At 31.9% G+C, this 208,940-nt stretch overlaps 2 protein-coding genes across 8 annotated transcripts; both read left to right on the top strand.

Annotated features, from left to right (window-relative positions):
• The first annotated feature begins 19,466 nt into the window (after positions 1–19,466).
• On the top strand, positions 19,467–193,308 carry LOC113555542 (protein Shroom). Of its 4 annotated transcripts, XM_026959952.1 has the most exons (18): positions 19,467–19,772; positions 70,451–70,765; positions 131,207–131,402; positions 133,950–134,171; positions 137,820–138,053; positions 138,183–138,421; positions 138,506–138,895; positions 140,531–140,879; positions 141,248–141,330; positions 142,790–143,788; positions 185,895–186,046; positions 186,468–187,397; positions 187,818–187,832; positions 187,903–188,027; positions 189,404–189,405; positions 190,377–190,560; positions 190,725–190,991; positions 191,759–193,308. In XM_026959952.1, the coding sequence occupies exons 1-18, from the start codon at positions 19,720–19,722 to the stop codon at positions 192,011–192,013; spliced, it is 5,010 nt and encodes a 1,669-aa protein (XP_026815753.1). In that variant the 5' UTR covers positions 19,467–19,719; the 3' UTR covers positions 192,014–193,308. The 4 variants fall into 4 exon arrangements, with proteins under 4 accessions (XP_026815753.1, XP_026815750.1, XP_026815751.1 ...); XM_026959949.2 differs by lacking the exons at positions 189,404–189,405; positions 191,759–193,308 and having other exon boundaries at positions 187,903–188,030; positions 190,725–190,887; XM_026959950.2 differs by lacking the exons at positions 187,818–187,832; positions 189,404–189,405; positions 191,759–193,308 and having other exon boundaries at positions 187,903–188,030; positions 190,725–190,887.
• A 3,659-nt stretch (positions 193,309–196,967) lies between these two features.
• LOC113556268 (Hermansky-Pudlak syndrome 1 protein homolog) lies at positions 196,968–203,269 on the top strand. 4 transcript variants are annotated; one of them, XM_026961116.1, is made up of 13 exons: positions 196,973–197,934; positions 198,206–198,353; positions 198,696–198,848; positions 198,961–199,073; positions 199,136–199,381; positions 199,451–199,599; positions 200,423–200,547; positions 200,636–200,877; positions 200,955–201,194; positions 201,357–201,501; positions 201,613–201,726; positions 202,821–202,897; positions 202,963–203,269. In XM_026961116.1, exons 1-13 carry the CDS (start codon positions 197,885–197,887, stop codon positions 203,138–203,140), a joined length of 1,980 nt encoding a protein of 659 aa, XP_026816917.1. In that variant the 5' UTR covers positions 196,973–197,884; the 3' UTR covers positions 203,141–203,269. The 4 variants fall into 4 exon arrangements, 3 of the variants coding, with proteins under 3 accessions (XP_026816917.1, XP_026816918.1, XP_026816919.1); XM_026961117.1 differs by lacking the exon at positions 196,973–197,934 and adding an exon at positions 197,965–198,065; XR_003405472.1 differs by lacking the exon at positions 202,963–203,269 and having other exon boundaries at positions 196,968–197,934; positions 201,357–201,539; positions 202,821–202,842.
• The last annotated feature ends 5,671 nt before the right edge of the window (positions 203,270–208,940 follow it).

The following is a 208,940-nucleotide window of genomic DNA, read 5'->3' as shown; positions in this document are numbered from 1 at the left end:
AAGTATATACCCAATAATAATAGTTTGTATAATTTTATATTATTTAAAATATTGTAAAACTATCTATTAATACATAATTGAAAATTTACTTTATAAAATTATAAACACATGCAGTTATTAAATTTATAAAAGCTGTAGAAAATTTCTCGGGAAATATAATATCTATATTACTATGATTATAATAATGCTCCAAGGCAAAATTATATTAAAATGTCAAAAATATTCTGTTGATATATTTTCCTGCATCCACTATTTTTCTATATATTATAGAATATTATAAATATTGTGATGTGTACTTATTGTATATATAAACACAATTTTGAGTACTCAATATTCAAATTTCATCGTAAATTTTATTGTATTTTATTTATTTTTATGAGACCTCTTTAATTGTATATAATACATATTATATAGTAAATTTTAATGTACTAATTATTTTTTACCGTTTCAAAAATATTAGAGACATTAGTAGATATAATAAAATTAATGTGAAATTTACTCGACATACATGCAGTAATGTAGTATTATATTTATTATATGTAATATAATATATAATAATATAAATTATGAATTATTATTAATATTTTTCAATACCTACAAACATGCCATTTGTAACGATGATAATGTATCATGTATACAATATATATATAGTATATATAGTAGTTTATATACATTGTATACACAATAATATATATTTTATATTTGTTGTATTCGTATGGCGATTGATCATAAGACCAATACATAATTTTTTTTTTCGTCTACCTCATATTATGGTTTTCTCACGGCCTATACGGCGGGCCTAGGTTTATCTTATACATTGAGGTCATAACTTATGATCGTCTATATAATATGACACCTGTATCATAGAAACAACAGAGTTATTATTATTCCAAACATAAGTTTCGTTTTGAGACTTTGAGCAATATATTATGAGTACACGATAATTTTTTTAAACTGCAATTTACTATAAAATACAGAGCATGACATTATGTTTACATATCGTCATGATACGAGAATACATTTTCGATCCTCCAAGTTTTATTTGAAAAACACTAAAGTCAGTACTTATTACATAAGGTGTGTTGGCCATTTATCATGATAATATGTCGATTAAACAACGAATATACCGGAATATCTATAATCTACATATTGCATATTTATGTTACATTTATATTAAAATATTATATAAAAACATAATAGCTGACTAGTATACACCCAGAGGGTCACAAATTTATATTATTTTAAATTATCGTTGATAATTTATGATTCTTGAAAAAATCTTATTCATGCATACAATATACTGAGTATAGTACAATTTACATTCCTTTTTACGCGAGAATCGTTTATGATGCACATTTGATTTGTACTAGGTAAATGTATACAATATTATGATGAATTCTGCATATAATATAATATAATATGTTTCGCTGACAGCCTATTATATCCCAATATTATATAGTGTTGTCTCGTTCCATCTCATAATCGGTACAACAAGTAAATAAATTCGTAATGCATGTTGCAATTTGTCCGTTTCAGTTCGATCGCAGCAACCGCCGACTTGCAAATGCTGTACCTATACTTTAGACCTGGGTGTATAACGTTCACGGGTGCACGTTATGGATTGTGATAATAATTGACGGGCAATCACTCGTGAAACCAAGGCCGCTGTTGAATTTGGACAATAGTCGTGCAAAGATTCAGAATCAATTGACAACGCAAATGATACATTATATTATTACTCATGCGTATTTATGTCGGATCTAAAATCGTCGGAATACGTATATCTACATGTGTCATGGTACATAAGTATGTATATCGTATTATATGATGTGAATAGTATATGTTTGTGATTATTAAGAAAATTATTATTTTCTTGAATTCTAAATTAATCTAACCTATAACCAGAGTGAGTATAATATATATAAATTATATAATTATATAATAATATACAATAAAATATTAGTGGGTTAGGCGCATACATTGAGTAACATGTGTAATTTATTATGATTTTGATATATAATATATATTACTATATTAAGGTAGTAACCTTAATTGTGTTGTCCGTCACATCAAATAATATTTCTCTGATGCCCCGAAATGTATGATATTGCTGCTGTATTATAATAATAATATAACTATAAACTACGGCATTTCGGGGATTGAACTTCAATTAGCGCGTTGTTTTGAGATAATTTCTTCACGCGTGTTTCCGAACGTTCTTTGTTGTGGTTGAGAATTGAGGAAATGAAATCACCTTCAGGTAGCTATAGGAATTTCTGTGGTTTTATTGCACTATAGTACTATACCAAATTCTAATCAATATATTGGTAGGTATAATATGTAACTACAATAACTACATATTATATAATATAGGACAGATATATTATCGGGTGTGAATATTATTGGGCGTTTTTCATTACCTCCAAAATTCATTAAAAACCCATTTAGTTGGTTTAGAAGTCCTTGAACTTTCTGAAACAGCTGAAGTTAAGTATATATTTCACTGAAATCTAATCCAAAAAGACTTTAATGCTGCGTACAAAAGATACCAAGAAAATATGAGATAGTTACGCATAAAACGTATATAATGATGTACTTACCTACATAATATTTTATGATACCATTATAAAATCATTGATATAAATGTTATGTAGTTACTCAAATTGTTTTGAGTTTGACAGTATTCAAACCGTATTACTGGTGAATGGCGTTTATAAAATATTATTTCGTATTGGATTAATATCTTTATGTGGTTTTGCCAAAAGTAAATTGTTTTAAACGAAAGGTATTGTACCGTTTAAAAACTGCAGTAAACAGTTGTACGCATATAGTCATGATATAAATAACGAAAAGGAGATTTCGTAAAGAGATAATAATTATTATTATTTCATAATTAGACACTTAATTAATTATAGTTTCTAATTCATGCACGGCCGTTCTTAATATTATACTAGAATTTTCGTGATTTATAAAAAAAACGGCGAGAGTGATATGCTCATATAATTTAGTATAGATTAATTTTAAAGATTGCAATTTTAGATCAAATAATTGTTTGCCTGTCAAGTGAATTCCTCTGTATATAACTTGTAGATATTTTATAGGAGATTAAGTTACTATTATTCTACGTCGTTTGTTGAGAAATAATTCATATAATATTACGTACGATACACTACAAGTCATTTCAACACGACGCAACGTGAACTTCTATTTATCTCTTAAACTTTGTATTTTCTCTGAACACGATTTATCATATTGTACTATTTTTTTTTTAATGTTCTATGTTGCAGTATTAAAAATCCATGTATTATACATAGTTTGGTTTTCTTTTTTGTGATGAGTGCTATTTAAAATTATTAAATAGGTATTATCATTATATTGTTCCTAAATTTCATATACAATTTTGTTTTTAAATTTTTATTATTTTAGCATAGGTATATACTTTAAATTTATATTAATTAAACTGTTAAAGTAATATTTAAAATCTTAGTGTTTCATATCTAATTAGCTGTGTAAGTCATATTTCCAAAAATAAAAAAAATATGAAAACGAAAAATAATAAATTATTATGTCATTAGTGTCATTTTTTTTATTATTAAAAATATGATAATATATAATCTGTACAAAATAAATACATTATGTACGTATAATAAGTAAGTATGAATAGTATGATATTAGGAAAGGAGTCAGAAGGTATGGATGGAGAAGTTGCCAAGTGACATGCAACATCCCAGAATTAGTTTCATATTATGACTTCAAATTAGATTCCTAATAAGTAAAAAAAAAGTTTAGATCAAAAATGCATTTAGGTATTTTCCCAATATCTTTACTATTTTATGGAAATTGGGAAAACTAAATAAATATATAAGATTTTACAGATTATTCAATCAGCTAATTGTGCGATATCATATTTACAACTGACTAGTAAATTAACTAAAAAATTTGTACTTAATACATTTTGTATTGTTATGTAAATGAGCCTTTTTAAAAATGTATATTATTTCTATATTTTCTTTCTTTATTTAATATTTTAATTAAATTTCCCATTCACATAATATTATTAAATAACATAATAATGGGATAATATAATTCTACATAATTATGTAACAACTACTAACAATAAACTAGTTACCCAATCGCCTATAAATATCAGAACCATTATAAAATTGTAACTAATTACTAAGATTGCAAGCTTCGATGACGGTAGTTGGTAGATACACCAATAAAATGCTTATTAATTATTAAAATATAATAAGCAACAATGAATTAAAAAAAAAAAAATCGTGTGCAATTATTTTTATTCGAGCGTATAATAAATAAATAATAAATTAGTTTGTATTACTAAGCTATACAATTATAGGGTATAATATAAAGTACTAAATACAGCAGATAAAACTGAAATGTTTTTGTTTTACAGTTATTACGTTTAAGTTATTCATTATAACATTTATAATATTAAAATCTCATAAAACAACAGGTAATTTAACATAAAAAATACTGTTACTATAGGTATATTATAAGTTTATAACAATATTGGTTGTGGAATAGAATCGACCTATAAACGATCACAGTTTGATAAATATTATAAGTTGTTAATACTGTTGTTATTATTTTGGAAAAAATTTTCTGCATATTAAAATATTGTGAAACGTTTTATTGCTAAATATGGTTTGACATATTGAAAAGTACCTATATTATTTAAAAAATTTAATACTTGAAAAAATAGTAACATAATGCTGTCATGTTGAAGACTTTGACATCCTTTACTGATGCATGTAAGATATTGTTGTCATATATATCTAACATCCTTAACAACAATCAATATTAACTTAGTTTATAAAAAAATATAAAATATATAATAATACAATATAACATGCTCTGTTGGTATAGTATAATTTATGTATCTATATAATATCATCTTAAAATATGTTTAGTTAATTTATGATGCGTATTGTTTAATATACATTATGTGAATAAAATTTAACTGAAAAAAATGTACTTGGTAATTATTTTTAGTGATAGTATGATGTAAGAGATTAATTTTATATATAGGAAATAAATCCGAAAATAAATCTACTTATAATATCAAATATTGAAATATTTATTGTAAAAAAGAAAAAAAGTATAGGTAACGGATCTTCTGTTCAGTGTCCCTTGTTATTAAGTAAGTTACTGCAATGTTGGGTTTAATTTTAAATCATAAATTATTGCACACGATAAACAATTCTAAGCAAAGATAATGGTCTATCAGCCCATTGTTATTACTAAATATATATATATATAGGTAAATATTTTATATTAATATTAAAGTAATTTATTTTACTAATAATAATAAGTAGTATATTGAAATAATTTTTGCGGAAAACATTGCATTTAAATATGCTATTGTATGTATAAAATATAATGATAGTATACCTAAGCTTAAAAATTTCAAGTACCCACGAATAATAAATTTAAAGTATAGCAAAATAATAACTAAAATCCTTATTTTTTGTTAAAATATCTAATTTCGTCCAAGTTTTTGGAATTTTTATATTAACCCCAAGTATCAACAAGATCTAATATTCTATTAAAAACAATCCTTAAAGTGAAAAATTAAAGCATTTTTACTGTCCTGCTTTAAATCGATGACAGACAAAAGAACACATTATTATAAAATCAATATTATATTCATCGCTCCGTTCAGAATCTAAAAGCACAACTTATTGAAGATAAATATAACTTTTAAAGCTATTATATTTTATTTGTGAAAAATACTATTGTTTTTAAATGTCAAACGCTTCAACGTTCTCTGTATATTATCTGGTGTTAAATAGTTGTTGTTTGAAACTAATTTTTTTATCAGCTGTGCTACTCGTAGAATCAGAATTTATACAATGTATAATATATCTAAGTATACCTAATACCTATACTTGTAAGTTGTAACTCATTAACTTCGGAGATTTTAAATTTCTCTGGAATCGAGTATAATAACAGTTATTAGTGAAATTGTACGGGATTGAACTTGCGAACGATCGGCGACTACGGAATATAATCTAAAGGTTTGTTGTGACTACTTACTAGAATGTCGTTAGTAATTAACCTAATTAAATTATAGAATTGTTTTTATATGAAAAAGTAGCTAAATACCTAGATTACTCATTAAATTAAAAACATTGGTATACAATATATGGCAATGGAGCGTATACTTAAAATCGACAATTATCGCGAATAAAAAGTAGTGAATAAAACAATAATAAATCCTGGGTGAAGGAAACTCATGTTTAACTACATCGCAAATGTGTATTTAATTTATAAAGTATTAACGACTTTATGTACCTATTTCTTAATTTTCTCACTCCGCTTTAATGAATCGCGTAGACTTTATGATGATTTAAGGTGTACCTACAGTTGGTATAATTTCGTATAGTTACGATTAGTATTTGAATTTTATTTGGGTCAAGTACACACAAAGTACACTATTCTATTTGTTTTACGCAATTTTTTGACGTTCAAATCCATCAATTGTACCGTAAAGTCACATGTATTGCCTATACCAGAATAATTTATTTGTTATTGTTGAAAATGTATTATTAATACGAAATTCCATCTCAGCTGCATAAATCACAATAATGAGTTTTATATTTTTGTAATCAACTTAAACATTATTCAATACTCGCAAAAATTATAAGTATTTTTTTTTATTATTATTGCGCATTTGGCACAATCGATGACGATGAAATATGTAATTAGGTAATATTTACAAATTGCATAGTACTTAATAATATGTACAATATACATTATAGGTATATTGTATATATAAACCATAAGTTATGTAAAAGTCTGCAGTTGACGTACTTAGCATTTAGTAACTATGAAATCTTTCATCCTTGGTTATAAATGATAATTATTATAATACTGCCATACTTTATTTTTATCCCTTCCCCATACCCCAATGATCCGACTTATAACCATTTATCCATTTTATATCATCAAAATAGTACAAATTAAAATGATACAGATTTTATTTTTTCTATATTTACATAATATGCAATATACATATAGGTATGTATAATATATATAATTATTTCATTTGAAATATATAAATATTTTCAGTTAGTTGAATGTGTTTATAATTAATGTGTAAAGTATAGGTACATTTTAAAACTCGCTTCAAAAGTAAAATATTGAAAAACACACCTATCGTAACGAAACTATAAAGAACGAACTACAGACAATATTATTCACTTTAGGTTTGATTATAGACCGATTTATATACATTTTAAAATTAAGATAAGAGTACATTTTAATGAAGTTTAACAGCTTTGAAAAATTGTCTCTTTTGCTATATATTATCTTATTAATTATTTATATTATTATTTTGTTATTTATTTATCTTGTGGATCACAAATGAAAGTATTCAAATTGTATATACGCTGTGGTTTTTAAACGTACTCGATTTAATTTAATATTCAATGAAACGCGCACAGATATATTATTGGCTGCTTGTCTATTGTCGAAAAAGGCTTTAAAATTGAAACAGATGGACCAACTTTGACTGGTATCTATAATATGTTATATTATTAAGCTGAAGAAAAATGGAAAACGATAAATATATAGATTAATTTTAACTCAGGTGTAGTCGGTATTATAACTATATTATAGTTTATAGTATACATATAATACGTCATCGTATTACGCATGCATGTTCATAATTGTCTATAACCAGTCTAATATGCAACGTACTTATACCAAGTTACATGACTATTAATTAACGGTAATAATATCATTACTTTATATTAATATATGTTGGACGCCAATTATTATTATTTTTTATTATTCCGAACTGCTGAATAGCTATATAGAGCTGGAGTCTTGGAGATGAAGGTCGATATAAAAACGCAATACTGTGCCGCAACATTATGTGTGTGTTTATGGGTTTTATATACGTTTTACAGTTAGGCGCTCTAGTATAAACTTACATCGTGATAAAAATATAAATAAAAAATATACGATTTAAAAACGCCATTTAACCGCAGCGGTCAGAAATAGATAACGAAAGTTGTTCGCCACATCGCAACGCATGGTAATACAAAACGGTCTGGGGAACAGTGCAGTGTATATTAAAATTTATAATTTATATAGGTAGGTAGATAAAGTTGTTATACATTGTCGTCGTATACATCTGCGCGGTTAGGAATATAAACGCGGATCCGGTAACAAACCATTCCCGGATTTCGAGTAAGTTTCATTTTGGCAATTACAATAATTTTTTAAAGTTAAATTATATGAAAAAAATATGGTAATTCATTAAGGTTATATGATGAGTTTTTTACGATGTGTAATTCGATATTCACGCGCTGGCGCGAGACAAAATCCACATGTTTACATATACCTGACTCATTAACCATAATATAATAATATATTATACCTATTATTATAGTTATTCCTAGTCTTAACATTCCCGCGGTAGACAAGTGGTTTTTTTTTATACACACACACACACATATATATATTATTTATCCACCGATGTTATCACTCGCGGACCGCAGGAAGTTGAATGATATAGTATAATATGCGAAATGCAGAGCTAGCACTTTCCAACATCCCACTGGGTTTCTAGACGATTTAAGTGAACGAGTGGCGGCGATGTTGGGTATACGCATCGCGTTTAACAACTATTGCTTGGTTTTATAGAAATAAACGATTTATCGAATGTGTAAACTGTTAACACGTATTTTAAGACGCTAAACATAAAGGTGAAATTAAACGCGTGCCATTATTCAGGTGTAATGCTAGTCCTTATTATTCTCTATAAACGTATTAAAAATTTAATTTCACCGATTTATTATTATGTAACTGGACACAGAATAATACTAACTAATAATAAATTTTAAATGTATTAAAAAAAAAATAGAAAAAAGTAGCTCTTATCGTGTTAAGTGAAAGCAAAAGTTGAGTTTTTTTATTGTCACTTTTAAAATCATCAAGATTGTCAAATTCTAATTTTACCATCGTATAATCAGTAGTAGACATTATAGAAGGTACATAGTAGGTATCTTAAAAATATTAATATTTTGAAAATAAACAAAAAATTCAAAGTGGGTCAATTTAAAGTTCCCACGTTTAAACAATTGTTATAAGTATATTTAATTGTATTCAACGAAATTAACTGTGAATAATACAGTACTCTTGTTTTTAATGATAAACAATTAAAATATTTTGGGCGTCAGTTTTACATATAAAATGTTTTTTTAAATAAATAGACATGATTTGTGGATAATCACTTATATCACATAATCACATGTATCTAAAATAAACGCAATAACCAGTATAACGTTGAAACATTTTTTAACCAACACAAGTTTTTGAAATGATTATTCATTCTAAAGGAGTTGTTTAATATTTTTCTGTTTTTTTTTTCACGTTTGTACCTATAGGTAGGTAACTTATTGAATTATCTTATACCATTATTTCCCTATATTTATTGGCTAATTATTGTGAATTGTGATAACTTAATTATTAGTTTTGTAAATACATTATACATTTATAAATACATACACACAGCGTCGAGTTACTCTACAGGCAAAGTAATCACATGTTTTTGGAGCGGCAAATTTGCAACACTTAAAAAATAAAACGTATTTATAATATTATTATATTATAATTTAAGACTGCGGCAAATGTCCTGCTTATAGGCAGCAAATTGCTTAATCCGCCACTGCATATACAAAATATTTTAAATTCCATAAAATTGTATAAACATGGGTCTAGCACATTATCTGGCATAAAATTATATTGTAGCAATTCACTATGTTCAATGTTGTACTACGGTCTACGGCTTAGATCTAAGCATGTACTGCTAAAATATATCGGGCCGTTAAACCAGTGAAACCAACGTTACCAGCGTCACGAACATGGGTACCAACGTTACAAGACTGTATAGTAGTTACTCGTTCAAAAGACCTAATCACTAAAGGCCTTGGATTTCTTACAGAGATGAAATGTTCCGACTAATGGGTACTTACTTAGAGCAAGTTACATCAGCTGCTAGTCTTACGATAATACGTATTTATTATACCTAGGTATATAAAAACAATAAACGGACGAATGCGTGTACACGCATTAATACGTTACGTATAGGAAAGGCAAACACAAAATGTACAATTTTCGAGAAAAGTGTACGACAGCATGTCGCGTAACATTTTTGTTGAAACGAAACTAAAATACTTAATAGTGATGCGCCGATTATGACGTTGGCAAATTGATCGATGAAACGACCAATCGGAACGGAGAATTAGAACACCGTCACCGTTTCCATTCGTCCGTACAGTCGCTGACTGCTCTACCCGCCACGTCGCGGTTTCACACATTCGTTTTTGTTAAAGATATCGGAATCCATTACTTGGTTTATTGCGGTTTAAATGTGTTTCAATCGGACAGTGTGTGATTTAGTGCTTTTCGCCAAATGGAATTTTTTCAAACAAATTACAATCATGAAACACGAAAACGACAAGTCAACTGCCGGAAAAAAAGAATTCACTTTCCTGCCGTGACTATAGGTACAACATTTATATACATATATACTATTATTTATTATTGAACAAATAGGTGGGGTGGATTGCAATTTGCCAATACCATAAAGATGAGTCGTAATAATCCATTTTGTAAAAATATACAAATTTTCCGTGATGTAATTACTGTTCATGGATATACATTGCAATAGGTAAGCAATAGGAAACTTATCCCCGCGATGTCGTCGGTCCAATTAAACTATAAAGCTCATAAGTCATAACATTGATTATAATTTATTAGTAATTGAGATAAGTCACGCTGTAATAACGAAATACACCAGATTACATACTAATCACAGCCTACTATTTCACCGCTCATTCAAATTAGGACTTAATAACGGTACATATTGTCCTTTAATAAATTGTAGTAGAACTTACTGCGACTTCCAACATTTTCAACACTTTTCTCCACCAACATAGAAACCAATTAAAGATAGTTTTTTCCAATCTTGGAATAAACTTTTCTTTCGCTAATGTCCTTTCAGCAAGTAATTAAATCATTATCAAACATATTTTCAACTTTATTTTACAGTCAGGTCTCAATAGTTAATAACGTGAGCTATCATATCAACCATGTCTTACTTCGTTAGTTTACAATGCTTATGTTTTATGTTCAATGTTTACTAGTTTAAGTGTTGAATAATTTTTATGTTAAAATCTCATAAATAAAAAAATAATAATAATAATAATAAAAATATATCGGGGACGCAATTTGTATGCAGCCTAAAAATCAAATCTTAGATATCCTGAAAACCTTGTGAATTTTTCATAAAAACAACAAAGTAACGGATAAAAATTAAGGTAGATACTTCTAGTGGTTTGATTTAAACAATTTAATGATATTTGAATTGCTATAGAAGTTTATTGTTAGTTAATTTGCATTGGTCGAAGCATATATTAAATATTTCTAATATCTTTAATGTATTTAATATGCGTATTAAAAATTCATAAATTTATAAAGTGTTAAATGTATATTTTTTCAAGGACTTACTAAAATTAATAAAATCTTCAATTTTAAAGTAAACTTATTTATTCATTTAAACATCTCAAAACTTTTTAAATAAAACCATAAGAATTTGCCTAACTACAACTCAAAAATGGTAGGTTTGCAAAGGTCTTAAAGTTAAACATATTTGAAAGTAACTGTTTTCAGATTGTCGCTTTTTTATTAGATTTTCCGAATATGGTGTACTTAATAAAATATAATTTATTTTATACATGTTACCCATTAAATAAAATAATTGCACATAGGTGTTATCATACTCGATAAAGTCGCTTAAATTACTAATAACGAAATATTGAAGGAATATTATTAATTGTATAACGTTTGAAAGTATTAAAAACAAAAGTTTATTTTGACCACTATTTTTGTAGTATTTTGTATTCTATGATCATGTTATTAGTAAGTATTTTGTACTTATTGTATTATTCTTTTTTTTTTATTAATTCCTGCCGTAAAGGTTGTTTATATATCAACCAAGTGTATGATAAGCTATTTAACGTGTTGTAAGTGATTCAGAAAATACAGGCGCGAACGCAGGAAAAATTTTCGGGGGGAGGGGATCTGCATTCGCACCTGATTATGTTAATATGTAGTACCTATCAATTTGATATTTTTTTAAACTGCGCCTATGTTTCTAAGTAAAATGAAATAGTGAATAAGTGAATAATCTTTTAATACGCTTTTCGTACATTTTTATTGGATACTTTTATGGTAATTCGGATGGTGGACGCCTGAACTTTGAACTCAAAACAAGGCCATCGCCACGTTATGTTTTGCAATCGAGTGATATTGTTGTAGTACAGTATAGTAGTGTGGCGCTGCCATTTACGCCGTATATATGCGTGTGGATGGCGTGATAGCTGGTCGTTTTGATAACGCTCCCGGCTCTCAAACAGTGACGTCTTTTACTGTCTCTCTCCAGCCAGCTTTCCCGTTTTTCTGTAACCAATTATAAATGCGACCAAATGTGTCACATTAACATTAATGTAATGCTAAACTATCGGCTTTGTGTGTACAGATGCGCGTGCTAAAGTGCATTAAATCGCATGCAACAGAAACAAACATAACTGCAGTTATATGGATATTGAATATATTGCTATCCTGCTGAATTGTTTTTTTTAATGTTATTCGTTGCCATTGGAAATAAAATAATTAATGACCGAAGCTTAAACATAATATAATATAAGACACATATTTACCAATCACCAAGCATGCTCACCCTTTTTCATTTAATAACGAATTTATTCAAACTTTAATTTTTGAATTTTTAAAGATACTTGATAGATCATATTTTTAATTTCTTCCGATATTTTGTACTACTGAAGGATTATCTTGTGAGTTGTGGAGTAATCCTATTTTTTTACTCTAAATATTTTAGTGATTAACATTTTTAAAAATATTGATGCACAAAATTCAAAATTACAAAGATTAGTTTTTCAATTATTAAAATGTATATATTAAGGGTAGTAAGTAGTTCTATAAGAAATATTTTTACAAAAATTTAACAAATATTTTTTACGGATTTAGAATTTATTAGTATAGACCATTTTTATAAATTATAAATAAATAAAAGTTTATAATTACCATGGCAAAGTTTTCATAAAAATACCAGCTAAATAACTTATAGTAGAAAAAGGGAGTTCTCATTTGAAAAACAGAAGAGACTCCTTAGAACTAGTTCAAAACATTTTATAAATTTCAATTTCAAATCTTTTAGTGTATTTGGAAATTTAAAAAATTAAATTTTGAATAACTGCATTATTATATAATAAGAAATAGAGTTAATATAATAATATGCATGATAAATAATTGTGTACATGTATATACGGATATACCTATATATTATGTATATAGTACTAGAGCACGCAGCCAATTTTTCATTAAAGTGTCAAGTATGAGTTGGTAGTTTATATGATACGTCGTATTGTGTACATACTACAGCATTTTTTGTTTAATTTTAAATTTCATATAATTTTCTCGGATTTTTAAAATATCAAGACGTTTTTACTCCTAACTTAATGTAAAACGCAATGACATAATGTAATATTGTTTATCTATTATTTTTGTACATTTCATCTATAACTATATAATATATTCGTATTAACTATAAAAGTATAAAACAAAGCATCATTGAGCATTTCGATTAATATTTATATATTATATGGTTTATTCTTTCTACAATTCAATTTGATCAACAATATTTTAAGTAGGTAAATCGATACGATTAATATTGTTTTAAACTTTAAAACTTGTAAATCAATTTTTATTTACCCATAGAATACCAAGTATTAATTACTTGTTAATTTATCCGTGAAAGGTTAGCGATAGCTATAGTCCGATATGACCAGACCTACTTGGCTAATAAGCAGTTACTATAATACAATAACATGTTATAATTTATACTATATCTAGTGGATGATATTTTTCCTTTACGCGGGTATTTTCTCACATTGTTCAGGTCTGCATCATCACGTACGCACAAATTGTTTTATGACGTGTTTGTTCGATATATAAACTATACTAGGTATACAGCAGTACAAAAATATGGAAAAAAAGTTTCAATGGAATTTAGTTGACTTTTTTTAGGGATTCAATTGTTATTATTATTTTACTGGTTTATGGCGACGTCGTATATAATTATATTAGTTCTGCTGTTGTAGGTATTTTGAGGTCGCATGAAGGACGAACGTTTACTGTAGGCGTCTCCTACGCACCGCGCTGTGAGTCCGCTCCGGATGTTAGCAGGTTTACAGCACTCATACTCTCTATACAGTTTCTATTTGTCTTCCTCTCGAAAAATGCAATGACATAACAAATTAACAATATTATGTTCTTTTTGGTTTCCTACATATTCGATCATATCAAACAACTAGACGGCGAAATCTATTGGTATTTAAATTGTTAGGTACTATAATTATTATAACTTATGAGTTATGACTAATGACTTACAGGAACATATTTAATTGTTTAACTGTCTTGTTAACGGGAGTGTATTCTTTAATCTTTATTTTATAGATATAATTAATAAATGTGTTTGCCTAATAAAAATATAAGTCTACAAATCTTACTAATAAAATAAACTTTACTTATGTAATTTATTTTCGTACTACATTTACAATATTATAATGTCATATATCATAAAAAATATCTAAATATTTATTATTCAAAATCGGCAAGACACATATATAGTATAATATTATAGTTTTGTTGATTTATCACGTGGATAATGGACGTAGGTATTATATTTCATTAAGAATAAAATGATAACTCAAAAGTCAATAATACAATAATACATATTATATACAATTAAACTTTATAATGTATTGACTATGGTGCACATTTGTATATACATGTTCTTAAATGTATAAAAAAAATACTTTAAAGAATTATAAAAATTTATGGGTTGTAAATATAGTAATATAGGTTCAGTAGGTATACATTTATAGAATAGTTTTCAGCGGATTTGTGTATACAATTTACAAAAAATACAAATATTTTGTGTACAAAAATCTCAAAGGACGAGTAGACAATTTAAAAATTTAAAATTAGATCCAAAATTACTATTTTATTATATATTATCATATTTTGTATCCAATATTACTTTAATAATATACTATATTTCACCAAACACATATTTAAACCATTTCACTTGTATAGTTCACTGTTCGGATTTGTACGATTTTAATGCTGATAATGTATGTATACCGATGTACCCTGTTGCACGAGATTCCCAGACGGTTTTCTCGTAGACGTCTATAGTTTTCGACTGGCCGGATTAATGCGCAGCGTGTGACGGTAAACAGCGAGAAATATATTACTTACATTATACATGCAATGTAGATACTTATATGAAGTCGCATAACATGCGCATTTCACCGAACGACCGTAAATTATTTATGAACACGTTAAAACGAAAATTACAATAACAACGCGTACACGTCGGTTGTCGGTACACGCGCCGCCTTCGTCGTTGTCGGAGGCGCGGTAGATATCGTATTATTTTAAATCCAAAGATCGGGAAAATGGGTGGGATATAAATAGGAACTCGAGTGAATTATTATTATGTTTTGTATCTATATTTATATATAAGTTTGAGTTTTTCGACGACTAATGAATTATGATGCAAAATGTGAGTGTTGTACAGAGACGAGACTACTATAATAATATTATACATTTACAACCTAATACTTTTATCCAATTCAAATATTACCGGTATGATTTCCTGTAAAACATTAATTATCAATCACCTTCATTCATTTGATTATACGACTGAAACAATAATTAATTGTATTCTGTATTATCCGATTAGGATCGATTAGAAATAGCGGGTGGTAGCTAGTGACTATTCCACACATTCATAATGTACCTACCATATTATAAGTCATAATAATATAATATTTAATTAATAGTAGATTTTAATATGTTTATAAAAAATATGAAATTAACAACTATAACATCTGGTAAAATACTGTACGCGTGTAGAATTATTAAAACAATGAACATAGAACAATAAACCTAGAGTGATTTTAGATAACCACAATACCTAGCTGTGTACCCGAAGGAAGTCTACAGTAAAATTAACAAATGTACAAATGCATTTTAATATTACATTGCATGTTACAATTATCAATTATTATAATCATTTTTTCTTATATCGTATGACTAGGTACATGTGCTTCCATGTAATATAATATATGATATTATTATTGTATAAATACATAACGTCAGTTAAGAATTAAAAATCCAAATCTCAAATGTATAAAATAGTGGAATTATTTTGTTATGTTGTTGACACAAATAAAATTAAATCCATTCAGGTACTGCAGATAGTAGATCGTTAATGAAATCATTCATTTCAAAATTAATCATGAATTACAATTATTCACAATTGTAAATAAAAATCACTTGATATGTCATATGCGGAGGGGAATAGTTTATTGAGCTGTAAAACTAAGGTGACATACCGATAAAGTAATTAAGCCTGATGATATTATATATGTGTATAGCCATGAATATATAATATAATATACATATATTATAATGTATATATTTACGTAAATGTATCGCGTGGGGGGATGAATTGAAAAATGTGTGCTTATTATTGCAAGCTGATGATAATATAGAATTATCATGTTTTAAAAATAATATCAAGTACTAGGTAAAAAAATATTTGTTGGAAAATTCTTAAAAAAAAAATTCTCTGAGAAGAGAAAATAATATACACCTTTCGTTTTAACAGGATTTCATATGAAAAAAATTAGAAACACTGAGTCAAACTGAAACAAATTGCAATATTATATTATACTATTTACTTGGTAACGCGTGTGTCGCATTGCGCATTTAAAACTGAAGAAGGATAAATGTCAACTTTTTTTTTAATTTTTGTTGCAATTTAAAATATTTTGTATTGTATAATATAGTTTAGTACACAAGTAGTTTTATAGCACTGTTTTCCATGCTCGTTGAAAGGATAACACATCTTTTGTTTCGAACATTGAGTTTCTTTAAACCGTAAGAATAATAACTTGAAATTACGCGTGTCAGAATGACTGACTTATTTTTAATTTATTGTGTTGTCCAAATAGTTTATTTCTACTTTATGGACATTTACGTAGGTATAAAATCGCAGATTACACACGCATCAAGTGTTCTATGAACATTTTTATTTTTTTGTTGATATAGCATATATAATATAATATATTATTGTATTTGTATCAGTGTAATAGTATACGAAAAATAACAGTGTGTGCATTTAAGTATTAAGTTTTTCTAATTTCGTTGACATTGTTGTTTTTTAATTAGATACAATAGATTTAAAAACACTAAAGAGCTCTAATAACAGGAACACTAATAGTTAGTACGATTCAAATATAAAATTTTAAACAGATATTTTGTAATAAATATTGTATCAGTCAATTAATCGTTTGTATTTATTAGTCCTTTATTAGGCCAAAATAACCGGTTATATTTATAATATACTGTAATAGTATAATATAATACACAGTAGACACATAAATTCTGATTTGATATCAACTGCAGTATATCCTAAGCAGTACCTAAGCGGGTACCTACTACCTATATAATATGACACAGCACAAAAAGATAATGGACATTAATGATCATCATAATTAATAATATTATAAATATTTACTAATTGGTTGATATTAGAGATATGTTTTATGTTTATTTAATAAAATACAATTTTAACACGTTGCCCTACAGCACAATACATTGTGACACAGATATATATCTCCCAGTAATTATGGGAATTCAAAATATATTATAAATTATTATAGACTAGAGTATATATTATATTAAGACTAAAGGAAAATAAAAAACAAATTAATATTTTATATTTTGACCTAAAAACACAATTATTATAGATTTATGTGGCCACTTGTCTGACGCTAACCAATGTCTCCTAAAAATAATATTATAATAAAATATAAAAATAAATCAGGTAAGTTAAAAAAAAATTACTGATGATAATTTTATTGTTAGTATACAATTTGTGCAATGAATAAACAAAACATGAAATATGGTTGATAATATAAAGCACCCACCATTCAGACGAAAGGTAGTAATAATATAACGCTCATTATAACACGCATTCGTCTATATTGGGTATATAGTTTAGTTAGTATTGTAATAACATATATCTATTTTGTCTTATGTTTGTAATACTTACATTTTACGGCCCACTCTTAAACTCTTTTTAAAGATATATTATTGTTATGGCTCATTGTGATAGATATACATTATGGTTAATGTAAGGTATGATGATACCTTAAAAATGACAAAAGTAAATACAAACGTTTTAAAAAATTAACCACATGCCATCAATTATCAAACTAATTTTACTTCTAACACTTAAAACTTACACTTTGTATATTATATGTTATATAAATCTAAATATATTATATACTCTAATAAAAATGTACATATTTAATAGTAAATATTATAGCAATAATTTCATTTACCGATATATTTTTCCTACATATTATTTTGTATGTTAAAACAAAACTAAAATCTCCCCTTAGTAGTAAAATATATAAGTACATTATTTTTAGTATAGACCTGCACATATTATAAATTATAATGATTTCTACCCACCGTCATTACATCATCACCACCTCTTTATTATAGTTTTATTAAGTCTTATATATACACACTCATGCAAGTAAATATAATATGTATAGATTTTGGCAATGCTAGTGTAAGTATTGTAGGCGTCATTTTAGGTTTACAAAATGGAAGGGGGTTGAAAATTGTTATCGGCTCAAAACTTTTTAAAATATAAACTAACTGTGGAAACGCTATTGGTTTCTGTGCCTATATATATATGTAAATTTTAAAGTTTTAATGACCATGAAAATTCTAAAACCATGTACGTTATTTTTGCTATATAATAAGAATTATAAATAATTATATTGTTGAATTCACCGATGATTGTATTTTCTTTATTAATTTTCAATTGTATGTAGTACGCATAATTAAAATCTAATTTAAACATACATACAACAAAATATATGTATGACTGTACGATGAGTATATACTACATAATATGATATCTAGTTGACGTGTTCAAATGTTGTAGTACGGAGGAGTTCAATAGACTAAACTAAAAAAATACATTTATAGTAAAATGAAATGTCTATACGTAAATTTTGATCATTGCAATGTCTCATCTTGACCGCACTGAAATAAAGACGAAAAACAATAATAATAATAATAATAATAACAATAATTACGTTGACGGTCGGTGGTACGGTTCGTCAGGAGTGGGCGTAAAGAGTGATGCTGCACCGCCGTCGCAGTCTTTTGTTGCCTCGTTGCCCCGGACTACCGCCGCCGCGCCTCCGCGGCTTAACCGGTTCCTGTGAAGGCGCACCGGCAGTTCTTGGCCGGAACACTAAGCGTCCTGTCGTGTGCGGTGTGAGTGCGCACGTGTGCATACCGATTCGTTTAAGTCTTTAAAGCATAACTTCTGCATAATTAATATAATTTTGTCGTTGATTTATTTTTGTGATTTATATGTAAATGTTTAGTATAAGTGTGTTTAAGTGGTGCGTATGATTAAGTTTCCGTGTGTATACAAGTACTATTTTGTCGTCAGAGTCTCATGTCCGGAGTGTTGCTGAAAAAGAAAAAATAGTGGCGACCGCCATGTTCTCCAGCAGGACCCGGTCCAGCGTTCGACTCAAGGATCCTAAACCGAGGTCAGGAAGGGTTATTTTCATCATGTTTTTTCTACTTATAGTATATAATATTTAGTATGTTTAGTTTTTTCCTTCGCTTGTTTTACTTGTACAAGACTGCGCATAACAAATGAGGATTAATAGGATATCGAGAAAAACCACTGTATTCTTTATTATATCGTGAGCATTGCACTGCACCCGGTCTGGGTGGTCCTAATGGGAACGTGTCCACAGGTACCTATAACGCATATAATATACCTATATATATATATATATGTACTCATAAATATATATAAGGGGTAGCGTATCGGCACCCTCCCGGGACCGACGTCTTACTGTTGCGATTGACCTTTCATTACGATTTTTTTCTCTCGACCTGTAACCATTACATTGCACAGATTGTTATCGACCTTTTAATACCCTGTGCCTGATTGTGAGTTGTTTACGTAATACACGATTTATGAACGTCGCCCCATGGTCCATTATAACAAAACATACTGTATAATGTTGTATTACATGTATAATATCGATGTATGTTACATATATATAATACTATATATTATATAGTTATAAAATAGCATGGAAAGAGTTTAAATTGTTTAATGTTAGAATTTTGAGAAATATTTCATTTCTATACAAGCAGTGGGCATTCGTAATTCTTTTATTGGTATCCTGGATTAAAGAATTTAGTATTTATTTATCATTTTAAATCGAATTGTTTGCGTTAATCGTACAATTTCAGTGTGCATAGCGGCGACTCAATGGATATATATTTTTTTCAATCCTCCCTCTGAATTATTTTTGTGTAGAAGAAATTTGATACGATGGTCTCTGATATATAAAGGACTGCTGTTGCGTGTATATACGAGGTATCGGAATATCAATACATGGTATACTTCAATAGCATATAATATATTGACTTCGGGTGCCGACAAACACTCGGTTATTCGGTTATTGAATTGTTATTATGTATAGAAAATACCGAACAGGGTTAGAAATATTAAACTATATTCTTATACGGGATGTTTTTTCTTTCTATTTATCTTTTGTGTTTAAAACGTGCTCCCCGTTTGTACTGAACCCGTTTTCCTCCTACAGAGCGAGTGAGCGCACGCACCATTACAACTTATACGACTCGAAAACCTGAGACCATTTTACTTAGTTTTCCCAAGAGATCGCTATCGCCATTAGGTCCGGATCTATCTTCTATATACTAAATATGCGAAAATTATATCGCGCTACCTTACTTCCCAAGTCGTTCAATTACACACTCGTGTGTGTTATTTTTTTATTATATCTATATATATGCTGATAAATTTTTTACTGTCTGGCATTGTTGTAAACGAGCCGAAGGACAAGAAACGCGCACAGGAGAGGAAAGATATGGCGGCGGAAGAAGAAGACGAAGAAGAAGAAAAAACAATCCACAGTCTTTTCGTGGCCCGGTAATTGGCTTTAGTTTCGCCGACGCGTGGGAACATTCTCATTTGTGTACGCACAATGACGACGAAAATCACTTAACGAACAGAGTTCCATGAAGTTTAAGGTTATAGTTTGTAAATTAGACTACTCGCTAGTTCCGCAGAACCGGTGATTATGATATCTTCGTTGCGGGCGGATTTGGGGCAACCGTGCACTGAGGCTAGGGTTTTCGCTTTCGATGGACATCTAGATCCGGTCTACAGCATTAATATTTCGATTGTTTAAAATAAGCTCCGTCATAATATTTCTCAAATCAATAACTTGAATAACTATATAGTTAGGACCATACATAATATCATCATTCATCACGAGTATTCATCCTATTCTATATGTATAATATAAAAAATATATAGGTATATTATATACTACCTATTTATTTTTATTTTCTTTTATATTTTTTTTCTTTTAAAAACACGAGCTTTCGAGTGCTCGATATTTAATTGATTTGTTTAATTTTAAAATTAAAAATGAATTAATACAATTTATTCGTTACATATTATTTACATGTTTTATCCATAAAAAACTAGTATTTCATCTGTTACAATTGTTTTTTTTTTTATAATTAATCATTAACATTTAAATTTATTATGTATAGTAAGTACAGTTATGTTTAACAAAAAATCTAAAAGCATTTTGATCAGTTATTATAACCTGCCACATAGAATATATAAAGCAGATTTTGGAGTTGGTATTGGTACCCTGTGTGTGTATTTTATATAATAACAAACGTGCAGTTATGGCTTGAACGTGCTTAAAACTGGTCCTTGTCGGCAGCCGGTTTTTAGTCATTATTTTTTTCTTTTCGTTTATTTGATGTATGCAGTATGCACTTAAAAGGCGTCGGTGTTGTAAACGATTGTTGTCGGCAAAATTAAATTTGGATACGACAAATAAAATAATTCCATTTATTTCGAACGAGTTTTTCGATCATGACCTCAGTCTCGGATGTTTACTTATAGGGGAAAAAAACACTACTTTTAACTATATTAACCATATATACATCCCTTGAGAGTAACGGTTAACAAATTACCATAATGACCGAGTTACCCAGTTCTTAACAATTATTGTTCAGTAGTGGCAAATCAAAACAAGTACCTATATTTAAGTAATAATATAAAAATGTCAAATAAATATTTGATGTGTATTGATTTTGTAAAAACTTTAAAATCAAAAGAAAAGAATTTAAGAATTTTTTTCGTGACAGTTATTTTTTTATATATATATATATATATATATATATCGTTTATTTATTAATAGAATGGATTTTTAAAGGCCGATATAAAGTGCCTTTTATTTTTATAGATATCTACCATTTACCAGTATAAATAGTAAATAAATGGTAACTTTGTTACATCATATTATATATTCATATACTCACTAGTCACTGCTCACTGATTTACATTACTTACTGGTTTAGCATATAGTATGATTATAATACATATATTTTAGACGCATACCGATATCAACATAAACCGTGGATCTTTGATCCTGATGTGGCATATGTAACAGAATGGTCACGTGCTAACGGTAAAGATCGTTCGTTTCCCTTATGTGTATTTCTATACAATCTAAGTTGTCGTGTATTTATTTATATTAGGAAGTAAAAAAGAGGTTTCACTTCACGTTTTAAATAAATTAATTTTAAAAAGAAAACAAATTATGTAATTTTATTTTATTTAACGTGTACTTTTATCTTATTAAATCTTAAATTTTATTTCAATAAATCTATATTTATTTAGTTATTTATTTATAACGATAAATAGGATTAATAAATGTTTATAATTATTATTTCTTGTATTTTTTTTAAAATCTGATTAAAATATATTATTAAGTATTCTTAAGATAATATGCCATTAGATACAATTAAATAATTTAAAATACAAGTGATTTATACTACGATAGGCAATTAGATATATAGATTTGACCTCCATATGTTATGTTTAAAGTGTTTCCGATAAATAAAAGAACAAAACCTGATAAATGTTTAAATCATATTATACACCCAATAAAGTACCTACATATATTATAACTGTTTACCTTCCTCTTGATTTATTAATTAAATAATTTTAAATATTTTATTATTCAATGAGTTTACTTATTATTAACATAAATGTTATACATTATAGTTACGTATATAATATTTGAACGCATAATTTTTGTTGCGATACGTACTTGATCATTGATCTGTAAATATTATTTTCTACAATTTAAATCATTTTATGAGTTTTAACTTATAACTTATATTGTTATATTGATGTAGATAACTAAAAACGAACTTGATTGTAGCCTTGTATATGCATATATATCATCAACTTTGATGAGAACTTTTTCGTTTTCTAACACTGTGATTTACGTTTGTATATTGTGTACTGTGTAGGTATCTACTGTGCATAGTATATATATTATATACTTGTATTATATATGTTCATAAATTACGTTTGCCGATTCTTAGCAATTCTTGTATAGTTTGTATGTTGTAAACGTAAAATGCGAACAAAGAACATTTCAATTAGGTACCTTTCGTATAAAACGTGGTCTGCTTAAACGTTACCCAAACAATATATATTATATATATATTTAATATATATAACAATAATACAATAATAATATATGGACGTGTCTATCGCGCATGTCCCGCGGTAACGGTAAAGATCGTGTCTGCCTCGGTTGTCGCGGTCTTTCTAAATAATAATATATACATAATAATATATATCGTTCGGTTTTAAATAAATATACGTTCAATTGTTAATTCGTCGGGGGAACAGTTAACATGTCGAGTAGGGGGAGGGATATTTGATTTTTTTTAAACCGCGGGTAAAACGTCTTGCTCGTGTTTAATATTTTATGTAAATTTTGAATATTACAGATATTGTGTGCGAATAATGTATTATATAAATATATAATGTATATGCACGGATCCGCGTGAGCGCTCGTAATTATTTACACCCGGGCCCTGGTTCCGCTTAGTCAGCATCACACACACTTATACCTTTATAACGTACCAGTCCGTTGACCCGGTCGGCGGTAATAGGTAATATACAGCTGCAGAAGACTACCGTGCGCGAGAAATGTGTGGCCTATCGGGTTCGCATCGACTTTGCGAAACACGAGCGCAAAACGGTCACTATTTGCGTCGAGATTTTTTCTTTTAAAAATGCTACGCCTATAATAAGTGCAGTTGTACATGGTAAACTCTATACGCACTCCGCAATATTGCGTATGTTTATGTTGTTTAATATATAGCCGTATATGGCTTATACATATAGTATATTATCTAGTATTGTCTCATGTCATATATACGTTCGTTATCGCGTTGACTGCAGTTTAAATTATATGATTTATATTTTATATGAGCGTGTCATCACTGCACGTATAATAATAACAATGTAGATGATAAAGTATATGGAGTTCAAACTGTAATCCGATCTGCGGGCTGTAGAAATCGTTACTTATCGGTCTGAAGCAGAGGTCTCTAACCTTTTTTTACGGCTGGCCGAATGTATATTTCAGCATGGTGGGTGAAATTGATTTGAGTAAACATCATGTAATAAGATTATTTATATTATTAACTCGACTGATTTCCTCATATTAACAACTTAGATATATTTATTATATTATAGCTCTAAGATCTCTGAGTTGAAGATCAAAAATCATCAGTCGACTTGATTGAGGTTCAAAAAGCTTGACCATTCCTGGAATGATAAATTGAAGACTCTTGGTCTAAAGTTTGTGCCTACTTAAATTAAGTGACGTTCGTAAAATAAATAATAATATTGTATATAGTTCACGAGGGTTGTTCGAACCATATTTTTTCGAACTGTAATGAGTACTAAGTATTTTCTACATATATATATATATATATATATATATCTCATATTATATATTATAATTTATATTCGAAACGATTATTCTCTTTATTTAAGTATATACAGATCGATTAATAGGTAAATATTAAAATATTTGTTAGCTTTTTTTCCTCTGTTAGTTAATATATACACAAAGTGTTTGGAGACTTATCAATTAGATTAGAACAAGATGATGTATTATAGGCATGGGTAGTTTTACGGTTATATAATATTATTATATATATATTATGTATGTGTGTGTGTACAGACAGATCTGCCAAAAATGTGTCTACAGATCACATATATATTATAATCATAAAAAAAACCTGTGTAATACATTTTAAGAAATAAAGATATTGTCTACATGTAGTGCGGACGACTGTAGCAGCGATATTGCACAACTGCACTACATTAGCTTGATGATATTCATAGTAGGTAAATTATTATATTGTGATGGCTTGGTTTCTAAAAAACGTATAGCACAAGCGCTTCATAGGTATTATCGTCGTACTATTACATACTAAATATGTAACGCTGAGTGCCTAGGTAAAGTCTATATATAGGCATTGAAATGGACGTCTCTGGTAATCGATGCGATTTATACGATTGACAGAACCGGTGGGCCTGCAGGAGAAACGCGTAATTGTATACAATATTATAAAATAATATACATATAAACGCGCGCGAAGTGTATAGTCTGATGTGCCTATTATCGTGTCTTCAGTTTCGAAAAAATGTAAACAATACGGCATAATACGTTATTGTGGGAAATTCTGCCCAGATATATAAGGTTTGAACATATTATAGTAATAATATTATATACGAAGCAGAAAATATTTGCGCGTTAAAGTGATTATATTGAATAGAAAAGTAGGTATATGGTGTACAAAATAAAAGAAATAAAAACTTGAGAAATTTATGTATTTATTACGGTACAGTTGTATCTAGCATAATGTATAATTATATTATAGAAAGACACGAAATAAGAATATATCTTTTTCAAAATGAAGACAAACAAATATAATGACTTGTGGTTGTGGGATTTGTGATAAATAATAGGAAATCTAGAAACACAAGTACCTATACCGATTAAAGTATTATTTAGCTTGAACGTAGAAACTCATTTTTACGAACTTAGACAATATAATGTATTTATTTTTCGTTTTTCTAATAAACGACTTATTGTCGGTAATCTAAAACTGACTCACTACGAAGACTTATGTCTGAATATAGTTAATTTAATCGCTATTATTTATGTATATTAATTCACTAATTCACTCATACTTATTAGCGATTAAATCAGACATTTCTAAAACATGAAAATACACTAAATAATAATATACACATAATAGTCTATATTATGGAGTATATATAGAGTGATTTGTCAAAAATAATAATTTTTATACTAATAGCGTCACTATTTATTAACGCTGTTTAAAGTTTACAATACTTTTTTTAATTTTTTATTATGTTAGTATTTTTATTATGATACGTAAAACTTAAAATATTACACTAAACGTACTTCGATAATTTGTTCAAATTATTTTAAACCATATTATTAATTTGGAATATTAAATCTTTACGATGTTAGGCGTATTGAATAATTTATTGAACGACTAGACTCTAGCAACAACCATTAAAATGTTATATACAAGTGAACGAATTGAGACATAACAAGTGATTTACATTAAAATGTATTATTTACATGTTAATAATATGCGTAGGAATATTAATAATTATCGTTATATTTTACAAATAAGTACCTAGATTACTAGGAGAAAGTATAGGATTCGTATTGTTCTATTAACTGTAGTAATAGCTAAAACTTAAATTCAAAAATAATAATTTTTGTTAATCATTAACGTTGAAATTGATCATAATTCATGACATTTACCAAAATTATCATTAACAGTTTTTGAATGTCTTTAGAAATCAACTCGATGTCGTTGAGGATTTTCTTTTTTTCTTTTAAGTTTTAAATCAATTGCGTATTTTCTACATTAATTTTGGGAGAGTTAAATCATTATAGTAACGATTATTCGAGAAAACATTTTATGGAAAATTAAATATAGTATGATTCTCTTATAATGTGGAATAGGTGAGTAAATACATTTTGATTATTATTATGGATTTATGATACATCTAGCAGTACTTTGTGTTTATAAGGATCTAAAATCTACAAACAATATGATATTCGTGTACAAGTTAAACAAGAACGATTTTCCGCCGTCAACATAAGTCCCATTGGTTATGGGATAGGTAGACTTGAGGCGAACTGTTTCGAATCGCGCGACGAGCATTATGCTGTCAAGCTTATACAAAATCGCCGTTACACCGCACGCGACTGGTCTGCCTATTATTGCGAGTACTTACCTACCTCTATATAGCCTATATCTACCTCGAGATGTGCATCCTTTTTCGCCGTGTCTCACGACCACCTGCACCGGTACCTATAATGCAGTATAAATATATGCACAATGTACACACACATGCATTATATATAGTGCTTTCTCCGTTTGCGCGTATCACGCGTATCTGACCTTTCCCGGCTGGCTGAAAAAAGGTCCATATAGGTAAGGTTTATACGGCAGAGTATATTTTATACGCATTAAACGATATTTTTTCGTCCTCGTCAGATAAAAAATACTAACGGGCAAAAACAATGGCAACACATGTTTTATGGTCGTGCCCTCGGGCTCTGAGCATATACACGCGGGTATATGTATAGGTATATAATTCTTATCAGAACTGGTTCCTTATGGTAATGCAAATGCAAATTTAGCCCAGCCGAACCGCATAGTAATGTAATGTTATTATACTATACGCTCGTTTGGACATAGTTTTGTACCATGCACGTATAATAATATATAATATTACAATTCTATAAATAAGGGAGGCCGATTTTTTGCTTCGTTTAAAAATTTAGTTTTTCTTTCTTTTTATTTTTTTTTCGGGTCACGTTAACCAATATGATCTGTAAAGAAATATGAATATGTTGGCATACTCACGAAACTTATAATTGATTTTTTTTCTTTTTCACTACCACTACTATCGATATTATTATCATTATAATCATAACTTTACGAACACTCAGAGCTGTATGATATACTGGCTGGTTGCTACGGTAGACCAGTGATACCACGCTATTTATGATCGGCTGTGGGTACTGGGCGTGATATACTGCACGCAGTCAAAAAACTACACATCGTTCGCCAAATTGATGTGGTCGTTGTTGCAGGTTGCAGCAGCAATTTACACTTATAGAGTATTTTATTGTTATGTATACAGGTTGATTCACCAATTACTCTGATCCTGTGAACCCATTTTTTCTTTATTATTAAACTTATTGAAATACTGATTATTGAAATTTTTAATTATACCCAAAGATCATATTTTCAAACTTAGATTTTTAATACCACTGAATAAAAATGTTTTGAAAACTATAGTAAATAATATTAATACATCAATATTTTATAATTTGTAAACATTTTTTGATCATATTAAGTAATAGATCTACAGTATTATGTACCTATATCTATTAAATATTTTTGTAAAATATTTTTTTTAATATTATAATATCCTTAATATACGTATTTAAATTATTCAGAAACTATTTATTCGAATTTTTATTTTAATAGATCAATACTTCAAAACAAAAAAAATGTGTTTATTTAAAAATACCAAAAATCAAAACTTCTATAAGCTCCATATTTAAGAAAAAACGAAATGCTTGATGAATCACTCTGTACATAATGTATCCGTTATGGTTGGACTAGAAATATAAGATGCGTTAAAAACGTTGAACAATTTATGCGTCTAAAATATGTAATAAATTAATTTATCATAAACTATTAAATAATTTATAACAATAACCATGATTATAATAGTAAAAATAAGAAGTATTTTATCGTAAATCATACGTTTTTATTTTCTGAGTTAAAATAATATGTAAAATACTAAAATATTTGTAATAATTTCAAAATATGACAAAAATATTTAAAATATTGCAAAAATATGCAAATGAAAATATTAATGCCAGGAATCGTATAATGAGAAATACGCGTAAAATCATAAATATAATATTTTGATCTCTGTATACTACTCGAATATAATTGGTCTACTATCTACACCTCTGGTAATAAAAATGTATGATACTTGTCTTAATCGTTACGACGTCATCAGAACGTTGAGATAGGTGTTTTGTGGTGGCAGTGATATACCCATTTAGGTAAGCGTAGGCTGCAAAAATCAATGAGATTGAGATGTGGGTTTCACCTATGCAAAAATAATATTATTATATTTGTAGAGAGTTGTCGCGTCAATCGTAATGACATGTCAGTTCTAGTTATTTTTTTCGTGGCCTGAAGATAATAGATAGAGTATAAAAATATATTCCTTAAAATATATTTATCAATCGTGGTTTTTTACTTTGAAGTCGAATATTGAGACTTATGAATTATATTTGCATGTAAAAACAATGTATTTCTTATTGGTTTAATTTTACAACAAATTCACAACAATGAATGTGATCAGGGAGTAAAATGTGAAGCCTTGGGTAATCGGATCTAATAATTTTTAGGACTATTGGTTTGATCATTCTGGAGAAGTTTGGTTACGTGAGGACTATATAAATACCTAATGTATATGAATTATGAAGCGTTGTAGATCGGTAATCTTTAAAAAAGGAAAGTATAACTTAAAATATTTTTACTCATATAACACAAATAATGGATATTGTTTTGTTACACTTTCATAGTCTTTAAACCATTAAATAACGATTAATAATTAAGTATATATTTGTAAATATGTAGTATAAATCTGGTGAGTTTTCCATTTCGTTCTCCGCTGCCAAAATACCAACCACCGCGTGTCGGCCGGGTCGCTGTTGTTTTCACAAGAGAAATAAAAAATGAAAACATATTTAAATAAATAAAATCTATACATTAACCTATATATAATAATATACTATGGCCGTCAATTCTATATATGTTATGCGATCAAAGGGCGGTCGGACGATAGCGCAACGGTTGCTGCTGCAGAAATCCCGAGGTCTTCTCCGTCTTTGAAGATCATTTATACAATATAATAATATACGTATAATATTATTTATACGTGACCGGATGATATAAATTATATATTACAACGATGAAACGCGCATAAGTTTTCTTTTTTTCTTTCCCCCTTTTTTGCCAATAAAGTGCAGAGCCGTCTTAGGCACAACACACACACACACACACACACACAAGTTAATCGCGCGCTCGCGTTCCTGGGCCGTTCAACCCGCCTTGTCGCTGGCTGCGGATACGCGTCTGCGACGCGCGACGCCGCCACGACGGGTACGATATAGTAACGATTTTAATGATGGACGGTGACGGTGACCACTATGATACTAGTGGTATATAATATATTATGTTTAATATGATGTAATACCGACTGCAGCAACGACGTCCGGCTGTTTGAGTTTATCCGCACGATCCATATGGATCGCATGCCCCGCGCATAATAATATAATAATAATATAATGTATGGAATATCATTTAATTTAATTCGGTCGTTTCAAGACGTTGTATTTTATAGTCGTGCGTATTTATATAAGTAGGTAGTAACTAGTAACTTTAGTCTTCCAACTCTGGCTAGTTGTTTTTCCCTGTTCATATTTCGCATTACAGATCGTGGTATTATAATATAATATAATATAGAATGTTATACCTTTTATACCATGTGTTTATGAGAATATAAACGAAAATAGGTTATTAACATACGGAATATTATATTATTATATCGAAAAGTTAGACTGTCTTAAAGTTGATGGTGGTTTTTTTTTTGCTTTGAAATAGTAATAGTGGACGGCAACACATATCCTTTATCATACAATAATTCAATAATTTATTTGGTATAAATTATTTAATTGTCGCTTTAGCGTATTTTGATACAATCCTATATAGTAGCGTGTCCAGAATCTGATGTAGTGATGTATATAGGAACTTTTGATTTATTCGTCATGTAATTATCTATAAAAATTGTTATTATAATCGTTGAACCATTAAAATCCATTAGGGGCATATGTTTATTTGTACATATTTTTATAAACGTAGCTAAACGATCCATATTCGACAGCCGGCATTATACAATAAGTCAATATAACAATAATAATATAATTACAGTACCTGTATACATATAACGCAATGTAATATATAATAATAATAATGGTCAATTAGTACTTAAAGAGATATCTAGATTTTTAAAATAGGAAAACAGTCTTGAATGTTTTCACATCGCGTACCTGTACGCTGAAGAAAAGCTGATTAATTAATAATGATTGATATATATATATATATATATTATTCCTGAAAATAATTTAATTTGTTAGAGGAACAAATACTTTCGAGATTGTTGAAACTTTAAAATGTGTAAGTTTAAATTAATTAGCATTAATACGTATACATAATAAAAATAAGTGTGGCTAATTTTTATCTTAGAATTATTTATTATAGTTTATACTAAATTATCTTATTTATATACTATTTCAGTTGTGGTTTGGATAGCGTAACGATAGTGAGAGTAAAAAGATAATGATTGAACACTTTAGAATTTATATTTCTTATTCGATTTTGGCCAGTAATTGTTTTCTTTAATATTGGTTTACATTATAAATTATAAAATAGGTCATAATTCGTGGTTGAAAATAATCAAAATGTATTTTATATACCATATGCATTTCTTACTTTTTTCCAAAATTCCAAAAGTGTTACAAAATTAAAACTGAAAATAAGTGGTTGAAACTTAAAACATCTATACATTTATACAATTTATTAGTATGGAACTATTTGAATGAAAACATTTATATTTATACTTCTTAATGTAAAAATGATAAATTGAATTCAAATACAAATACTTGGACAATTATATAATAATGACTAATGAGTAAGGTGGTAGCCTACCGTGGAAATTAGGCATAATATGGTGTACTTATTAATCGGTCGTATTTTATTTTAATAATTATTGTAAACACTATCGAATATCTGTACAGTCTCATATTGTAGGAAAAATCTATAGTTAGATACTTAAAGTTTAAATAATATAATAGGTCCTGCGTACAATGCATATAGTATATATATACTATAAACTTTATATATCATAATATTATGTTATGTATTAGACATTTTTGTTCGACGTTTGCGCGCGTCGTGTTATTGAACTTGATCGTCGTCACCCACTCTCCGTCAACCCTGTATATGTATAGCGGTCGTGACCCGCAGTTTGTCAGTGATAAATGGCCACTAGACTTTGGCAACGTCGGAAACTGCATCTGATCAGTTTCCCCTTCCGTTAATTCTATTTTCTGATTCAACTCTTTTATACTTCCACTGCCCACCCCCGATCGATTAAAATTATTATTATTTCAGTATGCTCGCGTCTTAAGATCAGTGGACCGGTTTATTCGGAAACCCGTTGCTAAAATATTATATTTAACATCGTTATGGAGGATATCATATTATTATTATTGTATGAGTTACTCGCCGCAAATCGGATAGTGACCGTATTTGTTTGTTTTTATTGTCGAGTATAATGTGTTGTCTACTGCACAAAGCACAACGCACATGCATTAAAATTACCGTAAATATAATACATATTTTATTATATTAGAATATTATAATATACAATGACTGATGAGAACAATTATCGACGACGACAAATGATATGATATTTTAATGGTTACGATATTGGCATGTTGTATGGTTACGGTCGGTCGTGTAGATTTTTTAACCACATATTAAACGCGATATCGTTATTGAACGGAAATACCGGAGTATAATATTAAAATATCGTAATACTATATCCTTCATTTATTATTTTATTACAACATCCAAAGGATGTAACGCTCCATCGACTAATATATATAGTACACGATATAGGGTCGTATAATAATAAATTTACATCCTATACTCCTACAGTATCTTACTAAGTGCTGTGAAATATCATTAGATTGGTATAAAGTGAATGTATACTGTATATGTGGTGAAGTTCTTTCGCGGGTCAAGAAACCGCTACCGTTTTCGAAGCAGTTTATCAGTGTCCAGTAGTTATCGAATGTGTATATGTGAACCTATATTGAACTGTTCAGATACTTAAGATATTATACGCAAAACGCAAATATTCTGCGCGGGTCACAACGCGTAATAACCTATTATATAGAGATCAGTCACTGTGTGCACGGGAAAAGTCTGATGAATCCGTTGTTTCCGTCCAAACTCGGCCGCACGTAACAACTAACGAGTATGATGTGCGTGACTTAACCACTACATTATCGTTATATAACGTTATGCGTATACTTTGCGAAACATTGTTGACACATTTTTAAACATTTTTATTTTTGATAAACATACATTTTGTATAAGAGTTATAAGACACTAAACCGCTGAATAGTTGGCAGAATCGAAAACGATTTGTATGGGTGATAGTGGTTAATGGTTATACCTTTATAGCCTTATAGCCTATAGGTACCATATAATTATAATATAAATTCCAATTTATAAATTCCACATATCCACGGCAGTTATTAGGTTTATATTTTGAAAATTTGGAATATTAAGAATGTATTATTCATTTTTGAATAAATCGTGCTCCGCTCAAAATCTTTTTCACATCATTATTTATAATTATTAAAAATACATCCGTTAGAATAGCCTATGCCTACCCCAGTGATGGTATATTCAATTCCATTATCTATAAATCTTATATTTAGTTAGCTAGTTAACATATTTATTTTGGGGAATATTTCAAGCTTCGTTTACATCTCCCCATCACGTCGAAGTCCCAAATTCACTTTCACCTCTTTTAGTTTACTTCAAATCTACTGTAATTACTTTACGTAATTTATACAGTCGTGTTCCTCGCCTCCCCCCGTCAAAAGTACATTTATAATTTGAATCGAATCATATGATCGGATTCTAATAGGTAAACGTGCGTTGTTGTAATTGTTTAGTTTATCCCCGCACATCATTTAATTTTTCTAATTTTTATTGGAGTTTTCGTTCGTAACATTTGAACAATATTTTGTTGTTACTGCAATTTTGTGTACTTGTCGTTTGTAATCTGGATGTAATATCTATAGGACCGTATACAGACCGGAGGACATTGTATAACAGAAATACGCTCATTAAAATTTGAATAATATGTATTATGGCATGTGTTTAATTAAAATGCCTTTGGTGTATATCGTATGACGTATATTACATCGTGAGTTTTTTCACATGTAAACAACAATTTAAATTTAAATATTCTAAAATAACAATCACATAAAAACACAATATTAGGTACAGGTTACCGGTAAGATTACTCAGTGCGACGATACCTATTACACTTGTATTAATAAAACTAAATTTTACGCTACATAGTACATATCGTCGCATGATTTAAATTATGACATTAAAAGTTATTTAAAGTATATTATATTTACAACAGGTACACAATACTTGCATAATATGTCTACGAACTGGGATTTTGTGTGTGTTGCGAGTAATATTATATTATAATACAATACGGATATACTAATACTTATTATTTTATGCGAGAAATGCAGACGATTCGGTTTAGCTTGTTATTGTATTTACATGTATCCGTCGCCCGAATAAAATATAACAAACCATTTTGAATTTGGTATAGAACAAGATGAATATTTTTAGATTTGTTACGTTTATTCGTTTATTTTTAGTGATTCTATTGACGATCAGATTACTGCCAGCTACTTATATGTTATACAAATAAATAATAATATTAACATTTAATGTTAATAAATTATATATTTACGTTTTTTTCAGAATATAAATCCAGTATAGTATATTCCTAAAAAAATGTTTAATACACGGTATTTTGTTATGTTGTGAAAACATAATTATGCAAGATTCTAGATATACGGGATTTTATAAAAAATTCAGCCAAAATTGATTTAGATTTTTACCATGTTAAATTCGTTTATGTCGTCTATCACAGGGCCGTGCGTAACAAATTTTTGTTGACAGCCTCACTAAGATTTACAATCATCGAGCATCTAGTCACAGTGAACGTGTAATCATTTCTTCTTTAAATTGTAGGCGGACGAAACATACTCCCCCATGTGATTGGAGACATTTTTAATGTTTAAATTTGTATTGTCTTATGACAAACCCTAGTATTCTTCTTAGTTTTTTTAAGACAAACTTAACCAATATTTGATCGTCTTTAGGTTATACCATTGATTAAATATATTTTTATATTTTTAATAATACGTATTACATCATACATTGTTTTTAAAACGTACCAAATTTATTTAATACATCACAGATTACAAGTCAATTTACCAACTGTTCACCATATGTGTTTATAGTGTATAAGCTATTTACTAAGTGTGTGTATAATGTACATGTATAATGTATATACTCGTATTTAACATTTAATTAATTCAATCTTTATAATTATAATTTACAATAATAATTAATAAGTACCTATAAATAACAACTAATATGTTAAAATTATGTATTTTCACATACTCTATAATCTTATTATAATACACTATAATACTATATTATATTAAAAAATAACAAAATGCTGTGGTATAATGTGAATTGGTCGAAAAATAATATTCCATGGCAGAGTGCTGTTTTAGTTATTTAAGATTTTAATTTAACTTACATTTTAAATTCGTTATTACTTAACTCTCACTGTATGTGCTTATAGTTACGTTAGTTACACACATTAACTATATTACTCATCATAGATTATTAAATATTCACTTATAATCACTTTTATTTTTATAATATTTAACAAACGGAAACGATCACTAGCTATTATATTATAAATTATTTAAGTCTATACAAAATTAAATATATTATTTGATTAATCATCATCTATTGTTTAAGTCAATAATTTGTTGCACAATTACTCAAAATTGAAAATATAATAATTAATATATTTTTTTTAATAGCCACAGGGCTTCAATATTTTTACCTATATAATCAAAAATTCTCAGGCGTTTCTAGTTTCTAATGTTGTTCTGCATAATTTTTAAATTAAAATTTTTAAAAAATGTATTGTACCTTAATTTAAAAACGTTGTTTAATGTTTAATAAATATTTTATGGATATAATACGTATATAGGCGTTTATAAATCACATAGGTTGTATAAAAATAAATTTCTATATGTTAATTAAACGGCCTCAATATCAAATCACTACATGAAGACGGGAAGCGATATAGTTACTTTTCTGATCAATCTTTTATGACGGTTTTTGAAAACTAGTTTTATCTTAATGTTTTAATAAAACCTCAAAACTTCATAAAATATTTGTCTAAAAGTTAAATACCAAATATTTATCTACAACTATTTAGTATAGTTTTTAATATAGCATCACATTATAATATACAAAAGGTTATATGCGCAAATATTAAAGTTAAGTTTTGCTTGTAGATTTGTAGCTATAAGATTTTTTTATTAAAGTTTAGCATGTGTAGGCGTAGAGCCTATATATCTATAAAATACATAGGCACAATTTATCATAAGCTTTAAACATGCATCTGTAGTTTGGTATTAACACACCCTGAGTATATATTAATTATAGGAGGTGCAATGATTGATAATAAAGTAAATATAGAAATACTGAAAAATGCTATTACAATGTCAATTTCTTTGCCTTTTTTTTATTTTGCTTTTCTCGAATATCATATTAGCCTAGTTATTATTTCGGACATGCATAGTAAAATTAGTAGTTTTATATTATAGTTAGAAATTCAGAATTCATGGTCCTTGACCAAAACAAATTATAGTTGTTCTTTACAGATAACTTCCCACATCCATCAAATATATTAAATCCATTTTCCCTACGCCGGCACTAACTTGTAATTTTTTTGACCGATTACAGTTATTAAACTTGTTTTATTGAGTTAAGTTCGTTAGAACTTCAAATGTTTTGATTTATTGATTTGTTTTATAGAAACGTGGGGTGTCCAATATCGAATCTATCAACGTGTAATTATAACAATTTCTTAATTTTTATATTATACCCTTATTAAGATTTAAGATATATATATAGGTAATTTATTATTTTAATCAAATACGTAGTCATGATGTATGTATTTTATAATTACAAGAAAAAAATTCTTGTCCATCAGCTCATTACTGTAAAATACTGTAATGAGTATAATGTGAACCTGTACTTGGTATAATATAGTGTATATGGCTATATATAATATAATGTGCTTACATATATTATTATATATACGGATCGAAGTAAGACAATATGTTATGGGCGTTTTGGCGTAGGCATTTCCATCGAATTACTGATTCGTGTTATAACGATAACAAAAAGGGACTGTACTTTCTTAAGATCCTACATATATTTCGGTCGCCAGTAGTTATACCATATAACCCTTTGAAAGATTCGAAAAGTATTTTGATCAATAGATGAATACACCCGAAACGAAATGCGCAATTTCCAACACGCGAGAATAAAGTTGCGCGTGTTACGTATTATTATTTTTTGTAACCGACAATTAATTAGCATCGGACTGAGGTGTTCCCACCTCCTGCCAATTGTAATATACACAATATATAATACTTATACGCCTTTCACATGCTGTATCGTCCAAATACTTTAATAATAATGATAATCGAATACGCGAGTTATCACGCGTCTGTATTATTATTATTTATTTATTTATTTAGATTCTTCACATATTTTTGATAAATGAATACTACACGTATTATACGTATGATTTTTTTTATAATATATAGTGCGAACACGTCTCTATTACCCCCGCCATCGGTTCTCTTAAATTATATTATACGTTCGTGGACAATATATAATGACTCTTCGTTATTATTATTATTTATCTTTATCATTATGTATATATACCTACGCCATATGTGCAAAGTGTACCTACGACGAGTGTGCGTGATGTCGGCAGCGCTTCGTGTCGTCGAAAAGGGTTGCGCGCGTGCTATTTCAATGCAGACGACGACGACGATGATGATAATAATATAATATATATACTTGACAGGGAGACGACGACCGTCATTGGCGTCAGCCGGTGTTGTCCGCTGGCAGACAAAAGATTAGAGATGTTGGGTACCTACTATGTGTGTGTGTGTGTGTGTGTGTGTGTGTGTGTGTGTAGTAAGTATATGAACGTTGTAGAAAAATATATGCGTATACTGAGACGAGGAAAGAGACCGACCAACGGACGGAGAAAGATACAGCGAGAGAGAATGAGAGAGGTATTCCGTTCGAGCACACGCATCGCCATAAATGGAAAGTGAATGTGGGCTCGGATTTATTTATTTTATTTTATCGTATTTTTCTGTATATATATGTATGTGTATACATTTATTTTGTACTCGTACATATTATAAAGAGCTGAGGAGTCACAGTGCATACGAGGACGTTGTAGAACGCGGCGGGAAGACGCACCGTCATCCCGGTGACAAGAACTGAAGAACGGGCGCGCGCCCGCCCGGTACATGGGAATAAAAACTAGAAGACCCGAATGCGGATGATAATAAATTTAATAATATATTATGTAGGTACACCATTCGGGACGACGCGCGAGTTTAATAAATACAATATTATCGCATAGACCGCGTAGCAGTAATAATAATAATATTATAATGTAAAATGTTTGCCGAAGAACGGGCGTGCTGCAGCGGAAAAAGCCGGGCGGACGAGTACAATAACCTCTTTGGCGACGACGACGACGACGACGACGACAACGATGTCGGCCGATGCTGCAGGGCGAATGCCGAACTAGTCCTTCGCTGATCCACCGCCCACCCCTCCCCACACTCCTCCACAAGCCGCAACCCCGTCGACCGGCGATCGGATCGCATATAATATATATGTACACGTTTATGCAACGTACGAAAAAGCAATTAATTACTACGCGGACCGTCCGCCGACGCGTGTGCGTGCGTGCGCCCGTGCACTGGGTGTTGTTCGATAATATTATTACCGTTTTGCTTTCATCGCCCAAAAAAACGTGTATTGTAATATGGCGGAAGACAACTCGAGGTGCTCGAATATTAAACGCGTGTATATATCATATATATATATATATAAATATAATATGGGCGATGGAACGAGCCCGCGAAAGAGACGCGCGGAATAATGTACAGTGCCGACCGCGTGAGTTTCAGTGATGCGCGGCCGCGGACGAAATGATCGAACAGAGATAAACGCGCGAATAACTGTTTACGATATATTTATGATTTATATATTTAATTTATATTTATTATTGCATACATACATAACATACTATTATACGAGTGTTATATTGTATTTATAAATTTATATAATGTGTGTAAACTGTAAAGTAGAGCGAGTGTAAAGTGTAATATATATAAGGTATAGCAGAAAAAACAAAATATGCAACTATAAAAGCACTTCTGATGTACTTAATTAAAAACTCTAAAATATGTACAGAAAATATTTTGTCTAATGGACTATTTAATAAATTTTAAAAATGAATAACATTTAAAGTAAAAACGACGTTCGATAAATTAGACAATTCATATAAGATCAACCTAATATATTATGTACTCGTAGGTTTGAGAGTATACTCAAACTCAATCGACCCACCGAAATCGCGACAATGAGTGCCGCGCGGAGGCTCTCAAAATATAATCAAATGGTGTAAATGGTAATAATTATTACCGTTAATTGATTTTTTTTAATAAATGTGATAAAATAAAATACATGGTGGGTGTAAATAATATAATTAATATATCATATTATATTTATGAAATCACATAAAAATAATCATTCACATGTTAAATACCAATATTATTACAAAACTTATTCAAATACATGTTTTTACTTTTAATTATAATATGTTCTTTATGATTTTATGAACATAATTTTCTTGATAAATTATTATTGTAACCTCGCATGGTGCACACCATTTACTGTTCATTCTTCATTATTTAGTTTTTATTATATAGGCCGAAAAATAATATGTATACCTAATGGAATTTTAATTAATGTTCGCGTATGTTTTATGTCTTATGTCAAAATGAAATATATTGTACACGCTTTATATAAACTTCCTAAAAATTTCGTTTTGGGGGAACTGAAATCAGAAAATCTGATATTATCTTGGATATATAATTTACTAACACTCAAAATGTATACTATCGATATATATAAATGGTTTAAAATAAACGTTGACATTTGGCTACCCACACAACTACTTGTATAGCCCAATACCGGGTAATACACGAAGAAGACCAATGTTAACGATCTGGTATCATAATTTCCAACACAATCCGTGTCGCGGGGAGAATAATTTATTCTACCTTTAATGTAAGTACGCTGTTTTTTTTCCTTATAGTATAAAAGAATATGCCAGTAAACTTGATGAATAATGATTTTTTTTTTATGTGCCTACCTGAATTAAAAAAAAAAAGAATTTATGAGCCTACATTATATACGAAATGCTATTATTCTGTTACCAACCTTAAACTATTCGAATAGGTACTCTTGGAAATATTACTATAGCAAAAATCCTATCTTTACAAAAAGATCGCTTCATCAATCATGATATAACATTATATCTATACCCATCATACTGAGCCTATCTATACTTCGACTATAAATGGTTAGAGCCGTTAGAAATACGCGCGGCATGTATCTCTTATATAATACTCTTGTAAACTGAAATATTAGAAATTCATATTATACAGTCATTAAATAATATATTATTATAATAAAACGGATTTAATAAAAATATCCAATCATACAAATCATTTTAAATGAATAATATTTGGTCATATTAATCATGAAGAAATCAAATATATGTATGTATGATATTATGATGGATATTTGAATTAAATAGTCACGATATTGTGAAGTCGTCGCGCCACGCGTTTATAAGTATAAATGTACCTATAGCACAACATATTATAAACTCATGCATATTTAATTATGAATTAATACAATAACCTCGTAGTGGCACTCATGTACTTCTATACATATAGTAGGTATATTAATATTTATTCGTAAATAAAAAAACGGGAGTGGCTGAATCCAGACGGTCGGAGATAATATGTCACTGGAGCTTTGACAAATGTTGTCGACACACGTCTAGAGTCTTATAATACGTAAAATTTCGATGATAACATCAGAAATAAAAAAACACCCCATCCCAACAAGGCAAACATTACAGACCCATTACACCATCGGAAATCCGAACGTAAAATCGGTATTTTTCGGTCGATTTTTTTTCATAGGTCCCTCGCGATTTTACGGTTCACCACGACGTGTTATATTATATTAGTATAGTAGTAATATACCTAATAACATAATATATTAGAACGAAAAAAAGTAATAGATGCGAGCGTACGATGTATATATGATGCATAATACCTATCATGTCGCGATGACAGTGCTTCGTCATCATAACGGATCCAGGCGATTAATTAAAAACCACCGCCGCTGTGGAGACGAAGGTCGAGACGAAGACAATAAAAATGAAATGAAAAAAAAAATATCGTGTGTGCACGTATAATTCTATAATAGTAATAATAATACGATATTTTGATTTTTTTGTCGAGAGAAGAACATTGCCATTTTATGGCGATTGCAATTGTTTCTCAATTGAAGCACAACCCAGTACGCCATTAGGCCATACACTTTGCGGGGATTAGGCTTTTTAAAAAATTGTTGAACCTGCTATTTTAGATTTATACCACCAAAATAATTAAAATAATTAAATGTAGCAGAATAGGTACTAAAATTTCGATAAGTACCTACCCACTAAATTATTTGTAAGTAAAATAACCAAGTAAATTAAAGTTAATTTAATCTATCTGTAAACATGAAAAACAATACACTTAATTAAATAATATTATGTAATAAAAAAATTTAATTGTATTGCCACTTTTTTGTGCTGAATAGACTTATTATAAAATAGTGGGTAAAAATTAAAAATATATATTGAGTAAAAAGTATTATTTAGGATCCTAATAATTTATTAGGATTTTGGTTTGTTTTAATACGTTTTTAATTAATAATTATATTATTAATTATGCTAGTGAGAATTTTAAAGTTGTGCATTTTCAAATGTTTATAATTTATTTCAAAATTAAATAACATTAAAAATATATTACAGAAGATGATTTTCATTATTATTTTATTATATCTTATTATAATAATATATATAATGTAGATAATACTTTAACCTTTAAATCTGATAGCCTCGACCTAAAGTCTAAGGAGTTGGGACGTTTCTATTGTATTTAACAATAAGTATAGATAGATTAGGTTGAATAATTATGTGTATCGGGAATTCGAGTTTTTCCATCCACCCGTGCTGTATTGTCGTGTGTTTTTTCGGTTTATGGTCTCGGGTGGGCAGATTTATAATATTATGTATACGGATGTTTGTGCATTTATAATATTATCATCGTCGTATAATAATATGTTGCCTGCGAGGCGCCAGACGACGGACGGAATGCGGTCGCGTTGCGCCACACGTGCGACATCGTCGAATACGCGTTTGTACCTTTATACATAATATGACGTGCGTATACTCTAGAGTCTACGATATTGTATAATATATTATAATATTAGGCCGTTATTATTGTAAACCTATCAGAATTCACATTTCCGCCGTCCGAAATAATCTCTTCCGTTGCGCAACCGAAACGCGGGGATTTACATAACAATATATATTAATGTTATGTATAATATAATATATTAAAATGTCGGTGCATAATAATATTATATGCGTACTCGGAAAATTCCGACCGTCGTTCATAATTGGTTTTTTTTTATTTTTTTGTATCTAGTCTTGCACTCATATGTACACAATACGTCCATCGATTACATAGCTTGCCAGAATAGTATTTTAAGTCTTAATATGACCGCGGACGCATGCAGGCATGCAGCGTTATACGTTTGAACCAATATTAAATCAAACCACATACTAATACTTACTTGATGTAATTTAACGTGTGCTGCTGCTGCACAGTATATACATGTAAGTGTATTGTTATTTATTATTTATAAATGGCGTGCAACGACCACATATATATTTTATATACTTAATTATACTTTTATAATACAAAATTAAATGCTAAAATCTCACACGTTTTCACGTTATAGTTTAAAAAATTACATTCTTGGAACCGATTTAGATGTATACAACATTACAGCTGGTGTGCGCCGGGACTTGCGAAAATAATACTCATTCTAATAAAACCCAATAATTTTAAACAGCAGTTTTCGAAAAAGATTTGAACGAACACACTGATACATTTTCTTAATTCGACGTTACCGAAGTTACTTTATACTGAGTTAGAATGATCTCTCTTGTAAACAATCGGGCGTGAACCAACTATTTGCAGTCACTACATCCTCCAATCTTTAATCTGCTGCTGATTGTTGACAGTCATTGAATTTTCAAACGTATTCGTGATGCACAAGCCGATACCGTAATAAGATAATAAATAACTATACAAACAAAAGAAAAATAAATAACAATAATAATATAACTTTCCAGCCAAGTGGGATCCAAAAAAAAAAAAATGTTTTATCTAAAAATTATTATTTGATACTTTGGATATCTTAACGTCTAGTAGTAAGTACGTTTATATCGTGAACTTTACACCTCCTGAAACATCAGTAATCAAATAAACACACACTAAAGATCTTCTCTTGAAAAAAGTGAACAAAGCAAATTCATGCGTAACGCTTTTTTATGAAAGGCGACTAAAAATAAAAAATAAAGTAATTCCGTTTTCTATAAAATGTCAGAGTCAGACTACCTTTTCAAAACTTTAGATACTTGGGTATAATATCTTTTAATATTAACTGGATTCGTATAATGATGTACTCACACACATCATAAATATATTATATTATAGATGGTCGAGTATATTATATGTACATCTTCTACTAATGTTATCGATGACATAATATTTTTATAATCCGTTTTAATATTTGATAACTCATTTTTCTAAAACGACTATATTAGCTATAGATTAAAAATTAAATTTTCCAACAACTCGAAATGTTAAAGTTAAAACACTATGTTGTATATTGTAGGTAGGTACGTCAGAATTATAGAACTGTATCGATTTGTTGTGTAATTTACGGAATAATTATTTTCAGTTTTATTTTATTTGAATTTGACACTCCTTTATTTATTTGAAATCTTTACGATTGTTTGGTTAGGTACTACGTAGGTGGCAAACTAATATTTTCATCTGCTAAAAATATCTACTAGCATTTATATTATAATACTTTATAATAAGATTGTAATGTAATCTATACGTATTTACTTACATATAATATATACTACCTATATTTGTATATATGCAAACAAAATTTTATAATTTCTATAATTTCTTTAAATTTAATACATTGTCTCCGTTACAATTGAAAAGTACTCGAATCTTCTGTATATGGATATTGTTATACGCTTATATATCTCCGAGTCACAAACAATTGAATTCATTTAGGGACGTAAGCCTTATAACAATACGTTTGTAATATACGCTGCAGTAATCGTGTCGATAGGTTTTATGGAGCCATGGAGGAATTTCTATAGTTTCACTAATACCTATAAATGTTACATTTTTAAAATATAATGTGTACCCATTTTACTCGTAAAATGTAATAGAGTACCTATAAGTGTTTAACAAATCAACCGGAAGTTGTATAAAAATATTATACATTAATATATTGTTGAAATCATATCAATATATGACCCATTTAAGTATATATTTAGATGCTTAAGTTATAGCTGTAGTAAATATTTTATGATGCAAAAAGGTTAACATTTTTTCATATTTAAATTAATTTAGTAAGCAATGATATTAATACCAAAAGGTCACTAAAATTGAAAGTACATTTTTATTAAAAAATATATTTCAGTCTTTAAACATAGGTACTTAACCTAAATACCTAAGTACACTATTAATCACCGGAAATAATTTTTTTAAATTAATTTACACTAGGTAACTAAAAAATTCATAAAATGTATTAAAAAAAAAAAAAGATGAATGGAATAATTAAAATAATAAAATATGTATCGTTTATTATTATTTTAAATAAATAAAACACAAAGTCAATGTTAAATAGAAAGTACTTATTTTCGTAATTTTTCTTTAAATACAATTAATTTTAACCATTTAGAATGGTTGGTGCCGGGTGTATAATAATATGAAATTATGAATTAATTATTATTTACTATTTATCATTGATCATTATGACGTATAATTAAGTAAAGAATAAAGGTACTCTTAACGCTTTATATTGTTTACGGTTTCCGGTATCTACGTGGTAACTTAATAACACATAACTGAGAAAAAATATTATTTCTTTCCCCTTCGGTCAAACTATTCGTTAATTGAGTCTGAGCTCGGAATTATTAAGTTTGTTTACATTTTTCAAATAATTATGAGGTCTGCATGTACATTCTCTCTGGATATAGTTCACCTTCGGTTCAATATTTTCTGAACCTATGTATATTTTCGTATATTTATAGTTAAGCTAACAGTATATATTCACATCGATTATACTAATCGCAGCGTTTTATCAGCAAACAGTCATTTTTATTTGTTTTAACAGCGCTATAAACTATAATGTTTTTATTCTGTGCTTGTTAATATTATTTTTGTGACAGTTAAACCGTATGCGAATCACTGAATAACAAATCGATGTAGCACTGCAGGTATACCTATACTTTGGCTGTAGATTTTGTCTACACAATTGTGCACACCTTTTGATTTTGTAAAGGAGTAAGTATACCAACTTATACGATCATAAATTCGGTAAAATATTATATAAGGAGTGTATTTTTAATATAACCGTTCCCGCGAATCGTTAAATGTGAATTTAAATTTTAAAGTAACTATAATACTATATATCATAAATAATATGCGCTATCTATTGCTTAATGCTTTATTAATTTATCGTATAGTTATTAGTTATTACATATAAGGATTAAGGATGTACAAATTTATGTTAAAAAAAAAAATTTTAAAAAAAATAATGAAATTGTAAATTTTAAAGAAAACACAATGTCTGACTATCATATGAAGAAGTCTAAGAAATATTATTCAATTACTGCTATTCCTTTTCATACAATAGATAATTCAAATTATATGTCGTTATTAGATTTATTTTTGGTATTATTAGGTATGTCTCGGAATATTGTTTCGTTTGAATTGAAACAAAAAAAAAAAACCGGTTTTTAATCGAATCGTAACGCGTGGACACTAATTTTTCAACATAAAACATATTATTTAAATAAGTAGCTATTTTATTCATATATTTTTAAACGTATTTTGATAAATTATGTTAGGTATATTAAATACATTTTTAATTCTCCAGAGTAGTATATAGTTTGATTGATACATAATAAGTGAATAAATTCAAATTTAATTTTTGCTTCTATAAATCTAAATGAAAAAATCATTTATTATTTGACACAACGACTATATACCTACAAAAAAGAAATAATCTTGTAACTCTATATCAAGCTGTTGCTGTAGCCTATAATTTTTGACTGCGAGGACCACACACTGGATAATAAAGTCACTGCACAATGTCTGTAATGCTTGACTAATAATGGTTCAATATTCGGAAAATGATATAAATATTATATTTATAACTACTTTTTAATCCAAATGTTAATCGCAAATTTAAAAAAAATATGGTATCTTTGTAAGCGTTTCGAAAATTTTACAAGTCACTATGATTGCAAAATACTTAATATGAATGTTTAGGGTGTATATAATAAATATATAATAATTTAAACTTCGAAATGTAATGTCTTATTAAATAGTAAATACATATAAATGTACCTACATAATGCTGCTACTGCCTTGCAGTTCAATACAGAGCAGAGCATGCACAATGGACGTTTTTATTTAAAATGATAATATAATATAGATCTCAATGATCTCATCATCGAATGTAACCACTGCTGACTATAATACAAAACAATATTACAAACGCGACAAAACCAATAATTTACCATACAATACCATAAAATACCATTCCACAGTTTAAGAATACGTACATAATATTACATAATAGTATAATATTAAGCAGAATGAAAAAAATTCTAAAATCGTCTGGTGTTTTTTTTATAGATCGCGTATGATCCTATTATAACTCATGAATTGTGAGACGTTTATATAATTTATTATAATATATTACCAGTTGATTATGTCGTGGCAGACAACGCAGGAGTGTACGGTCGAAACTCGAAGATGACGAGGGAGATATCAACCCTTTTTTTCTTGGTTCCAGGAATTTTACCCTAATGAGTCGAGGAAAGTATATTATAGAGTTTGTTTAATATATTTTAAATATAAGAATAATAAATATAAAACGTATTTATTAAATTGCCTATATTTATTGTTTAAATGAATTCATAGTAAGTATAGGTACATAATAATACATTGCCAACCAATTTGTTTTTATGTCATACTATTTGAAAAACTTTAACGAACTGCAAGGTACACACTACGCATTATATGAAAATATTATTTTGTCTTATGTGTATATTTTCTACGATGTTGTTTATATTTTTTTCTTGCTCCATTTTAACCTCCGTCTGTCATTTATCTTTGGAGAGTGGACGCGCGTACATAATGTACACATAGCGAGTTACAGTATACACATTTATAATAATAATAATATACGGTCTGGATTTCTTTGGAGCCGTAGCTTTTGTTCGTTCGTACGTGTACATATACTTACTCAAGTTCACACGGCAAACTGCGTTGCCGTCGCGTAGTGGCAGCGGCGGGTGACTATTTAGTATTTACTGCTGCTGCGGGAAGAAAACAAAACGTTAAAATCGTCCCGCCGTGGATCGTTTATCAAGATTTTCCGCCTTTGTCCCGGCGTCACTCGTTTTGTCCGACCGCCGACATTCCTTAGGTATATATTTATTTTATAATAATATTATACCGTTACGCGTACAATTGAAGATGAGACACACGTAATTTATTTAGGTACACCATCATCGACATCCCCGAGGACTGCGCGCATACAGTTATATATGTAGACAGTATCGTCTCCGGTATCCAAAGCGCGTAGAAAGTAGAGACGTATACACCAACGTCATCGTCGTCGTTGCAGGTCACTTACCTCAGTGCTACGACTTTGACATTTTTACTTGATAATTGTAATATGAATTAGATAGGAATATTTAACTTCATTTTATAGATAACCTCTCCAAAACAGTATTATATACTCGTATTTTAGGGTTCCAAGGTAAGCCACGTTGATCAAAATGTACTTATACAAACACCAAACTGTTAACTGGTGGGTAAGAGGATAGGTACAAATTCCAAATACGTAGTATAAAAAATTACAAATTTCTAAACAATGTAAGACCATTTTAAAGTCTTGGTGCGAAGATAAGTGACCTGAATACCTGATGTAATCTTCTGCGGAAGCATATCAAGCCGCCAACGACGACAGAAACAAAGAAATCTCAATCAGGATAATTATGTTTCTGACAAACTTGCGTACTTTCATCAGTGATCTACTATATATATATCAAATACCTACGTTGTATTCATAGAGCATTAAAAACTTATGCAAATATGTTGATTTTACGAATCGTATATACCTGTAAAATAATAATGTAAAATCTGTATAGCGACTGATTGTGTCACAAAAATATGAGATTGTTATCAAGTCGTAATTTCCTATTTGTGGCGATAGCTGTTGAAAATAATAATACCAACAGCTATAAAATATGCATTTTGTGTAAACAAGACTATAAATAATAATGTATTCGTTTGCGGTAAAAAAAAAAACCGAACAGTAGCCGCGATGGTTGTTGTCAAAATGACCGACGGGTTGCGGGATATAATATGCCACATTACCATATACGTTTAAATGAATTATATAATTAATAATTATTTATTATTTCTGAAGAGAGAGTGGTATAGTAGATATACTGTAAGTACAAACAGTGGGCGATAAATCGACTTGGAAGCCGGCCAAAATTGCGGAGCGATAAGTTTAAATAGCTATTAAGGGGACATTTGAAACTCGAATAGTGAACAACCACAGATATCGAGATCAAAGGTGGAAATATTGCCCAAGGCCACAAAATAATAATGCCTAGCCGGCATGAAAGGTAGGTAGATGTGTTGTAAACGCATCGAAGCCCCAATAAAAGAAAACGCTTTTATACACGAAAATAATAACATACCAAGTATAATATAATAAGAAAACATTTTGATATTGTTATTCAGTACTTATATCTTGACAAAGACTATAGATTATACGGCTTTGTTACAACATCACAGTATATATTTATATTTTAAGTTAAATTATATAATAATTTTTGCTTGTTAGTTATTAGGTATAATATTATGATTGATAGTTGATAACTACGTAGGTTGTAAGTAGTATACAAGACGTATACTATTGTATAATTAATAACTATTACTAATATAGTTATTATTGCCTGTACCTACGCGGCCACACAGGTCACGTTACTATATTATATAGTTCTTCCGAAATGCCTGTTTATAGAATGCTCAATGTGGACATCAGTTTTGAATGATATCTTACAACGTTTTATTCACAAATTGACTATTATTTATTTTAAACAGAATAATTGATTTTTTTTTTTTTACGTTAGTTTAATTCAATGTATCTAATGCCCACAGTTTTTTTTAACATGATAGGATAAAAAAATATTTAAATCGGTTTGTAATCATAAGTGAAACTTAGACATTTTCATTAGACTGGGTCACTAATGTGAGAGTCATTTTGCACTTATCATACCCATAAGGGTGAAGGGCGAAAGGGAACACCAATGTTTTTTATTACAATACAAATATGTAACATTAGTAATTATTGATGCTATAAATCTAAAATTGTATCACTTTTAATTTAAACTTAAATCTTACATGTGAAATACAGATACTAAATATATTTTAAACATTTAAACTATTCTATTTATTACGTACAATTAATTTCTCAATTTTTTTTTTCTAATTTATTTTATTATATTAAAGATAATGCATAAGATAAATACATTAATACGGAGTCAATTAGTCTGGGCCATAGCCCAGTTGGCCCCTGGCCGTTCCGCACATGTTTGTAATAGTAATAAGTAAATACGAGTACAAAAAGTCAGAATTTTTAAGTAGAATCGTAAATACATAGAAGATAATATTATGTATATTATATATATATATATATTTGTTTATAATTATATAATTTTATAATTTATACGTGTAAATTATTTATTTATTATACATTGTATTTTTAGTTTTTACCATTTTTATTGTATATATTAATGATTCAGATGGATGCATTGTTGTGTATGTATTGGAATATCAACTCATGTTATTTCGAAATCTACATATTTAATTTAGATGCTCTTCGAGGGATATTTTAAAAACCAAATTTTTTCTCAACTGAATACTAAACTTGAAAGATATACAAACAAGCTTAATATTCATTATGGAATATTTATAAAATAAATATTTCATTTCAAGTGCTCTTAAACATTTAAAATTTAAATGTTCCTATTGAAATACAATAGAACTGGGCCAAGATATTAGGTTTCGACGCGTTTATTTGTTGTTTTCATATTTTACAGAACACACGTACCTTACAGGGCTTATTCTTCAAAGAAGTTATCTCAACATATTTTTCATTATAGGTATAACACAGTTTCTCGTAGCCAGACTTTCGTATAACTTCAATAATAGTGGTGCACTATTATTATAATACACATATACATTATACATGTTGTCATTGGTAATTCGTTGGCCATTTTTACGGTCGATTTAGGGTCAAAAAAATACATCAGACGGCGTTGGTTTCATTTTCGTTTTGCTCAATCCAGGTCACACGACAAAATATCACGATCCTCTTCGAATCGTTACAATATAACCCTTATTGTGTTGTTATTATTAACATTCACGTTCTTCGCTCGTATAGATTTGCGGTGTCCTTGTAATGCTTCTGTAAAAAACAAAAAAAACAAAACGATTTTTCAAAAAAACCCTTTCCTTATTAATATAGCTGCCATAAAAAAATGTTTTGTCGCACATCTACACAGACGACACAGTTAATTGCCTATAATGGGTGCATTAAACTTTATTATAGTCAGTCTTTTAAAATATTTAACGCGGTAAGCTATATAAGTGATTAGTGGGCGCACTAACGATTCAAAAAAGAGAGACTACGGTTTATTTAATACGATAACTTCTAAATGTTTCTCATAAAACACTGCCGCTCCACGGCGCGTATTGTCATAAATCTCTAAGTAATATTGATCGTTCGAAATCCATCACAGACACTTACAGAATATAATATTTTAAAATATAAATATATAACTATATAACACACAGCTACGTTTTATTATTGGCAATAACTTCAATAGTTTTTTTTATTCATTTTCATTTTTGCCTTCTCATCATGCAGAGTGCGCAGATGGATTAGGAAACCATCGTTGTCAGTTAAGAATTTGTTTTTTATTTCGTTCCAAAATCACGATCGATTGGAGTGGTCCAATTAAGTATAGGTGACTAGATAATATTCGTATTTACAATATGAATCATTACGGTCACTATATTGCGAATGTATATCTTTTGTTCTGTTTTGTCCGATTCCATATTGGTATTTATTTTTTCGGTCGTTCACTTTTTTTTTTAATTTTACAACACGGTACAAGATGTGTAATTGTTACGCAAAGGCAAAATTGCGACCCCGAATAATGAACTATAAGTCAGTCAGATTTAATGTCGTAAGGTAATAAAAATGTACATATTACACGCATTAACAACAATAACAACCACTTTCAAACACACTTCATCGTATACAATAGTAGCATACCATATTTTACCAATGACAATCATCGGGTGCGTATGGTGTGTAATGTGTATACGAACACGCAAGACTCGAGTATAGAATAATGTCTTCTTATTTTATAAATAATAAATATACAAAAAGAAGGATACTACTTTTAAGTTTAGACTGTGTGTGCACACAGTCAGTATATTATATTATTATAGATATCTATAAGAGAGCACTTGGTTTCATTTATCATCACAAACGAATTAGGTTAAACTTAAAAATATGTGTAAACTCTTCTTCCTGTTTATTTTACGATTTTGGTGCATACGCTGGCGCATATTGTATATTATGTTTGGCGGTTACCACCAGCTCTTATCGTTCACATCACCTAGTTTGCCTACTACAATCATTACCTATAAGATTTCATCAAAAAATATAATATACCTGTCATGGTCGATGATATTGTATATTATTGTTGTGATTTACGTGAATGTTCTGTAATAATATTATTTCAGTTTAAAATGAGAAAATTGCTAAAACGCGTTTTAACCGGATCTTCTCGTTAATTTTGGACAGTTTTGGATGTTAAACGAGTTTAGTAAACAGCATTATATAAATAAAATTATATTACAAATGTACAATCAAGTTTATTATTTTTATTTTTAACGGGATGATTTTATTTTTTAATCTTCTGTTGCTCCAAGTGTAATATTTTTATTAGTGGCAGATTTAAGTACACTTTTGAGACTGAAGTTTTTTTTATACATTTTACTTACTTAATCTAATTACCTAATTAATGTATGTTATGCTATATAACAATCAAATATTAATCTTTATAGTACACGTACCTAAATAATTAATTCACAAAACATAATTTTTACAAGCCCGATTATTTGTTTTTCATGTTGTATTAAGATATCATAATTAAATTTATAATTACCATATATATAAAAAAAAAAAAATTAAAATATAATAAAATGTATGATTTACAAATATTCTTATTGATACTATTACTTATAGATCAAATTGATTAACTAATATCCTAAATTATATCTAGAACTTAAAGTAAACCTTATTTAAAAGTTATTTGCATATGTAATACCTTGACTTGTAATTAGTATACATCATAGGCGGTATAGTGTATACATTGTACACATTATAATAAATTGATAAAATTATGCAATGAGTATATACATATTTACATTATACCAAAAATCGTTTATGCATTTTTCAAATGACTAATACGTACAAACATGGCTTTTCCCAAGTACTTACCTATAAGTGACTGACGTCTGTGACTTCTGAAACATATAGTACATTTTCATACAAATATTTAATAGATTTTTATTAATGGTTTACTGCAGTAAATATTAAATAACTAAATAATAAGATTCATCAAAGACTCATTTGCAAATTATTTTAAGAAAATATAACAGCTATTTTTTTTTCTATAACAACAGTTTCAATTTCATTCAAATTTCAAAATTAATTGTCGGTAGTTTATAATAATTGTATCAAAATTTTACTGCAATATACTCGAGTTTTTTTCTTTTCAAATATTTCAGCGTATTCATAATAATTATTTAAACATATACCTACGTTAAATTGTCTGAATATAATCAAAAAAAATATTCCATTAAGGCACAAACAAATTACAGACTATGTTTGGTTTTTTGGTCAAATGCATAATGCGTATAGTACGCTATACGATGTAATTATAATAATATAGTGACTACAAAATTAAACGTCTGTGCCATTAAAACGAATTGCAGATAGCAACACAACAGTTTTAGTTGTTGTTTCAGGAATTTGATCTCCTGAAGTCGTAACTAAAACCGTTCAGAATATAATTTGCCATAAGGAAAATTTCTGTACGATAATACATCTAACTTATATACATTAATCGTGTACATTTGTACCTACGTACCTAATGCGTTATGGCGGTATCCAAACGTACACACAATATTTATACAATCGCGAATACTATAGTGTGTGACGCATACCTATATAATTCTACAACATGTATCAACAATAATAATATACATTTATTATATTGTAAATTGATAAAACAACGTATCGATTTCAGTATTGTCGATCATCATAATATATCTTATTACTTTCATAATGATAATAATAATATATGTGGTATAAGTGTACGAGCTAGAGTCTGCGGAGGTGTAGGTGCAAACGCATTTTAATCCCCCGAAATTGATGTACTTACTGCCTACTGGTATAGTATAAAATACATTAGAATATCCATCCACCCATCTGGCCCACTGACCTAGCTAGTGCTAGTTTTGGGGGTAGGACGACTTAATGTGCTGTTAAAACAATCACTCAGATGTAGTCTCCGAAAAATAGATACGAGTAGGTACATAAAACTGTAGCTAGACGACGGGAGTTTACCCGAGTGCGTCTGAAATATAAGATAACACCAGAATGCGTCCCAAAAAAGGTCATATTTTTGACATAGCCTTAGTGCGTCCCAGTCCATTTAGAACTACTCAGGGTGCACCACGAGGAAGTGAACTGACTTACACGCCAAAAATATTTTGTGATTCTTATTTATGATGATATATTTTATTTTAGCTTGCACCCTTGAATTTGAGTGAGCGTACTAATTATTTTAAATGGTTTTTTACACATATAAGAAAAATTGTATTAATTATTTATTTTTTAGTATATCTATATAGGCTAGTGTTTAAATGCCATTCTTTTGATAAAAAGTCTTGATATTTTATTATTTTGAAAGTGATTTATGTTGTCCCTGATGTATAAAATGTTGTTATTGGTAGTTCCTTAAGTTTTCTTATTGTTTGTGCGGACATTTGGATTGCTATTTTGATGTCGGTTTGAATTTTTTTTAATATTTCCAAAAACGTATAGATGATGTGTATAAAATAACGAATTGAACTTATGATGAAAACATAAACAAGCATTTGTTGTCCTTTGAGAACTAAAAAATTAAAAACGGGGCGCATTCGGGATATCCTCTAAACGCTGATCCAGTTGCGGTGCTGTACTTTTTATTATATACTATTATAATATATACGAATCCTGCAAATCTACTTATACATATGTATAGTGTATATCTACATCAAAGTTCTACATTTCAGTGAATTATTATCTAATATTTATCATGTAAACTTGTGTAAGGTTAATACGTTCGCAGTGTACGTTTACTTGATGGTATCTCGGCTCGTCTGTAAAAGTTCTCTGTAAAAAGTCACTATGAAAATCTCCCCAGTTTTATCTGATGATATCTGCATACAGTAATATTAGTACACAAGTATAGTACACGCTGTGTCTGAAACGAGCATTATGCACAATGTTATGAAGGGATTAATAACCAAAAGCTGGTATAGAAGAATAGAAATTTGATTAACAAATCATATATTCTTTTAGCCGGTCGTGCTCTACACTGTTATACAAATATATTTCGCGTATTATCGGTCACGCAGAAACGTCAAGACTGTTTTCAAATCTTCCACGACGATGGCCGATATCCATGTTTTTGTTCGTTTGTCAGATGTGCCTCGCGAAACCACACCAATCTGGATACTGTACGTGGACCGTTCTTTTTATACAAACTTTTTTTATAATATTTTTTTTTTACTAACCGTTGAAACGTCAACAGCGTGTAATTCGCGTGAACACGGTACACCGTATCTTATATTCGTTATAGTACGTTCTGTAAACTATAATATTATGTTATTATCCTCATATATGCGTTATTGCGCGGACGTCATGGGGCAGCAATGGCGGCGTCGCCGTTCTGTAATAAATAATTTCGTCGGTCGGACGAATTTCGACGACGATATGATAATAAATATATACATATTATATATCATTATAATACACTTATACACTAGACTCAAGAAGTGTGCAGGCGTAGAATACAATGTAAGTGGCGCGCGCGTATTCAGCATATGATAATATGGCATTATGATTGTTATTATTATTATTATTATTATCATATAAAATACGACAAGTAAAAAAAAACGAAAAACGAACCGAAGAAACCGACGAAAGACGTGTTGGCAATCAACACGCGTGCGCGTTTCTACATATTAATATATACTACCTATATAACATAATAAATAATGATATTCTGTAGTAGTTGGATCGTCAGCCGATTGTAATTATAATTTTTCTATATCGCAAACACACATATATATAGATATATATATATTTATAATATTATTATTACAAGTCTCGTGGTAGCCGTATCTATACATATTATAGTTATTACATACCTACGTATTACATATATATCATAGTCGAACGTGATTTATATAATATACGTCTTGTGTTGCGGAGCGGTCCGACCACAACGTCGGACAGTGTGATTTTTTTTCTCTTCCGTAGTCTTGGAGAATTCAAAAAGAAAAAAGGTTTTCGAAAAAAAAAATCCACTCTAAAACTCTCGACCATCGTGCCGCTTGTTCAACAATTGCCACGTTCGTCATTACAACACGTAAGATACATAATATATTTATATAAATAATCCATGTATTCTGTGTGTTCCAAAAGTATCTTCATAGTAAATCAATATCTAATATTTAAATGCTGTTTTTTCAATAGATATATGTGAAAAATTTATGATTTAAAAGTATAAGTTTACGAAAATAATCCCGCATTAAAATATTTTAATTTACCATGAAGATATATTTAGGACGATACTGGACTTTTGGGACGTACTGTTTTATAGTAACTAGTACTATTAAGAATAAATACTTTTTTATATTTTAAATCTAGTGGCGCGCGCCCGTTCATCTTTCACGCGCCGATACCGGTGATCTTTCCTGTTACATACATACATACACTGCAGCCGACGTTGCGTGCTCTCATCCAGCACATTATATAATATTTAGGTACAACATTTATGGTTACCTATACATAACGTCTTACGGATCCGGTCGGTGGAACACAGTCGGAGGACCTTATGGGAAATTCGTGTCCGCCGATGACGACAATGCGTGCGTGACCGCGACACGTCCACTAAAAAATATTATATACAGGGTGATTTACTATAAGTATCCACGCGTTTCAATTTTTTTCCGTAGTTATAAATTTATTTAAATTTAAGTTTTTGCGATAAATAAAGGTATACTTAAAAATTCAAGAAATCAGTATTTATATAAATTTATTATTAAAGGAAAAACGAAGGGGTATACGCATACCCGTTCACGATGAGTCGCGCTGTATACGCGCATATGGTGCAAAGTATTTAGATACGCATTACCATCATTCTGTTACCTCTACACCACTATATCAACATTCGTTGTGGCATCGTCACGTCTCGTTTCCGTACCAGCTGAAATTTTCGATTCGGAAATCTTTTCGGAAATCACGTCCGTAACTACATATACCGATTGTATCGTCGTGTCTATATATACCAATGTACGTCTGTATATACGTACATACGATACGCGCGTGTGCGCCGGAATGTAGGCGTATAGGTATTCTATATAATATGGTTTTCGATTTTTTTTTTCACTCTCACGGGATCGTGATAATTATTTTTATGTTGTTCCAATAGAGTTTGATATCACGACAGGCAATTTACATTTTAACAAAGCCTCTAACGACTTATATTCAACCTTAAAAATCGGAATACCTTTAGTAAAAGTTATGTACTATATAAATACATTGTAAACACAGAGAAAAACTTTTATTCAGTTGCCAGTCCAATTTTCGTTTTGCCACATTTAACTTTAATTTTATACTTGAGTTATCGTTTTAATATTTTTAATAACGTACGTATTTTAATTTATCTAATACCAACAGAGGTGATAATAAAGCTCTTACCACTGCAGTCAAGAACAGAAAGAAATATTCTGCAATGAAAAAAAAAGTGATGATGCTTTTAGAAAAATGCAAAATTGAATTAAATTTATTAATATATTAACGATATATTATTGGTACCTATATACTGAATTATTATGTATGGAAATTCATTAAATAACATTTACACAAAAAAATACATTTTAATTTTTACACGATATCAGCTTAAATATTTAGTTTTTTCGATAGACCCGATGGAAGTATAGTATATACTATATACTATGCAGGGTCTCGTATATGTGTCGGATTATCATGAGAACTACTGTAGTTTTAATCCTCAATATATTAATGCAGGGGTGGGCGGATGGCCAAACTTTTTTTGGTTACGATCTACTAAAAATATACTTCACCTTTGAGGATCGAATTCCATAGAAAATTTATATAATATATAAAAATTATACAAATAAAACTTATAGACAATTTGTTTACTACAACTTCGATTAATTTTCTAGCGCGTGGCTCTAAAAATAAATTCTAACATGATCGACTTTGAAATTGTCCGTGATCAACCGTTTGGCTGTATAATAGGTAGTTAGTAGTTACATATTTATATATATTATATAGGTTAGATTCGGTTATCATAGTTTTAAATCAACAGTAATTAGGGAACGTTTCGGGATCATAACCATTAACCACCGAGCTAGTAGCTACATATATCTTAAGTCTCCACCCTTGATGGCCACTGTATTAGTAAATTCATACAGCCGTACTAAGCTGCGTACACGCATATATACAATAAATCTCATTTACTCTCATTTATATCACCGGGGACTAAGAAATTGTATGTTATTATAATATGAGTATACTGCGTAGTCCAGGTGCGGTTCTAGGACTATGTTTTTGTATGGGCAACAGTATAGATTTATAATTATAGGTTTTAACTGCGAATAATAGTCCTCATTTCCTCCCCTCCTCCCCACACATTTTTTTTTAATATAATATTTATGCTTATAGCTTCCACAAATACCTTAAATATTAGCAGTAGGTACATTATAGTATGTAGCTTAAAATACCTAATAGGTATAATAAAGATTTTAAATATAAAAAAATAGAGTAATCTTTAGTTTTTAAGTAATTAAGTATAATTATACTTATTTAAATATATTTAAATTTGACTGTCAAAAAAATAATTTGGACTAATTTTAAAAAAAAAAAAAATAGTAAAAGCATATTTTAAATTAGATTCTTCTGTTTTTCATGTTTACAAATACTTCAAGGGCAGCAGTTGGATCTCTTAATAATTTGTCTGCGTTTTCTGTATCAATTGATAATAGTGTAAGGCTGCTTAGTCGTGAACTCTTCATAGTAGATTTTAAATGTCTTAATACTGCGTTAGGATAGGTCAAATAATAAAATATCTTATTTTTGTAAAAAAATTACATTTTTAATATAAGTGGCATCAGAAATTTTAGTATGGGCAGCTGTCCACCCTGCTCATACGCTAGAACCACCACTGGGATGTACATAATAATATAACACTGTAATATCATACGAACTATTCCTTTGTTTGGTGTTTTTCCTTCGATAAAATTCGTATATTAATACTTTACGTGTATACACATACCTTGGAAATAAACGTCTTCGTTGAAAAAAAATATATATCAGTCACGCAAATACTTTATATACATTATGCGCGAAATCCTTGAGAACATTTTTCTGTTTAATATATATAGGCATAAACATAGTACATAGTTTCGGTATGAGAAAAAAATTTGGGAAAACAACGTGTTTTAAAACATTTTTTTTTTTTATTGATTATTAACGCGTTACAAGTAGGTATTATACCGAGCTCTATAATAGATTAGAATATGACATGAAGGTTTAGGTTATTATTATAATTATTTTTATTAATTCGCTCTATACCTGTATAATATTACAGAAACGATGATTAAAATTACATATTTTTTATTAGTACCTACATAATACTAGTCAGTCTTCGCAGATTATACAAACCTGTAGCGTTGTTTAGTTATTATTATTATTATATCTGTGCCCTGTGGCATACGACTGGGGGTTAACAACGGTTTTCGCGGCATACAGGATGTCAACAATATCCTCTCAGGCACTGTAGGTACCAAAATTAATGGCTTCGCGAGTTGCGATCATAGCCAAATATGGCTCTCAAGTGTCCACATCAATCCCTCGTCAGTTGTATAGAACAAAATGTATAGCTTCGAGTTTGTTTTTTTGCTACAAACCGATGACCCCCGTCATAGTAGATAATAGCCGGTGTAGGGTTTTGTGTTCAATAACGTTTTACGGTCCATTCATTTTATGGTCTTTTTGGGTTCCAGAACGTTACAATATATTTTATCTGAATTACTTTCTATGGGTTTTTATTTTTACTTTTGACATTTTTACATTCCAAAATTTTTGTTTTCAAGGTACTCACACCGATTCTACTTCAACGATAGATAATAGCTCCGTAACTTAAATATATTTTATTTGTAAAATATCGATGTGGCGATATAGTAATAAAATTTTGCAAGAAAATATACCGGTTACTTTTGTTAATTTTGTTTATGTTTATATTTAGAGTCTATTTAAATATTATGCATACATTATACAAATTTCTGAGTGGAGTGTATACTAGCTAAAATAATAATTTAAGTGTTCAATACAAGTTGTTTGGTATTTCGACGAATCTGATTTCTGGTTAATGGTTTATTATTACGTGATAATTTCTCAGCTTCAAACGTCAACCAACCGTGATTCTTAATATATTGTCTGCTTGATTGTGTACATTTTCTAAGCTACTAGCAAATACAAATACCTATACATGACATGAACACTTAATGCTGTATATTATGAATTAACCAACATCATTTTACTTGCTTAATACTAATGGTCAATTAAAAGATTTCGTAACTTTATTCATAATGTTGTGAGAAACTATAGCGCCTTCTCGCGGTCTCGAAAGTTGGAACACGCTCAAACTGTCAAGTGACAATACTAGGTCTAATTATGCGCTAATACCAAAACTAACCACTTCGGAGGCTTCATAGTCCTTACACATTTCACCTAGTAGAGTTGACCGCGAAAAATACGAAATCAATAAAACGATATTTTGTTTGTACAGGTACCTATACATATATATATATATATATTATACAGACATTAAAAAAAATTCAAACATACTATATTATGATATTGTGATCTCGATTATCATATTTCACCCTCAGCGCAACGAATTCGACCACTTTAAAAATTCTGAGTAACCGGATACGGTTCATGTACCTATTATACATAATTTCATATATATATATATATGTATAATATATATATATAGTTTGTGTAATATATGCATCTCAGACGTCATGCCGGGAAATAAGACCTCTTTTGTGTACAAAGGAGACTGTCATATTTTTTTAAAGAACGATTGAAAAATAACCTTTTTTTTTTTTGGTGCTAAGACGTATTATTTAAGTGTGTTAAACATGTTTAACGAGCCAAAAGAAAAAATGAAAATCACACGTTTACACGACGGTAAAACACGTTTTTTGATATTATACACTGCAGGATTAGCGTCCGATATGCACATTTTTTTTCGAAAAATATATTATTATTACCTACTATATCTATAATCTATATACCTACGTATAGAATATTATTATTTATCGGGATATTCGCCGGAGTACCTATTACTTTCGTGTACCGTGTGCCGAACCGTCCACTCGGAAAAAAGTACCGTCTGTCGTCTACGTAGGTATCCTTGAGATTCTTGTACGACACGAATGTCTCTCAAAAAAATTATGTAGACAACGGCATACCGCGAGTAGAATGTAGTATAGTAGTAGACACAATATACATATATATATATAAGTATATGCATTTACACGAACACAATGCAGCTGCAGTCTGGCGTCCTTGGCAATTTCGGTGTATAATATGTATAATATATATACTATATAATATGGACTATAACGCCTAGAAAAATGATAGCAACTAGCTATATATAATAATGTATATAGGCAGGTATATGACATAATATTATCGTATTGACAACATTTCACGTGTGACCCGGCGAATGGTACCTACACATTACATATTTTAAAAGAACATGTAATTGGTTATTGAAATACCAGATATACCTAAATATATATAGTTTACCCGTAGAAATAGTGTAAGTGTCATGAACACATCAAATCTATGTGAAAATTTAATCAAGTACAATTTTTTTTTAATAAATAAATAACAAATATTTATTAGTCTATTGGAAGATAGGTACATCGCTTTTATTTCCAGCAGGTACTAGATAGGTATACCTACTGTTTATATAATATTATGCATATAGCTAATTTTGGTATTTTGTTTTTGGATTATTGTTAGTTTAATTAAGACGAAGTGTTAAAAATGTTAAAAGTTAAATCATACATTTTCTATCACTTGCGTATAATTTTGAGAATATTTGAGCCTGGGCCCTGCTGTTATGTATATATTATGGTTCATGACCGAATGGTTTGAAATAGAATCGGTCTTAATATATTAAACAAACAACGAAATTATGAATTTCTACAAGATTAGGTTTTATGATTAGTGTAATATGGAAGATGTGCAGTATTATGCTTCGACTTACTGTATTATCGCGTTTGATAATATTAGCCACTGTTGTCAAAAAGCTTGTACAATCAGCTCTGACGATATTAGTTTATATTACATTATTTTTAATAATAATTAAATCAGTTTATGATATCTCTGACCAATTACACTAATTAACAGTGGCGGCTAGTAAATATTAAATTGTTAACACTAAAGAATATGAATAAAAACAGTTTTTAATTGTTCAATTCAAATCTTTACGTCTTTTGATGACAATTTTTTATTTAGTATTTGTTATATTTTTACTAATCTATTTTATCTTGCCATACTTTTTATCTAAGTATTGCAATATCCTTATTGTATTGTAATAATATAATGTAGGTCGATACTTGCTTCAAATCGTTTTCGTTCAATAATAATAATTAGTAATTACCCTTATCCGAGTGCAAGATTAATGTGACTAGATATAGTGGTTTCGATAACGAGGAGTTGAGCGCGACACTTGTTATTCTGTATACCTATTCATAATATTTAAACGCGCGTGTACAGTTATTATCTTATGGACCGAGTTGCAAACAAAAGCACATTATTATAGTTATTGCCGACGTCACAGTTACACGAATTCGCACTAATTCGATTATATCCGTTGTGTCGACTCTTATGCTTGTTTTCCGTTTCTTCATCCGGTTTGCTTCGTGCAGCAAGCTGACCAATCACGGAATTTGTTATGGAGAAGTTACTACACATTAACCGACGATTTGTGCAAGTCCCCGTATAACAATATTATAAGACATTGGTTATATAGATGCCACAGCAGTTGTTGTACATAGAGATACATCCGCACCCGACACAATTTCGGTGCTACGATTGAAGAAGAAAGAGAGTACATCGTACATATTTCATATACGATAACGATATACATTAAGTAGTTATATACTTATTAATGGGATGGCATATATATTATATAAATATAAAAATATTCATATTAATATATAAGTCATAACAAAAATATTATGAATTAATATGATGATAAGATGCGAAGCACTGCTATATCGCCTATAATTTTAACGTACCTAACCGTAAGAGATATTTGGACAATATCGATTAAACCAGCGTAGCGCATACATCATTTTCGTATGAAAAGGGATAGGTTAGATCTCGAGAAAACCTAATCTATATTATATACGAATAAAATGTTTCTATGTATATTAGTATTATTCCTTGAAAAAAGATCAAAGAAAGGATTAATACTCAAATATATATATACATATTTATGTATTAATAATCAATATTCCAATCGTAATATTACTAATAAATATTGCTGTATCATAAATATATTATAGTCAAGCTTTGTTTATTCATCGGAAATAGGATTTTTATTTATATTTGTCATGACTCATTTACAATTTACAGTATACCTACATTGTTGTAATTAATGCGCGCTTTATTATTCGTAATATTACTTACCATCGATAAGCGATGACTTAATGACTTTTATTTTCTTTATAGTGTTATGCTTGAATAAATACCTACTTACATCACGGTAAGTACAGGTCAATGAGTTTTTATTATTCGTTTTGAACTTTAAGAATGAATTTCAAACCTCTGAACTGCAGTTTACGTTTTAAACGATAAAGACCAATTTATAAGCATCCGTGACTTATCGATGTCGAGCACCGTATCATACACCACATTTTCATTGTACACAATATAAATAAAACAACTCAGTAAAGTCACAATAATTCGTAGTTGAAGAGTGATAAAAAAAAAAACACTGCGAGTTAATAATATGTAATATAAATAATTTTATAATAATTATTATAATATAAATCCACGACGAGGATTTAAAAAATAATATTGTGACTATACAATGATTTAAATATTTTAGTAATTTATGCTAACCTTTAAACGTTTAATAACTTGTACATATGGGGCACACGAGTCTTGTCAGTGGGGTCTAGTATTTCATTATATGAAATTAAAATTAAATAAATAAATAAAAAATAAATATATTATCCAAAAATAAAATAAATACTAGATTCAATATTACATCTATGTTCAAGACAATTATAGCCTCAGTAAATACATTTTAATAACTCAGAATCTACTATAGATTGAATTTTCTTTTTAATACATCGACATTTTCAAAATAATTATCTTCTTCACAATATTCGCAGAAAAAAAGGTTGGTATACTTACTTGAAAAAAAATTTTGTATCGGCACGGTACATTCTTCAAATACCAAATGCAATTCAAAAAATTAATTAATTGAAATAGTACACCCTATGTATATTTAAAATACCAAAAATCAGAATCTGAATAAATTTACTATTAAAGAAAAAAATAGGGGTGAGTCTTTTTAATCACCTGCTGTATATAAAATATACATTTATGGCCTGCCGCAGGACCACGTAACTATACGGTAGTCACGTCTCCGAATATTATTGTACATAGGTACAATCATAATATTATGTATCGTCCTTTCGACCGCACCACCATCATCGCAGACCTCTCACCGCCGCTATTTCCATTGCAGCTTCTATATATGGATTGAGCGGCGGCGGTGGTTGCAACGGTTGCCGCAGATGACCTTGTCAAGGCCCAAAGTGCGTTGACCACACGTTTACACCTGACGACCGTAATGATGATGGACGATGGATATATACCCATATATATATATATACCCATAATAATCTTCACCATTCCACGCCCGAACGTCATAGAAAGTATTATGCGTTTATACGATAATAATGTGTGTGCGCGTGTGTATGTGTATGTTATACGTATTAGTATAACAATGCTAAGACGAAAAAAAAACAAAAACTTTGAAAACGCTCTGTTGCTGCACTGTTATTGCTGAGCCATCATGACCAAAAACAACACGCACGTTCCGCGACGTGCGATATCCTCACCTATATATATATATATATATTATTCTTATCATACCACACAGAAATGCTTGGTGCGTATATAAAGATACGCGCGTGCTTATTACTCGCGTACCCGTTACATTTTGTACCTGTTATACATGTAGTGTGATATAGCCAATGTATGTGAAAGACTCCGAATCCAGATTCCACCCTTTGGCCGTTTGTATAGTATAGTGTATTCTGTTAATAAAAATATTTTTATAGATTTTTTTTTTTATTTTATACCAACCTAGGTGTTATATACGTATTTACTTCATCCATTTTTCGAAAACGTTGATACTTGACCGCATATCTATTGTCATTATTGGCGACAAAAACAAATCATATGAAATTATGTATTCAAGTCGAAACTAACCGTGTGTCAATTTTTGGCTAAAAACTGCTGTACGCGACACGACGCAATTTTTCTAAATATGCCCTGATATTTTTCTTCGTACAGCATATTGTAAACGATGTAGAGAACCTAAGAACATCCTTAGTTCTAATTTTCCTTTCAGCGCACAGTCTTGATGGAGAATTCTTTGAGAGGACGTCGCACCCGCATGTGCTGTCTCCGTCTTACACACGTACGACAATTTTACTCAATTTTGGTTCTAGAATAAATATACCTATTATAAAATTTAAATAAGTTTAAACTCATAATCTTGCCCTCCAAAATATTGTCCTCTTTTAATTTTATAATAGGTATATTTACTCTAGAACCAAAATTGAGCGAATTCAACTCGGACTGCATAAACACGTTTGGTCTATGTCAACACATGCGGATCCTCTGAAGCCAAAATGATTTACGAGCCTTTAATGCGACCAGTCTGAATGCTTTTTGACTATACTTCGTATGTCGCAGTGTACCACCAATTACCATTGATAATACGTAGTATAATAGTATATTATTATTATACTATTAATAATCAAAGGTACTACTAATTTTACTGCGAGTTCTATATCATAAAACCAAATAGTGATCGTTTTTCAGTCTTCACACTTTATAGATTTTCGTATCCGATACTCCGACTGGAGTCACTAAGTCTTCATTAAGTAATATTTTGTACTCAATAAGTATCAAATGTCTCTTAAATGAGTATTACTAGCTGGTAAATTTTATTCAAATTTACCTGATCGCATGATTCGCATGTTTTGCCTATGTACGCATTCACAACGCCTGCAGAGTGTAGACCACACGCACGTGGCGTAACAGTGATATATTTAATATACAAAAGTAGGTGGAAGTCGTGGTTGCATATAGTTTATAGTATTTGGCGGAGGACTAAATGCGATGGTGGCTGCAGAAGTATTATGCTATAACAAGATCTAATAATATATTGGTTAAATAGCACGTGGGCAACTACGTACCTGCATACACTATATTATGTAGGTATCGTATATTTGTATATTATATATCATTGCGTACACATAGACCGCTTGTAAACCTATATAAAACTCGCATACTATAAATATTAATATAATAACAATATTCCAAATGGTATTTTACAATAAATCTCGTTGTCTAATAAATTGTTCACGACTCGTGTTCTTTCCATAATGGCAAACGTCCCGCGACCGAATCGATGTCCATTAAATCAACGTGTATTGGAAACGAATGACCGACTTTCGGTGTGGCGCTGCAGACATAAAGGAAACAGAAAGACTGCGCGTGCTGCTGCGGGTGTATGGAAGAATGAAAGAGAGTGAAAGAGAGAGAGAAAGAGAGAAAGAGCGAATGAGAAGGAATGAGAAAGATAGCGAGGGAGAAGGTCAGATTATTGAGTTATATATTATTACACAAACACCTATGTTGCAAAAATATTGTGTGTACAATGTAACGACAATAATGTATCGGACGGCGAAGGTTATGGAGGAAAATTACAGGCGCCAAAAAAAAAAAAAAAAAATAATAAATAAATAATAAAAAAATAAAAAGAGAGAAAAGAGACTACCTATAGCCAATATCTTCACGAGATTTTTGTTTGACAATCGAGCGTGGTATATACCTATATGTTTCGTGTCCTAGTATTGACTATTATATAAATCCGTATTGTCGACGAGTCGCGATTGTACCGCGCGTATAGCTATGATTACACGGAGTTGTGATTGCCGAGTATCTTACGAAAATCTCCGAGATTTAAGAAACATATACGCGCGGGATTTGTGCTACATCGAAAATTGCGCACGCCTGACGCGGTATGTGTATAACATGGTGTCATCGTATTCCGATATAAAATAATGATGTGCCCATCTTACGAAACGAACTATAATAGGTTTGCGCGACTATTGATATGTTTTATCTACGACTATGATAGTATGCCATGTATTCGTAGATGTGTATGCACTTATTTACTTATAAATGCATTTCTGAGCAATTAAAAATAAACCGGAAATAATATATATATTTATATATACATATAGGTAATGTTATAATATAACACAAATGTGTAATTGAGAAAGAAAATACGTAAATGAATGCACTATAATTATATTCGTTTTTCACCGGATTGAGAGCTTTGGTGAGGGGATAGAAATAATACGTCATTACATTAGTATAATATTATGACCGTTCGTTCGACTGTATATAAATTTATACATACGACTATTAAAATTAAATTACTATCTCCACGTGCACATATATGTATACATAGTAAATATATTTTGCTATATTCTATACTAATTCCTCAATAATAACGCACAGAGTCTGCAGTAGGACAGTATTGCACTATTGCGGGCTGTATTGATTGTTATTCGTGTTTTTGCAATTGGACATGACGATCGCGAAACGTTCGTCGTATGTTGATGCTGCAATGAAATGATGACCGGTGTCGTTTAATACTATTATTTATACATTATAATATGAAAATTATTCGTCTACACTCTACACTGTGTGCACTTGTTTACTATTTTATTATAGGCGTATACGTATTTTACATAGGCACGAGCAGCAGTATTTCAATTAATTGTATATTATATACATTTTAAAGTTTTTTATGTTTTGAAGATGTTCAAATTACAAAATAATTAATAACTGATATTCGGAGGAGTTATTCAATGTCCAGGACAAACAAGAATAACAACGTTTTTGAAATCCGTGATTAATATAAGATTTTATAAAGTTTTTCAATCGCTAATTAATGTTTATATATTTATAATATGATGCGTTTTTTGTAATTTATAATATATATATATATATATATTTGAAGTCACAATATTTCGTAATAATCTTAAAATTTAAAAGTATTTTGTATTTGAGTGATGTATTTTTCCCATCCCTAAATGTATATCCATCTATTGATGTTTTTTTTTGTTTTTCATCAAATTCTACGGCAGCGGTATCGTTAGTTCTGACAAAAGTTCGATAGAAGTTAAAATCGATCAGTCGCATACTGCTGTTTATTATATACACGTGTATATGTACTCAATACACGTACTTCTTAAGCCGTGACCTCGCAATAGTTCTGCATTTTTTACCGTCACTTAGTCGCTAAATAGTACAACTTAAACATCTTAAAAGAAGAAAGAAACATTTTTTTTTGTACTTCCAATACTGCGTTGTGCATAAAACTAGTTATATAATGTTTAATCTATAAGTACTTATCTATTATAAACATACTATAATAGTTGTTTAATATGAAACATTTTTTACTATTTTTTTAATTATTTTTTATACTATACTATAAATCATATAGTTAATTTGGAATGTCATATTTTATGTTCAATATAGTGTGCATTACGTAGATTGTAGATATACGTACAAAAGGTGTGCGAAAAGATTCGTGTATAGGAAAACGTATAATGATAATATTATATTCAACTACAGTACGCCGGTAGGTAGTAGGTACACACACACACATATAAATATATAAATATATATATCATATTATATAATATATATTATGTATGACTTACAATTGTATATAGTATTATATTTGAGACTTTGAGTACATACTCGTCCTCGAGTTTAATTCAACTGAACGGCCGATATTATACTGTATACAGGTAAGTATGGCTGCCACAGTGACTGTATCGAAGCCCGAAGCTTCGTATAAGTATAATATTCGAAATTAAGTATTACCTTTATAATATATATGCACATATAATATATTGTAATAACTCGCGAACGTATTTCGTACTGCGATACAGGTATAATATAAAATTCCGTCACTCCCTCTCTATAGATAGCATTTTTTGATACTCCTATAATACATACATATATATATATATATACAATATTTAATATAATATCTATTTTGCGTGTTCGATATAATATATAAATATAAGTAACAAGTATATAATAACGGTTGATACTCTAATTATTTAATCACAAGTATTATAAATCCGCGTGACCTCGAGCTGTAGCGAGAAATATATTTACTAATTATACGTCCGACGTGCATGTTCAGATGCGTGCATTACCGGCTATAATGAAGTATTTATACCTATATACATTATACAATATATATAAATATAAATAAGATACTATGCACATTATATATAATATGAGACACATTGTGCCAGAATAGCTTTATACCCATAAAAATATAAAAATGTATTTTATTTAAGAAAACGTAGAACAATAAAAAATAATACGCATACGCTCTTAATTATATTAGATACATTTTAGGAACAAATCAGTTCGACCCTCAACATAAAATTGTAAGCTAGTCCAGAGGTAGCGTATATCACCTAGGAGGGTCGTCAAAATTGTAAATTCAAATGAAGGGCAATATGGTTTTTCATAATGACTGTAGTGACCGTGACTGATATGATGTGACCAAGACAAGGGTCTTACACATAGAGTAAATTACATTCAAATTCTGTTAAATTTATTAAATGGCTTAGAGTTTGAATTTAGTGTTTAACTCGTTACGCATATTATAAATAATGTATAAGTATGTAATCTTTTGGTGGAGGTCGCCTTATAGAAAATCAAAACAAATACATTTGGAGTGCTCCAGGATCAAAATAAGTAACACATCACTGAGTTAAAGCTCTTGATTTATTTTATTTTAAAACTGGCACTTAAATGATTTGATTTCAACATACGTACTAATAGCAGCCCCAAAACAAGAAATTTAAAAAAATTCCTAAATTTATTAATGTGTTAAATATTTGTAATCATATTGCAACCTTGCAAATTCATATACGTATTACAGTAAAATATACACCTCTACGCGCGATTTATGCCTTTTTCTACGAAATCTTTTGCAGTATATTCCGTTTCTAATAGAGTACGTTTTTATTTCCAGGGAGGATTCAAATGTCGGCGGTGGAGGTGGTGCTGGTACGTTCACCCGCTGGCTCCGGGAGTTTAGACGTGAGACTTACAAGGTAAATGCTGCCGGAGGTGTATCAGGCGGTGGTGGCGGCGGAGGAACTTACCACAGTACTATGGGCGAAGACAGCAGACGAAGGCACTCATTCAACGCGCACGACAAGAGCGCTCAACATCGGGCGGACCAAAGACTGCAGCTGCAGGGTAGCGGCGGCGGATTGCACGCCTCGCCGGCGTCCAAGTCGCAACCTTGTAGGCGAGCAAACAGCACGGTGGTACCAAAATCCAGGTAAGCGGATAATTTTGAATTTTCACATTATATTATATACTATGTGATGATTGAGCATAATAGCGTATATGCATACATGGTTACATGGACAATATGGTTATTAGTGTTATAGAAGTATAATTAATTGCCGTATATAATAACATTTGTTTTAATCAATGTTCAAAAATTATTTATTTTCATATAATTCTTATTACCTAAATGATAATAAATATTACAGGTAGGTAATACTTACGGAGAAATACTCCGTGTATAGCCCTGGCCTTATTAGTTATTACATGAAACAGTTCCTTCTGTTATAAATTATAATACTCGCGTATAGCCCGTACAGGTACAGTAAGTACACATTAGTACACTGAAGTCTCACTGTGTTTTTCCTTGTATACATTGGTACGGTTTCTATATATCCTTCAAACTATAATGGATCATTCTTACATCATAAGTGTATTCTTATAATATTATGGCATGTAACATGGGTATAGTCTCGGGTATTATAAAAAAATAATTCTAAAATATAAATATACGTATTGAGAAATATATATTGGTTTTCAAAAATTATTTTAGTATTAGATAAAACGATTCATTGTCTATTCAGAATATTTTGTATTATTGTACGCGTCGTTTGTTTATACAAATGGTCCCTCACAATCGATGTATAAACTCCTGTTAGTAGTTTTATCCCATGTCACTACTTAATACTTATAATAAACACACATCGTAAATTCTCGCAGGACGTATACGACATGTCGCCCCGCCCATCCTGTATATCATATGTTTAAAAGTCAATCCCCATTAAAATTTAATATAGGATTTGTATTCATCTCACTGATCGTTACGGTTTTTACCTCGAGGATAGTCGTGGTATCGGCGTTTTTTTTAAAATATTAAACATTATTATTTTACTCAATCTGCGCTCAACAAATAATTTTTGCCACTCCTGTCACTCGATATTTGTGCATACATTTAATTATATATAACTTTTATACACACTTATGTGTATAGTATTACATGTATTACATATGTAATAGTAGTGTTATTATTATCAACATTAATCGTCAGTGTATATAATATAATATAGCCAAAATAATATGCAGCATCAAAACGGTAACGGCCTCACAGAGGTGTGATGACCCAAAAAAAAAAAAAAAAATGGTTCATAATAAAATAAAAACGAACGTTCGTGAGATCTACATCGTGACCGGATCATCCGGTGCCACGTATACCCCCTACATACACACACATTTATAAATATGTGTGTGTGTGTGTATTTCAAACACCAATATATAGTTTAAGTACACGCGAAAATAGTAAACTAGGTTGGGAGCGTTATAGCCTTGAGCCAATAAGAAATCTAAGGGCTGCAACTGATTGATGTGAGCGATTAGTTAACCGGAACAATCGATTGTCCGCAACGTGTCACGTATACTGCGGCAACTTGTGAAGGCAGAAAAGAAAAAAAATCGTATATATAATCACAATATTATTGTCCAGTTTTCCGACGTCCTATTCGTCCGTTCCAATTCCGATGAACACGCTTTGCGGATACGCCTGAAAATTCGTCGATGTAGTCAAATTAAAAATTCAGACCGATATTTGGCCAAATCGCGTAGTAATCGAAAATGTACAATAATTGCTTTCGCGTTCCAGTAAGTTTTCATAATATCTTTGACTTACGTGTATTAATCATCATATATAAGACAAGTGCATTGTATAATATATATTTTGTAGCTGCAAGTAGGGAGCAGGTTAGGTAATTTCGGGGTTAATTACTTATTTACTTATATTAAATTATGATGTACCCAGGGCTTAAAGCTGGAAAAAATTCTAGGGGGACTAATGTCTCCATATAATTTTAAGCGTTCCATATATATCATTTTATGTATAATTTCTAATGCATATAGTATAATGTAATGTGTAAACAATGATTGTGTAACATACTCATCCCATTGTTAACTCTGAATAATGTTCAAATTTGTAATTTATTTCATGAAAAATTTAAATCACAAATAATACTACATTTTTAAGAATAACTAATCTTTTATAAAAATTTAATATTTTGAAAGAGAATATTTTTTCTCATTGTAAAAAGTTGTAAGTAGTGGTTGTCTTTTAATAAAACTACAGAAATCACCCAGACCAAAAAAATTTATATCATAAAAATGTAGTGTTTTTACTGTTTTTGATAATTTAAATTGTATAAAAAAAAATTAAAATTGCTTAAAAAATCACACATTCACATTTTACTTATTTAATATTTATATATGTGTATTTATTATTAAACTCTAATTACCATTAAAGATAATTTAATTATATTAATTTAATTATTATTATTATTATATCTACATTCTAAATATTATATTATTTCATCTGCATATTCAATTAACAAAAATTATTCAACATCATCAACCGTGGTCGATGTTTTTAAACAACATTCTGAATAATGTTTTTGAAATCTCTCGAAATCTGAACTATACGTATTTGACTCTAGTTTGATAATATCTTGTACTTTGTTGCGATGACATGTGATATTTATCGACCGAAACCGAACGTTACTTCTAGATCTGAAGCATTTAAATCCCAACGCTCGAAGGTCGGGGTCATTTACCATGCATCCGGTTATACAGGGTTTGAAAAGAAAATCATAATAAATTCATATGAGTTCATTCGTTCAGGCGGTTAGTCACCATAATGACTGAATGAATAAAAATAAAAATACAAATAAACACCGTTAAGACGGACCTTCCGGAAACATACCCCCGCTGTCTACTTATACACACCTCCACAAAAAATATAAAAAGTAAAAATTTAAATTTGAGTTATAACTTATTTACGACTGTCTATTTAAATGATTTCCGACAAAATATGTTTATTTGACGTATTGGTGTGTATAATTATGTATGAATGAGAGTTTGTACATTGAATTCAGGATAAATTAAACCGAGACATTTGGAAAATTTTGAATGACCATTTCAGATGAAATAAAAAACAATAATAACAATAGAATACTACAGATTATAGGATATAACCTTCTGAAATAAATTCGTACTTAAACAATAAATTATCATGTCTATTTTATACGGTATGAAAATAATGTGGAAATATCAAATAACAGCATATTTAATATTATTAATGTCGTAATGATTAAAAAAAAAATACGCTTTATATTTTTATCCGCACGGGAGCACTACCAATATCGTCTAAATACAACTTGTTGAAATATAATAAATATATCTATGTACTATATTATATTGTACTACCTATGTAATACGAGCGACGGGTGGCTACGAAGGAGGTGCCGTTAAATGTTTTATACTCTCAATTGGGCACTACTGCAAAAGCGCATAATACATTTTATAATGTACATACAGCAATATAATACAATATATTATAATTATTATTACTGCACAAATGGCCGTAAAATACGATAAAATTTAGGAGTATTTAAAGTCGACTCTCGATGTTCGACCACGTCGAATGAAAGATGATCGTATATTATAATATATTATTATTAATAGGTAAAAATGTATAAACGGAAATCGTTGTGTTCGAGGAACAAAAGAACAATAACAAAAATAGATGTATGTATTATATATGTATATATATATATTACAGTGTATAATAATACTATATACGTATATAATGTTCCGACGCATCTAATTTTATACCCGATTTCCGCGTGAACCATGAACTACCGCATTTACCTATATCGCATTATACCTAGCCGGTGTACGATGATGATTCGTCAGGCTCTTATTCACGGTGTCGTCCATTCGGCTCGGTTCGCCAATATAAACCGTGTCTGTCTATACCGTTCAGAACCATAGCCAAGATCGCTAAATACATCATAATACACAAGCACAGACTACACGTACATATTATAATATTGTATATACCTATAGTAAATTATATTAATATTATTTGGGCGTAGAGCTGTTATTGCGATAATTATGATTTGTAATATTTTACCATAAAATATTATTATTATACTTATTCGTATAAATAGTGTACGTATATAATAAGACGTATTTCGTATGAATATAATTATAGTAAAATAAGCAGGCAAATGTCATACGGTTATCTACTTATATACATACAATATATTATACGAGTATGTAGCCATGTAGGCGTCGCGAAATTTGTCTAAAAACCACTCGTGTCGTAAATCTCAGTAGTCGCAAAATTAATATGTTTGGCACTAAATGCCTACTTGAATTTCATTTTTTAAACGCATTATCTTGGACACGATTTTGACATTTATATGGGTAATGGGTAGGTATACCTAATGAATTATGTATGTACAGTAATTCGTCCGCATTATATTACGTTGTCGATAAATTATACCAGCTGCAGTTTAAGATGTTTTTATGTCTTGTCGTGTTCGTAAAAGTTGACAAAATATTGATATTAATTTTTTTTAAATGGAAACAAAACTTAATTGTCTCTGAATTAGTATGACTAAACACCTTGGTTATAGCATGTTTGTATTATTATAATATATACCTATAGTACTATGATAATATATGATACCACCTATATATAGGTTGTTTTGTTGTTGTACATCGTCAAAAACTGGGTGTTAAATTCAAAAAGTAAAATTGTACATTTAATAGAAAACCTTGGAACGATGATTGCCCCAATTTACACTATAGAGTAATACTCTATGATTTACACGTATACGTTATATAAATCTAATAGCTGCACGGTGATTATGTTGAATGATGATGATCACTATTTTATTTTTGATAACATTTGAATATAATTATATAAAGTACTAAATATATATATATATTATTATAACATCATTAAAATTTATATCCGCAATCCGCATATACCTACGTGTCTGTCGGACTTAATAATTTACAACTACAGGTGATTCGATAAATTAACTATAAAAGAAATAGATTTAATCCGTTTAAATCGAGCACTAAATGTATACGAAAATATACATTCTTTAAATAATTGAAATTAGAAATTTTTTAAACCGATTTAACGAGAATTGAGCTGTGTGCGCAAGACATTTAGAATAAAGCGCGGGCGGACGAATTGTGACAGGCGACGGATACGATTCGTGATGACGGGGATGGAAGAGAAAGTCTCACTATTCGTATGTCATATATATATATATATTATAATATGTGAAACCAAACAGGATAATAAACGTGGTCGTGTGCGGTGTGAGAGACCACTCGTCTCTATGATAATACGAACGAACGAATAGAACTATCTGGAGATCGAGGAGATCGCGAATTAAACTGTTTACAAAGTAGATGACAGAAGAAATTAGTTAGCTAAATCGGGCAATTTTAGAGTGAAACTATAATACATGAAAGAACAATGAATGAATACGTGAATTTATATCAAGGAATTGCAGCTACCTACTATAATAGCAAACTTTAGGTCTTAGTGAAAATATAAAACATAAACGCCAAATATTGTTCAATTGTTTGCAACAAATGAAATACCTATTTATACAATATATATATATAGGTAAAATCAATTATAAAATCAATAAAGTGCATAATTGTACGTTCCTATCTATACTATTACAATTCACAATTGAAGTGGAACAATATCTAAGTAGAGGGGATTTCTAAGATTATATTATAACATACATTACATAAACAATTGTAATATATATAATATACTTACATATTACCTATATTATTTGTATTGTGCATGACAAAAAACTGTAACGATGAAACTTAGTAAATATTGATATGAGTTTTTGGCGGCAACTTTCTGTGAATATTACAATGATACAAACACTACAACAAACAATAAACTCCGCCTTAAGCCGAAGCGACCTGCATAACAAGTAAACCTCACGCATAACTCGGGGATAATAACAGTGATAAACTGATAACCAGCTGATATTTTATTTTGTTAATTTTTACGAAAACGGTCGTCGTTCATCGTTGCTCATTTTCTCCACATTATACAGTGGAGTCATTTGGACCGCGCAGAATATACATTTGCGTATTTAAAATAAAATCCAATATTTTAGTAATTTGGCTCACTTTATAAATTGATTGGCCTGAATAATTGATAGTGGTTTGCGCTTAAAGTGGCCTGCTCTATACGCCATGCGTATTAAAAAAAAAAATTGAAATAACGCCACTGTCATTATACATGCCGTTCGATTCTTGATCAAACCGTTTTTGTGTCGCAATTCAGAGAAATATTTTTTTCTGTATGGTACTATATAGTATAAACTACGCGTCGCTTTTTCTGAATATTATGCAAATCGTCATACGGTGATATGTACGTCAAACAACTGAGTTCACAGCTATCTGTCTACGTTGTCTGTTGTGTTGTTTGCCTTTAATCATGTTCTAATGAATCGTTACAATCATGATAGTATCAGTCATTAATGCGTGATCTATACCGGGACATCTCCAGAGTTAACCGATCTCAACTCTTGGACACGTTACAATAGATGACATAGTTGTGAACTCGACTTCAGTTACTTAAAAAAAAAAAATTAAAAATATACCCACCCATACGTGTTCTATAATATGTACGTATAAAATATATTATACATGCTCTGCAGCAATCGACGCACAGTTTCATTGTCTCTTCATTGCTATCGAGAATCTACAAGTTATTTTCATTTAAATTATAAAATGTGTTCATATAACTGTCTCAGTAACTTACAAAATAATGTACTACCAATTATACTTATTGAATCTAATTTAATTTATGGATTTTAAATGTCCATAGTCGTTTAATAAAATTGCGAAGCTATCAGTATTTTAACATATTAATAAGCATTAATAGTAAATTTACATCGAGAATTATAATACATGTATTATACGACGATGTATATTAAATAAGAACTTCAACTCTAGCAAGTAAATATATACGAGAGCATACAGTATACACTATGTCGCACATGTATAGTGAAAAACGGCGAGAAATAAGTACCATGTTCAACGTTGACAAAGGAAGTGCAGACGATTCTAAACGATAATAAGGGCATAACATTATAACCGAATAAAGATCGATATCGATCACGCCGATCGTAGATAATGCACTGTACATGCGGTGACTACAGGTCCTATAATATTATACTGATAGTGTTTCTGCGTGCGCGTGAGACAGCTATAGGTGATAAAAACAAATAAAAAATGTTAATAACGTTCGAAAGGAAAGTCATAATATACATACTATTACCGTTTGGCTCGAAGAGATAAAATATGTGATAACGAGAAGGCTGCTGCTACGGAGTCAGCCGAATGATTATAAATACGCGGAGAATCGTATATTATTATTTCCGGACAACAGACGCCATATATCGCCACTTAGCGATGTACACGACCGGAATGCACAGACTTATTATTATTACTCGAAACGGCAATTAAGAGAAGTACGTTGAAACGTTTACCGAGAATTTATCTTGTTTGACCTTCTATCTATTGGAAAATATAAAGAAAAATAGGGCGTAATTAAAGATGTTGGTATACATGTATAAATATAATGCAATGGGCTTAAGAGAACTCCTGAAAGGGTAAAAAAAAATGGAATGCAATGACAAATCGTTGAGCTTAATGACAGTAAACAAAGAAACGAATTAAAGAGAGCATATTATTATTATTATTATTATTATTATTATTATAAAATCTTAATGAAACGATCATCAGGTATCTGCAGTATGGATTCCGGTTTAATTAATACTGTCTGTATCAAACCGTTTCTGTCGGTCAGATTTGCAACAGAAGTTTGCGGAGCCAACGAGAATAGATAGTTTTATATATAATCTGATAATTTACCGTTTATCTAATAAATGTTGACACGTCACGTGTCACGTGTGATAGTAGCTAAATCTATTCAACACTTAAAACTTGTCTCAAAAAAACTCTTAGTTAAAACTTGAAAACATCCAACCCTAAAGTGTTTTGTGGTTTTCGAAAACGAAGATTCAATAAAAGTATAATCAATTTCAGCATACACAGGGGACAGGGCTCTAGAATTTATAACTTGTATGTCCTACAAATGAAATTTACGTATCGCAATAATAATTTAAATAGGTAACATTAGTATTATGCATTTAGTTAACACCGCGGGCGGCAGCGGCGGTAGTCAACGCCGTTACGTCCGATAACGAACCATATATTATTACTATTATATACGTATTATAATATAGCCGACGCGTACTCGGGTCCGCGTTTCGAGGTCGTCATCGCACACACGCAACACACAACACACATTATAATATTTTATATTGTCCACGCAATTTGCAAAGTAACACAATATATATGTATGTGTGTGTGTGTATGTATGGAAGGAAATCGCGGCACATATGGTTTTGCCGTACCATTATGAAAAAAAAAAAAACACTACACAACAAGCCGTTCGAAATCGGTCAACGTGCGCATATTGTACTATTATCATTATTGTTGTATGTGCATTACACTATTATAGTATATTTCTCTCTATCTCTCTATCTGTCTTTCCTATTTCTTCTATTTCGTTTCGGGACTGACGGGACTTAGTTTTTTGTTTCGCGATTGCAAAACCCGTTGTCGCCCATAACGCAGATCGTCACAACATCCGTAAACCGGGGGGTTTCGGATGCGATGCAATAGTTTTTAAAACGCGATAACGGCGTAAAATACCTCGAAAAACGTATCTGTGATAATATATTGTATTATATACAAATAAATTGGAGTGCGAGTTCGTATTATTATTTATTACACACTCGTTACAATAATACGTCAAGTCCACACCGGTGTGTGCATTTGTGTGTATACTCTCTCGCGCACGCATATAGGAGGCAAGCAATAATATAGTGTTATATGCGTATAAATAGCACGAGGACCGGCCACGTCTCGAAATCGACCATTGTTTGTTTTCAAGCCGGTGACAACAATCATTCTGATTTCCGACGTACTACTTACATGTACATTGTACGTACATAATATATAAAATAATATGTAATGCATCTGTATGACTATAATGATATTGCGACGATTTATAAACGACGCCGCCACCGTCGTCGCGCCATGGCGCCAAGTACTAACAACGTGTAGCGAATATTATACCGATCCGCTGAAAAACGCTTTCTATAAACGCGAAACAACTCGCGTGCGCCCCCCCCCCCCCGTCAGAACCGCGGATACCACCCTCCTATCGCGGCACAACATGTCTTATATTGTTTGTTGTTATAATATTGTTGTATTATTATTCGTCCGTTCTTCGCAAAAACCCGTCATGTACACGGGTAAAGCCTTTCTCCGTGCACGCGTGAGACTTTTCCAAAAAGAAAATAAGAAAATCAAATACTAACTATAAATTCACACCTACCTACTCACAACCCATACAACAACTGAGTATAGGTTACACGAATAATGAAATATCATCTATTATTTACTTATTATCATCGTTATGTATACCGATGAAATTCATATACGCATTCCTATGTATATCGTCTACCATTGACGACATTGCAGTTGTTATGATATATTGTAGTTTATAAAGGTGGTCACTTGAAAAAGTAAAATTGAAAACGACAAAAAACAACGCATGCTATATGACGTAAACCTACGAATTCATTATTGTCGACTCTCTTTCTGTTATGTCTTGTCAGCTTGTATCGTACTGACGATTTTCTCAAAATTGCTGTCCACGTAACATACAACTGTGATTATTTATTCTTTGCAAGTTGTAAATATCGTTTATTATGTTTATTATTATTATTATTATTATACTACATGTTCAGAAAGTAACGCTTAATCATAATAATGATGTAGTATGTTTACCCATCCGCTTATGAATTATTGCAGAATCGAAAAAAGCATTACGTATTTAAAATTCAACTAACTATAAAATATTTCATTCAATAATATTTCATTTTGTTATAACTCATCAGCATTTTATTGAAGGATACAAATAATACATTATCGCTGTACAGAAATGTTTTTGTTTTAAATTTAGATATACGGTGATGTCACAGTTATACTGTATAGTGTATATATGTATATATATATATATATATATATACACTTGTTTTGCCGTGAATCGTGGATTTATTAGGTATTACATATTCCTACAAATACATAATATATTATAATATTGTATTGTTGACCGTTGATGACGCTTAATATATATATATATATATATATATATTTATAAGGTATAATATTTTTTATTCTATAAACTAAAATCCGATGACTAGTTATTTAGAAGGTTATCGACATTTTACTAATACATACTATAAAATAGTTAAATATAACAAACTGCGTGTATAGTTTATTGATTATATATTTGTGGGTATAGTATTATATTATTGTTGCATGTAATTGTTAAGATATAACAACTTTATGTCAAAAACTGTTAAAATAGTGATAATATAAATATATTTGATACTTATACAAGTAGACGGAGTGACGGACAAATAATTTTACTTTTTTATATATGTAATTTATTGTGAAACAAAATTAATTATTATATCGCTGAGCCAAGTGTATCTATGGTAGACTCAAAAGAACATCACACCCGCATATATTGTCTCCATCTTACAAACGTATTATATGGTAAATTTATGTCCAGTATCATCAATTTTGTCTGTTTAGCTTAATTATTAGAGTGAAATAACATATAATCAAACTTAAAGTTAAGAACATAATCTGTGTTCTCTTGGCGGTTTTTTTAACGATACTTACATTTTTAAATATTAATACTGTACATACTCATAACTCGCTTAAAAATTAAAATACAGTAGAACCTCGATTATCCGAACCTCCGTTATACGAACCATCTATTATCCGAACTGCAATTAGCGTATCCGAACGTTCTGCTATCCGAACATTAAAACTCGTATCCGCAACTTGGCTGTAGAAAAGCGCGTTGCTCATCGTCAAATAAAAATCGAAAATTTTGTCAAAAAAATATAAAAACATTATCTTATATGTATGCAATGTATTTCAAATAATGTAATGTATGTAATTCTAATAAAATATTAATGCTAATAAATAAATATGTATGTACATATTATAAAATATTTAACTGTTTTAAAAAAATTCTTTTTTTTAATTTCCAATATCCGAACTTTTGCCTATCCGAACTAGGTGCGGTTCCAATTAGTTCGGATAGTCGAGGTTCTACTGTACCGTAAACAACCGAGAACACAACACAAATAATGTTTTTATTTTTAAGTTTGATAATAAGCCATTTCACTCTAATATTTAATATTTTAAGCTAAACACACAAAATTGGTTTTATCGAATGGAAACTTAATATGTTGTATACGTTTGTAAGACGGAAACAACACATACGGGTGTAGCGTCCTCTTAATCATTACAGTCTTCAGTGTTGACCTACGCTATAATATTCTACATATTATTATATTATAGAAAAACACTTACAAAAACTAATGTTTAAACTTCAATTGTATAGAACTGTGTAATTTCCATTCCTTTTTTTTCAAATACTTATGACGATTTAATCAGATTTCGATCGATAAAAATCAAAATATTTTTATATTTAAACAATAATCATCGCCGTGGTAGAAGTGTATGAAACTATATTATAAAATTTCGATTTATCTACAAAGATCTAAATCGTGTAATTCCGAAGATCGAATTGGACTATTAAAAACCACGTATTGCATACAAATTATCGTTGCATCATACCTCCATACGTCCATTTCCACGCGTTGTTTGTTATTCGCACATATATCAATATATCACACGCATAGTCAATGAACTATATTTAATCAATCGTAACCGTAATAAGAAGTTTTTTATCCTTGCCTTATTGCATATTATTGTTTGATGTTCCAAACCGAAAACAAAATGTGACCATATATATATTAAACATCTCGAATTTCACAAATTGTATCACAGTGTAAGTACTTATATTTTTTTATTTGTTATAAAAAGATCCATAATTATATCTGCTTTCTTTAAGCAAGCTTACGAGTTATAATGGCGGCAGAGAGTTACAATTATAATATATTAAATTATAAAAATTGAAAATAATAATATTACGAACACACAATACATGTGAACAGAAATGTACAAGTAATAATACATTATATTATATTATATAATAATATTATAAACAAATAAACTATATATATTCTAATAACGTGAATAACCTATTAACAATTTTTTTATATATATTCAACTTTTTAAAATATCCGAAGTTATAGAATACATTTTTTAAATATTTATTAGCATCAATTTAAAAAATTTTGGTCCTAGATACCTTGCGATTTTTTGACTAAATTATCTTTCAGTACATACATTTTTTGTATCATATACTCTAATATATTTTTTATTAGTTTATTACATATTATGTTTTTCACGTCCACTAATAATTTATATATTTTTATTACTTAAGATGAACAAATAATTATTTACATATAATACACGAGTTATAAATATTATATATTAATATATTATATACATATAATTATATAAGATAAAAGTATTATAAAAACCATCTCGTAGGAAGGGTTATATTATATTAGGATTATGTTATATTGCTTCATTTAGCCCTATCGCACACAAATTGATGGCATTAAGTGGTTTCGTATGAATACTATATAATATATGTATAGCCTTTATAGACATATAGTAACCACTGTACCAGTTGTCTAAAGTTTGTATTATTGAGGAAGGTATACAATATTATTATTAAATTCGTGGATTGGATGGAGATTAGATTACTTAAAGCTGAATGATTATATATATATATATATATATATATTATAAACAGACATAAACAGTATGGGTAATACATTTTTTTGCGACGGTCAATAAAATAACATTACGTTATAAGCTCCGTCCTAATCGAAAGATAAACGTTTCCATTTATATACAATAATATAATATACATTAAACATAATATAATATTACTCGCTATGTCATTATAAACAAGTGTGTGTGTTGTTGTTAATATTATTGTTATTATTATTATTATTATTATTATACATAATATATCAGGAACATAGTTATAATATTATAGTGCTCCAGTGGAATTTAATCGAAAACGCGCGTACATCATATTATCTTGGTTGAAAATGCGGGCAGTTCAAATTATGATTTCTGTTGTACGTTCGTATTGAAACCTGTTTCGCCTGAGTTATCTTAAGTTATTTTTAACAACACATCATAAACGCAAAATTTTTTTGTTTTTGACTACATTATAACGACAGCGGTGATGATGTCAAAAGTTATGGACGTATGCCATAAATCATTATTATATATCTCGTTTCCTAATAATTACTGGGACGGACGCACTGTCGTACGTATTTTATTCGGGCCACGCTGCATTTTCAAATTTATATTCACAAATGCTAATTGCTTATAAATAAATAAAATATTGATTCGGATGCAATGAAACACACAATACTTGACTTTAAAGTTTTAAAAATGGCCCATTTGGAAAGCCTTTAAGTTGTCCATCCCTCTTAAATAGATTGTAAATTCAGTACCCACACTATTACGCCTTATAATAATATATCCGATATACCTAGAAGATATACGATAGTGATGTTAAATAAAATATTCAAAGAAAAATTTGAAAAATAGTTATTAGATAATGAATTATATACGAGGACAAAAATGGCATAATACATTCTGTACATGATATTATATTATTATTCATCTGTTTAGTCACATCTTGGGAATTTCAACAACTGTAGGATCGTGCCAAAATCATATACAACAATGAACAACCTATCGAGACGTGTGATAGTCGTATCATGTATATTTTATCCTGTATCGATTTTATAATAACGCACATTTTCGTTCGAAAATTTCTTTTGTCGTATTCGTAGACATGATTGTTCGTAGTTGAAAACGACAGTTTAATTAGATAAATAATTATAATATAACAGATATACTAGTGCACTTATTTTGAGTATTATTACCTTATTGTATCTATATTACAATTTTTGGTTTACCTTCTAAAATTCGTTACGTAACTCCCGAGTATAGTGATTAGTGGATTGTGGACATTTTGGTAAAAAATCCCATGCTAACGCGGACTCCGTTTTTATTATTATTATTATTATTATTGTTGTTGTTATTACCTACATTAATATATTTGGACGTATAATATAATAAAATAAAATAATAATATTACAAGTAGGCATTATAACGAGGCGGATGTTGAGAACTATATACATAATACACAAATATATACACGTGCGAGCTCCTCTACCTACGGTACGAACGAAAAGTATATACTATTTACCTATTATACCTATTCAACATACATTTATATATATATATATATACATTATGTAACTCGTGCCTGATGTTATTGGGCACCTACATAGTGTATACCTCTAATTATATGTATACATATTTATTTAAACTCATCTGAAAACAATTACGTTGCCCTCCCGTAATAATATATATTGTATATTTGTATCCGTTTTAAAAATCGGTAAAATACTATCATTTACTTGGCTATCGACACTTTCACAAAACCGGAAAGTTAAGAAAATAGTAATTCACTGTTGTACGTCCATGAAGTATAATAATAATAATAACCTATATAGTATATTATAATATACATATACGGATGTATTTCAAATGCATAGTAACAATAATAATCCGATTGTTTGGTATACGTTCTACGTTGTAATATGCTGATATCAGTGATATCCTCTTCGCTACGGAACAATATTATGTTGTATCAGTAAAAATAATGATAATATTAATTGCAATATTCGCGTGTACCTCGGACAATTGGATAGTGCCCCTGCACTCTGAAGCATCTGAATTCACGTTTATGTCACGGCCCGCAAAAATATGTGTGAGTTAACAGCAATAAAAGGATTAAGGAATACTACAGAACAATTATTAATTATTTTAAAACACTCCTGTGCACAATCTAAGTATAATAGTGCTACTAGAAAAATAGACGAGTATTCAATTGTATAACAAACAAGGAAATCGATCTGCTACTGATAGTAGCCAGTATAGGTGTCGAATGAATATCGACATTGAGTAGATCACTCAACAATGGATGTGTTAAATTTAAATTCAATGGTAAATCATTCTATACGATGAAAAATGTTTCTGAACAGAGACTGTCTGTCAATTAATATTTCTTAAGATATTTTATCATGTATTTATAATTTATATTACTATTGGTAAATTATTTTTTTATTATAGTAATATAATATGGTAGTTTAGGACTTAAATAAATATAAATTTAAGTTACAACAATAATTAGAACAAAATTACTTAAATCATTTTTTTTTCAAATATCCAATTTTTAAAAAATTGAAACTTGAATCTATTGTAAAAGAATTGTGCGGATGAGGGATCTTGTATTGAATATTCAAGATATTTAACTTAGTATTAAATTATTATCAAAATGACAAAATGTATAGCACAAAAAAATATATTGGTATATTTAATATTATACTAACTTGGACACTTGGTACTTAAGAAAACACATTGTTGTTGTATAATAGGTACGTTTAAAATCTATATTATTCTCGCTGTTGTCTGTTAATAATATATGTTGATAATAAAAACACTATTCGTATACTTTTACTCAAATATCTTACAACTCTCATCCGAGCACCTATATATTGGTTAATAATAGTGCATGTCATATATTATAATATTATTATTAATGAATTCGTTATTTTGTACTTTACACTCAGCTACTAATTTATTCATTATTCACGACTACGAAACAAGTTAAATATTTCGCTGAGTATATCATTTGTGACTGTGAACAGTTCTCGATGACGGATCATATTATAATATGATTATTTTACAGTTTTATTACTGCAGAACTACTATTCGTTTCTAAGCGTGTATATATTTATTTATTTGTTAAAACGAGTTCAAGCTGCAACCGGACATGTCTGACGGGAGTATTTATTAATTAAAAACAAATTAATACATCATGACAAAAAAAAAATCAATAGGTATTTATTGGTCCACATTCTTGGAGGTACCTATAAATTATAATATATTTTCTCATATTTTGGTTTATTTATTAAACTGCAGTAGCTTATGCAGTTGTCTGCGTTTAATGAATACAGATCAATTTGAATATTATACACCTGTTTTATTCGTGTCATTGCTGTGAATTTATTTATAACGTTATTTATATTTTAATATACTGTAGCAAATGAATTTATTAATAATATATTTAACAATTACACTAATTACGTCTGATGTAAAATACATTATTTTCTTTTCTATTTGATTATTTAGACTTAGGGCAGTCAATATAGCAACATTAAATATTATATTGCTAAAGGTAGATTAAAAATATTGTTTTTCATCGTTTCGTAATGATGCACATCAAGTATAATGTTTTCGTCGTTAATTCATTAAATTAAAAAAAATATGAGTAAGGTTAGGTTTTTATATTGAAATGTTATTATAATATTATTTATGGATTGGTAAAAATTTGCAGAATGATACAGTTTTGATATAATTAAAACGTGTTATTTCGTTCATGTCATTAATATTATTTATTGTACATTTTGAATTCAGAGCCGCAAATATTCGGGACAAAATTAGTATAGTCGTATAAAAAAATCGGGACGCAATTAATATGTCACTAATTGCAATTTTTATATGAGGGAAGCAATTCGTCTACAGCCTAATTACACGTTGCATGTTTACAACATAATATTCGCTAATCGGTGTTATCTATACGGTTGACTATTGTGTTCCTTGCACATATTATCCACATTATAATATGCATATATTCAGTGCTTATATTACGGAAGGCCTAAATCGAATGTTAAACATATACTATTGATGGATTGAGACAAGCATTAATTTTATGTAACGTTTTATAAATTATAAAATTATTAAAATTGTATATTATGTAGTATGCACCTTTATAGCTACTCTCTTATAATTACTTATTTGTGCATTGTTAATTTATAATATTTTATACAGAATTATTATTTAATACTTACTATAATATTTGCAGATTGATTTTTGTATAATTATGCATAAAATCAGTCGATCTTTTCATTTTTTAAGTATTAATTTTGATACAATTACCTATTATTAGTGTGTGCAGTGTGTGCATGGTAATATTATGGTGATTTTTTGCATAATATATCATTATATGCAAGTGGATATGGCGATGACTTATTAATTTTTTTCTGTTCACCCGTTGGACTTGAGTTCCCTTCATCAAAATGTGATAAAGTGGATTTTTCAATTATTTGTACGTTCTGTTACAACAATATAAAGGGTACTAGATTTATTCGTACCAAACAATATATTTAATAATAAAGATAATAAATAACTCAACGTACCTTCTGAATATTTTTTTAGGCTTCAGTTTTTTAATAGCCATTTTTGAATTAAAATTATATTCCGCGAATGTTATTACATTTTTTTTTCAAATATAATATGTAATTATTGTAATTATTGCTATATGTCTATACGATTCACTGTATTATAATATGTACCTCTATTCCTAGTTTACTAAATACGTGTCATATCATATTTTTATATTGGTCGCGTCGTGTACCTATATAATATAATATGCCTCCATATTATTATGATGATGGTGTGCACGGTTTTTCACTAGGATAAGAATATTGTAGTTAAGAGGCTCTGAATATAATCTAGATTATAATATTATACACTCGAAATATGATAACGATAAAAACAAAAATCTATCATAAGTCAAACAGTCTTTTTTTAACGTAGGTTGAGGCGCTTTTTTAAAAGTCCCGGTTTCGATCATGATGTATAATATTATATCATAGAAATAAACGCCACGTGAGGGTTCGATTACACAACATACATTAAATCGTTCCAAATACTCCAAACCAATTACTTTTAATTTATTCATTATACGTCTACTTTAAATATTTTTAATATGATTTTTAAAAAAAATTTCAGACCTCTATTATGCATAATACTCGTATTTAATAGGTACAAAGTTGAATGAATATTTACGCTGTTAAAAAATGTAAATAACCGGTGTATATAATTACGTATATTAGTTAATAACTTATACACACAGCTATAAGCAATTCTTTATAGTTACTAATCACAGAATAATCATATAGTACATTAGTAGCTTTGATCTACATTGTATATCATAGTTTTATAATTAAAAATATTATTATTGGAGAATTCTTCGTATCTTATCAATGAAACCATATTTAAATGAAAATATACTTGTTGCGCCCAATATTCTATATTGTAAGAACTTTTGTAAAATTTAAATGAAAAATAATTTATCGTGTGTCGCATTGTTTCATAAGAATATAGGGCTATATGCCACTACACGAGGTTTGTGTTTTAAAAATCTAAGCGAATATGTTACCATGTAGGTAGGGTGTTTAAAAATAACTACAACTTTTAATATTAAATTACTATTAAAATAGTACTTGCCTTATGCCTATTATAATATAAAGGATTTTGATTTTAAAAAATATTATTATTTTTAATTTAATATAATAAGGATACTATGTATACAATACTACAAATTAAAATGTTTGAATTACAAAATTATAATTGTACTGTATATTGTATAATGTAATAACGTAAGACTAGTAAGAGCATTTCATATTATTTGTGGACTGCAGTTATGAATTTTAATGTTTTGTCCTAATTCTCATTAATTAATACGAAATGGTTCAAATGGTTGTGTTATAATAAGGCGCATAATACAAATCATCTATGCGTTACAATATACACTAATTATTACTCCAGAGAACCACAGTCCACAATAACTTTGAAACCCACTTTAATCAGTGCGTAATAGAGTAGTCTATAAAATCCATTACGCCATATTATCTATGAAATAATAATTATTTACAATCATATTTATTGTGATAATGTAGTATTTACATACTTTGCAGACGAGATGCGGAATACGATAATGATACTGACATTTTTGATTTTGTTGTCTCAACTCTCAAACATAATACATTTATTTTATTTAAATTCATGGAATATTACTATAGTGTATTTGCTTCGAGTGTAAATACTATAAATAAAGGATTTTTAAAGCTTTTTTCATAGTTTTTCTAATTAAGAAGACACACTACACGATTGTTCGAACGAACGGGGTAGTTTATCGATATACCTATTTGAATCAATTGTCATAAGTCAATTTTATCGTAAGATTTTGAATCTATTATTACATTTTTTTAATTAAAATTGTTTCTTATTAATTAAGTTACTTCAATTGTATAGATGAGATATGGTATAAGTATAAATATTAAATAAATTATATATTTAGTTTATCATAGCTTTGATGGAACCTATTTATTATTCACAAATCCAATATAGTATCTTAAAAAACATGTGTACTGATTTATATTTGTAGTTCGTACTATACTAACTTATAACACACTATACATTAACAACAATAATAAATTATACACTTTGCCTTTTAGTGAAACAGAACCCAATCAAGATATTTTAAGTCTACCGTTTATTGGAACATAAAACAGTAAAATACAAACAAAATGTTTATGAGTAGGTAACACTCCTGTTTTCATATCGCACTCACATGCACAGTCATTGAGTGATATGTTTATTATTTATACATGCTTTTAGCTGCATTACGTCTGCTCAGTTAATTCTGACATCTTTTCAGTTTTTATTACGAAACTTGTTTAATGATTCCCATGTTATATACTTATATTCGTAACATTTTTTTCGTAAAAGTCATTTCCGCGTTGTGATTTCAGCCAATTCAATAATGATTATTTTATGTAAACGGTATACCTGTGAGTGCAGTCGTGATATCACTGAGCACTGTTATTGGTACAGTGGTTAGATTCAAAAATCGGTATCGGTCACAACTCGCCCATAATTTGGTAATATTGATATATTACATTATTGTATAATAGTAGTTGTATTTACGGAGCTAATTATAATCTCGTCTAGTGGCGAACCTAGAAAAAAAATTCGGGGGGAGAGGGTACAACCCCTTGTCCCCCCTTGGTTGTGCCACTGTAGATCTCGTTAACAGTATCAATTATTATTCGAACAATAAACAGTATAGAGTAGCAAGTAGTTGTACATAAATGGCGTATAATGCATTTGATTCATCTCAAAATAATTGAGATTTATGTAACAGACACGAGCATTAAGTATATAATTATACTGTATTGTAAACGTTGTAGTCAATTGAAACTAATCAAGTAAACGTGACCTCTCTTCAAAAAGTTGTTTTCTATTTTTTGATGGGTACACATAAAAATATATTATTTTTACAATAGGCGTATTATAGTAATACCAGATAGTACATACTATATTCAGATATTCTTAACTTATGTAAGTTATTAAGTTTATAAACCACCTTAAAGTATTACATATAGTTACCTTTTTGTATTTATATTCCATATATTATATGCTTCTACAATGTTGTGTTATTTTTTCTTGTGCTCACATATTATATTGTCGTCTATGTTAAAGTATATTTTATTTTTATTTTTTATCGCAGTATATTACAATAATTTATATTATCTGAACTAATGGAATAGAAAGTTTAAAAAAATGGTGGTTATTTGTTCTGATAGTGTCGATTGTCGTGAAATGAGTCAGGGTTATTGATTTTGTTACATATATTTATATTGGTTAATTATATTTAAACATATCAATTTTTATAGTTAAAAAGAAAAGTTCGGATTTCTTTACCATTAACGTTCACCTATAAAAAACAAACCATAGTGGACCTTAAAAATACTTATCTCGTGTTTGTTTTTATAGATCATAAAAGTAAAATCGACGTTTAGTAAATTTTTACCAACTAGTAGTGATTACGTTACCATATTATGTATATTTGGGGTATAGTCTTGGAAGAATTGATGAATATTTGTTGTTTTAACTTCGTATTAAAATAGCTATGGAAAAGTAATACTGTTGTGACAATTGAAAAAAGAATATGTATAATCATTTATCATATTAAATTTACTAAAGACCTTTAAAATTATTCATGCGATGACGTTTAAAGTTATTGTTTACACTGAATTTGAGATTTTCACAGAAAATCACAGGATTTTCCATTCAGACGATGAAGTTTTTTCAATTGAATTATATTTATACGTTATACCTATTTTTATTTGTCTATTATTTGTAATCGAACAAAAATCAGTATCTACTGGAATTTGGATTTAGAATTTTTTCTGTAACAAACACCGAAAATATAACTTTTGCAGTTTGCCTCTATGCGTTTTCTATACAATAAGTATAGAAGTATATTCCAACAGTCTATTACAAAATAATAAAAATATACAATACTGAATTGAGCATTTGAGCGTACGTAGATTTCTCCGGAATTCCGTGCCTACAAGCTTATTATGACTACTGTACAGATCGAACATTGCAACTCGTGGCATCATATTTGGATTTCAATTCACGATCTTAACCTCAACAATACAGGCCATATAATATTATATTATTAATACGATTGTATACTACTCAAAAGCGAAAATCACAATGTCTACACTGTTGCGCTGCAGGTGTTTTTGCTTGTATATATTATCAATGTGCCAACATCCCAAAAATAAAGACCACGAAAAAAAGAGCGGACCACCGTGCTTTTCTTTAGGCCCACCCGCGCATGAGCGTTAAATAAAATGAAATTATTTATTTTACATTTTTTTCTATCAAATGGCACAGGTATCCGACCCCTTCAAATGTGAAAACCGAAATCGGAATCTATTCGAATAGTCTCAAACGTTGACCGAGTAAAATAGCTGAAGGGTGGTCCGTCCGTAGATACCACGCGTGTACGGCGGACCCGGCGTCTACACGATTTTTCTGTCGCGTGATGGGTGGAGGGTCGGTCTAGGCCGACCGCAAGGCCGAACTACCGGCACCTGCGCGTATAAACACCGCCGCGGTGGTGGTGATATTCGCGAGTTGCGCGTACACGCGTTGTGCACCGCTCACCGCCAGCGAGCGCGCGCGCACACAACAGGTATGCAACAACTATAATATTATTATGTATAGTAAATAATAATAATATTATTATTATTATAATGGTGCGGGGGCACACGCCGCCCGTTTCACGTATGCCATTCGGCAGCGGCGACGGGTCCACATACGTACGCGCGCGCGCACCCACCACCATCGCTACCATCGCGCGCGCGCGCGCACACACACACACACACATGCACATATGCGCGCGTTTGAAACCGAGCAACGCGACGACGACGACGGCACCGTCGCAGTCAGTTTCGTTACGAGCGCCGTTACGTCCGGTTTGCACGTCGTCGTCGTCGTCACCGTCAATCGCCCCGCGCGAACCGGTTGCCGTCCGTCCATCCGCCTGCACGTCGCCGGTGTCGCCTGCGCAAGCAGTGTTCGTACGCGCCCGTCGCACATTTAATACGATATCTCCGCCACGGGTTTCAAGTGTGCGAGTTAAGAATATTATAAAATTTTTGTGTACGTCTTGGATAACCCGCAGCCGCACTATGGATGGCCGCAGACCTTAGGTAAGCGAAGCTTCTCCAATTATTCGATATTTCGTTTTTACTATCGTTTACGATGGGCATTGATTTTTTAACGAGTCCAATCGACTAGGAACGATCGATCGGTCAATCGGCGGCACTCGGCAGATCAGTCGGTCAATCGGGGTCGGTAGGCTATGTGCACCTATATAGTATATATAGGCATATACCTAGCATTAGTCTCGCTGCCGGCACGCGTGCGCCCATTAAATTATCATTTTCTCCAACGTCTTCTCGTCCCGTTTTGCCTAAACCGCATTCCTCCGTTCCTCCGACTTGGCATACGTCCGCGGTCACCGCCTCGAAATTCATTTGAACAACAGAATCCTTTGAGTATATTGTGTGTGCCGGAGCAACCACATATGTTCCAGACGATCGCGAGTTTTATGACCAAATCGATTAGTCATACAGAACGATAAATTACAATACGTTATGTGCGTGTGTTAAAATCTCCAGACAATGACGCACGTTGTTTTCGTAACCTTCTCTCGAGGAGAATTATTATCGAAACTTCGTTTCGTCAATATTTAAGTACGTGTGTACATTATTATTCCGTAGAATGTGCGTACCTATAAAATAGCATATATATATTATGCCGTAGTCGTTCGTATATGGGATTTTATTAATGATGACATTATTGTCGTTTGGACGACAATACGTTTGATATAATATTATACCTTACCGATTTTTGTATGTTTTTTCTACACTTGCTAACTTTTTACATGTGTATATAATAATATCATATTATACTTGGCAGTCAGTTGAATCCTGCCGGCGCCTAACCACTTCGACCAATCATCTACCAATTTCGACGAAAGTGTATCCGATGTGTGATGCATTGTTACCATTTGGGTTATGCAATTTATCAGTTAAGCTCTCTATGTAGTATCTTGTAACTTGCATATACTATATACTAATGCTGTTGAGCGTGGCGAATATGAAATAATTAATTTAATCGACAATGCAAAGCCTTGTTGGAGTAGCTGGCGCGAGTGGTGGACAAGTCACGCCTTACAATAAAATTCCCCTTCGCCCAGATAGGGTACTGCAACTAAGACATGGGCACACAGCTGTACTTTTTTAATTAGAGTCTGTAATAATATGTAATCATTAATAATATAACAACCCGATGACCGAGATGAGTAACAATAGTGTCTGTTTTAAATTGATGTCTCGTCAATGAACTAATAATTAGTTTCAAAATCTACTTACTCGTGTATCGCGGTAGTGTGAGTAATGCGTGTGTGTCGAAATTATTATTCATGGCGCGTTCGCACGTATATAAAATTAGTAGCATTACGTATCGTACTCTTATCATCATTTATCGGATGGCTAGGTAGGGGGGAGAGAGTTCAAAAAAATAATAAAGCATATCGAAACACATCGATCATGCATTCGGTATCCAAAGAATGTGCGTTGACCGTTTGCGCTCCGTGCAAGAAATCAGTCGGTATTTTCAAACAATGTTACCATATTACATATTACGTAGGTTACGAATTTACTTGAAGATAAAGAAATATTTATTCTGTCCCTTTTTACTCTTTTCTGAAATATTGTTGTTGTCGTCCTTCCTCTAATCCTCCATAATAATTGTACCATCGTTCTGTGAAAAATTAATATCTCGACACATCGAACCTTGGATAGTGTGGTAGTGGACCATTTGGCTGTATACAACTGTATGATATTTATGGGATTCCACAGAGTCTACCAAGTGCTTCTGGGTCGACCGTGTCAATTGTTGCGGCGATCCTTTTTTTCTTTCTTATGCGCTCTTGTCCCCCCCCCTCACCACCTATAGGTCCCTTTCCGATTGTTCCGTCGATTGAATAGCTCCGAATTCCTGTCTTCTTGCTTTTGTGTATCAGCATTGGTATATTCAGATACCAACCATATTGATAGAGAGAAAGAGACTGCGGGCGTGCAAAGATCACGGGACGCATACTCTCCTTCACTCACGCCCTAAATCCTAACACACATACCGATCCAACGTGCACGTATCCGTCATCTTTTTCTATGTATATTTATACAAGATGATATATTCTATTATGGTTTTCATTTAATAGGTTTCGTGTGAAACCAATGATTATTAATTATTATTAAATATATAACATAACAAACACTATTTGATATTTTAACATCCTAAATGCAGTGAAATTATGTTGTAAGCATTAAATTTTATTTTTAATTCGAATATAACTAACAAAAATACAAATAACTTTTAAATATTTTAAACATATAATAAAATATAAAACAAACCATAGCTAACCTTACACAAATTAAATAGCTAAAAATAAAGGAGATTATTATGAGCAACTGAACGAATTTAAATGACTAAAAGCATAACAAAAATCATAGTTTGTACACGAAGTTGCGATAAACAATTGACTGTGCTTGCATTCGTAGTATCCGTACGACGTACATACTAAATGTATGACAAATAAAAATAATAACTAATTTAAATTAAAACGTTTTAGGAATATTGGTTACACTCATTATCTTTACATATGTAGTACTTTAATTAGGTAGATATAGTGTGTGGCGGGCACCCCATATTTATAAATAAATATTGAAAATAACGATGACATTTAAATCGATCATTTATTTTAACATCATGCTTAATCATTACATTTCGGCATTTATGAACACAAGCTACGAATAATTTATTTATTTATTATGTAACTTTTAAAAAATTTCTGTACACTAAAATGGGTACTACACTACGGTCAAAAAAAAATATTATGGGGGGAGAGAGAGGACACGTGCCTCTAGTACCTCTAGCTACTGACTGTTCTGCACTGCATGTATGATCAGAGAACGAATGTGACTGTGTTATGGTATAAATGTGTAGCCCCGTTGACTGGTTTCTATCTACTATTATAGTGAGTCGACCGGGATGTCAAGACTGCAAGATAGTACCTACATTATAATAATATACACCTCATGGTAATATACTCAATTTGTATACGAATATACATATAGATATTTATATTTTAATGGAAACTTCTTTTCCATAATATTCAGTATATTATATACCAACCGCTGCCGTCACGAAGCTTATGGCTGTGGTTTTCCATCAGATATATCGTCTTAAACCCTATGGAACGCGTCCTAACCACTAAATTTCTGGTCACGAGCCAACAGTGTTTTTTTTTTTTTTTTGTTCACTTTGATAACGTCACTGCACCATAATATATCTGTATACCTTGTGCAACTCAAGATATTGTGCAACGCGTAAGATTTTTGGCAAACAGTCGTTTCGTGTATGCTACGTTCGTTACTTTAAATCGTTTATTATTATAATATTGCCCAGTTGTTGCAAGTTTTTAACGGAACGTCGGAACGCAACCGTAAAATAATATTTCGATAAAAGGATTTTTCAATTAACCAGTCGTGCGTTAACCTCGTTCAATTGATTCGTTTAAAAAAGGAATATATAAATATATAGTAAGTTATGATGTGTACCAGTTCAAGGTCGTTGGCATTCGGACTGACCGGTGGTAATCTATCAACGTTTCTCAACGGCCGCCGACGCCGCTACTATATTTCTAATCTGGTTTCTCGAGAAAGCAGAAGTCTTCTTCCAGACAAGGTCGCGTATTAACATGATTTACATAAATTAAATATTAAAGTAATATGTGTATGGTACATTAAATTGCTACTCCTGTTGTTACATATATAATAATGTCCATCCGATGGTCGAATCCAAATTTTGGTAGGTATTAGCCATTAGGCCATAATAACTACCGGGTGTGCGATAATATTTACTATATGCTAGGGTGAAAATTATCGTTCGATGTTAATGCGTATCGTGTTCTCGTGGTCACTCGGCAGGCGCAGATGTTAACCCCTATACAGCCGACGTTCGCCGGCACATGCCTAACATCTGCCAGATCAGCTGCGTTACGACGACAATCGAATGTGTATTTTATAGCAAGTACACATTTTTAACTCGATGAAACCTACGCTATATCGGTCTAGCCTCCCCTCAACAGTCCCCTTTCATTATCAGTTTAATACTATTATAAATAGCCGCATAGGTGTTTGCATATTTTCAAAGGCGATAATATCAGTTTTGCTTCAATATTGATCTAACTGATAGAATTTAATCTATTTTGTATTTTTCTACCATTCCATTTATAGATATATCATATATGCGCATTTTATATTAACTGTGAAGGCTAGCATTCGATTTTCCGCAGCAGCAGAATGGTTTTTATATACGCGAATGAGGCGCGTGCTGTATACAAATATTCGTATAATTTGCGCAGGTGAGCAAAAAAAAAAAATAGTGCAGTTGGGATGAGAAAATTATTGTTTTGCTTGGGTTGCACAGATAGATTTAAACGACGACTGCGATGTATCTGTGTAGCCCGAACACAATGCGGCGATGCCCACTCATCACGACCTTTTCGTCTCTAAGGACTGAGAGGTCGAGACTGCTCGTCGTGATGGGGTTCGGCGTCTGTAATGACTGAAGAACGTTTTTTTAAAATTTATTTTTAACGCGTACGTTGTAAATTTTCGCGTGTCCCATTATATATAATCGTTTATAGCATACTGTAGACCATTGTCTGAGAGTCCATACAGTTATTATAGCCAAAAGCTTATAATCTAGTGTAAAACGTACAGTGTATAGATAACACTATTTACTGTCGCTACTTACTACAGGAACTGTCACGCGAGTCGAGCCATATACAGTTTCCTCTTTTTTTTTTATGCAGGTCGACCCCGCGAACTCGTAGAAGTGTAGCACACCTGTTACCACGGATATTGTACCTACTGAAACTTCGTGACTCGAAAGTGAGGGTAGATTAATTGACTGTCGAGTGTATATCCTCTGATTGTCTCGTAGTCTGTTTTACTAATTTATGTAATTTGTTTACCGAGTAGACTGACCGCAACTTTCTTCTTTACGAACCTACACAATTTTATAAAAGTATAACTGCACCGCGATATCTATTATACGTCAGTCGTATCGCTAAACGCTAACCTTCAGACGTTTCGTTATCAATATACTTACATATACTATTATCGTAGTATATATTATGAGTTTAATCACAAGAGTCCTTGAAAATTAGTATTTTATTCGCTGTTATCAAAACTATAGCGGTGAAAATTGCACGTTATCTAATTGCTACCTATTCAATAGCAGTGGTGGCTGTGAACGAAAGGCCGAATTGTGGATTATAAATCGCGCTTAAAAACACTGTCGGGTGAATTGATCACAATAATATAAGCCAGACATTGCGAGAGTAGGTATAATGCAACAATATTATGTTGTGTGTATGATTTACAATCCGCATTAATGTAAGTCCCTAAAGCTAGCCAATAGAGCATGAGAAAACCTTGAGCCGAGTGTACGCGTATATCTATACATAATATAATATATTATATTATTTCACAAGCTCGATTTGCATCGCGCGCCATCGTTATTATTATATTGTACCGTGCACAGGTGCATTGTCTTTGGATCGAAAGTGTTTCGATAATCGCGTTTTCAATAAATATGTATATAATATAACCAACTATGATTTTATATTGTTATACGTTTATCGCTAGTCGAGATTTTCAATTGTATGTCAATATTTGATTTTTGATCTTCTAACCTCCGCTAGGTCCGCTGTAATATGCATAGTATATTATAATGATGGCAAGCGCTCGTGACGTGCCGTATAAGACACAATACCCATACTACAATAGGTTTTGCAATACATTTTGACCCGGAGAAAAATGACAACGGTCACAGCGTAGGTACCAGCTATATAACGTTAATTGACGACGTAGGTATATACCGGAGTTTTCGGCATTATACGTAGGTACTATATAGTGTACTACGCGTCACCTGTCTGAATTATATAATACAAATAATAATATTTTCTTAGACGTTTTGTAACCGCGGTCCTGGTAGATTATACATATACACCACAGCTATTATATTTACCTACCAATATTTATACATAAACCCACTCGCCGTCGCGGAAACGGGTCATGATGATGGAAACGCCGCAAATGTCCGCCCAGAACCGGTCCGGCGTATTATATTATATATTACGTGTAGTATAAAATAGCATATGTATACGTGTATATATTATATAGAAGGGAGGAAAAATCGTTTGATTCGTGCGATTCGCACCGCGAATCGAATTTCGTGCTGACTTGACGTTAACGTATTCCGCGCTGCAACCTTGACTTATGTATGTGACAAACCAGTACCTCGGTAAAGGTTTACGCGGCGGAGTCTTAGCTGCAGCGGTTCTATATATGCACTCACATATATAAGCGCTGCACGATGTATATATAGTGGTATACGGTGGGTGAGGTATGCGGGGCCTGCAGATTACGTCGTCTTCCTGATAACAAGACGCGCGGCGTTTTATTAACATTGACATTTAATAATAATAATAATAATAATACGGAATAAGTTCAAAGACCTGCAGCGGCTGTACGGGAAAACGATTATTTTTGTTGGATAAATATTTTTTTCATTCCATTTCTTTCATTCTCTTATCCTCAGCGGGTATAAAATATATACATATAAACATTCACCACAGCCCCCGGTGGCAAACTCGTTTTTAAACAGAATTCAAAGACGGCTGGCTGTACTAGCGCTCTTGCGTCCTGCCTGTAGACTCATAGGTCGGTATATTCATCCTCGTTGATACTTGTAAAAAAAATAAATAGTGATTTACCAAGCATGTTTACTCTCACTTTTCCTTTAATAATGAATTCATTTAAATTTGTATTTTTTAAATTTTTAAATATACTTACTCAAAATCCATATTTTATAATATTTGAATTGTTTGTATCCATTAAATAATTTATAGTCGAAAAAAAGGGTTCTCATTTAAAAAAAAACAAAAGTTAATATCTATCTCTACAGGACACTCATTAAGTAGTATAAAATAATTCGAAAATATGGTCTAAGTGTATTTCCAAAAATCAGATTTTGAATAACTAAATTATTGATGAAACATTTACGAGGTAAGCAAGCTTAGTAATTACCTTGTATATATTATATATATATATATATACATATGTGTGTGTGTGTGTGTGTGTGTGTGTGTGTGTGTGTGTGTGTGTGTGTGTGACGTGTGTGTACTTTGATCCAAGACGCCAACACATTGCCGCTTGAACGATTATAATGTGTGTACACTGTACATATATATAATATATTAATATATAATATACATATGTATGTTTAGATTTTTGCAGTCGTACAGGAATATATCTTATTTTTTAAAACGGATTTACGATTGAAATCCATCATCGTCTTGCGAATGATGATCGGCCCTAATGATCTATCGAGGTCATAGGTTTTTTTTCTTCAGTACAGCATAATAAACGTTGCCGCCGTGACGTTCAAATCAAGAAACGCGGGTGTACTTGCATGAGGTATTATACTGGTAATATTATATATTACTATTTACTAGTTGTGTATTTCCCAGACGTATAAATGTATAATACAATATATCATTTAGGTTAGGTTATATATATATATAATATAGATTATGTGTTAGTGAAGCCGGATAATACATTGTTTTTAAATTCAAGACGTTTATGTCGGAAATTATTATAAAACTACGCCAACAAAGGTATTTTTACACTGATAGCCCTGTAAGAGTTCGCACATTCATTATTAATTAAACGAGATAGTCAACGGAAATTCGGAAAAAGAGAGGTCCATGTGTGTGCCAAGTATACCGAGATTCTTATAGTATAGATAAAGGTGTAGGTGCTACTACTATCCGTTAAAAATACGGTACTTGCTGCTGTATATTTTATATTATTAGTACCTATAGCGGGAGGCGAGCTTATCCGAATTACGCTGTAGGGGGTATACGACTCGTTATACATTGTAATGTGCATATTTCACGGCGTCATATAGTCATTTATGCTAATCACTGTCGTCGTGTTGCGTATAATATTTGCACTGGTACATAGAATGCTGTTATTATAAAATTATGCGTCTGTTCGATGGCGAGTGTGTATGTTTGGTATATGTGTAAATACAACGGTCCACTGTATATCAGACAGTAGGTGTATGGGTACACGTGACAAAAGCAGTCACGATTTCACCTCGACCGGTATATAATATGTATAAACGCTATATTATATCACACATAAATATATATTATTATTGTACATTTAACGCTGTCATTTTTCTATTATTATTATATTTTTTTATCCGTCGCCTCGCGGACGCGCAAATAACGATAATATAATTTATCATTTATTGTGTACGACCTGTCCGCCGACGAAGACGTGAAACGAACAACTTGTCTTCGTCGATGCAGCCTTCCGATGCACACGGGTGCGCAGGATCCGATCGTGACAATTTTTAGACAGGGTGGTTTGGGTGATACTCGCCATTATGTACGTGGTCGGATACTAGTTGTATAGTTACATATATAGTTGTAATTGTGTTTCATATACTCGTATACCGACAGATCATTGAAAAACCGTTTGTATCGTTTTCTCATTTGTCATCGGTCTCGCACGACTTCTGTATAAAATATACCATTATCATTATATTATTGGCCCGAATTACTTTAGTGTGTGCTCTCGTCAGTATGTTTGCGCGTGCGTTTGTGCTTTCTAGTCGTGCTCCGTCGACATACAGCGAACACGCTGTCACAGCGCCGCCATGATTGCTAAAAAATAAATCTTTTTTACGCTTGAACAAATATGTGATCGCGGACCCCCCGCGGGGGTGCTATACTCCATCGGATATTATAACGATGTCGCCTGGCAATTATCTTGTGGTTATTTTATTATTATTGTCGTCGATGTCGTCACTCGTCGTATATTTCATTGTGTATAATCTTTAAGCAAAAATGTTTACGTATTTTATTATGTGGTGTGTGCGCTGTAGGTTATAGTTGGTATTTACGTTCGCCTACACGGGATCGGCATGGACCGAGAATCTGCGGCATCCAAACCGGAATTTCCTTTGTCGGTTCGACGATACGCGATGGTGCATTTATATTATATTAAATTATATTTTATTTTTATTATTATTAATATCGATAGCTGCACACACGCCGCGTTAAGTGAGTCATTAATGATTTTTGTTATTCTTCAATTTTACACACGCTCGCGCGCATTTGACGCTTGTGCCGCGTGGTGTACACTATGACTGTGTCTGTGTGTATGAGTCACCGCTGTGAGTCTTAACCGAATGCGGCAGATATTTCACCTTGACGCGGTCGCATACAGTATGTTGATAGTTGATACGCTGTACAATATATTATACTATAGTGCTATTATTGTGATTTATTGCAGCGGCAGACCCTTAGGGCCTCACCACACAGGGTCGTCTATGAGACCTTTATTTTTATGAAACACAGAAATCCATTATTGTTTATTTTATATATACGATCGAAACGGGTATTCTTCGTCGATTAATCGATTAACGTTTCATTTGAGCCATACACACTCAAATACCGTATCATAAGATGATACTATTATAAATTGTATTGGTAGGTACTTAAAATATTTCCAACTCTCTTTTATAAGTACTGCCGCACACCCTTATCCGCCCGATTAATAATAATAAACTGCTGTCATCACGCATCCTTCAATTGTGAGAGGTACACTACGACTTCGTTGTTTTCATTATGCACTTTACGCTGACAGTTTCGTTTAATACGTTGGAGTACACAACAATATTATAGTAGTTATATATTGTACTGCCAATTGTTATAGTCGTTAAGTCCGCGGTCAATATATTGTGTATTTGTTTTCATTGAATTTTCGAATTTCGTTGTAATTTTTGTTATTATCACCGTGTGGAGTGTGTACGTACTCTACAGTGTATTATTTTAGTATCTATAGATGAATATAGTGCGTTTGATTTTATGACCTGTACATTTTTTAATGTGTTAATTAGATAGACTTATCTGTGTACACGAGTCGTTGAATTCCTGGTATGCATATATACAAATACGCGCTACGGTTATATTCCGTTCGGTGTTCCAAAGCTAGTAATAAGAAATTCGTGTTCGCTATTTTACGGGTTGTTTAGTATAATAGTAATTTTAAATATATATTGCAAGAATGAAACGTCCATTCCGGTCCGCTAGCACGTGCTCGGCCGTCCACGTTCAACGGTTTTAACAACAATCATATTATGTATATAAACAATACATACCTTCCATGTTATTTACGAGGCGCCATCCATATAAGATCCGCGTACAAAACAATATTCAATTCGGTGCGACCGTATACTATAATGCATCGTGTACATAGTATACTTCTTGTATACTGCGCTTAGAATTGTCCTCCCGAGAAACGGGCTGCAGCAGAGAAAAAAACTTAGTCCGACAATGGAATCGTCGTGTACACTTGTGACAGGACATTGTCGAGTGGTACACCGAATTTTAGTGTCTAAAACAACTTCACTGGCCGTGAATCAACAACTATGGTGGAGCGTCGTGTGCACTATATCATGTATATGGACTGCAGGTACAATACTCTCCAACGTAGATTTTTATTATCGCTCCAAACCCGCCGTCTGGTCGTAATGATTTCAAAAGTAAAACAACGTTGTTCCGTATGAATATTTCCACAATAATACGTATTTATTTTACACGATAATATATTAATATTAAATTCGTTGACGAGCTATACATGTTATGCTTCTGTCCGAGTTGTCATTCGTTTTTGTTGTCATGTATTATTCCGAGTACTGCGGGAAGCAGCGACAGGTGTGCGTGCGTGCCGAGTTCACATAACAATACATAATATCTCTAATAATATCGCACGTGATGTACTGTACGTCTGTACATTTTTTGCGAACTGTGCGACCCATAGACGCGTTCTTTTCTTAGTAATTAACACAGGTTTTTACCTGTGGAGTTTTTTTCCGTGCTTATGTCATGGCCGAGAAGCCGTCAGACTTATTACTATATCATATTATATGGATGTATTATAGAGATCTATGGTATTCTAATGATGGATTCGCATGTGTTATGGTCGCGTAGTTCCGGATAAAAAATTCTTCAACTATGACCGACCTCCACGGTATAGTGGTTCTAATTTGATTTTTGGTTTTGGATCCACGACATTACTGGATGTTAAATTATTATGGCACGGAGACGCAACGAACATTTTATTATAATATACATATATATATTATTATTCAGGTGAGCTTTAGCAGACGATAATCTTCACACAATATGATATTATATAAATATATAATATCATATCAGGTGGACTGGTTGTCACGACTGCGGTAGTGGTTGTGCTGCAGTAGCTGATGCCCTATACAGTTTACAGGTATATCGAACGTTTCTCACGTAGTATAATATATTATTTTGTTGTAGTTTGGTGCTATTGTCGTCAGCTGATCACGATTTCGGGTCGTTCCGGTTGCACCAAATGATCGAGTGATCAATTGTTCAAGCGGAGCAGCGCTCATGCTATTATTTGCTATATTATTATTATATTGCAATGAGGCAGCGTATCGACGCTTATCGCTGCCGTACGTTCTTATTACTGACTCTCTCTCTCTCTCTCTCTCTCTCACTATGTATTTATATGTATGTAATGTGTTATAAATGATCACTCGAGTTGTTGAGCTTGTTTTTTTTAAAAAAATTTTAAATATGCGTAGCGTTTATCAATTTTTAACTTGCCCGATATTGATTATAATATAACAAGTAGACAGAAAATATAATATAATACGATTCCAGTGCTACGGATGTTCTATTCCGACAAGCCTGTATATACCTGCGTATATGCACGAGCTTATACACGTTCGGTTTTGTTGTATACAATTATAAACGAATGCTGTCATTAACAGTACAAACATAACACATATTATAGTGATAATGCATTTTAAAAATATATAATTTATTGTTATGGACTTCAAATTAGGTAAATAATAAATATTTCTAAAGAGTATATAATATTTCAATAATTTTTCAAAAAAATGGGTGTTTACTACTTATAATTGAATCACCTTGTATGATGGGTGCTAAACTGAGATTCGCACATAATAAAACGCGACGCGTGAGAAAATACATTGCCATAGTGGATTTTATTTTTCAACAACACAATGCACGTCATGCACATTATACTGCACCGACAACGACGAAGGCGACGGCGACAGTGCGCGCATTACACATTATTATACTATTATACTCCAACGTCCGCCCGCAGAGTATTTTTGCACACCTTGCGCGTTACTATTATACATTATTTTACACGCAAACAGATAGAAAGCGATCATCAGAGCTCCCATCTCGATAGCCGTACGCTGTTAATTATTATTTCTACTACTACGATGCTCTTCTCGGCCCAGTGAGTGGCGACGAACGGATCCGTGACATTTATATATTGTTATCGTATGTAGGAAAAAAAAGAAAGTGAAAATCCGCTGACGGATGTACCCATGTTTTACGTAGGTACACATACATTATAATAATATATTATGCATATAATATATCATGGAAGCCTAAAGTACTCATGTTTATTATAATTCGTTTCGTTTTGTAGTGCTCTGTTATCTCGTTAATTGGCGAGCTGTAGCGCGTGCACGTTATTATGATAATAATATTAGACGCATCATGATATTTATCCACGTGGTTTCGCTCTCACGCGCACCCCTCCATTATTGGCCGTTGTGGGCGTAACGCTCTGGAACGTACTGGGCGGTTACGGCGTAGAACATTTTGTGATCAGTTAAAATGTATATTATATTTTAATTGCTCCATAGTGTTGTTTTTATATGATCGAGGTTCGCACCAAACACAGGTATTCGCTCTCACTATTTCTACATAATTGGAAAAAAATATTCAGATTCAATTGATAGAATGTATTAAGTTCAAAGAAGTTTTGTAAAAATGATTGCTTTTAAAATGTATCTGGTCTACCAATATCTGATATCGAGAACCATGTTACAATATCTCCTCTAAATATAGGTATAATGCTCTATGCTCAATTTATCGATTTTTTTATTTATATTTAAACTTTAAAAATAGATCTAATGGATCTATCAACCTGACCTGAGTTTTAGAATGATATCTATTTTAAGGTGTCTTCGATCACTGTTAGACACCTAAATCACTTATTTTTACTACATTTAGTAATCGTTATTTTGCTCTAAATTAGCTCTTCATTAATATAATTTAACATTTGAATACTGAACATTTATTTGATATTTTATTTCTATTTTGATAATAGCTATAAGTTATAGCATGCAACGTACTTTTTAATTTTATTTTTGTATAATATTTTATAGTATGTGTATTGTACCGTAGGTACTCTCTGCCCACGCGGGCAATGTTTTAAATAATAAATTAATTAATGTAAAAATGACTGATACATATTAAGATCCTATCCCTTACCGACCCTCTGAAAGAGTTGTTATTCCGTGGCAGTAATACAATTAAATTGTTCTATGTTGGCGGTGATGTGTCAAATATTATTTATAGGTGTAAATGTAAATCTTATATTATATAAGATTGCACACAGTTAAGCAGCCATGAAGTCCGGTAATGGACTTAAACTAAAAATTCCTCTCGTCTATATCTAAGTGTAAATCTCTCTTCCACGGGTTAAATTTCGATGACTAAGTTTATCTCATATTTTCGTGTCATCAAATTCTTATACCTTTAGATGGTATGACTATTTAGGTTAATACATTATTAAAAAAAGCTCAGCGACAGCTGCTTGCGTTTATCTATACTCTATAGCAGGGGTGGCCAAACCGTGGCCCGCGAGGCGCATGTGGCTCGCATCTTATCGTAACATTTTTACAAAAAAAAAAAATGCTTAATATGAATTTATGTATATTTATATTTATGTATGACCGTTTTTTTTTACATTTTGCCTCTTCTATATTTATTAATATATTTGGTGGCTTGCGAGTCTCTTCCCGCTGGCCATCCCTGCTCTATAGGTTGATGTTAGTATACATTCGATGCACATGCAATATAAATTTTATCATATGATCGAAACGAGACGGTAATAATATTATAATTATTATAGTCTATGACACCCGAGGGAGCTACAAGGAGGAAAGACATTCGATACAGTGGTCTACTGTAAGCGCTGGCGGGTAATTTTGTTTTTAATCATATTTATACATATTAATATATTATTTATGAGTGTAATATTAAATTGTTACTATGTTACGATACTAACAATCATCGTGAGCTGCACAGCGCAGTGTATTATGGTACAACATTCGAATCCCTCGAAAACATGTACATTCGCCGCACGTGCAGTGCATAATAAAATATTATAATATATATTATCTTATAGTATCCTACCGTATTATATTATCGCGCGATCGCGTTATTGGCTAATGTTTTAAAATAAAAGTTAGTTAAAAAAATATAATAATAATAATAATAATCGCGCTTCTAACTACTTAACGTTGTTGAACGCATAAATTATACTAAAAATGTGAATGAAAAATAAATCTAATGATCAAACGTCGATCGTTCTGTGGCGCGCGAAACGTTAATATAATAATTTATAATACATGGTAACGAATTTGTTTCGCGAAGGAGAGAGATGTTGGTAACGTTTGAATAATATTGTTTGTGGTACAGTACCTACCTACCATATTTTATGATACAACACTATTAATACGGCAGTCTATTATCCGTCTACGGTTCTCTCGCGCGGTATTTAATATTATTATTATACGGCGACGCTCGTGACCGGTCTTCTCCGCGGCGCATTTCGCGCACGGACGACCTAGCGACGACGAGCTCCCGCGGCTGGTATATTTTAATATACGCGTGTATTATATATCGAAATATTCATATTATAACGACGATATTTTAATCGCCGAACTTACTTATTCATCCTCTACACGCGCGCGGGTAGGCGTACCTCCGGGGGCCGATTTTGTTATTACAGTTTTTTTTTTTATTTTAATTTTTTCCCACCACCCGCAGTCGTTTCTCTCACGACCCTTTGCGTTCGTCCACTCCACGTCTTTTACGTTATTAATTAACTCTCGAGTTTATTTTATTATAATATATATGCAGAGGTATCCTGTACACTGTATAGTGTACATGTGTAGGTATATTAAAACGTTATAACTTATAAGGTTTTGTACGTTCTCGACTCATTCTAATAATGTATAATATTATAATATCGTCACGAGCAGTGTAATGATTCATTACTAATAAGGTAGACCATAAATTTGTCGAGTATGCCTCTTGCTGCCATTATACCGCAACGGATTGTGGAGTCATTGAATCTTATTCGTCGCACGTGTTCTGAATAGTATCCCAAATAGTACTTGAAATGGATACTTATCGATTTTAATTAAATAATTATATTATTGTTACTGAATTACTTATTAATTTATTTAAACGATTGTTTCCATTCTGGTGTTTCGCGTGGTCCATACTATATTTATTATCATCGTCTAATAACAGTGCATATCATGCGAGTGACTTATAATATTGTCATAAGTGTTGTATTATAGGTATAATCGCTGTAAAAAAAAATATTCAACAGAAAACGTGCACACGTGAAAAATGATATGTAATAATAACGACAATATGTCAGGAGCAGGTTTTATGATTTAATCGAATTATGTTCCGTACATTTGGAATTGTTTAACCGTAATATCGTGTACGATAGCTTCTGTATATTATAATATTATATATCATTGCGATGGTATAAAGTATAATATTATCTCAAGAGGCTCTCTGAGAGCGAAACTCAATCATTGCAGAAAAATGCAATAAAGACTAACAATATTATGTATAAATTATAATATACAAATATGTCGTACTAAACCTATACCTAAACTCGTTATTGCATGCGTGTAATCGTCTTTACATAAAAACCGGCATGTCTCGTTTATGACACACCGCCAGAATATCATCGGACGTAGAGGACGTCGTGTTGTCTCCGTCTTAATAGTACATAATACAGCTAATTTACTTTACGTTTAGAAGAATCCGTTTAAATTTGTTTTTTTTTTTAAATATTTAAGAGTGAATATTGACCAATTATACAAAATCAAATTCAAAGGTAAGAATATTATTCAGGACTTCACTCAGGTTTTTTATTTCTTTATATACCTAATATACCTATTGAACGTTCTACAAGTCGCAAATTTACTATACCTATACAGTACATTTGTATAAGATGAGTCCGCATGCGCCATGCGGGTATGCGAAGTAAGTTATGGGTATAATATATTAGAATAATTGTAAATTGTAATATTAAAATCCTCTTAATTCCCCCGTCTGTCTTCGCGTCGCACATATTGTATTATTCTATTATTGTTATTTCTCACAAACTCATGGTTTTCTTCTCGGACATTTCAGGATTGAATATTTACGTTACATAAAATGTACAATTTCTTGTACGTGCGTCGTGCACATAGTAAGTACATATAGTACATATGCGGGGTCGAAATTTTATGAGTTTTTTTTATACTCGAAAATCGTTGTGAAACGAACCAAGTTCCGGGAAGTTCTTCATAAAATCCTCCATAGTAATATGAGTGTATGACATAGTTATATCTTGCGTTACGTGCGGTATGCAATATATTAGCCATTAGAGGTACCTGTATGGCGGTATTATGTTAATTCTGCGCAAACGACGAAAACGCAGTATCAGTAGCAGTAGCTATAATATTACGCGTCATTGTGTACTCAAATAATTTTAATATTATTTACTTATATTCATGTGTGTTATTGTATTATAAACGGCTACTAACTATGGTAAGCGCGTTCTACTCGAAAATATTATTTTTTTTACGTTTTTACCGCGTGTTATATATTATGACGGGTATAGTGAGCAAATACTTGTTGTTCATATACTTGAATGGATTTCACTATATTTGCTTTTGATTCGTTAAATGTTATCGTTGGGAGTACCACCATAACTTGTACGTATTTATTGCACGATGCTTTAAAGTAATAATAATAATAATAATAATAATATGTATGTAATGTGTAGGTACAACTACATATGGTACGCTTTTCTTTAAAAATAATATCAGTACCAATAGCTATAGTTTCTCAAATACTGTTGTACCTATACAGCACTACGTGTGTCGTTCTGTTAATTATTACTTTAATTAGGTTGTAGGCATAACGTACTTCATATAAAATATTTTATGGTCAATAATATGTTGTATATCAAGCGTTTAATTTATTTCAATATACATAGTTTCCGATTCGATTATATTCTACACGATAGGAAATATTATTAATAGTCTTAGAAGGACATTTTAAAAATTTTGGAAGTGTTCGAAGCCAATTAAATCCGTTATGTAAATATTTGAACAAAGAAGTGAAGATAAAATCAAAAATCAAATGAAAATGAGTGCTAATTTAATTTATTGAACTATCAAAAATAATAATTAAAAAAATAAATGTTTTCCATGGTGGCTTCATGACATTCATATTTTTAAAAAGACTCAAAAACATTCTAACCTTTTCTCCTATTTCATCTCATTCTGTAAGCTGTGACTGATGAATTAATTTTTTTTATTTTAAAATTTAAATAATTGTATCGTTTAGCATAAACTAATTCGCGTCGACAACTATCTCCTATTATTATTATAACTATTTTACAGTTTTTCCATTTCGGTCAGGTTTTTGTATTTGAGCGCGAGCGGCGAGCATATATGTCTTGACAAGAACAGCATATTATTATAATATTATAATATTACATATATATTATATTAAACCCCGTTGTGCAATGCGTATATTATATATTACCTATCGTTCCCCACGTGCGCGATGTATATGTTGTCGTGACGCGAAAGCGAGTGAATAAATATTTCGACTTCGACCCAATTAGTCGAGTTATGACGATATAATAATAATAATAATAATAATATCATAATCGTATCGTTGTCATTATTTATCATTATTATTATTGTTGTTTAGAAGGTAGGTATATATAATATGCGTGTGTATCTGAGAGGAGGATTCGTGACTTATATCTACGTTCTGTGCGCGCGCATCTCGGTTTTCGATCTGTCGGATTTATGCAACGACCGTTAAACGCCAGTTCAGCTTCAGTCATATAGTTTATTCGCCCACTCACTTCGGAGCTGCCGCCAACCGAAAAGGATCTATATAATGTATTATATCAGCTGTTTAATATGTACTACACAGAAAACATACACAGCCATCGACCTAATAATACTATACTAGTATACTACGATTACTACGTGATTTCGTTGTTGTTTTTACTTTTTCTTTCTGTACACAATAAGACGCCCGCACTATATACATATACATAATGTTACGTTATTCCAAATGTATAATATTATAAATCGTACAAAAAACAACATTTTTTAAAACTTCCACAGACTCGACGATTTTGTGCAGTTTATAGTAAGTGTCTTCCGTCGAACGACTTAATATACGAATCGGTTACATTATACCATTTAATTGAGCGAGTTTGTTAGCTTATTCTTGCAGCATTATTGTCGCTGAATATCCGTTGTACTCTTATTTTCACGTTTTCATGTGAAATTCAATAAAACTAAGTCGAAATTTTATTACTCTAAGAAGACAAAGCAAAGAAAAATTGCTCTAATCTTATACATTTTTTATTTTGTTTCCGATTATTATTATAATATTATATAATAAATAGTGGAGTTAGTAAACCCAATATACCAATATACAAATAGTTAATATTTTGTCACAACCACATCGCCGTGAGTATTTAGTCACTCCAAGGTCTAGTACAATTTAAATGTATAATTACTTTTATTATATTAATATATTATAGAATAAAAATTGTTTTATTTATAATTATTTAAAAATATAAGTGTTCTGTGTTTCACCTACCTTTCTTAACAATGCAACAACCCACACTGCAGAACGTGTTATGTCGTTTAAATAATTATCGTGGTAACACTCGATCGTAGTGTCCTGTACAGCGATCACTACATACGCTATGTATAAGTAAATGTCACACAAACGTTATTTTTTGCACGTTCACCGCAATTATAAACGTGTGATTTACATTTATATCCTTAACTTGAAAACCATGAATACAATATTGTGCGAAGTCTACCGTATTTAGGTGTATATACAATCGGTTGTTTTGTATTATGAACGCGTTTATATTTGTACGAAAAAGTCAGAAAACAAAAAACCGTTCAGTTGCAATAATATCACAACACGTACTCGCGTATTCATGATATTTGCAACGAAATGCGCCAAGGCCATACTATTTTAATATTATAATAATAATTAATAACGTAACGTGTTCCGACAGACTTGTCTACCGGTGAAAATAAATAACAGATAATGCAAGAATGTAACAAGAATTATACGGTATTTAGTCGATTATGTTAGGTCACTCGAAGAATGAGACATTAACGCATTGCCTGCAGTTATCAGTTTAGATAGGACATATCACTATACGGTTGGTAGGGCATTTTAAAATATAACTTAAAGGGATTCTAAACGGACTGTTTTTCATGCTTAAGCCGGGTTCACACTACACCGTGTCATAAATGGTTCTTCACTTGATATCAAAACTTGGTCTAATCTTCATTGTCTTTTTATCAGATATGAAATTTATATTATAATTTATTATCACTATATTAAAATCAGTAACCACACGTTGAAAAGTTGGATAAATTCAACTTCGCGGTATACGAGGTTACCTAATGGGAATCGTAATTGAAACCGTAAAAATATAGTGTTTATTAACCAATATCATACCGCATTGGTTGGACCAATTAGAGAATGGCAACATTTCACGTTTTCACGACACGAAATGGTGTAATGTGAACCCGGCTTTAAGGAGACTGAAGCATACCATGTTTAGGCAGTAGATCAAGATTGACACACCGCGTTTTAAGCATCTAAAAGACCAATAAGCCAGACAAAACTACGATGCTTGGGGTTGATGGATTTTTTAATTTTTTAAAACGGATTTGAATTTGTAATCTAGTCTTTTGGTTTTGATCGAAGCAATTTTAGATATTCAAATTTATTATTAAAATATTGATAGTTAACAAAATCACCTTGATCGAAACCTAGAAGACTAGAATACAAATTAAAATCTGTTTTTTAAATTAAAATCCATCAAACACAAGCTTCACACTTTTGTCTGGCATTTTAATTGTTTTACATGATTTTTTCGACTGCTTCAGCCCCCTTAAAAGATGACCTATTTTTATTATATCGCACAAATTTAGATATTATTAGGTACTTATTTATTTTATTTTTTTGCCATTTTAGATTTTACACTAACAACTATATAGTAAATAAATTTGGACGTTCACTTATCAACCATATCCGTTTCAATATCAAAATTCAGAAAATATTTTATTTAATACTTTTTTGAAAACTTAGTACATTCTTCATAAGTTAATCTTATAAGAATTTAAAAAAAAAGTTTAACGTAAAATTATACGGGAGTATAACGTGCTCGTTATAATAAATAGTATTATAAGTGTATAATATACTTTTCGGTAAAAGTTGTCTTAAGTTTGAAAATTAGTTGGATATCATGAGAAATTTTCTGATGTAGCGCTTATTATACTGCTGCATGCAGAGGTAACCTGACCTATTGCCTAACCGTATATATTTATTATTTATATTCGAGAGTATCTGACCATACGTCTCATAATATAACTTTAAGCGCGCAGTGACTTTTGCAAAAAATAAAAACATGAAAATGCCTATACGACTTGACGCGTGGGCGTAACGTTCTACAACACATATATACATAATATACGATAATAAATTATAGTAAATTGTACCGTAATGTATACCTACGTAAACTTATATATATATATATATATATATATATAGTTACATACTACACGTAGATAGGTATATATAAATTATACATTATAATAATATTGTATATACATCTTAAACGATCCGTTACCGCGGCGGCTGGATGACATAATAACTGTTGTTTCCATTGTTTGCGCGATGGTCATTAAAGAATACAACGCGTGTAATAAAATCACCGAGTGCGAGTTTATCTATATTATATGTGCAATGTACGTAATGGTATATGATATATATATATATATATATACATAATATAACAATATTATATTATGCGTGTCCGTCCGTCGCAATAAACGCGTATTAAATATAAATCACTACCGTATGTGTCGTGCACACTGCACACATATTATATTAACGTGTTTCTACAATATTATGTTTATAGGTAGAGTTCATTTAGTCGATTATCAGCGTTAACGACTGTGATATAATATTATAATTGTGGTATAATTTAGTTTGAACGAAAAAAAAGTGTTATCATTATTTTTATATCGTACGGTCGACGTAGCTAAATAATGTACAACATAATATTACAAAAAATATATGTGAAATTGCATGTTTCAATGTTTATTGTATATCAACAGTCGCAAATTTATTATAAGTAAACCGTTGTACAGGAGGACCCATTTAAGTGGCTACATTTGTTAACTCAGTCAATTTTTAAGTTAATTAAAATCAGAACATATCGTATAGTTTTAGATACACCTATAACTATATTTTCTCAAACAATAGGATTCTTTTTATTTATTCATCTTATCTTATAATATTGATTGTTTTATTCCCTTTTGATTTTCAAGTAGAAACCTATTCTAAAAACGTCAAAAATAATTGATTTAATAAATCCTATGCAACTATATCATCACGTTGAAATTTGTATTTATAGATAATCCGTTGGCGATCTCGATTTCGTGTATTGTTCAATTGAGAACCACTGTTAAATTAATGAGAAGTCATCATTGACAACTATTGCTAGGATTTTGCGGAAAACGATTTTTGGCGAGGAGTGTGATAAAAACGTTTCGAATTTTTTCGTTGTAATAATGTAAACGTGAACGGCTGTGCCATGTGACACCTTTATAAAAACCCAATTATAAATATGTACTATTATAATTTATAATTGTTCCTAATATATTATATATTATTATATTATTAGTAGATGTTTAACACGATCCATGGTTACTAAAGTGTTTAACAATGTTATTCCGATACAGCATTTTATATACATAGGTATGAGAACCTATACACGTTATATCACGATTTTTAATTTCGGCAATTAGTAACGTGGTTTTTCTGACTTCTGTCGGTCAAAGGGTATATGCACGCTCGTGCTTTGCACTTATTTTCTTTCACGGTGCCTCCTCTTGTCCGTCTTTCAATGACCACGCGGACGTTTGTTGATCGTTCGCTATCATACTTTAACACAGCAACAAATCGAAACAAATTTTTTAGAGAGATCGTTGCAATGCACTCGTTTAATTGTTATCATTTTATTGTTAAGTGCGATGTCGAGAATTTGCATTAGCTGCTGACGCTGCTGTGGCAATGGAGTTATTGATTTGCCGCTTCCAAACACACTGTGAAACGCGACCACGAACAGTTGTAGATTTCGGACGAAGTTTAAGTTTTCAGTTGACATTTCTTTCTTTCGGGTGGCGAAATCTGTTACCAGCTACAGGTGCCTATATAAACTTATACATATAAATATTTGACATGTAGTTGACCCTTAATAATAGGTTCTCTTCAACCCTTATAATAAATAAGGGTTAATTTTTATTGTTCGTAATATATTCCGCGTAACTATTTCGCTCGAAATCGTGACGTTGATGTTTTTAAACAATTGTGTTGTTATAATACGTTAGGAAACGCCATTCGTTCGCACGTCGCACAGTGACTGATTATATAGTACTTATTATTATAGTGATACAATTTTGAGGATTTGAGCAGGGACACAACATCCTGTATCGGAATACCTCTGGTGAATGTTATATTTATTTCATATGATGCGTATATAATAGTATATAGAACAGTAGAGCACTGCCAGCGTAATAATTATCGTAGTACGCCCATTATGCTCGCGGTATCTATGCACACTTGATATTATAGGTTAGTGTGCTGGTGCCTGGTTGCTATTTACAATATACTGCGATTCCAGGTCGCCGCGATTGTCCGGAGATCGTGAGCCGCGGCTGCGATGATCGACGTGATGTCTGACTCCCCTCCCCCATTACACACTCACACGCAAGCACCCGCGCAGGCATAATTGTGGTATAATTTACGTTGTGTATACGTGGGAGGATGCGACTGTGCGGGAAGAAGAGTTAGTTGCCCGCGCAAAGTGCACGCCGTCCCGCGGTTTGCACCACTGACACACTGCGACTGCGTGATGAGACGGCGGCCGTGCGAAAAAAAAATGAGAAAAAACCATAATAATAATATTATATTATTGTAAGCCAGCGCGGTGATATCGTAATAATTATATCCGTCTGTATAATATGTATTTGAGCGCGCGCGCGCACGTGTATTTGTGTGTGTGTGTGTGTGTGTGTGTGTTTAGGCGGACGAAATGACTTTCGACGTGCCACTTTTGCGAGGATACTTCAGACTAGGGAAAAAAATCGTCGATGCATATAGTCGTCGATCGGTATTCTAACATTTTATGATTTTGACGGTCGTAATCATCTGTTGATGTTCAATCGTTCAATCGTACTCGATCGAAAGTTTATTTTCGCGCTCGCGACTGTTGGCCGCATCAATGTATACCGTCATGTTTGCAGGATAATATTTGTACATAAAACATAATATTGTATTTTTACTTACAACGCAGATATATAAGATTTACTAGCTCGTTTATACTCCTAATCTTTTCTTTTCTATGTACGTACAACTGTACAAGTATATATGGTATATGTATATTTAACCACGCGTGAAAAGTTATTATAATGTGTTTAGAAATGATCAACAGGAAGTCTGCTACTAGAGTGCATTGCTGTACAACAAGTAGTCGGGAATACTCGGGATGCTAAATAAGCATTTCTGATTGGCATTTTTCGAATTTTGCTCCCTTTTTTAATCAATTTTATAGTTACAAAATAATATGGATGAATTTTTTTTTTTACAACTTTTGTAATCTGCAATTGCTATGCTAGACGATATTTACAATATTTAAACTATATGTATAAATGTGTTGGTAAATCATCGTTTTTGTTTTTTGAAGTCACTTTGTACACATGATGCGATTTTCTGTATAATATTGTGTTGTGTATTATATTGTATTTAGAACCCATTGTTATATATTATTTTATTGAAAATCCAAATTTACGTGCGTCATATACTCATAACTTACCCACCACGCTGAAGGCCGCCGCTAGCTATGCGATAATAATGTGTTAATATTTTAACAACTGGTGATGTTAATAATAATAATAATATAACAACACAATACAATAATATACGTATAATACATTATCATTATAGTCGTTTTCGATGAAAACAATACGCGTTTTTTGACGAATTTCTCTCGAAAATATTCTAAAGACGTGTTACGTGGTTGCCGGCCTCGAGCGCTGTTAGATCTGAAAAACTTTGGAAAACGCCCCGCAGACCTTATGTCGGTATAGCTAAAAAATATTATATTGTATGCGACGCTGTCTGTACCGTTATTATAATAATATTATCATATAACACGAATAGAATTACACGTGTGCTGTGCACCATAGTGTTGCGCTTGATGCATATACATATGACACACACATACATATATGTATATATGTTTTTATATTATTTTCGTCACTGCAGAGAAGTGTTGCACAACTTTCGACGGGCCGACCGGTCTCTGTCGCTTGATTGGTTCTGAAAAATGTGTCTACGTCACCACATAAAATATATGTATATAAATATGTACTTAAGATAATGTATGTAATAATGTAAGTTGTAACCGATTGTTCGTATACATAAATATAATTTACATTGTACATAATATATCAATTGCCATGTCTCTCTGCGTCTGTGGCTGCCGCTCAGCCGCTCCATACCCCTTTCCCACTCATACACTGATCAAACAATGTGAATATAAGAATCTAAATATTGCGTTTCGATTCGCCATAATGATAAATACCCGTGTGCGATTACGTATATAGAAATTAAAATATTGTCAAAATAGCAAATGATTTGACCTATTCGTGCGAATTGCATAATTAACGTCTTTAAGAAAAAAAATACGTAAATAATATTATATTTTAACACCGATGATGTATATTATAACAATATGTTATGCGCTATGACTTGACACGGACCTAACCATTTTTTTATATACCGATCGTACTGATCGTGGTATCCTAACAATATACATCCACCTGTATGGATTAATCATTGTAGTTTTCGTCGATAAACATCGTACACGTGATGTAGGATTTATGAATTGTTATACCCTCATATATATTGAACAAAACGCCGTACGACGATAGAGGCTGTAAGTCGGTTAAATACGGCAGGTGCATTGCGTATAAATGATAACAACATAAACAATAATTTTCTTTTTACCGCGACTTTCGCGGTCTTCTTTCTACAGCCCTCCTTTAGCCGTATATATAATTAGACGTATATTTTCCCTCATACAGGCTTAAATTATTTACGAATTACGTTTGTTCGGAAAACCACAATAGCTACAATGTGTTTATATTCTTTAAACGTAATACAAAACATATAATATGGTTTAATAAATTGCTTGGCAAACGGAGATGGCGTTTCTTATCCTATAGGTAGGTATTTATACGCCGGAGATCGTTGACGGGGGATAACACTTGTATATTTTTCTCAGGTGCGAGTATACATTGCTAACAAATAATAATATGATATTTTATTTTATTATTTTCGATGTTCGACTGGTCTTCATTTTTACACCCACGTTAGGTTAGGTAGTGGTTCCCACTCCCCGGATATAATATAATAATATTAACAAGTAGGTAATAACCAGGTACAAACATATAAAACGCGTATATACTGTGGATAAGCGAGTTGACAACTTGCGGCTCGATAAAAATGTTCAATTGCGAAAAAATAATAAAAATGATATATAACTATACCGTATATTATTATGTTCTATGTGAATAAAAAAAAAATACTGTCTCTCCTTGAATATTGCATCGAATTGTGGATGTCAACCAATATTTTCCCCGTCTGCATATCGCAGTGGATGTTTGTTTTCGTAATTTACATATATATTAGTATCCATTAAATGTGTACATATACACCGCACTCGTATCATGAACGAATATTACATCTCGTATAACAAAATATGTGTATTATATTTTATTTATAATTTATTAAGCAGTCCTGCACGTTAAAATCGCGACGGTCGACCGCTAGACGCCGTTTACGGCGAACCGATTTCGTTTGGCATATTACTTATTAGTTTATTATAATACGAATATATAATATTATAATATTATTATCGCGTGTATTCCGCATTTTTGCGGCGTGCACTGCCGGTTTTAATATAAGTTATCCCGGGATTGTGTATTTTAGAACTCGGTTAACAGCTGGTGGTAGAAAAATGAGTTTTTCTTGTTTTCGCAATCGTCCATGTAAACGATTAGCGTATAAATGTCTTATAATGTATAAAACGTCCGTATAGATAAAATGTTGAATCTGCGTGAAGAAACTATGGTATATTTACGTGTTTGAATATTATCATTATTAATTTATAATGTCCGAGTGTAGATAACACTAGATATTAATTCGATATTTCGTTTTGTATACTGCAGTTGCGTTGCAATGTACAAATGATCATAATGTTATGAATGTTATGAATGTTGTGATGGTCGTATTATATAGGTAGGTAGTAGGTACTAGAAAAAACACTACAAATAACGAAATTCGACTCTAATAATGGCTAAAGGTATTTCGCAGTAAGTGGAAGTACACGACAATAATTACTGCAATTTTTTGTTTAATTATACAATTTATAAACATTATCGCATAACATAATGCCATTATACTATTATTATATGTTATTATTGTTATTACAAACAACGTTTAACGCGAAGATAGAAGACGATCCTCGTGATTTTATTTTACCGTGTCTAGTCTCACGTTTTTTCCTTGTGGTTCATTCTTTTCAATTCTCAGAATACCTAAGGAAATCTCTCAACTGTTGTAGGCCATACAAAAGTCACTTAAGTCGAACGTGTGTTCACAGGTTAGGTTATGCTCGCATTTATCTTTACAATATGTAATACATACTATTGCTCTATTATATATTTGACATTATGATTTAAGGCATATTACATATAGGTCTCTCGATCAGTTATCGGCACATAATATCTTACTTGTATTATATGTTGTATATTAAGTGTGACAACTGCCGTAGGTAGTTCATTCAAAATTATGGACTTATCGAATGCGACTCGATCATTGTTTTATATTTTCAAACCGTCGTTCAATATCAAATACATTAGTAAAATATTTCGCGGGGAAGTGCATATATATAGTTGCAATGTGCAATTGGTCCGCCACGCCGGTAGTCAATATTATTATATTATATTGCTGTACTTACTGATATTCTATTATATTCTGCAGTCGTAATCGCGTTTCCAATCAAATCGCTTTATTTTATAATATTATTTTCGCTCGCTCGAGTACATAATATAATATTATTATCGCAATAACATGTGAACAAAAATGAACTTCGCCGTGACCTCCTCTCTGATGGCGGAGAGTGGAGACTGCGACAACATCACGCGATACATACCACGATATATCGGGGCCAAAAATCTCTGCCTCGTATAAACGCTTGAGTCGTCGTCGTATAAAACTGAAAAAAAAAACTCGTCGTGACACATCCCCTTTGCCGCTACCGCCGTAGTCGGTTCGTAATCGCGCCCGAAATTTCATTAATTAAATTCCATCAAGGTTCCGACAGTAGAGCCGTCAGACCGCACTATCGGTTATTCGGGTCTTTATATTATTATGCACATGTATATGTTGTTTGATGACGTGCAGCGCGTGTCACGCGCAGCGAGTTGTCCAAGGCCGTCGCCGAATCGACATTTAATTGACTCGGTAAAGTATATAGATATTATATTATTATATTATATAGGTGTAGGGTACATACCCGTGTGCCGCGTGCCCATGTAATATAATATTATAATGTTTTTTCTTTTTAATTATAATTTATAACAATTTGCTGCGTCGGCGCGTTGCTCTATAGTAATCGAGACTTGCACACACCACCGAGCCAGTGAAGATGAATAAAGATAGATAAAGAAAAAGAAACCGGAGCAATACCACGCGGCGTACATATTCGATACACAACAATAATAATAATAATAATAATGCTCGTGTTAATCCCGAACGGCGTGTGTCACTCTCTCGAAACAATAAGTCTTATAATAATAATAATCAATCTATGTTTCAAATTTTCGATCACGATCGATCCCGGAACGAGCCACGCGATACAGGCCGCGCACGCGTAATGACCCACATATTATACCCGAGTTTCGGTCGTGTTATAATAGCCGTGCAGTACTAACCTATACATGAATACGCGTCGAGCAGATGATAATAATAATGTGCACGCACTTTCACACGATCCGTTTGTTTGAGGAATAATATTTCATTCATCACCGACGACAAGTGTACTTCCTGTATATAGAGCCAAGACGATTTCGACACTGGCGTTTTTCTGGGACGAGGAAAAGGGGTTGATAAATGATAATTGATAATTAACAATTGATAATTGGGGGCGTTGAGCGAGGGAGCACGTGGAAACTCAACATTAAAAGTTATCGAAAACGATTTTGCGAATACTTTGTGCGGTTCATACGTTTGAACGTATCTACATTTTTTCCCGGGAAGTTTGATGTTACTTTCTGACCACGCAATTAAAAGTTTTTTCGATGATTATAGTATGTCAGCCGTTTTCATTTTCAACAAAATTTCAAATCACTGCTAACTTATAAAAACATGGTTTTTTTATTATTTCCATGTGTTTGACTTATGTTAAAATGTTGTGAGCAATTCGTAATTGTAAGTTTGGGCGGCTAAACCGCTAACTTCATCGCGGACCTTACGTAATTGATACGATATAGCCACAGGTAATCACGTTTAATAATTATTATAACATACATGTGGAAGCCGAGCGGATTCGCGACGATTTTTAACGCGTTGTCGCGCTGTGATTTGTAATAACTGAAGTGGTGCTGTTGCTGCCACGCTGATACATGTCCGCTGCCCGCTCTAATGGCTTGGTCATTTGCACTGGTTGCAAAACCCTCGTTCGCCGCCGTAATCGTATCCATTACACGGTCGGTTGCGTGGGCGCGCTGTTCTCAATTATCATCAGACTCTCATTAAAATTCCGCTTGTCAAAACGATTTGGCTGACAACACCAGTTCGAGCGTTGACGCACGCTGTTTGTGTGTGTGTGTGTATGTTAATGTCGCGCGTTTGTCAATTTATTTTCGAAAAAAAAATTTAGTTTGTTACATATTATACTGACGAGAACGATACAACGAAGCGTGTTATTATGATGTGTATATATAATATCTGATATAATAATTATAATCGCCGCGTACGGAAATAATATTTAAACGCGCAGAGTTCGCGCATAATTACACAACTCGTATTTTTATTTATTATACGTTATATTTAATTTATATATATATATATATATATACATATATATGTAATTCAGCAGATTAACTTCGGGCGAAAAGTGCCAAGGGAAGGCGTATTACTAGGATTTAATGAATTCGCGCTTAAAGCGCATTCGGGCTAAACATACAAGTGTTGAGTATTATATTATTATACATTATACAGTGTGCACGCCGCGGTCGAACTACGGTGCTCCGCTCCGTTCGCAGGTTAGGTCGGACAAGTGCAAAAATTCCTCGGCCCGGCGACACCGGTTCACGGCCACAAAACAACCGGTTTTCATTGCCAATGCACAAACACATATGTTGTGCGCGTGTATGAATAATGTGTATAAACGTGTATGTTGCGCATAGTGCATACCATAGACACGGTAACTAAAGCACGAGATAAGTCCGTCGGTCGCGGATATAAATAAATAAAACCGTATAGGCACAGAATAATAATAATAATAATATTGTACGACTTACGCGCAACGTATACTCAGACGGTGCATGTTATATATATATATTAATTACAATATAATATTATACGCTGTGCATTTTATGGAATTCCCAACTTTTCATTCGGGAAATAGACAACAGTGACAGTGTCGTTAATGCCGTTAAAAAACACGATTGTCGTCTGATGCGAAAGTGAAAATTAACAGAATTTTTATGCGCCACGCGCGGGCGTTCTATAATAATTAATAATATTATAATACTTGCAGCAGCCGCAGAGATAATCAGTCGTCGGAGCACACACATATATATATATTATACTAAACGACATTTGACGTTATGCAACGAATATTATTTAATTCGCTTTTTCGTTTGATATAGTAATAGCAATTTAAATCGATTTGGCGACTACATTACGGTTTATTAATAATAATGACACTATATTATTACGCGGTCAGTGTGGTGTCATAGTGGTAATAATAATACATTTCTATTATATTATTGATATGTTTTGTGAGAATAATTGTAACGTATGTCGTATAATATTAATATTATATAATGTGTACGCGAAAATAAAGGACAAAATATCGAAATTGTTTCGCATCGCTTGTTTTCATCAATCCCGTGCAATATATAGTCGTCACAGGTCTTCTCTAGTTGTGTTTTAATAATGACCACTCACATATACTAAAGAAGACTTCCTAAGCTCAGTAACTCGTTTGAGCTGCATGTAGCTGTGTTATTTACATAACTCCGGCACATCTTTTTTTTTCTTATTTTTTAATGGATTTTTTTGAGAATTTACAATCTGTACATTATATACAATAATTAAATATGATGTGGTAAAAATAAATAACAAAGACGGCTTTGATTGACTCGAAGGAAGACTCAAAGTCGAGTTACCTTTTACAATGAATTAAGGTAAAATTTATGAATAATATAATAAGTATATTTTATAGGTTAAGAAGATTTGCGTTTGAGTGCGTCTTTGTGTTTCGAGGCCAATTGTGAGATGAGGTGGTTGTAGTTCATAAGGAGTTTCTCATAGAACATTTAGTAGAATTTAGTTTGAACGGAAAATCATCAGCGTTGGTTCATTGAAAGAAACATCATTTTTGGCACGTATCTACTAAACTATCTACATAAGTTTCTGCCTAGTCTTGTTTAAAGAGTGAAGCGTTCAAGCGTCGATACAAATTTTCAATATCACGACAGTATGAAGTCAAAAAATGGGTCTATCCCAACTTAAAAAATCTTTTTACAATTGGTATTAATACTATTTTCAGTAAAAACAAATCTCTCGAGATAAATACAACACATACAGTTTGAAACGTGCAATGTTTAGTGTATTGTGTTGTTCATAATTTGACCGATTCGAAATAATACACTTTTTATATCTAGTTGTATAATAATGCTTAATATAAAATAATCCCGGTCGGGGTTTTTTTAGTGCATACACCAGTGGTTTCCCCGAATTATTCGTAGCTAAAAAAAAAAAAAATAACCATCGTAATTATTACCCGACTACGAGTTCATTGCTTATACAGTTATTACTACTAATAGTTAGGTACGTATGTGCACACCTCTGTGCGTCTGAATAATTTATATTACTGTGTGAAGTTCAATTGATTGCTATTAGGTCGCGCCAGCACAGATCTATTATATAACAATAATTATTACGAATTATATTTTATATACGTCTTGAATAAGCCATTATTATTGTGTTGAATATAATATTACACTGTTTGCCGTCGAGCGACCTACGGTAGTGTTGAAATAGAGTAAAACTTCTCCACGACGGCGACGTCTGTATTTCGTGGGTTTCCGCGTGGAAAAACGGAAATTCATAACGAAACATAAATTTATAAATTTTTCGACATCTATATTCTAGCAGTTGCGTTTTTCGGTTCCTGTATGTCATATTATATTATAATATATTTTTTAATTTTTAAACTGCCTCTTAAAATCTCTTGAAATAATGAGTGGTTCGTGATAAAAAAAACCACCTCGTATATATACTGTATAACATTGTGGCGGATATAGGTAGCTTTATAAAGTATTTATCTATACGTTTTCTTTGCTCAAACTCTATAATATTATTACATGGAAGAAGAAAAAACTTGTGTAAATAGCTACAGTAGAAATGCACGCGGGGGAAGGGAAAATAAATTCATAACATAATATAAACGGATACCTAATACGTTTTCCGATCGCGTGGTATAGTCTCGTACTGTTCAGTAGTACTTTTTTTCCGGACGAATCATTTTTTTTTATTTTTTCATCGTTTCTCTCGCACGCGCACGCATTCCTTTCTACAAGTTTATCGTGCGTTCAATGTAGAAACTGCTGGCGGTCAGTGAAGCTCATCGAAACACAGCTGTGACACTAATATACGACTATATATACCTAATTTGACCGTATAAGTAAATTATGTATACAATATTATTATATATTATTGGTACTCGATACTTCCGTCCGTGTATAATACCAAAAATCGGACCGTCCAATAAAAAATGCGTTTCCTTTTTGAAGCCCTTCAAACACGATTTTATGTCTCTATTTACATTCACGCGCTGTGGCAAAACAAACTAGACATAATAATATACCATTATACAGTAATAATATGTTCTTGTATTTACTTGAGATTATAGATCTACAATAGAGACTTATACGATTGCGCCGGACCACAGCATTTATCGGTATTTCTCGTCGGATCCGTTTGTAATAGCCGGTATTTAAAATTTAAATACGACTCAAATTAATGATCTCCCATGTGCGTGTGTTAATATGTTCTGACACGCACTCATTATATAATAATTATTATATTATTTTGTGTAGGAAGTGTGCACATACACAATATATAATATACCTATCTGAACACAATGGACATCATCATCGGACGTCGCGGGTGACGACGACGACGACAACAATAACGAACACGCGACTATTTACTGCTGCTGCAGACTCTCGACACATGTACCTTAATTTATTCGAGTTGCAGCTGCATTGTTTAAACGATTTTCGCGTTCATATTTAAATATCTTGTGCCGTGCGTGTACACGGAATACAGTACATATTATTAAAACATACGAGACACGCGTTATATCATAATAAAAATAACAACAGCAATCAACGACGTATTCGTCAGTGCATGTTTTACCTTTAATGGTGAATTTATTCAAATACTGATTATTGCTTTTTGAATTATTAAAATAAAATTAAGGACCATATTGAAAAGTTATTAAGATTTAATAACTAATGTTTTATGTATAATAAATAATAATTGAGGTGTCCTATGGATGGAAACTTCGGTTTTTCAAATAAAAAACCACTTTTTAAACTGCAAATTATTCAGAAAATAATTTTTCTGAAAATGTTGACTCGTCAAAATCAAAATTCTATTGAGTACCTAATTTTTGAGTTTTTTTTTTTAACTTTGTGTATTACAAGGAATAAGGATAAATGATAATGGCCTTGGAAGATATAGGGGTTTTATGATTCAAAAATTTTAGTAATTAATATCAATTTATCAATATTAATTATTTTATTAAAAATGGGGGTTAGCATACTTATTACGTGGTGAATCACCCTGTATATTAATAAATTATTGTAACATTATCTTTCTTCCACGCACTCGTCTGCACATAAATCATTAACCGTTATTGAGACGCGCGCGACGTGGCGGCGTTTAAGTAACGGTAAATGATAAATGCTGGCCACGAAGAGGGAAAAAGCGCGAAAAAAATTTCGCCGACCTTGTCGCACGGCCTGAATACCTACCTATCTACCTACCTACCGCGTTTGCCGTCGTTGATCGACGTTGCTTCCCACACAGATCATCATCCCGGCGATCATCTGTTAGCAATGTCATTAATATCATCATATTATACAATACAACATCGCGGGTTATGTATGAACATGTCTATCTGCCGTTTTGGCGTGCTCCATAATATGAGTCCTCCCCATCCTTAACGGACGAGACTCTCAACGGCCTACCGCAGTCAACCATATTTTACCCATGTAATTTCCTCGATTAAATAAAACAAGTAACGATTACACTTGCTATAATATAAAATTACCAATCATAAAATATTGAAAGTTTAGAATTCACTTTCAGACAAATGTTCTGCTTTAAAAAATGTAGCTCATTTCCTTGATAGGACCTACTCTCAATACTCGAGTTAATACATATAAAGTTATAAAAGTGTATTTTCCTGTTAACCGCACAATGGGTATAATCAAATCTTAACTGAGAAATAATACATTGCGGCGGGTAAGGTTGTTGTTGAGTTTCATTAAAATTAACGAAATATAAAACTGATTTTACGTCAGAGAAAAAAATCTATATATTTGACTACCCTACCTATATCAACGTATTAGTGGCACTTGCAATATTAATAAACCTTTGATTACAAAATGTCGATACATGGCTAAAGGTTCTACACTATTACGGAGCATTGATGTTGTTGTAAAAGTCGAATTCTAAGTTCTTGCCCGGTCCGTGTAGCTGTAGACGCCGTCGGAAGTCCGGATTATGCAATATCGCCGTTGCAATAGTATGTATATGATACGTCAGAGAAACCCGCCGGCCATAACCGGTTCCTGACAATGTCCGGAATGTACGCGCGATCAGGTCCGTCTCTCGTGTTTTAATTTTATTCTCGTTTTTATTTTTTCCATCTCCCGTCTGGAAGAGGCTGTGCCGCAGCAGTGTTGCGATGCGATGCGCCGTGGCCGGCCAATATATAATATCCCGGAATAATAATCATATTATTATTATTATTATTATTATATACGGCCAGAGGTGGGCGTGACCTCGGGAAATTCGGTAGCTCCGACACATAAATCATTCGGCCGTGCACATGCACTGCGTGGGTATACACTATACGTATATTATTATTATTATATTATACATATTTTATTATGTACTATGTGCATACTGAATACAATATAATGTATGGATGTATCCATACGAATCATATGACAGCTCAGAATCTGTGCGAACGACTTATAATTATTGTTGTTGCTATTGCTCGTGCACCATGTAGTGTACGGGTTATCCGGGTAAAAAAAAACGTGTATTTATATTGTGCTTTGCAGGTAGCAAAACCGCGGTTCATCGTTTATCAAAATAAATAACATAGTGATATTTATAAAGGAGAACCCACTGTTATATAGTAATGAAAAGACCTATGTATTACAGTAAACAATAATATGACGATTGTCTTAAGACGGATTCATACAGATATGTCGTCTGTCGTCTCTCGTGTTTTCTGTCGTATTCTGATTCATCGTTGTCATCAGTCATCATTCAATAACCATGATCTACCGGAAATTTTCCAGTTACACCGAACTCAACTTTTGAACACTACAGACGATGTATAGTTGTGAACCCGGTCTTAACCGATCGATACGCGTTGTTCTAACCAAATAGTTTTGGGCAATAACAATTTAAAAAATCTAGGATAGAACAATTAATAATAAATATTTTTATAACAAACTTGCGTTAAGCCTTCATGAATGTATGTTTTATTTTAACCTACGGTGGTGCAGCCAACATTTTTTAAACAACTATATGGATAATAAAACGTACATTGTTCAAACGAGATCGCTGCAAATATATAATATAATGCGTATTCCACACGTACACTTGGTCGTGTATAATAATGCGCGAACTGATAAAAAGAAATAATCGTACGTTGTTTTTTTTTAATACGCGTGTACGAGTGACAAAGCATTTCGATTTCGGACGATTTAACCGTACTACTAAGCATACGCACGCACGCAATCTTAATATACCATAAAACCGGTTTTAAACACTTCAAACGTGCACTCTGCGGTTTGCCATAATGAATTTTCATATAATATATTTTTATCATTATTGTAATACACTAAAATAAACGCAAGTTCATTTCGTGGAATTATTACCGTGTGCACGCTCCTAGTAAAGTCGATTAAAATATTAAAAGCTATACTCCCATAATATGTACGAACCTGTCCTGGCACCACCCCTATGGACTATGGCCGTATCGTGGTCTGCACATTTATTATATTTATTATTGGACTATTACCTATTAATTTATCATTATTGTTATTATTACATCGTGTAGGTTTAAAATAAGAGCTTTATTTATAATTCTTGTTATTATTATCCGTGTTATGACGCGTTGCACCGGAGATCGCGTATAAATCATTTTGTGATAACGATAAGTCGTATACACGCCCGCCGATATTATTTTTATTGCTTTTAGTGCGCGTGACAGATTACTCGTTATTTAATGATAATTATCTCTGTAGGTGATCTGAAATTAGTATAAAAATAAAAATTTTTATTTATGTATCGTGTTTAATTATTGTTTATTTTTTATCGACAAATTTTAAACTTGTAAATTGATAAAACAATGATTATATTTCTTGTTTAATAAATTAATAAACTAGTTGGAAGCATATCACCAACATTGTTTTAGTTTTACAAAAAAGTTTAAATAAATAATCAAATCAATAACTAAGGAAAATAAACCTAAATAAAATTCGTATAAATTTGTTAAAATTGCATGAATGTACACAACTGTAGTGGTGTAGTTGACATTTCCGTGTTCTAAAAACTAACAAATATTTCAGTAAAAATTCTTTCCCTAATTATTATCATTGGTTATTTTGTAAGTTTACTATATTAAAATCAATGTTATTAGTTATTAGTGTTATTATGAATCTCTGGCTGGGATCCGGGGACTTGTTCACCATCTGTTATCCCGCTATTAGGTGGTGGCTATAAATATGGATTGTGCCTTATTTTTACATATACATATTGACGTGATGATCGTCATATTATTATTTTATATTTGTTGGACTAAGTATTGTTTTAACAGGTGTTCTGCAAATTTTGAGCTACCTGAGGCCCTACGCTGAATTAACGGAAGAGAAATCTTAATTTTTATTTTACTTGCACAAAGCCTAAACTATTTAACATTTTGATAAAATTCCATTTTTAAGAGTCAAACATCTATCAACGATGGCGACAACGCAGACATTTTTCTTTGTTTTTCTTGTAAAGTTTCTATAATTGAAATAGGTAGTAGTAATCCTTTTAATAAGGGTACAATATATATAATTTTTGCGCTGTGTACGTAGCCACTCATTTTCAGATCAGGATAATATTACACTACTTGTGTACCTACTTCAGTTATTCTTGTTAGATTCATCGACCACTCCATCGATAAATTGTATACATTGCATTTGCACTTATTCCCGCAAACAAAAAAACTGTATTAACTATTAATAAATAATAATCTAATGTTATATATTGTACTATGTACTTCGTCATCAGGTTTCGGACACGCTGTCGATGTAATTGCGTCTCAACGTCCGGCGTGTAATAACAATCAACTTTAACGTTATTTTGCAGTTGTCATATTTTTTTTTATTGTATAGATTTTTTTTGTCTCAAATGTCATTATAATAAAAAAAAAACCTATAATTACGTTAATTGAAATTAAAAAATATCATTAGAGACCATCGATCCATCACGGTCCTGCGGCGAACGTCAATATGAGCGCAACGACTATCGCCGATTAATAAAATATTATTTTGTTCAACCTACGGTAGGTTAGGTTTTACGGCGTTTCCGGCGCCTTTCGGTTTTTTGTTTTTAAAACAAATCTCACAAATAATAATATCAGCGTTATAATACACATTGAGCTTTAGTTTATTAAATATTATATTGTTTTTAAATGTAGTCTTATTATTATGATTATATCTGTTATTTTCATAGTTGTTTTTTGTTTAATTATCATAATATTTATTTTAATTAAAAATGTTACTGAAATCTTAATATTGTTCACTCACATTCACTAGTATTTCACAAAAAGGTTATCTAGGAGCCGTTTATTATGCATAAATAAATAAATATAAAAATATATTATATAATATAATTTCGTGTCTCAGTGGTGCGATGTGTAGACTATACTCCGTGGGTCAAGATCCCATTGTCCCTTGCACCATAATAATTTGTTACTAAAAAAAATTAATGTAATGGCACTCGATTGGACCATCCACAAAAATAACTTGATGCCTCGTGTTAATTATTCTAGTTATTGCTATACAACATTGTACTCTTAATAGCTAAATACATTGTATCATCAGGACTTTTTTTTTATTTCCACAGAACAAGGAACGATGGATTGTTCACTAAGGCCAACTGTTCTGCCGTGGCCACCATCAGAGAACTGCCCAGCAGCAAGGAAAACCGCTCCTCGCACGGCAACAACGGTGTCGTCAAGTCCAGTCGTGTAACGACCCGCATGACTGAAACCTGCGACGGACACATACCCAGACATAGGGCCCCACTCCCACCCGTGGAAGTGAGTTGTTTTTTTTTATATATATAACCTATTTGAGTCTATTTTAATGTAATATGAATACTGTATATGAATTATTGCGCTCGTGTACACAATTTTAAATTTTATCATATACTAACAATTTACAGTAAAAAAGCATGGTTCTCATTTGAATAAGAGTTTGCACCGCCACAGTTCAATCCTTAAATTTTCTTAATATTTCAAAATGTGGTTTTAAAGTATATTAAAAAAATCAGAATTTTAACTAATATAATTCTATACTATTAAACTTAGTTGCATCTGTGCTTACTCAGCATTTTTTATTGCGTTTGTCACCTTTCTGTGACTAATATTGTGACATATGAATAAATAATAACTGATAAGGTTTCGCACAGCATAATATATCGCGAGAAAAAAAAAACATTTAATGTAATCTAAATATTTTTTTTTTATTCATTCAATATGTACAAGGTACAACACTGATATTAAACCACAAAAATTATCATACATTTTTATTTCTTCCACAGCATATTAGTAATAATATATATTATACACACGTATACTATACTGAATCATGCTATACTTATCTCTTAACTTTTATTTTTAAACGAACACCTACAAATTTCAATAACAATAATATCACACTTTTTATTTATTTTTGATTTTATGGTGTTTTATGTTCATTAGTGAATCATTGGAAAGCGTTATTTAATGTAGGGGAGCGAACTATTATTATTTTAATTAATATACAATTAGAAAGTTAAATTGCAAATTAACAACTTGATATGTGCATTAGTATAATGTAATAAATAATTCTAAATTAAACTGAATACTGGTGTACACGTATCTAATTGTAAATGTATGTGGTACACTGAAAGGCCACAATGATTTAAATAAATCATTCAATTTTACTGTGGAAGTGTGGAAATAAAAGAGTACTCGTAATTTATTGTAGGAAACTTTAAAATCGATAAATGCTCTATGCCTTCAATATTTATAGTTTTAGATATTATTTCGTTTTTAGTAATAAGTTATTAGTTCTACTTTCGATAATATATTACCGAAACACATTATAGTAATGCGTTTCTTGTATGTGTTTATCTGTTTGCTCACTGCGGGTTTCCGCAATATCGTCGAATACCTCGAAAAAAATGCACGCGTTTCGAAAAGGTTTTTCTACGAAAACCTACTCCATTAATGGCTCATGTTTCTTGTGACCAGCTAAATAGTTTATCATATTCGCTAATGATGTTTAACTATTGTTTGTTATATTATTCCGTTTCCTATATAATATTTTACATTTAAAATTCCAATATCGCTAGTATCTACTTATAATGTTCGCACAGTCTTCTCTACCTACGTATATTTTAATTAAAAACATAAAAACATTGAGGCGAATGGGAACCACACGCGAAACATCGTTAAAATTAATTTAATTATATGTGTATTTTTTTTATTAACTCCTAAAAAATTTTTAGTTTGTGTTTGGAAAAAAAAACCTCATTGAAATAAATTATTTCAATACGATCCCATATAAAATACTTAACGTCATGACTTATGAGATAATATATTATATTTAAAATAATATAAAGCTATAGGTGCAGAAAATAAAACTTAAAAAGTTATATTCAATTCTTATAACATGTGTCAATAATTATACATATTTTGTTTTAAATCGATATCGTTTTAAATAATAAATTATTACCTACACAATTTGTGTGCGGCACACGTGAATTATCTTAAAACGATTTTAGTAAAAAAAATCGATAACGTCTAAGACATCAGAAATATTTCATATATATCATTTCCATTCTTTTTAACAATTATTATTTTTCTGTGATGATATTATAGTATATATATATATCGACAGTATTTTTATTCATCAACGTTATATTTTAATATTATACACGGTGAGTCGAAGTCGAACCAGGTACGGTGTGCTCTTCATCGATGTGATGACGAACCAGTTATATTATATCGATTGATGTATGCACGTCGTGTGTGCGTATAAAAAATATGAAAAAATTCCGTCCGTGGGTGTTCGGCTTATACAATAGTAGTCGTACTCGGATAAAAAAAAATCTCCGTCAAGGACGAATTTGAGGTCGATGTAGTCGGAAGAATCATAGTCGCCGCCGCATATCCGAGGGAATTTTTTCCGTCTTTCGTTCGTCAAACAACATACTCCGTGGCGTACGTAATTCATTATTGTATTATATCTATACCAACTACCGCGCAGAGTGCGTACGCTGTCGCACGGACAACCGACAGAAACAATGAGTTCTCCGATTATTGTCTCGAAACACGGCCGATTGGTTAATTTAAGTACAATAGTAATAATATGCACGCGTTACATTATATTATTTATTTTCGACGACAAGGTCAATCCGAATTGTATCGCCGACTTGCATACGTATAAAAACTCGATATTTTGTTATTGTTTTTGGGTCGCCACTATTATTGCCTACGACGTTATATAATATAATATTATAATATATAATTATCTTAGTGTGTGTATATGTTTATGATAAGCATGTGAGTGTTCCTATACAAATGAACCTTTTTTTATAGGTCAAGGACGCGGTTTGTGGACACGAAAAATTTCCATCCTGTCCGGCCATCACCGTCGCGGCGACGACCGTCAAAAGCAATGGAATGTCCGTCACCGCGTCCAGAAAGTCCTGGGCGGAAGAGCAGACGGTCAGCAGCAGTAATAGTTACCCGAAAGAACAACCGCCGCCCATCGTCCGGCCGTATCCCAAAAGACTGTCTAACGGGCTTTACACGCAACAAGTAAACACTCGCGCATATAAAATACAGTCTGTTATAGCAATAATATTTACCTAACCCACAGAATATTATTTATTATTATCACGTGCATGTCGCCACCGCCTACGCTGCTGTGAAAAGGGGAGGGGGAATAGGACTTGTACGCGGGAAATCATCTCGACATAATTTATCGACATCGATCTTTCCCATATACTTTGAATATAATACAATGTACGACGACCTCATATTATATATATTATTATATTTATCATCTTGGTTTTTATACGCGATAATATTGTGTACGTTCCTAAAGCGCCGACACTGCCCAGGTATTATATTAGCTATATATTAGTTATATATGCGCTCGTGGTTCGGTGAAAGTATATGGAAAATTATGTAGAAAATACAAACCAGCAGAGGAAGAGTATATTGACGAAATATAGAGATACAAATAACCTGATAATCTTGCCGTATCGCTGCCGAATTCGTTGTAAATCCGTTATTAATTCAAAATTTCCCCGCGAAAATGTATGGCGATACATAATATGTATATTAAACTCGGTGAGATGTTGTTATGATAATATCATTATTATCATTATTGTGTACACATACAAAACCGATCTCAACTGCACGCGGTTCACGAATAATTAATAATAATTTCGACACGAGTTCATAATATTATAATTAATCGTCAGGACATGGATGTGGTATGTCTATCACATATTGGAGGTTTTTCTTTTGTCAAAAAATAACTTCGTGTTAGTTAGGCGAATGTAGCGTAATCGAAGTTTTTTTGTTGCAAAGATCGAAGTCTTTGACAAAGATTTATATTGCTTATTCATCTAGTTGAATTTAATATTAAGATTAATGAGATTATGTTATTAGTTAATAATTATTAATTATATTAGAATTATTTCGTTCTTCACATCTGAGTACGTAGGGACAAAAACAACCTATACAAGAAAAGGTAACGTTGAGGAGATTGTTTTAAGTGATCGCAAGTCTGCCTTTTTTTTATCATTTTCACGGAAAGTAAAAAATTCGAAATTTACCTACTGCAATCAGTACCACATCTCTAAATAAAATTAGTCAAGCGTCAGGATCCAACCGTCAAGATATTACGAATTTAATTTAATTTCTTCATAAATCTGAATTTACAATTTACAAATCGTGTTACATCTTTAAATGTACAATGTACTACTACTAATTATTAATATACTAATGGTCAAGTTGCCGTTGTATTTAAGATATTGTATATATGATTAAATGTATCGCGACGGTATTATTGGCCGTATAATAATATTATATAGTGTTGGACTTGACAACGACGACGCTACCGCCGCCGCGCCCGTCTTGAGACGGGTCACTGACTTTGGATTAAATCGTCGGACGCTTCACGCTCCGCCAGTACGACACACGCCTTATTATAATATAATATTATGATCTTACAATTTATCGCCGTTAACATAACATTATTGGCGATTTCGTGGTCGTCGCGCGCGCGCTCTCGATCCGACAACCGAATCCGATTGTTGTGTCGATTATTATAAATAGTGCTGTCGTTGTTAAAATCAATGTTGTTTCACGAGATTGTCGGCATTATAATAATAGACCTCCTGGGGTTACACCTTCGTGTCGGCGATGATATGGGACATTTGTAATATCAATTTGATTTTCCGCTGTAGTGGAATTGGAGAATGACAAATAACGTAGTTTTGTTTGTAAAAAATTAATTTAAAAGCGTCTGTACCCCGCGATTTCTGTGCGATAAAATTTATATGCTATGTACGTATACTCTCGGTAAAACGTTCTCGGAAATACATGCGCTAATGATATCGATGATGATGTTGATGACGATAAATGTGCGCCGGGCAAAGAACACGGTATGCGCGACCATGCATTTTTGTGATTCCGCCGAAGTCGGTACCATTCGATCTGTAGCCAGCAGTCGTTGTTTAGCTATACTATAGCGATAGTGGGTGTGTGTATTAGTATAGTTGTAGTCTGTGTAATAGCCAATAGTTATTAATTCAACGGGATTTGCGACATACACTGGCCGTTAATGTACCGTGCTTTATTACGTCGTGTGTTCGTATTTGCCTTCGTTTGTTATAATATGATATCCGTACAACAGCCAAATAGGCGCGTGCATACTCTTCCATCTGCCAATAACCGACTCACTGCTTCGCACTATAATATTATATCGTGCATATTGTTCGTTGTACACTGCACCAATGCAATAAATAAATTTGATCTTGTATTTCATCTATGTGTGCTGCCGCTGCTACTGGTTTCAGAAATTCATAATCACGAAGGGAAAAACTCTTATTATTTTTTCTGTCTGACGCTCAATATTTGTTACACAGACCTTGAGTTAAGAATTTGTCGGTTGCTGAATAATCCTGAAGGCCCCTCGGACGTGGTTTATATAATTTCTTGTAAATTATTACGCACGCGTAAGTAGCTGGACGCAATTTTCCGACTTTGAGTCGACATCATTAGAATCTGCCAACTGCTAACCGTAAACTATATGACGTTAAGGTTAAAAGGTCCATACGTCTTGTTTAGAATGAGATTGTCGTTTTTTTGAGTATCATGTTTTCATATCCTAAAAATCTTGACGCTTTTGGTCCCATTTTTAGTAGATAATTTCGCTTTATTCTCGTTACAATTACACTTTCGTGCAATAATAAAAGATAACCTTATAAACTTAAAAAAAAAACAAAACACTATATTTCTTATTACTTTTTGTATTGAGAATATTGAGATATTGAATCTAATGTTAATAATAATTGTTATAAATAGCATTTTATGTGTATCCGGATGTCGAGTGATAACGACGTATAGTTGTCGGAGATAATCATGAATTCGTGAAATATTATGTCCTACAGATTTAGAGTATAGGCTATATTAGTATATTGCAATAGGTACAATGTATATAATACCCACAACAAATAGGTGTCCCTTACTTTGTACAACAGGTAAACATTATCTCAACAAATTAAAATCATTACAATTTTACGATGTTTTTTTGGAGTTGGACCAAATCGTTTTGTTATTTTTTTTACAAAAATATGGTCACCCTATATTACACACACTCGTTATCTATAGAAATAATGTAAACAGCGTGGTCGTCGATGTTGAACGGCTCTTTTCCCGCAAGAATTTCGGTGCACTATTCGTGTTGACGAACCGTGTCCGGTGTGTCCGCGAATCGATTTGTCGTTGAACGGCCGAGCCTTGCACACCGCAGAGAACCAGGCGTGTCGGATGCGAATAACGAGCGAAACACTTTCGGTGTGTTCAACGGTGGTGGCGGTGCGCAGATAAATGTTTGTTTAACGAAACCGGTTTGAGTATTAGGGCTTACAATATATTATAATGCGCTGTTGGCCAGACTTAGATGCCGCCGAAGTTTTTGACCCCGAGCTATTGTTCGTATACAAATATATACACGACTGGGAAACACCACTCAACTCATACCACGGGCGATCGATTAATATTATGTATTTTTATATAAATTCATCTAATCAATATAATAATAGTGTGTTTTTAGGCGATTATTATTGTCACGGTTATGACCTATCTTATTCATAATATTCACATAATACATTACGTGTGACACGTAATATTTTTTTATGCAACACTTTTGACATGGACCGTTTTTCGCAGTTGAAGACCGTGATGGAGCGTTGCGAAAAGGGCAAACCCGAACTGCTAGACCGGGTACGGTCGATGAGAACCAAAAACGGCGGTGGCGGTTACGCGGAAAGACTGCAGCAACCCGCTGAGAAACACTTTTGTGTGCCATTATCATCGATAGTATTGGATTCGGTGGACCCGAAATCTCAACTTACACAAGCGCAACTCGAAAAGTATTCAAGAGCTTACGACGACTCGCCGCACGTTAGTGACCTATTTATTGTATACTAATATTTAATGTAGACTCTATATTATAGAGTATAGACTCTTTACATGCATCATTATTATTGGTATTGGTTGTTTTTGAAAATCATGTTTTATCCAATTCCACAGCGAGAAACAGACGAGTATTCAAGCTGTTTCGACGGTAGCGACAGCGCGTTGTCCAGCCATTTAACCAAGGAAGAGCTGGAGCATTACACCAGGATTTACGAGGAAAAGTCCACGTCTCAGATCAGCTTGACCGAGAAAACGGCACCTTCGCACCAGCACCAGACCTCGTACGCGCAGAGCGAAGGGTACCATAGCTACGTTTCCAGCACCGATTCCACATCAACCCCATTCCTGGACAGGTATATCATAAAATTTAATCGAAAAATAATTTGCGAACAACCCGTTTTTGGATTGTCAGTGACCCCGCTATGGTATTTTTGCAGATTGAGGAGAGACAGCGAATCTGCCGCCGTGGTCGTCATAAGTAAAGATTCGGAAAAACCCGTCGCCGCCATCACCGCTCAGGGGAGGGACTCGAGTGCCAGCTCCGGTTCTTCTAGCGAAACCCTCAAGTGGCACGGTTCCAACAGTGACCTGAGTACCGTATCCAGTAGCGGGCACCGTGGTACCACCCAGCTCATTGCGCACAGCGCCAAAGTGTCGGCGCCGCAGAGACACCACTCCGAGTCGGTGCTGAGCGTGACCGACGGTTGGTCAGGCGTCAGCGTTCAGGAGCACAGGGTCGGCAACCAGAGAAATCTCCGGAAATTGTTTCCGGTTAGCACGTACACGGTACAACCGGCAATGGTCGTAGACGAAAAGACTTCACCAAAGTACGAACGACTACACCGCACAACTTATTATATTTGTCTATACTGTAAAATATCAAAATGTTATATAAGTACCACTAGTACCAGTAAACCATAAAATTATTAAACTCATTTTACTCGTTTAGTATCAGTAATATGGTTTTAATATTATCGTATTTTAATGTATCAGGACCATAGAGTTGAAAACAAACAAAATTGCATTATAAATCCGTAACTCGAAGTTAATCGCTCGTAAATAATATTACTGTAGTAAACATTACACAATATCTGTAGGTAACCTCTGTATTATTAATATAACTGTGCGTAAATGTATAACGTCATTAATTGATTATTAATAATTACGCGGCCGTAAGTCTGAATAACATCTAGTAATTAGTAAACGATTCATTATCACCCCATTTGACGATGTATCCATATATTTTTATTGTTCAACGTTTTTATTATTGTTATCATGTATCAAAATACAGTTTTCTTTTTTCATTCACATCTCGGACGTCATCTGCTTATGCATAATACCGCACTCTTATCAAAATTATTTATCTTATTTTTCTTATTATTCTAAATGACTTGGGATAAAGTATTATGCGTTTTATTCCTATGTCATACATACACATGTATATGGCACAGTTGTATAACACAAGCTTTCTCCAAACTGTTATACTTTTCTCGTACTATTATAATAATATTATAAGCATATTATTATCGTCCCATTCTAATTACCTCACTTCGACAAAATATCAAACGCATTAAAAATCACATTGTTCTTTGGTTATTTAAGAGGATGCTATACCCGCATGTGTCGTCTCTGTCTTATACACGCGTTACATAGTTAAAAACTGTTTTGCGCGGGACAATTTTACTCCCTCGATATTTATATCAAAATTACCAAAATTTTAAATCGCATTGAGAACTTAACCTGTGTTGTAGCGATTTAATTTTTTTGATAATGGTAACCAATAATTTTTAATAATTAAATGAAAAAAACCTAAAGTTCTCAAACCGATAACTTTAATTGCATTCATGTTATCAAAAAAATTAAAACGCTACGACACAGGTAAAATTCTTCTCAATGCGATTTAAAATTTTGGTTATTTTGATACAAATATCATGTTACGCGTGTATAAGACAGAGACAACACATGCGGGTATAGCGTCCTCCTCATCTTCAAATACAAATGCAATATGTTTTGTCAAAGATTTGGTTTAAAATCACAAGATAGGTTTGAACTGTATTGTTCTGCGTAAATTTTAATAATCTAAATGCATAATAATAATAATAAAATGCGCATTTTTTTGGATTTCCAACAAAAACCATTGATGATAATATTATTTTTATCATTGTATACGTTTAAACACATTTTAATTTCTGTTTTTATTTATAACTACTATCATCATAATTATTGTCATCGGAGCTTAAACATCAGATACACTACCTATATAAATATATATAATGTTTCCAAATTATATATTTTGTTGTATTATTATTATTATTAATGATTACCTATGATGGTATCTTATTATTCAATTATATTATACATTTATGTGTATATAGTATACACTATACATAGTACATACATACGTACGAGTATATACAATTGTTTAGACTGATATTAACTAAACATTTTTAATTTTTTTTTAGATCTCCACCAGCGCTGACGGTAGCTGAACGTATCAACGAATTAGAAAAGCAGCAACAACAGCAGCAGCAACAGCAACAACAGCTACAACAAACACCCAATAAGTTCACGTATTTTGACCCGGAAAAGAAGCACAGAGTGGCGGACCACTCGCTGAGAGCTATACAGAAACGAGCCTTGTTGTCTTTCTACGAAAGGCACCAGCCCGGGTCGTCTTGGAGGTCCGAGCCACAACTATCGCCACCGCCACCTAGACCACCGCCGATACCTTGCCGTCCACGGTTGCCCACTCCGCTGTCTAGGCGCTCGTCCATTTCGTCCGAATACGACACTCCGGCCACTTGGAATGATGTGAGTTATCTCCTAGCACTTTTTTAAATGATCCTTTGGTAATTTTGGGCACGGAGTTAGTACTAAAGCAATGTAAACTCCTCAAAACGCGTGCATGTACTAAAATGAGTTACTCAAAAGTCTAGTAGCGTACCTAAGTTTGATCATGCCATGCGGGGAAAGATGAATATTTTATTATGCAACATATTGATTCGAAATCTCCACTCAATTTCTTGAATTTGTAGTGCTTACGTAGTTACGCGACTATTGTATTATAACAAGTACAACTTTAAATTCAAGAAACAAATAATATAATATCATTGAAAATTTAGTTAATTTTTTTATTGTAACCATGTAACCGATTGTTTCATTTTACTTTATGTTTTCAGGATTGTTCAAAAGATGACAGTTCAGTCGAAGAAGCGAGCAACGCCAACTCCAAGGAACTCAATAAAAACAATCCGCTAAGGAGGTATAGTTACAAGTTACAATCATCGAATTAATATTTTCTATTTATTTTTTGTAAAATTTACATCACGATTATTGATATGTAGAAATCAAATGGTTAAAAATTCTTCTATAAAACTAATATTGTTGCAGTTATGAAATATGAAATTATATGATGCTTTTAGAAACATGATTTGCCCCTTAAATGTATTATTCTTAGACATTAGTTGCCTATACTAAACCCCTTAAGAACATTTATATTCGTTTAAGTATATATATAATTATAAATAATTATTGAAAATTTAAACAAAATAAATTACTGTCTTAAAAACTTCTGAGAATCTAATCATTGTTTTAAAATTGTTATCTCAATTTATTATTTTCATTTTTTTATTTTATAAGTTGTAGAAACCTGTTTCCTGTTACAATTTGTTTTAAATTTGTCATTAATTTTAATTCATAATCAATGCTCATTAATTTATCATTTAAAATTCAAAAAATAAAATAAAGTAGAAAAATTATGAAACCATTTTTTGAAGTCTATCTAGGCACTTTTAAATATTATTACATTTCTTTTAAATTATTTACCCATTATATTAATTTACAGTCGGGTAAATAGTCAAATTTTAGTTTAAAATTCTGATCCAATTAACATTAAAAATAATAGTCTAATTAACATGTAATAAATTAGTAAAATATAATTTTTTTCTCTGATGTCTATTGACAGATTTGTTTAACTATAATACTTTTCAATTATTTATTTTATTTTTAAATTCTCGGTGGGTATAAAGTATAGAAATTAATCAAAGTTATATCAGAATACACAATAAAAATAATTATGACAACATTTAGAGCTTTTTACTATATGGTAAAATTATTTTTCATACAATGTAATTCCGAGAGAAAATGAAAAAAAATCTAAATTTTTAAGTTTATTACCTAAAGTTAACATTCGGTTAACCGATGCAAAAAAACAAGTTACACTTGTAGATATGTATATAGAATGTTGGCATGGATGATGGATCTCATTATTTACTCAACTTGTTTGTTTTTTATTAAATTTTAATCCATAAGATACAAAAATCAACCTATAATAAAATTAGGTGCCAACATTTGTCAAATGAATTAGGTAGGTAGTAATAAGTATATTATATGGCAATTTATTAATTTAATGCATTTTTAATGTTAATCATTTTCAAATTAAATATTAATTCGATAATTTATTGTTATATTTAAGGTTATAGAATATACCTGGTTATCTGCCAAATTCTATATGTACTTAACCATAACTGGTTTAGCTAATAAAAGTAATGAATCATCATTGTATTCACTATTCATGTAAATAAATAAATATTTTTTCTAAAAGCGGGTTGTTTGAAAAATTGAAATATTACTAAAAATACAAAATAAATCAATTATGTTTTAAATCTGTAATCTGTTTATAATACTTAGTGCTAATCGCTTGTTTTTATACACTGTTCAAGTTCTAGTTGTGGTTCGCTGTCAACAGCAATTCTTGGGCCTATGGTACTTGGACCATCGATATCGATCGATGATTGGGTTCCCGAACTACCACCTAAGAAGAAACAGGTCGCTCGGCAGCAGACGCCCCAAGCGAAACGAGAGCCAAGTCCGGACTTGCCGCCACCACCGCCGGTGGTTGACGATGACGAGCAAATGTTTGTGTCGGACGAACCGTTGCCGCCACCGCCACCGGAAGCCATCTGGCCGAAGCCTGAATCGCTGAGGAACGATAAGTTCCTACGCAATGGCAAAGAGAAGAGACTGGAGAGCAGCTTTAGCGCCGTCGAAGATGTGCTTCTTAACAGAGACTTTAATGCCAGCTGCGGCGGCGTATCAGCTGGATTGTTCAACAACAACAATCACCACCTAAACGGCCACCAATATCAGCACCAGCACAACGCAATGAGCGAAAAATCAAAATCGCTGTCTTACATATACGACAGCCACAAAGCAGTGCCGCAAACTCCAGTCAAATCGTTTGCCATTGAACTACTGCAACCGCCTCTGCTGCCACCGCCTCCGACGCCATTACTGACAAGCGCGACGACAACCGACGATAAACCAATGCAGTTTCCGCACAACAGCGTCAAAGAATTTGGTCGTTCGTCGAGCGTCCGTCGTAACAAACTCACCATACCCAACAAGGACTACTGTAAGTCTGAGTTCTCGGCCCGGAAGTCCGTGTTCCAGGGTTCCGCGGTACCCAAACAGCAGGTGGTCATGTCCACCGTCAAACCGCCTGCGTTCAGCGCGACTATTACCACGGTCCAAAGCAACGTGGTCAAACATCAAATTTGTACACCACTGAAAATCGCCAGGGACGTGGACAAGAAGGCCGCGGTGGCCACTGCCAGGTCTCCTTCTGCCTCCAAGACTGTTGCAGTCGTTGGGCCTCTCAAGTCATCGGGCGTATTTCCGCCGTCTCTCGAACCCAGCTGTCCCCCGACACTTTACCAACAGTGAGTACATTTTGAAGATTTAGCTGTAATAGATATTTATTTGATAAATTATCATGATTATTTCTACAAGCCAATTACTTGATGTCTTGAATGAACTCTTCATGAATTATAGCGTTTGTCCCACTTTATTAATGAAAAATATTGTATTTATAATTTTTGCCAAAACCAACATCATAATAATTTGATTATAAGATTATGTGGTAGCGAGGCTAGTGATTATAAATTTGTCGTAAATTTAAATGCGTATACGCCAGAATTATTTTTACAATAGTTGTATACTTATATGTGGTAAAAAACAAAAAATAGGATTATAGGTTTATTTATTATACTTGTTTTTTTACTATTTTTATTTACCGAACAAGTATAGCTGGATATCGAACACCTATAAAACCAAAAACAATCGGATTATGGATTTCGTTTAAAGTTATTTTTTTTATAATCCGTTCGTACGTACAATTGTCAAATCGTGTTTCGTATATAGCGAACGGATTAAAATAAATATATATTTTGTAGAGCCTTAACTACTCGAGCATTTATGGCCACGTCGTTAAGGGGACGCCATTTTATACGAATTTACTAGTTATCGGTAGGCGTGCTCGCATTATAGTTGGCCTATATCGTTTTTGTCAGGCGCACTTGTGTGGTGTTGCTTGGTGAGAAATTCAAACATAATAAAATAATATTATTATTACTATTAATTGTCGATCTTTTTATTTTTATTTTATATGCCGGCCGATTATTTCTGAAAATATTCGATTTGACTACACCCGAAATCACCGATCGGTAATTTAGGCCAAGGTATAAAATAGTATTTTTCTTCCCTTGGCCCTAATCATCGATTTTTGATTTGATTAGTTATGTAAGTGACTTACATTATTATTGTAATCACTATGATGTTGTTGGTAAAAAAAGAAAAAACCGTCGCAATAAATAATAAATATTATTAAAACGATTTCATAGGCTATAATAATAATTTAACAATGTCTTTGTGCGTAGTAAAAACAATGACAAATTAACACACATTAATCATTATTTGATCGTTGTTGTATTATTCTTCTCAATCTAAACGCAACAATAATGATTTCGTTTTTGAGGCCACAAAACGTGTAATAATAATAATAGCGTTTTGTTTTATCTTAAAAACATCTTTACAATTTGAGCGTCAGGCTAAACGAAAAAAAATATATTACACCACTGTGCTTCTGTGTTGTTTGTACATAATAATAATATACTTTCGTACAAATTGGGTTGTTTGTGATTTGAAGATGTCGAGTAATGTCGATATTATTATGGCGCGCGCTTATTGTACAGTATATTATGTAGGCCTTGTCACATTGTGTGTGCGACAAATCTACTTTTACGTGCCCGCGCCGTATTGTCATTGGTCTATCAGCACGCAAACACTATACTCCGGTAGTCTCTTCATCAAAAACAGGATATGATAACATCACCGCGACGATGATCATATAACATTTGTCGTGTTGAAAACCGATCGATCAGCAATAGAGTTGCCGCCATCGCGGATAACAATAATAACATAATAAACCGTACAAGAAAGCTGTTCCGGTTCGTTAACATAATAAAATCGTAAATATACAATACACTGGTACGCGTTTTCCATCGCACATCATTATCGTTGCATTGTATACGCGTAAAAAACTAATTAACGAGCGCGCTTATATGCGTGTGTATGTATGTTTTTCTAAACTCGAATATTATCCGTACATACCTCGCATTATACGGGAATTACCAAGAGCCAATAAATTGTATGTCTATCTCATGCGATGTGTTATATGTTTCCAAAACCCTTGGAATCTTGGAAAATTGTCGTGACCATAAACGGTGTTTACTTAGTATCATGTTATATAGATCATAACGTGGATAGAAACGGGGCACTACGAGAGAAGAATAAAAACAGATATTGAGATAATTTTCAATGAACCAAATATTTGAAAATATTTCAATGTATCAGATATTTATAGCGAGATAAAAATTGATAATGAGATAAGCATTAATCACTAAAAAAAATAAAATTCCCTTTGGAACACAGCGACAGCAATTGAAGAAGCAGACAACTGCAGAGAGCTTTGAATGAAGGAACCTGATAAAATCAGTAAGACTTGTAAAGTAAAATGGCCTGTAAAATCTTAAAAATAAAAACTTATGGATCGTAGGGATGAGGCAATAACCAAGATGACGACGGAGGTCAGAGAGATTATATGTTTGAGTTGGTCACAATAAAGCAAAAATTATAAACGGAAAATAGAAAATCAATCGAAAAAAAAGCATGATATCTGCCCCCGCGCAAGTGATGACGTTGCGGAATGTCAATTACGTGTCACTAGTGCTCCAGTGTACCGGCTGTCGACCTGCGATATCGTCTACGATACGATAACCAAACGACAGCTCACTATAGGTACGAGAATGTATGTACGGACGACGGCGATGTACACGAGTCATTATTCTAACATAATGTAATATCAATATTTATTGTACGATATATCATAAATATATTAGTTATGCGAAAAACAGCGCTATCGATGGACGCGTGAGTCCTCATTAGTAACAAAAATAGCAGAATACTGTGGCTAAACGAAAGCACCAGCTGACATACGCGCGAGGGTTAGGCTCAATGTCAAAACTAGAAAGTGATAGTCGTCGCGTGTCCGAGACGTGTTTCGTTCGCATCTTACAACGAAAACGACGTATCAGGTTACCGCGGTCATGACGCTCATGTCGTATGTTAAATTGTATTAGCGTGTACATGCGGCGCGGGAGTGTCAGACTTTCATGACGTTTTTTCACGCTCATAGTTCAGTTTTATAAATTTTCAAGTGCACTTATATTGTTTTATAAATATATGAGTTACTGAATAGTAGGCACTGAATTATCGCCCCAATGCTAAATGATTATTCGAATATGGTATAGAAACAAAAATTTAAAAAAATAATTTTGTGTCAATCATAACCATTTATTAACCCTGCATTTCGCAGTCGGAGACGATTTTATGGTATGTTGACACAATTACTAGATATAAATAATATGTTTTTAATGTTTTTAATTTATAATACAATTAAATACCTTACTATTGGAGATATATGTAAATTATTTTAGTATGAATTTCTTTTTCACTAGAAGTGTTTATTTTAAACTACAATTAATAGGCTAGGATTTTTTTTTAATAAATTTAAACATATAATAATATGACGGAATCTTTTCTGATGAAGAATTTGAAAAATAACCTACTTTAGATAACTTTGGTTTTTGTGTAGAATAATACAATTGATAGAACAAAAAGTAATCTGTGAGATTAGCCCTCATCATCTTCTAAGACACAATTTTGAGAAAAAACGTGTCACTTATCGAAAATTATCCGTGTCAATTGTTAGTCACAAGCAATTTTTTAATAATTGATATCTTTGAAAGAAAGTTGGATATTTAATTCTCACAATCATTATGTAATTTAATTATATACATACTATTGTCTTTATTTTGGTAACTCGTAATTTGCTAAGTACTTATATATTAATGAATAATGAGTAATATTATTCAAGAAAATAGATTTTTTTTTTTTTTTAATCAGCTGAAAAATCAAATTAAACATACACGTGGTATTATACTAAAATGTGATAACATTTACTTAACTTTGGTTTTAGGCGTGATTATAGATAATCAATCGTTATTATATTTATACGCATAAAGGCAGTGCAATTTACATACATTTTAATTTATGTGTATTAACACCTATCGCACTCGACTTGCATCGCCCCCTACTATATAAAGCTCACTTCACTTCCGTTATAATCTAATATATTCATTCTTTCAGTTTCGATTTCCGTCGTCATAATATTTATTATATAGTTTTATGTAACAATACCGGTATCGCAGTTTTTCTTGCGTTGCTCTAAGCAAAATCCAATTTAGAAAATATAGGGTCGGGGTAATATTATTTTAGGGGTCTTAAATATTAGTTAAATGTAATTTAAAAAATACACAGAACATTAAAATAACATAATTGCATTAGTGAACAAAATTTTCATTTACAGAACATAAATTAATTTTTAATATTTGTATAATATTTAAATATAATTATTAACTATCTATAATAGATAGTTATAATAATATCAGTACAAATTAAAAATATTAACTAATGTTTACTGATATACATCATGTAGATGTCTAACAAAACAGGGACCCGGGGTCCGAGGCTGTAGCCACCTTAGCCCTCCATAAGTTGGACTCTAGCCCTGAGAATACTATATATATACGCCATAATAATATTACTACACTTTATAATGAAGACACGATTGCTACAGTACAGTGCAGGATAATGGATTTTATCGTTATTTTAAATAGGTTTAGGTAAAACCTGCGTTGAACTGACGAATTTGGTGTGTATACTCGCGCGCGCGCATATTGTAGGGATCAATCTAGAGCGACTCTAAAAGGAAATAATAGAAACGGAAAGTGGAAAGTGCCGCGGATAAAATAATACGACGTATTTTACCTACTTATATTTTGATAACTCACTATTTTTAATCGACTAGGATATACTACAGATGTCGAGGATTTATACTTAAACGTTATTATTTGTAGTGTCGTCGTGACAATAGATAATGTGGCGGCGCCGCGTTGTTATCAGCTCGATCTGTGTGTATTCGTGAAAAATTGTGCTATTGTCACGTCCATGATCGTGTACGGGTGTGCGAGTGCGCAAGTTTTTGTATTTAATTTCGATCCGGACAAATTCAATTAAATAGGCACAATGAACCAAGTATCGAATTTCACAACGACCGCGTGTATTATAATATTATATATATATATATATATAAGCGATACGCGTTGCACTAACAGTTGGTAAATTGCTTTTTTTCTTTTCATTCTCTCCGTTTATTATATTTTCTTCTTCTCCTTATTCTATTTAACACTTACATATTTGTATATCCTTCGGCGGTCGCGTAAGGATTACATCTCCGCAGTGACTCGCCGCTCGACGACCCATTATTATTGCAACGTATACATAAGATAGGTACAGACTACAGATACTTTATTATAGGTACCTGTACCTACCTATTTCATTTGTGCGCATAATGGATAACGCGCTCTCGTGTGCATATGCGTGCGTATATGTGTGTATTTGTGTATAATATAATATAATGTACGCCAAACAACAAAAAGGGTGAAAGTGTCGCGAAGACGCGAACTGAGTGAGAGTGTCACAACTCACGGCTGCCTGTATCATGTATATATATATATATATACCAGCGAGTATTGAACGTGTGTAATGTTTTAAATACGCGTGTGTGGACGACGTCGGGTGGATGCGTATATAATAATGTCAATATCGTCGTGTAGAGTAGGTGCCGTGCGACAGTAATGATAATATTACTTCTCCCAGCCGTGCACGGCACACGCCCACGTTTGTCATTGTTTTGTTGTACATGCGACACGATTGTACGCGTCGAGGCTTTACCGAAATCTCGTCTACTATATTTAGTAGCCAATATTATAAGACTATAAGAGATACTTATACCTACCCATGATATGATATAATAAAGTGCCGCGTCGAACTGACGTGAAACTGATAACGCTCATCAGCGTTCTCCTAAATGTCCACCGTCGCGCTGAATAGTTTCAAACATACGACCATGGTTGTTCATAGTACTTGTTTTCGTAAATGTATAGATGTATTATAATATACTTTCCCGGTCGTGTCATCTGCCTGGAAAGTGGAAGACAAACACGTAACATCGCTGAACGATACTACGGTTTTACTGTAATATACAAATAACCGTGATCGGTGTAGGCGGCTTCTGTGGGGGAGGGTGGGGATGATGGGGTAGCGTGGCAACCTCAGTCGTATAGTAATCGCGACTTCACGTAACGTCTATCGAAACTGGATTTGCACTCGCAGCATTATTATATATTATTATAACACAGATAATCTATCTGTGTATATATATATATATTTGTGTGTGTGTGTGTATGCACGCACAAAAAATACACGCGTATAGAAAGTAGATCTGCCCGCGACCGTCCGCACGGCGCGTGTACATAAATATATTATTTATACGCACGCGATGGCGCCGTCGTCTCTTTATTGGTACATCATGATGCTTCCACTGTTGTCGACTATATTGACTATAATATGTATGTCGTATTATATAGGAAGTATATATAATATTATACGCCGTAAAGGTACGGTAGGTTATACATATATATATATATATGCCAAAAGCACGCCGCCAATATTTTTTCTTTTAATCATGAATTTATTCAAATTTTGATTTTTAAAAATTTTAAGTAAATATATTATATTTATATACGCAAAAGGACCATATTTTAAATGATTTAGATTTTTATATATGTCAATAGATTAGTATAAGAGACTAAAATGTTCAAATAACTAAACCCATTATCACATGGGCCAATTTATTATCCAAGGTGAATACAAATTTAAATAATTTAAAAACTATTTAACTCTTCGTTTGAGTTTCGATATAGATGTTATATCAACATATAATCAAAAAAAATAATTCTAATGAAGAATTAACAAAAAAAAGAGGTGATTCGGAATTCTAATTTTAAAAAAAGAAGTACATAATTAACAATTGTAAAAATCTAGTAACTTAGAAGTATGATTCCAAAAATATACTACAAAACCACAAAAATCAGAATTTCAATAAATTAATTTTTGAATAATAACAAATGCGAGCATGCTTGGTGAATACCATCAAGCATAAATATAAATTGCTATTGTTGCTTAACAGCAGTGTCAGTATATAGCATAGAATTTTTAAAAGGTCACGCCGTTATAACAACTGGAGCACATCTTCTGCTGTACCACCATCATAATATTATATACTATATACATAATGATATATAGGTATGCCTATATAGATGTGATACCTATGTTTAATGTTAAACCGTCGTTGTATCGCACGACCGGCGGCGAAAAGACTGAATATTAAAATAATAATGTTATTATATATGGTGACAATCAGAAAAAAGTGTGTTAGTTCGGTTTCCGACACGATTCCGCTCGTGTTCAGTGCGACAGCCGAATGCGCCTGAGATGTGTTTCGATAGATAATAGATATCGTCTGCATAATATTACACGATGCGACGGTCGCGGACGTGAATGTCGCACAGACACTTTATTATGTCGGAAAGACTTCTTTTACTTCTTCATCTCAGCCCCTGAAATAGCCACTATAACGGAATTTTGTCTTTATCCGCCGCGGATTTGGGTCTTTTCATTTCTATACGGATCGTAACAGATCTCGTAGTTCCCCGTATGTAGTAAAGCGCTCATAACTACAACACTTCTTCAATGTGTTTAAAAAAAAATTTACTTACACCAATATGATATGTTTGTGGTTACAAACATGTTTTCGGGATAGTCACGGGAAGATGGAAGGGGGAGATTTCTTAAAAAAAAAAAATTAAAAATTAATATTTATAATATAATATTTAGTACTCCCATTTCATTATATGTTTTTTCGTTAATGTTTTTAGTATTGGATAATTTCCAAATAGCAAGCGTGTATTTACTATTTAGTAAGTTTGATTAAACACAAACAGTTCTATTGCTTCATTATATTCGTTTTAACCTGATTGTATCACGGAATATAAATTTTCACAACTGTATGTTGACTAGAATATCGAGAATATGGAATGAGCCAATTTATAAAAAATTCAAAATATGTGTCCGGAAGTGAATTTTAATTCTAAAATTTCGCAGTATAACGATTGGTGAATATATCTTTCTTCACAATAATTTTTCATTAAATACAACAAGATTTAACAATGAAATAAAAATGTTTTTGTATGCCGTAAAAAATTTAACCATTTTAAGATATTTTTTTAAGTCTTACTTCTTTATATATTGTAGATTGTAATCGTATACAATTGTATTATATTGAAATGTATTGAGTTTTGGAGGATAACATACCCGCCCCATAATCGATTATCACGCGTAACAACGAATTAGTGTGTTCAATATACTCGTATATTTTTTATAGCGTTATTTTAAACAAGAATTACTCAATGTTCGCCATTTTCGGTGTCGTGGAGAAGAACTCGTCTCGATACTAGTGTTATATAGGTACATATTTTATATATTCACCGTGTGTTTCTTACGACACCGGTTATTAATCGACCGACTTACATGTTAATTATTTTACGTTTATTGTGTGTATAATATATAATATAATAACAGCTATTTGTCACCACCAACTGCATCGTCTGCATCCGATCCACCCGCCCTTGTCACATTCAAATACATAAAGCGTTAATGAGTGTGCAAGATTATTAAATCACCCGTTAAAAACCTATGCATACACACGCGCGTTCTAACTTGCATATGATATAATAATGTATAAAAACGTAAAGACGACGGATTTTTTACCATATTTATTGTATTTATTGTTGTGATGCACTAATGCTGCTCGTGTCCAGACTGCTCTGCAAAAAGAGTCGTCTCGGAAAAATGATTTTGTTTTTTAAATTACTTGCGTTACTACTCCGAAGTATCAACGTATTATATTACACGTCGATATATAGTGTGTACGAACACAGAATACGTACTTCACGATCTGCAACTTTTTATCGTTTTCGTTTGATTAAACAAAATCGACATAATGAAATGTAATATATTGTTATGAAGTTTATATAGTTTCTGCAAAGTCTATAAAAAAGTATTACGCGTACCTATTATGATTCACGCGTGGGTCACAAAAAATATTATATTACGACTTACAGAGTTTTTTTTATAATATTTTATTTGATAAGATGGCGCAGTAGACAATGAACAATTTTATAGCAATATATATTATATAGTATATTATTTTATAAAAGTTACGCGCATCATGCAAATTTAGCGGCTATACCCCGAAACCGTTTACTGTTATATTGCGTTTTTCATTAGGTATATAAGTACTGTGTTTTTTTAGTTTAATGGTTGCATATTTCTCGTGTGCAGATTTATTACTAGTCATGAAAAAAATTAAACGTCCTGCCGTGTATGATATCGTTCTAACGTGTTTTTAACTATAATATTAGTTACAATCATAACTGACACGCAGTTTTAGAGAATCTTCAGACCTTCAGTTGTATATAACTTTTAAACATTTTAACAGCTCTTTTGTGGGACTATACGTGAAGCGTGCAGTTTTGTATTCAATTGCTTTACAACTTTATCAATTGAAAGCGGATACAATTTGTGGGAGGGAAATGAATAATTCGAGTGTTGATATAAATTTTACTACAGGAGTAAATGTCGCCCAATCGCCCTTTCGCCCGTACCCAAAGTTCTGCCTTTGAGTTCAGATCGATAAACAATAATGGCGTAGAGGGGAGAAAAGGGATTTGTAGGACGGCGTCGCGGGGCCGGTCATTCAGCACGCCTACATGTTATGATAATATTATCTACTTATAGGAGGTACTTGTAGGCAGTACAATATAATTTAATAATGTAATACACTTGTGTACAGCTGCCGCAGCCGTTTGTGGCCCGCGTTATTCCGTCTCCGTTATAATATATATAATATTATGTACACCCGCCCGCATAATATGACGACGATTCATCACCGTCGCATTATATTATATGACGTATGGCTTTAATATTTTATATACTCCTACGCCGCCTCTCCAACATTTTTCTACTTATACATACGCGCTCGCGTATACTTATAATATATTGTATAAAGTAATTTATTAAGTATATTTATATATATATTCTAACCTGTGGAGTGTGCCTTTACATAATGTGTATAATACGTGCATGTGCATTGACTGATGACTACATAGCTATAGACCCTGTTGTGTGTGTGTGTGTGTGTGTAGTGTCATCATCGTCGTCATTAGCATAAAAACCACGTGTGAAAACTGTTATTTATATAGTATTATACATTTATGTGGTATGTAGGTAGTGAGTAGTGTTATGTACGGCTTCATATTATTTTGAACGTCCTGCGTGTCATATCATTATAATAATATTATGCCCGGTGAAGTTCCGTGTATCTATTGAGTTTTTGTACAATATACTCTAATGTCCAGTATTGTTGTTGCAATAAAATTTTAATTTACAATTTTTTTTTTAATAAAAACGATTTTGTGCGAACAAAATCAGTGTTTTGTAATTGTTGTTAAATCGTTAATTTTTCACAGTTTATAGAGGAGAATATTATTTGTGCTAATGCGTTATTCATTGCCCCAATTCATAAAAACATACAATTGTTTGTAAATTATAAAGAGTCTGGGATCATTAATGTATTCACCCCCACGCAACATAAGAATAGCTATTTATGTCGCTACTGAGTAGGTATCTACGTTTCATTTTGGCGTCACCTTTTTTCATTTCTCTGAATAAATTCACTACGTGAGAGATCGAGTGATCACAAACCTTTTAAACCTACGGTAACTGATATGATATATATATATATATATTAAATATATTATACACAATCATGTGTTTGCGTAGTATTTTAGTTATCCTAGAAAAACCTGTTGCGACCTACGATATATGAAAACAATGTTTGTGTTTTTTAAACGCGCGCCTGTCTTTCAGCGAGATGATGCGACGTACGCGTGACGTGTAGGTACATATTATTATTATATTATTGACTAAAAATATACTTAAATCTTGTATATATTTTTATCATTATCGACGATGATGTATTATGAATTTACCAAATCGGACCAAAATATAGCACACGATACTATCGTCATTCGTCATAACACCACTACCTTGATTCCCGACAGTCAATGCTTCCCTATCCGTATACTTACCATAAAACAGATATCTATATTCTATATGAATATTTAATACAATCATTATAATCCGACGGTATATAACGATGACACCGACCGAATTAAACAAACCGTAAAATCATATATGGTCGACTAATCAACGTATCATTTATTATATAAAAGCGAACCGACCCAGTAATGTATAGTACATTAATCGAGAAAATTACGTTTTCAATTATATTTAAATACACATGCACATATATATTTCGTATATGGAAAAAATACGATTTCGATCCACGCTATTAATCATTGTACTATTTTTTTTCTCCGATCCCGCACTGCAGCTAAATAATAATAATATAATGTGTCTATCTGCAGGTCTCCAGAGTCGACGGTTAACATTAATACACATAATATAGCCACACACATTATTATCGTTATTATTGTTATGTATATTATAATATTATACACTCGCGCGCGTAGGGAAGGAACATGCAATAATAACGTCAGCGGTCGAACAGTCATTAATATGAATTATTATTACGCGCACAGACTTGTGGTCGGCGTCGGCTGTAGACACCTATATAAAATAATATATGTGTACATCACGATCGTCGATCGTCACTGCAGCGCATACCCTTTCGTATGAAGTGAAACAGTATGTAGTAGTAGTAAATATAGTAATAGCATAATATAGCATATAGTAGTAGCAGATTATATCCGAAGATTCTATATCTCTGTATATATACAATACAATTGCTTATATACCTATACTGCAGGATATAATCTATTTATTTATATATATACATAATATAGAGTACGTTTTACGTAACATATTATGTTATGTATGTATATTATATTTTAATATGTGTATATATATATATATATATATATGATGTGACTCGAGGGCATTGCGTGATTACGTTTTTGACCGTCAAATAATTTCATTTATTATTATTATTGTTGGTACTTTTATATGATAACTTCGTACGTACCTGTAGCACTTTCTCCGCACCTAACCAACGAAACGTTTTCGTTTTCTTAGTACATAAAATAGACCCTGCTTATACATGTAAATATATACCAGACCAGCTTACGTGTTATTCAGGGTTCTATTTATTCTCTACTGCAAGTTTTTGAAACGAAATGACCTACCACCATGATTTCATCCACCTATAACATGTTGTGGAGTTTCATATGGACAGTAATTTCCATAACGGATTTTAATTTATATTGAAGTTTGCGGTTATTATTTACTTGTCATATAAAACACGTATTCTTTCGTACATAGTATATAAATTAAATATAAAATCGACGTGTATAATTGTTATATTTCAAATTTATGTCATGTGTTAAAGTATTGCATGGAACCATCATTGGCCGATCTGCTGTTACCAGTTATTAAAGATAATTTTTTCGTACATACACCATAATAATTCTGCCCTATGTTTATAATATGGATGGTTATACATCATTACTATACAATATAAAACAGTAAATATAATTAATATGTATATGATACAAGTCAATTATACTTGTATCGTTTGTGAAAATCTTTAGTGGTTTGGAATCAAAAGAACGCTTGTGTGCGGTCTTTCGAGTAAATTAAGGACTTGAAAGTTTGGTCATTTAATAACGTACCTATATAATAATATATTATTGGATATTATCACATGGTCGGGGAAGGAGTGAAAAGTTGGGATTTTTTAAATTTCACGTTTAAAAATGTATATAAAATATCTTTATAATAAAATAAAAATAATTATCCGTGAATATTTAATAATAATCTTCGGGTTGATTTTAACATGTTTAATCAAACCAATGTCTGTTGGTTATAATGGTTATATAGGTGTACAGGTACCAGTTTTTTTTCATTTAATTCGTGTTAATACATTTTAAAATATATTTTTTACGAAACCTAGTTTTAACACTAATGCTGCAGTATATAAAAAACTAACTGACGAAAATCGAACCATTATGTATAAAAATGTGTATAGGTAGAAGGTTAAGTGCACAGAAATATGTGGAATGTCTACTTTTGTACAAACGGCTCTTAATTAAGTAACGCGCATACATATAGATAATTACGGTGATTGGATTTTATTATGTTAAATAACCTTCTTTTTTTAAATGTTTTTAAATAAACGAGTAAGTAACGCATATATGTATAGAAGGTTATTTTTATTATGTTGTATAATGTGTACGTAATACGATAATATATTACTCATAGATAATTATTGATTTAATCATTACCATAATCTTCCGGGATTTATTTATAAAACATAAATTCATAAAAAATCAGATTAATCTTTAATATTACACGATTAAGTACCATGCTATTTATTACTATATTTATTGCATTATATACAGTATCAATAATAATTATAATTTACAATTATTATAATAAAGCAAAAACATTTTTTGCGATAATAGTTTTGTATACATATATAAATATATATATTTTAAATTTAACGATTTGCTATTTAACAGCGTGCAATTCTGCAAGTATAATATAATAATAAGAATGATCCAAGTTCATCGTTCATGGTAATTAAATATAGCATTTTATTATATTTGATATTTGAAGTAACCGTAAGAATAATATTAGTTTATCATTGTTAGTTGTTACGAACGTATTCGAAATGTCGTGTTGCTCAATTACCTTATTACCTTTAAATGCATCATTTAATCGGTACACTATAATAATTGCGTAATAAGATTAAATTGTTTAAATCTACTCTCTTGAATCTCCGTCGTTTATTTCGGCGATTGTTTAAAAACCCGATTTGCGTTATTTGAATACTAATAATATGTACGTCGCTTATTCGAGTTTATACGATTGTACACTTGACTAATTATTATTTACTTATATTCGCGATTATCCGTACAATATAATATGAGTAATATGACTTCGCGATTCGTGTAAAACATATATTAATTTCCAAAAAATAACTTTCTCCATTTATCATAAATCATAAGTCTCGGCTGCGAAAAAAACAACGACGTTCATATTTATTTATAACTCAATATTTGAAAGGGAGTATTCTAATACGAAATTATCGACGTTATTATTAAGGTGTCAAACAGTAATGTACACATATCCTATGCGTCCGTGTGTTCTACGAGTAAAAAACCATGATATAATAATCTACGCCGTCGATGTTCGTATGGAATATTTGGAAAAAAATTCATGGCCAGGACGACACACGAAAAGCCGTTGGAGTATGTTTTTTTTTTTTGTTTGTTTGTCGCGAGGTGCGTGTGTGTATATAGGGCGGCAGGTGCAGTTTGTATAATATTATACTATAATTTCTCGGCGGTGACATACAAATAAATAAGCTAGTCGTATGTAATAATATAATACTATATGTCTATATATTACAATATTAACTTCATGTATTATTATTCGACCGAGCAAGGGACGGAATTAATTATTATTATAAACATAATATGAATTATAAAAAAAAAACCCTAAAAGTCACGTTTAAGAAGTGCTCTACACGTAAATTGTAAATCGAAACGGTTTTAGGTGTGAACGAAAAAAAGCCGTCGCACCCCTTCCACAAACAGGTATTATCCGTTTCGCGAACTCGTTCGTGTTGCGGATTGGCTGCATTGTCGTCTGTCACACCCGCTACGTCCGTGAATTTTCGGTCAATCTTGCGTTTGTGCAGTTGTTTGTTGACCGATGCAACAAAACAACAATTAAAAGACTGTCGGATTACTGTAAACGCTAAACTTATTTACTACTACTGATAGGTAGTTACTACTACTACGAGTATTTACTATTACCACTATTTACTACTACTTCTACTACTACGAAGTGCGCGCGCTATATTTACTACGACGCCGATGGCGTGGCGGGGTTCAGATCGTTGGGCGGGTGTAGCGGGCGGCAGCAGCGGAGCTCAACGTTCGGTGTTTACTGTTTCAGTCGATCAGTCGTCGCCCGACTGCGGTACTGGTGATAAGTGCGTTCCATGCCCGTTTTTGTTACGCATACATTTCGTTTCAGTTTTTAATCCCTCGCGGTGTCTAACCGGTTATCGGTCGTGCTTTTAAAATTGAACGGCGCGAGTGTTGTGGAAATATTGCGCGCGCGCTCATTTGTACGCGTGTGTAATGTGTGTTCGGCAATTAGGGTCTGGACAACATCAGACACTTTGAAAACAACACCGTTGCATATATTAGTCATGGTATTCGGAAGCGGAAACAAGTTTCGGATTAAAAGGTATGTTGACGAACGGTGGTGCGCAGGCGTGAATCTAGAAATAAAAAAAGGACGGGGACAGATGAAAAAATTTAATTCAAGTACATAAAAGCAATATGCATTAAGCTTAAATTTTAATAGTGAATAAAATATTCAAAATGTATGCATATTTAACTCAAGTAATAATAACATATTAATATAGTGCCACAGATATATAAATATAAAGTATATTATATGTACGTATATTTATATATCTGTACATAGAACATAACGTTTTCCAACGAAACTGATATTGACACAAAATTGAAAAAAATGTTGTAAAAGCGAGTTACTACCTTATTCATTGCGCATTTCGATTAGTACGTCTTTCTTATGTCTAATCTTTAAACATTTTTAAGGTGCCTAAGGGCTGTGAGGAGGGCTTTACCCCCATAGCCCCCTATTGTATACGCGCCTAGTGGAGCGGAATTTTTTTCCAAATTCAATATTGCACGTAAAAGTTACCGCGCCCCATTCACGCACAGTATATACAATTTTTTTTTTTAATTTAATTAGTTGACTGTTTATATTTATTTTCTCGTAAATACTTATCAAACACTTTTTTCATGCGAATGTGCGATAACCGATATCATGCGGTGATTGTCGTAATTTATTTAAGCTATTAGTTATTACACAATAGGTTAAATGCCATTTGGAACAATTTAAATGTTTCTAAGCGTTATAATTATTATTTTTCATAATTTGTACCATCTTTTAAAAATTGCAATACTATCGTTTCAATGTTAAGAGCGATTTTAACTAATTATACTGTTATCGAATAATATTTTATATTTTATTTAAACCGATGATGACGATTGCAAACTATCAAAGTAGTCGAGCAAGTGTGTGTAAATTCATGTTCAGTGATGTCAACAAAAATTAATTGTTTTAACCGTAAATGTTAAAAAAATATCATTATAGCATTAAAAAGCGGTATAACATGATGATAATAACTGTAAACTGTATAATCTCGTAATTGTATATCCAACGTATTATCGATATTATTATTTTTGGAAGTAAGACTTCTTAATAAACTTAACAGCTGTTAAAACAATTTAACGGGTTTCGTTCGTAGTAAACCGTAAATTTTATTTGATTATCGTTGGTTATTTTCTCCTTGACTCAAGTGATTATAATTTATAATTAATTAAATAATTATATTATATAGTACGCAAACAAACACTTAAATCATAATTATAAGCTATTATTATCTCGTTGAAAAATTAAATTATTACATATTATTATCATTTATCAGTATCACGTTATATGTCTATGCTTCATGAGATTTTAGAATTTATTTATTCATTTTATTCATTGAGTTTGGGTGTGTATTGTACAATAATGGATAACATATTCTATAAAATTATTTGTACGTATTTATAAATATAAACGCAAGTGTTTATTTCCCATATTATAATGTTTCTAATTTAGTTCTTATTTCCGTTTCTATTTATTATGTAACGATAACTCTGTTGTTATCAAAAAATCTATTTTCTACCTTTTATATTTGGTTCCAATTCCCAATAGTCGAACCTTCTTTTGATGATATAATAATATGTCACTGTGTAATATATAATGTATTGAACCAAATAAATTTATACATTAAATATTGTTTTGTCTTCTTACTATTTATTGCATTGCATGGACTTTAATAAATTAAGGTCTGGAAAATAGTTGTTTTTGTACTCCTGCAACTGTCACAATAATACGCACATACAAGATAATAATTGACCTGACATGTGCACTTTTTACCTTGTACCAATTTATACACAATCACTGCAAATAGTAATATTATAATGATATCATCACATGCGTCTTCGTCGAAATCATATCTCTAGTTAATAGTGTCAAAATACATTATTTGGATTTAACCGTTGCTTATCGTCTACGTTAATGCGAATTGTCGTATTGGACTTGCATACATATTATTATACTATATTATTATAATGGTAATTGTATACACCCGGAGAAGCCGTAAAACGATACTTGATACCTTAATCTATTTCGAGTGGGAGAAGAGCGGTGATGAACAAACAAAATGTAATTAAAGTATAATATTATTATATTATTTTGTCTGAATGAGCAAGTGTTGATGTGACGAAATGAGATGACCTCACGCGAAATAAAGCTATCCTCTGTATATTACAGTGCTTTTGCGCTGTGTACGACCCTCGACCATTTACCGAGAATTTATTAGAAATCTATTTTAATATGAGTGATGATATTAGTGTCGTGTGTACTTTGGTTCTTGAAATTTTATTTTAACTTCTCAAAAACTAACGTCATTTTACAGGTGACTAGGAAACTAGTACCTTTCCTAGTCCAACGATATATTATATATTTATATGTGCTTGTAATAAAAAATAATAGCTGCTAAGAATATTGAAACAAATTTCCCATGTCAAAAATTATATTAGTTGAAAATCTTTTCGAGAATTATTGCGCTTTGCACGCGCCCACCTGTGAGCTGTGGGTTTCCAATAATTTTTTTACTACTCTACTATTATTACTATTTTTTTTAAGTATAAAACTATAAATTATACGCATCCGGCTGGACGGCGGTGGTCGTCATAGTCGTTTTCATTATCTCCGCTCATTTAATTATAACAACATGTACGAGTCGATATTATTTATGCGTTTCATAGTGCACGCCCCAAGTAAACTGCTGACCCCTGCTTACATGCCACTCCACGTTTATTTTTAATTTTCATTGAAAGCAAATTTTGTCTATTTTACGTGTAACGTGTACCTGTATTAAATGACAAATCATCGTAGATATGTTCACAGAATGACCTCCGTACGAGAAGATATTCTCAAAATAAAAACTTAATATTTACATCCATTTTTGAATTAAAAAAAAAAATTCATATTTGTATATATTACCTAAAAATACTTATATAATGTATGATAAGTACAAATTGCAATCAATAGAATGTATAACGATTTTAATAACGAAACAACATCTACTTGATGTATTTTTTGTTTTTACATTTTACTCAATTAGTATTATTACATTGACTAAAAGTCTAAAAATAGAAAAAGATAGAAGCTTGGACCACAACAATTTTGCCAAATTTTATCAAATTAAGTCCTTCTTAAGTAAATTTCAAATTATTCTACATAATTTTAAATTAAACTCAATATGTATTATTGAATTAAAGGTTATATAAAATTTTGTATTTGTGGTACAGTGGTTCAGTATCAGATGATTTAGATGGAATAAACAACTGTTGTTTCTTCTATAGAGAATAATATATAACCGAGTATATAACCATATAAATATAACACAACTATTTAATCATTTACCGTAGATTAGATCTGTATGTGTGTGTCTACATGTGTGCTACTCTGTTCGCTTATTAGATATAAATTAGATATTGTATGTAAATGATGTGATTGACGTAAATAATAATTTGTATTTGTATGTTAATAACAATTTTGAAGGGTGTAGGGCTCCACGTATTGTAGTCAATGTTACAGGTCCCTCCAAAAACTTGGTCTATTTGCGAGCATAGAATGTACATGTACCTAAACCAGACTATCATTTCTTCAAGTTACTTTACTTAATAATAAGTTCCAATATTCTAAACACTTTGCGAATAGCAAGAGACCATATTGTGAAAACTGTTATTTTTTTGTTGAATGGTCTTTTTACTCCCACCTCATATTCTCCAATATACCGTTAAATTAGGACATTTTAACGCGTACGACACAATATTTCCATTGTACGCAACAGCATTCAATGCGTTTTTGTAACTCTTTTCAGCGAGATACTGCCTGTTCGGCAAAGAGATGGGCAATTAAAAATCGTCAAAAGAATACAATATAATATGAAAACGTTCTCTTAATAATTATTGTATCCGCCGTCGCCGCTTTTTAATTGCTATCGTCGTTTTCTCCGTTTTATTCGCGTGGCATTTGCGATGGTGGCGGCGGTGGAGTGTACAGAAATACGAAAGCGGAAGACAACGACTGATAATTTACTACGAATGACAATCGTTAACCCGATTGTAGGGCATCGGTTACAGTCGGTCGGTCGATCGACACCGATCTACTGCCGTACACCGGCTGTTGTATTTCGCGATTTGCTCTTGAAAAATTGGTGGGCGAGACGGAAATGCTGCTGCCCTGGCTGCTTTTGGGACCGAAACTATTTCTTTCGATTTTTTTTTATTTCACATTTCTTAACCGTTTGACTTCCGTCGTCTACACTTGTTTTGGATAAATGAGGTATAGGAGCAATAGCTTTATATTGACATAATATTATGTTCCTCCTTGTACTATTTGGCATAGAAAAAAACTGTTATGCATCTTTAGACATTTAAATACTAAGCAAAATAAGTGCTAATTTATTTTTTTTACGAATTGAAAATCATCACGAATGTTTTTAAACACTCATTAGTTTCGATAACTAAGTAACTGTAATTACAGTGTTTTTATTAATAAAATTTAAAGGTTATTTTCAATTAATATCATTGATTATAAAATATATACTTGTATTTATAATTAATTTTAATAACCATATTATAATCTTATTATAATTATTTATATTTGTGTATACGTATCGTAAATTATATATAGTATATATTATGAATAATTTATATGTAAATTGATAATACAAAAGTACATTGTACTAAATGCTTTGGTATTTATTTCAACTGTGTTTTTATTCATATACGTTTTGGTAAAATTATATTTCATGTACAATAAAACGATAACATTGATCATATATACTGTTTCTAATGACGGTAAAAATATGTATAGGATTTGTTTACTATGCGGTTATAGGCTTTCTTGTAAATTATAATTTAATTGTGTGGTAAATAATGTAAATAATCAACAAAATAGTAATTTTTGTCAAATCAAAACTGAATTAAAACTTTTCAACAATAGTATCAAATTCATAGTATCAATTTTGTTTTTATTATTAAAAAAATAACTGCTAGTTAAATGATTTTAAAATAAACTAGTGATTACAGTTACACAGATATACAATATTAATATTTTAGATTTTTTGTTTGTATTCTTAGTTTTATTTTAATTTTAATGGTGTATGCACCAGTATATTACAAAATATTATATTGTACCTTATATCATTGATTATACTTGCTATTATAGTATTATATAAACGATATTATTAAAAAAAAACTTAACATTTCATTGTAAGTTCTTTATACGTTACACGTCGTCACTCGCTATTTTATTCAGTATGTCTAATATTACTTACGTTCCCTCTCGTACGACCACTAGCGCAACAAATAATAAAGAAATAATAATATTATCCATATATTAGGTTTTAGCCGCTGTATTTTTAAAAGTACAGAAGTTGCGTAGTTTGCTCTTGTTTCGCTAACTCCCCCGCGGTGGCGTCGGGTCAACATCGTCCGACCTGTGGCCCCTCGGCCCGCGCACTACTAGTTCCCCCCATCATTGTGCTGTTATGTCATAATACTGTTATGATAACGATCAGCGTGTGTAGCTAAAGACGGAGATTTACCGATTGCGCAAAATGTCAGTAGCCACGCGGCAGCAGCGATCCATTGTCTCCGTGTCTCTGGCCTGTCTGCAAGTGTTATATATCGAATCAAACCGTTATGACTTACATAGAAAATTTTATCATCGTTATTATTGATTTTTATAAAAACAATCTGGAAAAAAATGTGTTTAGTCATCGGAAACGAATAAAAACTACGACCTGTCAACTCCAATAATTTTTAAGTGTAACGCGACCGAATAGTGAACCAACGATTTATCTGACCGATATTGTTTCGTTTATGATCGTATATTACTATTATTGTTATTATTATTTCTACTGTGTGCATGTCGATCAGTACAACAGTTGCATATTATTATTCGTCAAAGATAAAGGACTAATCACGATCAATGACGAAATGTCCTGTTTCCTATATTAAACATTGCATTGCAATATAATATTAACATAATATTGACGCGCGTCTATATAATATAATAATATGTGAGCACTTTCATATTATTATTATTGTTATGCGCGGCCTAGATATCGATCATTGTTTTGTAAAATAATAATCAACACGCGGTATTATTACTATTATTGGCGTTAATAAAATTGTATGTGTAGTATGTACTATGTACCTACAATCTATATCTTATGAACATACCGTATTATATTATTCCCTTTCATTGATAATATATTATGCTCTCTATGTATATAGGTATTTAAATGCATAACTTAATAAATATATATATATATTGATAATATACTTATCGTAAACGTAATTATACGTCAAATATAGCATGCGTGGTGTGTTTTTCATTTTATGTTTCCGTGCGGTCCTCCTCACCAGCCTTCATAACCTAACAGGACGCATACAGTTCGTCGGGAAATTATTGGTAGTCACCAGGTGTATACTATAATACTTTAAACTGTGTACTATGATAATATATTATTATTAGTTAATAATAATTTAATTGGGGCAATATATTGATTACAGTATGTTTATTTGGCGTTGCCATGTTCGTTTTCTCCTTTATCTCCCTCGATCGTCGTTTACAGACATTCGGTTTTTCTAGATTGTATTAAGCGACGTCGTTTGCTCTGTTTCGAAGTAGAAATATCAACAATAAAACCTGGATGCAACATTTCAGTATTTATAAAAATGACTAGAAATGGAAAAAATACAGCAACTAACCAATGGGCAATGATTAACGTATTTTATGTTTTTTTATTTTTTTTTTTCTATACTGGTTTATCGCGATTTTATTCCGTTATTCCTATAATATAGTACTCAACTACTACTTATAATAATTAATAATAATCAGTAATAACTTGGTATTTTCAAATGGTGGGCGCGCGTTTGTCAGTTTAGGAGTGACTGTTGTTTTGCAGTGTGTATATTGTGCTTTTTCTGTTTTGACGTATATTTAATTTTTGGCATTTAGCGGCGATTGCGCGATGCTACTTTTCCGGGGTCTTGGTAGTTTGAAAAATAGGATTTTAAAATTAAATACTAAATAATATTTAACGATGTTTTTTTTTTTGGGTTTAGGGAAATGAGTTAGACGTGTTCCCGTATAAACGCGTTACGTAATTTGACGTCTTTTAGTTTTTTCATCATGTTCGACTGTCATTATTATTGTTATTTGTAATAATTCGAAACTAGCTTGTATTTCGAACCACGAACGTGAATGCATTAATATTATTTTCGTGTTGCAAAATTAATCTTCGAGCTATGGTATTACATACAGGCGATGGGGGTATACAATACATACATTGACGGTTCGACGTGCCTCAACAAGACAGCAGTGGTCGAAACACAAAATAGTTTATATGTATGATTCTCTTTGGCAGTCAGTTTCAAACATGAGTTTTTCTCTGTATATTTTTTTTTTTTTGTCAATCCGATGCCAAGGACAGACACGTACGATACCGGCATTGCACGTGTTGAAAAAAAACATTACATCCTTGAAATTCTTCGACAACAATCGGCAGATACATTTTGTAGAAAACACGGTAATTCAGATTTTAAAATTCAATCATTTTCTATCCATGCTGGGTGGAAATATATTGGTAGTTGGTACAAAGACAATGTATGTACAAAAGCTTGATAATTGGTAGATTTACTTTAATAAAACGTAATTACGTAAGTTTATGTGTTTGAAACAATTTTTTCTGTTTTATAAATGTTAGAAAAACACGTATTATAAATTTGAGCGTTATTGAAATAGAAGTAAAAACAAAAACAGTTTGTTAACTTGTAAAATAATAGTATATACACTGCACAAGTCTTCTGTACATATATATAAATGTATATGGGTTTGATTGACTAGTCATTAAAAAAAATTACTCGAGAGCGTTAGTTCTCCGAGACATGCGGTGGTGGGAGTAGATACGGTTCGATGATCGACTGCCCGTCTTCTCGGTCCACGTCGTTTCTGTATGTACTGTTACGAGCCCCAGTTCCGCTGACGACTATACGTATATGCGCTTACGCACACACGCACTCACGCACAGTCTCATATCAATATAATGTATAAAGTTTGATATAAAATCTCAAACTAGTCATTGTAGCTTTTGCTACGTTATATTTTTCTTCCCCTCACTCGTGTAACATTTTTGGGAACAAACATAAATATTTATAAATGGACATTATATTCCCATTGTATTTTGCTTATTACTAAACAAAAGCTATGAAACCTATGTATATACTATATACTTTCCACAAAATAAATAATTTGTTGAATGAATTGAGCATTCAATTTTCTTCAAAATGGGTTACGATAGATTTTGAGATGACAATTCTCAAAGCTGTCGAAGTTATTTGGTCTAACACTGAAATAATGGGTTAATGGGTTGTAGACTATATTCATTTTTATTCGACTAATGTAATATATTAAAACCTTTTTGGGTAAAATCATATGAAGTTTAGTAAAGTTGTTATAGGTAATTGTAAATTTTAGAAAAAAATTGTGCTGGCCAAAAATCGTGATGCCCAGATTTTTTAATTACACGATAAAAATGATAAAATTTGTTTTAAAAAAAATATTCTTAGGCCGTTCTCATTTGTGTTTTGCCCGGTTTTACTACTATTATAGTTAACCTCACGCTAAATAGATATAATGTACTGCTTATTTACGAAATTTGTGCAATCTCTCCTCTTATTATCTTACGTAAAAATGTAAAATATTTTAAATGTCCCTTCAACCGCGGTCGATCAGTGTTTTTGACATGATTGTCTCAGTATTGAATTTCTAAAAAGTGAATGGACCACGGTTTTTCATTGTCGAGCTGATGAATCCGTGAAATCTGGAAGTTGTGCGACGTCAACGAGTTTACGATGTATGGAAACTGGTTTTTTTTTATAAATTAATATTGTATTAGGTGTAGTATAGGTATCATTTCAGAATAGGTCCTTTCATTTTCATCGTCGTGAACTTGCCGCAGAATCGAAATCGTTAAAATATTATTGATTGAACCATCGTGGCATTCATTTCGTAGGTTTTGGATCTTGAAATGAAACCGGTAAATTTTTTGCATACATCAATCTGCAAAATTGAAATACTTAATTATCAAATGTCGGTCTACATATTTTATTTCGTGTGACTTGAACGAAACGCACGGAGAGTCCGAAATATTCAGTAGTCGCTCGTTATGAATTTATGATGTATATATAGTTAGCTTTTTTTTTTTTTTTTTATAAATCTCTAACAGTGACCTCTCCGGCGCGGTTTGTTTGATATGGAAATGGCGAAAAACATCTTTGTTATTCGTTGCGCCAATTGACGGTGGTTTAATAACAAAAAATGTGTTCTTCGACAGTAACAATAATAATACGTATAACAACGATACGTTTGCTCGCAGATTTAAAATTTCGCTGGGCTTTATTATACGCGGGCGGTTCGGACAAATCCGTGGTCTGACGATAAGTCGTATCGCTGTTAGAAGAATGTCGTAAATTCGCGCCGCGGTGCAATAAACTTTACGTGGGACTAGACCGCTTTTGCCCGACGACCGTTGTTGGATTGTCAGTACATATCTTGTTAAGGTTAATGACACATGCGCGTATCTACAACACAAACCCATTATATAGGTACCTCCCGATACGCACTTGCTTGTATACTTGGGTCGACGATCTTGTACGCGACAAAACGGTTTAATATAAATAAATATGATGAAAAACATCGCGTTCTTATTTAATGTAGGAAACGATCGTGAAACACTACAGACTTATTTCAGGGACGCCAGTCTTTTTATTACGAGTACTAATTGGTAATGATTACATGTAAAATCTATAGTGTTTTATATAGGTTCCCAAACAGTAATTAAGTCATTTTTAATCACTCACTTATTTATTTATTTTTTGATCACTTCATCACTTTTTCGAGGTAATTGAGTTTTTAGGTATTTTTTTTTACGTTTTAAATTGATATAGGTACTCAGTTTTAAATAGTAAATGATTATTTTTATTACTGTAATATCCTTTGTTCATTGCAAAAATTAAAATTTCGCAATTTTTTAGTTTAAATGTGGTAGATATCTTCAGTTTATAATTTTGTCATATTGAAAATATTTTTGTTTAAGAATGTTATGAAAGTTTATTAAAATAGTTATAGTTTGAAATTTAACTGACTAAGTTAAAACAAAATACATAGTTTTGAATTACTAAACATTTAAAATTAATATGTATCTTAAACTATGTTTCCAAGAAAGAATTAGCAATCACAGTTGAAATTTTAATTTACATATTACAGATACCTTACTGGGCTATATTATATAGTTATTTTATCATTCATAATATTAGATATAATAAAATTTCCAATAATTTTACTATAATATTTTAACAACGTTAATACGCAAATTTAAATAATAACAGTTTAACTGATGTACTTTTTAAAAAACTATATTGACTTATACAACTTAATTTTTATTATATTGCAGAATGTCAGCCCTGTTTAATAGGTGTATTGAAGTATGGGACATACCTATATTAATAAATTATTATAAAAATATACATTTACGCGTAGTTAAATGCTTTTTGTCAAACGATAACGTTGCGGATTTCACGAGTCCGTCGTTTTCCATCTATATGTTTTATATGAATATATAGCTGTCGTATCTTTATGAATGTGATTTAGTGTACTGCCAATTTACGATTAATGTTTCCACTTGATGTACGTCTGACGTCCAAAGCACAAGAATGGGTGAAAGTAGGTGGAAAAAACGAGGGTGACCTTCTCCCAGGGGACTTCGTCGCTCGCGATGAAGGGAATCGTGTGCCATTGACGATGACGACGACAGGTGTTGAAAAAAGTTATTATTTTTATTAATACCTACAACCACTTCACGGCCTTCCATGACCCAATCTAAGTACGCTCGTAACACAGGGTGTCTTACATATTTCGAAGAGATAACAATTTTTTAAATATTTTTTTTTTATTTGTTGAGCCCTGCGATCACGCGGTCACTGCATATTGTAACTTTATTTTTTTACGCAATGACAGTGTAAAAATACTGTTAATGGTTATTCGTAATGGTCGTCGTTATCGTTGTCTCGCGTGCACATTAGTATATTATATACTAATGCGGCAACAATTGTATTATTATTATTATTTATTATACTTGACGCGTTATATACGAATAATTGTGACGTCTACATACATAACTGCAGTCTCGTATACATGTTTATATAAGATGTAACTGTTGGAATTGAGTTTAATAATGTTTCGCAGTAGGTGTATATAATATAAATCTGTGTCGAAAACAAATTTTATTCTGAAATCTCTGAATTACACGACATTATAATATAATATGTTGCGCATCGTGTGTTGACGGCGATTGTCACTATAGGTCAATATAATACTTTTCTTAAATCCGGAGCTGTGTTCTCGTGGACTAATGTAGTTTTCGTGTCGCGACACGAAGACAAGGAGAAGTCTTCGTGTAAATGACTTCTGTATAATAATATATGATTTTCGTTCGGCTGTGTTAATCGCGGTAATGGGATGTTGAACGGCGGCGGTGACTACTACTGCTATAGTGCAAGTACACTGTACGACGACGAAATTTAGTCTCCCATTTAATTACGTCGTTTTAATAGATATGCACGACCGTGTGTTCTATTGAAATGTTAATGTCCGTTCCATTGTTCGTAAACGATCATTGCTGCGGACAGACGAGACGCAAAGTTACAGCAGTGTTAAATATACAAACGTTTATTATACTATTATAATATTATGGTATTATATTATATAGCAACAATATGGTGTATACCCCTTGAAGAGGAGGTATGGACTAAATGGATATGAAGATACCGCTCGTGCGGTTACGTACGTACGCTCGGTTGAACTCGACCCGATACACGGTGGTTGTATCCTCGCCTTGTGTTTACTCTGGTACAACATTTATTGTTTTTCGACACGCACATGAAACCCGCTCCCGCTCTCCAATCTATATATTATATATATATATAATCATATAATATTAGATATAGTGCGCGAGGCTGCTCTCCGAAACGGCACCGCGCGTTAATTAGACACCGCAGAGCCTTAATTTTATAATATAGAACGCGGAGCCACAAATTTTGTAATAGCGGTGGAGGTTTTATCGACACACGTTTTCGGGCGGTATGAAAAAACACGCTAATACCCCGACCAACGAAATAAATCGTGAAATGAACGTGGTGTGTATCAAGACCAAAATTCGCGGTCTATTATATCATACGTCGTATTTGTGATACCTTAAATTGTACCTATTAGTTTTTCGTAATTTTCTCTTATAGTAAACGACCGCCCACCACCACTACCATCCTCCCACTAAACGCAGACCAACGACGTTAGCTGATCACCGTTAGAAATACATTGTTGATCGCATTTATATATACTATTATATTATAAACATTTTTTTTATTATTTACGTGCATTCCTATTTTCTATACACAATTCCATCGTCTTTATTGTGTACGCTGGCGACGTGACGCGAGTGGTCGATGCCATCCATGCTGACGGCGGTAAAGCATTGCAAAACTGCACACGACTTTATTTCATTTTATCGGAGAGACGTTTTAAAAAATATTTTTATTTTATGGTTTCTTTTCCGTTGTTATTAACATATTATTGTTATCAATATACCTATACTGGCTATAGTCGCTACGAGTTTATGCTTTATATATATACGAGAGACGTATGTTGTCGATACGTATGTTATACATTATTCAATGGCCTGAAATGTAAAATTCAACAGGACTATTATGATAATGGATGTACAGTAGAAGCGACGTCATCGAAAATCGAATCGGTGCAGCAGACACACGTGGTACTCTGCTTTTCTGACGTTTCGTATCGTACCCAGTTAAAAAGACGTTACACTCCTGTTTGTTTTCTGAGTCTGGTCGTATTGTAAAAAAGAAACATAAAATATATTATACAGTAGTTTTAGAACAGATTGGCTGCTGTATGCATTATAAAAGACGACATTTCACAGGTTATCGCAATAACAATAATTATTACTATTGTATATAAGATAATATTTCGACAAACATGCATAAATTATTAAATTTTTATAATATGTCCATGCTTGTGTTTTTATGTCTATCATTCGTATTTATAGTTTTGGCTCTCAAATCACTAACGACTCCTTTACGATCGATTTTCTAATACATATTAGAAGCACATTACACTGAAACCTAATTCATGTCATTGTTGAAATAAGACAGGCATTTAATTTCATAATTTAATGTATAGTGGTATGGGTAGGTAAAACATAATATCTGTCTAGTCGTGACAAGTGTACTTAGTTAATTTCAATGCATTTTGATTTGCACCATAGATACATCGTGGCAAATAGTTGATATTACAGTTTGCGCAGTGAAAACATAAAACGTTCAAACATTATAACTGGTACCTATTAATACTTTTTCTGGACGATGATTTTCGTTATTTTTACACTCATCATCGTCGTCGTATAGCAACGTACAAATCGTTACGTGTAAGTAATATAATATATACGTATATAATGTGTATGTGTAGTTTAAATCGACCTACGCGCACTAAGACCGCGGGTGTTATTTTCGCCACGTCGAATTCGTTACGGATAAACACTTTTACCACCGTCCAAAAATATCTTTGATCTAATTACGATGCGGTAGTGCTGCGTGTAAATCGTTTGTATCGACCGTGCGAGAAATTGGCGAAAAAAACAACCGTCGACGATTCGGGAAGTGTGAAACGCAGTAGTAATACTTGCGCGCAGTTGGCACGTTCGAAAACATGGTAAATTTTCCCTCCCTTCGAGTTTATTTCGGGCGGGAGAAAGATATTATATCGATAACATCTCGATCTTCTTCTTTTTCATCTTCTCCGCAGTACATAATGTAATATGTCGTGATGTCGGTCGTGTGACGGAAACCGGCTTGGAACAATATTTATTCTTCATTGACCTTTCCGGCCGCCGATTTTTTTTCTCCTATAAAGGTTAACGGGCAGCATTAGGTACTTTCGTCAATAATTGGTTACCCAATAGAACCGTTGAAATATATACGCTTATATGCAAATCGTCGTTGTCATTTACTGTTATCGCTGCAACGTTATATAAGCTCGTAATATTTGCTTTATTATTATTATATTATTGTAGTAATATTATACTTAGTAACAACTATAGTGTGGTAGGAACGTTGCATATATATTGAGAAAAATACTTCGTTCTGCACTTAAAACGAAACCAGTTTTTCTTCCAATTTGTCGTTTATTATGACGATCTCCATGTACGATATATATGTATTATGTATATTGTATACATATTATGTTTGTGTGTGCATATTTAATATTATACGCTGCAGTTGTGTGTGTCTATCGTCGCTTTTACTTTTTATTTTGTCGCTAAAACTTTCTATATACGGACCGTGGAGAAATATATATATATGTGTGTGTATATATGTATATAACACTCGCGTATGCATGTTCGTCGTATAAACGAGCGCAAGTTCGCTGTCACCTCTTAGGGAGTAGAATGACGATCTTATTACATGTGTCGAAATTTGTGTTTCTTACATGTATAACATAATAATTAATGGACTATTTTAGATTTACGGTGTGTATCTATGATTTTCACCGATCTTAGTATCTAAAATATGTATATCGTATCTAAATATATATACACGTGTACCTAATAAAATATTGTATAAACGAAACGAAAGTCGTTAATCGATTAAGAGTTTGGCCTCACGGAATCTCGTCCAAGATTCTATTATAATTTGGAGGCGTGTATTATTATAAAGTTGATAACAGTATAGAAATTGTATGCATATATGTAACAACACGCTTGTACATAGTTGTAATTATTTTGTGGACGTTTTAATACCTATATTATACAAAATAAATCAGTAAATGCGTAGTAAGGTCGCATGCAAAATATATATTATACTACTTCTAATGTTACAATATCACAGTATCAAAAAGAAAATAATGTTTCTTGTTTTTGGTTGCATTCATGTGATTTGCAGGTTTTTGTGTTTTTTTTTTTTTTATAAAAAAAATTCATTTTTGCCCTTGGTGTGATAGTAAGTATCTACTGAAAACCTTAGATTTACTCTAAACACAAGTCGTCAAGAATGAATGATATTATATTATGGATTACAAGTTGTGGACGACGTGAAGGTTTTTCTGTGCACATGCCCGCGCGTAATATATGCAAACAACAGTACGTATAGATAGTAGGTACCAAGCACTTGTAATGGACCATAATAATAACGATAGATAGTTTAATGACACCGCTACGGGAGTCGTCAATAAATATATAGTGTATAAGAGTATGGTATATACATAAACATAATTTGATAATATCATTGTGATACAAATTACCACCCGTTTTATTGGTTTATATTGTATGTAATTAACTTTTAACATCATATTATGTCTGTTATATATATATTTATAAAAAAAAATATTGTTTTTTCTGGTAATAATAATGAGCACTGTGCCTATATTTATACATTATAGTATATAGCTGTATGCACTTTGAACATCAGTTAACGACGGCCTTGCCTGTTTGACAGACTCTGCATCAAGGTTGCGGGGGATCATATTATTATTCTCATACTTTCACGGTTACGACTATATTATTTCTTCGTATACACCTATGTAATAATATAAGTACTCGTTATAATATACATATATATATATATAATACAATCGGAGAGTGTATCGAAACGGACGCGTGCAGTAATACCACCCGAGGCAAGATGCGCCGAGTGAAAAACACCGTCGTCATCATAATAATATTATAACATCTCCCCGCAGGTTGCAAAGAGTTTGAGACGATAACGATCATTGGGTCAGCCCTCCAAAAATCATACGGTTTTCGCGTTATAGTGTAAATGTAGTTATTATAATTACGTACCGAGTACACAGTACGCCGTCGTCGGTCCATGCGCGCGAAGACGTAAAAGAACTGTGTAGGAGGAGCTCATAATAGTATGTACAATTATTAATGTATAATATACGTCAAGGCTTTCACTGGAAAACGCGTGTGAAAAATCCGCCCCGTATCTGATGCACTGCGAGCGCGATACCTACGTAAATGTATCGTAATACTAAGAGTGTTAATATATATGAGATCGAATCCGTTCGGCTTTCTATATAAGTTATTTTTCTCCGATTGGCGGTAAGTGATAGCGAAAGGTCGCCATAGTCGCACATTCAGTGATATACTGTAGTTATTCAATAATTTTCTCTCCTTGTAGCTTTTAACGGCGTGCTTAAATCACTTTATTAACTTGACGAGAAGGGAGAAGGAGGTGGAGGAAAAAATGTCAAAGTCTTCGCGTTTGACTCTATTTTATAATAATTGCTACGAGGTTGGAACTCTTTACACTATAACGTAGGTATAAACACCTATGTTTTTATTTCTCGTTCTTTGAAAAATTATACGGGTAATAAATTATATAAAACTCGTTGTTCTGCGAGAATCCACAACTTTAAACTCTTGACACGACCTTGCTTTTCAGTTGTTTAGCTAGGTGTATTTTAACTTCATTAGTTATTGTATTCATTACACGAAACAAAATATTAAGTAATTATTCAGCCAACATGAGAGACAGCTAACTTCCTTTATTATCCTGTTTGAAGGACCAAATGATTGAGCTTATCCCAATTGAGATAATTAACATGAGTTTGAACATATGCCATACAATATATATCATTACGAATATATAGGATTTAAACTTTAAAAGATATATATTAATAAAATACAAAATAGTTTTAATATATAACAAATTATGGATTGTAAATATGCTCAAATGAAGGCAATAGTTTACTCTTTCTCTTTAATGGATAAATATCCTCCACCCATATGTAACACATATCAAACACGCATCACAACTCAACATATTTTATGAATCGTCACGCAGAATTCTTAATCTCCTACACAATATTAATGAAGCCCTCGACGAAGACGAAGTCATAAAAATCATAGACTTTATCTTTAAATGCAATTTACTCAACAAACTTCAATACTGTAAATAATAGCTAATCACACTATAAATATCATTATAATTTGTTGTGTTAAAAAATATTTGTTATGCTTGTCGTTGACTAGTTACCTTAGCTGTTAACGCCTATAAATCTATAATAAAAAAAAAAAAACAAGATGCAGAAAACATCTCTGTTTCAATGACTGGATAATTGAATAATTTGACTAGATTAATGTACTGCAGTACTGTTATATTATATAATAGGTATAATAAGTTCTAACAAATTCAGTAGGTATCTGACAAATAAGTCAATTTATTAATGTCCACTCGTGAAAAATCAGATCACCGCCGATTTCTACAGTAAAAGCGGCTTTTCCCATCAGCTATATAATCGGAATGAATAATTCACGTGACCTCAAGGTAAACGCCACCGTGCGCCGAGGTCGTTCACCACGAATAGTCTGTTTTAGAATAAATATTATGGAAAAATGTCTTCATGGATCTTCTCGCCACGAACGCACTTAGTTCGTAGTACATATTTTACCATCGTCGTCTTCTTGCACACGGTCGGAAGGAAGTAGCATGCACTTGGGGTTTAGGGTCATTGTTCAAAACATTCACACACACACACACACACACACATACACACACACACAATAGGTCGTATATAATGTTTTATATGAGACACCGATCGCCTATATAGAGGTTTTTTTTAATTTCCCTGAGGCTATATATGGCTAGTATTATATAATATCTATTCGATATAAAAATTTGCATCGTGTCTGTTATATACGTATTCGGGGTATGAGTTTGAGAATTGGACCAAGGTTGTGGTTTTGTTTATTATATGCGTATTTAGCCCCAATGGGATAATATTATAATCGCGGTATAATACATAATAGGTATATACAATTATATAATCCAGTCGATGTGGTGCTGAGGGGAAGGAGGTAAACAATGGAAGATTCGTTTGCGTATATTATTATTATATTTTGTTATATATACTTAATATATCAATCAGTAAAACGGTAGACCGTGACGCCTTGGTAGCGTTTCGGTGGCAGGAATTTTCTCATTCGGGTGCATCACGAAATCGTTCATCAATACGGTGATATTTTATAGCCGCCAATATTTATGCTTGTCTGTAGGTTGTAATGGTGCTCGACAACGTTTTTGTTTTCAATATATCGCCTCGGGTATAGCATTTTTAGATCTTTTTTTAAGTTACCGTACATGTGGCCATACTTAATAATGTATCTTAAAGAAATACTACTCGAAAAAAATTAGGTAGTTATTATTATTCTTAATGCATACAGTTTAATCCTTACAGTTATTATCATAGGCACTTCTTAAAATAATTTCAAATGATGTATTAAAGTAGATTTTACCATTTTGTTTAAACTGATAAATAAATACCTAAGTATATATTATATTTATATCATCGAGCGTCTACTAGCTGTCTTGGCGTTTGAAATTTAACACGGACTCGAGAAAAAAAAATTGTACTCCGATTCGTCATAATTCGTATTCAATTTGTGCGTTCCTATGTGTAAATGTATACCTTTCTACATGAAGGACACGCCGTTTGAAATACAATATGTGACCGGCGAAACTATAATAATAGCATTTATACACGTCATGTGTATATTTTGTGCATTTAGATATAGATACCTCAACAGTATACGAATGTTGTTTTTTAACCGTCTGTAGCGTTATACGATTTTTCGCAATATTCAGCGAGTGTGATCATTCATATAGTGTTGTATGTACTGGTGTGTATATGATGTTATTTCCCATAGTGTTTGTCGGTTTAAAATGGTTTTTGTGATCAAGACATAAATTCACTGAAAAATCTTCTAGTTTAATTTTTTTTCTGATAATTCGTTTGGCTTTTTGTTCTTTGTTGTTCGTATACTCGGGTGAATTAGAATCGATGATGGAAAACATGACGTTTCTTCGGGCACTAGAACAAGTCTTGCGCTGGTGTGTCACCAAATAAACAAGTTTAAAAGGCAAACGATCGTAAATCATATTACAGTACATAAATATTGTAGGTAACGGGATCGCGTTCGTCAAATCGTGAACCTATATTACCGTGTACTGTTATGTACTGCCTACTGCTATTACTTGCCGCCCGTAGTATATGACCTGTATATTTTTACATTATAGAAAAATCGTATGCGTCGGTGGACGCAAATAAATGTATTCTAAAACTTAATAATATACTGTACTAATACAATATATATATATATATATAGTGTATACGGGTATACGGCGTGGCTATTATCAGGGCGATTGTCCGGCATAGCAAAACTTTTCTCAGAAGCAAAATAACGAAAATTATTCGTCTGTGACGCGGACATTACGTAATATATAATATACAGTGTATATGTGTACATAAAAATTATAATTTGTCATTACTCGGTATGTATAGTATGCGTATGGCTTGTACAGAACGATATAAAATTTTTATTATTTATGTAAATTATTGTTTTTTTTCGTATTGTCAAATGTAATATCGAACGTTTTGTGCACACCGCGCGTGTGCGTTATCGTCGTCGACGAACGGTTGCTACCACTCGAACCAGTCCTGTTACGAGATAAACATCTACCGTTTCTGACTTCTGTACCTACTACCTATGCTGGTACGTTATTGTTATGATTTTGTTTTCTTAATATTTTTTATAGCTGGCGTTATATCCATTAATATAACGATAATGATATCAGTTTTTTGAGTTGCACATACAATATTCCCCAACTAACTACACATAATAATAATTAATAAAAATTACAATAATATATCGCGTGCAGTTATCCCATAAACTTTCATACGCACGGATATGCACATAACATTTTATGATTATTATTACTATTTTAAAGCAGCGGCGGAGCGCGCGGTTGACCTGTATATTATGTGTCGTAATTTATGTATAAGTATTTCCTTCCATATACTGTGCTAAGAGGTAACAGCGGAAAAATTGAACTCAAATTTATTCAAGTAGTTGTAGTAAGTTTTATATGTTATAATATTGTTATTTCCGTACGTAACGCTCTTGAAATTGCTGTGCACACAGTACAAGGGGGATACGTTTCGCTAGTTCCGAGTTTAGAACAACAATCATGTGTATGTTATTATAGTATGTATATATAGTATATTATACTATAGCCGCGTCAATTTCCGCAGTTAATTATTATTATGTGTTGTTATTATTATTATAATTTTTTTATTACAATTTCGTTATTTTTACCGTAACTGTGTGCTCTACCGACCTGTGGCGGCGGTCATTGTATTATTCAAATCCGGTTCGAGTCGGAACTCTACTCACGACGACGTACAACGGAGGGTTTTTCGGTCCGGATTTCACGACTACTGAAATATCGTCGCGTTTGGCCCACGTCCGTTATACACACAATCGGTGTTGTAGTACCTATATTTGTACGCGGTACCGTTATTTATTGCGATTATTACATACTTTTTCTATTTTCTTCTTCTTCTCTTCCTCCACAGCGATTCCGTCGTGCAGACGTCTTCGTCGCGTAGTTCGTCTTTATAATATTATAGTCATTTCGTTGGCTCGTTGCAGGAATAACGACAACGACCAACAACTGCGATGGTACACTATATGTATAATATGTATATATACCTATATGTGTGTGTGTGTGTATATTCGTTCGCCGGGGGTCTTTGAACTAAATCACGTACACTTTTTGTTATATACACATACGATCAGCGTGGTTTGTCGTCACGATCGCGTTTTTCACGTGGCTCGACCAAAAATCGTTACCGATCCATCACAACGCGTTGCAAAATACATTATGCTTTTCTGATGATATTATATTTTATTATTATTGTTGTTAAAACGCGGTGTTCACCGCCCGTGACGACTTAACTCTAACTTGGCCAATTATAACACCGTGCGCGCCGCCGATTGAAACGTGTTACAGGAAAATATAATAATGGAATTCCAAACAGGATATATAATATAATATGCGGCCAGTGTGCGTCCAAGGACTCGATCTGTTTTGTGCGCATGAAAGTCGGTTTTTTCTATTTATTTATTATTCTTTTTTTCTCTTACCACTGTCCAATTCGTATACGTTTTTTTATATTTTGATACCGACCACGCCCCCGCCACCTACCTTGAATGCCGTGTATAGGTATATATCGTGCTGTAATCTGTCGCGGACACACCCTTAACTATGCGACGATAGACTAGTGTACGACATTAACTCGATTATACGGAGACCATCGTTCAGAGAAGTACGTCTTGTAATCGACGACTTCCCCAAACGGTGTTTACGGGGGTGAGGGAAGCCTCGTCGTTGTTTACCTACAAAATTATAACATTATGACAGCATGAGAAGCCCGTTATGGGCACATGAGAAGCCGTACGCGCGACAATTATATAATTACATAACAGCTAGCCGACGACTGTTTATACCACGGCTATACTGCGGTGTATTATTGTGACACCATCGTTTCGAGTAGGTATAGTTAAGTCCATTACCGTCTATATGCGCATATAAGTATATCAGGGGAATCTTTGGTACAAACTGCTAGTTACTCCAACACTCGCTTCACTTAGCGCGTTGGAGTTTATCACCCAGAATCCAGCATCAAGATCCCATTTTAAAAGGATATTATAAAAAAAAAATTAGTAGGATCAAGATGCGCAAGCGAGACGCTATCAAGTCGTTGGTGTTGTGCAGGTATTTAGACATTTTGTCGTCTGGTATGAGGAAACTGAACGTCGGATTCTCAAAGTATGTGTACGTATATAATCTATATCATTACAAAACCAATGTGTAAAAGCGTTTACCTCTGTCTCGTATATGTAGCTACATATCTATATATATACCCGCTGATGTTGTAAAAAAAATCTTCTCTTTGCTGACGTTGTAGTTAGAACCCGTATAGTGACGAGTTCGCCTGATATGTGTGTACTGACGACGATGTTATTGTATTGTATTATACTTATATACACACACGAGACGGCATTCTTTTCCCAAGTTGAGTAAACCTAATCGCCGTTCGACATTCACACACAATGATAATGTATATCCTCTCCCACACACATGCACACAAGTACGCTGTTTTGTAAACATGACGAATGCTATATCGGTTGCAACGTGTGGGAACACGGGTCCCCCCCTCGACCCATTGTCGTAGAGCTTATAACCCTATATTTCGAAAAAAAAAACCGTATCTAATTGTGTTATGTGATGTTTTAGTACATAATATAGTGTGTTATACATATAGTTTACTTATGGGTACGACAAGTGACGTATAATAAAAATTAAGAAATGTTTTTGGGTAAGTGTTATCGGTGTGACCGCGGCGATGTTTGAGTTTCGAAACTCGTGAGCAATAATGTAGTAATGTTGTGTGCTGCATAGAGTAAAAAAAGAAATGTAATGATTTTTGATTGCTTTCGATGGGGAGGAGTGTATACGATAAATTATGACTATCGGTCAACCGCTCGATGGTATTTTATTATTCACCGCGTAAATTTGACATAATCTTAATGTATATGCAATAACTATCGCGGTGGCATATACAAGTAATTTGGTAAATCATGGTTTGTGCTCTACACTATAATATTATAATATAATACATTGATAAATCGATATAGATTTATTTGCCGCATAATATATACGTTTTCAAAATTAACATTTCGTTTTATTGTAAAATTAATTGTGCGCTTACATAACTAAATTTCCTCAAAAAACATATGTATGCACGAAACTAGTCGTGTGATATTTTAGAAAATGTTTACCTACAAAAATCTGGAAAAAACGCTATTCGATTTGCGAACGACGCGGACGGCGGCGGCAGAGCGCAGCTTAAACGACGACAACTCTCTCGGTTGGCCGTGAACAACGGCCAGTGCGATGACGGAAACCGGTAGAGGAACTTTTGCTTTCTACGAGCTCGACGGCGAGCGCTTGCGCGTATACCCCCATCGTACGACTGCATAATGATAATAATAATATGTAATATTATTATACGTTTATGTGGTGTTTGATTAATCTTCATCCGCGAGACCCCGGAGGCCGTGAAAACGTATATATACGCAGTGATAGTGCGCCTTCTCCGTCCCCCCGCCATCATCATCGACAACGCCTCGAGTATCCCGTTGCGTTCGCGTTGTACAGCCGCTCGGGTATTATATGTATATATATATATATAAGTATACTACACTCGGATGCGATGTTGTGCGTGCGACGACTTAATGCAACGTTATTTTAATTGCAGAGTACGTAGGTATACGCGGGTGCGTGCGCGGGAGAGGATATCGCGAGTGCGGTTACATGTTATTATTATATTTTTATATACAGCCAGGCGTGATGTGTCCTGGGCGGCGGCTCGGGTTACCGCAACCGCGGTGTGGAGATCGGGCTTTCGCGGTTTTTTCTCTAATTCTCCGCGAGAGAGGCAACTATTCGCCGTACGGACATGTTGTTACTGCGGTTGTTTATTTTTCGCTGCTGCGCTTCGGATTTGTACCGCGACTCCGTGCGTTATGTAAAAATCGTTTGCGAAAGACGCAGTTACACACTTGAACTGCAGCCAGAGGTCAGTGAAGTTTGCTCGGTACAGGTATAGATCATGTGGTATACGTTGAACGCTATATTTATTGTGTGATATATGCATAATGTATGTTACCTAAGTAAGTTTTGTCGATTTGCAAATAAAATCATAACGGCCGAATATATAATGATACTATATTAACCTATACCTGGTTGTTAAATTCGAAAATGTGTTAAGACACGGGTGCGTTGGTCGCCGACGGAATTTCATAATACCTATATTATATGTTATTGTTGTCGGTTTTCTCGTTTTTCACTCGTACGATAAATAGATCTCCTCAGCGCGCGAACCGATTGTTTGTGGCTTGTGTTATTGTTCGCCGCGGATAACGCTGCTGCAGCACAATGAGCTCGCGGTGTCGCACCGACCTCGGCGGGTCATTATAAGTGTCGAGCACGCGACCTCGAAATGGCCAATTCGTCCGTCGAAAACAATAATTTCGAACGGGCAAAATAATAAATAATTCGTATACAATATAATAAATCATATTATAACAACAAAAATATTCGCGCGTTGTCGTATACGTGTCGCCGGATCATTAAGCCCACACACCGCTTTGTTCTGCATTGTCGGATACCTGTATATATTAATTACATAAATTATATATGTGCACGCAACAAATTCTGCACTCGCGCCAAGATAATAACATATGGTTGTGCAACGATCGAAAAATCCACAATTATGTCTCTCCTGTCTGTAGTTGTCGTTATATATATCGCGTTTTGTTTTGAGGCTAAACGCGTCACGAATCCGTGGAGTTCGATCGCCAAAAAATGAATTGCCCCCGACGTGTGTGCAATAATAATAAGTAATAACGATATCGTCGGTATATCGCTCTCGCCCACGACCTCTATTATACTTGTATCCATATTATGCGGTATAGCAGTCTCGCCACCGCCTGCACAATATCGATTTTGCGCATTGGATTGGTTTGATCTATTACAGTAATAATATAAACATTATTACGCGAGTATCAAACACGGCTCGCCGGGCTTCGTCGCTGCAAATTTACGAAGATCGTGGCGACAAAACGAATAATATCGTTTATGAATTTGTCTGTGTTGACGATTATATATATATATAAAGTTCAAGTCGTCTCAAACTAGAAAAATATACCATTTTTGGGTCGTCTTAGTGATATAACCAGGATTTCGCTCGGGATAGAGGGACTTGATTGTTTGTTATTTATGGGTGGCTGCTTGACTTTTTATGATATATACGTTTGGTGTGCATAGATATATACAATTTTAGACTTTTCCTACAATATTAATTTACAGATTTTAATGCATATGAATATATGTGTTCACAAAACACTGAAAGCATTTTTAACATTTCCTTAAATTTCTGGGAAGGTTTCAGACCCACTCACGGGGTTGTCTAGACGCGTACAGAGACCAGCTCTTCCCCCCTCGCATCATTACCACTAATAGATAGTTTTGAAAAAATAATAATTTCTGTCTGTCGATGACGATAGTGATTTGAGCGATTTCGATACTTAATTTCAACAGCATAAGTATATAGTGTGTACTTTATTGTATAAGGTTTTTGCTTACGAGAATAAAAAGACGCTGATCGCTGCAGGTTGTCTGTAGTCGGTTAGATGACCGCGGAGCGTACCCAATTAGTGGTATACGGTATGATATAATTATAGCTTGTTGTTGCACTGTTTTTCATATACCTAACGGAGGTGATGATACCTAATTAAAGGATTTCCAAGAACGTTACACGTTTGTTTTAAGTCTTATAGCAACGAGTCCGCGTGATTACACGATGTGTTCGTTCTATTCAGACAGTCCTGGACCCGAGGAGATAAGTTTCTAACGATCTCGGGACTCCTCAGTTGAAATCAATTTTTATATCGTTTTGAAAGCCGATTAATTATTGCTATTTTTGTCTTGTATTGACTTATAGACTTTATAATTTGTTATATTTTCATAGTAGTATATTATACATTGCAGGCTGCCGACGGTTCGTAAATTTATGTAACTACTCAATTATACTTTTTATTAAAATCCATCTACTTTTATCTTTACTATAATGTGTTACCATTAATTGCAGAATAGAAAAAAAAAATTAAATATATTTTTCATATTAAATTATGCATTGTATATTATTCTTTATAGTTAATTAATTAATATCTTAAACATATTAAATGAGGTTTGATTCATATTTCAATGAATTTTTTCACGGTGACCCACTCCCCTACTCATCCTTACCATAAATTCGTATTATTCCCTTTACATATAAATGCGTTGTAGATTTTCTGCGAAGGTCGTCATCGTCCTTTTACTCGTGTTCGCTCATGTTTCAAATCTGTCGGAACAGCCGCGGTCGACAGATTATTGTGTGAAATATAATATAATACGAGTATTCAAGTATACATAATAATGAAATAATTGAAAACGTCGCACGGTCCGTTTTATGATTATGACTAAAATATATTTCCATAATATAAGAAAGTCGCGGTTGTCCACATCGCATGTGAACTTAACACGCGTGTGTATTTATAGAGTATAATATAGGTGGTTCATTTACAATATTATGGTAATCGAGCAAATTTGGTGGAAGAAAATTTTGGGCACCGATTGGCGAAATCGCCAGTCACACAATGACCTGATCCGTGAATATCATTACTGCTCGCCCGTTAATTTAGTCTCTTCTCTTCTTTTGATTTTATTTTTTTTCACCATAGCTGGGGACCCGCTTTAACCCGTCCCATATTGTATTTCTAATTGCGACACTATTGTGTGTTATGACACAGAAACAATGTCTTTCATTTATTCTGTACAACCGATCGGTGCATAACGAAACGCGTCATATGATCATAACAAATGATCGATGTTCATATATCTTGTATAATATTAATACTATTGACGTTTTATACTATTTATCCATAGAAATATAGATCGCCCTACGCCGTCGCGTTCAGCAGTCGTTATAAATAAGTAGTATAATTGTATATGCGTTTGTCGTGTGCGGTTTGTGTATATATGCCAAAGGGGGCCAATAAAATAATAATCATAAAAATATGTAATATGCACGTAGGAAAAAATATTTTAACCTGTCCGTTACGGTTGACCCGAGCCTATAAGCACACGCAGCCGTCGTCGCCACCACACCTATCGTCGATATCGATCCCGCACGATGCGTTTAGTACACGCAAACACCGCGGAAATGGTTTTAATAATGATACTTATATTATATAGATTATAAATTATTATGAATTGTAGTAAAACGCGCGATATAGTACGCATACTACGTATTACCCCGCATTCGTGCCTAACCCAACTTAAATGTTTGTTGTTCGGTGTTGTCGTTGTTTATAGATTTCCCGGTTAAATGTTTGCGCTTTTCGCAGCTGCAACTCCTAGCTAGCTAATAACACGCATACACACGGCTGGCGACGGTTGGCAGCGCCGTTTTTATTCGTTCCCAAACCTCGCTAGCAATATTATTATAATACACCGTCGCCGTCCGAGTATATAAGTCATGCAATGCCGTCATGTCGGTCTTATTACAAGTCGTAAAAAAACTGAACGGTTTGATTAAATGTACAAATCGTTTTGTCCGCAGGAGTCAATCGAAGGCATCGTACCTGTCGGCTTACAAGAGAGAGCCGAGGGAGCGCGAGAAAGGACTTCCTAACTTCGAAGGAAGCTACAAGAGGACGGCGTCTCCGAACAGCGGCGGCCGAGGAGACGCCGCCGCAGCCGTGGAACCGCAAGGTGAGCCAAAAAACTCGTATTATGAAAAATAGGGTTAAGATGAAGTTATGGTTAAATCAAAAAGCGTGATAAAATAAACCATCTTTTTTCATAGATATAAAAACGGTCGAAAACTCCATTATAGGTAGTATAGTATAGTAGGTAGTATTAAATAATACTAAATAATAAACTCGCTCGTTACCTCCAATCATAAATATTTTATTTGAAAAAGAAAATACAATTTAATTGAAACCTTTTACTTTTGGTTTCTACTTTGAAACATTTTTTTACTTAACCTTGAATGTGTTAATTTTAAAATTACCCATTTACAAACTGTTATTACTTCTAAAAGAAAAAATTATAAAACAACAATGATGACGATAGACTAAAGAAATATCGTTCATTCGTTACACATTAACATGTACGGCGTGTGCTTAAACAGATGTGGAAAACGTGGCGCCAGACGGAAACGATTGCTGCAGTAATCTATTGGATTCGGGAGGCGGTCGACTGCAATCCCTACAGCTGGACCACCACCACCTCCACCACTTTAACAACAACAACAACAACAACAACAACAACACAGCAACTAGTCAACAACAGTCGTCGCCAGGCAAACAGCAGGCTATCGACGCAATGGTCACACCGCCGTCACCACCGCCCCCCACAGTGTTGTCCGAGCGGCCGGTCGTCGATCAGTCCCCACAACAGCAACAACAGTTGTCGAAAACTCTACCGCGCGCTAATAATTCAGTCGGACAGGATTTCAAACGGTCGTCCCGGACGCCCCGCACTCAGTCGGACCCGTCTAATATGCCCAACAAGGCGGACTCGGCTATCACCACGTTGCAGTTGATGATGATGCCGCCGCCCAGGCACTCCGAATCCGCGTCCAGCCTGCACCTGCAGAAACGGTCGCAGTCCGACCTGTCTCAGGTTGGATCTACCGAGAGTGGCTATAGCAGCCTGTCCTTAAACGCACCGTCGCCATCGCACTCACCCACCAGGCTGTCTTCCGGTGACTTCAGCTCCAGCGGCCCGGCGCCACCACTCCTGATCCACTCACCGTCGGTCACGGGAGCCGGCGCAGCAACCACTGTCACTGACCTCGACGAGTGCTGCACTTCTACTTGGCACACGGTGGAGCCCGCCGTCGCTGTGACCAACACTGACCATCGTTACCGCAATCCGGTGTCCAGGAGCTGTTCGGCGGTGTCGTCGGACGCCTCTTCGCAAACGGACATCAAGTCCGTCGCCGGTGACACGCCGTTAGCAGTCCGGCGCAAGTCACCCGAAGAGATTGAATGCGAAGAACTGTCCCGCGATCTCATCAGCCACCTGTCACCGTCCGACAAACTCCACAACATACTGGGTGAGTTAATACTATATATGTCTATAATTATATATGCGCATAGCGCGGATTCCCGCACACCTACTTATAACTTATAGTCTGTTTTTTAATATTTTATACCTCTTTTACACAGTGTTGAGCAAGTCAATAGATATTATATCGGTAGTTTTAAAATCAATTTTCATTTTAATCCTTCAATAATTGTTAATTTTAAATAATTAGAGATGAAAATTGTATATACCTTAAGTCTTATAGGTACAATTTGTTTGCCCAACACTGGTGTAGGAAAAACTATACCAATTTGTTCTATTTTTCACTGATCTATATATTTAAGTACCATACCAAACCTTTAATAAAACCAATATTTTCCACGAAACCCGTGTGCATTATATTCTAATCTGTCTTGTGTTATTCGTTTTTTCGCTGCTTTCTGACGCACAGAAATAAAGGACAAAGGTAAAACCGTTATTCGAGTGCCCATACGTTTTACGCCTAGTCTGACCGTGTCACATCTGTTCTGTTTCAGCTCCCGGACCAGACGTCAAACGTTCTACAGACTATGTTTCTCCGTTGTTCCGCATGGACTTGGTGCCCAGGTCCAGAAATTCGGTCGCCGAAAAACCGATCGACTGCAGTAGCATCGATGTCTACGTGGTAAGTCGAGTGTTTTGTTTTCATAAATAGCCGTGTTACTTTCGTACGACAAACCTACACTTTGTCGTATGCGGTGTCCATTACAAACTGTTCACAAATAATATAATGGTATAATGTCTGTTCGTCACGACGCGTTTCTATTTCGTTAAATGCAGCAAAGCTAATATATACAATAAAACTCGTGGATTAAAAATGTGTTTGCTCGATCGTCGATCCTATTTATTGGCACACGACGTATATTTGACTCAGTCCCATACTAATTGCATAGAATATTGTACTATTATAAACGAATTAATATCGTGCGTTGGCACTTACCGCTGTGCGTGTATACAGCATACATAAATTAGATAATAAATTACTATAATACGCGGCATTACCTTTATACACCGGTTGTTTGACGTTCGTTTTATGAAGACCCAGTGCGCGACGTGACGTTATCGACACGAGCAATAAATTTGCAGAGTTGTCGAGTTCCGATGACTGATTGGCACTGTGTGAGGTAATTATGGCGATGATATTTTATGGTAATTGAGTCGAATCCCGTGTGTATGGCGGTCGAGTTAAATAAATGCAAGTATAATGAATGTGACAGAATTATATATGCGTAAAATACACAAAGGAATATGTAAAGTGATGTGTACATGACGACGCCTCATCCGTAGTCGTTCGTAAGTATATAATATACAAACAACACATTATTACAAATAGCGTTCGAGTATTTAACTGATGTATGCACCCATTGGCTTCGGAATAATCCTCAGACCGTGTATAACCGGTAACCAACGTGATATACTTAACACAGCCCAGTTCTGGTAGATAATCCCAACAGAATTCAACGACACGTCATCGTAATATAATATGGTCTGCGTCCCATATAAGACTAGTTACAAGTCGGAAAACGTGCGCTTTTAAATCCGATATTAAATCACGTTCAAAAGTGTTTTGGGGGAATATTTTTGTATCTACCGGATTAGAGATTTAACGGTGAACACCAAACGAAAATGTAATAAACGTCACGACGTCGATCGGTTCAAAGGACTCGGGATTTAGGGGACCCTAATACAAAGCATCGAAATTTGTAATAAACGTATTAATATTTTGGGCAACCAGAGTTGATTTTAAAATAATATATAGGTATACAATTAATTAAATTAATTTCGGTTTCGTCGTATTTTGATTTTTGGTATCTGTTAATTATTTATTGCACATTGATTTATAGAACAATTGAATAATATGTTTTGTATGACATTTTATCATCATATTTATCGTATTATATGTGTACAATTCCTTATCTATATTGCCGCATGTACACTCCTCGCATAGGTATTGTTTATTTTTTTTTATCACTATTATTCTGAATTATAACGAACGAGTGGCACTTTCTTTAAACGTATACTATGTACACGTATATGTGTCTGATCAGTGCGTGTAGTGCAATCATCTTGAATATATCGTCACATAATTCTCATCCAGTCTCAATTTATTGTACGTGTAAAATTCCTAATAAAATACAAATATGTAAATTATAATCTCCGGTCAACGGTCACCAAATTCAGTTAAATTACTCTCATCATTACTCACGATGTCGTCACATTAAAATGAAACCGAACATATTTAGGTACATATACTTTTTTTTAAAAGATCAAATTTAAATAGGTATAATTCGTGTTTTTGCTATCGTTTAATAATTTATACTACAGTGTGGCTTAGGTATGAGTTTTTAATGTGTGACTATATAATTTAAACTCATAAAAAGACATTCAGTCACCAAATTTTATCACTCGTGTTTTTAATTTTCCCGTAAGTACATTAAACTCGTACCGGGCATACATATATTTAAATAGGGTGATCATTATAATTTCCCGTTCGAATAATTATCATACATTATTTTTATCGACTTCATTATACCCGCACCGCAAATAGCTGATATATTTTTATAACGGTGACAGTGCATGATAATTTTATGTAGGTATTAATGTACGATTATATATTTATACAGCTCACGTTTACGAATACAACCACGTAAATTTGTCAACTCGTTCTACACGACGTTTTAATAACTGATGACTTTATTTTACACAACGGTCGAATTTCATTATTAAAACATTCGTCCCATCCTTCTTGTGACCAATCTATACAATCTGGATGTCTGTCAGAGCTGTTCGTCCTAACTCCTGACCTATACAAGTTATTCGTGTTTTTAAAATATGAGTATAGAAAATTGTTTCTATTATATACCACGGAGAGTCAATATTATTTAATTTTTATATGATACTTAACTAGGATATTTTTGGTTTGTGTAAAAAGTTAGATGAATTTATTTTGATTTTTACGATTTGTTCCCAGTGGCCCAAACACCACCTCCACAATAAGCACCTCCTCGTCTACCACCGCCGCCGGACTGTCGGCCAACTCATCCTACTACACTACGTCCGAACCGAAGGCGAAACTCCTGAATCTGCAGCATTACAGCCGGCAGATACAACCGCCGGTCGAATGCAACGGGATCGGAAACTTGCAAAAGAAAAAGGTGAGTACAACATAAAACATATGATTTTATTATGATAAACGGTATTTAAGACTTACATACTATATAACATTGAAGTATTAATTACACAACAGTATTCATTTTTTCATAAAAAAAAAAAAAAAAATTATATTCGATTCCAGCTAACAAGAAAAATCGTTTTTCAGGCGGACCTAGTGTCTCGACTTGACAGAAAGCTGAAAGTACTCCGAGATGAACAAATCGCGCTGACCGAAGAGGCAGCGCTGAACGAGACTCTGGGGATATCGGTGGCCGATCGGGTTAAGTCTGTAGCCAAGCCTCAGGAAGCCAATAAGTTCAAAACTCACGTACAGGAAGTGGGCCACATTACCAGTCTACTACTGAGCCTGAGTGGACGTTTGGCCCGAGCGGAAAACGCACTACTCGATTTGGACGCAGATCATCCGGAAAAGGTAAAAAAAAAAATAATAATAATAGTATGAAAACGTGTGTATCGCGCAGGTATAATACGTAAAATTAAAAATTGTGACCGAAATTCCCTCTAGACGGGTTTTTTTTAAATAGTATATAAAGTTTACTTATAATAATATTATATTAAATTTATTCCACTTTTGTACTTGGTTACACGATAATTCATTCAACAAATTAATATCGGGTTAATGTGGTCTTCCAACACCGCGATATAGTGGCATGCGGTTGGCCCATTTCATTTTAACGAACCCTTGAATTAATCATTTTTTGTATAACCTGATATAAACAGTGTGTTTATAAATGTTAATACAAAATCAGTATTGAACAAAAAAAAGGTAAACCCTTCGATTTTTTTTTTGGTTTTGTTTTGATTACAATTTGGTCACATAATAATACATACCCCCTCTAATTTAATGTACTCATATCTGCATTAGTACTCGGTTATGAATACTCTGGTCGAGGACTATTGTTTATCATAATAATACATCACGGTAATCAAATCGATAATGTTCATCTGAGCTAAATATTTTTCTATCGTCAATCATCTTTAATCTATATAGTTAATTTTTAGCAAACGACTGGGCTAAAGTGGAATCTTTCTCCGGATGTTTAACCAACCCGGCGAAGTTCTTGTGGTTTATTAGCATTGTCCAAATAATATTTCTATTGATTTATTATAATATATATATAAATTACGATAGTAATAATAATAACTAATATAACATTGTTTCTGTTTGTCGTCTCGTAGAAGGCGCTGGAGGAGAAAAAGTGCAAGCTGACCGGTCAACTGGAAGAGGCCAAGGAACTAAAGGAAAACATCGACAGGCGCGGCGACTTTGTATCGACCATACTGAGTCGGTATCTGACGGCCGATGAGTACTCAGACTATGACCATTTCATCGCGATGAAAGCCAAATTGCTGATCGACGCACGCGAGATTGCGGACAAAATACAGCTGGGCGAGGAGCAGTTGCGCGCGCTCAAGGAAACCCTCGAAGACTAAAATTAAATTTTAAACGTTGATACGTTCAAAACACATGTTACATAAAAATATAATATAAATATAAAAATATGTTCATGTGATAGGTGCAGTAAAAAATATATATATATATATACATAATATAATAAAATAAATTACGATAGGGTGACAAAATCATAAAATATAATATATTATAGTAAAACAAAACCGCATTTGAGCGTGTACATATAGTTTGAGGAAAACTTTGTAGGAAAAACATTTTGACTGAATCACAGAAATGATTTAAACGGGGTTTGCCCGTCAGATCTCTACAATCAGAACGCCTCACGTCTTATCATTTCTCTCCTACCCCCATAACCAATCGCTCGTACGTCGAAGTCGCATCGGCTCTATACGTGAGTGTTTGCGTATGTGTTTTATACTTATTTACTCTCGAACAACGTGTGTGTGTTTTTTAATATTTCTGTGTAAATATCTACTCAAAATCGTATAGGTCGAGATGAGCATAAATTAGTCATATTATTGTATTGTTTTCACTAAAACCATATGAAACGGTCTTCTCTAGTCGACGAGACCTGTCGCTTGCCCACCCCCATTGGCGATGTCCCGTCAAAACGTAATAATAATATTAGATTGTAACATGATAACATGCTGTAATAATATTATGTTCGGTTGTTACAGCGTGTGGTTAGGATATATTTTTATTTATAAAATGCGAACGATAATATTATTATTAAATCGGAGAATCAAACTGCTATTCGCATTCGCTATCCGCACACAGAAACACCCCAACCAACCCCCTCGCGAACCCACCCATCGCACACCATTCACAGTGTTCTGATATTCGCCACTCCAATCGAGAAAACGAAATCCGATTTGGATCGCAAAAGTCATGGGTGACGAATGTATAGCAATAAATAGGTACAAACTGAATAAAAACTGAAATAATATTTATCATATAACAATGTATAATACTATATTATTCAATATTATTATATGTGTGTGCGCGTGCGCCCCTTGTACCTCTGTGCAGAGATGAATTATAATAATATACATCGTAGTTTAATATCATATTATTATTATTTTTAAAAGTCTTAATTTATCCTTGTTATGCATTTACTGTAAATATTTTTAGTGAAATGTATTGTTAAATCTAACATAATATCGTGTTGTATTATAAATATTAGAAACCGTGTGTGTGTGTATTGTACAGATTTTAATGAAGCAAATATATTAATATAGTGAACCGTCTTGGTGCTATAATAAAAATGATTTTTACGCTTTACTTTGTTTTTTCCGCCCTAGTGGAATTCGTTACAATGCCTACTACTTATTGCCGCGTTCTCATGACGACGCACTGTCCGCATTTACAAACAACTAACTCGAGTAATAATGACGAATCGCGGTCGCGGACATATTATGGTTTAGATGCCGTAAACAAATAATGTTATTATGTTCGTTGCAGTTTGATATAACATATTATGTTATATCTATCAGTCAAAAAATATTGTTCGAATTTAGATTTTTGAGGGCCTGAGGCAAACAATATTTAAAGGCTCACCGCAGTGGTAGAGGCGGGCCATTGCCCTCCCTGAAAAGTCCCCGGCCCGTCCACTTGTCCGCCCTGAAATTTTATGAAAGTTTTAAATTTTAAATATAAAATTCTCATCAAAACCTATAAATATAAAATATTTTTCATTGTCTTTTATTAATCCCACTGAATATACGTAATCAATGATTATGATTTATGATTTATTATAACACTGCTATCGGGTCATTACATCACAACTACGTCCGACGGGAATATCACTGGTATAATCCATTTTTATATGCTATCCAAACACAATATTTTATAGAAAAAATATTACATTATTAATATGCCATCTTAATCAAAATCAAGTGATTTTTGTTTTTACAAAAGTGTTGTATCAAATTATAATTTATAATTTCTACATTAAATTATGAATTTGTAATTATTCCAATATAGTTTTATATTGTTATGTAAATAGTTAAGAGTATACTTAGTAGCCGGCAGGAGCTAGGAAATGTGGAACAAAGATTTCACATATTATTATAGGCAGTGGTGTAATTAGAATTTGGTTCGGATAAAATTTGGAGAGGGATAATAGGTTTGCAGCAAACATGAATGGTCATTACCGATACTTTGTTCAAAATGTTAGCAGTAAAAATAAAGTTTTGGAGTGATCTACCCCCCTTATCCGCCCCTGGTTATAGGTATTATACATTGTCCCTTCAGTAAAATTACGTACCTAAGTTGGCCCTACCGGGCATAAAATCTTAGCGCCGCCACCCGCTCACGCTTTATAATATAATGATTAGTACTTAATGTATTATGTATATTGTGTTCAATTAATCTTAAAACGTGTGTACAAAATAAATTCCATTTGATACATTTCTCAATGTCAGCCCCGTTTGAGTCCAAAAAGAAAAAAAAATATTACAACTTCATTAGTTTATTAAATTTATTGTAAAAGAAATCAAATTAATTGTTCTCATGCATAACCTAAAATAAATCTATCCATTGCTTGTCATATCTACCCAATTTGTATTGATATTATTACTAAATACTATATTTAGTTAACAACAAAATAATGTTCATAGTCGCATAAACCTTACTTATTTCTTACCTAATAGATTACAATTTGTAATCGTACTTTCAATTTTAACATTCATTTTGGAAAATAAATAAATATTGTGGTAAATAGACTATTGAGACATACCACCGTACACTCATAAATAAGTGGCGGTTATATTGGTGGGTATATAATAGTTACTATTTTCTGATAAATTAATTTTTCGTTTTCATCTAATTTTACTTGATTAGACGGCGCGGTGCTAGGCGAGACACTGATAGTGTACAAAAATACAATGATACTTCGATAATAATACTATAGTATTACTGTATTAGTATACATGGCAAAAAAGAACATTTTAAACTACAGCGACTTTTTGGGGCTCGGAGTTCTTAAATCCGACACTGAAGTACTTAACTTTATTACATTTTGGTTGCTATGGTTGCATTTTAATATACTTAAAATTTGGAACACTATAGGTAGTGCCGTGTTCAAAATTAATTTGTGAAAGCACAACAATACGGAAAATCCGTACTTAAAGTACCAATTTGTTGTTACAAAATGTAAAAAAAATATATAACATTTGTGTAGAAACTACTGATGTGGCTGTGTGAACAATTCTTGTTGGTGCGTTTTGTATGTCTAATCTTGTGTGTTGAGGAATTCAAAATAATCATGTTAGATAATAATGTACAGTATGTTCATTATTGAATAAAATGATTCCAGTGAGGCCGTGAAGCTCGGCTGACCGTTTGATTCCTACTGTATATTACTGTATACAATATTGCCTATATTGCTTACTATATAGTTATTTTGTATATTGTGTTTCGTTTGAGTATCGGTTTTCGCATCACATATACCGGTCACGAGATCGTATGAGCGCAACTGGAACGCTATATGCTTATTAGATAGGCGAATGGGTAAGTTTGTTCCCGGCGGTGGTGGGTGACAAGGTTAGAATTATATATCGAGGTCGCTTCACAAACACGCAATGGCTTCTCCTTTCCTCTGCGTCGTTCAAAGGTTCGTTTCTAAATACCCAACTACAAATATATATATTACATTAGCCGTTATTCGATTCTACGGAATTATTTTGTTCCAATTTTCTAATCCTCATTTAACCTCTACAGTATATATATATATCATATATAAATATATTATACATGATACATATACGTATAGCTATTTAATACCATTAACTTGTATACTACAATCAGTTTTCAAAGAAAATCATCCTAAATCCAGTCCAATAAATCCAAGTCTATTAAAAAATCGATAGCGAACTGCCAGTAGTACAAAGCCGGAATGCAGTTTAAACGCTCTAATAAAATAATATGGATACAGTTATAATGATGCATATTAAACAATTATTGTTCATTATACGAAATTTAGCAGGTAATAGGTATGTATAATATGAATTACGTTTCCACGATTTGATTCAATTATTACTAAGGAGTATTAAATATACATAATAAAAATACAACGGAACTGACCAAAGTACAAAGCCTTAGAGCTTGACGATCTAATCGTAACTATTAAATAAAGAAATGGTGAACTTTAAAATATTATAATCGAAAAGGAATTAATGAAAATATTAAGTTAAATTCATTTTTTAAGACCATTTTAAGTTAACATTTTTACTTTATTCTATATTTACCAGTAAATTAACTGCGTATGAAAAATATCATTGAACGATTTATTATTTTGTCATAATTTAAAAAATATTGACTGTAGGATATAGATGCTTAAAAGTTTGTCTTAATGTTCTATACATCATGGTATAAAATACGCGTTTTTCCAAATATTTTGAATCTTTTAGAGCTACCTATTTATAATTTAAATTTAAATTAATTTATTAAAAAAATAACATGATATTAATTTTAAAAAAACTACTACCTATAAATTATTATAAATAGGAAATAATAAACTGTAATCGATAGTAAAAATTAAAAATAATATTAGTGGGTTAAAAAAAATTTTTGTATTAAAAAACAATTCAACAATTCAACGATATAATGATAAAATGTCATATTAAAATTAATAAACTTTAAAAACAATTATTAGACAAAATATATTTACGAATTTTCAACAGTGTCAGTACTTGCGTTTGCGTGGTTGTGAAAATATATTCATACCTTTTTTTTAAAAAAAACTTAATTGATTAGAAACTAAAAACAGTTAATTGTATATTATTTAAAAATTATTTATAATTTTATTTTAATTGCTGTACACGTTAACATAATTTAAAATTTTTCTCATTACATATTTATTTATTTTATACCACATAACAAATATCGACGCGCCTAACCTAGGGTTAACTGTTTATATATATGTACAAATTCTTGATTTTTTATTACACATAATAAATCCCACTATCCTAGCCCTAGATATAAATATATGATATGCGTAAACATGTATATTATTTGATTGAATTTTAAAAAAATAATATGGGTTTTAGTTCACAAGATAAATCGCAGTTTAGAACATAAAGAACTTATTTTACGTTGTGATGTTTCTGAAATCCTTGAAAATTGTGGATCAATAGTCAATACAAGGACAAATACCTCATATAAATCAAAGTGAAAACGCTGATATAATATTGTATAATATTTAAATTCAAAGAACGGTTTAATGGAATGAAATGTGTTTCTGATCGTTTTACATTTTTAAGCCCGAAATCAATTTTTTACAATGATAAGTCTTTCTTAATTAAATCCTCTTATGATTTCATTCCATACAAGTTAAAATACTAAAAAAGTACTGATTAATTGCCGTAGTAATACAAAAAACAATAATATCAATTTGGGGCATCCAAATAAATTTTGCACACGGGCCTCAGAGTTAATAGTTGCGGCACTGGGAAAAATGTTAGGGCGCACTTATATAATACAACGCCGACGCTAAGTGATGATAATGATTTTGAAAAATATTAATTTGCATAATTATTAATTTTAACATATTATTCATATAAAATAATTATGTATGCTGAAATTGAAAATAGGATTCAAAATTGTAAAAAAATTATTGTCTGACTTATCTACAAATAAGTGTAATACCGCCCCGATACCGACTTTAATTAACTATTTCAGATTTCAGATATTTTAATGAAAACAATATCAGGACAGTATGTGATGCACTGATGCTCCTAGATCCGTGTTTGTGTAGGCGATTGGCCTTTACCTTATATCATCGACTGGGTTCCATAGACGGATTAGGTTAGGAATACGCCGTTAGCGCCGTTGATAACCGACGAGACGTCTGGATCATTCCGACTTCAATCTCACTGACTCGCCGCCGCGGCATGACGACCGGACAGCCGCAGCTGCGCGCGCATTCGGTTATTGATATCCAGTGGGTTTCGAACAGTATACGTAACATAATCCGATAACGGGTATCTTTATCGCTTAATCTAGTGGTATACTAATATGTTATTTTGAAGTTGCGTTGTTGCATGTTTACAACTTACGTAACAGACTACTAAAGTAATAACAAATTAACAATCATAACGTTCATAACATAATAATAATAATCAGCCGACGGCAGACGACTGTTTGTCACTGGTGTCTGTTGTCGAAAGCTTTTGCATTTCGGTGTTTATTTTATCATTGTTGGTTCTTTTCAGCCGGTGTCGTTCCTATTGTCGAATAACAATGCGGTGTCTTATGGTGTTTGACAATTTAAACGACATCGTGTTCATGAAATGTGACACGAAATTCTGCCAACACATTCGGAAAATTGGAATCGCGCAGGACCTTATAAAACCAACAGAGGTACACCTTTTTCACCAATTTTTACTTACCAGTATTGATGTTTGTTTTGTATCTAGTAGATGTAGACCCTAGACAGTAGTCTTGTACTTTTGTTTTCATTTGATATTGCTGGTGTAAAATATTATTTTTGCACTATTAAATAGTTTACTTAATTGTTATTATTACCAATTACTAATTGGTTTATTCTAAGTGCACTTTACTTAAGTTCACGTAACCCAACAAATGATTACCGAACAAAGTCCTTTCAATAGTATTCTTTTCTTTTAACAATAGGTATTTTAATACGCATTTACCTACTATTGCAATAAAATATGATATTGTGTTCTATCATCTGTTTTTAAGAATGAAAATGAAAACTGTGAAAGAATCGATCCAGATCTAATACTTCAGATTTTTTCACCGATGGTTACATCTCAGAGAATTATGAATTGTCATTTTTCAAATCGGTATACCTCAATGCAATGTCAAAATGGAACAAATATTGTTTTTGATGAGGTAAATAAATAATTATACCCAGGATGCATATATATATATATATATATATATATATATATATATGCATGTTAAGTATTGGTATATATTTAAATGCTGTTTTATTTATTACCAGTACTTAGGTCATTTGTTCATTTATATTAGTGACAAGGAGGTGTCTTGGCAACAAAAAGTACTTAGTGTATCAATTTTATTTATAAAAAGAATTTGTGGTTCTGACGTTTCATTGTAAGTTTGAAGTATTCAAATATGTTATATGTTTATTGTATTATATACCTATTGTGTCTTAGATTGAAATATAGTCGCCGTCGCCGTTTCCTGGTTTCTAAGCTTTTAGATGTTTGGTTAAAACGTTCTAGTGAAGAACAGTGTGTATTAATTGAAGCTGTTGAACAACTGACTGTCAGTGCAGAACTTTCTACAGCTGCATTAACAGCCGCTAAAACTGCAGCCGAAAAAATGAAAACAAAATCTGCCTTTTCTAGGGTCCATGTACTTATAATGGTTCGACAAAAATTTTTGACTTTGTATTCTAGGTAATTATTATATCAAGTAACTATTTAAGCTTTAAAATTGTATTTTTATTTTTAATTTGTTTATCTTAGTCGTAATGCAACTGATCTGACTGCAGGCGATACATTATTTTTAGCACTCTTAGCTGAGGCTATACAATCGGTTGATTCAGAACCCAAGGATAAATCAGATCTTGATGTAATTATTGTGGAAAAAGACGATTCACTGCAGCTAGAAAATAGTAAGAAATATCTAAATTCCTATACAAAAATAAAGTATTAAGTTAACCTTAGATTATAACGAATTCAGTCATAGCCTATTTTGCTCGTGTTATAGTTTCAAAGTAAATAGGTATAAGCGACAAGTCGTCTTTCTTCTGATTATTGATAGTGTATGCATATTGAAAAATTATGTAGTCAGCACAGAATAAATTTAATTTATTTTATGATCATAGTATGATGTAATAATCAATAATAATGTATACTAATTGACTACAATTATTGTTAAAAATTATTTCATAGCTTAATATTGGCTTCTTTAACTAATAAATTAACAATATTTTTTCTTTAAAATGCCATCTTAGATAATTTGTATTATAATATATTCAGTTAATTAACATATTTTATGTACATCCAATGAGATATTTATTAATTTTCTTTGAGTTTAATGATGAACATGAATATAATTACTTTTTATATTAAACAGAAGTATATAGACCGAGTTAATTAGGCTAACTTAATCTTTTAATAATTATTGAATACCATTAACAATTTGAATTAAACAGTAAAAATTAAGAATATAATATTATTTTGTGTGTTAATCAAGGTTAATAGATCCTTGGTTTCAGGCCATGTACATTTTGACTTATCATATTTTATCAATTAAAATAATTAAATATGTGTTATTTCTTTTATGCATGCATCGTATATTTCTCTAATTCATAAACTTGCTGCTTATAATATGCATTTTATAAAATAGAGAAATGGCTCCAACTATAGTAAATGTAGTCAACATGTTACACAGTTAAAAATTAAAAGTAAATACTTAATTTATGTTTTATTTAGATACCCCACTGCCACGAAACAAAATTAACAGCTTACTGATTCTTTTGGGTCAAAATGGGTTAAAATTAAATGCTGTACATTTATCATACATTACTGATGGTGTTCCATTATTTATCATTCATGAGGTAATATTGAATTTACACAAATATTAGTTTAATTAAATATTGTTTTTTTTATTAATGAATAATTATTACTATTGTATATTTATTTTAGATTGGCAATGATGTTTTTAATACCAGTGTAATTGATTCATTAACATCATTTTGCACAATACAGGAAATCCAAATTCGAGGAACTATAGACCGCGAAGCACTTAAAATTGCTTATGATACAGTAGATAGTTCCATGAAAAAAATTATTGATTTATTTAAAAAGAAAAATGCCCCATTTGCTCCAACTCGAAGTGTACTTGCTATAATTACCACTTTAGCTACTAGATGGGAGCCACTGAAAAAGTATTGACATTTTCATGATTTTATTTTAGTAATGACTAATAGCCAATTAGTTACATAAATTTAATTCTAATTTTTAGGAAATACATAGAGTACTTTAAAAATAATGATAGTTCATCATTAATTGCTATAGAATCGAGCAACATGAATATTATATGTAGTTTAAAAGATTTGCATCATCATTGTATGCTCAACGAATCATTAATTGATAATTATACAAAAGAGGCAGTGAGTGAAGCATCTGCAATGGTTGCTGTAATGCTACGTGATTATACATCATTTTTTGAGGTGAAAGCGATGAACAATTTTACAATGAGATCATATCCTTTTAAATTAAGTAACAAAATATTGAACTGTTTTGGTAAATAATCTGAATGGCATAGAAAAAAATTCTTATCATTACATTATTTGTTTATTTTTAATTTTATTCCAAACATGTGTTGTTATGTATTGGAAATTTTCTTTAATTCCATTTTATTTACAAGGTCGACATTGAATATTAATAAATATTTAGAAGAATTCCCAGGTCTAGTACATTTCATTTATGTAGATCGAATGTCTCATCGAATGATAGCTCCAGGGTTGGAGTTTGCATCACAAGAAACACTTGAACTCACTAAAAAAAAGGTAAAAAGAATAAGTTATTTCACGAATTAACTAAATAGGTATGTATATTTTTATTTGTTTGTTCAACTGTTCAAAAATTAAAAAAATATTGTAACGTTTTTCTTTACTTAGGTATGGTCCATGGTTGATTTTAGTAGACAGCATTTAAGAGATGGACATTTTATTGTTCTATGGAAAGATAGCACTTTTACATATTCCTATTTTTTGTGGTTTGAGGATCAATCAGTAAGTGGTTTTCAAATAAATTTTAAAAATGATTCTAGTATGAAAAATTGATAGTTTCTTGTTATTCAAGAATACTGCTTAATTCTAAAAAAAAAGCTATTTTTGTAATTACTGCCCAAGACTACCTCAATGGTGTGCCACAATTATAATGTATCCCATTTTTTTTTATCAAGTATAAATGAAGAAACCAGTAGCATAACTAAGCAGTAACGGATTAAGCAATTTGCTACCTACAAGCAGGACATTTACCGCCATCTCAAATTATAATATATTTTATATTTTAAGTGCAGCAAATTTGCCACTTAAATCACCTGATTACTTTGCCTGTAGGGTAACCCAGCGCTGTAACTAAGATTTTTTTCAATGGAGAAGTCAATAATTGTACAATTATGTTTATTATATTATACATATATTATATATTATGTACCTTAATGCCACTAAAATACTAAGCTTTCCTGCTCCCTACAACACATCTCTTTAAGTTGTATCTACAGAAGATAAAATAATTAATAATTTATGATAAAAAATTAAATATATTTTACTTACCTATAATTAATATCATATATACTTAGTGATTCTTTTATCAAATAACACTCATTATTTAAATTCTCGTTGATTAATTAATCTATTCGAATTACCTGTGAGTTTATTAAAACCAATTTTATATTAACTTAATAATTAATTTTTATAATTAAATGTAATATGACAGATGCAGTCATATCTAAATTACAAACATATGAGATATATTATCAAAAATATTATTGTACAAATCTCTAGGTTAAAATATGTCTCTAAATATATTAGTATAATTTTTAAATCTGATTACCATTTCTTTCAATCTTTGATCAGAATCATTTTTTTTTTTTTTTATGTACTATGAGTTATCATTAAATTTAAATTTTCTTTTTGGATAATTAAATTTTTAAATGTATATAAACTGAATGTATTCATATCAATTTATGATTAATATATAATTACTGTTATGGCCATTTTTGTAGGTTAAAGAGAATTTTATTTTAGATTTTAGGTCATAAATGCATATTTTTTAGGAAATTAATACCTGGTCCTATCTTGACTATAAATTTTGATTTTAGGGTACATCATTAAAGCCAAGAGTTCAACCTATAGCTTCAGAGTTATTTCCAGGAATATTAAATGGTGATTACTATGAGTGAGTGGAAATTGCCAAAATGGATTTTTCTGTTAAAGTTTTATTAAGTGAATTGTTGCTTTTAGGAAGCTTATAGAACAATGTTTTCCAAGAATGCCAAAAGGAAAAGTGCGTTGTTTTGAACTGTTCTGTGTGCACTTGGGTCTGGCGACTGCTTCCTGTGTGTTAGAACATTCTCGAAGATTATCTGCAACTGTATGGGAAGTAACTGGAAGACCTAGTAATCTTCTAGATTTGTTTTAAACTGTGTTTTATTTAAATGTTTATTACATTTTTTTTTATTTACATATATATTATACAATTAACATTCTGTTTTTATTGATCTCATAATATTATGATGTCGCTTAAACCATTTTTATTTAAATATCTATTATTTATTAATTGTTTGCTTATTATTTGTATTATTTTATATTATGATTTATTTTAAATGTTATATTATTATTTATAGATTTACTAGATAACAATATAATTATTGCTACTTAATAATGAACTTTAAACTTTGAATTCAAACATTCCAAACCATTTTTATGTGCCAATGTTTTTGCCAAAAATTGAATAAGCATTATATAAGTATTTTTACTGTTGTGTATTATAATAATTGTAAACTTTGTCTGAAAAATAAAATAATAATAATATTATTACATTTATAGTTTTGGTGAATGTATTTTGTAAGGATCCTCTGTATAATATGTTATAAAGACGTTAGAGTATTCCTCATAACTGAGTTGTAATTTTGAATGTTTAGTATCGACATACTAATTACTACTTTAAACTAATTTTAAGTAACATCGAGAACTGTAAATTAAAACAATTATCGGTATTCGATATTTAAAAACTTTATAGTTAACAATACAGTACAGGTCATTTCAATGTACCAAGAAAACATGACGATACAATTATTTAATTATTAAAAAGATATAAAATAAAATAATAACAAAAAATGTCTAAAAAGAAAAATAATATGAATACGAGTATTAATCTATCCATAGTTCCAAAATACTTATAGAAATAAAAACTCAAACTAATAGGTGTTTTCTTCCTTCAAAAGCCTTGAATAGTCGAATATAACTGCTCTCCTCACATTTGCTTATTAATACATAATACTTTATCATGCACATAATACATATACATGAATAGATAATAAAAGTAAAAGTAAAAAACAAGTTTATTAAAAAAGAAATATCTAAGTGTTGAAATTTGTTTTACAATAATTTAAAGAGCAGCAAATATATTTAAAAAATCAGAAAAATTGTTTTTATAAGTTTTCCGTGAAATCATAATTATTAGTGTTAATAGTTAGTACAAGTTTGATAAAAAGAAAAAATGCACAAAAAATACCATATGTATCATAATACCGTTATATGATGTACTATATTCAATTGAAAATTAATAAATATTGAAACAAAATAACTTGTTTTGCCAACTATTATTGTGTACGATGTCACACGTGTGATGAAAAATGATATAATATAATATTATATGCGGTCTAAAATAATTATCAACCGGCGCAATGAGTAGGCAATATTAATAATCCTTTGCTTTAAATACAATTTTTTTTTTTCGTTTGACATGCTTATCAATAATATAAGTCTAATATTCGCTTAATCGTTGTGTACATGCTAACTGGAACCGAGGCTCAATAGCATCCGCCACTCTTTTCATTTATACGCTATGATTACCGACTACGTCACTTGTATTGAACTGATTTGAACAGTATTCCAATAACAATTACCATATTATGTTCTATCCACTTTATCACTCATGTTACAGTATTATATTTGTTTTACGTGCAAGTACTCGCAAAAGTCGCATAGTGACCCATCATAGTTTCCCAACAGAATAGGTGACGGACAATATTCGGAGACGTTTGGTTGGGGTTTGACAATACGATCATTAGCAGCATTTTCTCCTTGTGTCACAGTCGTCCTGTTCGACGATGTCGACTTACGAACGACCGGTTTACAATATGTGATAGCAATGCAAATTACATACCAAGACGAATGGTGAATTATTGGGCGGCTACACATTTTACACACCAAAACGATTTATGATTTTAAGTGTACCAATACACTCATCACTCAATCAACACTAACTAATTTATAGTTATGTATATTATAATTTATTTTTACAACACTTATAAAACTTTTAAACGATTATAATCTTCTAACAAAAATGAACATTATTAGTAGTTACCTATAACACCTAACATTATTTTTCAAAACACTTTTTACTAAAAATATCCATTCAGCTATAAGTTATTATGTTCTCGGCTAACGGTATACTACACCGATTGTCAAGTTAAATCAGCTGCAGATAGTATGTTAAAACTTAAAACACTTCGATTAGAGATTATAATATATTATTATCATTAATGTGTTGCTCTACGCGCATAAATGTAGTGAAATTGTCTGCACAATGCGCCGGACAAGTCGAGTAATACGATACACATAATTTATATTATTTAATTATTTGATCCTTTTAGCTTTAAATACAGGCATTATTAGCTATAGATAGTTACCATCATTGATTATAAATTCTATAGTTTTTCTCCTTGGCTAAAAATTGCCACGAGCACGTTTAATTATACGTGCGTTTTGATCTTAACGTACGGGTACGGCGAACGGATGTATATATAGTTTGCGACGACGGCGAATGTACGTGTAAATTAGGGTGTTGACCGGTTGCCCTCAACGGGGATTTATGGAATTTTAAAAATATACCAGTTACCCTCAACCGAATGTGCCAGTTGTCCTTAACCTAATGTACCAATTACCCTCGCATATTATTATATATAAATCCGTAAAATAGGGGAAGTAAATATGTAAATAATAATCATAGGTAGTATATAAAAATAATAAAAATTGTATTAATAATAATAGCTCACCTGCTGGTACAAATGTTTTTAAAGAAATTCAAACGAGTAATGTACAAGAAACAAAAAATATCACCAATAATCGCGCATACATAAAAAGAAAAACCAAAATTGAAAATTTTATAAATAAATATAAAAAATAATAATAGTAGCGGATTAGATTTACAATATACATATACTCTACTATACCATCTATTCTTTTATGTTAAAAAATACAATACCCACATGGCTGCATATCTTTATATATGTATATATTATTGAAAATATTATTTTTTTATAGTTTTATATTATTTTACTTTTTTTGACAAATTACATTGTTTACCGTTTATAATTATTGTATTTATCCTTTTATTATAATCGTGTATATAATATGTGAGAGCAACTGGTGTATTTTGCTCTAGGTAGTTTGGGGGGAATTGATATAAAAAAAAGGTACTTTTGAGAGCAACTAATACACGCCCGTAAATTACTGCGGACAGGACTCTGCCGTCAGGATTCGAAGACGTAAAAAATGTACAGGTAGTCTGTGGACAACTACCGCACCGATACTGTGTAACCATCATCCTGTCGGTAACGCTGTCTGTATCCGGTCGCATGTCGACCTCGCTCACCTTCACCCGCCTGCACCGTACCCGGAAACAGCAACTGAGTCGACACTGCATGCTGACATTTTTATTCCAACCAACTCACCCCGTACCGTGTCTTTGCCATCAATACGTCGTCGCTAACGTAGTCATCACTATTGGGTCCGAGTCGTGGTCCGCGTGTGTACCAATATGCCACTGTATGGTCCGTCACGCTGCAATAGCGATAGCCACCGCGATAGCGTCGCGGTAATCCAAACGTAGGCCAATCAAAAAGACGCGGAAATCCAAACGGCTTCAAGTGTACATCACCACCGTTCTATTAAAATGTACTTATGTGTGGTCAATAAAATAATAATCATAACGATTATTACGACTGCATATCACACATGTACGTCGTTAGTTCGTTACATTCTAAACGTCGATAACGATTGTTAATCCGCGTATCATACTTTATAGTAATCGTTAGTTTATTAAAATTAATTCATTTTTGTTGTACCTATACTTGCAGATTTCTCAATCGGCGGTGACAGATCTGTTCCGTACGCGAATTGTCGAAGTGCGTCACGAGGTCTGTTCATACACACATTCTATATTCAGTCCATCCCATCATCATATATTTTGCGTAGAATATAAATAAACGATGCCAGATGATATACTTGTACAATCATAGACATGCACATGGCGGGGCTCGGCTGGAAATTTTTAGAAACACAGACACACAGTACAATTGGATGATACTGCATAGACGCAGCTAGCTTAGAGCTCTATTTCTGGGTAGGCTAAATTGATACCAGCAACCCGTGAGGGCTTTGCCCCTACACCACTAATATTGATAACATTTAAAACTGGGTGAGCTACAGACAAAACTGGGTGGGCATAGCCCACCCAAGCCTCCCCTCGTAGTTGCGACCTATGTGATACTGTCATACATTTAATATTATAATAAAAAATATGTATATTTTATGTGATTTATTCTGTAAACTTATATATGTTTAACATAATCCTATTGGTTTTTGTTTGTTGAGTACTCTATAATTTTTTCATTTATACAGTTTTATTTTTCGGCATATTTTTGACAGATTTTTGTTTATGTGTGACTTATTAGTTCTTATTTTTATGTAGGTACGTATTTACTTAAAATAATTTGAGAATTTCAATAACTACTATTGAAATATTATACCAAAATGTATATGAAAATGAAATGTATTATGGTGTTTTAATTTTTTAAGACAGTATCATCAGTTCGACAACTATTATAATGTTATATAAAATATATAGTATATATTTTTACATCGTACCTGTCTTCCACCGTGTATAAACGTACGAATACATACGTACCTTTTTTACCGTGTAGAAACTTACACATCACATATGTAGGAACATAGACGGAACTAGACATTTTCATATAATATATAAATCAATAGGTAGTAAATATAAATAATATGTTTATGATTATGGTAATACTTTATTGTAAATATTTATATTAGATAGACAGCTATTATTGTAGCGAACTATTAAAATTAAAATACTCTAGAGTTTTTAGTCTATAATAGTACAACAACTGACATAAATAAATATTACCATCATTGATTATAAATGGTGTATACTTGTTTTACGGATTGCAGACTGGTCAGCTCTCAGCTGATCGCGCGGCGACGGCGACATGGTGGCTAGTGGTACCGCCGGTACCGGAGTGGACAACGATGCTTCCGTAACGACACCGATAGCAGTTATGGCAATAGTTACTAATTTGCGAGAGCTCAACAATTAATCGTTACGGAACAATGCGAACGACTGGTTGAGGGACACGAAACGTCATGTAGAACGATATAGTCAGAGCGATACTGCGCGTACTGCATTGCACGTACAAAGGCAACAACGAACGGTAGAGAGGTCGGCGTGCGGCGATGGAACAACCGGCGAAAGAGCCGGACAACAATGACAAAAATATTAAAAACGTACTGAAGCGTTAAACATCGAGTAGGTTGCCATGAAGTGGTGGCACACTCGGACGCGCGTCAATATAAAAACGGCCTACGGTGTACGACGTTTACGCGTTGCAACGCGGGCGGAGGCTGACGAACGGCTGTATGTTATCGGGGACGCATAAGAACAACACGGCGACCGACAGAGAAGCCGGTCCAAATGGCAAATGGTATTTGGCGATCGTACGATAATACGGTGTCGGTGTCGGAAACGCATCACCGAGGTATTGCGTAAAAGTAAAAAAAAAAAATAAAAATCAATCAAATATCGCGTGATACGGGATTACGGGGAACTCGCAACCAATGGTCAGCATGTCTTCCGAGTGCTGCAGTGTGGACGTCCAGTTGCGATGGCACGACGGTACTAAACGGGAATCCGTGTACATTAAATATACCCCGACTGCGGCTGTGGCGACGATATACGTTTGTTTATTATATATGAAATATTGCAGTGACATAATATCACATCACCGACATCGTGTCGCGGACTAAACGGGGCACATTGATTTGCATCGGCGTGCGGTCGGAATAATGCTTGTGTACACGTTATACACATCAATCTGAGGCGCTTGCTTCGCCGGTCGGTAATTTGATTGGGA

The sequence above is a fragment of the Rhopalosiphum maidis genome, chromosome 1, assembly GCF_003676215.2.
Source record: "Rhopalosiphum maidis isolate BTI-1 chromosome 1, ASM367621v3, whole genome shotgun sequence".
NCBI classification, from domain to species: domain Eukaryota; kingdom Metazoa; phylum Arthropoda; class Insecta; order Hemiptera; family Aphididae; genus Rhopalosiphum; species Rhopalosiphum maidis.
Note: the sequence above shows the minus strand (reverse complement) of the source record. Positions and strands in the feature narration are given on the sequence as shown.

Bases quoted from the DNA above. Each gene is read 5' to 3' on its own strand.
- LOC113555542 (XM_026959952.1), top strand. From the start codon at position 19,720: ATGTTCTCCAGCAGGACCCGGTCCAGCGTTCGACTCAAGGATCCTAAA. The intron at 19,773-70,450 runs GTCAGGAAGGGT...TTTTATTTCCAG, and splicing joins CTCAAGGATCCTAAACCGAG to GGAGGATTCAAATGTCGGCG. The intron at 186,047-186,467 runs GTGAGCCAAAAA...GTGCTTAAACAG, and splicing joins CGCAGCCGTGGAACCGCAAG to ATGTGGAAAACGTGGCGCCA.
- LOC113556268 (XM_026961116.1), top strand. From the start codon at position 197,885: ATGACGACCGGACAGCCGCAGCTGCGCGCGCATTCGGTTATTGATATC. The intron at 198,354-198,695 runs GTACACCTTTTT...TCTGTTTTTAAG, and splicing joins ACCTTATAAAACCAACAGAG to AATGAAAATGAAAACTGTGA. The intron at 200,548-200,635 runs GTAATATTGAAT...TATTTATTTTAG, and splicing joins CATTATTTATCATTCATGAG to ATTGGCAATGATGTTTTTAA.